General features: G+C 42.9%; 1 protein-coding gene and 1 pseudogene across 4 annotated transcripts; one reads left to right on the top strand and one right to left on the bottom strand.

Moving 5' to 3' along the window:
• The first annotated feature begins 14,567 nt into the window (after positions 1-14,567).
• LOC110508200 lies at positions 14,568-187,901 on the top strand (annotated as a pseudogene).
• A 23,565-nt stretch (positions 187,902-211,466) lies between these two features.
• On the bottom strand, positions 211,467-221,294 carry LOC110508848 (polypyrimidine tract-binding protein 2-like). 4 transcript variants are annotated; one of them, XM_036966289.1, is made up of 14 exons: positions 221,146-221,294; positions 219,706-219,736; positions 219,557-219,608; positions 219,234-219,409; positions 218,818-218,961; positions 218,355-218,630; positions 217,841-218,036; positions 217,369-217,446; positions 216,612-216,727; positions 214,874-214,907; positions 214,223-214,315; positions 213,455-213,671; positions 213,004-213,096; positions 211,467-212,852 (listed from the first exon to the last, which is right to left on the bottom strand). In XM_036966289.1, the coding sequence occupies exons 1-14, from the start codon at positions 221,151-221,153 to the stop codon at positions 212,723-212,725; spliced, it is 1,644 nt and encodes a 547-aa protein (XP_036822184.1). In that variant the 5' UTR covers positions 221,154-221,294; the 3' UTR covers positions 211,467-212,722. The 4 variants fall into 4 exon arrangements, with proteins under 4 accessions (XP_036822184.1, XP_036822185.1, XP_036822186.1 ...); XM_036966290.1 differs by having other exon boundaries at positions 213,004-213,081; positions 221,146-221,292; XM_036966291.1 differs by lacking the exon at positions 217,369-217,446.
• Between the last annotated feature and the right edge of the window lie 33,125 nt (positions 221,295-254,419).

Raw genomic sequence — 254,419 nt, 5'->3', positions numbered from 1 at the left:
AGAGTAGAGCACTGCAGTAGTCTAATCTAGAAGTGACAAAAGCATGGATTAGCTTTACTGAGTCATTTTTGGACAAGAAGTTCATGATTTTTGCAATGTTACGAAGATGGAAAAAAGCTGCCCTTGAAATATTCTTGATACTGTATGTTTGTCAAAAGAGAGATCAGGGTCCAGAGTAACACCGAGGTCCTTCACAGCTTCATTTGAGACGACTGTACAACCATCAAGATTTATTGTCACATCCAACAGCAGATCTCTTTGTTTCTTGGAACCTAGAACTAGCATTTCTGTTTTGTCTGAGGTAAAAAGTAAAAAAACGTCCTTATGTCTGAAACACAGGCTTCCAGGATATGCAATTCTGGGGCTTCACCATGTTTCATTGAAATGTACAGCTGTGTGTCGTCCACATAGCAGTTAAAGTAGACATTGTGTTTCAGAATGACATCCCCAAGAGGTAGAATATATAGTAAAAACAATAGTGGTCCTAAAACAGAAACTTGAGGAACACCGAAACTTACAATTGATTTGAGGACAAACCATCCATAGAGACAAACTGATATCTTTCCGAAAGATAAGATCAAAACCAGGCAACAACTTGTCCATGTAGACCAATTAGGGTTTCCAATCTCTCCAAAAGAATGTGGTGATCGATGGTGTCAAAAGCGGCAGCAAGGGCAAGAAGCACGAGGACAGATGCAGAGACTTGGTCTGACGTCATCAAAAGGTATTTTACCACCTTCACGAGTGCAGTCTAAGAACTATGATGGGGTCTAAAATCAGACTGGAGCATTTCGTATGAATAATTTGTCTTCAGGAAGGCAGTTAGTTGCCATGCAACAGCTTTTTTTATTGAGAGGAATGGGAGATTCGATATAGGCCGATAGTTTAAAAAAATTCTGGGTCAATGTTTGGATTTTTTTTCAGGAGAGGCTTTATTACTGCCACTTTTAGTGATTTTGGTACATATCCAGAGAATAGGGAGACGTTTATTATGTTCAGCATAGGAGGGCCAAGCACAGGAAGTAGCTCTTTCAGAAGTTTAGCTGGAATAGAGTTTAATAGGCAGCTGGACGCTTTAGGTGGCATTACTATTTTTGTGACTGTTTCAAGAAACACAGGATAAAAAAAACTTGAGATGCTCCATTGATCTTAGGTCCTGGCAGTTCTGTGCAGATTCATGGACAACTGAGTTTTGGAGAAATACGCAGATTCAATGAGGTGTCCGTAATTTGGTTTCTAATAATCATGATATTTTGTCGAAAAAAGTACATGAATTCCATTGAGATGGTTTGGGATGAGTTGGACTGCAGAGTGAAGGAAAAGCAGCCAGCATATGTGGGAACTCTTTTAAGACTGTTGGAAAAGCATTCCAGGTGACGCTGGTTGAGAGAATGCCAAGAGTGTGCAAAGCTGTCATCAAGGCAAAGGGTGGATACTTTAAAGAATCTCAAATAGAAATGATTTTGATTTGTTTAACACTTTTTTGGTTACTACATGATTCCATATATGCTATTTCATAGTTTTGACATCTTCACTATTATTCTTCAATGTGTAACATAGTCAAAATAAAGAAAAACTCTTGAATGAGTAGGTGTGTCCAAACTTTTGACTGGTACTGTATGTTGTAAACTTTCATTCATAGGCTACGGTAGGTTGTAGCAACATTGTGATGGGTACAGGAAAAATTTGAGTATCATGTAGTAGCCTAAACCTATCAATGTTTTAGCTGGGTGAATGGAATATGAATGTTACTCATCCAATATGCTGTAATAGAAATAAGGACAGGCTTATCTGAAGTGAGAATTGAATAGTCGTACAGAGCACGAGAGAAGTTTTGGACCCGACCGAAGGGTTTATTTTTGTTTTACCTGACAGCTGAATTACCAAAAGTGAAACGTGCTGAGTAAAGACCTTCTGGACAATAGCCTACTAAAATGCTCCAAATTAACACCATCAACACCACGCACAGGCCAACTGAACCAACAAAAAACGAGAAGATCTGTATCATTTGACAAGAAAGCCTCATTTACCAATGACTGTAAATGAGTACAACTCCCCTTGCAATAGGAAATTATGTAACAGAGACCTACATAACCCCTAAAAAATATGAGTTTATACAATGGCGTTACAATTTGATCTAATGTTAATGAATACATCATTGTATTAAACCAACCCACTGCTTGCTGGTGGGTGTGGGCATGCATCATATAAATTGACAATACCTACACCTCTGCCCAGGTGACATGTCAACTTTTTTTATTGGAGACGTTGGAATGGAGAGTGTAGGCCGGGGTAAGTGACGAACCCCATTAGCATTTCTATTAATGGTTGTTATGACGACAGTTATGTGACCTTGGCGGTGTCAGGTTGCGCTTAAGACATGGTCTAAATTACTCCTGTCTGCTAACGAAAATACCTCACTAAATGTCATAATAACGGCCATCCACGGGGCAATTAAACCGACCATTCATCTGGCGCTGTGCTGAAGATGTCTCATTTTAATATCCTGCCTTTGTGAGAGCGCTAAACGTGCGCCTTTGTGTGTGCTCACGGATTCATAAAAAAACGTCTAGGATGGCCATCAGTGTTCGTTAGAAATGAGATTAATGTGTCTGCTTACACAAAGGGCTATACACTTCATGGCTGGTCCTGAACCCTTCCAGGCCAGCCTCCAGAACAGGACTATCAAGTCAAGTGCCTTGAGAGGATATTGCCAGAATGTGCAACAAAAATTGCCATTTAAATGATGACAAGAAAACCTGTGTCTCGCAGACATCCGTGTCAGTGTCAACGTCTGGGATTTTAACGTGTGGCTCTCCTATCAAGGCTGTAAATCTAATGGAATGCTCTATATCAGGTGTATTGTGCTGTTGTTATTGTGTCTGCTCACGTGATTGTAGCAGTCTGAACATGTTTCGACACTGTATAGACCAAGTAAACCCTTTCTGGTTAACTTTGCATTCCTAGACCATTAGTAGGAATGTTTTGAGGTGGTCAAAGTGGCTTTCTAAAAGTCTTTAGATTGACAGAGATTATAGAAATATGTAAAGTCCATTACTTAAAGGAAAATGCTGACAATCAAAACATTTTGGGGCTGTGTCAACAATGGACTAATGTAACAAAAACCAAAAGATAGCTTTTGGGTGGAGTTTTCCTTTAAAGTCCCAGTATAATCAAAAACTTGATTTTTCCCGTTAAAACACAGGATTTACACACTATAACTTTGGAACAATACTGTGAAATTGTAAAAAATTGTGATAATATCCTGTTTGAAAAGTCTGGCTAAAATTTCAGCCTGTTTTGGTGGGATGGAGTTTCTGCCTGCCAGTGACAAATTAGTTTATAGACCAATAAGAAAGAGAGCTTTAAAATTCTCTTCCAATAAAAGCTTGTGTTCAGCTTTCACCTCTCCACTCAGACAACTCACAGACAGTCCCAGCAAAATCCGTGCTTGAGAAATTGCTCTTGGCTTAGAAGCTATTTTTGTTTCTTTTTGACACTTTTAATTGAAATCAATCACAATAAAGTACTTAATTGTTACGCAGAAATGATTTGATTTGGACATAAACAGCGACATTGGACATTTAATATTGTAGGAATGTTCACTGTTTTCCGGAAGTTCTACAGTGATCCTGTCAATTATTCTTGTCTTCTCCCTCTTAAATGTGATTCACTATGTTGATTATGGCCCGACATACACACACGCACCTGCTGTATTTCTTTCACTATATCTTATCTTGTCACTATGTCTTGTCTATTGCAGAACTTTTAACACAACTTGGCCCGTTGGGATCGCTGGCCCTATATCATTAGTGAGCAGTGCCAAAGAACCAGTGACATGTAAATAGATGGCCCAGCAAATTTAGCTCCTGGGTAAATTCACTTTGACTGCTCTGTTAATTAATCAGCAAGTTGCAGATCATTCCAGGCCTTGCCAACATGAGACTGGACCTCTGGCCCACCACACCCTCTCCTCCTCCTCCTCAGCAGCAGCCTGCCTCTCTCTCTCTCTCTCTCTCTCTCTCTCTCTCTCTCTCTCTCTCTCTCTCAGTAAGCTAAATCCCACATCGTCCATCTTCTGCAGCCCATTTTCCCTAAGTTTAATGATTCATGTGAACACAGGTGACAGCCCTCCTCCTCCTCCCAGTAAACTGTGTTTAAGTACCCTCTTGCCCAGCTTGTGAGACCAGGAACGTGTGGTGCTCTGAACCATCACCATCCCCTCAGTTCTCCTCCTCTTGCCAGATAAGGTCCCCTTGGTTGGTACAGTTATCCAATCACATTGAAAAAGCATGTTTGGATTTCTGTTTACGATGATAGAGGTACGGTATTTTACCGTATGAACCTGAATAGAACAAACTGAATATTGATTCATGCATGCTTTCTGTCTCCAGGCGTGGAATGCTATGTTGCTTTAGCCTGTAAACTGGTTTTTGGCTTTGGACCGTATCCTTGTGCGAATTTGTTGTGCGAGTTGTGCGAATTTGTTAAATTTCATTTAAGATTAATTTAATTTCCCCATGCTAGTTAAATACAGCAATATTCAGGGATTAACCCAAGTAGAACAGTCTGCAATCTCTGTAACCTGTATTACTGCATCTAATGATGTTTCTTCAAAAGTAAATTAATATTGCTGAATGCCCCTAGTGCAGTTCAGTAGGCTACTGTTGCTTTATCTCACCCACGGCGGATCAATATGTGGAAATTCCTCTATTGATTTCCAGGTGAAGACAAAGGGCAATAAGACAGTGAATTGCCAGCTCATGTTTAACTATGGAGCCCCGGAGGGGAATATGTTACTGTTATGAAAGACTAGAATCTCTAAGGGAGAGGCTGGAGTCTCTCCTACTGTACTCTGGGCTTCTTGAGACCTTAGTCAAGTTTGTGTGGAGGATGTTATTCAAAATGGCTTATGAAAAGTAAAAACACATCCTGGGAAATAAGAGTTCTCTTTGTTGGATGATGTTACTGTGACCAGAATCATCATGCCAATTGAAACTATGGGAGGTCATGTCCCTTCATTTTCATTCTGTATATAAAAATACATTTTATTTAACCTTTATTTAACTAGGCAGCTCAGTTAAGAACAATTTCTTATTTTACAATGACGGCCAAACACTCCCCTAACCTGGACGACGCTGGGACAACTGTGCGCCACCCTATGGGACTCCCGATCCTAGGTTTTGTATTGAAGTTAGTGTACTTAGAGGAGGATGGAAGCTAGCTGTCCTCCGGCTACACCATGCAGGACCATGGTGTTGAGGCTACTATAGACCTTCATTGCAAAATAGTGTGTTTTAATACATTATTTGGTGACGTGACTATATTTAGTACAGTTTTATCTGAAAAGGATAACTTTTTTAATGTTTCACTATTTTTATGAAATTCGATGAGAAGGATGGTCCTCCCCTTTCTCCTCTGTGGCGCCTCCAATGTTGGGATCATTTCCATGCAGTGTGAAATGTATATATACGAATGTTTGCTTGAGAGTGTCCATAAATGTACTTACAGCCATGACCATACGTATGCACAGTACCAAGTGGTGGAATAAGGGAACTGCTTGTCGAGCCTAGAATGGGGAAAACATAGTAAATGTTAAAAATGTGTGAAATTGTGAGAGTAATGATTAAATATTTTTTTAGATTTCGTTGTATTTCCATTGTGAAGTCATTTAACAAATCTTGACAGGCTATATTATATAATTTAACCACATCAGTGCATTTTTTACAATAATAATCCATTTAAGTACAGTCATGTGTTAAATTAGAGGCATATCATCAACAAAAATAACAGTATCATATACAATTTCCATACCTCGTTACACAATAGGATGAAGTCAAGTTGCGTAGCAACTCACTGCCTTCCTGAAGACAAATAATGCATCCGAAAACGCTTCAGTCTGGTTTTAGACCCCATCATAGTACTTAGACAACACGTGTGAAGGTGGTAAATGACCTTTTAATGGCGTCAGACCAAGGCTCTGCATCTGTCTTTGTGCTTCTCGACCTTAGTGCCGCTTTTGACACCAAATTATTTTGGAGAGACTGGACACCCTAATTGGTCTACATGGACAAGTTCTTGCCTGGTTTAAATCTTATCTGTCGAAAAGATATCAATTCGTCTCCGTGGATTGTTTGTCCTCTGGCAAATCAATTGTACCTTTTTTTACGACCACTAATGTTTCCACCATATATTCTACCTCTTGGTGATGTCATTCTGAAACACAATGTCAACTTTCACTGCTATGCGGACGCCACATAACTGTACATCTCGATAAAACATGGTGAAGCCCCAAAATTGGACTGTGGAAAATATTTTACTTTTAAACTCAGACAAAACAGAGATGCTAGTTCTAGATCCCAAGAAACAAAGAGATCTGCTGTTGGATCGGACAATTGATATTGATGGTTGTACAGTCATCTCAAATAAAGCTGTGAAGGACCGTGGCGTTCCTCTGGACCCTGATCTCTCTTTTGACGAACAAGAAGAATAGCTAATCCATGCATTTGTCACTTCTAGATTAGACTACTGCAATACCCTACTCCCCGGCTACCAGGATAAACCACTAAATAAACTTCAGTTAGTACTAAACATGGCTGCTAGGATCTTGACTAGAACCAAAACATGTAATAATATTACTCCAGTGCTAGCCTCTCTACACTGACTTCCTGAACCAGTTATGCATTAGGGGGCGCTATTAAAAATGTTGGATGAAAAACGTTCCCGTTTTAAACAAGATATTTTGTCACGAAAAGATGCTCGACTATGCATATAATTGACAGCTTTGGAAAGAAAACACTCTGACGTTTCCAAAACTGCAAAGATATTGTCTGTGAGTGCCACAGAACTGATGTTACAGGCGAAACCCAGATAAAAATCCAACCAGGAAGTGCCGCATTTTTTGAAACCGCCTCATGCCAATGGCTCCTTATATGGCTGTGAATGAGCTAGGAATTAGCTTACGTTTTCCACGTATTCCCCAAGGTGTCTACAGCATTGTGACGTCTTTTTAGGCATTTCCATTGAAGAATGGCTGTAAGGGACCATATATAGCATGTGGTCACATGGTGTCTTCCGCAGAAAATCTCGCGTAAAATACTGAGGCTGCCATTTTTCCAATCGCTTCTTATGAGAAATAATTTGCCTCGACGGATATATTATCGAATATATATGTTAAAAACACTGAGGATGGATCCTCAACAACGTTTGCCGTGTTTCTGTCGACATTATGGAGCAAATTTTTTTAAAAGTTTGGCGTTATAGTTGCAGCATTTTCCGGTCGATTTCTCAGCCAAGCATTATGAAGAAACGGGAGCTATTTCGCCTACAAAAATAATATTTTGGGAAAAAATTTGCTATCTAACTGGGAGTCTCCTGAGTGAAAGCATCTGAAGTTCTTCAAAGGTAACTGATTTAATTTGGTTGCTTTTCTTATTTTCGTGAAAATGTTGCCTGCTGCCAGCAGAGCTAGCATAGCATTATGCCATTATAAACTTACACAAATGCTTGTCTAGCGTTGGCTGTAACGCATATTTTGAAAATCTGAGATGACAGTGTTGTTAACAAAAGGCTAAGCTTGTGTTTGAATATATTTATTTCATTTCATTTGCGATTTTCATGAATAGGAAAAGTTTCTAGGGGTATTTATGTCCGCTGTGTTATGCTAATGCGTTTGAGGCTATGATTACGCTCCCGGATACGGGTTTGCTCGTCACAAGAGGTTTTAAGGCATGGTCTGATTTCAAGGTTTTACTGTTAACATACAAAGCATTTCATGGACTTGCTCCTACCCATCTCTCCGATTTGGTCCTGCCGTACATACCTACATGTACGCTGCGGTTACAAGACGCAGGCCTCCATATTATTGTCCAGAGAATTTCTAAGCAAACAGCTGGAGGCAGGGCTTTTTCCCATAGAGCTACATTTTTATAAAATGGTCTGTCTATCCAGGTGAGAGACGCAAACTCGATCTCGACCTTTAAATCTTTACTCATCTCCTCAGTAGGTCCTATGATTGAGTCTAGTGTGGCCCAGGGGTGCGAAGGTGAACGGCAAGGCATTGGAGCGACGAACTGCCCTTGCTGTCTCTGCCTGGCCGGCTCCCCTCTCTCCACTGGGATTCTCTCCCTCTGACCCTATTACAGGGGCTGAGTCACTGGCTTACATGTGCTCTTCCATGCTGTCCCTAGGAGGGGTGAGTCACTTGCGTGGACTGAGTCACTGACATGATCTTCCTGTCCGGTTTTGCGCCCCCTCTGGCTTATGCGGTGAAGGAGACCTTCGTGGGCTATACTAAGCCTTGTCTCAGGGTAATACATTGGCGGTCTGTTAATGTCCCTCTAGTGGCAAAGTGGGAGGGGTTATAATAAGCCTTGTTGGCCCTGTCCGGGGTTATTGTCAGATGGGGTCACAGTGTCTCATGACCCCTCCCTGTTTCAGCCTCCAGTATCTATGCTGCAATAGTCTATGTGCCGTGGGGCTACGGTCAGTCTGGTGTAATTTTCCTGTCTTCTCTGGTGTCCTGTGTGGATTTAAGTATGCTCCCACTAATTATCTATCTCGCCCTCTCTTCCTCGCTTCCCAGAGACCTGAGCCCTAGGACCATGCCTCAGGACGACATCGCCTGATGACTCCTGGCTGTCTACAGTCCACCTGGTCGGGCAGCTGCTCCAATTTGAACTGTTCTGCCTGCGGCTATGGAACCCTGACCTGTTCACCAGACCTGCTGTTTTCGACTCACCCTCTTTCCCTCTCTCTCTCTCCCTCTCTCAACCTCTGAATGCTTGGCTATGAAAAGCCAACTGACATTTACTCCTGAGGATTATTATTTCACCCTGAAAGTCATCTATGAACATCTTGAAGAACAATCTGGCCTTAATGGCCATGTACTCTTATAATCTCTACCCGGTACAGCCAGAAGAGGACTGGCCACCCCTCAGAGCCTGGTTCCTCTCTAGGTTTCGTCCTAGGCTCCTGCCTTTCTCTCTTTCTTTCTTTTTCCTAGCCTCTGTGATACTACGCCTGCATTGCTTGCTTTTAGTTTTTTTTGGCTGGGTTTCTGTATAAGCACTTTGTGAAATCTGCTGATGTGAAAAGGGCTTTATGAATACATTTGATTTGATGAGGGGTTTCTTTGCGAACGGAACGGCACCCACATCGCCATAAAAGCACCATCCCAAAACAATGTGAACAAAAAAGGCTTCCCCTCTTCATGTGCAGGTGATGCACAAAAGAAGCTGCTGAATATGGTGGCAAGGTGGCCATTTGGAACGCATGACTCGTTCATTCTGCAGAACAACATTGTTGCCCTATCCGCCTACAGGCGGGAGCTGTTGAGGATAGATAGATTATTGTTGAATGTTGCCTACTCATTTGAAGTATATTTGCCATTGCTAAAGAAACTTGAATTGTCCTAATGGTCGTGGACTTCAGGATACAGCAGAGGGAGCACCCCCCTATCCACATCGACGGGACAGTAGTGGAGAAGGTGGAACTGAAATGGTCCACCCACACAGACAGCGTAGTGAAGAAGGCGCAACAGCGCCTTTTCAACCTCAGGAGACTGAAGAAATGTTGCTTGTCACCAAAAACGACCTGCTCTCCAGGACACCTACACCACCCGATGTCACAGGTAGGCCAAAAAGATCATCAAGGACAGCATTCACCCGAGCCACTGCCTGTTCACCCCGCTATCCTCCAGAAGGCGAGGTCAGTACAGGTGCATCAAAGCTGGGACTGAGAAACTGAAAAACAGCTTCTATCTCAAGGCCATCAGACTGTTAAACAGCCATCACTAACATTGAATGGCTGCTGCCAACATTCTGACTCAATCTCTAGCCACTTTAATAATTATAAATTGGATGTAATCAATGTATCACTAGTTACTTTAAGCTATGCCACTTTATATAATGTTTACATACCCTACACTACTCATCTCATATGTATATACTGTACTCTATACCAACTTTGCATCTTGCCTATGCCGTTCGGCCATCGCTCATCCATATATATTTTTATGTACAAATTCTTATTCATTCCTTTACACTTGTGTGTATAAGGTAGTTGTTGTGAAGTTGTTAGATTACTTGTTAGATATTACTGCACTGTCGAAACTAGAAGCACAACCATTTCGCTACACTCGCATTAACATCTGCTAACCATGTGTATGTGACCATTAACATCTGCTAACCATGTGTATGTGACCATTAACATCTGCTAACCATGTGTATGTGACCATTAACATCTGCTAACCATGTGTATGTGACCATTAACATCTGCTAACCATGTGTATGTGACCATTAACATCTGCTAACCATGTGTATGTGACCATTAACATCTGCTAACCATGTGTATGTGACCATTAACATCTGCTAACCATGTGTATGTGACCATTAACATCTGCTAACCATGTGTATGTGACCATTAACATCTGCTAACCATGTGTATGTGACCAATAACATTTGATTTGATTAGATTTTTTGTAGCTATGATTTTAATTTTACTGGTCCAGCCACAACTGAGCTAAATAAAACGTTTTGGTTGTACTCTCTGACACCAGCACCTCTATTTCAGTCGCAGAAAAAGGCCATTGTATTTCATCATACGACGTTGTATATTCCTCACAGTCTTTACAGGGGTGATTTTGACCATGTATGGTTAACTAGGGGTGTATCGAAATGCAAACAGCCAAAGTCGAGCATGAGGGTATTTATCAATGGTTATCGCCTACCGGTGTAAGTATGATGCTAGTAGGATTGCTTGATATATCACAGTCTTTCTATGTGTACGACTATTCTAAATTCTGTTCTAAGTAGTATTTTAGAATAGTTTCCATGCATTATTGACAATTGAGGACCCTGGTGTTTTTAGGTTGTGGTCTAAGTATAGACGTGAATAGTAATTGAATCTTAGGCAAAGTCTGATGAAAAATAACACAAATATCCTCCTCATCTCAAAATAATACCACCGTTCCCACACAACAAGCACTGTCCCCTAGGCTCAATACAGAGCGTACTCTCTCCACTTCCCTTACATACAGTATCTTGATAGTGGTTTTAATAATAGATTGACCTTGCATGATAGAAAAATCTGTTTCCCATTGAAGTATAAATTGTTACTTCAGGTTTGGCTGACCTGTTCATTCTCCCTCTGAAATCTTGAATAGAAGAACACAATTAGTTATTACTAAATCACTTACTATTAGCATACCACAATTTATACTCTTAAAAACGTGCTAAGAACTATAGCGCTTTCAACCATGTTCATTGGAATGCAGGTCTCTCTCCATATATAATATGGGACCGACTGGCTCGATTCGGTCTTATGTAACAACATTTAAAATTGTGTATTTTACATTGGATAAAAGTAGAGACTCAGAGCTAGAAAATGGTATATCATACACTACAGTTAAAAATTGTATATCATACACTACAGTTGAGGAACAATGGGAATGTAATTTTGCTTTGAAAGATGAGAAACTTGTAACTTTTAAGAAAATGGCCCATACATGTTTTGGTACCTACTGGAGAGCTCTTCTTTGTCTACACCCATTCAGAACCCTCCAAAGCTTTAGCCCCGCCCATCTCTTTAAGGCTTCACATGTGAGGCCATGTACTAAACAGCCAAAGATTTCAAGACTAAATCCTAGTTTATACTACGGGTGTGTTCGTAAATTTAATCTGCAGTGCCAGAGTAGGCTCAGAGTGCCCTCTGAGAGTTGTCAGATTGTCCGTTTGTAAATTCAGAGCGTTTTGCTCACAGAGCACTCAGAGCGCACACTAGACGCTCTGGCGAGGTGTAGGGTTGATCCGGGCGTTCTGACCTAACATTAGCAGTCAAGTACCCAAGCTAACCACTGTTGGCTAGCTTGCTAGCTACTGCCAGACACAAATAAGAGCACTGCTGTTTTATGTTATCCAGAGCGTAACTGTGCTGCTGGTGACAATTTTATTACACTTTCTTTGCCAACGTTTACTGACACAGGCCAAATTCAACAGGTAATGTGCATTCATAAATTCATCAGTTGTTCTGCTCTCTAGCAAATTCAGACGAGAGTGCTCTGAAATCGGAGTAGATGGCCAGAGCGAATTTACCAGCTACGTCTATTGACAGTTGTCGCAGTGACATCATGAACATTCTATTGAAATGGTTACTTGCATAGTGGAGTCTTTTGTTTAGATATGTAGCTATCTACGTAGTTAAACAATTAACCATAATCCCTACTCATGATGCTCCTAGCCTGCATTAATCTGCAGGCAGCTAATCAACCAGGTTCAATGTTAGCTAGCTAACATTAGGCTATAACTAGCAATGCAAATGGCTCTGAGATACGAATAATATAACTACACAGATCACACACGTAACGTTAGCTAGCTAGCCAGCCAGCTAATGTTAGCTAGCTAACAGTACACTTTAACTTGAAATGAAAACAACTTTGACAAATTTAGAAACGTAATATCTGAAAATGTAGCTAGCTAGACTATCTTACCCATATACATGGATGGACGCTTCTCCCTCTCTGTCACGGATGCCATGGTTGCCCTTCGTTTGAAGATGTAATCCGGAGACAGGTGTTTTATACAACAGCTTACTGTTTGTTCTCTTTACGACTCCGTCTGCATATTTGCAATCAAACGCCATAATTTTCTTCATCTCCTTAGCTACCATACTCCAATCTTGGTCCTTCAGAAAATGGAGAGCAACACTTATGCACTTCTACTATGTGATATCTTTAAAAAAAGCTGCGTTAGAAACTATTACCTACACATACTGACCAGCTCATGTTATAGATACAAGCGTGCTACATGGCAGACCAATCCGAACTCATATCTCGGCATATCCAGCCCATCCATTATCTCAGCCAATCATGGCTAGCGGGACGGTTGCTGTCTTTTTCTGTGGCTAAATCAACTAGGCTCGTAATTTAACATGGCATACAAGTTTGTAATTAAGGCACATGAAAGTTCACATGTTCCAGAAGGCATTTCTGTTCAAATGGCTCTTCTGGGAGGTAGTCACGCGCGACATACGCCTAGTTTCCTGAAACGAGTCACATATAACATACACTGAGTGTACCAAAACATTAGGAACACCTTCCTAATATTGACTTGCATACCCCCTTTTGCCCTTAGAACAGCCTCAATTCATCGGGGCATGGACTCTACAAGGTGTCGAAAGCGTTCCACAGAGATGTTGGCCCATGTTGACTCCGGTGCTTCCCACAGTTGTGTCAAGTTAACTGGATGTCCTTTGGGTAGTGGACCATTCTTGATTCACACTGGAAACGGTTGAGTGTGAAAAACCCACTAGCGTTGCATTTCTTGACAAAAACGTGTGCGCCTTGCACCTACTAATATGATCCGTTCAAAGGCACTTAAATATTTTGTCTTGCGCATTCACCCTCTGAATGGCACAAATACACAATCCATGTCTCAATTGTCACAATCCGTCTTTAACTCGTCACTGACTGAAGTGGATTTAACGTGTGCCTTCAATAATACTATATACATCATCTAATACAATTTTTATTTATTTATTATAAATACCTCCACTTTGCCAGTTGAATGACAGCAGCCTGCACTCACATCTTGGATCTGGTTTGTGTGTTATCATGCGTTTCAATTACTATTATCTGTCTGGCACCAACCTCACACGCTGCCTTCAAGTCCCAGTTTGGGACCAGGACCAAAGGGAGGCTCATTTCAATTTGTGCTTGTCCTTCTGTTCTGCCCTTTGTCTGATCGTGCTCTCCGTGTGCACTGAAATGAATACAGACATGGTTTCCCTTTACACTACGAAGAGCATTAAATTAGTATTAGTGTGCCGGTAATGGCTGTTTCCTTTTCTCTTCAGGTCCACCCTCCCTTCCCTCCTTTCCCTCATTTAGCACTGGTTGCTAATTGTGTTTGCCTTCAGAACAGAGGACCCTACTTTACATTTGTGCCAGTCTTGAAAGACTTGAACGTACCATGATAATTTGACTGGCAACTTGAATCAATGGGCGCTGTGTGTCAGAGCTGGAGGCAATGCAGTATCAGAATCTATTCAGCCTCAATGTGTCTCTGTTTTCACAGTGCATTTGCCTCCTTATCTGAACTAGGCCTAGGTGGTACTATATTTATTGACGTTAGTCATAAAAAAGGAATTACATGAATGTGTTGTTTGATAACATAGGTTGTTGCCACAATTGGACATTTTCTCTCATTAGAGTTACACATTTCATTTCACTGTGAACATTTATAAAATGATTGACTTTATGGTTATGTACAGAGTGTAGAAATATATTTTTCTCTCCATAAACATGTAGCCTAAAGAAAAACATATGCTATATTAAAACACATCAGAATTCCGTCCTACCACTGATGATTCTTCATAAAACAATTCTTACTGTATGTGGCTCAATGCCCTCTCTTATTTGCTTCTCTGTACTACTCTCAAACCCACTCAATACTGAGACCTCTGTGGTGTTGCATCGACATTGTCTAGTTCACAATAAGCTGTAATAGTGTATTAGTTCAATAAGACCGCACTACGGTAATGAGCTATGTTCAATGTGCCTGTAAGAGCCGATGCCGGACAGGAGAAGCAGGTACGGGGAGTCAGACATTTATTGGGGAACAGACATAGAACAAGACAGGAACAGCGTCAGAGCATGGGTAACATGGACTTATGACAAACAATGCAGCAGCGAGGGACAGAGCTGGGGAACTGACACATATAGGGGAGGTAATAAACAGGTGATTGAGTGAGTCCAGGTGAGTCCAATATCGTTAAAGCGCGTGACAAGGGAAGGCAGGTGTGCATAAATGATGGTGGCAGGAGTGCGTAATGCAGGGCAGTCTGGCGCCTGAAGAGTGGGAGCAGACGTGACAGTGCCATATAGTATCCTGTCCCTGAACCCGAGGGGGCAGACCCACGCTGCCATCTACTCAACGGCCGCGAAGAAGAACGAGAGGAAACGCTGGAATAGAAACGCAGAGCAGAGCTGTGATAGAAGTCCGTCATGTGTACCCTCTTCCCCATTTTTCATTATACTCATCATTATGTTCATCTCTATGGCCAGAATTTTTTCCTGACCCAATGACAACACCAGGAAAAATCTAGACCCAGGCAAAAATAACTAGGGCCCTGCGTTTTCCCTGGAGAGGTCACTTAGTGAGAAAAAAAAACCTGATCCGATGCTGTAGTTACGTTTATATCACAATCATTCAAAATGTCACAATTCCCTTTTCCTTCCTCATTGAAACCTTTTGGAGTGCCGATCAACAGTGTCAGCTTCAATGGGACATGAATCAGAAAGACCAGGCCCAGCAGATGCTTCCCTAAATGTGTTTAATATTGCACATTTCCTCTGGTTATCGACTCATAGATCCAGCTTCAGAGGCTTCTAACCATATTCAAATGCACATTTTTAATGCCCCTCGTCCCACCGCACCATGTGGCTAGTGTTCTACTATACAAAAAAATCTTGTTACCAGAGACTGCATATTAATAAGCTGCTTAAATATGTTGGCAATTCCCAACACTAAGCATTTTGTCTAATTAATAATAATAGAGTCCCTAGATGTTGGATTAGACAAATCCTTTGCAGAATATAAATGCAACTGGTAATTTCGAGTGAAAATGTCAATGGTTATCCCTGTGGCGACCGTGGCGGGCGGTTGTAATTGGAATTGTAATTATGTTGCATTGTATAGCGCAAATGAGCTTGGCTAACATGTCAGAAGACTTTGCAGATGCAGGTCCTAAATCATAAAGGACTTTTCAACTGTCCACCTTGCTTCCCTCTCAACACCCTAAATTGGCATTGGCAAGGTTTCTTAATGAAAGCTTGTGCCTCTTCGTAACCCCGGCTGAAATGTCACTGAGGTGTTGGTTTTGTAAGGGCTTCGTCTAATAAGGCTGACTCGCAGTGTACTCATTGTGCTGTCTAAGAGGTCAGAGGGAAAGGTTGATGGGGGGAGGAAGTGTAATGCACATGGGAAGAGGAAGAAGATCTCCACATGCTGTAGGATAGCTTAGCAATAGCAGGACCCCCCAGGATAAGTAATATCACCCCCCCCCCTGCCCCCTTCATTGTACCTAGGGAGATGGAGGCTGGATGATAGACATCCTTTCCCCTCAACAATTCATGTTAGGAGACAAATACAGCTGATTACAATATGTAGACTAATCTGAGTACCCTGAGGGAAGGGAATGAGGAAGCGAGAGCAGCGATCTGCCAGAACGGGAACACATGGAGGGTTTTTGTGTTGATTTTTCCATACACATTATTATTAGTTCATCCTAAAGCACAAACATGCCCACTTTTAATATAATCATCACAATTTAAGTACTGTTAATGCAGCCTTTAATGGTAACCCTCGCAAGGCTGCCAGCCCAGACAACATCCCAAGCTTAGTACCCAGAGCATGCACAGACCAGCTGGCTGGAGTGTTTACGGACAGATTCAATCTCTCACTGTCCCAGTTTGTTGTCCCCACTTGCTTCAAGATGTCCACCATCATTCTTGTACCCAAGAAAGCAAAGGTAACTGAACTAAATGACTATCACTTCTGTCATCATGAAGTGCTTTGAGAGGCTAGTTAAGGACCATATCACCTCCATCTTACCTGACACCCTAGACCCACTACAGATTGCATTCATCCCCAACAGATCCACGGACAATGCAATCGCCATTGCACTGCACACTGCCCTATCCCACCTGGACAAGAGGAGTACCTACCTGTAGGAATGCTGTTCATCGACGACAGCTCAGCCTTCAACACCATACCCTCCAAGCTCATCACTAAGCTCAAGGCCCTGGGTCTGAACCCCTCTCTGTGCAGCTGGGTCCTGGACTTCCTAACGGGCCAAACCCAAGTGGTGAAGGCAGCAACATCTCCTCCGCCACGCTGATCCTCAACACGGGAGCCCCACAGGGGTGCATGCTCAGCCCCTTTTGTACTCCCTGTTCACCGATGACTGCGTGGCCACACATGTCTCCAACACAATCATTAAGCTTCCAGACGACACAACAGGGGTAGGCCTGATAACCACCAATGACGAGACAGCCTACAGGGAGGATGTGAGTGCCTTGGTGGAGTGGTTCCAGGAAAATAACCTTTCCCTTAACGTCAACAAAACAAAGGAGCTGATCGTGGACTACAGGAGACAGCAGTGAGAGCACGCCCCCACCTACATTGACGGGGCAGCAGTGGAGAAGGTCAAAAGCTTAAAGTTCCTCCCTGTGCATATCACTGATGATGATATCACTGCCAAATTTATTTTGCAATATTATTTTAGTGCCTTGTTGTAAACAGGATGCATGTTTTAGAATATTTTTTTCTGTACAGGCTTCCTTCTTTTCACTCTCAATTAGGTTAGTATTGTGGAGTAACTACAATGTTGTGTATCCATCCTCAGTTTTCTCCTATCACAGCCATTAAACGTTGTAACTGTTTTTAAGTCACCATTGGCCTCATGGTGAAATCCCTGAGCGGTTTCCTTTCTCTCCGGCAACTGAGTTAGGAAGGACACCTGTATCTTTGTAGTGACTGGGTGTATTGATACACCATCCAAATTGTAATTGATACCTTCACCATGCTCAAAAGGATATTCAGTGTCTTTTTTTTATTACCCATCTTCCAATAGGTGCCCTTCTTTGCGAGGCATTGAAAAACGTCCCAGGTCTTTGTGGTTGAATCTGTGTTTGAAATTCACTGATCGACTGAGGGACCTTACAGATAATTGTATGTGTGGAGTGCAAAGATTAGGTAGTTATTCAAAAATCATGTCCAACACTATTATTGCACACAGATTGAGCACATGCAACTTACTGTGAGACTTGATAAAATACTTTTTACTCCTGAATGTATTTAAGCTTGCCATATCAAAGGGGTTGAATAATTATGAACTCAAGACATTTCAGCTTTTCATTTTGTATTAATTTGGCCGCTTAATTCAAAATACTTTAAAGTACTACTTAAGTAGTTTTTTGGGGTATCTATACTTTACTTTACTACTTATATTGTTGACAACTTTTACTTTTACTTCACTACATTCCTAATGAAAATAATGTACCTTTTACTCCTTACATTTTCCTTGACACCCAAAAGTACTAGTTACATTTTGAATGCTTAGCAGGACATGAAAATTGTCAAATTCACACACTTATCAAGAGAACATCCCCGGTCATCCCTAATGCCTCCGATTTGGCAGACTCACTAAACATAAATGCTTAGTTTGTAAATGATGTCTGAGTGTTGAAGTGTGCTGGGTGACTTTCACTTTTACTTGAATCATTTTCAATCTTTTACTCAAGTATGACAATTGGGTACTTTTTCCATGATCACTCTGACAGACCTCCAGTGTTCTTCTTCTTCCTTCTTCCAGAAGGACAACCATCTCTGCAGTACTCCACCAATCAGGCCTTTATGGTAGAGTAGCCAGACGGAAGAAACCCCTATGTAAAAGGCACATGATAGCCCGCTTGGAGTTTGCCAAAAGGCATCTAAAGTACAAGATTCTCTGGTCTGATGAAACCGAGATTGAACTCTTTGGCCTGAATGCCAGGTGTCCTGTCTGGAGGAAACCTGGCACCATCCCTACGGTGAAGCATGGTGGTGGCAGCATCATGCTGTGGGGATGTTTTTCAGCGGCAGGGACTGGGAGACTAGTCAGGATCGAGGGAAAAATGAACGGAGCAAAGTACAGAGAGATCTTTGATGAAAACCTGCTCCAGAGTGCTCAGGACCTGAGACTGGGGCGAAGGTTCACCTTCCAATAAGACAAGACCCTAAGCACACAGCCAAGACATTGCAGGAGTGGCTTTGGAACAAGTCTCTCTGAATGTCCTTGAGTGGCCCAGCCAGAGCCGAGACTTGAACCCGATCAAACATTTCTGGAGAGACCTGAAAATAACTGTGCAGCGACGCTCCCCATCCAACCTGACAGAGCTTGAGAGGATCTACAGAGACAAATTGGAGAAACTCCCCAAATACAGGTGTGCCCTCACTTGTAGCCTCATATGCAAAAAGACTTGAGGTGCTTCAACACCTTTAGCAGCACACGTATTCAGAGTAAATGGTCTGAATACTTACAGTGAGGGAAAAAAGTATTTGATCCCCTGCTGATTTTGTACGTTTGCCCACTGACAAAGCAATGATCAGTCTATAATTTTAATGGTAGGTTTATTTGAACAGTGAGAGACAGAATAACAACAAAAAAATCCAGAAAAACATGTCAAAAATGTTATAAATTGATTTGCATTTTAATGAGGGAAATAAGTATTTGACCCCCTCTCAATCAGAAAGATTTCTGGCTCCCAGGTGTCTTTTATACAGGTAACGAGCTGAGATTAGGAGCACACTCTTAAAGGGAGTGCTCCTAATCTCAGTTTGTTACCTGTATAAAAGACACCTGTCCACAGAAGCAATCAATCAATCAGATTACAAACTCTCCACCATGGCCAAGACCAAAGAGCTCTCCAAGGATGTCAGGGACAAGATTGTAGACCTACACAAGGCTGGAATGGCCTACAAGACCATCGCCAAGCAGCTTGGTGAGAAGGTGACAACAGTTGGTGCGATTATTCGCAAATGGAAGAAACACAAAATAACTGTCAATCTCCCTCAGCCTGGGACTCCATGCAAGATCTCACCTTGTTGAGTTGCAATGATCATGAGAACGGTGAGGAATCAGCCCAGAACTACACAGGAGGATCTTGCCAATGATCTCAAAGCAGCTGGGACCATAGTCACCAAAAAAACAATTGGTAACACACTACGCCGTGAAGGTTTGAATTCCTGCACATATACAGTGCCTTGCGAAAGTATTCGGCCCCCTTGAACTTTGCGACCTTTTGCCACATTTCAGGCTTCAAACATAAAGATATAGAATGTATTTTTTGTGAATAATCAACAACAAGTGGGACACAATCATGAAGTGGAACAACATTTATTGGATATTTCAAACTTTTTTAACAAATCAAAAACTGAAAAATTGGGCGTGCAAAATTATTCAGCCCCTTTACTTTCAGTGCAGCAAACTCTCTCCAGAAGTTCAGTGAGGATCTCTGAATGATCCATTGTTGACCTAAATGACTAAGGATGATAAATACAATCCACCTGTGTGTGATCAAGTCTCCGTATAAATGCACCTGCACTGTGATAGTCTCAGAGGTCCGTTAAAAGCACAGAGAGCATCATGAAGAACAAGGAACACACCAGGCAGGTCCGAGATACTGTTGTGAAGAAGTTTAATGCCGGATTTGGATACAAAAAGATTTCCCAAGCTTTAAACATCCCAAGGAGCACTGTGCAAGCGATAATATTGAAATGGAAGGAGTATCAGACCACTGCAAATCTACCAAGACCTGGCCGTCCCTCTAAACTTTCAGCTCATACAAGGAGAAGACTGATCAGAGATGCAGCCAAGAGGCCCATGATCACTCTGGATGAACTGCAGAGATCTAAAGCTGAGGTGGGAGACTCTGTCCATAGGACAACAATCAGTCGTATATTGCACAAATCTGGCCTTTATGGAAGAGTGGCAAGAAGAAAGCCATTTCTTAAAGATATCCATAAAAAGTGTCGTTTAAAGTTTGCCACAAGCCACCTGGGAGACACACCAAACATGTGGAAGAAGGTGCTCTGGTCAGATGAAACCAAAATTGAACTTTTTGGCAACAATGCAAAACGTTATGTTTGGCGTAAAAGCAACACATCTCATCACTCTGAACACACCATCCCCACTGTCAAACATGGTGGTGGCAGCATCATGGTTTGGGCCTGCTTTTCTTCAGCAGGGACAGGGAAGATGGTTAAAATTGATGGGAAGATGGATGGAGCCAAATACAGGACCATTCTGGAAGAAAACCTGATGGAGTCTGCAAAAGACCTGAGACTGGGACGGAGATTTGTCTTCCAACAAGACAATGATCCAAAACATAAAGCAAAATCTACAATGGAATGGTTCAAAAATAAACATATCCAGGTATTAGAATGGCCAAGTCAAAGTCCAGACCTGAATCCAATCGAGAATCTGTGGAAAGAACTGAAAACTGCTGTTCACAAATGCTCTCCATCCAACCTCACTGAGCTCGAGCTGTTTTGCAAAGAGGAATGGGAAAAAATGTCGGTCTCTCGATGTGCAAAACTGATAGAGACATACCCCAAGCGACTTACAGCTGTAACCGCAGCAAAAGGTGGCGCTACAAAGTAAGAGGGCTGAATAATTTTGCACGCCCAATTTTTCAGTTTTTGATTTGTTAAAAAAGTTTGAAATATCCAATAAATGTCGTTCCACTTCATGATTGTGTCCCACTTGTTGTTGATTCTTCACAAAAAAAATACAGTTTTATATCTTTATGTTTGAAGCCTGAAATGTGGCAAAAGGTCGCAAAGTTCAAGGGGGCCGAATACTTTCGCAAGGCACTGTACATGCTCGTCTGAAGTTTGCCAATGAACATCTGAATAATTCAGAGGACAACTGGGTGAAAGTGTTGTGGTCAGATGAGACCAAAATGGAGCTCTTTGGCATCAACTCAACTCGCCGTGTTTGGAGGAGGAGGAATGCTGCCTATGACCCCAAGAACACCATCCCCACCGTCAAACATGGAGGTGGAAACATTATGCTTTGGGGGTGTGTTTCTGCTAAGGGGACAGGACAACTTCACCGCATCAAAGGGACGGGGCCATGTACCGTCAAATCTTGGGTGAGAACCTCCTTCCCTCAGCCAGGGCATTGAAAATAGGTCGTGGATGGGTTTTCCAGCATGACAATGACCCAAAACACAATGCCAAGGCAACAAAGGAATGGCTGAAGAAGAAGCACATTAAGGTCCTGGAGTGGCCTAGCCAGTATCCAGACCTTAATCCCATAGAAAATCTGTGGAGGGTGCTGAAAGTTCGAGTTGCCAAACGTCAGCCTCGAAACATTAATTACTTAGAGAAGATCTGCAAAGAGGAGTGGGACAAAATCCCTCCTGAGATGTGTGCAAACCTGGTGACCAACTACAAAAACGTCTGACCTCTGTTATTGCCAACCAAGGGTTTTGCCACCAAGTACTAAATCATGTTTTGCAGAGGGGTCAAATACTTATTTCCCTCATTAAAATGCAAATCAATTTATAACATTTTTGACATGCGTTTTTTTTGTTTGTTATTCTGTCTCTCACTGTTCAAATAAACCTACCATTAAAATTATAGACCATTTCTTTGTCAGTATGCAAACATACAAAATCAGCAGGGGATCAAATACTTTTTTCCCTCACTGTATGTAAATGTGATATTTTTTTGTTGTTTTAGTGGTTTTCTTCCTCTTCTGATGAGGAGTATGAAGGATCGGACCAATGTGCAGCGTGGTAAGTGTTCATGTTATTTATTGGAACAGAAATACTAAACAAAATAACAAAGAGAGTGAAACGAAAACGAAACAGTTCTGTCTGGTGCAGACACACAAAGACAGAAAACAACTACACACACCCATATTTGGGAAACAGACATTTTAGAACAAGACTGTAACGTAATAAAATGTGGAAAAAGTACTTTCCGAATGCACATTATCAAGCATATCACACATTATCCAGATACTAATTGTTAGCACGTGGTGGTCTATAGCAGCCTCCCACAAGAATGGGCTTTAGGTGAGGCAGGTTTAGATTTGAAGCTCAATTTATTACATACCAAATGTGAGGTAGGGATTTTTTTTATATCGGCATTTAAAAGTACATATCAATTATCAGCGTGCCCCAAGGTGTGTTTGATGGTGGAGGCAAGTGAAATAAAATGATATATGCATTAGCTTTATAAAGTCTCCCACCACACTCCCTATCCAACTCCCCTCCACTCTCCACTCCCTTCCCAAATACTTCCCTTCTCTTTAATCTAAAATGGGCCTACTGTGCTGGCTGTATTTACTCTCCCATTGCGCATCATTAAGAGGATTAAGTCAGTGAACAGTGTTTAGGCCTGAACTGTGTTAGGTTATTAAATAAAGGAAACAGCTTATGGTGAACTTTGTCGACGTTATAAAACGGATCCCTATAGATTCCCTTCAGATAATGTAAACCGTGTCGCGTTACTGTGTCAAATTAATCATCCTTATTTGAAACAGGAATTTCTAAGAGGCCTGTATCTTTGGCTATAGTGCATTACTCAGTGGTGTACTCATCCTAAAAGGTCATATATAAAACCGCATTCCATTGCTACGGTACATTATAATGAATAAGTACGCAATGCGTTCAGATTTTATAGTATTTCTTCTGCTTCTGTTTCTTGGGATGGACTCGTCATCTACAGTATCTGATATATCTCTCTATCTCGCTCTCTTTTCCTCTCTCTCTCTCTTTCTCTCTCTCTCCCTCTCTTTCTCTCTCTCTTGCTCTCTCTCTCTCTCGCACTCACCCCTCTCTTTCTCCAGAAGTGTGTGAAGTTGGAGAACAACTTTGACGATATCAAGCACATGACTCTAAGGCGAACACGGGGCACTCTGTGAGGCGTTCAGGTGAAAGGAGGAGGTGGAAATGAGAAGAGGGGAATGGGTCGCCATGGAAACGTCACCATCGCAATAACAGGAGTGGTGATGGAGGGGTTTGGGGGAGGTGTTCTTAGTCATTCCTAATTATTGGGGGAACAAATTAGTTTTATAGTCACCATTCAGCCTCTCCCTCTCGGAGGGATTCATTTGTCTGTAGGGGAACGGCAAGATTGGCTACATGCTGGAAAAAATGTAAATGTTTAATTTGTTGAAAATAATGCTTATGTGGAGTCCCCAGGCAGTATCGGAGTACTTTAAGCAGTGAATCATAAGGGTGTTTGCAATTAGAGCTTGAGATTTATTTAGCAGTCATTGGAAATCACAGGAGGGAGACCTTTGACACTGTGACAAGATTGCCAATCTGTTCTCTCGTGTGAAGACGGTTGCTTTTTTAACACATGGCTAGGTACATCGCGGACTGATTTCATTCCACGGGGACAAATGACATGAACACGTCTCAAAGTCTGTCGTAAGTAGAAGTACATTTAATTACATTACCAATACATATAAATAGACTGTTCGTACCAACTCATTACAAGCAATTTTCAGTAGCATACAGTACTGCATATGGTGAGGTTTTTATACTTGTGAATACAGTTGGAGCAGCCAATAATACTTTCCAAGGTTCATAGTTTTGAAACAAGATAGCAGTAGCACTTTTCTATGGAACATATTTTGGGTCTTTGAGTGTCAAAAAAGATACATGTCAAATAACACTATTTGAATCGTCAAATAAGCTTGTTGACCAATCAGGACCTGAATATGATTGCACATAATAATTTAACATGTTCAACAATTTTGTACGTAGTCATTACACATTGATTACACTATCAATCCTATTTCATACGTCACAACGATTCATCGATACCTATGCTATGATGCTGTTAATGTTTTGTCTTGCGCACCTGCCGCTGCAATCTCTGGGACAGTGCTGGTCAGAAACACACTTCCCCAAGCTCTGGGACAGTGCTGGTCAGAAACACATTTCCCCAATCTCTGGGACAGTGCTGGTCAGACACACACTTCCGCAAGCTCTGGGACAGTGCTGGTCAGACACACACTTCCCCAAGCTCTGGGACAGTGCTGGTCATAAACACCCTTCCCCAAGCTCTGGGACAGTGCTGGTCAGAAACACACTTCCCCAAGCTCTGGGAGAGTGCTGGTCAGAAACACACTTCCCCAAGCTCTGGGACAGTGCTGGTCAGAAACACACTTCCCCAAGCTCTGGGACAGTGCTGGTCAGAAACACACTTCCCCAAGCTCTGGGACAGTGCTGGTCAGAAACACACTTCCCCAAGCTCTGGGACAGTGCTGGTCAGAAACACACTTCCCCAAGCTCTGGGACAGTGCTGGTCAGAAACACACTTCCCCAAGCTCTGGGACAGTGCTGGTCAGAAACACACTTCCCCAAGCTCTGGGAGAGTGCTGGTCAGAAACACACTTCCCCAAGCTCTGGGACAGTGCTGGTCAGAAACACACTTCCCCAAGCTCTGGGACAGTGCTGGTCAGAAACACACTTCCCCAATCTCTGGGACAGTGCTGGTCAGACACACACTTCCCCAATCTCTGGGACAGTGCTGGTCAGAAACACACTTCCCCAAGCTCTGGGACAGTGCTGGTCAGAAACACACTTCCCCAAGCTTTGGGACAGTGCTGGTCAGAAACACACTTCCCCAATCTCTGGGACAGTGCTGGTAAGAAACACACTTCCCCAAGCTCTGGGACAGTGCTGGTCAGAAACACACTTCCCCAATCTCTGGGACAGTGCTGGTCAGACACACACTTCCCCAAGCTCTGGGACAGTGCTGGTCAGAAACACACGTCCCCAAGCTCTGGGACAGCGCTGGTCAGAAACACACTTCCCCAAGCTCTGGGACAGTGTTGGTCAGACACACACTTCCCCAAGCTCTGGGACAGTGCTGGTCAGAAACAAAGCTAGCTAGCTGATGGATGCAAACAATGTTCTCCCCCCAAACGATGGCAAAATGATATAATCTGTTTCAGTAGCTATAGTTAGCTAGCTAATTATGTAACGAGGTGTCATCATCTAAAATACCCCTAATTTATAAAACAGTTTTTGTATTTGGTTGATGATAGTCGGACCCGGTCCAGTCAAGCCACACTAGCCAGATGAAGCTAGCTAGTTGTTCACAGTGTTTTCGTTTAGCGTCAGTTGTTGGCTAATCAGCCGGTTACACACTCATTTTCAGGCAGCTACATTTTCCACTTCATATTAACTAGGCTACTTTTATTTTTAAAGTTCCAATTGGCTAGTTCGTTGAGCCCTCTCCCGCTAGATTGAACGATATGCATCTTCTAGTGATCTTTTACAAAGCGAGCGATGACAGGGAAACGCAGCAGAGGAGGAGGCAAAGTGAGAGGTTTCACTCTCGCCAAAATCTTTCCAAAATAAGCCTAATGCGTTTCTATGGGCTTATGTTGTACCTAAACTGCCTTCCCACCTTTGGGACAATGACTCCCATTGTTTGGGCGGAGACAGAAACATATTGTCATTATATACAGATCTCTGGTTGCAGTCTAATTTCTTACACGGCGGAGGGAGAAAGAGCATGATGCTCGTGAATTTGCACGTCCTACGTAATGTAAGTAGTAACGATGAGTCTAAATCCAATAGCCTAGTTATTGTTTTCTGACACAATCGTTTATCAAGTGTTGACTAGTTTATAAAAGGTGTCGAACTGACTGAATATCCCTTTGTCATTCATAAATCATGAAACAGGGTTATACACTGAGTATACAAAACATTAAGAACACCTGCTCATTCCATGACAGACTGACCAGGTGAATCCAGGTGAAAGCTATGATCCCTTATTGATGTAACTTGTTAAATCCATTTCAATCGTTGTAGATGAAGGGGAGGAGACAAGTTAATGAAGGATCTTTGGCTACTTTGAAGAATCTCAAATTTAACATATATTTTGATTTGTTTAACACATTTTTGGTTACTACATGATTCCATATGTGTTATTTTACAGTTTTGATGTCTTCACTTTTATTCTACAATGTAGAAAATAGTAACAATAAAGAAAAATCCTTGAATGAGTAGGTGTATCTAAACGTTTGACTGGTACTACATGGTACTACATATTTACATATTCATTGTTGGACATAAAACACTGCAAAACCACCAGGAAGTGATTTTATTTTTGGAAATATTTTGCCAAATATTCCCACCATAATAGAGAGGAAAATGTAAGCACCCCAGGCTGTGTTACAACCGGATGTGACCGGGAGACCCATGAGGCGGCGTACAATTGGCCCAGGGTCATCCGGGTTAGGAGAGGGTTTAGCCGGCCTGGATTTCCTTGTCCCATCGCACTCAAGCAAATCCTTGTGGCAGGCCAGGTGCCTGCAAGCTGACTTCTCCGCCAGATTGGTGCAGCTGGCTTCCGGGTTAAGCGAGCAGTGTGTCAATTTGCAGTCTCCAAATTATTTGTCATTATGTTCCGGACCCACGACCATGCACAAAAATAGCCCTGAGTTACAGTACATATAAGGAAATCAGTCAATTGAAATGAATTCATTAGGACCTAATCTATGGATTTCACATGACTGGGAATACAGATGTGCATCTGTTGGTCACAGATACTGTAACAAAAAAAAGGTAGGGGCATGGATAAGAAAACTAGTCAGTATCTGGTGTGACCACCATTTGCCTCATGCAGCGCGACACATCTCCTTCGAATAGAGTTGATCAGGCTGTTGATTGCGGCCTGTGGAACGTTGTCCCACTCCTCTTCAATGGCTGTGCGAAGTTGCTGGATATTGGCGGGAACTGGAACACGCTGTCATCCTGGGCTTTTGTGGTTACATCTGGTCTGCGGTTATGAGGCCGGTTGGACGCACTGACAAATGATCTAAAACAACATTGGACGTGACTTATGGTAGAGAAATGAACATTCAATTCTCTGGCAACAGCTATGGTGGATATTCCTGCAGTCAGCATGCCAATTGCACGCTCCCTCAAAACTTGAGACAGCTGTGGCATTGTGTTGAGTGGGGCAAAACTGCACATTTTAGAGTGGCCTTTTATTGTCCCCAGCACAATGATCATGCCGTTGAGTCAGCTTCTTGATATGCAACACCTGTCAAGTGGATGGATTATCTTGGCAAAGGAGAAATTGTCACTCACAGGGATGTAAACAAATTGGTGCACACAATTTGAGAGAAATAATATTTGTGTGCATAAGGAACATTTCTGGGAAATGTTATTTCAGCTCATGAAACATGGGACCGACACTTGTTGTGTTTATATTGTTGTTCGGTGTAGTTGATGAGCCATGTATTAGAATGTACTAGAGGCCACTAAAATATCGTTATTTTGGGATGCCTGGCTGGTTACTTTTTTGTATTTGACTGGCTAATCTATCTACTTGTGGAAAACACTGTTGTCATAACGTTAGCTTGGGCTAACAGGGCTAAGTAGATGGCTAGCTTGTTTAGTTTGTTATCTATGTGTTGGACAACTGAGTATTTCAACAACAAAAAAATGGCTCGTTTGACCCTGATCTCATGTCAAATGCTCACGCATTCGGTCGAACAAATACTAGCTTATTTTCTGTTAAGGGCTTTCTCTGCCCTTAACCGTGTTCTGAACACCTCCAAAACAAAGGTCATGTAGTTTGGGAAGAAGAATGCCCCTCTCCCCACCAGTGTGATTACTACCTCTGAGAGTTTAGAGCTTGAGGTAGTCACCTCATACAAGTACTTGGGAGTATGGCTAGATGGTACACTGTCCTTCTCTCAGCACATATCAAAGCTGCAGGCTAAGGTGAAATCTAGACTTGGTTTCATCAATCGTAATTGTTCTTTTACCCCAGCTGCCAAACTAACCCTGATTCAGATAAACATCTTACCCGTGCTAGATTACGGAGACGTAATTTGTAGATCTGCAGGTAAGGGTGCTCTCGAGTGCCTAGATGTTCTTTACCATTCGGCCATCAGATTTGCCACCAATGCTCCTTATAGGACACGTCACTAGTACTCTTTACTCCTCTGTAAACTGGTCATCTCTGTATACACGTCGCAAGACCCACTGGTTGATGCTTATTTATAAAACCCTCTTAGGTCTCACTCCCCACTATCTGAGATACCTACTGCAGCCCTCATCCTCCTGTCAGTCACGTTCTGTTAAAGGTCCCCAAAGCACACACTTCCCTGGGTCGCTCCTTATTTCAGTACGCTGCAAAAAACACTCAAACTGGACCGTTTTATCTCCATCTCTTCATTCAAGGACTCAATCAATGACACTCTTACTGAGAGTTGTGGCTGCTTCGCGTGATGTATTATTGTCTCCACCTTCTTGCCCTTTGTGCTGTTGTCTGTGCCCAATAATGTTTGTAGCATGTTTTGTGCTGCTACCATGTTGTGCTGCTGCCATGTTGTGTTGCTACCATGTTGTTGTCATGTGGTGTTGCTACCATGCTGTTTTCATGTGTTGCTGCCATATAATGTTGTTGTCTTAGGTCTCTTTTTGTAATGTTATTGTGTCTTTCTTGTCGTGATGTGTGTTTTGTCCAATATTTTTATTTTATTTGACATTTTTAATCCCCCCCGTAGGAGGCCTTTTGCCTTTTGGTAGGCCATAATTGTAAATAAGAACTTGTTCTTAACTGATATTGCCTAGGTAAATAAAGGTTAAATAAATAATATATATATATATATATATATATATTACCATTGCAGTATCGTAAACACAGAGTAAACACATTGCGGCCATAGTGCATACTCGTTTGCAGACTGACTGTAGTGGTGGCACCGGCTTGTGCATGCAAATTCAGCACACACAACATTCTATAATAGCATTTTGTTATTTGACGCGTCATATTAAACACGTATTCGACGCATCACATAGGGATATTTATGTGTATATTCTTTTATACAGTGCCTTGCGAAAGTATTCGGCCCCCTTGAACTTTGCGACCTTTTGCCACATTTCAGGCTTCAAACATAAAGATATAAAACTGTATTTTTTTTGTGAAGAATCAACAACAAGTGGGACACAATCATGAAGTTGAACAACATTTATTGGATATTTCAAACTTTTTTAACAAATCAAAAACTGAAAAATTGGATGGAGGTTGGATGGAGAGCATTTGTGAACAGCAGTTTTCAGTTCTTTCCACAGATTCTCGATTGGATTCAGGTCTGGACTTTGACTTGGCCATTCTAACACCTGGATATGTTTATTTTTGAACCATTCCATTCTAGATTTTGCTTTATGTTTTGGATCATTGTCTTGTTGGAAGACAAATCTCCGTCCCAGTCTCAGGTCTTTTGCAGACTCCATCAGGTTTTCTTCCAGAATGGTCCTGTATTTGGCTCCATCCATCTTCCCATCAATTTTAACCATCTTCCCTGTCCCTGCTGAAGAAAAGCAGGCCCAAACCATGATGCTGCCACCACCATGTTTGACAGTGGGGATGGTGTGTTCAGAGTGATGAGATGTGTTGCTTTTACGCCAAACATAACGTTTTGCATTGTTGCCAAAAAGTTCAATTTTGGTTTCATCTGACCAGAGCACCTTCTTCCACATGTTCTCCAAGATCGCATAGCAGTTCAGACGTCTTTTGTCCTCGTCTTGTCGTGTCCTGTATATATATATATTTACTTTAACTTTTTTCACATACATTTTATTTTTATTTTCCATCAACTCATCTTCTAAACACTCTCCTGCAACCAGCCTCACCAATTTATATTTATAAAAAAGTATTATTTACCTCAGATCTGTAATCCTCCAAGAAGCTAGCCAGAAACTCCAAGAAGCTAGCCAGAAACTAGCCAGAAGCTAGCCAGGAGCTAGCCCAGAAGCTAATCCAGAAGTTAATCAGAAGCTAGTTAGCTTCTTTACTGGCAAATCGTTAGTATTCAGCTAACCACGGTTTGTGGTCATCAGCTATCCTTTAGCTCGAAAATCTATCGCCAGTTTTGTACGGCGCAGCGCGGCTCGGAACGGAACATACCGGACCAATTTTTCTCTCCGTGTCCCTGGATTTCAACTGCTCTCTGGACATTCATACCCGGATCTCACAGCTAGCTAGCTGCTATCCGTGTGACAGTCGGCTTTCGTCGATTCCGGAGCAAACATCGATTGTTCCGGTGCTAGCCAGCTCCGTCAATCACTCCTGAGTTCCATCATTCACTCCTGGGCTGCAGTCACCTATCCGGACCCGTTTCACTGCCTACGCGGAGCCCCACCGGGCCTTCACAACTGGACTGCCGACGTTATCTACCTGAATGAGATCCGGCTGGCTCCTCTGTCGCGACGTTACCTGAACGCCCATCTGCGGCCCGCTAACCGTTAGCTGTCTTACCTGCTGCTATCTGAATAGACAATCGGACAATTTATTTATTTTTATTATTATGTTTTCTTCTCGGGCCTCTATAACTATATCTATTGTTCTTATTTTTGTTGTTGTTGTGTGATTTGGATTAATCCCCTCTACCACACGGAACCCCACTAATCTACTGACCGAACGCAAGAGGTGGCTAACAACAGACTCCATCCTATGCTAGCTTGCTACCGATGGCCCGGCTAGCTGTCTAAATCGCCGTGACCCTCAACCAACCTCTCCACTCACTGGACCCTTTTGATCACTCGACTAAGCATGCCTCTCCTTAATGTCAATATGGCTTGTCCATTGCTGTTCTGGTTAGTGTTTATTGGCTTATTTCACTGTAGAGCCTCTAGTCCTGCTCACTATACCTTATCCAACCTATTAGTTCCACCACCCACACATGCAATGACATCTCCTGGTTTCAATGATGTTTCTAGAGACAATATCTCTCTCTTCATCACTCAATACCTAGGTTTACCTCCACTGTATTCACATCCTACCTTACCTTTGTCTGTACATTATACCTTGATGCTATTTTATCGCCCCCAGAAACCTCCTTTTACTCTCTGTTCCAGACGTTCTAAACGACCAATTCTTATTGCTTTTAGTCGCACCCTTATTCTACTCCTCCTATGTTCCTCTGGCGATGTAGAGGTGAATCCAGGCCCTGCAGTGCCTAGCTCCACTCCTATTCCCCAGGCGCTCTCTTTTGACGACTTCTGTAACCGTAATAGCCTTGGTTTCATGCATGTTAACATTAGAAGCCTCCTCCCTAAGTTTGTTCTATTCACTGCTTTAGCACACTCTGCCAACCCGGATGTTCTAGCTGTGTCTGAATCCTGGCTTAGGAAAACCACCAAAAATTCAGACATTTTAATTCCAAACTACAACATTTTCAGACAAGATAGAACTGCCAAAGGGGGCGGTGTTGCAATCTACTGCAAAGATAGCCTGCAGAGTTCTGTCCTACTATCCAGGTCTGTACCCAAACAATTTGAACTTCTACTTTTAAAAATCCACCTCTCTAAAAACAAGTCTCTCACCGTTGCCGCCTGCTATAGACCACCCTCTGCCCCCAGCTGTGCTCTGGACACCATATGTGAACTGATTGCCCCCCATCTATCTTCAGAGCTCGTGCTGCTAGGCGACCTAAACTGGAACATGCTTAACACCCCAGCCATCCTACAATCTAAACTTGATGCCCTCAATCTCACACAAATTATCAATGAACCTACCAGGTACCTCCCCAAAGCCTTAAACACGGGCACCCTCATAGATATCATCCTAACCAACTTCCCCTCTAAATACACCTCTGCTGTCTTCAACCAAGATCTTAGCGATCACTGCCTCATTGCCTGCATCCGTAATGGGTCAGCGGTCAAACGACCTCCTCTCATCACTGTAAAACGCTCCCTGAAACACTTCAGCGAGCAGGCCTTTCTAATCGACCTGGCCGGGGTATCCTGGAAGGATATTGACCTCATCCCGTCAGTAGAGGATGCCTGGATATTTTTTAAAAATGCCTTCCTAACCATCTTAAATAAACATGCCCCATTCAAGAAATTTAGAACCAGGAACAGATATAGCCCTTGGTTCTCCCCAGACCTGACTGCCCTTAACCAACACAAAAACATCCTATGGCGTTCTGCATTAGCATCGAACAGCCCCCGTGATATGCAGCTGTTCAGGGAAGCTAGAAACCATTATACACAGGCAGTTAGAAAAGCCAAGGCTAGCTTTTTCAAGCAGAAATTTGCTTCTTGCAACACTAACTCAAAAAAGTTCTGGGACACTGTAAAGTCCATGGAGAATAAGAACACCTCCTCCCAGCTGCCCACTGCACTGAAGATAGGAAACACTGTCACCACTGATAAATCCACCATAATTGAAAATTTCAATAAGCATTTTTCTACTGCTGGCCATGCTTTCCACCTGGCTACTCCTACCCCTGTCAACAGCACTGCACCCCCAACAGCAACTCGCCCAAGCCTTCCCCATTTCTCCTTCTCCCAAATCCATTCAGCTGATGTTCTGAAAGAGCTGCAAAATCTGGACCCCTACAAATCAGCCGGGCTAGACAATCTGGACCCTTTCTTTCTAAAATTATCTGCCGAAATTGTTGCCACCCCTATTACTAGCCTGTTCAACCTCTCTTTCGTGTCGTCTGAGATTCCCAAAGATTGGAAAGCAGCTGCGGTCATCCCCCTCTTCAAAGGGGGGGACACTCTTGACCCAAACTGCTACAGACCTATATCTATCCTACCATGCCTTTCTAAGGTCTTCGAAAGCCAAGTCAACAAACAGATTACCGACCATTTTGAATCTCACCATACCTTCTCTGCTATGCAATCTGGTTTCAGAGCTGGTCATGGGTGCACCTCAGCCACGCTCAAGGTCCTAAACGATATCTTAACCGCCATCGATAAGAAACATTACTGTGCAGCCGTATTCATTGATCTGGCCAAGGCTTTCGACTCTGTCAATCACCACATCCTCATCGGCAGACTCAACAGCCTTGGTTTCTCAAATGATTGCCTCGCCTGGTTCACCAACTACTTCTCTGATAGAGTTCAGTGTGTCAAATCGGAGGGTCTGTTGTCCGGACCTCTGGCAGTCTCTATGGGGGTGCCACAGGGTTCAATTCTTGGACCGACTCTCTTCTCTGTATACATCAATGAGGTCGCTCTTGCTGCTGGTGAGTCTCTGATCCACCTCTACGCAGACGACACCATTCTGTATACTTCCGGCCCTTCTTTGGACACTGTGTTAACAACCCTCCAGGCAAGCTTCAATGCCATACAACTCTCCTTCCGTGGCCTCCAATTGCTCTTAAATACAAGTAAAACTAAATGCATGCTCTTCAACCGATCGCTACCTGCACCTACCCGCCTGTCCAACATCACTACTCTGGACGGCTCTGACTTAGAATACGTGGACAACTACAAATACTTAGGTGTCTGGTTAGACTGTAAACTCTCCTTCCAGACCCATATCAAACATCTCCAATCTAAAGTTAAATCTAGAATTGGCTTCCTATTTCGCAACAAAGCATCCTTCACTCATGCTGCCAAACATACCCTTGTAAAACTGACCATCCTACCAATCCTCGACTTTGGCGATGTAATTTACAAATTAGCCTCCAATACCCTACTCAACAAATTGGATGCAGTCTATCACAGTGCAATCCGTTTTGTCACCAAAGCCCCATATACTACCCACCATTGCGACCTGTACGCTCTCGTTGGCTGGCCCTCGCTTCATACTCGTCGCCAAACCCACTGGCTCCATGTCATCTACAAGACCCTGCTAGGTAAAGTCCCCCCTTATCTCAGCTCGCTGGTCACCATAGCATCTCCCACCTGTAGCACACGCTCCAGCAGGTATATCGCTCTAGTCACCCCCAAAACCAATTCTTTCTTTGGCCGCCTCTCTTTCCAGTTCTCTGCTGCCAATGACTGGAACGAACTACAAAAATCTCTGAAACTGGAAACACTTATCTCCATCACTAGCTTTAAGCACCAACTGTCAGAGCAGCTCACAGATTACTGCACCTGTACATAGCCCACCTATAATTTAGCCCTATCAACTACCTCTTTCCCAACTGTATTTAATTAATTTCTTTATTTTGCTCCTCTGCACCCCATTATTTTTATTTCTACTTTGCACATTCTTCCATTGCAAAACTACCATTCCAGTGTTTTACTTGCTATATTGTATTTACCTTGCCACCAAGGCCTTTTTTGCCTTTACCTCCCTTCTCACCTCATTTGCTCACATTGTATATAGACTTGTTTATACTTTATTATTGACTGTATGTTTGTTTTACTCCATGTGTAACTCTGTGTCGTTGTATCTGTCGAACTGCTTTGCTTTATCTTGGCCAGGTCGCAATTGTAAATGAGAACTTGTTCTCAACTTGCCTACCTGGTTAAATAAAGGTAAAATAAATAAATAAAAATAAAATAAAATGTTTGGTGTGTCTCCCAGGTGGCTTGTGGCAAACTTTAAACAACACTTTTTATGGATATCTTTAAGAAATGGCTTTCTTCTTGCCACTCTTCCATAAAGGCCAGATTTGTGCAATATACGACAGATTGTTGTCCTATGGACAGAGTCTCCCACCTCAGCTGTAGATCTCTGCAGTTCATCCAGAGTGATCATGGGCCTCTTGGCTGCATCTCTGATCAGTCTTCTCCTTGTATGAGCTGAAAGTTTAGAGGGACGGCCAGGTCTTGGTAGATTTGCAGTGGTCTGATACTCCTTCCATTTCAATATTATTGCTTGCCTAGTGCTCCTTGGGATGTTTAAAGCTTGGGAAATCTTTTTGTATCCAAATCCGGCATTAAACTTCTTCACAACAGTATCTCGGACCTGCCTGGTGTGTTCCTTGTTCTTCATGATGCTCTCTGCGCTTTTAACGGACCTCTGAGACTATCACAGTGCAGGTGCATTTATACGGAGACTTGATTACACACAGGTGGATTGTATTTATCATCATTAGTCATTTAGGTCAACATTGGCTCATTCAGAGATCCTCACTGAACTTCTGGAGAGAGTTTGCTGCACTGAAAGTAAAGGGGCTGAATAACTTTGCACGCCCAATTTTTCAGTTTTTGATTTGTTAAAAAAGTTTGAAATATCCAATAAATGTCGTTCCACTTCATGATTGTGTCCCACTTGTTGTTGATTCTTCACAAAAAAATACAGTTTTATATCTTTATGTTTGAAGCCTGAAATGTGGCAAAAGGTCGCAAAGTTCAAGGGGGCCGAATACTTTCGCAAGGCACTGTACATAAAGGCCCAAACATCTTTCCATTCTTTTCACACAGTGCTTTTAATCAATACCCATCGGAACTGTTTTGAAACAGAAAGGGAACTTTATTCTTTTGGACGATGCTTCTCTCTGTTTGCTGAGTCAACACAACCAGAGTAGTGGTAAGGTCAGTTGGGTTGTAAGGTAAAGCGTAAGGTATGGCGTTGTGACATCTAACTTGTGTGTGGTGTTAATATTACTAACATTTGTTTTCCTTTCACAGTAGGGGATGAGGGGGGAGGGATAGAGAGAGACAAGAGAGACAGACACACTGGTGGCAGTACACTCCATGGTCTGTACCGAGGACTATACTGTGTTAACCTAGCTAAATGTCATAGTATCTGTGTGAGCGGGCTAGGATCTTCCACACTGTGAGGGACCTGCAATGCTTATGAAAAATGCAGGTTCCCTGACAGCTAATAATGTCTGACATCAAAGTCCAGCTGGCGTGCCTTCACCTCTCCGTGGCTAAGGAAGGGATGGAGAGTCATAGGGAGGTGGGAGGAGGTGATCTTCCTAGGGTAGGGACTAGGGAGATTGAGTGGTGTGTGTGTGGGTGCGTGTGTGTTCCTCCTAGGGTAGGGAGATTGAGGAGTTGAGGGTGAGGGACGGGGGGTTGTGGGGCTGGTGGGGAGTGTTGTCAGGGGCCACGGACTCCTGCGGCTTGCTGACACCATGTTCTCATTATTTATGTTGAGTCATCCAGGATCCAGGAAGTGGATCCCTTGTTAAGGCCTGGGCACCATTAGTTCTCAGCAACAGGTTAGTGCAATTATCGACACAGCATACAGACACGGCTTAGGGTGAGGAGGGTTGGGCATGAATTGTTTAATGAAGAACTCTATGTAAACTTGTTAGAAACAGGATAAAAGAGTGTACATGCAGAGTTTATTTCCAAAACGCTACACTTTTAGAAAAAAGGTGCTATCTCGAATCAAAAAGGGTTCTTCAGCTGTTCCCATAGGATAACTGAAGAAACAATTTTGGTTCCAGGTAGAACTTATTTGGTTCCAGGTAGAACCCTTTCCACAGAGAGTTCTACATGGAAGCCAAAACAGGTTCTAACTGGAACCAAAAAGGGGTCTAACTTGAACCAAAAGGGGTTCTCCTATGGGGACAGCTGAAGAACCCTACTGGAAACTTTTTTGTAAGAGTGTATATCCACCAATTTTCACATTTGTGTTTTTCATGAGAAATTAGTGCTTTATGTATGTGTAAAATATTACTGTCCTCAGGTTTTTTATTCATAGATGTCAGATGGGTGTTACTAACAATCCAATGTTTGGATGGAATGGAATGTTCACATTCCGTATATTTAACATATAAATTCAACAGATCACAAATCTAGCCTTATGCTAGTGTTTTGGTTAGGATCTTTTCCCAAATGGCACCCTATTCCCTATACACTGCACACCTTTTGACTAGAGCACAAATCTCATATTACACTACTGATACATTTTTATATATATATATTATGCTAGTGTTTTTATATATATATATATTATTTACAATTGGCTCATTCAACCCCCTCCTCTCCCCTGTAACTATTCCCCAGGTCGTGGCTGCAAATGAGAACGTGTTCTCAGTCAACTTACCTGGTAAAATAATGGATAAATAAAAAATGTTTAAAAATATATATATATATTTAATATTGATGTCACAAATGTATAGTTTCTACAGTTCTTTTCGTCACATTTGACTGTGTAAAAACCTTGCAGTGCTAGCTACTTTTTTCTCTGAGAGTGAGGCAGATTTATCTTATTTTGTAACAAAATGTTATTGTTTCATTTCAGAGAGACAAACAATCTAGTGATAGGTTTCAAACAAATACATGTCTGTCATTTAACAACCCTGTGCCACGATTAGATGTCAAAATAATGTCTGAAAATTGATATATAGCATTTTGGAATTAAACTCTTCACATGTATTGTATATATACAGTACAAGATAATGTTATGTGGTGTGTAGTGTATTGTCTGTAGAGGGCTCGCCATTTGGCTCATTTTTCTGTCATCTCTTTTTTCCCCTTTATAAAAATCAACGTTGAGTATTTGAAGCCGCTAAGGACCCTGTGACCAGACAAAAAGGCTTTCAACACAGAGACACTGAAACCCTGGCAATTGAAGTAAAAATGCGATCATTAGTCCCCGAGACATTACGTTGTTGCTAATTAGGAAGAGCAACACATCGTCTTCCTCAAAGACTCCATTAGGCTACCGACTGAAGTCCCGTACCTCTCTTCTCCCCTCCTCTCCCCTCCACTCCTTCCTCTCTTTGGCATCACACCAGGACAAAGAAACATGGATTCATTATGAGAAGAAGATAAGAAAGTGTCCCTTTCCACTGCATAACTTACCAGCACAAGTAGCTAGAGACAGCAGGACGTAGAGAGGAGAGAGGAGAGAGAGAGGAGGGGTACTTTAATACTGAAGCCAATCTTAATTGGTCACGTCCTAAGGCAGCTTGTATAATTAAGATGACAGTGCCTGGATGTGGAGTGGACGGTCTCGAAGGTCTCGTCTCGTCCCTCCAGACATTTGTGACACGCTCCCCAGAGCTCTCATTACAACGATGCCCGACGATGGCTTTTATAACAGGGCCCCTGTCCCATTTGAAGGAGTGAGCGGATCCCCAGAGGCTTTAGTCTGTTGAAGCAATTTAAATACATTCATGTCCAAGTACTAGTCTGTAATGTTGTGTGCTATTTGTTTATTGTCGAATGATAGTTTTGTGGAAAGATCGTATGCCTTACTCAAGAATACTGTTGTCAGAGAGAGAGAGAGCTGTAAGTCAATGTCAATGGCTTTCAAGGAACATAAATGTAGTGATACATACATACTGTTTTTCAATCAGTATTCTTATATTGTCTCAATATGTGGCGTAAAAACTGGCAGTATGGTTTGTGATGACCCTAATACAACCTACAGTATATCTCTAGCTGAACAGTAAAGGATAACAGCCTTTAAAACAGCCTTAAGGCACAGCTGTAGGCTAACACACACACACACACACACACACACACACACACACACACACACACACACACACACACACACACACACACACACACCAGATTCCCCCACCTGCTACCCCAGATCTCCCTTGTGGGTTGCAGGTGTGGGGTTGGTCCTAGTATTAGAATAGACGGTGTGTGTGTGTGTCTCCTATGACAGGGCCAGACTCAGTGGGCGTTGTGTGCAGCTGGTAGACATTCTCCAGTGTTCCTCTAAGGACTTCCAGTCTACTGCACTGACAGCTCTGACAGCTACAACGACATCCCTTAAGCATGCCATAATCTCTCTCCATCCCTTGATAATATGGGGTGTTTGTACGTCTGTGTGTGTGTGTGTGTGTGTGTGTGTGTGTGTGTGTGTGTGTAGCTGTTTATGTGTGTGGGAGTATATATATCATTTGGACACATACCTGTACATTTTTGTCTAGGCTTACTTAGGCATTGAAGCTATGCCAAAAGGATTCACACAGCTGAACCTCAACCTAATTATTGAACAAGGCCCACATTACCCCCTTTGCCATCTCATGTTGCCTTTATATTTTTGTTCAGTATATATACACTACATGAACAAGAGTCAAATATTTATTTTTATCCATTTTTTAAAATCAGATTTTATCAATTGCAGAGTTACTTCATGTGGAATAGAGTTCCATACAGTTATTGCTTTATGTAGTACTGTGCGCCTCCCATAGTCCCATAGTGTTCTGGACTTGGGGACTGTGAAGAGACCTCTGATGGCATGTCTTGTGAGGTATGCATGGGTGTCTGACCTGTGTGCTAATAGTTGAAACAGACAGCTAGGTGCATTCAACATGTCAGTACTTCTCACAAATACAAGTAGTGATGAAGTGAATCGCTACTCTACTTTGAGCCAAGAGAGCTTGACATGCATATGATTAATGTTAGTAGGGGATGAAAGCCATCACACACAGGTTTTTTCCAGCGGCAGATTATGACGATAATGTCAAAAGCTGCACTGAAGTCTAACAAAACAGCTCCCACAAACGTTTCATTATCTTTTCTTAGCCAGTCATTTGTGCCTTAAACACTGTATGTTGAATTCCCTTCTCTATAAGCATGCTTAAAATCTGCTGTTCATTTGTTTACTGTGAAATAGCCTTCTATTTAGTCAACACATTTTTTCTCAAAGGTTTACTAAGGTTTAGTAACAGGCTGATTGGTCGCCTGTTGGAATCAGTAAAGGCTAGTCCAAAGCGTTTAACTATCATTCTTCATATCATTTCATATTAGTACAGTTTCTTCTTCTTTTTGTTCAATTTAGTTACATGATTTCTCAATTTACAGTATGTTTGCCAATCGGCCAAGTAGCCAGACTTATTTGCAATTCAATTTGTCTCATCCCTCTCAACCATAACATTTTTTAATTCCTCATCAATCCATGGGGATTTAACAGTTTTTATATTCATTGTCTTATTGCTTGCAGTGTCTGGTTGCTCCGCATTAAACACCACAGACCAGAAAATATTATTTACATCTTAAACAAAGGAATCACTATGAAACTTAATGTATGACGTCTTATACACTATATTAGGCTCAGTCTTTGGAACTTTGGTTTTCCTAGATATGGCTATTACATTATGATCACTACATCCAATGGATTTGGATACTGTTTTAGAGCAGATATCTGTAGCATTAGTAAAGATGTAATCAATACATGTGGATGATTACATTTCTGTGCTGCTTGTAAATACCTTGGTAAGCTGACTGACAGTTTGAAGATTTGTCTTGAGTGGGCATTTTGATGAAAGCATTTTATATTTGAGATTCTTCAAAGTAGCCAACCTTTGCCTTGATGACAACTTTACACACTCTTGGTATTCTCTGAACCAGCTCCATGAGGTAGTCACCTGGAATGCTTTTCCAACAGTCTTGAAGGAGTTCCCATATATGCTGAGCACTTGTTGTTTGTTCTTCCTTCACTATGCAGTCCGATTCATCCCAAAACATCTCAATAGGGTTGAGGTCGGGTGATTGTGTAGGCCAGGTCATCTGATACAGCACTACATCACTCTCCTTCTTGGTTAAATAGCCCTTACACAGCCTGGAGGTGTGTTTTGGGTCATTGTCCTGTTGAAAACAAATGATAGACCCACTAAGCTCAAACCAGATGGGATGGTGTATCGCTGCAGAATACTATGGTAGCCATGCTGGTTAAGTGTGCGTGAATTCTAAATAAATCACTGACAGTGTCACCAGCAAAGTACCCCCAACACCATCGCAGCTCCTCCTCCATGCTTCACAGTGGGAACCACACATGCAGAGATAATTCATTTTCCTTCACTGCGTCTCACAAAGACACAGCGGTTGGAACCAAAAATGTCACATTTTGACTCATCAGAACAAAGGACAGATTTCCACCGGTCTAGTATCCATTGCTCGTGTTTCTTGGCCCAAGCAAGTCTCTTCTTAGTTTTGGTGTCCTTTAGTAGTGGTGTCGTTGCAGGGATTCGACCATGAAGGCCTGATTCACGGAGTCTCCTCTGAACAGTTGATGTTGAGATGTGTCTGTTACTTGAACTCTGTGAATAATTTATTTGGTCTGCAATCTGAAGTGCAGTTAACTGCCAATTTCTGAGGTTGGTAACTCTAATGAACTTCTCCTCGGCAGCAGAGGTAACTCGGGGTCTTCCTTTCCTGTGGCCATCCTCATGAGAGCCAGTTTCATCATAGAGGTAGATGGTTTTTGCATCAGCACTTGAAGAAACTTTACAAGTTCTTGACTAACCTGCATGTCTCTAAGTAATGATGGACTGTCATTTTTCTTTGCTTATTTGAGCTGTTCTTGCCATAATATGGACTTGGTCTTTACTCAATAGGACTAGCTAACCTCTGTGTGCCAATCCTACCTTGTCACAACACAACTGATTGGCTCAACCGCATTAAGAAGGAAAGAAATTCCACAAATTACCTTAACAAATCACACCTGTTAATTGAAATGCCTTACAAAGCTGTTGTCAAGGCAAAGGGTGGCTACTTTGAAGAATCCCAAATATTATTTATTTTTTTATATTTTTTATCCAGGTAGGCTAGTTGAGAACAAATTCTCATTTACAACTGCGACCTGGCCAAGATAAACCAAAGCAGTGCAACACAAACAACAACACAGAGTTGAATATGGAATAAACAAACATACAGTCAATAATACAATAGAAAAAGTCTATATACAGTGCGTGCAAATGAGGTAGGATAACAGAGGTAAGGCAATAAATCGGCCATAGTGGCAAAATAATTACAATATAGCAATTAAACACTGGAGTGATAGATGTGCAGAAGATGAGTGTACAAATAGAGATACTGGGGTGCAAGGGAGCAAAATAAATAAAATAGATAACAGTATGGGGATGAGGTAGTTGGATGGGCTAATTACTGGTGGGCTATGTACAGGTGCAGTGATCTATGAGCTGCTCTGACAGCTGGTGCTTAAAGCTAGTGAGGGAGATATGGATCTCCAGCTTCAGTGGTTTTTGCAGTTCGTTCCAGTCATTGGCAGCAGAGAACTGGAAGGAAAGGCGGCCGAAGGAGGAATTGGCTTTGGGGGGTGACCAGTGAAATATACCTGCTGGAGCGCGTGCTACGGGTGGGTGCTGCTATGGTGACCAGTGAGCTGAGATAAGGCGGAGCTTTACCTAGCAAAGACTTATAGATGACCTGGGGCCAGTGGGTTTGTCGACAAATATGAAGCGAGGGCCATCCAACGAGAGCATACAGGTCGCAATGGTGGGTAGTATATGGGGCTTTGGTGACAAAACGGATGGCACTGTGATGGACTGCATCCAATTTTCTGAGTAGAGTGTAAATGACATCGCCGAAGTCAAGGATCGGTGGGATAGTCTGTTTTACGAGGGTATGTTTGGCAACATGAGTGAAGGATGCTTTGTTGCGAAATAGGAAGCTGATTCTAGATTTAATTTTGGATTGGAGATGCTTAATGTGAGTCTGGAAGGAGAGTTTACAGTCTAACCAGACACTTAGGTATTTGTAGTTGTCCACATATTCTAAGTCAAAACCGTCCAGAGTAGTGATGCTGGGCGGGCGGGCAGGTGTGGGCAGCGATCGCTTGAAGAGCATGCATTTAGTTTTACTGTGTTTAAGAGCAGTTGGAGATTTGTTTAACACTTTATTGTTTACTACATGATTACATATGTGTTATTTCATAGTTTGATGTCTTCACTATTATTCTACAATGTAGAAAATAGTACAAATAAAGAAAAACCCTTGAATGAGTAGGTGTGTCCACATTTTTGAGTAGTACTGTACATACAGTGCATTCGGAAAGTACTCAGATCCCTTCACTTTTTCCACATTTTGTTACCTTAGTCTTATTCTGAAATTGATTTTCAAAAATCCCCCTCATCAATCTACACTCAATACCCCATAATTACAAAGCAAAAACAAGTTTTGAGAAATTTTTCAAATGTATAATTTTTTGTTGTTGTTGAAATATTCATTTACATAAGTATTCAAACCCTTTACTCAGTACTTTGTTGAAGCATCTTTAACAGTGATTACAGCCTAGAGTCTTCTTGGGTATGATGCTACATGCTTGGCACACCTGTTTTTGGGGAGTTTCTCCCATTAATCTCTGCAGATCCTCTCGAGCTCTGTCAGATTGGATGGAGAGTGTCACTGCACAGCTATTTTCAGGTCTATCCAGAGATGTTCGATATGGTTCAAGTCCGGGCTCTGGCTGGGCCACTCAAGGACATTTTGAGACTTGTCCCAAAGCAACTCCCGTGTTGTCTTGGCTGTGTGCTTAGGGTCGTTGTCCTGTTGGAAGGTGAACCTTCGCCCAAGTCGGTGGTCCTGAGCGCTCTAGAGCAGATTTTTGTCAAGGATCTCTCTGTACTTTGCTCCGTTCATCTTTCCCTCGATCCTGACTACTCTCCCAGTCCCTGCTGCTGAAAAACATCCCCACAGCATGATACTGCCACCACCATGCTTCACCGTAGGGATGGTGCCAGGTTTTCTCCAGACGTGATTCTTGGAATTCAGGCCAGAGTTCAATCTTGGTTTCATCAAACCAGAGAATCTTGTTTCTCATGGTCTGAGAGTCTTTAGGTGTTTGTTTTTTCGCAAACTCCAAGCGACCTGTCATGTGACTTTTACTGAGGAGTGGCTTCCGTCTGGCCACTCTACCATAAACGCCTGATTGGTGGAGTGATGCAGAGAAGGTTGTCCTTCTCGAAGGTTCTCCCAACTCCACAGAGGAACTCTGAAGCTCTATCAGGGTGACCATCGAGTTCTTGGTCACCTCCCTGACCAAGGCCCTTCACCCCTGATTTCTCAGTTTGGCTGGGAGGCCAGCTCTAGGAAGAGTCTTGGTGGTTTCAAACTATGGAGGCTGTGTTCTTGGGGGCCTTCAATGCTGCAGAAATTTGTTGGTACCCTTTTCCAGATCTGTGCCTCCACACATTCCTGTCTCGGTGATCTACAGACAATTCCTTCGACCTCATGGCTTGGTTTTTGCTCTGACATGACTGTCAACTGTGGGACCTTATATAGAGAGTTGTGTGCCTTTCCAAATCATGTCCAATCATTTGAATTTACCACAGGCGGACTCCAATCCAGTTGTAGAAACATCTGAAGGATGATCAATGGAAACAAGATGCACCTGATCTCATTTTCGAGTCTCATAGCATAGGTCTGAATACTTACATAAATAATCTATTTCTGTGTAGTTTTTTAAATAACTTTGCACAAATTTATAAAAAACAGTTTTTGCTTTGTGATAATGGGTTATTGTGTGTTGACTGATGAAGTACAATTTGTATTTAATCCATTTTAGAATAGGGCTGTAATATAATACAATTTGGAAAAAGTCAAGGGGTCTGAATACTTTCTTGAATGTACTGTATATATATATATATATATATATTTTTTTTTACACATGTTTAAGCCCTTATTTTTGTTGGCACAAAACTATCTCCGTACTTCCATTTCTTTGTTTGGGTTACCCTTAGATGAGTCCAGATGAGAGCAAAAAGGAGAACACCATCGTGTTTTTATTGCATTTATTATGGATCCCCCATTAGCTGCTTCCAAGGCAACAGGTACTCTTCCTCGGGTCCAGCAAAATTAAGGCAGTTCTACATTTCTTTAAATATTACAATGTTTTGGTCACCTTCCTGACCAAGTTCCTTCTCCCCTGACTGGGCAGTTTGGCCGGGATGCCAGCTCTAGGAAGAGCAACAGATTTCACAACATATTAAGTGTGTACCCTCAGGCCCCTACTCTGCTACCACATATCCACGATACAATGTGTATGTGTCTGTATAGTGCTTATGTTATCGTGTGTTTGTATGCATGTGTCAGTGCCTATGTTTGTGTTGCTTCACAGTCCCCGCTGGTCCATAATGTGTATTTTTCTCTGTTTTTTTAATCAAATTGTACTGATTGCATTAGTTAATTTATGTGGAATAGAGTTCCATGTAGTCATGGCTCTATGTAGTACTGTGCACCTCCCATAGTCTGTTCTGGACTTGGGGACTCAGTGCATTCAACATGTCAATACCTCTCACAAATAGAAGTTGTGTTTGTGAGAGTCTCCCCTCTCTATAGAGCGGTCATATTAGTTTTTAGGCCAAACTGTCGATTTCCGGGATGTCCCCTGGTCTGACAAACAGCGCTGTGGCTCTGCAACTTTCCAACGCAGGTGCGGAAGAGCGACATACTGTAGCCGAATGCTGTGGATTGAGAACTGATCTCTCTAGCATAACTGACAGATGGAGATGGAGCCACAATGGGAAGCTAACAAGGTGTCTGAGTCTAATGCGGGAGCCTGAGATGAATGTGTAATGGTGTAATGGTGTGGCCAGGGGCCAGTTGACCTCCCTCTGTGGCTCATTTAGCACACATTTAAGACCTGAAAACAAAGTCACCATAAATAATAGAACAGGTTGCAGAATTAAAGAGAACAAGGAGAAGACACGTCTAGAATTGTTTGATTGTTGTGTTCACAGGAAAGAGGAAAGAGAAGCTTTTTTTTTTTTTAGATGCATAGGGTAGGTAGAGGGTAATATGTGGTGATAGCGCTGGAAGTTGTAAAGTTAGTCTGTTAGTGAGCATTTCTCCTTTGCCAAGATAATCCATCCACGTGACAGGTGTGGCATATTAAGAAGCTGATTTAAAAGCATGATCATTACACAGGTGCACCTTGTGCTGGGGACAATAAAAGGCCACTCTAAAATGTGCAGCTTTGTCACGCAACACAATGCTACAGATGTCTCAAGTTTTGAGGTAGTATGCAATTGTCATGCTGACTGCAGGATGTCCATCATAGCTGTTGCCAGAGAACTGAATGTTAATTTCTCTACCATTAGCCAATGTCGTTTTAGAGAATTCAGCAGTACATCCAACCAGCCTCAGAACCATAGACCATGTGTAACTATGCCAGCCCAGGACCTCTACATCCGGCTTCTTCACCTGCGGGATTGTATGAGACCAGCCACCCGGACAGCTGATGAATCTGTGGATTTCCACAACCAAATAATTTCTGCACAAACTGTCAGAAACCGTCTCTGGTAAGCTCATCTGCGTGCTAGTCATCCTCACCAGGGTCTTTACCTGACTGCAGTTCAGCATCATAACCGACTTCAGTGGGCAAGTGCTCAACTTCGATTGCCACTGGCACGCTGGAGAAGTGTGCTCTTCACGGATGAATCCCGGTTTCAACTGTACCTGGCAGATGGCAGACACTGTGTATGGCGCTGTGTGGGCGAGCGGTTTGTCTATGTGAACAGAGTGACCCATAGTGGTGGTGGGGTTATGGTATGGGCAGTCATAAGCTACGGACATTGCACACAATTGCGTTTTATTGATTGGCAATTTGAATGCACAGAAATACCATGATGAGATCCTGAGGCCCATTGTCGTGCCATTCATCCACCAACATCACCTCATGTTTCAGCATGATAACACATGGCCCCATGTCGCAAGGATCTGTACACAATTCCTGGAAGCTGAAAATGTCCCAGTTCTTCCAAGGCCTGCATGGTCACCAGACATGTCACCCATCGAGCACATTTGGGATGCTCTGGATCGAGGTGTACGACAGCTTGTTCCAGTTCCCGCCAATATCCAGCAACTTCACACAGCCATTGAAGAGGAGAGGGACAACGTTCCACAGGCCACAATCAACAGCCTGATCAACTGTAAGCGAAGGAGATGTGCCCCCCTGCATGAGGCAAATGGTAGTCACCAGATACTGACTGATTTTCTGATCTACGCATCTACCTTTTCTTTCTTTAGGTATCTGTGACCAACAGGTGCATATCTGTATTCCCAGTCATGTGAAATCCATAGATTAGGGCCTAATGCATTTATTTCAATTGACTGAATTCCTTATATGAACTATAACTCATCGTAATCTTTGAAATTGTTGCATGTTGCGGATATGTTTTTGTTCAGTGTGTAATTTAGGATTATTTTTAGACCAATGTCCTCTGGTAGTGTCCCTCAGTTATTGACAACTTCTAGAAGATTAGATCAATATCACAAGTGAATATGCTGTAGGATATCAGGTGAATATGCTGTGTCACCCAGATCCAGGACAACGCTTATGACTCTGACTGGAGGCTGTTGTGTCTCTGATTGGTTAGATAAAGTCTGGTACCCTGGAGTGGTGATGTTTGAGGAGATTCCCTGGTTGTTTGGTTAATAATGCAGAAGACTGGAGGCGACGGTTAGAAGACATCAATCAGACGTCCTGAGACAGACACAGGGGGAAGCTAGGGGGTTTACCTGTAGTGTGTGTGTGTGTGTGTGTAGCTCGGGGGGCTTATCTATAGCTACCACTCTGTGATGGAGGCTGTAGTCGAGTGATATTACCGTGGTGTGCTGAGATGAGTGATATTAACGTGGTGTGCTGAGATGAGTGATATTAACGTGGTGTGCTGAGATGAGTGATATTAACGTGGTGTGCTGAGATGAGTGATATTAACATGGTGTGCTGAGATGAGTGATATTACCGTGGTGTGCTGAGATGAGTGATATTACCGTGGTGTGCTGAGATGAGTGATATTAACGTGGTGTGCTGAGATGAGTGATATTAACATGGTGTGCTGAGATGAGTGATATTAACGTGGTGTGCTGAGATGAGTGATATTAACGTGGTGTGCTGAGATGAGTGATATTACCGTGGTGTGCTGAGATGAGTGATATTACCGTGGTGTGCTGAGATGAGTGATATTACCGTGGTGTGCTGAGATGAGTGATATTAACGTGGTGTGCTGAGATGAGTGATATTAACGTGGTGTGCTGAGATGAGTGATATTAACGTGGTGTGCTGAGATGAGTGATATTAACGTGGTGTGCTGAGATGAGTGATATTACCGTGGTGTGCTGAGATGAGTGATATTACCGTGGTGTGCTGAGATGAGTGATATTAACGTGGTGTGCTGAGATGAGTGATATTAACGTGGTGTGCTGAGATGAGTGATATTAACATGGTGTGCTGAGATGAGTGATATTAACATGGTGTGCTGAGATGAGTGATATTACCGTGGTGTGCTGAGATGAGTGATATTACCGTGGTGTGCTGAGATGAGTGATATTAACGTGGTGTGCTGAGATGAGTGATATTAACATGGTGTGCTGAGATGAGTGATATTAACGTGGTGTGCTGAGATGAGTGATATTAACGTGGTGTGCTGAGATGAGTGATATTACCGTGGTGTGCTGAGATGAGTTATATTACCGTGGTGTGCTGAGATGAGTGATATTAACGTGGTGTGCTGAGATGAGTGATATTAACGTGGTGTGCTGAGATGAGTGATATTACCGTGGTGTGCTGAGATGAGTGATATTAACGTGGTGTGCTGAGATGAGTGATATTAACGTGGTGTGCTGAGATGAGTGATATTACCGTGGTGTGCTGAGATGAGTGATATTACCGTGGTGTGCTGAGATGAGTGATATTACCGTGGTGTGCTGAGATGAGTGATATTAACGTGGTGTGCTGAGATGAGTGATATTAACATGGTGTGCTGAGATGAGTGATATTAACGTGGTGTGCTGAGATGAGTGATATTAACGTGGTGTGCTGAGATGAGTGATATTACCGTGGTGTGCTGAGATGAGTGATATTACCGTGGTGTGCTGAGATGAGTGATATTAACGTGGTGTGCTGAGATGAGTGATATTAACGTGGTGTGCTGAGATGAGTGATATTAACATGGTGTGCTGAGATGAGTGATATTAACATGGTGTGCTGAGATGAGTGATATTACCGTGGTGTGCTGAGATGAGTGATATTACCGTGGTGTGCTGAGATGAGTGATATTAACGTGGTGTGCTGAGATGAGTGATATTAACATGGTGTGCTGAGATGAGTGATATTAACGTGGTGTGCTGAGATGAGTGATATTAACGTGGTGTGCTGAGATGAGTGATATTACCGTGGTGTGCTGAGATGAGTTATATTACCGTGGTGTGCTGAGATGAGTGATATTAACGTGGTGTGCTGAGATGAGTGATATTAACGTGGTGTGCTGAGATGAGTGATATTACCGTGGTGTGCTGAGATGAGTGATATTAACGTGGTGTGCTGAGATTTAGTGATATTAACGTGGTGTGCTGAGATGAGTGATATTAACGTGGTGTGCTTGAGATGAGTGATATTACCGTGGTGTGCTGAGAATTAGTGATATTACCGTGGTGTGCTGAGATGAGTGATATTAACGTGGTGTGCTGAGATGAGTGATATTACTGTGGTGTGCTGAGATGAGTGATATTAACATGGTGTGCTGAGATGAGTGATATTAACGTGGTGTGCTGAGATGAGTGATATTACCGTGGTGTGCTGAGATGAGTGATATTAACGTGGTGTGCTGAGATGAGTGATATTAACGTGGTGTGCTGAGATGAGTGATATTAACGTGGTGTGCTGAGATGAGTGATATTACCGTGGTGTGCTGAGAATTAGTGATATTACCGTGGTGTGCTGAGATGAGTGATATTACCGTGGTGTGCTGAGATGAGTGATATTAACGTGGTGTGCTGAGATGAGTGATATTACCGTGGTGTGCTGAGATGAGTGATATTAACGTGGTGTGCTGAGATGAGTGATATTACCGTGGTGTGCTGAGATTTAGTGATATTACCGTGGTGTGCTGAGATTTAGTGCCGCCTTAAGGGTGGACACTTTTCTGTCGTTTTTATGACGCTGTCTTAGTCTTGGTTTTCTCCCTGGCTAGTTTGGGATAGCATTTGTTTATGTTTCTGCTCAGGGCTGTTTGTGTTGGTGATAGTCGTGTGTTGTTCATATCCCAATGAGACTAACCAATTATAGTTCAGAAAGGGAACAACTTCGTGTTTGTCTGAGCTGGGATGATTTCATTTGACGTTCAACATAAGGAGTTTACGTTGAGGGAGTTGAAAAGTCTGTGTAAATGTACAGACATTGAACCAAGCTGTGATCACAAAGTCATCATTGTGAATTCCAGTCCCACGTCTACATGCTAATTGAGCACTCATAACAGGTACACTACAAAAGTCTAATTCTAGACAAGACATCAAACTACAGATTTTGTGGGTACACATTTTCCATCTCCTTTTTAATGTGATTAAGGATGCATTTGGAAGTCTGTGCTTGGGCCTTTAATCATGGCCGCCAGGCCTGAAAAAACATAGGTGAGCTCAGAGCTGTTCAGGAAGAGACCCTTTGTTGGTGGTACTCTAGATCCTGGCACACACTGCCGCGGGACATTTACCAATCATGATCAAATAGGATTGCCTGTGCGTTATTTTCACTTGACACTTGGAGAGCTTACAGGCTGCTGGTCAGAAAAGCGTAAGTGATAGAACGAGAGAGGGAGAGAGAGGGTGAAAGAGAGAGGGTGAACGAGAGAGGGAGAGAGAGGGTGAAAGAGAGGCTGAGAGAGGGTGAAAGAGAGAGGATGAGAAAGGGTTAAAGAGAGAGGCTGAGAGAGGGTGAAAGAGAGAGGGAGAGAGAGGGAGAGAGAGGGTGAAAGAGAGAGGGTGAACGAGAGAGGGAGAGAGAGGGTAAAAGAGAGAGGGTGAACGAGAGAGGGAGAGAGAGGGTGAAAGAGAGAGGCTGAGAGAGGGTGAAAGAGAGGCTGAGAGAGGGTGAAAGAGAGAGGATGAGAGAGGGTTAAAGAGAGAGGCTGAGAGAGGGTGAAAGAGAGAGGGAGAGAGAGGGAGAGAGAGGGTGAAAGAGAGAGGGAGAGAGAGGGTGAAAGAGAGAGGGAGAGAGAGGGTGAAAGAGAGAGGGAGAGAGAGAGGCTGAGAGAGGGAAAGGTAAAGAGAAATAAAGGGATTGAGAGGATCTCTCATCTGTCAGTTTTCTCGTGTTAACTTTGAAAGTGATGCATCTTCATTTGATGAGGAAAAAGAAAATATGAGGAAAAAGAGAAACGTCAATTAATTAAAGCAACAAAAAACACCTAATTTACCTCACCAACATCTGTCCATTTGTTAAGTCTGTTTACGTTGACTAGTTCAACAAGGAAAACAGAAAACAAGCTTCACAGAGGATGCTAAATCCCGCCCCCTGCTTTCTTTCTCTCTCTTTCAATCTCTCTGAGGTCTTGACATTTGTAGACAGGTCTCGCAGCACTGCATCCATTTTGTTACTTCATGAATATTTAATCAGGCCCTGCCAAATTAGCCCATGTATAATTTAGTGGCGGCATGTTGTTGTCTACCAATATGGCGTCTCTGCCGCCATTATGGAGTCATCAGTATTTATAACAACTATTAGTCTTCCCTCTCTCTCGGTTGGTGCAGAGATACATGGTGGCGAGGACGTACCGATCATCAGTCAGCCGTTTGTTTTCCGACCCCGCTGTCTCCACGGAGACAAAGGGACAAATCATTAAGTTAGCATAGACAGTGACACGCCATGCCTCTTTCGTCCAATCAGGACTGCCGGATGGATTCGTAACTCTTTACAGCCTCAATGTAGTTAGGCCTTTCCATTGTAGTGATACAGGGAGGTGGGTGGTATCCTATGTGCCTTAACTTTTGATGTAAAAATGGATGCCTGTTCCTTATAATTGTGGCATATCATAACAGAGAAATGAATCAATATCAGGTGATTGGTATATTGGGAATGTAATCATGTATTCATCCCCACAGGTGTCTGAAATGTGCTGATGCACCATGCTAGAAGAGCTGCCTCACCAACTTGGACATCAAGGCCTTCATCCCCAGCATCTCAAACAAGGCAAGAAACCTATTTCTCACTGGGTCTTGGTGATAATGTACATACAGTAATAGGTATACATTGACATTGTATACCTGAGTGCAGAGCCGTTGTGTAGTGGTAACATTCCCCAGCATAGTCACATATGCGACTCCCAACCGTTCCCACTGTTTCTCTCCCACGTGACTGTCTCTGATTTACAGTCTGTGTCAAAACACCTACAAATATATATATATAGCCATTGTATACCGTCAAACTCAAAGACAATGCTGATTTGAACATTCATTCTGAACTACTTATTATACTACATAAATTGAACAATTGAACCTTGACCCTTTCTTCAGCTCACTATGTTGCTTCAATATCAATATGTGTCTGTGTTTGTATGTGTCAAACTACTATGGGGCGGCCAAGGCCATCCTATCGGACAACTTCGTGAGGCTGATGGGCTGTGTGGGATGGTGGGCCCCACGTAGGAGCTCTGTGTGGGGGGCTGCAACCTCTTTGCCTCCGAGGAAGGACCCATCAACATTGGGGGCCTGCAGCAGTTTGCTGTTGAGGTAATGTATTGCATTTTGGCAAGAGAGATGCATACTTTTGACCTCAGTATTGAACTGCAAAAAAAAATAGAAAGAGAACACATTTGCACATTTTTGTTCTAGCCCAGAACTATGTAGGCTGAAATCCAGAGCTGTTTGGCATGAAAAGGAGTGGACTGTTGGCACAAACATACTGGTACCCAGGCTAAGAACTTTCAGCTACACTATTAGTACAATCTGTGAAGCATTGCCAGGTTGTTGCTGTAAATGACAATGTATTCTCAGTCAACTCACCTGGTAATATAAAGGAGTGAATCAAGTCAAACTGTACCGATGGTCCTGATATAACAACTACTGCTCCCTGTCCTGTATTGTTTTAGTTGGGAAAAAAACACTCAGTCACTCTCTCCCCCATCTGCTTCCTTTCTCTCTTCCCTGTCCTCCCTCTCTTCCCTGTCCCCCTTCCTCCTCTCCCCAGTCCCACTCCTTCCTTCTCTGGGTTGTAAAATGCGCGTGTCTCCATCAGAGTGACAGCTCCTCTCTTCCTAAATGCTAAAGGTCACAGATGTTTATCAAACTCATGATTAGATAACCCCTTCTGAGAGGGCTATCACAATCCTGCCTCCACAAACACACGCACATGCACCCATATAAACACACACACACGCGAGCACGTGCACGCACGTACACACAGACCTACACACAAACACACTCTCACTCTCTCTCTTTCTCTAACACACATAATCATAAATAGACACACATAATACAGGCACACACACATGAACACACACACATAAACACACACACTCGCTCCTCAGGTTAGTCCTCCAATACAGGAGAAAAGGGCATTGCCTCGATTGAAGTTAGTTGGAAACAAAGGGCTTCTGTGAGCACCAAATCCCATTAGGTGTCACAGGACATCCCAGCCTGCCCAGGTAAACAGTGTAAACAGTGAGGGAGAGAGTGGGATGCCTACAGTACACAGGGATCCCTATACAGTAGGTACAGGAGAAAGAGTCAATTTAATACCCAACATTCTGAAAATACACCATATATACAAAAGTATTTGGACACCCCTTCAAATTAGTGAATTCAGACATTTCATCCACATCCGTTGCTGACAGGTGTATAAAATCAAGCACAAAGCCATAGACAAACAATCTCCGTAAACAAACATTGGCGGTAGAATGGCCTTACTGAAGAGCTCAGTGACTTTCAACGTATAACTGTCATAGGATACCACCTTTCCAACAAGTTAGTTTGTCAAATTTCTGCCCTGCTAGAGCTACCCCGGTCAATTGTAAATGCTGTTATTGTGAAGTGGAAACGTCTAGGAGCAACAACAGAGCCCTGACCTCAACCACATCGAACACCTTTTGGGATGAATTAGAACGCCAACTGCAAGCCAGGACTATTTCGCCCAACATCAGTGCCCGACCTCACTAATGCTCGTGACTGAATGGAAGCAAGTCCCCTCAACAATGTTCCAACATCTAGTGGAAAGCCTTCACAGAAGAGTGGATGCTGTTATAGCAGCAAAGGGCGGACCAACTCCATATTAATGCCCATGATTTTGGAATTAGCAGTTCGACGAGCAGGTGTCCACATACTTTTGGTCATGTAGTGTATTTAATTTAGCCGACCTTACTTGTCCGATATCCAGGCTATTCAGCTCACATTCTGTAGCTGTGAATAATTAATTAAGGTTCCATTATCATAGCATCCACATAAAAACAATTACCATATTGTGTCAGAGGTTCCCTTGTAAATACAATTATGATACTGTAAACTATCATAACTGCAATAACTGCAGGTGTGGTAGCATGGCTCAACACAGACCCACCACCAAAAGCATCAGTCCTCCATCTCAATAAGTACCCGTGGGTTTAAAGATTGACTGTAATAATTTTGTTACATTTCAGCTGGTCAATTCCTCTCTTGTCAAATGTCACATAATAATGTGCTATTCCTCTTTTGGAATGCCCTCACATTAAAACCCCAGCCCACACAGGGCTTTGACCTTTGTCCAATGAGACAACCATAAATGTCAAGTCCATATTAACTTCTCCCTGCCCTGAAAAGGATACTGTACAATTTTTTTTATTTTTCTCCTTCACCATTTTTGCTTTAACATTTAGACATTCTGTTGTTTTTCATTCCAGGTTTACAGCAAGATGGTAATTCCTGAGGTTCGTAATCCTGACCTGCTGCCTCTAGATCAGATGTTGGACAGCTTTCATGTCAAGATCGCTATGATTGGCGGTGACCGTCAACTGTGCCTCCTACCTGGCCAGACTGGGGTATGACATCACTGTGTTCAATTAACAGGCATATATTGGAGGTTTGAGGTAGATGGGCTCAATTAGTATCGCTAATTTCCAGTGAGTAACGGTAATTTGGCTATATACACAGGGTACCAGTACCGAGTCGATGTGCAGGGGTAAGGACGTAATTGAAGTAGATACATTACATGACTAAAAGTATGTGGACACCTGCTCGTCGAACATCTCATTCCAAAATCATGGGCATTAATATGGAGTTGGTCCACCATTTGCTGCTTTAACCGCCTCCACACTTCTGGGGAAGGCTTTCCACTACATGTAGGAACATGCTTCCAATGCCACAAAAGCAGTAGAGATGTCAGGCACTGATGTTGGGCGTTTAGGCCTGGCTCGCAGTCAGCGTTCCAATTCATCCCAAAGGTGTTCGATTGGATTGAGGTCAGGGTTCTGTGCAGACAAGTCAAGTTCTTCCACACTGATCTTGACAAACCATTTCTGTATGGACCTCGCTTTGTGCACGAGGGCATTGTCATGCTGAAACAGGAAAGGGCCTTCTCCAAACTGTTGCCACAAAGTTGGAAGCACAGAATCCTCTTGAATGTCATTGTATGCTGTGAAATAAAATTAACAAGTCATTAAAGTGCAGCAGTAAAATAACAATAGTGAGACTATATACTAGGGGGTACCAGTACAGAGGTTGTTGTCCTGGCACCACATGGCCAGGTCTCTGACCTCCTCCCTATAAGCTGTCTCGTCGTGGGCGGTGATCAGGCCTACCACTATTGTGTCATCGACAAATGTAATGATGGTGTTGCCTGGCCGTGCAGTCATGAGTGAACAGGGAGTACAGGAGGGGACTGAGCATGCACACCTGAGGGGCCCCTGTGTTGAGGATCAGCATGGCAGATGTGTAGTTACCTTCCCTTACCACCTGGGGCCAGCCAAAATACCTCTGTTTGTTCTCAAAATATATCCAAAATACCTCTGTTTGTTTGGCGCATTATGTTCAGAAATCCACAGGAAAGAGCGGTCACAACAACGCAGACAAATTCCAAATAGTATCCATAATGTCCACAGAAACATGTCAAACGTTTTTTATAATCAATCCTCAGGTTGATTTTAAAATATATAATCAATAATATATCAACCGCAACTATCTTTTTCAGTAGGAGAGGGAAAGGCAATGGCTGCCCAAACTCTGTTACACATAAAAAACACTGCTGGCACCCGGCCATACAATGACGCGATGTTATCTTTCTCGCTAATTTTTCTAAATAAAAGCCTGAAACTATGTCTAAAGACTATTGACACCTTGAGGAAGCGATAGGAAAATGAATCTGGTTGATATCCCTTTAAATGGAGCAAAGGCAGGCTATGGAACATGGAGTTTTCAAAATAGAAGCCACTTCCTGGTTTGATTTTCCTCAGGGTTTCGCCTGCAATGTCAGTTCTGTTATACTCACAGACAATATTTTGACAATTTTGGAAACTTGTGTTTTCTATCCAATACTATTAATACTATTAATGCATATACTAGCAACTGAGACTGTGAGGCCGTTTAGTTTGGGCAACTTATTCATCCAAGCTACTCAATACTGCCCCCCAGCCATAAGAAGGGAAAAAAATAACAGTAATCAGATAAATGAAAGTAAAGTCACGACATATTGTCACGGGATATTGTTATCCACATCAGCACCAACAATGTTAGGATGAAACAGTCAGAGGTCACCAAGAGCAACATAACTTCAGCGTGTAACTTAGCTAGAAGGATGTGTTGGCATCGAGTAATTATCTCTGAGTGATGAGCTCTACAGCAGACTCGCACATCTCAATCGCTGGTTGAAAATAGTTTTCTGCCCCTCCTAAAAGATAAAATGTGTGTATAACTGGTCCTCTTTCTGGGACTCCCCTAAAAACAGGATCAAGCCTGGCCTGCTGATGAGTGTCGGACTCCATCCAAGCTTGAGGGGTGCTGTCATCTCATCTATCAACATAGACAGGGCTCATTTACACAAAAAAAATACTGTGTTTTCGTCTTTTGAGCTTCATGTCATGAAATCTACGCAGCCTTCTAAATCACTTTTTATAGATACTGTTTCAGGCCTCCTGGGCTGTATACAGTGTTCCTCACTGAGTTCCTGGAATTCCTATCCGACCTCATAGTCATGGCAGATAATATTCACATTTTTGTTGAAAGGCTTTCGGAGCCATCATCGGCTCAGTGGAGTTTGTCCAACGTGTTTTCAGACCTACACATACCCTGGGTCTAGTTTTGTCCCGTGGAATAAATAATTCTGGATCTAAATGTTTTTCCTCATATTCCTGGACTATCTGACCGCCATCTTGTTACCATCTTGTTACATTTGCAATCACAACAAATAATCTGTAAGCTTGGAAGCAAGCTTCCAGAAAATTAGAACAGAAATGGCACTACACCAAACTGGAAGTCTTCTGACTAGCTTGGAAAGACAGTACCGTGTAATATCAAAGAGCCCTCACAGCTGCTTGATTACCCTACTTTTCCAACCTAATTGAGGAGAATAAAAACAATAACAAATATTTTTTTGATACTGTCGCAAAGCTAACTAAAAGGCAGCATTTCCCAAGTGAGCATGGCCTTCACTTCAGCGTGATTAATTAATTAACTTATTTGAAGAAAAGATCATGATCATTAGAATACAAACGGCGGACTCCTATTTGAATCTGGGTATTTCTCCAAGACTCAATTGTCCTGAGTCTGGCCAGAACTGCCAGGACCTAGGATCAATTGAGACAATCAAGTTTTTTAATCCTGTATCTCTCGACACATTCACAAAAATAGTCATGGCCTCTAAACCTTCCAGTCCGGACTTGACCTACTTGACTTCAACTCAGCTACTGAAACAATCGTAAGTTTCGGTGTTCTTCAAGGTTCTGTTTTAGGACCACTTACTTTTACTATATATTCTACCTCTGGTGATGTCATTTGGAAGCACAATGTCAACTTCCACTTGCGGACGACACATAGCTGTACATTTTGATGAAACATGATGATGAAGTACCAACATTGCTTACCCTGGAAGCTAGTGTTTCAGACATAATGAAGTGGATGGCGGGAAACGTTTTACTTTTGAACTAGTTTTAAACAGAGATGCAAGTTCTAGGTCCTAAGAATCAAAGAGCTCTGCTATTTGAGCTGACAATTCATTTTGATGGTTGTACAGTAGTCTCAAATAAAACGTTGAAAGACTTCGTCTTTACACTGGACCCAAATCACTCTTAATGAACATATCAATAATATTTCAAGGGCAGCTTTGTTCCATCTTCATAACATTTTTGTCCACAAATGCAGAAAAACTAATCCATGCTTTTGTCACTTCTAGTTTAGACTACTGCAATGCCCTACTCTCCGGCTACCCAGATAAAGCATTAAATTAACTTCAGTTAGTGCTAAATACGGCTGCTAGAATCTTGACTAGAACCCCAAAATTCGATCATTTTACTCCAGTGCTAGCCTCTCTACACTGGCTTCCTGTTAATGCTCGGTGATTTCATGGTTTTACTGCTAACCTACAAAGCACTACATGGACTTGCTCCTACCTTTCTCTCCGATTTGGTCCTGCCGTACATACCTTCACGTACACTACGGTCACAAGACCCAGGCCTCCTTATTGTCCTGAGACTTTTTAAACAAACAGCTGTAGGCAGGGCTTTCTCCTATAGAGCTCAGTTTTTGTGGAATGGTCTGCCTATCCATTTGAGAGACGCAGATTCGGTCTCAATCTATAAATCTTTACTGAAGATTAATCTCTTCAGTAGTTTCTATGATTGAGTGTAGTCTGGTCCAGGTAGTGGTGAACCGCCCTTGTTGTCTTTGCTTGGCCAGCTCCCCTCTGTCCACTGGGATTCTGTGCCTCTGACCGTACTACGGGGGCTGAGTCACTGGCTTAGTAGTGTTCTTCCATGCCGTCGCTAGGAGTGGTGCGTCACTTCGTTCCAGGATTATATTGCTATACTCCACTTGAGTGGGTTGAGTCACTGATGTGATCTTCCTGTCACACTCGTGCGGTGGAGAAGATCTTTCATGGGCTATACTCAGCCTTGACTCAGAGTAGTAAATTGGTGGTCTGTTGATATCCCTCTAGTGGTGTGGGGGCTGTGCTTTAGCAAAGTGGGTGAGGTTATATCCTGCCTTGTTGGCCCTGTCTCGGGGTATCGTCGGACAGGGACATAGTTCCCCCCCAACTCAGCCTCCAGTATCTATGCTGCAATAGTCTATGTGCCGGGGGGCTAGGATCACGTAAAATTCTCCTGTGTTATCCGGTGTCCTGTGTGTAAGTATGCTCTATCTAATTCTCCCATCTCTCTCTCTCTCTCTCTCTCTCTCTCTCTCTCTCTCTCTCTCTCTCTCTCTCTCTCTCCACTCCCAGAGGACCTGAGCCCTAGGACCATGCCTCAGATCTACCTGGCCTGAGGACTCCTGGTTGCCCCCATCCCCAGTCCACCTGGTCGTATCTTTCTCTCTCTCTCTCTCTCTCTCTCTCTCTCTCTCTCTCTCTCTCCACTCCCAGAGGACCTGAGCCATAGGACCATGCCTCAGATCTACCTGGCCTGAGGACTCCTGGTTGCCCCCATCCCCAGTCCACCTGGTCGTGCTGCTGATCAAGTTTTTGCTGTTTTGTCTGTGGCTATGGAACTCTGACCTGTTCACTGGACACGCTACCTTGTCCCAGACCTGTTGTTCTCGACCCTCTCTCTCTCTCGCTCCCTCTCTCCCGCACCTGCTGTCTCGACCTCTGAGTGCTTGGCTATGAAAAGCCAACTGACATTTACTCCTGAGGTGCTGACCTGTGGCACCCTCTATAACCACAGTTATTATTATTTGACCTTTCTGGTCATCTATCAATGTTTGAACATCTTGAAGAACGATCTGGCCTTAATGTCCATGTACTCTTATATTCTCCACCCGGCACAGCCAGAATTGGACTGGCCACCCCTCAGAGCCTGGTCCTCTTTAGGTTCACCACTCACCACTTACACACACACACACACACACACACACACACACACACACACACACACACACACACACACACCAAACCATAGACACACTATGCTCACACACAACACTCTCACTGTCAAGAGCTATGCACCCATCACCAGGAAAATGTCAGTGACATTAATAATGACAAAAGCAACCTAAAGCCCTAAACAAACAGGTACAGGGCAGAGAAAACAATTAGAAGCTACCATGGGGAAAGCTAAGTGACAGACACTTCCTCCGGCGTGGGGCATCCATCTGGTCATTGTCTGAATGCCATAGCCAGGAAAAAGGCCAATCAATACTAGTCATCCAGCTCACCTAACCGTGATTAATTTGATTTATTCCTAATTATTTATTTATTTGATGGAGAGAGAGAGAAAAGAAGGGAAGAGAGAGAGAGATAAAAAGTAAGAGAGAGAAATAGATGGAGGTGGAGAGGGAGAGGGGTGAGAAAGAAAGATGGAGAGAGAGAAGAAAGGGAAGCATGGGGAGAAGAAAGAGATAAAAGAGAGAGAGAGACAACATTCCTTGAGGTTGGCTAGACAGGAGTGAGGGGATGAAGGGAGGGGAGGTAGCTATTGCTTCTTGCCGTCTGACCTTTTCTTCAAGGCTTTATTAATCTCCAGAAATGAATTCCGTTAAGATGGCCTCTCAATTAATTTAATTAAGAGAAAGAGTGTGAGGGAAATGAGAAGAAAGACGTTGTCCCAACTTCACTCTATTACACCAGTGACAAACACAAACAAATAGGCCGCTGTCATAGCCGTGTCATTTGTCTTTTCCATGTAGTTATCGAACCCCAGAGGAATGTTACCCGACCATGGTCCTATTGTCTGTCTCTGAACCTCACTGTGTGTATTTTATGTGATGAATGTCACTGATTATTCACTTACATCAGACACACATTTAACTCAACCCTAAATATCCCTAACTTGCCCACTTTCAGGTTGTCAGAGAGAAGGGACTAGGTAATGAACTCTCTGAAAGACAAGGATTTCCAGGCTGTCTTCATTGGAATTGGTCAGTCACTTGCATCTTTCATGTCTTATCTTAAATAAAATATAAGCTATAGCCTCCCGGGTGGTGCAGTGGTTAAGGGTGCTGTACTGCAGTGCCAGCTGTGCCACCAGAGACTCTGGGTTCGCACCCAGGCTCTGTTGTAACCGGCCGCGACCGGGAGGTCCGTGGGGCGATACGCAATTGGCCTAGTGTTGTCTGGGTTAGGGAGGGGTTGGCCGGTAGGGATATCAAATCAAATGTTATTTGTCACATACACATGGTTAGCAGATGTTAATGCGAGTGTAGCGAAATGCTTGTGCTTCTAGTTCCGACAATGCAGTAATAACCAACAAGTAATCTAACTAACAATTCCAAAACTACTGTCTTATACACAGTGTAAGGGGATAAAGAATATGTACATAAGGATATATGAGTGATGGTACAGAGCAGCATAGGCAGGATACAGTCGAGTACAGTATATACATGAGGTGAGTATGTAAACAAAGTGGCATAGTTAAAGTGGCTAGTGATACATGTATTACATAAGGATGCAGTCGATGATATAGAGTACAGTATATACGTATGCATATGAGATGAATAATGTAGGGTAAGTAACATTATATAAGGTAGCATTGTTTAAAGTGGCTAGTGATATATTTACATCATTTCCCATCAATTCCCATTATTAAAGTGGCTGGAGTTGAGTCAGTGTCAGTGTCAGTGTGTTGGCAGCAGCCACTCAATGTTAGTGGTGGCTGTTTAAGTCTGATGGCCTTGAGATAGAAGCTGTTTTTCAGTCTCTCGGTCCCAGCTTTGATGCGCCTGTGCTGACCTCGCCTTCTGGATGATAGCGGGGTGAACAGGCAGTGGCTCGGGTGGTTGATGTCCTTGATGATCTTTATGGCCTTCCTGTAACATCGGGTGGTGTAGGTGTCCTGGAGGGCAGGTAGTTTGCCCCCGGTGATGCGTTATGCAGACCTCACTACCCTCTGGAGAGCCTTACGGTTGTGGGCGGAGCAGTTGCCGTACCAGGCGGTGATACAGCCCGCCAGGATGCTCCCGATTGTGCATCTGTAGAAGTTTGTGAGTGCTTTTGGTGACAAACCAAATTTCTTCAGCCTCCTGAGGTTGAAAAGGCGCTGCTGCGCCTTCTTCACGATGCTGTCTGTGTGAGTGGACCAATTCAGTTTGTCTGTGATGTGTATGCCGAGGAACTTATAACTTGCTACCCTCTCCACTACTGTTCCATCGATGTGGATAGGGGGGTGTTCCCTCTGCTGTTTCCTGAAGTCCACAATCATCTCCTTAGTTTTTTTGACGTTGAGTGTGAGGTTATTTTCCTGACACCACACTCCGAGGGCCCTCACCTCCTCCCTGTAGGCCGTCTCGTCGTTGTTGGTAATCAAGCCTACCACTGTTGTGTCGTCCGCAAACTTGATGATTGAGTTGGAGGCGTGCGTGGCCACGCAGTCGTGGGTGAACAGGGAGTACAGGACATTAGTACACCAGGTCATCAGGTCATCTTAGGTTTCATTACATACAGTCGAGAAGAACTACTGAATGTAAGATCAGCGTCAACTCACCATCAGTACGACCAAGAATATGTTTTTTGCGACGCGGATCCTGTGTTCTGCCTTTCACCCAGGACAACGGAATGGATCCCATGCAGCGACCCAAAAAAACGACTCCGAAAAAGAGGGAAACGAGGCGGTCTTCTGGTCAGACTCCGGAGACGGGCACATCGTGCACCACTCCTGACTCCTGTGGTGGGCCGGGTGCAGTGGGAGGTCCTAACCAGGGTGCAGTGGGAGGTCCTAACCTGGCAACCTTCCTAACCAAGGTTGCCAGGTGCACGGTGTTTCCTCTGACACATTGGTGCGGCTGGCTTCCGTGTTGGATGCACGCTGTGTTAAGAAGCAGTGCGGCTTGGTTGGGTTGTGTATTGGAGGATGCATGACTTTCAACCTTCGTCTCTCCTGAGCCCATACGGGAGTTGCAGCGATGAGACAAGAGAGTAGCTACTAAACAATTGGATACCATGAAATTGGGGAGAAAACGGGGTAAATATAAATAAAATATTTAGTGTAGCTTGTTGTGCAAAACTCGATCCTTAACCAGATATGGGTTTTTTTATACTGTAAAACTATTTGGTGGAATGTGCTGTGTTGCTGCCCGGGCAAGTAAAATGTCCTGAAGACAACGTTAATTTGCTTTGACTCTAGTGTTCCGTTTGTACAAAAAAATAAACCAAGCTAAGCATCACACCATTCTTCTGCCTAAATTCCCTTTAGGACACAAGGCGAGACCCAAATGCAGACACAGGAGGCAGATGGTTGAACGCCGATATTTTTTACATCAAAAGGGTTAGGCAAAAGGCAGGTCGGGGACAGGTGAGAGTTCATAAACCAGGTCAGAGTCCAAACAGTACCAGGTGATAGGCAGGCTCGAGGTCAGGACAGGCAGGGGTTCAGAGAACAGGTCCAAGTCCAAACAGTACCAGGTGATAGGCAGGCTCGAGGTCAGGACAGGCAGGGGTTCAGATAACAGGTCCAAGTCCAAACAGTACCAGGTGATAGGCAGGCTCGAGGTCAGGACAGGCAGTGGTTCAGAGAACAGGTCCAAGTCCAAACACTACCAGGAGATAGGCAGGCTCGAGGTCAGGACAGGCAGGGGTTCAGATAACAGGTCCAAGTCCAAACAGTACCAGGTGATAGGCAGGCTCGAGGTCAGGACAGGCAGTGGTCATGCAGGCAGATATGGTGTCAGGACAGGCAAGGGTCAAAACCAGGAGGGCTAGGAAAAAACAGAGACTGGGAAAAATAGGAGCTAGGAGAAATGCTGGTTGACTTGGCAAAACAAGACGAACTGGCACAGAGAATCAGGAAACACAGGGTTAAATATACCGGGGACTAATGGGGAAAACAGGAGACACCTGGAGGTGGTTGGAGACAATCACAAAGACAGGTGAAACAGATCAGGGTGTGACAAATTGCGTTCCGACCACTCCCTCCACACACCAAACGGCGTGCTGAGTGAGCACACGAGCTCCCGTTAGGCCTACAGAAATAAATGCCTACAAAAACTTATCTAACTGATGGGATACACAAGCTCCCGTTAGGCCTACAGAAATAAATGTCTATAAAAACGTATCTAAATGATGGGATACACAAGCTACATTAACTGCCAAATGACGACCACTTCATCACATATTCAAAATGGACTGGTTAATTGAAGTAGGATAATATGTGTTCCAACAACGAGCTGCAGTTCAGGAATAATAATGCTCGTCAAACATCTCATTACAAAATTATGGGCAATAATATGAAGTTGGTCTGCCCTTTGCTGCTATAACAACCATCACGCATCTGGGAAGGCTTTCCACTAGATGTTGGACTGCGGGGACTTGCTTCCATTCAGCCACAAGAGCATTAGTGAGGTCGAGTACTGATGTTGGCCGATTAGGCATGGCTCGCAGTCAGCGTTCCAATTCATCCCAAAGGTGTTCGATGGGGTTGAGGTCAGGGCTCTGTGCAGGCCAGTCAAGTTCTTCAACACCATTCTCGACAAACCATTTCTGTATGGACCTCGCTTTGTGCACAGGGGCATTGTCATGCTGAAACAGGAAAGGGCCTTCTCCAAACTGTTGCCACAAAGTTGGAAGCACAGAATCCTCTTGAATGTCATTGTATGCTGTGGCATTAAGATTTCCCTTTTTTAGAACTAAGTGGACTAGCACGAACCAGGAAAACAGCCCCAGACCATTATTCCTCATCCACCAAACTTTACAGTTGGCAATATGCATTGGAGCAGGTAGCGTTTTCCTTGCCTCTGTCAAACCCAGATTTGTCCGTCGGACTGCCAGATGGTGAAGCTGTCACTTCTGCTCCCGCTCTTCCCTTCCCCTGGCGCTTGAGGGCACCAGATTACCCTGCATCACACGCTCCTGTCATCCATCACTCACACCAGCCCTCGTCACTCGCATCAGCGTTATTGGACTCACCTGGACTCACTTCTCACATGTTATTTTCCTCCCCTATATTTGTCAGTTCCCCAGCTCTGTTCCCCCCGTTTGTGCGCTCTACATGCTTCAGCACTCGGCAGTCCTGTTCTGTGAGCTTGTGTGGCCTACCACTTCACGGCTGAGTCGTTGTTGCTCCTAGACCTTTCCACTTCACAATAACAGCACTTACAGTTACCCGGGGCTGCTCTTGAAGGGCAGAAATCTGACTTGTTGGAAGGTGGCATCCTATGACGGTGCCACATTGAAAGTCATTGAGCTCTTCAGTAAGGCCATTCTACTGCCAATGTTTGTCTATGGAGATTGCATGGCTGTGTGCTTGATTTTATACACCTGTCAGCAACTGGTGTGGCTGAAATAGCCGAATCCACTAATTTGAAGGTGTTTCCACATATTTTTGGCTATGTAGTGTACTTGTGAACTGCTAGGGCCATTTAGAATTGGTTAGCCTAGGCTATAAAGGCCCTAAACATAGACAGGTTCCAAACTTAAAATATGCATAAACATTAGTTTGATAAAGACAAAGACCATATTTTCATCAGAATCGTTACGCATACGCTCACCAAATAGATGCCGTGGCTGTAATTTATCACCATGTGGAATTGTTCATCCATTAAAAAAAATCCAAATAACAAGCAGAATACACTAAATGAAAGATCTGAATATTGAAAAGAAGGCAGAATTTGGTTTGTAACCCAGACTCGCCAAATTGAGCCCCGTTTCAGATAATCCAGTAGTGGTGCGTGGGTAAAATCACTGGGGAAGCCAGTGTTGTGTTGTGTTAATTGCATTGTTTGGTCTATAACCTCTTAGTTCTATAGGCCTAAGGTTGAGACAATAAGAAGACAGTGGCAGAATCAATTCAACCACACCTTTGTTTCATCACAAAACCAAAGAGCAACATCTGTCCTGTGAAGTTCACAAAACACATGTTTTTTCCAACATTTTCAGACTACTAAACAAGTATTGATTTAGAATTAGAGAGAATTACCGCAACTTGCTAAGAAAACAGGAGCTGGCTCCATTAATCAGGCACCATTTCAACTTCAACATTTCAACATTATTAGTCTAATACTGTGACAACTAAAATACACCAAAACTATTTAGTCCAATCAACGTAAGCTAAATATTATGTGGCTGTCCATGGCACTGATTTCTGTGTGTGTGTGTGTGTGTGTGTGTGTGTGTGTGTGTGTGTGTGTGTGTGTGTGTGTGTGTGTGTGTGTGTGGGCTTGCAAGTAGAAAAAAAAAACATGTTTTCTCACACTACTTGTAGGGAAAAGCCAATGCCATCATCTTCTTTATATTGCCTAAATGGTCTATGGCTCTGTCATACAGTACACACTTTTAGTTTTAGTTGTCCTAGGCTACCTGGATAAAATGCTTGCTCGTTAACCGAACTTCCTTTCATGTGCAATGATTTGCCAGGCCAGCTAGTTAACATTAGCCTACTACATCTAGCTACATATTGAACTTCCGTCCTCTCAGGCCAGGGTCACAATTTATGGTTGGATCAGAATCACTGTTATAATCGTTGGCCAGTATGGAGAATTAAGTAAAACCACAAGTCCAAATCCCTATTCACATCCATGGCTAATTTAGGAAAGGGGCGATTTTAGCTTGTCACCGGAGGACAAGAACACAATGAGATGCAACAGTTCAAGTTGTTTCTGTCAATGACGTTTGGTTTCTGATGTGATGTGATCAGTGTGTGTCAAAACTGGCTTCCCTAAACACTTTTTTTTGTGTACCAGGGCCATTTACAGCTGAGCTCACTCAGTTTAGCTTAATGCTGATTGGCTATTATTACATCTTTTTTTCTAATCAAGGGAGGCCAAATGCTCGCTGGCTTCCCTTGTATTCAATTCTATGGGCAGCAACAATGTCATACTCTTTTTGATCAGACAGCATCAGATAGATGGGCTATATTTTTGTTCACATTTTTGTCATTTAGCAGACACTTATCGAGAGCGACTTACAGTTAGTGCATTCATCTTAAGATAGCTGGGTGGGACAACCACATCACAAGCATAGAATGTAACTTGTTCGTCAATAACATAGCTATCAGTAGAGTCAGAGTGCAAGTGCTGGTTAAGTGTTATTTTTATTTTGGTCGAGTTAAGGAGGGGGATTATTTAAGATACTTTTTGAAGAGGTAGGGTTTAATATGTTTTTCAAAAGATGGGCAGAGACTCTGCTGTCCTAGCTTCAGGGGGAAGGTGCTTCCACCATTGGGGTGCCAGGACAGAGAAGAGCTTGGACTGGTCTGAGCAGGAGCTGTAGGAGGGCCTAGAGACCTGAGGTGGCAGAATGGAGGGATCGGGTTGGGTTGTAGGATTTGAGCTTAACCTGAAGGTAGGGAAGGAAAGTTCCTCTTGCTGTTCCGTAGGTAAGCACCATGGTCTTTTAGTGAATGCAAGCTTCGACTGGAAGCCGGTGGTGGGGGTGGCATGAAAGAACTTGGGAAGGTTGAGTACAAGGTGGGCTGCTGCATTCTGGATAACTTGCAGGGGTTTGTTGGAACAAACTGAGAGCCCACCCAACAGCACACCCAACAGTTGCAGTAGTCCAGACGGGAGAGGACAAGTGCCTGGATTAGGACCCTCGCCGCTTCCTATGTGAGGTAAGGTCGTACTCTACGGATGTTGTAGAGCATGAACCTGCAGGAGCGGGTCACCGCTTTGATGTTTGCAGAGAACGACAGGGTGTTGTCCAGGGTCACGCCAAAGTTCTTTGCGCACTCTGAGGGCGAAACTGTGGAGGTGTCAACTGTGATGGAGGTGTCTTTGAGCGGGCAGACCTTCCCCAGGAGGAAGAGCTTTTCCGTCTTGTCGAGATTGAGTTTGAGGTGATGGGCCTACATCCAAGTTGAGATATCTGCCAGGCACACAGAGATGCATGTCACCACCTGGGTGTCAGAAGGGGGGAAGAAGAAAAGTAGTTGAGTGTCATCTGCATAGCAATGATAGGAGAGACCATGTGAGGATATGACGGAGGTGAGTGCATAGTTTAGAAGAGGATAGGGCCTAGAACCGAGCCCAGGGGGACACCAGTAGTGAGAGTATGTGGTGCATACACAGATTCTCTCCACGTCACTTACAATCCAAAAGTGTGCATAGCCTGAGACGCCCAGCCTTGAGAGATTGGAGAGGAGGATTCACAGTGTTGAAGGCAGCGGATAGAGGATGAAAACAAAGAGAGAGTCGGGTTTGGAAGTGCGGAAAGCCTCCATGACACAGAGAAGAGCAGGCTCGGTTGAGTGACCAGTCTTGAAGCCTGACCGGTTAGGATCAAGATCGTTCTGAGAGAGATAACGAGAAATATGATCAGAGACAGCATGATTAAGTGTTCTGGAATTAAAATTAAAAAGGGATACAAGTCTATAGTTTTTGACGTCAAATGAGTCGAGTGTTGGCTTCTTGAGGGGGGGAGCAGAGGGACACTGTTTCGTTCGTTCAAATGCTTTCTCCGGTGAGATAAATTCATCCTCTTGCGAATTGAAGGAAATGTATGAAACACACATTTTTTATATACGTATATATATATTTAATTTTTTGGGTTACATTTTCCCTTAGCACCCATGAGTACACGCCACTGAAATGATCACTCTTTGAGAATAGCTGTTCCAGGCATGAGATAGGGATCACTTCGCACTGGTAACTTTTTTCATTTGGGAAAATATTGTGTTATATTTTGTTTTGTTATACTACGTCATATTTTCAAACTATAAAATAGATGTGTCTTGATTCTGATAAGGGCTCTGGAAATAAGAGCATATTGTCTGCTAAATTTCCGTACGGACTCAGGAGAGGCAAAGGTCGAGAGCTGTGTCCAAGCCGCACTGCTTCTTGACACAATGCCCTCTTACCCAGGATGCCAGCCACACCAATGTGCCGGTGGAAACACCGTACACCTGGCAACCGAGTCAGTGGGCATACACCCGGCTCGCCACAGGAGTCGCTAAAGCGCAATGGAACAAAGATATCCCTGCCGGCCAAACCCTCCCTCTTGGAACCAAGATGGCGTAGCAGTGAAGACGTGTTTTGTTCGTTTCTCGTGTATTTCTGTATTTTTCATATTTTTTGTATATATATTTCAATTTTATTTTCAATCTCTTTTCGATTTTTAATTCGATTATACCTTCCGGTAACCTGCCTCACCCAATGTGATACGGTATCGCTATTATTTTAAATTTTAGAACACATTCAAGAACCTCCAGAAGCTAACCAGCTAATTAGCTATTCAGTCATTGTTAGCCACTGCTAGCGGCTTTTACCTTCTGCACAGATACCAGCCCTGTTCTTAGCCCGGATAATACTCGCCAGTCTACTAGTATCAGACTGTCTCTCCACATCAACGCCGGATTCCTGCCGTAATCCCTGGACCACTACTTCTGATCTTCACAGCTAGCTTGCAGCTAGCTAGCTCACAGCTTGCAGCTAGCTAGCTCACAGCTTGCAGCTAGCTAGCTCACCGTGGCACCCAGTACCGAAGCTATCCCTGAGGCCCACCTCCCGGCCTACTCAGCTGTTCACCCGAACCCCACTCATACACGGCTAGAGCCCGATACTCCACTGGATTCTTGCTGTAAACTCTGGACCTTGTCACCGGATCACCGCTGCTACCGATTGGCTATAGTGGCTAACGCCACTGCCACGAAGCTAGCACCAGTTAGCCGTGAGCCAGGTGCATCTCCCAGCCAGCAAACTAAATTCCACAATACCTCTTTCGCCATCTGGTTTGGATTCTCTGTCGACACGGCACCCCGCCGCACCACCACGACTGGTCTGCCGACGAATACTCCATCCGCTGTGCCTTCAAGCGGCCTCCGTTGGAGGGCTACTAACTTTAAACGCCTTGTCGCCTGCTAACGTTGTGGCGGGTTCCCTGTTCCATCTACTGCTGCCCCCTGGACACTATGATTACTTGGCTACATAGCTGATGCTTGCAGGACTGTCCATTAATTACGGTACTCCATTCTGTTTATTTATTTTTTTATCTGTCGGCCCCAGCCGCGAACTCAGGCTCTGTGTGTAGTTAATCCGACCCTCTCTGCCTAGTCATCGCCATTTTACCTGCTGTTGTTGTGTTAGCTGATTAGCTGTTGTTGTCTCACCTGTTGTTTTAGCTAGCTCTCCTAATCGACACCTGCGATTACTTTATGCCTCGCTGTATGTCTCTCTCAAATGTCAATATGCCTTGTATACTGTTGTTCAGGTTAGTTTACATTGTTTTAGTTTACAATGGAGCCCCTAGTTCCACTCTTCATACCTCTGATGCCTCCTTTGTCCCACCTCCCACACATGCGGTGACCTCACCCATTACAACCAGCATATCCAGAGATTCAACCTCTCTTATCATCAAGCCCAGAAGTTTCTGGGCTTACCTCCGCTGTACCCGCACCCCACCATACCCCTGTCTGCGCATTATGCCCTGAATATATTCTACCATGCCCAGAATTCTGCTCCTTTTATTCTTTGTCCCCAACGCTCTAGGCGACCAGTTTTGATAGCCTTTAGCCGCACCCTCATACTACTCCTCCTCTGTTCCGCGGGTGATGTGGAGGTAAACCCAGGCCCTGCATGTCCCCAGGCACCCTCATTTGTTGACTTCTGTGATCGAAAAAGCCTTGGTTTCATGCATGTCAACATCAGAAGCTTCCTCCCTAAGTTTGTTTTACTCACTGCTTTAGCACACTCTGCCAACCCTGATGTCCTTGCCGTGTCTGAATCCTGGTTTAGGAAGGCCACCAAAAATTCTGAGATTTCCATACCCAACTATGACATTTTACGTCAAGATAGAACTGCCAAAGGGGGAGGAGTTGCAGTCTACTGCAGAGATAGCCTGCAAAGTAATGTCATACTTTCCAGGTCCATACCCAAACAGTTCGAACTACTAATTAAAAAAAATCACTCTCTCCAGAAATAAGTCTCTCACTGTTGCCGCCTACTACCGACCCCCCTCAGCTCCCAGCTGTGCCCTGGACACCATTTGTGAATTGATCGTCCCCCATCTAGCTTCAGAGTTTGTTCTGTTAGGTGACCTAAACTGGGATATGCTTAACACCCCGGCAGTCCTACAATCTAAGCTAGATTCCCTCAATCTCACACAAATCATCAAGGAACCCACCAGGTACAACCCTAAATCTGTAAACAAGGGCACCCTCATAGACGTTGTCCTAACCAACTGACCCTCCAAATACACCTCCGCTGTCTTCAACCAGGATCTCAGTGATCACTGCCTCATTGCCTGTATCCGCTACGGTTCCGCAGTCAAACGACCACCCCTCATCCCTGTCAAACGCTCCCTAAAACACTTCTGTGAGCAGGCCTTTCTAATCGACCTGGCCCGGGTATCCTGGAAGGATATTGACCTCATCCCGTCAGTTGAGGATGCCTGGTCCTTCTTTAAAAGTAACTTCCTCACCATCTTAGATAAGCATGCTCTGTTCAACAAATGCAGAACTAAGAACAGATATAGCCCTTGGTTCACTCCAGACCTGACTGCCCTCGACCAGCACAAAAACATCCTGTGGCGGACTGCAATAGCATCGAATAGCCTCCGCGATATGCAACTGTTCAGGGAAGTCAGGAACCAATACACACAGTCAGTCAGGAAAGCAAAGGCCAGTTTTTTCAAGCAGACATTTGATTCCTGTAGCTCTAACTCCAAAAAGTTCTGGGACACTGTAAAGTCCATGGAGAACAAGAGCACCTCCTCCCAGCTGCCCACTGCACTGAGGCTAGGTAACACGGTCACCACCGATAAATCCATGATAATCGAAAGCTTCAACAAGCATTTCTCAACGGCTGGCCATGCCTTCCTCCTAGCTACTCCAACCTCGGCCAACAGCTCGCCCCCCCTGCAGCTACTCGCCCAAGCCTCCCCAGCTTCTCCTTTACCCAAATCCAGATAGCAGATGTTCTGAAAGAGCTGCAAAACCTGGACCCATACAAATCAGCTGGGCTTGACAATCTGGACCCTCTATTTCTGAAACTATCCGCCGCCATTGTCGCAACCCCTATTTCCAGCCTGTTCAACCTCTCTTTCATATCGTCTGAGATCCCCAAGGATTGGAAAGCTGCCGCAGTCATACCCCTCTTCAAAGGGGGAAACACCCTGGACCCAAACTGTTACAGACCTATATCCATCCTGCCCTGCCTATCTAAGGTCTTCGAAAGCCAAGTCAACAAACAGATCACTGACCATCTCGAATCCCACAGTACCTTCTCCGCTGTGCAATCTGGTTTCCGAGCCGGTCACGGGTGCACTTCAGCCACGCTCAAGGTACTAAACAATATCATAACCGCCATCGATAAAAGACAGTACTGTGCAGCCGTCTTCATCGACCTGGCCAAGGCTTTCGACTCTGTCAATCAGCATATTCTTATCGGCAGACTCAGAAGCCTCGGTTTTTCTAATGACTGCCTTGCCTGGTTCACCAACTACTTTGCAGACAGAGTTCAGTGTGTCAAATCGGAGGGCATGTTGTCCGGTCCTCTGGCAGTCTCTATGGGGGTGCCACAGGGTTCAATTCTCGGGTCGACTCTTTTCTCTGTATATATCAATGATGTTGCTCTTGCTGCGGGCGATTCCCTGATCCACCTCTACGTAGACGACACCATTCTGTATACTTCTGGCCCTTCCTTGGACACTGTGCTATCTAACCTCCAAACGAGCTTCAATGCCATACAACACTCCTTCCGTGGCCTCCAACTGCTCTTAAACGCTAGTAATAACGAAATGCATGCTTTTCAACCATTCGCTGCCTGCACCCGCACGCCCGACTAGCATCACCACCCTGGATGGTTCTGACCTAGAATATGTGGACATTTATAAGTACCTAGGTGTCTGGCTAGACTGTAAACTCTCCTTCCAGACTCATATCAAACATCTCCAATCTAAAATCAAATCTAGAGTCGGCTTTCTATTCCGCAACAAAGCCTCCTTCACTCACACCGCCAAACTTACCCTAGTAAAACTGACTATCCTACCAATCCTCGACTTCGGCGATGTCAAATACAAAATAGCTTCCAATACTCTACTCAGCAAACTGGATGCAGTTTATCACAGTGCCATCGGTTTTGTTACTAAAGCACCTTATACCACCCACCACTGCGACCTGTGTGCTCTAGTCGGCTGTCCCTCGCTACATATTCGTTGCCAGACCCACTGGCTCCAGGTTATCTACAAGTCCATGCTAGGTAAAGCTTCACTGGTCACGATGGCAACACCCACCCATAGCACGCGCTCCAGCAGGTGTATCTCACTGATCATCCCTAAAGCCAACACCTCATTTGGCCGCCTTTCCTTCCAGTTCTCCGCTGCCTGTGACTGGAACAAATTCCAAAAATCGCTGAAGTTGGAGACTTTTATCTCCCTCACCAACTTTAAACATCTGCTATCTGAGCAGCTAACCAATCGCTGCAGCTGTACATAGTCCATCGGTAAATAGCCCACCCAATTTACCTACCTCATCCCCATACTGTTTTTATTTATTTACTTTTCTGCTCTTTTGCACACCAGTATCTCTACCTGCACATGACCATCTGATCATTTATCACAAATTATCAATTATTCGCCCACCTCCTCATGCCTTTTGCACACAATGTATATAGACTCTTTTTTTTCCTTCTGTGTTATTGACTTGTTTATTGTTTACTCCATGTGTAACTCTGTGTTGTTGTCTGTTCACACTGCTATACTTTATCTTGGCCAGGTCGCAGTTGTAAATGGGAACTTTTTCTACCCTACCTGGTTAAATAAAGGTGAAATAAAAAAATAAACATTTTAAACCCGGGGTCTCCTGGTCTTGGCCGACTGCGACAGAGCCTGGACTTGAACCAGGATCTCTAGTGGCACAGCCTTAGACCACTGCGCCACTCGGGTGGCCCTGCCCTGGATGTTCTGAATGTTTAGTGACGTCCCTGCTGGTCAGTCTATGTCATGGAAAGAGGAGGCGTTCCTAATGTTTTGTACACTCAGTTTATATGGGGCAATTTAGCAACTATGATTTGTTATCTATAATGGTTATGATAAATTAGGCATTGTCGCAATCTGTTGGCATATAGATAAATGAGCACATATGTTCTAAAAGTAGAAGGAAAAAAATCCATTACAGTACTCGAGTATTCAAATAAAAATCATGTGAGTTCTCAAAGAGTCAAAAAATGTCAAATGCCCATCCCTCGGATGTATGTATTATTGGTCTTATTGGTCCACCCGAACCCAATAACAGGTGCCAGACAGGTATGAAATTCTGTAGTTGACCCTCGGATCCGGATCGGATCTGATTTTGATTGTCATGGGTCTCGGGTATGTGTAATTATAACTGATTTGCCGGTAACGACCCGTACAGACACGAACGCGACTTCTGCAATAGAGAGAGAGAAACTTTTCTCTTTTATACTGCTGCTGTCACACCCTGACCATAGTTTGCTTTGTATGTTTCTATGTTTTGTTTGGTCAGGGTGTGATCTGAGTGGGCATTCTATGTTATATGTCTAGTTTGTCTATTTCTATGTTTGGCCTGATATGGTTCTCAATCAGAGGCAGGTGTTAGTCATTGTCTCTGATTGGGAACCATATTTAGGTAGCCTGGTTTGTGTTGGGTTTCGTGGGTGGTTGTCTCCTGTGTCAGTGTTTGTACCACATGGGACTGTTTCGGGTTTTCACGGTTCTTGTTTTTGTAGTTTATTCATGAGTGGTTTCCTTATTAAAGAACCATGAATTATAACCACGCTGCATTTTGGTCCGCCTCTCCTTCAACAGAAGAAAACCGTTACAGCTGCACAGGATTTTCACGAGAGTGGCGTGTGTAGCTTGTTGTTGTCGGCCAATCACAAGTCATCAAAGCGGCACTAGCCTCTGGCTCTGTGTGTGCCACAGCAAGCAAGTTGGGAGATCAATGGAAGATGGCATTAAAATGATGCAATTAAAAGTTAAATGAGAAGGAGAGGTTACAGTGACCAATAGTCAAAAGGTAGGCTGCTACTTAATACTCTGAATGGACCGGCTCTATACGGGGACGGGTCTAGTTGTCCTCAGGTCCATTTGTACAGGTGTCCATATAAAAAAATATATATTAGGGTCTTGGGAGAAAAGCCTCGTATCGATTTCGGAACAAGACCTCTTGTATGTATAATAGGATGCATGACTATAAGACTACAGTCTTTACACTGAGGGCACCAGTGCCACAGTCACCCACTGCAATCATGATGAGGTGGTCTGTCTGGGAGAAAGGGAGGTGTCCTCCAACCACTACCTTTCTCATTTCAGACTTCTGCCTGCTCCATTTGGTTTTCATGGGACCAAAGTGAGACCGAGCTACCTACCGCACAGTGCTTACTGTAGTAACGAATGCTGTAGTGAAACCCACTGTTGTACTATCAGTCTTTCTTCCTTTGTCTACTTCATATATTTATCTGCCTCACCAGTCCTCTGCTCTTCTTTCTTTTTCCTTTGTCTCATTTTCTCTCTCTCATTCTCATTACGGTAGAGTATAACAAGGGGTTTATTTTTCACGTCTATATATACTATGGTCTCCTATCGCAGCTGTCACTTTCCTTCTCTGCCTATGGTGACCATAGTTAACAGTATCGCTCGTTAGCTCATGTAATACCTTGTTCTTACTCACACAAGTAAAGGGAGATGGTGCACTGAAGCAATTTGGTTTCAAATGAAAGTCTATATTTAGATATGTAAGTGAATAAACCCTGCCATGCCTATACTGATTTGATTTAAGGAAATTCAAATACCCCTGGTGGGAGGCCTAGCTGCGTGGTGTATATGTGACTTTCCTTTATTGTAATGAAAAGAAGCTGGGTAGCATTTATTATGTTTGGAACCTGTTGGTGCCTGGTTTGGTAATTAGAGCATGGAGCTCCTTTCAAACTATTCAGGGATTTATTTTCATTTTTTTTTCTGTCTCACAGCAGAACACAAAGGAATTGGATTTCAGAAAGAAAATTAAAAGAGTCTCGTTTTTTTTAACCAGTTCTTTATTTTTTTTTCTAAATGTCAAACCATCTGCTGAGATTGACATGCATACGTTTCCCACTGTTCAGAGCAGATTGAAGAGCATTGATAAGAAGGGTTATTTCTCTGGCAGTTAAGTGCACTAGCTAACACATGCAGGGTTTGTACCTATCGCTGTCGTTGTGTTGCTGACTGTCCTTACTGATTGTGGTTATAGCAGTGGGATCTTTGTGTCACTCTCTTGTTCCAATTGTTCAAAGCCTAAGCTTATTTTTCTGATGGTGCCTTTTCGAGAATGGCTTCTTTCCATCAAAGGCATGAAGTCGGGCAGATTGTACAGACTACAAATTCTGCAATTCACACAATATTACTTTGTGGGAACGAGCGTCATATTTAACAAGCTTTTGATGGCAGCTCTTCCCAACAGTGAGGTTGAAAGGAAGTACACTGATGTGCTGTGGCTGGAATTGTATGAAAGAGGTGGATTTAGGACATCAAATGAAGAAAAAGAGCCTTTGGTGTAAAAAAAAGTTCCACTGAACGGGTTTCAATCAGGTTTGGAAAGGGCTGCATTTTTTTTACAAATATTGTGTTTGATGTAAAACTATGCTGTAAAACATAGTATCAAATCAAAGGTTATTTGTTGCGTACATAGATAAGCAGGTGCAGTGAAATACACAAATAAAACCCAGGAGAAAAAAAAATGAAGAAATTAACCTTTTGTAACTAGGGGGCAGTATTTTCATTTTTGGATAAAAAACGTTCCCGTTTTAAACAGGATATTTTGTCACGACAAGATGCTCGACTATGCATATAATTGACAGCTTTGGATAGAAAACACTCTGACGTTTCCAAAACTGCAAAGATATTGTCTGTGAGTGCAACAGAACTGATGTTACAGGCAAAACCCAGATAAAAATCCAACCAGGAAGTGCCCCATTGCATGCCAATGACTCCTTATATGGTTGTGAATGGGCAACGAATGAGCTTACACTTTCTACGTATTCCCCAAGGTGTCTACAGCATTGTGACGTATTTTTACACATTTATGTTGAAGAATAGCCGTAAGGGACCACATTGAGCAAGTGGTCACATGATGGCTCCTGCAGAAAATCTGCGTAAAGTACCTTCTAGACAGTGTACATGACCTTTGTTTTGGAGGTGTTCAAAACAAGGTTAAGGGCAGAGAAAGCTTGTTGGACACTAAGAAAGCTTTGTTGTAGAGCGTTTAACACAAAATCCGGGGAGAGGCCACCTGAGTATAAGACTGCATCATCTGCATATAAATGGATGAGAGAGCTTCCTACTTCCTGAGCTATGTTGTTGATGTAAATTGAGAAGACCGTGGGGCCTAGGATCGAGCCTTGCGGTACACCCTTGGTGACAGACAGCGGCTGAGATAGCAGATGTTCTGACTTTATACACTACACTCTTTGAGAGAGGTAGTTAGCAAACCAGGCCAAAGACCCCTCAGAGACACCAATACTCCTTAGCCAGCACACAATAATGGAATGGTCTACCGTTTGAAAAGCTTTGGCCAAGTAAATAAAATAAGCAGCACAACAGTGCTTAGAATCAAGGTTAATGGTGACATCATTGAGAACCTTTTAAGGAACCTTCAAGAAAGCTAGACAGTTGACTATTGACACGTTTTTCCAACTCTTTTGATAAACAGGGCAAAATAGAAATTGACCTATAGCAGTTTGGATCATCTTGAACTCCCCCTTTTAAATAAAAGATGCATCGTGGCTGCCATCCAAGCAATGAGAACCTCACCAGAGAGGTCAGAGATAGGCTTGGCGATGGTAGGGGCAGCAACCTTAAAGAATAAAGGGTCTAAACCATCTGACCCAGATGTTTTTTGGGGGTCAAGTTTAAGGAGCTCCTTTAGCACCTCAGACTCAGTGACCGCCTGCAGGGAGAAATTTTGTACGGGGGAAAAAAAGAAGGAGGAGCATCGGGGCTAGTCGCATTAGAAGAGGTGGTATATGAGGAAGTGTTGGATGGGCAAGGAGGCATGGCTGAGTCAAATTGGAATCCTGACTTAATGAAGTGGTGATTAAAGAGCTCAACCATATGCTCCTTGTCAGTAACAACCACATCATCAACATTAAGGGACATGGGCAGCTTTGAGGAGGAGGGTTTATTTTCCAGGTCTTTAATGGTTTTCCAGAACTTCTTGGGTTTAGACCCACAGAGAGAGAACTGCTCCTTAAAGGAACTAACTTTGGCCTTCCGGATAGACTGACTGCACTTACTTGTCATTGGACGAAAGCAAGTCAGCACAAGTCAGCACACGGTATGCGTGTGCCGAGCCTTTCGCCAAATGGAATTCTTGAGGTGGGACGCAACTTCCGGTGAAATTGCAGAGCGCCAAATTCAAATTAAATTACTATAAATATTAACCTTTCATGAAATCACAAGTGCAATACATCAAAATAAAGCTTAACTTGTTGTTAATCCAGCCGCCGTGTCATATTTCAAAAAGGCTCTACGGCAAAAGCAAACCATGCGATTGTCTAAGGACAGCTCCCAGCACACAAATGCTTAACAAATCATTTTCAACCAGGGAGTTGCGACACGAAAGTCAGAAATAGCGATATAAAATATGCCTTACCTTTGAATATCTTCTTCTGTTGGCACTCCAAAAGGTCCCAGTTACATTACAAATGGTCATTTTGTTCGATAAACTCCTTCTTTATATCCATAAAAACTCAGTTTAGCTGGTGCGCTTCAGTCAATAATCCACAAATTTTCCCTCCTTCAAAATGCATACAAAATGAATCCCAAACATTACCAATAAACTTATCCAAACAACTCAATCAACGTTTATAATCAAACCTTAGGTGCCCTAATACGCAAATAAACAATAAAATTTAAGACAGAGAATCATTATTGTCTTTACCAGAGAAAAATACCAAAGAATGCGCTCTCATTCACGCCCTTGGAAACACTACAGCCAAAATGGGAGCCACCTAGAAAAACTACAATTTCTGGCAAATTTTTACAAAAACCAGCCTGAAACTCTTTCTAAAGACTGTTGACATCTAGTGGAAGCCCTAGGAACTGCAATTGGGCATGATTTTGCCCTATTATAAAAGTGCCAGCCATTGAAATCAGTAGTAGGATGAAATTATTTATTTTTTGTGATGGTTTGTCCTCGGGGTTTCACCTGCCATTTCAGTTCTATACTCATAGACATTATTTTAACAGTTTTAGAAACTTTAGTGTTTTCTATCCATATCCTAGCTTCTGGGCCTCAGTAGCAGGCAGTTTACTTTGGGCACGCTTTTTATTCATACGTCAAAATACTGCCCCTTATCCCAAATAAGTTAACCACGTCTCAGTACTGACCAACACATCTGGATTGGAGCTGTGGACCCACACTTTCAATTGATCCATTTTAGGTAATAATAGCATTTTAGGTAATAATAACATTTTAGGTAATAAGCTTCAGCTCACAAAAGTTTTTCGTGAGCAGAAATCAGTGAAGTCGATAGCAGAGCACAAGTCAGAATTGGGGCTAGCAACAGTAGATGGGCCAGGGTGTACATGCACATTTCCAGATATTGTCAGCATTAATACAATCAGGGCATGGCAGAGAACAGGGAGAGCTCTGCGGTGTTGATGTATGACATTTGAATGTGCATTAGATGGCAACAAGATCATATTGTACAACAATTTTATCAGGGAACATGAATACAATGCCGGCGAGAGGTGGTTAGAATGGAATGGGAGGCCAAGAGTCTGTGTAACCATTAGATCGTCAACAGCAGGACAGAATGCTTAAAATGGTTCAAATGTATACGTTCGTGAGGGTCTTAGGGGCCAAGACACATTCCTTCAGCCTCCTGAGTTTTCTTGGGTTATGAACAAACATTATGCTGGCTGTATCTCCTTACTAAATTTAGCCCATAGCATAACATGGGTCGTTTTTCATGTAACAAAACATACAGTACTTAGCAGCTGTAAGACTTTCTATTTGACTCACAGTTACACATAAGTTTAAGGCCAGTGACTTGTCCAATACCCATGGGTACTTGACCTGACATAACTCTTACAGAGAAATCACAGCAACTTTACACTCAGGTCTTGACTTAGACTGAAATAGGTGTCGGTACTCATTCTGGGTGCAGGATCTCCACAATCTTTTTTGCTACTATTCTATGAGGTGCAGGAGCTCAAGCAGTAGACCATTTGAGGTGCCGGTACTCAGCTTCGGTGCTCCTGCCCAAGTCAAGCACTGGTTACAGTAGCACTACTCACAGTCAGCCGACGCCACTGTGGTCGATGGTGCGTGATACACAAGGACTGGCCAGGCCGAGCCGGCCAAGCATGGAGAGAGAGTCAGAGTGGGAGTGAAGCCACCTGCGATGATGAATTATACTATATTCACTTCAGCGTCTCTCCGCACGGTTCTGGAGCCAAATCACATTTCCCCGGTCAAGTAGGATGCACACAACTGAAAAAGGAGAGTGCATTAATATGGAGTAGATGTCACCATCCGGGATGTTATTGTTAAAGTACACTTTGTCATTCGCTTCACAGCATTTATTTCCCCTTCACCTTGTTTTCCTTATTCATATTTTACATCTTTGCACGGAACACAAATGGCCACACTGGTGTATAAAACCAACAGAGTGAGCTCGGAGCATCTGTCAGTGTCGACACAGAGGAAGGTAAGCATGCTGTTACTCTTCTGGAGGATCTTGCTCAGTGTTAAGCACAGTTAGCTGTGGCACACTGTGTTATGTTCTCTAGTACAGTAGGTAGGTAGTATACATAGTAGGTGCAGTTCTGTATTTGGATTATTGGGATTTTACTGGATAGTAAATTGAGATGTAATACTTCCCGTATGCTGAGTATATTGAGATGTAATACATCCCGTATACTGAGTATATTGAGATGTAATACTTCCTGTATATTGAGTATATTAATATGTAATACTTCCCGTATATTGATTATATTGAGATATTATACTTCCTGTACATTGAGTATATAACTGCAGATGAATTGTATACAATATGATTATAGCATTTCATTTGAAAGATTACTGCATGGAATTTCATTGCATCTTGGTTTAACATTTAGCTTTTTTTTATTAAAGAGAGGTTGGTCAGCTAATGAATAATCCATGAAGGAAAGAAAACATTTGCAGCAATGATAGATAACATAAAAGAGTTGTCAGAGGAATACACCATTACAATCTAAAAATGACCTGCCAAGGTTATCCAATCTGCCCATTTTATTTGAAGAAATGAATGAGACAAGAAGATGTACATAAAGAGATCTGATTGGTTCCTCGCAGCCTTTAACCTTATAAATGACAGCAAACACATGCAGTCAGTAGTGCCAAATGAAGGTGGAGGTAGAATAGCTCTGGGGTCTGAGGTAATCATTCAGATTGACCTTCAAGCTATTCTGTATCACTCACGGCCCATCAGTCACTGTTCATCACTATTCATCAACCAATAATTGACACAGTCAATAGGGTTAACACAACACCTCTTTAATTATAAGCTATTGATAGTGTATTGGCCAAACCTTACGTTTTTTTATGAAAGGGCAAATTGGACCAAATTTGATTGCACCTATCCTTGATTATTAACTTCTTAGAGGTAACGTATTCTAGCAGTAAAGTAAAATACCATTCACGATTGTGCAATAAAATATTTTTTTAAATTCTTACTGTATGTATATCATCGTGATATGACTTTGGTATTATACATCTTGGTAGCCCTAGGGCTGGAGTTTTAAGCATAGATCATAGTCCACAGACGCAGAGATAAGCCAGCGTCCCATTGGGACATAGCTACGTGGCTCTGAGACCACCATCGCACAACGCCCCAGAATTCCCAAACAACACTGCTCCCGGGACGCATCCTCTTTTCATTTGAATGTGACAAAGGTTGGAGAAATTGCTTGAGCTGCGCTGAGAATTCGAAAAGTATGAAAACGTACAGTCTAATATTCTAAAACACTGCTGTGTGTACCGCGCTTTGGACAATGATAGACGCTTTACAATGTACACTGACGGTTGTACATAGAAAACATCCAGAATGCACTCTGTCTAAAATGTGATGACAGAGTAGTAATGAGATTGCTCCAAAGTATGTGTGGCGCACACGTCACATAGAGTATAAAGTATATTAAAAACTGTGTGGTTCGAGCCCTGAATGCGGATTGGCTGACTGCCATGGTTTAAATCAGACCGTTTTTTTACCACGGGTATGACAAAACCTTTATTTTCACTGCTCTAATTACATTGGTAACCAGTTTATAATAGCAATAAGGCACCTCAGGAATTTGTGGCTGTATCCAGGCATGCCGCATTGGGTCGTGCTTAAGAACATCTCTTAGTTGTGGTATATTGGCCATATACCACACCCCCTCATGCCTTGTTGCTTAATTACAAGCATTAACCGAGAGATTATGAGTCTATAATACTGATTTACTTGTCCACCTCTTTCACTGGATTTATTTACTGATTCAAATGGTGGGTTTTATTTACTTACAAGAGTTTGACGATTATCTTTCTCCTCTCTTATCAAGGGCATACCGTATACTGTACATAGATTCAATAAAACAGAAAATGAAGTTGACATAGCTACATTGTCAAGCTCTGTAAAAATACCAATAAATCACCATTTGTATTGCAGTAGTATTCATGGTGTGAAAAGTATTTCTTCAACGATGCACAAACTTTGTAAATGGTTGGGATCAGGGATGGTGGATATGTCTTTTATGGCTAGCCTTCCCGTTAGCGGGACAACTTCCGGTGAAACTGGAGGGCGCGCAATTCAAATAAATAATCATAAAAATTATGGATATTAAACATTTAGGTACATATAAGTGTCTAATATCGATTGAAAGATTAAATTGTTGTTAATCTAACTGAATTGTCCGATTTACAGCAGCTATTACAGCGAAAACTTGCCATGCGATTGTTTGAGGATAGCGCCCCACATCAAACTATTTTTTCACCGGCACAGGCTTCCTAAATTCACAAATAGCGATTAAATATTCACTTACTTTTTGAAAATCTTCCACTGATTTGTCATCCAAAGGGTCCCAGCTATACCATGTAGTATTGTTTTGTTAGATTAAATCCTTCTTTATATCCCAAAAAGTTAGTTTAGTTGGCGCCATCAATTTGAGTAATCCGTCCGCTCGTTCAACATGGAGAGAAAGGAATCCGAAAATCTACCCCTAAACTTTGTTTCAACAAGGCAAAATACATTTCTATTTACTCCTCAGATACCCTAAAATGTAATCAAATTATAATATTTATTACGGAAAGAAGTGTTCAATAGGAAATAGGATTTTAGCAGGTGAGTCTTGTCTTTATGGCACACGCAATCAATGAATTTGTACTAAAACTGATATTTATTATTCATTTTTGAAGTTACAAGCCTGAAACCTTGAACATAGACTGCTGACACCCGGTGGAAGCCATAGGAATTGCATACAGGGAGCTAATTTTCAAGATGACCTTATACTTGCCATTCTAAGAGGATGGTCTCTCAAAAAAAATTCTGATCCGATTTTCTTTGGATTTCTCCTACCATATCTATTGTGTTATATTCTCCTACATTATTTTAACATTTCTTCAAACTTCGAAGTGTTTTCTTTCCAATTGTACCAATTATATGCATATCCTGGCTTCAGGGCCTGAGCAACAGGCAGTTTACTTTGGGCATGTCATTGAGGCATAAATTGAGAAAAAAGGGGCCTAGCCCTACTGGCTAATTCTTGACGATGGTTTCTGTTTGGAACAGGTCTCCTTTAGGCTAACAAGGCTGAGATCTTCCAGGGGCTGACTGAGGACCAGGGATTATACACATCCAAGGACTTCTTGACACTTGTGGCCAAGGCGAGTAAAGCCAGTACGTTCTAAAGGAAATTATATTTATTATATCAGAATGAAATACACTTGTCCTTCGTACCATAGGGTTGTATCAAATAAGTAAAATAAAAGGCTTGACTGACAATGTCATAGTGGTATCGACTGCAAAGAGGCAAAATCTCTAACTTCGAAAATGTCACAGTCATTTGAGGAATAATACATCCTAGGACAGCAAACTCAAGCACCACCCTGAAGTACAGTATTGCTGATTATAATATATATTTTTGACAGCCTTATTCTAAAATGGATAATAACAAAGTGAAAACAGGTTTTTATAAATGCTTGCACATTTATTAAAAATAAAAACAGAAATACCTTATTTACGGCCTCCCGGGTGCCGCAGTGGTCTAGGGCACAGCATCGCAGTGCTAGCTGTGCCACCAGAGACTCTGGGTTTGCGCCCAGGCTCTGTAGCAGCGGGCTGTGTCCGTGGGGCGACGTACAATTGGCCTAGCGTTGTCTGGGTTAGGGAGGGTTTGGCCAGTAGGGATATCCTTGTCTCATCGGGCACTAGCGACTCCGATTTATTTACATAAATATTCAGACCCTTTGCTATGAGACTCAAAATTGAGCTCAGGTGCATTCTGTTTCCATTGTTTCTACCACTTGATAGGAGTCCACTTGATAGGAGTCCACCTGTATTAAATTGATTGGACATGATTTGGAAAGTCTACTTAAGGTCCCTCAGTTGTCAGTTCATGTCAGAGCAAAAACCAAGCAATGATTGTCCATAGAGCTCCGAGACAGGATTGTGTCAAGGAAGGGTCACAAAAAATGTCTGCAGCATTGAAGGTTCCATAGAACATAGTGGCATCTTAAATGGAAGAAGTTTGGAACCACCAAGACTCTTCCTAGAGCTGGCCGCCTGGCCAAACTGAGCAATCAAAGGGGAGAAGGACCTTGGTCAGGGAGGTGACCAAGATCCTGTTTGTCAATCTGACAGAGCTCCAGAGTTACTCTGTGGAGATGGGAGAACCTTCGAGAAGGACAACCATTTCTGCAGCACTCTACCAATCAGGCCTTTATGGTAGAGTGGCCAGACAGAAGCCACTCCTCTGTAAAAGGCACATGACAGCCAGCTTGGAGTTTGCCAAAAGGCACCTAAAGGATTCTCAGATCATGAGAAGAAAGATTCCCTAGTCTGATGAAACCAATATTGAACACTTTGGCCTGAAGGCCTGACGTAATGGCTGGAGGAAACCTGGCACCATCCCTACTGTGAAGCACGGTGGTGGCAGTATCATGCTGTGGGGATGTTTTTCAGCGGCAGTGACTGGGAAACTAGTCAGGATAAAGGGAAATATTAATGGAGAAAAGTTCAGAGAGATCCTTGATGAAAACCTGCTCCAGGCTAAGGACCTCAGACTGGGGCGAAGGTTCACCTTCCAACAGGACAACGACCCTATGCAAGACAACGCAGGAGGGGCTTCGGGACAAGTCTCTGAATGTCCTTGAGTGGCCCAGCCAGAGCCCGAACTTGAACCCGATCGAACATCTCTGGAGAGACTTGAAAATATCTGTGCAGCAGCAGTCCCCATCCAACCTGACAGAGCATGAGAAGATCTGCAAAGAAGAATGGAGAATCATCCCAAATACAGGTGTGCTAAGCTTTTAGCGTCATACCCATGAAGACTTATGATAACAAGATGGCGCCGAACAACATGGCTGACGTTTTACATTCTCCCAACCAATTGTGCAATTTTGTTATTTTTTTTCATTTTGTTTAATTCATTTTTTAACTTATTGTGTACATAATCTTGCTGCTACCATCTCTTATGACCGAAAATAACTTCTGGACATCAGAAAAGCGATTACTGGAAGAAACGTTTTCCTTTAACGAGTCCGACGAGAAGGATATCCTGCTTTCACTGGAACAGGCCCAGATCCACGCCTTTTGCGTGAAGAAAAGACGCCGGAAAAGGGGTACGCAGATCGTGGATCCTTCTGGACACCTACACCACCCAATGTCACAGGAAGGCTAAAAATATCATCAAGGACAACAACCACCCGAGCCACTGCCTGTTCACCCCGCTATCATCCAGAAGGCGAGGTCAGTGCAGGTGCATCAAAGCAGGGACCGAGAGACTGAAAAACAGCTTCTATCTCAAGGCCATCAGACTGTTAAACAGCCATCACTAACATTGAGTGGCTGCTGCCAATATACTGACTCAAATTTCTAGCCACTTTAATAATCAGAATTGGATGTAATAACTGTATCACTACTCACTTTAAACAATGCCACTTAATATAATGTTTACATACCCTACATTACTCATCTCACATGTATATACTTTACTCTACATCATCTACTGCATCTTGCCTATGCCGCACGGCCATCGCTCATCCATATATTTATATGTACATATTCTTATGAATTCCTTTACACTTGTGTGTATAAATAAGGTAGTTGTGAAATTGTTAGATTACTTGTTAGATATTACTGCATGGTCGGAACTAGAAGCACAAGCATTTCGCTACACTCGCATTACATCTGCTAACCATGTGTATGTGACCAATAAAATTTGATTTGATTTGACGAGGGGTGGGGGTGTGTGTTTTTTTGTCAATAACAGCTGGTGAGCGATGTCTAATATTAAAGAAGTCTCTTGGTATTGCTCGCCTGAGGTAGAGTACCTCGATCACACTATCTAACAAGAGAGTTCAGATCTGTATTATTCGTAGCCATCTATTTACCACCACAAAGCGAAGACCGCTCTCAACCAACTCTATAAGGCCATAAGCAAAGAAGAAAATGCTCAACCAGATGCACCGTTCCTAGTGGCCGGGGACTTTAATGCAGGCAAACTTAAATCAGATTTACCAAATTTTTACCAGCATGTCACATGTGCAACCAGGGGAAAAAATATCTTAGACAACTTTTACTCCATACCGAGATGCATTCAAAGCTCTCCTCCACCCTCCATTTGGCAAATCTAACTACAATTCCATCCTCTTGATTCCTGCTTACAAGAAAAAACTAAAGCAAGAAGTACCAGTGACTCGCTCAATACAGAAGTGGTCAGATGACGCGGATGATACACTACAGGACTGTTTTGCTAGCACAGACTAGAATATGTGTGACGGATCTCGTTGGTGGTAGAAAAAGTAGACCAAGGCGCAGCGTGAAAGTGTTCATGTTTTTAATTTAAAAAACACTCAAACAAAATAACAAAATCGAAAACAAAAATGCACAGTTCTGTCAGGCAACAGTATCTAAACAGAAAACAAGATCCCACAAACTCAGGTGGAAAACAGGCTGCCTAAGTATGATTCCCAATCAGAGACATCGATAGGCAGCTGCCTCTGATTGGGAACTACACTCGGCCAAAAACAAAGAAACAGAAAACATAGAATTTCCCACCCGAGTCACACCCTGACCTAACCAAACATAGAGAATAATAAGGATCTCTAAGGTCAGGGCGTGACAATATGTTCCGGGATTCATCCAATAACATTGAGGAATACACCACCTCAGGTATCGGCTTCATCAATAAGTGCATCGATGATGTCGTCCCCACAGTGACTGTACGTACATATTCCAACCAGAAGCCATGGATTACAGGCAACATCCGCATCAAGCTAAAGGCTAGAGCTGCCGCTTTCAAGGAGAGGGAGACTAATTCGGACGCTTATAAGAAATCAGACGAACCAACAAACAAGCAAAGTGGCAATACAGGATTAAGATTGAATCCTACTACACCAGCTCTGATGCTTGTCGTATGTGGCAGGGCTTGAAAATGATTGCGGACTACAAAGGGAACCCCAGATGTGAGCTGCCCGGTGACGCGAGCCTACCAGACGAGCTAAAGGCCTTTTATGCTTGCTTCGAGGCAAGCAACACTGAACCATGCATGAGAGCCCCAGCTGTTCTGGATGACTGTGTGATAACGCTCTTGGTAGCCGATGTGAACAAAACCTTTAACCAGGTCAACATTCACAAAGCCTCACAAGGCCAGATGAATTACGAGGGCGTGTACTCAAAGCATGCACAGACCAACTGTCGAGTGTCTTCACTGACATTTTCAACCTCTCCCTGACCGAGTCTGTAATACCTACATGTTTCAAGCAGACCACCATAGTCCCTGTGCCCAAGGAAGTGAAGGTAACCTGCCAAAATGATTACCGCCCCGTGGCACTCACGTCGGTAGCCATGAAGTGCTTTGAAAGGCTGGTCATGGCTCATATCAACAGCATCCTCCCAGGCACCCTAGACCCACTCCAATTCTCATACCGCCCCAACAGATCCACAGATGACACAATCTCATTCGCACTCCACACCGACCTTTGTCACCTGGACAAAAGGAACACCTATGTGAGAATGCTGTTCATCAACTACAGCTACAACTACAACTACAACACCATAGTGCTCACGAAGCTCATCACTAAGCTAAGGACTCTGGGACTAAACACCTCCCTCTGCAACTGGATCCTGGACTTTGTGACGGGCCGCGCCCAGGTGGTAAGTGTAGGCAACAACATGCCCGCAACGCTGATCCTTAACACTGGGACCCCTCAGGGGTGTGTACTTAGTCCCCTCCTGTATTCCCTGTTCACCCATGACTGTGTGGCCAAACACGACTCCAACACCATCAATAAGTTTGCTGATGATACAACGGTGGTAGGCCTGATCACGACCACGATGAGAGGGCCTATAGGGTGGAGGTCAGAGAACTGGCAGTGTGGTGCCAGGACAACAACCTCTCCCTCAATGTGGGCAAGACAAAGGAGCTGATCGTGGATTACAGGAAAAGGTGGGCCGAACAGGCCCCCATTAACATCGACGGGAATGTAGTGGAGCAGGTTGAGAGTTTCAAGTTCCTTGGTGTCCACATCACCGACGAACTATCATGGTTCAAACATACCAAGACAGTCATGAAGAGGGCACAACAAAACATTTTCCCCCTCAGGAGACTGAAAAGATTTGGCATGGGCCCCCAGATCCTCAAAAGGTTCTACAGCTGCACCATCGAGAGCATCCTCCGGTTGCATCACCGCCTGGTATGGCAACTGCTCGGCATCTGACCGTAAGGCACTACAGAGGGTAGTGCGAACAGCCCAGCACATCACTCGGGCCAAACTTCCTGCCATCCAGAAACTATATAATAGGCAGCGTCAGAGGAAAGCCCATGATATTGTCAGAGACTCCAGTCAGCCAAGTTATAGACTGTTTTCTCTGCTACCGCATGGCAACGGTACTGGAGCGCCAAGTCTAGGAACAAAAGGCTCCTCAATAGCTTCTACCACCAAGCCATTAGACTGCTGAACAATTCATTAAAATCACCACCGGGAAATTTACATTGACAACCCCCCTTTTGTACACTGCTGTTACTCGCTGTTTGTTTGTTACCTATGCATAGTCACTTCGCCCCCACCTACATGTACAGATTACTTCAACAAGCCTGTACCCCTGCACACTGACTCGTTACCGATGCCTCCTGTATATAGCCTAGTTATTGTTATTCTTATTGTGTTACTTTTTATTATTACTTTTTATTTTAGGCTACTTGGTAAAAATGTTCTCCTTCTTGAACTGCACTGCTGGTTAAGGGCTTGCAAGTAAGCATTTCACGGTAAAGGCTACACTTGTTATATTCGGCGATTGTGGCAAATAAACTTCTGAGCAAAGGGGTCGAAAATACTTATGTAAATGTGATATTTCCGTTTTTTAAACTCTTTAATACCTTTGCAAACATTTCTTAAAACCTGTTTTTGCTTTGTCATTATAGGGTATTGTGTGTAGATTAAGGCTGCAATGTAACAAAGTGTGGAAAAAGTCAAGGGGTCTAAATCATTTCCGAATGCACTGTAAGAGCAGGGCAAATCCTCACATTGTCTCTCTCTCTCCATCCCTTCCTCCCCCACTCTTGCTTCCTCAGGCATGTGTAGCTATAAGTCTCAGCTGCCTGAGCTCCACGGTGTGGTCATCATGCTGGGTGCCGGTGACACAGCGTTAGACTGTGCCATAAAGCTAGAGCCTCTCAGAGCATGGCTCTTCACAGTGCCTTTAAAGTTCCTTCAGAAGATGCTCTTTTGACCACAGTATTGATTATGTCCTCCTACTCTGAGATACTTTTTGAATACGGGCCTTGGGCAGAATTATAGCTGAACTTGTATTTTTGCAAAAATGTGATCTTTGAAATCAATTCATGAGTTATACACACGGATCTTATGTTTGAATAGAACCTGACCATGCTCAATTACTCACAAAACTGTTTCTGACCATGACCCAGTAGCTATGAACATACTGATCTTTACAGCCGCTATTCCAATAGCCCTGTAGCCTCTATATGCAGCTAGCTGACTGCTTTTGACACACTTCATTTCTGGTGGCTCTTCTTACATTTGTTATTCATATAGATTTGCTAGGTAGCTGAAGGTGGCTTTCGTCTTGGCTATAAGCTCATGGCCATTCACATTGTCCTTTTGTCTTTTCTGTGAAATAGTAAGAAAGAAGTTATTGCACTGTAAAAATGTCTTCCGTTTTTTTTTTAAGAAAAAAAAAGGAAAAAACTCTTGAGGGGATTATGAAACAAGGTTTATTCTCTGAATATTTTTTTTTTCTCCACAAAACATTCAAAGAAAACAATTGGTGGCATGGAAACAGAAATATTATTATTTAACCCTTGTTTAACATTCTGTATACTCGTCTTGTCCTAAGGGTGAAAAATGACCCGCCTTCACTAAACCCATAAAATAAAGAAGCGTAATTGAATTTTAAACCCCAAATATATTTTGCATGAGAAACAACCTGTCATTCATCACAAACTTTGTGAATATCTGTGTTTTCCCTCTTCACAATGCAGAAAGACTGCATTTAATCTGTGGAAACCAACCATGTTATTTTGCTGTTCTTTCCCAAAAATGTATTTCTTTCAGCTTGGGGGATTTCTTCTTCATCTGAACATTATGCATCGTGCTCTGGGTTGTATTCTTCCCCATCTTCTTCTTCAGATACCTCCTCCTCTTCTAAATCATTGTTCTCTTGTTCCTCCTGGACATCTGAAAAAATCAGTTATACGACCTGTTGCACACTGAAACGTGCACTCTTGGCTTCAGCAAAGAGAGAACTGGGGGGACTGTCATCTGCAGCACCTTTATAGCCTCTGCCTGCATTCTCCATTAGGTAACAATGCTTTCAAGAAATGTTTATTTAGTCTGAAATGTTGTTAATTTTGTGTGTGTGTGTGTGTGTGTGTATGTGTATGTGTGTGTGTGTGTGTGTGTGTGCGCGTGCGCGTGCGCGTGCGTGCGTTTTTGTGGTGTGTAAATTATTTTATTACTGCCTGGTCAAAAATGACCCCAAGACTATCTTTGTACAGCTTTCATGGAAATATTTCCTTTATCTAGTGTTGGGGTCATTCTAGGAAAAGTCATCAGATCTCAAGTTGGAAAAATATAATTGAGTTTTTTTTGTATGCTGTTAAACATAGTGGCGGGTCTTTCTTGACCCTTACGACAATACAAGGGTTTTAAAAAAGATAGTAAGAAAGTGAGATACTTTAACCTTTGAGTTTCAAAAACATATCTATACAGGCCTCAAACACACATTACAGAAATAACATAAATACACATTGCCTCTTTTCTGTCGGTTTTTATGTCATATTTTTAATGGTCATGGTTTTTAAATCATGCATGTCAGTAAGGTGAATATACTGCATAAGACCAGGGCTTTGCACTAATGTGAATTCAGACTATGCTTAACAGAGGCAGGGGGACCACGGCCATTATAACAGCCTGTCTGTCCCCCTACTGAGCACTGCCGTGGACAGCCACGGTAATTAGTCCTCTGTCGTTGAATGGTTTTAGGCTTCTGGAAATCATAAAGTTTGATCATCAATTCAAAGAAAACCATAGCAGGGGAAATGGGAAAAAGATGTGAAAATGGACTCCATATCATAGTAGTACAGTGCCTTCAGAAAGTATTCACACCCTAGACTTATTCCTTATTTTGTTGTGTAACAGCCTGCATTCAAATTGGATTGCAATATTTTTTCTCACACATTCACACACAATACACCAAAACGACAAAGTGAAATGTTTGCTAATTTAATGAAAATGAAATACAGAAATATCAAATTTACATAAGTATTCACACCCCTGATGCATGTTAGAATCCCCTTTGGCAGCAATTACAGCTGTGCGTCTTTCTTGGTAAGTCTCTAAGAGCTTTGTACACCTGGATTGTACAATATTTGCACATTATTCTTTTTCAAGCTCTGTCAAGTTGTTTGTTGATCATTGCTAGGCAGTCATTTTCAAGTCTTTCCATTGATGTTCATGCCAGTTAAAGTCAAAACTGTCTCTAGGCCAGTCAGAAACATTCACTGTCATCTTGGTAAGCAACTCCAGAGTATATTTGGACTGTTCAGGTTATTGTCCTGCTGAAAGGTGAATTTGTCTCGCAGGGTCTGTTGGTATGCAGACTGAACCAGGTTTTCTTCTAGGATTTTGCCTAAACAACTCCTAAGACCTTGGCGACGACAAGCATACCCATAACATGATGCAGCTACCACCATGCTTGAAAATATGTTTTGTGTTGGATTTGCCCCAAACATAACGCTTTGTATTCAGGACATAAAGTTCATATCTTTGCCACGTTATTTGCAGTTTTATTTTAGTGGATGCATGTTTTCAAATATTTTTATTCTGTACAAGCTTTCTTCATTTCACTCTGTAATTTTGATTATTATTGTGGAGTAACTACAATGTTGTTGATCTATCCTCAGTTTTCTCCTATCACAGGAGAAATCACTATCACTGCTCGACTGAGTGACCTTACAGATAATTCTATGTGTGGGACTCCTGAACTTATTTAGACTTGCCGTAACAAAGGGGTTGAATACTTATTGACTCAAGACATTTCAACTTTTCAAAAATGTCTAAAAACATAATTTCACTTTGAAATTATGGGGTATTGTGTGTAGGCCAGTGACACACAATCTCAATTTAATACATTTTAAATTCAGGCTGTAACGCAACATTTTGGGGAAAAAGTCAAGGGATGTGAATACTTTCTGAAGGCACTGTAAAAAGCCCAATGATACTACTTCTCCAGTCAAATGAACTCGTGGATACCATTTTTATGTCTCTGTGTCTAGTATGGAGGAAGTTAGAGAGAGTTTTGGGAGCCAATGCTAACTAGCGTTAGCGCAATGACTGGAAGTCTATCTCTATCTACTAGCATGCCAGTGAACATCCATAGACTTCCAGTCATTGAGCTAACGCTAGTTAGCATTGGCTCGCAACCTAACTAAAAGTAACATTGTATAATCATCCGCACAACTGGAAAGTTTTAGTGTGTTCTGGAAACATATATTTTCTGATGTCCCCACAATGTTCCTACCAGACTGTTCCCACAACCTAATGAAACATTCTGGTAACTTTTAAAAAACAGACCAAATGAGTTCTGGGTATGCTCTTGAAACATCAGGCAAATGTTTTATACAAACATTGTTTAACCAGTTATTGGACAGTTATTGTGTTATGAGAACATTTGCCGCAACCTAACGAATGTTCTGGGAACTTTCACAGAATCAATTTTAGTGTTATTACATTACCTGGAAACCTTATGAGAACTTTTGGGGAATGATCTGTGGGAGTTGTTACAGATGTTGTGCACAACATTTTAATGAATGTTAGAAGAACATTCCAAGGATATTTCAACTGAAAAAAATCTTTACAAAAATTATTATTTTTTGTAAACATTTTTAGCCCTTTTTCTCCCCAATTTCGTGGTATCCAATTGTTGTAGTAGCTACTATCTTGTCTCGTCGCTACAACTCCCGTACGGGCTCGGGAGAGACGAAGGTTGAAAGTCATGCGTCCTCCGATACACAACCCAACCAAGCCGCACTGCTTCTTAATACAGCACACATCCAACCCGGAAGCCAGCCGCACCAATGCGCCGGAGGAAACACCGTGCACCTGGCCACCTTGGTTAGCGTACACTGCGCCCAGCCCGCCACAGGAGTCGCTGGTGCGCGATGAGACAGGGACACCCCTACCGACCAAGCCCTCCCTAACCCGGGCGACGCTAGGCCAATTGTGCATCGCCCCATGGACCTCCCGGTCGCGGTCGGTTACGACAGAGCCTGGGCGCGAACCCAGGGACTCTGATGGCACAGCTGGCGCTGCAATACAGCGCCCTTAACCACTGCGCCACCCGGGAGGCCCTTAAAGTTTTTTTTTTTAATAAAAAATATTGTGTTTTTATTTTGGGGGGGGATTATTGTCCTAATGTGAGAGAAAACCCTGACTAGAACGTAATGGGAATCTTACCGGTTTGCTGGGTTTAGTCCTGAGATAAATGAAAGACATTTCCTCAACATGACGTCAAAACATGTCTTTTGTATAGAAATGTTTTCAAGTTTCAAACAATTATGTTTCATTCTTGAAAGAAACATTCTCTCATAACTTGTCGTGTATTTAACCCTCTGTTTTTAACCCCCAAGTTTGTGTGTGAAATTGTTTGTTGTAAAGTGCTTGTGCACTCTGACTGGTTCGCAATGGGTTATTTGTACCCATATTTTGTTGTTCTGGTTGCCGTTGGTTTGGCATATTAAACTGCTCCTGTTGTTACCCAGTTCTGCTCTCCTGCGACTGACTTCTCTGCAGCCAGTCACACACCTCTTACAGTAGAATAGGGGGAAGGGGAGCTGAGAGCAATATAAAAAGACAACATAAAAACAACATATGCTATCCTTTTCCTCAGATAGAGCTGGTCAAAGAGGAGAAGTGTGAGTTCCTGCCCTTCCTGTGCCCTCGTGAGGTCATCATGATGAACGGCTGCGTGGCCGGCCTGTGGTTTTGCCGCACCGAGTAGACGGAGTGCGGGATTGGCTGGAGGACAAGGACTAAATCGTCCTGCTCAAAGTCGATTATATCATCAGCACCATCGGCTCCACGCTGACTGACCCTCAAAGTAAGGTCATAGAAGGAGAAATCAGGTCTGATAGAAGGAGACTGATCAAAGATGTCCCCTTCATTGTAGTACCCTTAGAAGTGACTGTTGAAGTGCACTTGTTGTCCAAACTTCTCAGGATCTTAATGTATCATGATCGACCTGTTAAAACATAGAATAACTATAACGGCAGATTTCCTCCTCTTCGTCTGAAGAGGAGTAAGGATCGGACCAAGATGCGGTGTGGTAAGTGTTCATGACGATTTTAATAAGAAAAGCACTGAACACTATGAAATACAAAACAATAACGTGAAATAAACCAAACCGAAACAGTACCGTATGGCGACAAACACTCACACGGAAACAAACACCCACAAACCAACATTGAAACCCAGGCTACCTAAATATGGTTCTCAATCAGGGACAACGATAAACAGCTGCCTCTGATTGAGAACCATATCAGGCCAAACACAGAAATAGAAAAAACTGCCCACCACGACTGCCCACCACAACTCACGCCCTGACCATACTAAATAAAGACAAAACAAAGGAAATAAAGTTCAGAACGTGACAATAACTACGTAAATGGCAGAGAATTGGCAGAATGTTGATTATCAGATTCTACATTATGTTAAGTTACGTTATGTTACAATACTGCTCCACTTTATGTGTGGTCTAATCAAGATTTTTCAGTCACCCTTGTCATGTTCCGGACACCCCTGCGCTTAACGGATCATACAGTAACATGCCAGGCATTTTATTCAAATCCACAATGAGACCCTGCATTCAGCTGATATCTGTCCCCTGAAGCAGCCATGGTCTTGTAATTGTTAGCTACAGTGTTAATGCCCCAGTAAAGAGCCTGCCAGGACAGGGAACATATTGATCTCCCTACAATCCATTCTCCATACTTTCCTTTCCCTGCCTGACACATACCTGGAAACACTGTATGAGATTCCCTTCACAAGAATCCATAGAGAAATAGAGCATTCAGAAGCAGCAATTTCTCCATTTCTATAGGGCCAGTGAACGTACATGCCTTGCCATTGCAGACAGCTTGTGGCTTATATCAATGTAATTGTCTGCATTATTTCCAAATCCCCCATATATGTTTGGGTAAATATGTTTAATACATTTTCCTTCTATATTATTTCCTCCTAACGCTATCATCCCTCCCATAATGGACAACAATACTATACTGAACAAGTGTTGGTCCCATGTTTTATGAGCTGAAATAAAAGTTTCTTGAAATTTTCCATGCGCACAAAAAGCATATTTATCTCACATTTTTAGCACAAATTTGTTTACATTCCTGGTGGTGAGCATTTCTCCTTTGCTAAGAAATCCATCTACCTGACAGGTGAGGCATATAAAGAAGCTGATTGAACCGTATAATATTTACACAGGTGCACCTTGTTCTGGGGACAATAAAAGGCCACTCTAAAATGCCACAGACGTCTCAAGTTTTGAGGGAGTGTGCAATTGGCATGCTGACTGCAGGAAAGTCCACAAGAGTTGTTGCCAGAGAATGTAATGTTAATTTCTCTACAATAAGCCGCCTCCAACATCAGAGAATTTGGCAGTACGTCCAACAGGCCTGACAACTGCAGACCACGTGTAAAAGCGCCAGTCCAGGACCTCCACATCGGGATCATCTGAGACTAGCAACCCAGACAGCTGATGAAACTGAGGAGTATTTCTGCCTGTAATAAAGCCCTTTTGGCTGGGCCTGGCTCCCAAGTGGTTGGGCCTATGCCCTCCCAGGCCCGCCCATGGATGCTCCCCTGCGCAGTTATGTGAAATCCATTGATTAGGGCCTAGGGAAATTATTTAACTTGCCTGATTTCTTTATATGAACTGTAACTCAGTAAAATCATTGAAATTGTTTTTTGAATATATTTTTGTATATATACATTTTGCGGACACAATATATTTTTAATTCGTTTATTTATATTTTGTTTGTCCCACCCTTGAGCTCCGCTCAACACTTCCCATCTCTGAACACCATCCAGTTTGGATTTCTATTAGCCATATATTTTTTAACTATGCTTTGATGTTTCACAAAAGTCCTGAATCTTTCTAGTCTCGTAGTTTCTATAGATTGTAAATTAACAATAAAATGTTTTGCAATTCACCAGCAGTGCTATTTGCAGAGTTAGCTCCAGATAAATGTTGGAATTCTTTAGCTATTCCTGAACCTGCGACTAAAGCCAAGACACATACAGAAGTACCAAAACAAGTGATATAACGATCCTGTCTCTTCACATCAAAATCTGCAGAGCTGGGATGGTTGTATCCCCAATATATACATAACACTCTATTGGTTCGCAAGAATATTATATAATAATTTAAATTGAAAAACTCAACGTTTTGAATCCGGCATCGTTTTGTGTATCAGTTTCTAAACCATGTGTAGTGTAATTTGTACATCAAAAATCTCTTCCCAACTATTTTGCAAACTGTAAGGCTGTAATTCTTTTGTTCTTAAATTAAACTGGTATACTTTTAAATTTATCACAATTTTCTTTAACCACTTTTGGTCTTTAATGCAGGGCCGACAGGCAAGTTCATTACCTTCTCCCACTTCCACTTGCCTCTTCCATTGTTGCGGTAATATTGCAATTAGTTGGTTATAATATTGAATAGAGCAGACATGTCCATATATTTCTGTCAGATGCATGTGTGACATAACTCCACCAGTCCTACGTGTGATGTCATTTACAAATATTTTACCGTTTTTAAAACGTTTTTTAAAATTAATTTGTATATTTGAGTTTAACCATAATATTTGTTGTAATATTTGTTCTGTCTTTTCTGGTGGATTAAACTGGAGAGCAACCAACTTTCTAAGGCTTGTTTAAAAAAAAATGATATTTGGATAATGTAATCTGAATAAAGGGAAAGAGGCCATTCTTGAACATGGGGTGAGTCGTTCTTACTAATCTACTAGAGAACCAGTTCGCATTTAAGTATAGCTTTTGTATGACTGAAGCCTTTAGCGAGAGGTCTAATGCTTTAATATGACTGAAGCCTTTTGTGAGAGGTCTAATGCTTTAATATGACTGAAGCCTTTAGTGAGAGGTCTAATGCTTTAATATGACTGATGCCTTTAGTGAGAGGTCTAATGCTTTAATATGACTGAAGCCTTTAGTGAGAGGTCTAATGCTTTAATATGACTGAAGCCTTTAGTGAGAGGTCTAATGCTTTAATATGACTGAAGCCTTTAGTGAGAGGTCTAATGCTTTAATATGACTGAAGCCTTTAGTGAGAGGTCTCATGCTTTAATATGACTGAAGCCTTTAGTGAGAGGTCTAATGCTTTAATATGACTGAAGCCTTTAGTGAGAGGTCTAATGCTTTAATATGACTGAAGCCTTTAGTGAGAGGTCTAATGCTTTAATATGACTGAAGCCTTTAGTGAGAGGTCTAATGCTTTAATATGACTGAAGCCTTTAGTGAGAGGTCTAATGCTTTAATATTTAATAACTGTCTCCACTCTCCACTTCTGTGAGTTTCAACACAAAATCAGGGTCAAAGAAGAGGAATAATAAAAGAGAAAGGGGATACGATAGTGGCAGATAGTAGATAAATACCCCTCTATTCTTACCTACAGTTGAAGTCGGAAGTTTACATACACTTAGGTTGGAGTCATTAAAACTAGTTTTTCAACCACTCCACACATTTCTTGTTAATTAACAAACTATAGTTTTGGCAAGTCAGTTAGGACATCTACTTTGTGCATGACACAAGTAATTTTTCCAACATCTGTTTACAGACAGATTATTTCACTTATCACTGTATCACAATTCCAGTGGGTCAGAAGTTTACATACACTAAGTTGACTGTCATTTAAACAGCTTGGAAAATTCCAGAAAATGCTATCATGGCTTTAGATGCGTCTGATAGATCAATTGACATTATTTTAGTCAATTGGAGGTGTACCTGTGGATGTATTTCAAGGCCAACCTTCAAACTCAGTGCCTCTTTGCTTGACATCATGGGAAAATCAAAAGAAATCAGCCAAGACCTCAGAAAAAAAATTGTAGACCTCCACAAGTCTGGTTCATCCTTGGGAGAAATTTCCAAACTTCTGAAGGTATCACGTTCATCTGTACAAACAATAGTACGCAGGTATAAATAAACACCATGGGACCACGCAGCTGTCATACCGCTCAGGAAGGAGACGCGTTCTGTCTCCTAGAGATGAACGTACTTTAGTGCGAAAAGTGCAAATCAATCCCAGAACAACAGCAAAGGACCTTGTGAAGATGCTGGAGGAAACAGGTACAAAAGTATATATATCCACAGTAAAATGAGTCCTATATCGACATAACCTGAAAGGCTGCTCAGCAAGGAAGAAGCCACTGCTCCAAAATCGCCGTAAAAAAGCCAGACTACAATTTGCAACTGCACATGGGGACAAAGATCGTACTTTTTGTAGAAATGTCCTCTGGTCTGATGAAACAAAAATAGAACTGTTTGGCAATAATGACCATCGTTATGTTTGGAGCAAAAATGGGGAGGCTTGCAAGCCGAGAACACCATCCCAACCGTGAAGCACGGGGGTAGCAGCATCAGGTTGTGGGGGTGCTTTGCTGCAGGAGGGACTGGTGCACTACACAAAATAGATGGCTTCATGATGAAGTAAAATTATGTGGATATATTGAAGCAACATCTCAAGACATCAGTTAAAGCTTGGTCGCAAATGGGTCTTCCAAATGGACAATGGCCCCAAGCATACTTCCAAAGTTGTGGCAAAATGGCTTAAGGACAACAAAGTCAAGGTATTGGAGTGGCCATCACAAACCCTGACCTCAATCCCATAGAAAATGTGTGGGCAGCACTGAAAAAGCTTGTGGGATCAAGGAGGCCTACAAACCTGACTCAGTTACACCAGCTCTGTCAAGAGGAATGGGCCAAAATTCACCCAACATATTGTGGGAAGCTTGTGGAAGGCTGCCCAAAACGTTTTACTCAAGTTAAACAATTTAAAGGCAATGCTACCAAATACTAATTGAGTGTATGTCAATTTCTGACCCACTGGGAATGTGATGAAAGAAAGAAAAGCTGAATGAAATCGTTCTCTCTAATATTATTCCGACATTTCACATTCTTAAAATAAAGTTGTGATCCTAACTGACCTAAGACAGGGAATTCTTACTAGGATTAAATATCAGGAATTGTGGAAAAACTGAGTTTAAATGTAGTTGGTTAAGGTGTATGTAAACTTCCGACTTCAACTGTAGCTAGTAGCTGTACAGCATGAATCACCCATTGACTTCAGCAGCTTACAGAGGAGACAGCCAGGGACAGTAGTTGGGTAGAAAAAGGCTGAGATCGCCAGAAAATAGGCCCTGCAATCTGCAGGGGGTGTGGCACTGTGTTTCAAGAACATTATTAGATGATGATGCAACAGGCAGACGACCGGTCCTTTTTACTGCTGAGGCGGCCATCGTCGTGACAATGAAGCATTTTCTCTCTGTGTTCGCTGTCGCTCATAAAGATAAATGGACATTCCAGGAAAGTGTGTGTTTCATGAGAGTGCATTCGTCTTAAATAGACTGGTCAAATATCGTGTTTGTGTGTGAGTGTGCATGCCTCCATCCATGTCTGTATGTCTACGTGTGTGTGTGTAGTCTTGGTGCATGCGTGACTGAGGCCCATATGACAGCATGGATTCCTCTCACTAATGGAGCTCAGCAATCAGCATCTGCCAGTGGAGTTTTCTCCAGAGAGATAGAGATAGAGTGGGGGTCTGTGGAAGAAGTGATGTTATTTAAGGAGATCTCAGGAATCTCTAAGACATGTCACACTTCACAGCCTTCCCCACAGTAAGGTTGTGTGTGTGTGTGTGTGTGTGTGTGTGTGTGTGTGTGTGTGTGTGTGTGTGTGTGTGTGTGTGTGTGTGTGTGTGTGTGTCAGGCAGTGGGAGAAGCTGTGTGCTCCTGCGGTTATAGGAGGAAAATTCTGAGAGAAAAGACAAACGCAGCAGGGCTTAGTGGTATCACTAAGGCTAAGGTCTGGGGTTCTTTGAGAGGATATGGCAGAGACCACAGTAACAGGGTTTTTCCATCTTTGATTAATATCAAGTTCAAGTATATCTAGTATACCCCCTGTAATGTCTTATACGGTACAACAATGCATTGTTCTGCTCCTGTATTACAATAACACAACCTCAGTCTGCTGACCTCTCTGTCTATTGTAATAATGTGCGGCAGGGTAGCCTAGTGGTTAGAGTGTTGGACTAGTAACCGGAATGTTGTTCTGCCCCTGAACAGTTAACCCACTGTTCCTAGGCTGTCATTGAAAATAAGAATTTGTTCTTAACTGACTTGCCTAGTAAAATAAAATGTCATATTAACCATGTTTATTATGTCTTGTTGTGAACAATCCAGAAGGCCATGGCTCCCATCAAGCTGAACCACTGGGGCACCCTGAGACCATGCAGAGCAGTGAGCCCTGGGTTTTCGCCGGCTAAGACATCGCAGACTTGGCAAACAACAACGGCAAGCAGGCCTCCTGGCACATCCACCAGTACCTCCATGTAACCTCTGAATCAGAGAGGTGCAGGGGGCTGCCTTTATCAACATCCATGACCACGTGCATGCATGCGTACAGCGGTGTGTGCGAGCATGTGTGTAAATGTTTCAGGGTGTTACAGCAACGTTGAGTATCTCCCTTCTGAACAGACTGTTCCGTGTCTCTGTGTCCTGTCTTTGAGCCTCTCTAACCTTGGCCAAGTCTTTGATAAGTCATAACGCGGGACATTAAAGCAGCCCCCGTCCACAGACAACTGGCATTAATAAAGCCCTGATAACTCATAAAGGAAAGCAATAAAGCACTCCCCACATGCACATACACTCCCCGGTAATTAGCTTCATTCAGGTGGCAGAGACTCCAGCTAAACCAACACACTCCCACTAGAACAAGATGCATATGCCTTGTTAGCAATGTAACATTTGCTCTTGACAGGAGGATGGAAAAGGAGAGAGAGCAGAGAGAGAGTGAAAGCTATGAGTTGTTTATTGAGCTTCAACAGAAAATCTTTGTTTTAATTTACTTTCTAATTCTGGTGATGGGGAAATGAATCAGTAACATCTGTTTGCTCTGTTCATTCTCGCTGGCAGTCCTTGATTAGAGGATAACAGGAAGGAGCTGTGTAAGGCATCGCTATAAGAACAAGTAGGGTAGTGCATCCGGTTTGACGCGATGAAGTTTAGCCAACATCAAGTTAAAGTTTTCTTTGTTCAACTGCGGTGTAGAAATGATTCTCCCGTATAAATTGGATGGAAATATGTAACTAGACGGTTGAGAATTTGTTAGAATATTTGGCAAGGCCAAAATGTGCCCCTTTTTTTTCCCCATTTTCTGAACAGACCGGTTTAAAAAAATCTATTATGTCTAATTGGTGGAAGTCGCGCCAAGCTTTCAAATTAAATTAAGAAATTGGTTTCTGCCTGAAAAGTAATAAATAAGCACATTAATCTATTAATCTCAGAGTGACAGTTTATCGAGAAACCCACTCCAGGAAGATGGTCCAACAACTAAGAGGAATTCATTAGGACTTTGGATTTATAAGTGTTCAATATACAGCATATACAGTACCAGTCAAAAGTTTGGACACACCTACTCATTCAAGGGTTTTTCTTAATTTTTAATATGTTTTACATTGCAGAATAATAATGAAGACATCAAAACTATGAAATAACATATGGAATCATGAAGTAAACAAAAAACGTGTTAATAAAATATAGATATATTCTAGATTTCAGATTCTTCAAAGTAGCCACCCTTTGCCTTGATGACAGCTTTGCACATTCTCGGCATTCTCTCAACCAGCTTCATGAGGTAGTCACCTGGAATGCATTTCAATTAACAGGTGTGCCTTGTTACAAGTTAATTAGTGGAATTTCTTTCCTTCTTAATGCGTTTGAGCCAATCAGTTGTGTTGTGACAAGGTAGGGGTGGTATACAGAAGATAGCCCTTTTTGGTAAAAGACCAAGTCCATATTATGGAAAAACAGCTCAGTTAAAGTAAAGAGAAACGACAGTCCGTCATTACTTTAAGACATGAAGGTCAGTCAATATGGAACATTTCAAGAACTTTGAAAGTTTCTTCAAGTGCAGTTGCAAAAACCATCAAGCGCTATGATGAAACTGGCTCTCATGAGGACCCCCAAAGGAAAGGAAGACCCAGAGTTACTTCTGCTGCAGAGCATAAGTTCATTAGAGTTACCAGCCTCAGAAATTGTAGCCCAATGCATCACAGAATTCAAGTAACAGACACATCTCAAAATCAACTATTCAGAGGAGACTGCGTGAATCAGGCCTTCATGTTTGAATTGGTGCAAAGAAACCACTACTAAAGGACACCAATAAGAAGAGGAGACTTGCTTGGGCCAAGACACACAAGCAGTGGACATTAGACCAGTGGAAATCTGTCCTTTGGTCTGATGAGTCCAAATTTGAGATTTTTGTTTCAACTGCCTTGTCTTTGCGAGACACAGAGTAGGTGAACGGATTATCTCCACATGTGTGATTCTCACGTGAAGCATGGAGGAGGAGGTGTGATGTTGTGGGGGCCCTTTGCTGGTGACACTGTCAGTGATTTATTTTGAATTCAAGGCACACTTAACCAGCATGTCTACCACAGCATTCTGCAGCAATAAGACCAATTGAGATGATTTGGGATGAGATGGACAGCAGAGGGAAGAAAAAAAATATTATTAAAACAACAGAAAAAGCAGCAAACAAGTGCTCAGCATATGTGGAAACTCCTTCAAGGCTATTGGAAAAGCATTCCATGTGAAGCTGGTTGAGAGAATACCAAGAGTGTGCAAAGCAGTCATCAAGGCAAAGGGTGGCTACTTTGAAGAGTATAAAATATAAAATATATCTTGATTTGTTTAACACTTTTTTGGTTACTACATGATTTCGTAAGTGTTATTTCATAGTTTTGATGTCTTCACTCTTATTCTACAATGTAGAAAATAGTACAAATAAAGAAAAACCCTTGAATGAGTAGGTGTGTCCAAACCTTTGACTGGTACTGTATATTTAATACATACAGTGCCTTGCGAAAGTATTCGGCCCCCTTGAACTTTGCGACCTTTTGCCACATTTCAGGCTTCAAACATAAATATATAAAACTGTATTTTTTTGTGAAGAATCAACAACAAGTGGGACACAATCATGAAGTGGAACGACATTTATTGGATATTTCAAACTTTTTTAACAAATCAAAAACTGAAAAATTGGGCGTGCAAAATTATTCAGCCCCTTTACTTTCAGTGCAGCAAACTCTCTCCAGAAGTTCAGTGAGGATCTCTGAATGATCCAATGTTGACCTAAATGACTAATGATGATAAATACAATCCACCTGTGTGTAATCAAGTCTCCGTATAAATGCACCTGCACTGTGATAGTCTCAGAGGTCCGTTAAAAGCGCAGAGAGCATCATGAAGAACAAGGAACACACTAGGCAGGTCCGAGATACTGTTGTGAAGAAGTTTAAAGCCGGATTTGGATACAAAAAGATTTCCCAAGCTTTAAACATCCCAAGGAGCACTGTGCAAGCGATAATATTGAAATGGAAGGAGTATCAGACCACTGCAAATCTACCAAGACCTGGCCGTCCCTCTAAACTTTCAGCTCATACAAGGAGAAGACTGATCAGAGATGCAGCCAAGAGGCCCATTATCACTCTGGATGAACTGCAGAGATCTACAGCTGAGGTGGGAGACTCTGTCCATAGGACAACAATCAGTCGTATATTGCACAAATCTGGCCTTTATGGAAGAGTGGCAAGAAGAAAGCCATTTCTTAAAGATATCCATAAAAAATGTTGTTTAAAGTTTGCCACAAGCCACCTGGGAGACACACCAAACATGTGGAAGAAGGTGCTCTGGTCAGATTAAACCAAAATTGAACTTTTTGGCAACAATGCAAAACGTTATGTTTGGCGTAAAAGCAACACAGCTGAACACACCATCCCCATTGTCAAACATGGTGGTGGCAGCATCATGGTTTGGGCCTGCTTTTCTTCAGCAGGGACAGGGAAGATGGTTAAAATTGATGGGAAGATGGATGGAGCCAAATACAGGACCATTCTGGAAGAACCTGATGGTCTGCAAAAGACCTGAGACTGGGACGGAGATTTGTCTTCCAACAAGACAATGATCCAAAACATAAAGCAAAATCTACAATGGAATGGTTCAAAAATAAACATATCCAGGTGTTAGAATGGCCAAGTCAAAGTCCAGACCTGAATCCAATCGAGAATCTGTGGAAAGAACTGAAAACTGCTGTTCACAAATGCTCTCCATCCAACCTCACTGAGCTGGAGCTGTTTTGCAAGGAGGAATGGGAAAAAATTTCAGTCTCTCGATGTGCAAAACTGATAGAGACATACCCCAAGCGACTTACAGCTGTAATCGCAGCAAAAGGTGGCGCTACAAAGTATTAACTTAAGGGGGCTGAATAATTTTGCACGCCCAATTTTTCAGTTTTTGATTTGTTAAAAAAGTTTGAAATATCCAATAAATGTCGTTCCACTTCTTGATTGTGTCCCACTTGTTGTTGATTCTTCACAAAAAAATACAGTTTTATATCTTTATGTTTGAAGCCTGAAATGTGGCAAAAGGTCGCAAAGTTCAAGGGGGCCGAATACTTTTGCAAGGCACTGTATATTTGATATCCGGAGTGCTTATTACAGTTACAACTGGCCTGCCTCCATCCCTTTAAACACTTTTTAAAACTCCAGTCTGGGGATAGTTCACCCTCAAATCAAATCAATGTTTTTCGGGCAGTTTTTTATCACAAAGGTGGTCTTAAAAGTCAAGATGAGTCGACATTCCAAGGCATTTGCTGTGTAGATCCTGCTGTGCCTTAGTACCTAACTAACCTGTAAATGTCCTTTAGCATTGGAAACACCCTAATCACATTAAACTTACAGATGTATTGTCAACAAATACAAATACATTAAAACACGGACTTGGTTTTCAAGTCTCTTTATGTCGTTTTGGCAAGAGTCAACCACTCAGTGACTCTTGCCACATGTACAGTAGCATTGTGTCAGTTATTCTCACTCCCTACCACTCTGGTCGATGCTAGTGTCACGTGCCTTGTTATTCCCCAGTATCTCCTGCTTACCAGCAGCGTGCCTTGTTATTCCCCAGTATCTCCTGCTTACCAGCAACGTGCCTTGTTATTCCGCAGTATCTCCTGCTTACCAGCAACGTGCCTTGTTATTCCCCAGTATCTCCTGCTTACCAGCAACGTGCCTTGTTATTCCCCAGTATCTCCTGCTTACCAGCAACTTGCCTTGTTATTCCCCAGTATCTCCTGCTTACCAGCAACGTGCCTTGTTATTCCCCAGTATCTCCTGCTTACCAGCAGCGTGCCTTGTTATTCCCCAGTATCTCCTGCTTACCAGCAACATGCCTTGTTATTCCCCAGTATCTCCTGCTTACCAGCAACGTGCCTTGTTATTCCCCAGTATCTCCTGCTTACCAGCAACTTGCCTTGTTATTCCCCAGTATCTCCTGCTTACCAGCAACGTGCCTTGTTATTCCCCAGTATCTCTTACTTACCAACAACGTGCCTTGTTATTCCCCAGTATCTCCTGCTTACCAGCAACGTGCCTTGTTATTCCCCAGTATCTCCTGCTTACCAGCAATGTGCCGTGTTATTCCCCAGTATCTCTTGCTTACCAACAACGTGCCTTGTTATTCCCCAGTATCTCCTGCTTACCAGCAACGTGCCTTGTTATTCCCCAGTATCTCCTGCTTACCAGCAACATGCCTTGCTATTCCCCAGTATCTCCTGCTTACCAGCAACATGCCTTGCTATTCCCCAGTATCTCCTGCTTACCAGCAACATGCCTTGTTATTCCCCAGTATCTCCTACTTACCAGCAACGTACCTTGCTATTCCCCAGTATCTCCTGCTTACCAGCAACATGCCTTGCTATTCCCCAGTATCTCCTGCTTACCAGCAACATGCCTTGCTATTTCCCAGTATCTCCTGCTTACCAGCAACATGCCTTGCTATTCCCCAGTATCTCTTACTTACCAACAACGTGCCTTGTTATTCCGCAGTATCTCCTGCTTACCAGCAACGTGCCTTGTTATTCCCCAGTATCTCCTGCTTACCAGCAACATGCCTTGCTATTCCCCAGTATCTCCTGCTTACCAGCAACATGCCTTGCTATTCCCCAGTAGCTCCTGCTTACCAGCAACATGCCTTGCTATTCCCCAGTATCTCCTGCTTACCAGCAACGTACCTTGCTATTCCCCAGTATCTCCTGCTTACCAGCAACATGCCTTGCTATTCCCCAGTATCTCCTGCTTACCAGCAACATGCCTTGCTATTCCCCAGTATCTCCTGCTTACCAGCAACATGCCTTGCTATTCCCCAGTATCTCCTGCTTACCAGCAACGTACCTTGATATTCCCCAGTATCTCCTGCTTACCAGCAGTGCAGCAGCTCATTCCCAGCTCATATCGCAGTAAACAGAAGTCATATTGCTCTCTATTGTGTGCTTTGTGTGTCAAATTATTGCACTGAGCCTCTCCTGTCTCTCTCCCCAAGAAGGATAAAGAAGAACCTCAGTGTCAACAGCGCTCCTCTCTGCCGTCATTATACCCTGAACATGAGGGACTTTTTAATATCCTGTTCTCCCCTCGCCGCCAAGCTCTACCCCCGATCAGAACGACCCAGCCGCTTCTCGTCGATAGCATTCAGGGCACACAGCGCGATTGTCACAGTGGATATGGAAATATCCCAATGCAGAGCGTGCCCGGAATAGCTAATTGCCGTATGGCACGATACAGTGGAGGCCTTTACGCTTAAACTTGCAGGCGGCACTTCCATTAATTATAATTAATGAACTACATTGCATATGTAAATGCTTTTTTCCCTCTGATGAGGGTTGCTTCTACCAGGGGATGTTAATGAAGGACATTGGGATGAGATCAGAGCCCCTGGTACACCTGGTGGTAAACCCTGTGTCTCAACCTTGTCTCCTTCAGCGACTGACATGACAGTCAGCAGTGACATGACGGTCCCAGGTAGATTAGTTCCAGCCGGTGATTCATGTGACGAGGTGTGATGAGATGGTCCAAGGTAGATTAGTTACAGCGGTGATTAATGTGACGAGATGTGATGAGGGTCCCAGGTAGATGAGTTCCAGCTGGTGATTAATGTGATAAGATGTGATGAGACGGTCCCAGGTAGATTAGTTCCATCTGGTAATTAATGTGATGAGATCTGATGAGACGGTCCCAGGTAGATTAGTTCCAGCTGGTGATTAATGTGATGAGATGTGATGAGACGGTCCCAGGTAGATTAGTTCCAGCTGTTGATTAATGTGAGGAGATAGTCCCAGGTAGATTAGTTCCAGCTGGTGATTAATCTGATGAGATCTGAGATCTGATTAGACGGTCCCAGGTAGATTAGTTCCAGCTGGGGATTAATGTGATAAGATGTGATGAGACGGTCCCAGGTAGATTAGCTGGGTCTGTACAGATCTGTATATGCATGGCTGGTGGAGCTGCTAAAACACACTGAGATCTGCAGAGGAGATCCATGATGGATCGGACCCTCAGGGCCCAATTAGCTGTGTGTGTGTGTGTGTGTGTGTGTGTGTGTGTGTGTGTGTGTGTGTGTGTGTGTGTGTGTGTGTGTGTGTGTGTGTGTGTGTGTGTGTGTGTGTGTGTGTGTGTGTGTGTGTGTGTGTGTGTGTGTGTGTGAGAGAGATACTTACTGTTTACTGGACCATCACGCCACCCAAGGAGGGGTGCCTTGGCTTTCATCCAGAAGGTCTCACTAATCAAACTGAACTGGAGTCATGAGTGGCTTTCATCAACAGCATAAACAAGGACAGATAATGAATCATATTTTCTTTTGTTTCATGTGCGGGTGACTGGAGTACATGCAACATCCTTCTCACCAAGCAAATCACACACAAAAACACACACACACACTCACTCTGTGCACTACACAACTCTCCCCTGAAATAAAGGACTGCAGCAGTAAAGTCGGATGTGTTTGTTTAGAACATGGGCTTACTGAAGACTGCATTCATAAATAAATAGTATACTCCCTCACACATGTGCAACAGGATAATGCAACAGGATAATGCACACTCACACACATAAAGAATCAACCTAAATGATCACAAGTAAGGATTAAGACGTTTACTCCAAACATTAACATTCCTAAAAGGCCATTTTGTAAATCCTAGTGCTTTGTGCTACATTGCCTCGTCCACCATTCTCCCCTCCATGCCTATGGGCTGTCATTACAGCGCAATTACGCTAGACGATCATTGGCATTTCATATTGGTGCCGTCAGACTGTCAACAGTGGTCAAAACCGGTGAAATGGGATGGGAAGGATGTTCCAGGCCATGAAACAGATGTGTATCCCCTGCAGTTACATTATATTTAATCAGGCAAATCAACAAGGTGCCATTTCTGCCACACTGAGCTATAAGTGAAAATGGCCATAGGCTGGCAAGGACCCAGAGTATATATCACAGAGCCTGAGCTGTCAAAGCAGTCAGTACTGCAAAGATCAGAGAGATGTCAGCTAATTGCCTACTAATTACACAGTAAATTGTCTAATTAAGCTAGATGGTTAATTAAGGGTAGGCCTAGAATAGCAGGCAGTGGTTGGTGGATGGGTTCATTCTCCTTGTTGGGTCTCTTTGGGTGGCTGCTAGATGGAATAGCTGGGAAACTGACACTGATAGGCATAAAAGACGGGAGTAAGTGTGAGATGCAATGCAGAGATATGGAGAGGCAGAGGATGACAGGACTGAGGTAGATGAATAGATAATAATTGTTGTTTGCATTCAAGTTTTTTTCTGCAGAAAAAAAAGTGTTTTTTTTGGGCCGCCTATATCTAAGCAGTAATAATAATATTTTTTGAGATGGAAAAAACCTTTCAGTGTTTTCTCAAATGACTAAACCAGATATAAAGTATGTAGAAATGATAATGGACTTATAAATCTTTGAGAACTAACATTCACCATGTCACAATCGTTTGTAGAAACGGACCAAGGTGTAGCGAATGTTGAGCTCCACATAACATTTATTTATAGTGAAACTTAGCAAAAACAATAAACTAACAACGAACCGTGACTACAGAGGTGCTACATACACCTACTCAAAATACAATACCACACAAACACAGGTGGGAACAAACTCTACTTAAATATGATCCCCAATTAGAGACAACGATTACCAGCTGCCTCTAATTGGGAATCATAGAAACAGGAAAACTAGAACACCCACACAGAAAAAACAAACTAGAGTAAACCCCCCAGTCACAGCCTGACCTACTCCACCATAGAAAATAAGGACCCTCTATGGTCAGGATGTGACACACCAATATAAAAGCTAGACAGTCAGGGATAATCTAAAATTCCCAAAATGATGCATTCAGGAGAATTTCTGTCATGGCATGGGGCTCACACTGATTTTGTTATAATGTTTGAGTCACTGAGCTAGCATAAACCATGGTAAATTGTGTAGAATAGCAGAAAACAGCAAAACAAAAAGATTATGGCCAACAGGAGGGCCTCTAAAAATGTCCATGGTTATGCCCCCGCCACGCCCACCACTTAAACCCCATCTTGATTCAGAAAAAACACTGGCATTAACCAATGATATGAGATACTGGATGTAGATCTCATATGAGTTGCTATGAATATGTATTGGTCGTACACCGTTTCCAGCAGGTATAAAAAGTGCAGTGAAGTGCTGATGTGCTAGCTCCCTCAACAATGCATTACATCAGTCGATAACAATAATAACAATAAAAAGAGTAAAGTCAAAAATAACAAGTGGTAGAAGTAATGAAAGGGAAAGGGTGATACCTAGTCAGTTGTCCAACTGAATGTATTCAACTGTGGTTCAGCCCCTGAACAAGGCAGTTAACCCACTGTTCCTAGGCCGTCATTGTAAATAAGAATTTGTTCTTAACTGGTTAAATAAAGGTTAAATAAATAAAACAATTATTTTTTAAAATGTGTCTTCTGCATTTAACCCTACCCCTCTGAATCAGAGAGCTGTGGGGGGGGGGCTGCCTTAATCTACATCCTTGTCTTCGGTGCCCGCGGAACAGTGGTCTGTATTACACTGGATTTACAAATATAAAGTGAGTAGTGACTTGGTCACGCAGTGGAATAAATAGTATACAGTAGAACAACAGCGTTGTGTGTGTGTGTGTGTGTGTGTGTGTGTGTGTGTGTGTGTGTGTGTGTGTGTGTGTGTGTGTGTGTGTGTGTGTGTGTGTGTGTGGTACCCCGCTCCACAAGTGGGCTAAAGGAGGCTTAGCCCCTCAGTTGAAACTTGTGCCCCGTCAGATTTAGTTTTATGTCCCTATATAAAAAATAAAAAAATGATTGAGTGACAGGTTGACGCCTTCCAAAAAATATGTGTCTCCGCTGTGCTGTGTCAGCACGATGGACAAAGCGTGCAGCGGTGTGTGTAGGGGGGCTATGGAAAGCCACTGGGGCGGTTAGGTATGACTCCTTTGGGTTTCAATAAAAAGCAGCAAAAAAACGCTTCTAATCTCTGTGCTAGGCTAACACTAACAGCATGATGCTGCCACCACAATGCTTCACCGTTGGGATGGTGTCTGGTTTCCTCCAGACGTGACGCTTGACATTCAGGCCAAAGAGTTCAATCTTGATTTCATCATACCAAAGAATCTTGTTTCTCATGGTCTGAGAGTCTTTAGGTGCCTTTTGGAAAGTTCCAAGTGGGCTGTCATGCCTTTTACTGAGGGGTGGCTTCCGCCTGGCCACTCTACCATAAAGGCCTGATTGGTGGAGTGCTGCAGGGATGGTTGTCCTTCTGGAAGGTTCTCCCATCTCCACTGAGGAACTCTAGTGCTCTGTCAGAGTGACCATCGGGTTCTTGGTCACCTCCCTGACCAAGGCCCTTCTCCCCTGATTGCTCAGTTTGGCCAGGCAGCCAGCTCTAGAAAGAGTCTTGGTGGTTCCAAACTTCTTCTTCTTTGATGGAGACCACTGTGTTTCTTGGGGCCTTCAATGTTGCAGATTTTTTTTGGTACCCTTACCAGATCTTTGCCTTGACCCAATCCTGTCTCGGAGCTCTACGGACAATTTCTTCAACCTCATGGCTTGGTTTTTGATCTGACATGCTCTGTCAACTGTGGGACATTATATAGACAGGTGTGGGCCTTTCCAAATCATGTCCAATCAATTTAATTTACCACAGGTAGACCCCAATCAAGTTGTAGAAACATCTGAAGGATGATCAATGGAAAGAGGATGCACCTGAGCTCAATTTCAAGTCTCATAGCAAAGGGTCTGAATACTTACATAAAAAGGTATTTCTGTTTTCACCTTGTCATGATGGGGTATTGTGTGTACATTGATGAGGAAAACAATTAATTTAATCATTTTTAGAATAAGGACATAAAGTAACAAAATGTAGAAAAGTCAAGGGGTCTGAATACTTTCCGAATGCACTGTACATAGGACAGCAGTCTCTAAGGTGCATGGTAGAGTATCAGGTGGTAGCTGGCTAGTAACATCGACTAAAGTTCAGGTCAGGGTACTGGGCGGAGGCCAGCTAGTGGTGACTACTCAACAGTCTGATGGCCTGGAGATAGAAGCTGTTTCTCAGTCTCTCGGTCCCAGCTTTGATGCACCTCTCTGCCTCTAACCCTATTACAGGGGCTGAGTCACTGGCGTGGTCTTCCTGTCTGGGTTGGCACCCCTCCTAGGGTTGTGCAGTGGCAGAGATCTTTATGGGCTATACTCGGCCTTGTCTCAGGATGGTAAGTTGGTGGTTGAAGATATCCCTCTAGTGGTGTGGGGGCTGTGCTTTGGCAAAGTGGGTGGGGTTATATCCTGCCTATTTGGCCCTGTCCGGGGGTATCATCGGATGGGGCCACAGTGTCTCCTGACCCCTCCTGTCTCATTCTCCAGTATTTATGCTGCAGTAGTTTATGTGTCGGGGGGCTAGGGTCAGTTTGTTATATCTGGAGTATTTCTCCTGTCTTATCCGGTGTCCTGTGTGAATTTAAGTATGCTCTCTCTAATTCTTTCTTTCTTTCTTTCTTTCTTTCTTTCTTTTTCTCTCTCTCTCTCTCTCGGAGGACCTGAGCCCTAGGACCATGCCTCAGGACTACCTGGCATGATGACTCCTTGCTGTCCCCAGTCCACCTGGCCGTGCTGCTGCTCCAGTTTCAACTGTTCTGCCTGCGGCTATGGAAACCTGACCTGTTCACCGGATGTGCTACCTGTCCCAGACCTGCTGTTTTCAACTCTCTAGAGACAGCAGGAGCGGTAGAGATACTCTCAATGATCGGTTATGAAAAGCCAACTGACATTTACTCCTGAGGTGCTGACTTGTTGCACCCTCGACAACTATTGTGATTATTATTATTTGACCATGCTGGTCATTTATGAACATTTGAACATCTTGGCCATGTTCTGTTATAATCTCCACCTGGCACAGCCAGAAGAGGACTGGCCACCCCTCATAGCCTGGTTCCCCTCTAGGTTTATTCCTAGGTTTTGGCCTTTCTAGTGAGTTTTTCCTAGCCACCGTGCTTCTACACCTGCATTGCTTGCTGTTTGCACCTTGAGATATCAGCTGATGTAAGAAGGGCTATATAAATATAAATTTGATTTGATTTGATGCACCTGTACTCTATTCCCCTGTACTGTCTTCACTTTCAGGTTGTCAGTGATGTGCACGCTGAGGAACTTTAAGCTTTTCCCCCTCTCCACTGCAGCCCTGTTGATGTGAATGGGGCATGGTCTCTCTGCTGTCTCATGAAGTCCACTATCAGCTCCTTCATATTGTTGACAATGAGGGAGAGGTTATTTTGAAGGCGGTCTCATCATTGTTGGTAGTCAGGCCTACCACTGTTGTGTCATATGCAAACTTGATTAAGTTGGAGTCGTGCTTGGCCATGCAGTCATGTGTGAACAGGGAGTACTGGAGGGGACTGAGCACGCACCCTTGTGGGGCCCCCATTTTGAGGATCAGCGTAGCAGAGGTGTTGTTGCCTTCCTTCACCACCTGGGGTCGGCCCATCAGGAAGTCCAGGACCCAGTTGCACTGGGCGGGGTCCAGTCCCAGGGCCCCCGAGGTTATTGATGATCTTGGAGAGCACTATGGTGTTGAAAGCTCAGCTTTAGTCAATGAACAGCATTCTTACATAGGTATTTATCTTGTCCAGATGGGATAGGGCAGTGTGCTGTGCAATGGTGAATTATATTTTATTTTATTTTATATTAAATAACCTTTATTTGCTATTCCAACGCTCTAACAACTAGGCTACCTGCCGCTCCATATGATCGTATCCGTATTCCGATTAAATTCAGCTTGATCCCTTAATATTAAAGATTTCAGTCTGGGGGTGTGTTCTCTAGTCAACATCCAGCTTCTAGATGTCATCCATGTTTATATTATACCCCAGTCTCTCCCATCTGTACTGTCCATCTGCTGCCTGCTCACCATCAGGAGTGAGCAGTGAGCATCTTCCCACTCTGTCTCTCATGGCCGCGTCTGTTCAGAAGGCAGGAGGAGGCGGGAAATCAATACAGGGCCAGAGACTAGGCTGCCATCTTCTGGAAATTAGTGCCAATTTATTATGTGTGCAGATCTCCCCTTGGGGACACAGCGTGGGTGGCTCCTCCTCCTCCCAGAGGTCTCCGCTGCTGCTGGCTATTCGGCTACACTGGGGGTAACTTCATAGTATTACGTAAATAGGCACATGGATAGTCACAAAAACCCACACACGTGCACGCATTTGATTTTCTAAATGTATTCTCCTACAAATGCTATGGTCTTATTGAAACTAAACTAGTGCTTTTCTTGCCTTGTCAAAATAATCATCTTTATGTAAGTGTCACTTTTTCAATATCCCTGAAAACTGAATCTGTTTGCTAAATTAAACTCTGCCTAGCACCTAAACCCTGTCACACTGACTCCTAATCATAATAAGAAAAGCAGGTCTAAATGTACAGGTGAGAGATTTACATAATTGGTAATTCTATGGTTTTGAAAGTCTGCCTACTTACCAGTGAGTGGGAAGAACTTTATAGATGCCAGAACTTTATAGATTTACAGTAATAAAACGTTTTTATTGCGTGTATATTACCAGTGGTCGTTTTTTATTTGAGTGCAACATTCTTAGATTTTTTGGTGTATGAGTTACCTTTTAAAAGCTTTGAGTCATTTAGGCCTGATAGTTTGGTGTATGAGTTACCTTTTAAAAGCTTTGAGTCATTTAGGCCTGATAGTTTGGTGTATGAGTTACCTTTTAAAAGCTTTGAGTCATTTAGGCCTGATAGTTTGCTAATTGTGTTAAGTACATTATTTGCGTCAGCTTAAAAAAAACAAGAAGCATGTAAATCTTGGTTTATTTTTTGACTTTGTTGACTTTGTTTTTTAATTGTTCGGAGGTTTAGCTTCAGATGGGGTTAAATGCATTTTCAAAGCCTCTATTTGTACATTTTAGGTCATTGAGTGCATCCTATGACCAGGCTTTTAGAAAATCACTGAAGTCAGCATGCGTTCGTTCTCCTGTAAGGGCACTTGATGATTAATATGTCAATTATGGCCACTTAGTCCCTTTGGCAAGGGCACTTATATTTCTCCTGCAGTCATTTCCAAATGAATTAGTACTTCTATACTTAGTGGTATAAATTGTCCATAATATGTCCCTGTTTATGATACCGTCAGCGAGGTAGGTCACAAAATGGCATTTTCACTCGAAGTATGCTCACGCTGTTGTTGTATCTACCTTGTGTGTGGCAAGAAAAGGTTTCAAATGATATGCGAATCTCAATTGTACACTTTCAGTACCTTGCCGTTAAATGTCATTCAAAGCTTTCTTTTTATTCTATAGTTTCCGAATATTTGAATATCTCAGAATATTTCCAGATGGTGACAAAAAATGTGAAACATGGGGAGCATGAATAAAGGGACTGATTTTAAAAGATGACAACTTCAGGTCATACCCAAGACATGTCTTTTCAGGTGCTGAATGCTGCAATGCTCCAGCGGCTCTGATTAAAAGAGAAAAACTAGATATTGAAAGCAATTTTCCACAGCCCTTAGAAACTCTGTCCACTGCCAAGACCGTGAGTATGCATGCCTCTCCCTCTAAATGGAACTTACAGGGTCATGAAACCACATAAGATGAAAAAGAGGAGGATGATTAGATTCAGATTTTTTATGAAGAACTCATAGATCAAGGTGGCGTATGGAGAAAAAAACCTGTAATAAGTAAATTAACACGCATGTCACTTGCCCTGTCTGGACCTAAGAAATCAGAGCAAAATAGACAAAATCGCCTCCCAATGTATTATATACCACCCTCTAACCTCCCTTTAATGCCAGATACAGTGCCTTCAGAAAGTATTCATACTCCTTGACTTATTCCACATTTTGTTGCGTTACAGCCTAAATTAAAAATGAATTAAATGTCCTTTCTCACCCATCTACACAAAATACAATTACAATTTATTTTTTATGAAATACAGAAATATTTCATTTACATAAGTATTCACACCCCCTACATAAGTATTCACACAGCTGTAAGTCTCTGGGTAAGTCTCTAAAAGCTTTCCACACCTGGATTGTGCAACATTTGCCAATTATTATTTTCTAAATTCTTCAAGCTCTGTCAAATTGGTTGTTGATCATTGCTAGAAAACCATTTTCAGCTATTGCCATAGAATATTAATTAGATTTAAGTCAAAACTGTTACTTGGCCACTCAGGCATAGTCACTGCCTTATTGGTGAGCAACTCCAGTGTATATTTGGCCTTGTGTTTTAGGTTATTGTCCTGCTGAAAGGATCATTTCCCAGTGTCTGGTGGAAAGCAGACTTAAACAGGTTTTCCTCTAGGATTATGCCTGTGCTTAGCTCTATTCAGTTTATTATTTATCCAGAAAAACTCTCCAGTCTTTAATGATTACAAGCATACTCATAACATGATGCAGCAAACACTATGCTTGAAAATATGAAGAGTGGTAGTCCGTAATGTGTCCCATTGGATTTGCCCCAAACATATCACTTTGTATTCAAGACAGAAAGTGAATTGCTAGATTTTTTCACATCTGTGAAAATGGAACGTTTCTATGTTTTGTGGAAGAAAAGATAGAGGAAGCTATGTGTTTTCCATTCACCAACACCCTTACATGATGCTACGGGAAGCTATGTGTTTCCAATAGCATCATGTAAGGGTGTTGGTGAATGGAAAATGCTGTCAGTTGCAGGACACAGATATGAGTAATAGTCCGAAATTTATTCAAAATATAAGTAATGTTCCAACAAGGAAAAACACAATAATCCAGAGCACAAAAAACACAAACCCACATGACAAACAAAATCCCTAGACAATACAAAAACTAGCGTATCCACCCTAGTCACACCCTGACCTAACCAAAATATAAAGAAAACAGAGAAATCTCAGGTCAGGGCGGGACACATCATCAGTGTGCATCATGTGTTTTTTAACCTATTAGGAGTAGGCATTGCCTACTAATTACCTACTAATTGGTTTCTTTTTACCCTTCTACCAATAGGTGCCCTTCTTTGCAAGGCGTTGAAAAACCTCCTTGGTCTTTGTGGTTGGATCTGTGTTTGAAATTCACTGCTCGACTGAGGGACCTCTTACAGATATTTGTATGTGTGGGATACAGAGATGAGGTAGTTATTTAAAAATGATGTTAAGGGATAGGCCGGGATGCAAATGTCTCAACTGGCCAATTACCAGGGAAAATGCAGAGCGCCAGATTCAAATATAATGCTATAAAATTCAAACTTTCATTAATTCACACATGTAAGATACTCAATTAAAGCTACACTCGTTGTGAATCCAGCCAACATGTCAGATTTTAAAAATGCTTTTCGGCAAAAGCATAAGAAGCTATTATCTGATAGCCTGCACCATCTGCACCAGCAGTGAACAAAGGAGCTAGCATATTTCAACCCTGCAGGCGCTACACAAAACGCTGAAATAAAATATAAAACATGCTTTACCTTTGACTAGCTTCTTTTGTTGGCACTCCAATATGTCCCATAAACATTACAATTGGTCCTTTTGTTCGATTAATTCCGTCCATATATATCCAAAATGTCCATTTATAATGCGCGTTTGATCCAGGAAAAAACAGCTTACAAAAAACGCAACGTCACTCCAAAATATTTCAAAAGTTGCCTATAAACTTTGCCAAAATATTTCAAACTACTTTTGTAATACAACTTTAGGTATTTTTAAACGTTAATCATCGATCAAATTGTAGACGGGGCAATCTGTGTTCAATACAGGAAAGAAAACAAACCAGCGCTGCTTGTCAAGTCTTGCGCAAATCACAAAAGCGTCCCCAGTTCCGAGTTGGCCTACTTCATTGCACAAAGGAATAACCTCAACCAAATTCCAAAGACTGGTGACATCCAGTGGAAGCGGTAGGAACTGAAAACAGGTTCAAGACAATTCAGGGAAGAGGGGGGGGGGGGGGGGGGAATTCGGAACAGTTAGTCCTCGGCATTTTGCCTGCTACATAAGTTCTGTTATACTCACAGACATGATTCAAACCGTTTTAGAAACTTCTGAGTGTTTTCTATCCAAATCTATGAATAGTATGCATATCTTATATTCTTGGCATGAGTAGCAGGAAGTTGAAATTGGGCACACTATTTATCCAAAAGTGAAAATTCTGCCCCCTAGCCACAAGAGGTTTTAAACACTATTATTGCACACAGAGTGAGTGCATGCAACTTATTATCTGACTTGTTAAGCACATTTTTACTCCTGAGCTTATTTAGGCTTGCCATAACAAAGGGGTTGAATACTTATTAACTCAAGACATTTCAGCTTTTCATTTTTCATTTATCCATAATAATAAAGAATAAAAAAACATAATTCCACTTTCACATTATGGGGTATTGTGTGTTGGCCAGTGACAAAAAAATCTCAATGTAATCCATTTTAAATCATGCTGTGACAAAATGGGGAAAAAGTCAAGGAGTGTGAATACTTTCTGAAGGCACTTTCCATAACTAAACATTGCTTAAAGACCCTGTTCAGTCAAAACGTGGTTTTCCTGTGTTTTGTTAACTGTACCAGTCAAAACTTTGTACCAGTCAAAGTTCCACATTGAAGAATAATAGTGAAAATATTAAAACTATGATATAACACATAAGGAATCATGTAGTAACCAAAAAAGTGTTACAAAAATCTAAAGATATTTTAGATTTGAGATTCTTCAAAGTAGCCACCCTTTGCCTTGATGACAGCTTTGCACACGCTTGGCATTCTCTCAAACAGCTTCATGAGGTAGTCACCTAGATTGCATTAAAAGTACATTTGTAGAATTTATTTCCTTCTTAGTGCGTTTGAGCCAATCAGTTGTGTTGTGACAAGGTAGGGGTGGTATACATAATATAGCCCTATTTGGTGAAAGGCCACATCTATATTATGGAAAGAACAGCTCAAATAACTAACGAGAAATGACAGTCCATCATTACTTTAAGACATGAAGGTCAGTTGATTTGGAAAATTTCAAGTGCAGTTGCAAAAACCATCAAGCGCTACGATGAAACTGGCTCTCCTGAGTACCTCCACAGGAAAAGAAGACCCAGAGTTACCTCTGCTGCAGAGGATAACTTAATTCGAGTTAAATGCACCAAATAAATGCTTCACAGAGTTCAAGTAACAGACACATCTCAACATCAACTGTTCAGAGGAGACTGCGTGTATCAGGCCTTCATGGTCGATTTGCTGCAAAAAAAACACTACTAAAGGACACCAATAAGAAGAAGAGACTTACTTGTGCCAAGAAACACAAGCAATGGACATTAGACTGGTGGAAATATGTCCTTTTTTTGGTGAGACGCAGAGTAGGTGAACAGATGATCTCCGCATGTGTGAGGTTTGATGGTGTGGGGGTGCTCTGCATTCTGCAGTGATACGCCATCCCATCTGGTTTGTGCTTAGTGGGATATAATTTGTTTTTCAACAGGACAATGACCCAAAACACACCTCCAGGCTGTATAAGGGCTATTTGACTAAGAAGGAGAGTAACGGAGTGCTGCATCAGATGACCTGGTCTCCACAATTGCCCAACCTCAACCCAATTGAGGTTTGGGAAGAGGAGGACCACAGACTGAAAGAAAAGCAGCCAACAACTGCTCAGCGTATATGGGAACTCCTTCAAGACTGTTGGAAAAGCATTCCTCATGGAGCTGGTTAAGAGAATGCCAAGGGTGTGCAAAGCTGTCATTAAGGCAAAGGGTGGCTACTTTGAAGAATCTAAATCTAAAATATATCTTGATTTGCTTAACACTTTTTTGGTTACTATATGATTCCATATGTGTTATTTCGTAGTTTCGATGTCTTCACTATTATTCTGAAATGTAGAAAATGGTAAAAATAAAGAAAAACCCTTGAATGAGTAGGTGTGTTCAAACGTTTGACTAGTACTAGTACTATATATTTCCACACTATGTGGTTGTAATAATACTGTTAAATTGTGAAAATTGTGATAAGAGCTGCTTGAAAACACCACTTGAAATGTCAGCCTGGTTTGGTGGCATGGAGTTTTGGCCTACCTAGTGACATCATCAGGCATTAAATTAGTTGATAGACCAATCAACTAATGTAATGATTAACCTACAGTGAGGGAAAAAAGTATTTGATCCCCTGCTGATTTTGCACGTTTGCCCACTGACAAAGAAATGACCAGTCTATAATTTTAATGGTAGGTTTATTTGAACAGTGAGAGACAGAATAACAACAAAAAATCCAGAAAAACGCATGTCAAAAATGTTATAAATTGATTTTAATGAGAGAAATAAGTATTTGACCCCCTCTCAATCAGAAAGATTTCTGGCTCCCAGGTGTCTTTAATCAGGTAACGAGCTGAGATTAGGAGCACACTCTTAAAGGGAGTGCTCCTAATCTCAGTTTGTTACCTGTATAAAAGACACCTGTCCACAGAAGCAATCAATCAATCAGATTCCAAACTCCACTATGGCCAAGACCAAAGAGCTCTCCGAGGATGTCAGGGACAAGATTGTAGACCTACACAAGGCTAGAATGGGCTACAAGACCATCGCCAAGCAGCTTGTTGAGAAGATGAGAAGATGACAACAGGTGGTACGATTATTCGCAAATGGAAGAAACACATTTGAACTGTCAATCTCCCTCGGCCTGGGGCTCCATGCAAGATCTCACCTTGTGGAGTTGCAATGATCATGAGAACGGTGAGGAATCAACCCAGAACTACACGGGAGGATCTTCAAATCAAAATCAAATCAAATCAAATGTATTTGTCACATACACGTGGTTAGCAGATGTTAATGCGAGTGTAGCGAAATGCTTGTGCTTCTAGTTCTGACAATGCAGTAATAACCAACGAGTAATCTAACCTAACAATTCCAAAACTACTACCTTATACATGATCTTGTCAATCATCTCAAGGCAGCTGGGACCATAGTCACCAAGAAAACAATTGGTAACACACTACGCCGTGAAGGACTGATATCCTGCAGTGCCCGCAAGGTCCCCCTGCTCAAGAAAGCACATATACATGCCGTCGGAAGTTTGCCAATGAACATCTGAATGATTCAGAGGACAACTGAGTAAAAGTGTTGTGGTCAGATGAGACCACAACTCGCCGTGTTTGGAGGAGGAGGAATGCTGCCTATGACCTCAAGAACACCACCCCCAACGTCAAACATGGAGGTGGAAACATTATGCTTTGGGTTGTGTTTTTCTGCTAAGGGGACAGGACAACTTCACCGCATCAAAGGGACGATGGACGGGGCCATGTACCGTCAAATCTTGGATGAGAACCTCCTTCCCTCAACCAGGGCATTGAAAATTGGTCGTGGATGGGAATTCAAGCATGACAATGACCCAAAACACACGGCCAAGGCAACAAAGGAGTGGCTCAAGAAGAAGAAGAAGAAGCACATTAAGGTCCTGGAGTGGCCTAGCCAGTCGCCAGACCTTAATCCCATAGAAAATCTGTGGAGGGAGCTGAAGGTTCGAGTTGCCCCACATCAGCCTCGAAACCTTAATGACTTGGAGAAGATCTGCAAAGAGGAGTGGGAAAATATCCCTCGTGAGATGCGTGCAAACCTGGTGGCCAACTACAAGAAACATCTGACCTCTGTTATTGCCAACAAGGGTTTTGCCACCAAGTACTAAGTCATGTTTTGCAGAGGGGTCAAATACTTATTTCCCTCATTAAAATGCAAATCAATTTATAACATTTTTGACATGCGTTTTTTTATTTTTTTATTCTGTCTCTCACTGTTCAAATAAACCTACCATTAAAATTATAGACTGATCATTTCTTTGTCAGTGTGCAAACATACAAAATCAGCAGGGGATCAAATACTTTTTTCCCTCACATTTTCCCTAACATGGTAACACCAGATCTATAGGTTAAGGTATTGATTGAACTGTTGTCTCCATTCTTTGACTATGTGATGTTTCGTTCTTCTTGACCTCGCTGACAAGTCAGCCACCAGCACGGGACAGAACAGGGAAACAAGTGGACCCCTAAAAATAAAAAGAGAGTGATTTAAACTTGCCATACAGAGTAGGAGACAGAGAGAGAGAGAGGAAGAAGCATTTTTCCCTTACTAGCCTCCACCACCTCCCCCGGCCACGTACATCACTTTCTCCTGCGATAATGATGGCTGTAGTCATAGAGATAATTGTGGTCGAATGATTTTCTGTGTCAGCTAGGGCCAAGTGGTGTGCAATTGAAAAACTGAAACAAATATTTGAGGGAGGATGTTTTTCCTCTCTCTCGCTATCTCTTTCCTTCTCTCTCTCGTTTCTTCTCCCTGCAGATAGACTGGAAAGGGTCTTGAGGGACGAGACCGTGTAAGTAACCACTGTTTGGTAATTACCTCGAATGTGCCTCCTCATGGCCGGCATCCAATCGTTGGTCGCCTCTGTGTTGGAGGAGCTATCGTCTTGGCAATGATATTTGATCTCTCTTTATCGTGTTGGTTCTCTTTTCATGAAGGGTTGTGGGGATGGATTACTGCCCAATGGTTAACAGAAAACACCAAGGACCCAGTAACCTATAGTATGTGAATCCTTGTTGAGGGCCCTAGTACATATGGATGGGTTGTTGTTACAGAGGTTAGCCTGTGGTAGTGGACAGCGAGGACAGTGTTACTGGCAACATTTTCTTCACAGGTGCATGTATTACATTGAGGTGTGTGTGTGTGTGTGTGTGTGTGTGTGTGTGTGTGTGTGTGTGTGTGTGTGTGTGTGTGTGTGTGTGTGTGTGTGTGTTCTTGTCTGTGTGTTTTTGTGTGTACTAAAAAAAATAGACAAAAACAGCTCAAGAACAGGACTACATGCAATGAACCATTCACTCATCATCCTGTTTGTTCATCGAAACGTGGCTCTCACGTCTGTCCAGATCTTTATCTCATTCTGATTCCTTTATACTCACCGACTTCAAACAATTTGTCCTTACTTGTCTTGCACTTCATCAGGGTTAGGTAGCAGAGAGCTGCCTTCATATGTAGTTGACTAGCTAAATCCATGAAACATTGCCCCGTGGATACATCCCAACTATTAGCAGTGAACACAGCAGATATTACAGGAAACAGATACATGCTCACAGGGGAAACAACTGTTGTCTGTGATGCTTCTTTTATTTCTCCACAATAGCATTTGTTTAGGATTATAAAAAAACTTTTGCAGATTATGTCTGTGTTACAATCATTAATGTCATTTTTTTCTATCTATGGTTTATAGATACTACATAAACCAAATATCGTTACATCTATTAGTGTGTTATACTGTAATTGCTTGATATGGACTTGTTTTTTAATTAGATTATGCAAATTGGTCGCTACTAATTGGTAATAGTAACCAGAGCAGAAAGAAACGTCAGTCTTCAAATATCATTGCCTCTGTAGTAATTGTCTATAAGTAACTGTATATCATGAATATGAATTGTGGTTCTCCAGTCATTAAGTAAAAGCGGCTAAATTGAAATATTGAATTGCAGGAGTACGTCATACTAGTTCTGCATTATTGAATGGCCTGTGGGTTCATTAGTTATACTCATTGGCTTTGAATCAAATATTATATTCAGATTCACAACTGAAGCCAGTATCTTTGAAGTGACATCATAGGGACATTATAGTGACCATGCACCTGCCTCTTATTTGCATTGTCATTTAATGCTGTTCATGTTAGCAAGTTATTTTTGTGACCAATTGACCCGAACATGAAAAACTGAGCCCTAATTATACTGTGCAGTTGCAGGGATTTTTCTGCCATTAAATACTTATTTGATCAGTGTAAAAAAAAAAAAAAATGTAGCTTTTAAACTGCAAAGATTTCTCTTGGCTCCATGAATAAATTTGTAGAATTGCACGTCCCACAGGCCCTAGTGACTAACGCGTCTCCCTGTATTGTGCGTGGCACCACGTCAGGTCATGTGTTCTGCCCCGGACAGGGCTCCTTCCTTAACATCATGCTATAGCGCTGAACAATACTGTGCTGACAGAGAAACTCTCCTTTCCAGCGCACTTCCAGTAACAACTGTGGTGGATGTGTAACCAGGCCAGCACAGTACAGCTCAGTTTGGCCTGGCTTGGTTCAGTTCAGTAATGTAAAAGGGTAGTAGTGTGGGGACGACTTGATATCTTATTTACTAATTGAAGACTCTAACTTTCTTTCTCAGCATAGAGGAATTAACCAATGTCCCTCAAACTATTTTTGGATCCAACTGCAGTTCCATCAGTTTTGAGGATATTTAGTCCAGAATGAATTACAGTAAAAAATTCAGTCTGTCCCATTGAACATAATACCCAGCTTTCCTGTATGGAGAGTTACTGTATATCTGCGTCAGTCTGTCCCATTTAGTCTACAATGATTACACTGTATTACACTGCTATGCTTCCACACCAAGCTCAGGTCCAGGTATCCTCTTCACAACTGACCACTTCCAACCTTCATCCTCCTGTTATTTCCTTACCTGGATGCCTGGGCTCCCTACCAGCCTTGTCCCATCCTCCCCAAACTAGTTACCATTACAGCAAAACATAAATATTTATATCTCATTGAGAGGCAGCCATTAATAATTTTCCTTCCCATATTATTCCCATTCATTATTTCTGTTTTCCTCCCCAACTTTCCAAAACGTTCCTCTACTCTAGTTGTCAGCATGAAGTGACCTTGGAGGTCACCGTCCTCGGTCCGCCAAGCGCAATCCGGGTTGCTTTGAAATGCGTCCTCGGCAGAGGCAGAACCAAACTCATCACAGCGCGTGCCGCTCCGAGGTTAAAGGTCACTTGCGTATGCCGCTCTGCAAAATGAATACTCAGAGAAGGGGAATGAATAATAACAAAGCCCTCTCCAAATGATGTGAAATTGTTGGGATTGGGGAGATTGAGACACCTCTTTCTCACAGGGACTGATTGAGACTGTGGAGTGGAGTGGTCTGTCTGTATCGGGTTTTACAAGCAGCAGGCACACCTGTACTATTGCTACACTGATAGAGAGAGAGAGAGAGACAGAGGGGGGGGCAATGTCAGAAAGAGAGGGATAAAGAGAGGAAGATAGAAAAAAAACACACAGAGAGAGAGAGAGAGAGAGAGAGAGAGAGAGCAAAATGGAGATAGAAAGTGAGAGAGAGGAACGTGGAAAGACTGTGAAAAGGTGCAGCCCCACCCCCCCACCCCTTTTTTTAATATCTCCATATCAGCAGTGATTGACAGTTGCCGTGGTGCCGGGGGTCCCTGGAGAGGCAGTGTAGAGGGTGTTGGTGGATGAGATCACTTACTCACTCTGCTCCATTATTAAAGAGATAACAGGAGGATCCCCTTGCTCGACTCTGCTAGACTGTGCTCTGCTCCTAACAGAGACGGGCAGACAGAGGGGCGTGCGGGCGGGCTGGAGGACAGGAAGGCAGACAGACAGACAAACAGGCAGGCAGACAAACAACCACACGGCTCACTCTACAGGATGGAGTTTAGCCAGGACTATTCCTCTGCATTGTCTGTAGGTCTGTCACTTCTTAGTCTGTCTTTAGGTCTGTAACTTTTTAGTCTGTCTGTCTTTACAACTGTACGTCTCTACGTCTGTCTGTATGTGTACCACATTGCATCTAGTCTGTCTGTCTGTCTGTCTGTCTTTACGACTGTACGTCTCTACGTCTGTCTGTATGTGTACCACATTGCATCTAGTCTGTCTGTCTGTCTGTCTGTCTTTATGACTGTACATCTCTACGTGTCTCTACGTCTGTCTCTGCGTCTGTCTTTACGTCTATCTCTAGGACTGGCTGTATGTCTGTCTCCACGTCTGTCTCAACGTCTGTCTCTATGTCTGTCTCAACGTCTGTCTCTACGTCGGTCTCTACGTCTGGCTGTACGATTGTCTCTACATCTGTCTCTACGTCTATCTCTACATCTATGTCTATGTCTGTCTCTACGTCTGTCTCTACATCTGTCTTTTTGTCTATCTCTAAGTCTGGCTGTATGTCTGGCTGTACATCTGAATCTACGTCTATCTCCACGTCTGTCTCTACGACTTTTACACATCTGGCTGTATGTCTGTCTCCATGTCTGTCTCTACCTCTATCTCCACGTCTGTCTCAACGTCTGTCTCTACGTCTGGCTGTACGTCTGTCTTTACATCTATCTCTACGACTGGCAGTATGTCTGTCTCTACATCTGTCTCTCCGTCTATCTCTACGTCTGTCTCTACATCTGGCTGTACGATTGTCTCTACATCTGTCTCTATGTCTATCTCTACATCTATGTCTACGTCTATCTCTACATCTATGTCTATGTCTATGTCTGTCTCTACGTCTGTCTCTACGTCTGTCTCTATATCTGGCTGTACGGTTGTCTCTACATCTGGCTGTACGTCTGTCTTTACATCTATCTCTACGACTGGCTGTATATCTGTCTCCACGTCTGTCTCAACGTCTGTCTCTACGTCTATGTCTACGTCTATCTCTACATCTATGTCTATGTCTGTCTCTACGTCTGTCTCTACATCTGTCTATCTCTACGTCTGGCTGTATGTCTGGCTGTACATCTGAATCTACGTCTATCTCCACGTCTGTCACTTTTTATACATCTGGCTGTATGTCTGTCTCTATGTCTGTCTCTACCTCTATCTCCACGTCTGTCTCTACGTCTGTCTCTATGTCTGTCTCTACCTCTATCTCCACGTCTGTCTCTACGTCTGTCTCTACAACTGTCTCTACAACTGTCTCTACATCTGTCTCTATGTCTGTCTCTATGTCTGTCTCTATGTCTGTCTCTACGTCTGTCTCTACGTCTGTCTCTACATCTGTCTCTACGTCTGGCTATACGATTGTCTCTACGTCTGTCTCTACATCTGTCTCTACGTCTGTCTCTACGTCTGTCTCTATGTCTGTCTCTATGTCTGTCTCTACGTCTGTCTCTACGTCTGTCTCTACGTCCGTCTCTACATCTGTTTCTACGTCTGTCTCTACGTCTGGCTGTACGATTGTCTCTACATCTGTCTCTACGTCTATCTCTATGTCTGTCAGCTTTCATGTGTTTTCATGTTCTGAGCAAGGAACTGAAACGTTAGCTTTCTTACATAGCACATATTGCACTTTTACGTTCTTCTCCAACACTTTGTTTTTGCATTATTTAAACCAAATTGAACATGTTTCATTATTTATTTGAGGCTAAATTGATTTTATTGATGTATTATATTAAGTTCAAATAAGTGTTAATTCAGTATTGTTGTAATTGTCATTACTTTTATTTTGTTTTTTTATTTTTATAAATCGGCCGATTAATCGGTATCAGCTTTTTTGGTCCTCCAATAATCGGTATCGGTATCGGCGTTGAAAATCATAATCGGTCGACCTCTAGTCTCTACTTCTGTCTCTACGTCTTTCTCTACGTTTGTCTCTGTCTGTCTCTCCGTCTATCGCTACATCTGGCTGTACGTCTGTCTCTACGTCTATCTCTACGCCTGTCTCTACGTCTGTCTCTACGTCTATCTCTACGTCTGTCTCTACGTCTGTCTCTACGTCTGTCTCTACGCCTGTCTCTACGTCTGTCTCTACGTCTGTCGCTACGTCTGTCTCTACGCCTGTCTCTACGTCTGTCTCTACGTCTGTCTCTACGCCTGTCTCTACGTCTGTCTCTACGTCTGTCTTTATGTCTGTCTCTACGTTTGGCTGAACATCTGTCTCTACGTCAATCTCGATGTCTATCTCTACCTCTGTCTCTACGTCTATCTCTACATCTTGCTGTATGTCTGGCAGTACGTCTATCTCTATGTCTGTCTCTATGTCTGTCTCTACGTCTGTCTCTACGACTGTCTCTACGCCTGTCTCTACGTCTGTCTCTACGTCTGTCTCTACGTCTGTCTTTATGTCTGTCTCTACGTTTGGCTGAACATCTGTCTCTACGTCAATCTCGACGTCTATCTCTACGTCTGTCTCTAAGTCTGGTTGTACATCTCTCTCTACGTCTGTCTCTACATCTTGCTGTATGTCTGGCAGTACGTCTGGCTGTACATCTATCTCTACCTCTGTCTCTACGTCTATCTCTACATCTTGCTGTATGTCTGGCAGTACGTCTATCTCTATGTCTGTCTCTATGTCTGTCTCTACGTCTGTCTCTACGACTGTCTCTACATCTGGTTGTACGTCTGTCTCTACATCTGTCTCTAGGTCTGGCTATTTGTCTGGCTGTACGTCTATCTCTACCTCTATCTCTACGTCTATCTCTATGTCTGGCTCTACGTCTATTTCTCCGTCTGTCTCTATGTCTGTCTCTATGTCTGTCTCTATGTCTGTCTCTACGTCTGTCTCTACGTCTGTCTCTACGTCTGGCTGTACGTCTGTCTCTACGTCTGGCTGTACGTCTGTCTCTACGTCTGTCTCTACGTCTGGCTGTACATCTGTCTCTACGTCTGTCTCTACGTCTGTCTCTACGTCTGGCTGTACGTCTGGCTGTACATCTGTCTCTACGCCTGGCTGTACGTCTGGCTGTACGTCTGGCTGTACGTCTGTCTGTACTGTCTCTGTTGGTTCAAACCTACAGTAGTAATCCCCAGTGATCCAGAGACTCATTCTCAGAAGTAACCTCACACAACTCAACATCCCCTTCTTTCCCTCTCCCTCTCCTTCCCCTCTCTACATCAATGTGTGTAGATACTAAATATATTTTCCCAACTACAGTCTGGCCACTGTAAGTAGCATGTGCCACATGAGAGTGGTTCAGTAGGAGGAAACTTTGCAGTAAACTATGCATTAATTTCCCCTTCAACTGGCCCGGAATCAATACTTGCAGTTGAATAGCCAAGTCCCAAGGTAGAAAGGATGAAGGGCTATCACAAGTCTCTAACAAAGATTGAGGATCTATAAAATCAAACACACACTTAGTTGCAGTATATCACAGGCAGGCATGTCCCTCTGTGCATTATGAACACATCTGCCCATTTGTTTCCTTACAAACCCAAAGAAGTGAGAGGGAGAGTGTTGTATCTCCCCTGCTTTATAGGTAGATTATAGTTACCATGGCAGTGGAAAACAGTTGTGCGGAGGACTGATGGGCGATGGAGTTTTCAAAAGACACATTATACTGTTCCTCTGTTATTCTCTCAGATGGTTGCGCATTCTTTGAAACCACTATATGCTTGGCAAGATAAGGCACATAAATAAGGTGAAATCACAGTTCTTCATTGTTCTTTACGCTCTCCCCCTTCCGCCCTCTCTCTCTTTCTTTCTTTCACTCTCTCTATTTCTATCCTTTTCAGATTGTCATCTCTAGCATCATGTATAGTTACAATAAAGTTGACTGGATTGAGCTTGCTTAAATGGCATAGGTGAGTCCGTTTAGTCTTGTCTATTGGTTTAGACTAGAGTATAACAAGGCTCTACAATGCTGGGCATATCCATCCATCTGTTTTCTTTTGTGCTGACCATTTTGTACCGAACAAATTGATTTACATGAGTTCCTTTGTCTTCTCTAAAAGACATAAACAGAGAGATTTAGTTTTTTGTGTGTCAATATGTTAAAAATAAGTTTTCACAACAGATACCTCAAAGAGTATCACTCTAAAATAGACCGGCATCCATATTCATGGCTTAAAGCCTCATTGGTTTCTTTGCGAAAAAGCGTTTTCTTACATTAAATTTGCATTAGATAACATCGGATTTCCGTCTGAGGCACCAGAATCCCACTGTGCTCACAAACTGTGGAATAAATCATCAAATGTTTTTTGTTCGTATTTTTCTCTTTAGATGTGGACGTCTGCCTCTGAAATCTATCGTTCCTTCTATCGTTCCTTCTCAGCTTCGCTTTGTCACTTCACATTGCCCTATTGAACTTTAGTTTTTCTACTTGAAACCAACACTGTTGTGTTTGCATCAGGCATGTCAAAACCACTGTGTTGATTGATATAGTAGTAGTAGTATAGCATTTCAATGTGGTCCATTGTAGCTCAGTTACACCTGTATGTAAAATGTATGTGTGTATGTGTGTATGTATGTATGTATGTATGTATGTGACTGTAACTTGCTTTGGATGCTAGTGTCTGCTAAATGTCATAAATTATTGCTACTACAACAACACAACATGGCAGCAACACAACATGAAAACACAACATGGTAGCAACACAACATGACAACAACATGTTACAACACAACATGTTGGCAGCACAAACATGGCACAAAAGGTAGAGACAACAATACATCACAAGAAGCAGCCACAACTGTCAGTAAGAGTGTCCATGATTGAGTCTTTAAATGAAGAGATAAAACTGTCCAGCTTGAGTGTTTTTTGCAGCTCGTTCCAGTCGCTAGCTGCAGCGAACTGAAAAGAGGAGCGACCCAGGGAAGTGTGCGCTTAGGGGACCTTAAAGAGAATGTGACTGGCAGAACGGGTGTTGCATGTGGAGGATGAGGGTTGCAGTTGGTATCTCAGATAGGTGGGAGTGAGACCTAAGAGGGTTTTATAAATAAGCATCAACCAGTGGCTCTTGCTCCGGGTATGCATAGATGGACAGTGTACAGAGGAGTAAAAAGTGCAGTGATGTGTCCTATAAGGAGCATTGATGGCAAATCTGATGGCTGAATGGTAAAGAACATCTAGTCACTCGAGAGCACCTTTACCTGACGATCTATAAATTACGTCACCGTAATCTAGCATGGGTAAGATGTTCATCTGAATCAGGGTTAGTTTGGCAGCTGGGGTGAAAGAGGAGCGATTACAATAGAGGAAACCAAGTCTAGATTTAACTTTAGCCTGCAGCTTGGATATGTGATGAGAGAAGGACAATGTACCGTCTAGCCATAGTCCCAAGTTTATTTATTTATTTAACTAGGCAAGTCAGTTAAAGAACAAAATCTTATTTACAATGACGGCCTACCAAAAGGCAAAAGGCCTCCTGCGGGAACGGAGGCTGGGATTAAAAATAAGAGAAATTAAATAAAAATATAGGACAAACCACACATCACGACAAGAGAGACAACACAACACTACACAATCAGAGACCTAAGACAACAGCATAGCATTGCAGCAACACATAACAACACAGCATAGTAGCAACACAACATAACAACAACATGGTAGCAAGACAACATGGCAGCAGCACAAAACAGGGTACAAAAATGATTGGGCACAGACAACAGCACAAAGGGCAAGAAGGTAGAGACAACCATACATCACGCGAAGCAGCCACAACTGTCAGTAAGAGTGTCCATGATTGAGTGTTTGAATGAAGAGATTGAGATAAAACTGTCCAGTTTGAGTGTTTGTTGCAGCTCGTTCCAGTCGCTAGCGAAAGTGAACTGAAAAGGCGAGCAACCCAGGGATGTGTGCGCTTTGGGGAACTTTAACAGAATGTGACTGGCAGAATGGGTGTTGTATGTGGAGGATGAGGGCTGCAGTAGATATCTCAGATGGGGGGAGTGAGGCCTAAGAAGGTTTTATAAATAAGCATCAACCAGTGGGTCTTGCGACGGGTACACAGAGGTGACCAGTTTACAGAAGTGTAAAGAGGGCTATGATGTGTCCTATAAGGAGCATTGGTGGCAAATCTGATGGCCGAATGGTATAGAACATCTAGCCACTCGAGAGCACCCTTACTTGCCAATATATAAATTACATCTCTGTAATCTAGCATGGGTAGGATGGTCATCTGAATTAGGGTTTGTTTGGCAGCTGGGGTTAAAAAGGAGTGATTACAATAGAGGAAACCAAGTCTAGATTTAAATAGCCTGCAGCTTTGATATGTGCTGAGAGAAGGATGTGTACCGTCTAGATATACTCCCAAGTACTTGTATGAGGTGACTACCTCAAGCTCTAAACCCTCAGAGGTAGTAATCACACATGTGGGAGGAGGGACATTCTTCTTACCAAACCACATGACCTATGATTTGGAGGTGTTCAGAACAAGGGCAGAGAAAGCTTGTGGATACTAAGAAAGCTTTGTTGTAGAGCGTTTAACACAAAATCCGGGGAGGGGCCAGCTGGGAATAAGACTATCATCTGCATATAAATGGATGAGAGAGCTTCCTACTGCCTGAGATATGTTGTTGATGTAAATTGAGAAGAGCATGGGGCCTAGGATCGAGCCTTGGGGTACACCCTTGGTGACAGGCAGTGGCTGAGACAGCAGATGTTCTGACTTTACTCTTTGAGAGAGGTAGTTAGCAAACCAGGCGAAAGACCCCTCAGAGACACCAACCAATACTCCTTAGCCGGCCCACAAGAATGGAATGGTCTACCTTATGAAAAGTTTTGGCCAAGTCAATAAAAATAGCAGCACAACATTGCTTAGAATCAAGGGCAATGGTGACGTCATTGAGGACCTTTAAGGTTGCAGTGACACATCCACAACCTGAGTGGAAACCAGATTGCATGCCAGAGAGAACACTATAGACATAAAGAAAGTTGATTATTGACTATTTTTTTCCAACACTTTTGATAAAAACAGGGCAAGATAGAAAATGGCCTATAACAATTAGGATCAGCTTGATCTCCTCCTTTAAATAAAGTATGAACCATGGCTGCCTTCCAAGCACTGAGAGCATCCCTAGAGAGGAGAGACAGGCTAATGATGATAAGGGCTGCAACCTTAAACAAGAAAGGACCCAGATGTTTTTTTAAGGTCAAGTTTAAGGAGCTTCTTTAGCACCTCATACTCAGTGAACACATGCAGGGAGAAGCTGTGTAGCGGGGCAGAGGAAAAAGAGGGAGGAGCATCATGGCTAGTTGCATTTGAAGGGCTAGGAAATTAGAACGTGTTGGACAGGCAAGGAGGCATGTCAAATAGGAATCCTGACTTAATGAAGTGGTGATTAAAGAGCTCAGCCATATGCTCCTTGTCAGTAACAACCACATCATCAACATTAAGGGACATGGGCAGCTGTGAGGAGGAGGGTTTATTCTCCAAGTCTTTCAGCATTTTCCAGAACTTCTTGGGGTTTGACCCACAGAGAGAGAACTGCTCCTTAAAATAACTAACTTTGGCCTTCCGGCTAGCCTATGTGCACTTATTTCTCAGTTGCTTGAACGACAGCCAGACAGCCTGAGTATGCCTGTGCCGAGCCTTTTCGCCAAATAGTGTGGTGGAGTAACTCTGCCAGATCACGGTCGGACCAGGGGCTGAACCTGTTTTTCGTTTTAATTTTCTTCATGGGAGCGTGCTTGTTAACAATACCACTGAAATATTTAAAAAAGAAGGTCCAAGCGTCTTCGACAGAGGGGAATAAGCTGATTCTATACCAATTTACATGAAGGAAGGCTTACTCATTAAGCTTTTCAGCAAGCATCTATGACAAGTCAGGACAGGTCGTTTAACTGAGCAGCCATTATGAACACAGGCCGTAAAACAGTGATCAATAAGGTCATTACAGAAAACACCAGACTGATACCAATAAGGATTATTTGTGAGGATAAAATCAAAGACAGTAAGCTTCTCTTGGTGTTTGAAGTCATACCTTTTGGGATTGGTAATAATCTGAGAGATTTAGGAAGTCCCATTGCTTTAGGACTTGGTCAGGTGCTTTAAGCATGTCCCAGTTTAGATCACCTAGCAGGTCAAATTCAGACTTAGCGTAAGGGGCCAGGAGAGAGTTTAGGGCAAGTAAATACAGGCTGGTGCTGATAGGGGATGATAACACCCAGCAACAGTTAACAAAGAGCTGTTTGAAAGCGTAATGCTTCAAACCAGCAAATCAAATTGTTTGGAGACAGACTTGGTGGAGATCTGTCTATCCGGAAAAAAGTTATAACCAGAAAGGTTAACATCAGTGTTCAGAACACTTTCTTAACCATTTCTCAGTAACCAACACATCTGGATAGGAGCTCTGAAACCAGACTTTCAATTGATACATTTTAGGTAATAAGCTTCTAGTGTTAACTTGAAAACCTTTTACGAGAGCAGAAATCAAGTCAGAATTGGGGCTAGCAACAGTAGACGGGCCAGGATGTACACACACATTTCCAGATATCATCAGCAGTAATACAATCAGGGCACGGCAGAGGACAGGGAGAGATTTGCAGTGTTGATTTTTTTATGACATTTGAATGTGCATCAGATGGCAACAAGATCATATTGTTCAGCAATTTCATCAGGTAACATGAATACAAAGCTGTCGAGAGGTGATTAGAATAGGATGGGAGGCCAAGAGTCTGTGTAACCAATCAGAGTCAGAGTCGTGAGTGTGGGAACAAACATTGTTTGTCCCACAGTTGGGTAAACGAGCAAGTTCATAGTCAACAAAGCGTACAGGAGTCATGGAGCAATTAGCACAAAGCACAAGAAAAAAGTTAAACGGTTTGGGGCTAACCATTGTAAGTTCAAAAAGTCATTCAGCCCAACAAAATAACATGAGAGAGTAACTCTCTATGAGTCCAGTAGGCTAAGAAATAAATAGTAGGCCTATACTAGTTAATTAAAGGCAAGCAAAATCTCAGGAGAGAGGGCGTAGTGTGGCAGGGGTACCTGTACTAGACAAGGGGAGACAGAGCAGGGAGAAAGGGGCGAGTGTGGCGGGGGTACCTGTACTAGACAAGGGGAGACAGAGCAGGGAGAAAGGGAGCAGATCGCTGGGTGGGATCCAAGCAGCAGTGTAGCAGGCAACGGGAGTATGTGTCACATCTGCTTGGGAGAAGCTTTTGTCGGGAGGCTGAGTAGGAGAGGCTTTCAGCCTTACCAGACAGGTGTGTGGTGGAGCAGATAAAAAATCAGTAGCGAAAAGCTGAACTAAATTTTTGGGGGAAAAGACAAAACCAATATGCCGGTAAAAACGTTACATTCCAAAGCCAGATCAAACAGCAATTAAGGCAACGAGCAAAAAAGTAAACGCTGCATATGTCCCAGCAGCGTCCTTAGCCAGAAGCCATTTTCCTGCAAACAGGAAGAGGAGTAACAGATTGAGATGAAGAGGTGAGATGTAGAGATATTTCCACTGCTAAACTAAGAGACTTTAAGACAGTGACTCCAATCCTTATCAAGGCTCTTACACCTATGTGAGGCTGTTTTATTAAAATACATCAATCCAAGGCAACCACTAGAGTTTGCCTTCAAGACTGGTAAGGGGCCTTACTGTTGCCAGCCTGACAGTTTGGGAAACTGATTAGCTACCTAACTGTCTATCAGTCTGTCCAGATCCCAAACAGATATCCTCCAACGAGAGTGAGAGGCCGTTCTTAATGTCAGCCCTGAATTCATTCATAAATACTTTTTAATTTCCCAGATGAATTGTCTATCAAAGCAGCCTTGGTGTGACAACATGTTGGCTGGGGAGGGCTAGTTTAGCTTTGATCAAGCCAGGGTACTTAAACTCTGTCGAAGTTAACGTCAGCCCTAATAAATTAACGCGTGTGTGCGTGCGTGTGTGTGCGTTTGCGTGTGCGTGTGTGTGGAGGCCTCGGGCTCTCAAGTGGAGCATATCTGCAGATTTCTGAGATATTCACAGGCAAAATGACATACTCCCGCTCTTACACACAAACATAACATGAAAACACTCACATACAAATACACAGAGTACGAAATTCTGGACCATTTTCCCCAGGCAGAGGAACAGAGAGTAACTTCATGTATGACAATAAAGAGCAGTGGAAAAGAGACCTGCGGACATCTCAACGAAGACATAATGAAGGATACCAAACAGTAGGGGTTGGGCTCACTTGTGCCTTCAAGTCAATGGTGCAACAGCTGTTCATTGGTGGTAAGATTGTGTGTTGCAACTTAGTTATTAGAAAGTCTAATGTTTATTACTATTCAAGACTGTCTACTCAGGTTCAAGACCAGCCATTCACGTTGACTGGGGCAATTAGGTGCGCTCACTGCCACATAGTATACTAACTGAGTTGTATGAATTATATTGTATTTTGAAATATAAGGGATGGAAGGCAATGCAATTATGCAGATATGCTGTGTTTCACTCTCTTTTCACATGAGAAAGTCCATAAAACACACGGAAGTATAAAATCACTCTCTATTTATGTTTGCCTGAACAATAGCCCACAGGTCTACTGCCCTCCCTTTTAGAAAGAACCCACAGAGAAAGATGAAAGAAAGCTTTTAGGAATACCAGCAGCCCTCCTCCCCTGTCCTCTCTCTTCCGTATTTTGGCTCCACACGTTCCCCTCTCCCATCCATTTACCTTAATTTACCATAGCTTAGTTTGAGGTCCACATGATCAACTTGCACCCCACCTCTGCTAAAAGCTGACTATGATAAATGGCTATATCCAGCAATCCAACCCTTCTCCTTTTGTACGGCTAAAACACATATTATTCCTTCTTGCTCTCTAATGGCTGTCAGTTGTGAAGAAGGCCATAGATTGTGGTGGCCAAACATTCTGCAGGCAAGCAGGATGGGACTGAGGAATAAAGGATCTCTTGTAATCATCCAGATGTTTCCGCCATTTTGATTCATTGTCGAAACTCTTCTCCACAACGGAATTGCCTCTTGAATGCCTTATTTCTTGCTCACCTTCCTCACTGCCGCTACCCCATTCTCCTCTCCCATCCCATCCACTAGCACCATTATTTTATAGCTTCTTTGACATGTCAACGATAAACTTCTACAGCTATTTAAAGAGCTGTTTTGGGGTTTTTGGCAGTCGTTTTTTCTTTGCATCACACAGTTCGCATCTCAGTTGAGTCTGTCTTTGAAATGTGTTTTTGTGGTTCTCCATGCCTGTGCATGCTGTTTTTATTTCTGTCGCCATTGATGCTAATGTTTGATGTATGGTCTCTTTTTGGAATGGCATGTCAGGGTACATGAGAACTGTTATGTTTGGTCGTCGTCACTTATGCTATGCGAACAGTAAAATGTACTCAAAATAACTATTGGAAACATGGAATGTTCCCTTGTATCCTTTCCTTATATCACAAAGGAATCACGATGGGGCAAATCCAAACTTCCACTCTTAAAGTTCTCTTTGTTTTATTTTTTACAGCCAAATCTCTATTTTTTATGTAAATGGCATGTTATAGAAGAGTCCAGACACCTTTTTGTGATTTCACATGTTTTTGAGAAACTTCCCACAAACAGCAAATCACTTCCTCATCCTTGTTGTGTAGTATGGGTGCCCCGAAAAAACATGAACACTGGCTCCAAAAACACCCAAATACATCCTTTTAGAACTGGTCTGTAGATGTTGAACACATGAAATTGGGTTCATCTGAATTTTATCCGCAATGTTATATCCAATTTTGTAGCAACTCAAACTATACCTCTCTGTCCATTCTACAGATAACTGCCAAAATAAATTACTTGAGTAAATGATGTATACAAAGTATATTGAAAGCAGGGGGTGCTTCCACACAGGAAGTTCCAGACACTTGTAGAATCTATGCCAAGACGCATTGACGCTTTTCTGGTGGCTCGTGGTGGCCCAATGCGCTATTAAGACATGTTTCCTTTATTTTGGCAGTTATATGTAACAGCAGGCCACATAGAGAATGGAACAGCTGGATAGGGGAAACAACTAGAGTCATGCAAAGGGAAATATAACATTGCAGATAAAGTTCGGATGACGTATAAAATGACGTATTTGGGTGTTTTTGGAGCCTTTGTTCGTGTTTTTTGGGCCTCGATACTACACAACAAGGATGAGGAAGTGATTTGCTATTTGGGGTAAGTTTCTCAAAAACATTTGAATTCACCAAAAAAGGTGTCTGGACCCTTTTACAACATGCCATTTACATTACAAATTTAGATTTGATCATCTTTAAGTCGAATTTTCACTGAATGTCCAATTGACATCAATGCATTACTTAAGTGTAAGGATTCACCCTAGTGTGATGTGTCATTGTGAGAAGCAGCTGTTTGTTAATTTTTTTATATTTTCAATTGCTTTATTGTCACATACACTGGATAGGTGCCGTGAAATGTGTTGTTTTACAGGGTTAACCATAGTAGTATGGCGCCCCTGGTGCTAATTAGGGTTAAGTGCCTTGGTCAAGGGCACATAAACAGATTTTTCACCTTGTCAGCTCAAGTATTTGAACCAGCAACCTTTCGGTTACTGGCCCAATGATCTAACCGGTAGGATAATATGAATAACCATAAGATTTCACCTTCCTTATAACTGTAAAATAAATGTGATCATATTTAAAGACAGTTAAAATGTGCACCGTTTCATAGAACTGAAAAAATGTATGTCCTGCCCCGCTGGCTCTGAGCAACGCAGTCGCCATTCAACTGTCTGCCGACTCATTACAACTTCAGCTTTAAACACGAAGCAGCTCCTCTTCCTGGGGTCCACACAAAACATGAAACATAATACAGAATGACATAATACAGAACATCAATATACAAGAACAGCTCAAAGACAGAACTACATATATTTTTTAAAAGACACGTAGCCTACCTATGCATACACAAAAACTATCTAGGTCAAATAGGGGAGAGGCGTTGTGCCACGAGGTGTTGCTTTGTCTGTTTTTTGAAACCAGGTGTGCTGTTCATTTGAGCAATATGAGGTGGAAGGAAGTTCCATGCAAATGATAATACTGTATGCTTTCTTGAATTTGTTCTGGATATGGGGGCTGTGAAAAGACCCCTGGTGGCATGTCTGGTGCGATAAGTGTGTGTTTCAGAGCTGTGTGTAAGTTTACTATGCAAACAATTTGTGATTTTCAACACATTTATGTTTCTTATAAAAATAAAAAGTGATGCAGTCAGTCTCTCCTCAACTCTTGGCCAAGAGAGACTTGTAGCATAGAATTTATATCAGCCCTCTGATTACAATGAAGAGCTAAACGTGCCGCTCTGTTCTGGGCCAGCTGCAGCTTAACTAGGTCTTTCCTTGCAGCACTGGACCACACGACTGGACAATAATCAAGATTAGACAAAACTAGATCCTGCAGAACATGCTTTTTGGAGTGTGGTGTCAAAAAAAAAAAACTCTGACTGCATGTGTGGGTATGGTTGTGGGCACACAGTCCCGCAAGCCACTGCTATCTCTCATGAAGAGTTTAGATTTTTTGTGGCCACCACCCCCCATCAAAGTTGCCCATCCCTACTCTAGACCCTACACAAAGACACCTACAGCCTAACAACACATTCTGAACTGGTTCAATTCCCACAATTCCCATAATGTGCCATTATTTTACCATCATATAGACACACTACATATCATAAACACAATATAGACACCAAGTATACAATTTCATGGATAACACCATTTCTTTGAATTGCTTGAAAACACAATTTCTACGCTAAAAACAGCTATAAGAACAAATATTTCTCCCAGAATTACACTTTAGATTCAGAGAGACACTCCAATGAATAGAGACACATCTATTCCAATACATCTAGTCTGGGTGCCAGTCTCTGTAACATTCCACTACTTTGAACAGAGACTGGCAACCAACAAAATACAATCCACTAGTACAAACAATCGCAGCACTTTGGTGGCTTTCTTACCAGTGATGCTGCGTTTTGACATGATTTTCTCCATCTACCATCTCCCTACCCTGGCTGTTTACGATCACCAGGGGACCTGGGCCGGTTTCCCTCTAAACAGGAGACAGAGCCATTGTGCCACTGCATTGCTCATAAATTACCCCCCCCCCCCCCCCCCCCCCCTTTCTCTGCTGTGTGTGGATCCCCCTCTGTAAGGACATGAGGCTAATCACAGGCCTGTGCCTCCTGGCAGGTAACCTCTGAGTGAACTAAATCAGGCAATAGCATTTAATCACACCGGCGGTGGCCACACACATATAGGTGGAGAGAGAGAAAGACACACAGAAACACATACACACACAGAAGGAGTCCTTTCTGTTGTTTGCTCTCTATATTTCTCTTTCTACATGGCTTTTTTATATCGCAATTTCTCTGTCTACAAACACACACACACACACACACACACACACACACACACACACACACACACAAAGGGTTAAAAAAAATGGATTGCAAAGAAATACAAGGTTGAATTTTTTTATGACCCGTAAACATGGGATTATGGCTGCGATTTTATGGAGCCATTTTAGTGTCAAGTGAAATTGTATTTGAATTCCATAATTTTTAATATATATTAGGATATTGAATTTAATAGTTTTTAATTTTGTAATTGAAATGTTGAATTCATAACATTAACTTGCATTTTATGATTTGGAACAGATATCAATGAATATTACATTGTTTTAAAATGTAAATGTAATTGAATATTCAAGTTCAATATTTATACAGTATATTCAGTTTCAATATGGTAGATATTGCATCCATTGTCAGTGTATCAAGTTCACATGGTCACGTTAGTTTTTGGTTCACAATTGTATTTTTTATCATCATGGTTTATTCAAACAGTAATGTGCAATTGATCAAAAATAAACCAACGTTATGAAGAGGCAACAACAGCAAGGAAATTCCCCTGTCTGCCATCCCCGTCAATGGCTTGCTTAGGGTCAGTGAAAATAATATTGAAATAATGGTATTTTTAATCTAGGCTACATTGCCGATTTTAAAAAACCAAGATGGTTTCCCGAAGCTGTTCGTTCTACATGTTGATTATTTATCACATGCGCTGCACACATGTAGCTTAGCCTATATATAATCTATCGGGCAGAGAGAGCACGCAGCTCTCAAACAGCTGGTTGTTGTGTAGAGCAAAGACCGACAGCGGTAGGAAAGATGTTCAGTAATTGAGTCATCATGGAATAACCTACCTTGAAAATCAAACATTTCATCTAGGCTCTTTTGTCCTTGACAAGTTACTGTAACGCTTGTCTTCGTCCTCCTCTGACTAGGAGTAAGAAATGTCAGACCAATGCGCAGCGTGGTAAGTGTCCATATTGTATTTAATACGAAAACTGAACACTTGAACAAAAACAAGAAAAGGACAAAAACGAACAGTCCTGAACGGTGAAGCAAAACACAGAACAAAAAATAATCACTCACAACTCAAAGGTAAAAACAGGCTACCTAAGTACGGTTCTCAATCAGGGACAACGATTGACAGCTGCCTCAGATTGAGAACCATACCAGGCCAAACACACAACCCCCCCCCCCCCCCCCCCCCCCCCCCCCCACACTCCACTATAGTCTTTGTCCGCCTCTTAACCCGCTTCCGTGGCCTCTTTAGAGCAGCGACGTGAAGGGCGACTCCGACAGCGGCGGAGTAACGGGCGATTCCGGCAGCTCCTGACTGACGGGCGGCTCCGGCAGCTCAGGACAGACGGGAGACTCCGGCAGCTCAGGACAGATGGCAGACTCCGGCAGCTCAGGACAGACGGGAGACTCCGGCAGCTCCTGACTGACGGGCGGCTCCGGCAGCTCAGGACAGACGGGAGACTCCGACAGCTCAGGACAGATGGCAGACTCCGGCAGCTCAGGACAGACGGGAGACTCCGGCAGCTCAGGACAGACGGGAGACTCCGGCAGCTCAGGACAGACGAGAGACTCCGGCAGCTCAGGACAGACGGGAGACTCCGGCAGCTCAGGACAGACGGGAGACTCTGGCAGCTCAGGACAGACGGGAGACTCTGTTAGCTCAGGACAGACAGGAGACTCCGGCAGCTCAGGACAGACGGGAGACTCTGGCAGCTCAGGACAGACGGGAGACTCTGGCAGCTCAGGACAGACGAAAGACTCTGGCAGCTCAGGACAGGAGGGAGACTCTGGCAGCTCAGGACAGGAGGGAGACTCTGGCAGCGCTGGACAGGAGGGAGACTCTGGCAGCGCTGGACAGGAGGGAGACTCTGGCAGCACTGAACAGGCGAGAGCACCTGTAGGGAGGAGACAGCCTGGTGCAGGGGGCTGCCACCGGAGGCCTGTTGCGTGGAGGAGGCACCGGATAGACCGGACCGTGGAGGCGCACTGGAGGTCTCGAGCACCGAGCCTGTACAACCCTACCTGGCTGGATGCTCCCCATAGCCAGGCCAGTGCGGTGAGGTGGAATAGACCGCACTGGGCTGTGCTGGCGAACCGGGGACACCATGCGCAGGGCTGATGCCATGTACCCCGGCCCGAGGAGACGCACTGGAGACCAGATGCGCTGAGACGGCTTCATGGCACCTGGCTCGATGCCCACTCTAGCCCAGCCGATAGGAGGCGCTGCTACGTAACGCAGCGGGCTATGCCTGCGCACCGGGGACACCGTGCGCCTCACGGTATAACACGGTGCCTGCCCTGTCAACCTCTCTCCACGATAAGCACGGGGAGTTGGCTCAGGTCTCCTAACTGACTTAGCCACACTCTCCGTGTGCCCCCCCCGAAATGAATTTTTGGGGCTGCCTCTCGTCCCAGCCGCGCTGCCGTGCTGCCTCCTCATACCACCATCTCTCAGATTTCACCGCCTCCAGCTCTGCCTTGGGGCGGTGATATTCCCCAGCCTGTGCCCAGGGTCCTTTGCCGTCTAAGATCTCCTCCCATGTCCAGGAGTCCGGAGATCGCTGCTGCCCGATACCACGCTGCTTGGTCCTTTGGTGGTGGGTCATTCTGTAACGCTTGTCTTCGTCCTCCTCTGACGAGGAGTAAGAAATGTCAGACCAATGCGCAGCGTGGTAAGTGTCCATATTGTATTTAATATGAATACTGAACACTTGAACAAAAACAATAAAACGGCAAAAATGAACAGTCCTGAACGGTGAAGCAAAACACAGAACAGAAAATAATCACCCACAACTCAAGGGTGAAAACAAAATTAATGTCAATGTCAATGCTTAATGCCATTGGGTAGACCTATTAAAGAATGGGTTATTATTAAAGTAGTAATGCATACATTTTGGGGGGATTTTTTTATTTTATTCTTTAGGAAATTACAACACTGACTGTACATATAAAATGTTGGTCCTAGCACCAGGGCCACCAGTAGAAATAGTTAGTGTAGAACCCTGTACAGCCCCCAAGTCATTGTTATTTATAGGAAACAAATAAGTGTTCCTCCGTGGGAGATGAGCTGGCTGGGGCAAGCCTCTCCATCAGCTGGTCTAAAAAACAGACATAGGAGATGGATGGATAGTTTTCTATACTCTCTCTCTCTCTATCTCTCTGTGCTGTACACTGCTACTACCTCCCCCACACACCCACAAAGAATATACACACATACAGTATATAGCATACCTAGTGTATACACAAACAGGGTATACATACACACACAAACACACACAAAACACACACACACATAATAAAAGGTCTCGCAGCCTTGGGCAAGAAATAAAGCTGTAAATACAGCTAACTGCAAAAATAAAGGAAACACCAACATGGGGTCTTAATCGGGCATTGGGCCACCACGAGCCACCAGAACGGCTTCAATGCTCCTTGGCATAGATTCTACAAGTGTCTGGAACTCTGAGGGATGCGACACAATTCTTCCACTAGAAATTCCATAATTTGGTGTTTTGTTGACGGTGGTGGAAAACGCTACAATGGTGGCCAAAATAATTGCCAAAATAAGGCCTGCCCAACATTTTTATACATAACCCTAAGCATGATGGGATGTTAATTGCTTAAATAACTCAGGAACCATGCTTGTGTGGAAGCACCTGCTTTCAATATACTTTGCATCCCTCAAGTGTTTCCATTATTTTAGCAGTTACCTGTAGTTACATACATAACCCTGCCCTCATACAGCCTTTTCCCAAGGCCTAGGAGCCATCAATGGTCCTGCTTCTCATTCTCCTGTGATTCCCTCTCACTCTCTGCTGAAGGCCTAGGACCTGTCCATGGTCCTGCTTCTCATTCTCCTGTGATTCCCTCTCACTCTCTGCTGAAGGCCTAGGACCTGTCCATGGTCCTGCTTCTAATTCTCCTGTGATTCTCTCTCACTCCACTCTAAAGGCATAGCCCACAAAGCCTCCAAAACTCTATCCACCCTCCTCTTTGGTATCTATGCTTTGTGCTGTGAAGATGGATCACTCTCCAGCTCCATCCAAAGGAACTATATTTTACTTATGCCCAAGTCACTTTGATCGGCCTTTCCCTCAATACAGGAATCACATTGAAGTATTGTGTAACCGAATCAAAAGCCCCCGAGATCTAAAGTAGCAAATGTGCCAATTGATCAGAGCTGCACAGGCTCTTTTTTTTATGGAGCCGCTGATATACAGTGGCACTTAATGTCCCTTAAAGGAGTAATCTGCAGTTGCCAATCTGCAGTTAATTATATATACACATTGATTCTTGAATAATATAACTTATAATTGCCTCATGAGCTTAGTTCAACTGTCCAACCCCATCAGAACCCAAAACACTATAGAAATGTTTTAAACTATCATTATGATCTCAGGGAGGGTCTAGCTCTTTCTATGAATTGATAGTGGTTACATTTCTCCAGGCCCATAGCTTTTTCCCGAAACAGGGGTGGGGAATACACTTTGTTATTGTTTTAACTGCTGATTGCTGCTTCAACACCCGGAGATGGTCTTCCTGGGCCTCCCGCACCACCCACCACCCTGTAAAAGAGACAAAGGGAAGAATATGTAATATTGACCCATACTGGATCCCCCCACTAAATTTACAGCTCTCCAAAGGATGACACCTCTCTCTGGGCTTGGGTTTGTGTGGCATGTGGGAAGGGGTATGAGGAGTCTGGGGAGGCCTAAGGGGAGGTTGATGTAGGAGGCTGTTCTTTTACATCCACACTGCTGAGAGAGGTCCTTGCAGACCAGTGACTTTGGCAGCTTCACACACACTTGTCAGCCCCAGGGCTTTAATAAGCTGTCACATAAGCTGTGTGTGTGTGTGTGTGTGTGTGTGTGTGTGTGTGTGTGTGTGTGTGTGTGTGTGTGTGTGTGTGTGTGTGTGTGTGTGTGTGTGTGTGTGTGTGTGTGTGTGTGCGTGCGTGCGTGCGTGCGTGCGTGCGTGTAAGGTTCTATATATGTGTGTGCATGCTTCACTCACAGACCAGTACCACCCCCATCTGTGAGGACATTAGGTTCTTACCAGAAGCATCAGTTACAGAGGCTAACACACATACCCTTAGCCCTCCAGAAACACTAGTAAGCCTGTATTGTACACTCACACACCTGCATGCATGCGTATACACACATACAGTGCAATCGGAAAGTATTCAAACTCCTTGACTTTTTCACATTTTGTTACATTACAGCCTTATTCTAAAATTGTTTAAATTGTTTTTTTCCCCTCATCAAACTACACACAATACCCCATAATGACAAAGCAACAACTGTTTTTTAGAAATATTTGCAAGAAAGACTCACAAAAAACTGAAATATCACATTTACTTAAGTATTCAGACCCTTTACTCAGTACTTTGTTGAAGCACATTTGGCAGCGATTACAACCTCGAGTCTTCTTGGGTATGACGCTACAAGCTTGTCAAACCTGTATTTTGGGAGTTTCTCCCATTCTTCTCTGCATATCCTCTCAAGCTCTGTCAGGTTGGATGGAGTGCCAGGTTTACTCCAGGTGTGACGCTTGCCATTCAGCCCAAAAAGTGCAATCTTGGTTTCATCAGACCAGAGAATCTTGTTTCTCATGGTATGAGAGTCTTTACGTGCCTTTTGGAAAATTCCCATGTGTCTTTTACTGAGGAGTGGCTTCCGTCTGGCCACTCTACCGTAAAAGCCTGATTGGTAGAATGCTGCAGAGATGCTTGTCCTTCTGGAAGGTTCTCCCATCTCCACAGAGGAACTCTAGAGCTCTGTCAGAGGCCCTTCTCCCCCGATTGCTCATTTTGGCTGGGCGGCCAGCTCTAGGAAGAGTCTTGGTGGTTCCAAACTTCTTCCATTTAAGAATGAGTGAGGAAGAGCCAATTCTATGGAGTGAGTTGAGACAGAGAGGAAGAGGGGCTGGGGAAGAGACTGAATACTGATGTAAATAAGATATTTGTGTTTTTTATTTTTAATACATTTGAAAAACATTCTAAAAACCTGTTTTACGCTTTGTCATAATGGGGTATTGTGTGTAGATTGATGAGGATTTATTTTATTTTATCCATTTTTGAATAAGTCCGTAACGTAACAAAATGTGGAACAAGTCAAGGTGTATGAATACTTTCCGAAGGCACTGTACACACCTATTCCTTTCTTCCTGCAAACTGCAGATAAGCTCCATCCCACAACAGCCCTACCCATAATGGACATGACAGGCATTGTTTCCTCCCCTGATCTGTCATTTCTCCATCATTACTCTTGCTGTTGACATAGCTATTAACACTGCTCCCCCGCTCTCTCCCTTCCTCTTCGTCTTTGTTTCTCATATTTCCTTCCCTTCCTCTGTCTATTCCTCTCTCCTGTCTCATTTTCTTTTTCTTTTAATCTATTTGTTGACTTTTATTCACTCTTGCCTTTCGAAATTAAAATAAGCTTTATTTGCATGATCCAAAGTTGCAAAATACATTACAATCGACAACGAAATCATACATTTTCCCGCTTTCATCCGTGTTCTCTCATTCATATAGACGGGTTAGCAGACTATGTCACGAAAACGATGTGAGCGCTTCAATTGGGCAGAAAGCAGTGTGTTGTTTAGACTCTGGATGGCCAGATAGCTAGCAACAATGACAAGAAGCTGCCATGTGGTGAATTGTAAGTGGCTCATTTCAGCTAGTTTCATCTTGTTCTTGACAACATGTCTTATTTTGAGGTGTTTTGACTGATTTCATGTCAATGCTAATATGGCAAAAAATTCGCTAGCTAGCTAACTAACAAATGTAGCGATGAATTTGGGAGACAACAAGTGCTCATTGTGAAAATGTATGTATGTTTTCAATAAACATTGGAGACTAAATATAGTTTACATGTTGTCAACAGGCTAAGCCAACCCAGTCTGTTCTGCCCCATAGTTGCACAGGTGTCAGATTTGTTGCTAAACAACCAACCTGTCTTTATATTCCAGTTTCTATCCCCGGTCAGACTTTCTCATTGGTATTTCTCTACCAGCCTTGATAAAAACACATGCCACCTACATTCCCTCCAACGACCCATGCTGGTAGGCACACACACATATAAGTGTATTCGTACACATTTACAATACTGAAAATACACACACAAACACAGAGCGGAACAGAGTTCACACTTAGAGAGCCACAGAGAAAGGCTCTCGTTGAGCAAGAAGACCTGCACTGTTAAATAGCAATTTAGTATGCTGTGCTTAAACCAGCTTTTAATGGTGTCAACTGACAAATGTTACCACAGGCTAATCACATTGCCATATACAAATATCACAAACACACCATAAGATACAGATTGACTCACTTTAATAACAGCTGCATTATTCATAAGGTTGGATGCACCATGGAAACGGTTGACTTTACAACTTGCTCGTTAGTCAGTACTATCTATACAGTATCTTCAGAAAAAAAGTGTTCAGTGGTGTGGGCAGACAGACAGACAGCCTTTACCACAGCACCTTGGCTCAGCCATCGTCAATCTCACATCAGTTAAAACAGGAGCGCAAAATACCACTGCCAATATGTGTACAGAATGTGCCAACAAGTATTGGACATTTGAATGAAAAATAATTGAACTCTGTGCCCTGTGAAATGGTGGAGAGAGAGAGAGAGAGAGAGAGAGAGAGAGAGAGAGAGAGAGAGAGAGAGAGAGAGGATGAAGCATAGAGAAGGAAAGGGAGGGAGAGAGAGAAAGAGAAGCAGAGAGAGGGAGCGGGAGAGAGAGAGAGAAAGAGGAGGAGAAGGAAGAGAGAGGAAAGCGCAGAGAAAGAGCGGACCGAGCTGTTGCAGGAGTGAAAAAGCAACAGGGAGGCTGCAGGGTGTTTGAATGGACATGTTCGTACACAACAGCTTTTGCTTTCCTGTCACATCTTAAAGGGCACCCAGAGGAACTTGCGTGCGTGTGTATGACTATGCCTACATTACGAGAACATTTTTATATTTGCAAAAACCTCCCACATGTCAACCGATGCTACAACAGATGGAGGTTGGTTTAGTGGCCTAATTCCTCACACATTTCACAATTTACTACACTTCACAAGTTAACACCCATGAGAAATGGGTGAAATCATTGTTCTTTTTTTACATTGAGTCAGCAACAGCCGTCTTCAGAGGACAACTTTAGTATTATATCATAGTGGTCCGTTGTAGCTCAGTCGGTAGAGCATGGTACTTGTAATGCCAGGGTAGTGGGTTTGATTCCCAGGATCACCCATATGAATTGTGTGTTGATATAAATTACATTCAAACAGCTATTCTGGTGAGTGGTCTAAACAAGTTGCTTTGGATAAAAGCATCTGCTAGATGTCATTATATGATAAGTTAAATGTTGATTTCCTCAAACTGAATCTGTAGGTCCCAGTGTTGGTGATGAACATCTGTTGCTGGGTAAGCCAGACTGCCAAGATCCCCTTCTTCTCGCCTAGCTCACTCCCAATGTCATGAACATTGCCAAGGATGCACACGAAGGTAACAACACCTGAGTCCATCTTGACTTTAACTTATTTTCCCTTTGGGAGCATAGAACATCACCATGGCAACTGAGTCCATCAGTGGTTTCAATATGAATCTCTGTTCATGTTGTCTGTCTAAAATGAAATAAGATCCGGCTTAGTTTCCCCGTTCTTTTCTCTCTTTCTTCCTCCTCCTCTTCCCTCTCGCATCTCTAATCTCTTCTCACACGTTCCTCTTTACTTCCTCCTCTGGGCACTCTGGGCATCCATGTTGGGAGAAGTGGTGAAGGATTTGTAGATTGGGGGATGGAGGGGAAGGTGCAGCAGCCAACCATTTTGTAATGACTGGAATTTCAGCAATATCAAGCTCAATGGTGGCTGTGGTCATGTTCTCATAGGAGGGGCAGATGGAGTCACTGCCACCAACACAGTGTCTGGAATGATGGGCCTGACAGCACTCCCTGGCCTGGCATCGGCAAGGGCAAGCGCACCACCTATGGAGGAATGTCTGGTAGGTAACACAAACACACATGAACACTTTGTCATGTGCTGTTACCTTACAGATACAGACAGCTAACGTGTGTGTGTGTGTGTGTGTGTGTGTGTGTGTGTGTGTGTGTGTGTGTGTGTGTGTGTGTGTGTGTGTGTGTGTGTGTGTGTGTGTGTGTGTGTGTGTGTGTGTGTGTGTGTGTGTGTGTGTGTGTGAGTGAGAGAGATCACACATTTTTGCTTTTGGCCAGGATTTGATGTCCAACTGACGTAAAACATAGGCAGCCCCTCTTGGTTCTAAAAGGAAAGGAGAAGTATATTCTTGAGGGGTGTTGTATTTTTCTGGCCTGTGTCTTTTTTCAGTACCTAAGTAGGCCTGCTAGGAGAGGAATGAATCAATGGTATGAATGTAAAAAAAAATGCATAGGCTACATTTTTTGTTGTAGGACATCGATAATGTTTCCACATGACATTATGCGCTTAATCATATCAGTTAATTTCCCTTGGATTTCAAACACTAACATAAAACATTTTGGGGTCACTTAGAAATGTTCTTGTTTTTGAAAGAAAAGCAATTTTTTTGTCAATTAAAATAACATCAAATTGATCAGGAATACAGCGTAGACTTTGTTAATGTTGTAATTGACTATTGTAGCTGGAAACGACTGATCTTTAATTTTTGACATTTTGAGCCTATAATCGAACCCACAAATGCTGATGCTCCAGATACTCAACTAGTCTAAAAAAGGCCAGTTTTATTGCTTCTTTAATCACTACAACAGTTTTCAGCTGTGCTAACATAATTGCAAAAGGGTTTTCTAATGATCAATTAGCCTTCCAAAATGATAAACTTGGATTAGCTAACACAACTTGTCATTAGAACACAGGAGTGATGGTTGCTGATAATGGGCCTCTGTACGGCTATGTAGATTCCATTAAAAATCAGCTGTTTCCAGCTACAATGGTCATTTACATGAACAATATCTACACTGTATTTCTGATCAATTTGATGTTATTTTAATGGACCAAAAAATGTGCTTTTCTTTCAAAAACAAGGATATTTCTAAGTGACCCCAAACATTTGAACAGTAGTGTATATTGCAAGCACACTCAGTACAAGCATTCCATGTAGAGTGTATAGTGTACTTTGACGACATAAAAGCGCAAATCTTTTTCAATTCGGCGGTCACAGCGTACCTCTGTACCTCTGCATTTTTATTTCAACTTCCATCCAGACTTTTCTACAGAACACAAATTAATAATTCCAACATAATGTAGGATACTTTACATGTTCTGTAGGAGACTTTAGGAGACTTTACCTGTTCTGTCGGAGACTTTATGTGTTCTGTAGGAGACTTTAGGAGACTTTACATGTTCTGTCGGAGACTTTAGGAGACTTCACGTGTTCTGTCGGAGACTTTAGGAGACTTTACGTGTTCTGTCGGAGACTTTAGGAGACTTTGTGTTCTGTAGGAGACTTTAGGAGACTTTGTGTTCTGTAGGAGACTTTAGGAGACTTTAGCCAGAAAGAGGTGGAGGGGAGGAAATGTAGGAGGAGAAGAAAAATAGAAGCGCCTGAGAAACAGGGTGGAGAGAAAGAGCCATGAATATGCATACGATTAACCATCCATGGAAGATATGCAAAAATATATGCTTTGATTCAATTCATCATCCCAATTTCAGAGGCTGGCATTAGTTAATGAAGATCATTTAGCATGGGTGGAGACAGAAGGTGCTGTCTTTATCTGTCAACCTATTGTGTGTGTGTGTGTGTGTGTGTGTGTGTGTGTGTGTGTGTGTGTGTGTGTGTGTGTGTGTGTGTGTCTATACTTATTTGTGTGCTCTTTCACGCGTATGTGTGTGTGAGCGCCTCTGGCCAGATGAATGTGGACAAGGCTGTACAGTGATCAATGAGTGAGAGCTTAGTGGGGGAACCAGGTTAAATGTAATGTGAAAAATGCCTCCATCTGTCTGCCTGATCACAGAGCACAGCCAACCCCATCCTGCAGGGACTCCTGACAGCCAGTTAGAGACGAGAGATAGAGGGAGCTGGATTGGACCACATTGGGGAGTGTGGTAAGGGGGGAACGGTGTGTGTGTGCGTGTGTATGTGTGAGTGTGCGTGTATGACCACATGGGTGGGCAAGAGATAGCGATTGGATGATTGTCAGTATGTTTTCTTCATATATAACACTGTATTTATTTCTGTTCTGGAGAGATTGAGGAAAAGAAAAACTCTGACATATACACAACTACGAATCTGAATTTATCTCATCTTCTGTAAGAAATCAGGTCTGAGAATGCTGAGATCCCTCTCCACAGGTAATGCGATGTGTGTGGTGTCCGCCATTGGCAGGGCCCTGTCTGGGTTCCTAATCCCAGTGACTGGGAGGATTGACTCAGCCGATACAGGCCTACAGTTCCTCCATGCTGGAGCTTCTGTTATACAGGTAAACAGAGACATAAACAAAAAAATGCACAACCTGTTTGTGCTGTTGTTAACTTGTGCTATACTGTAGTTAACTTGTGCTATACTGTAGTTAACTTGTGCTATACTGTAGTTAACTTGTGCTATACTGTAGTTAACTTGTGCTATACTGTAGTTAACTTGTGCTATACTGTAGTTAACTTGTGTTATACTGTAGTTAACTTGTGCTATACTGCAGTTAACTTGTGTTATACTGTAGTTAACTTGTGCTATACTGTAGTTAACTTGTGCTATACTGTAGTTAACTTGTGTTATACTGTAGTTAACTTGTGCTATACTGCGGTTAACTTGTGCTATACTGCAGTTAACTTGTGTTATACTGTAGTTAGGTTGTGTGATATGACGGTGTGAGATGACAAATTATGACAATTGATAAAATGCACAAACTGCTGACTAAATGTCTAGGTGTGTGTCAGTACATGTATTTTCAGTATAGTCACACTGAGAACCTAAGTGTATGTCTATTTCATGCGAATTGATATTTAACCACACACAGGGACAGGGAACTGAGGGCTAAGGATCTATTGGAAACAGCTTAGAGTGGAACATTCATCTCTGTCTTTTGTCTGATATTCAACACTGATCCATTTTTAATAAGAGCTTGCATTCTATATGATTATTAATGTATTTGCCATCATCAGTAACATCAGGAATTTTCTCCAGGATTTTCCTTCTTCTCTCTCTCTCTCTCTCTCTCTCTCTCTCTCTACATGTTATTTTCTATGGTGGAGGGTTAATGCAATATTTGTTTTAGCGGTATCCACAGTTTTTTTCAAAGTTAGGGTGGAAGAGGACAGAGTAACTTTCCTGGGGTTTGGAAGGTGTGGTGTGCGCGATGGCTTCTCAGCCTAGCGCGGAGGAGACGCTGTCGATACGGCATGGATTCAGGTGTGTTCCTAAGAATGGAGTTAAGGTGGAGGAGGTTCTGCTCGCGGTCGGTGAACAGGCCCGGAGCTGACAGCCAGTCAAGCAAAGGGGTCTAAGTACACGTTGAGAGAATTGACAAGGTTCCTGAATGAGACTAAGGGGAAAAAAGTTAATCTTGAGGCTTTTTTTCTGATCCGAGAAAGTTTGTAAGATCAGTACAACATGCTATGAAAAATGAGGGGCATGGTGTCCTCTCACCCAGGAAACGGTTTAGGTTGAGGAAGTGGGTCACAACAGTGCGTAAAGGTTTACCTTCAGACACGGTTTAGATGTATATTTTCTTTATGGCACTGGGGATTTTTGAGCTTTGCTATTGGTCTCTTTCTTTGCTGGCTTTTCTCCCACTTCTTATGGAGACTCTTCGGGTAGGCTCGCTTAATATAAATGGCGCCAGAGATGCAGAAAAGAGGAGTGTGTTGGGTGAATATGTAAAACAAAAAAAAGTACAGGTGTTGTTTCTGCAGGAGGCGCATAGTGATGTGGTGAAAGAAGTCGATTGGGAACTCTGGTGGAAAGGGGCAAGTGTGTTGAGCCATGGGACAAATGTTAGTGCAGGGGTGGCAGTCCTTTTTGCACCGGGGCTGTCTGTAAAACTTTGCTCCTCAAAGGAGGTGTGTAAAGGTAGGCTGCTTGTTGTTAAAGCAGAAATTAACAACATGGGTTTTGTCTTTATAAATGTGTTTACGCCTAACACAGGGAGAGAAAGATGGGTTCTATTTGGGAGTCTTAGACAGGAACTCTCACAGGTAGCGCCTGAGGAGATGCTGGTGGTCGGAGGGGACTGGAACTGTACAATGGATTTTACAAAAGACAGAAATGGGGAAGAGCCTCATTCAGTGTCAGTGGGAGTGTTAAGGGACATCATTAATCAGTTCGACCTAGTGGATGTTTGGAGAACTAAACATCCAAACACAAGACAGTATACATGGGTGAAGGTTTTTGGGGCTAGGGTGAGTGCAGCCCGACTTGATCGGTTTTACATGTCTAGCAATCAGCGCAATAGGCTGCTGGGCTCTACCATTCTCCCGGTGGGGTTTTCGGATCATCACATAACCATGGCTCGGCTGTCTATTACACATATTACAAGATGCCACTTTTTGCTCAGGTTTCCAGACCTTTTGGGAAAGGTGGGGGCAGCGAAGAGAGGATTATGAGTCTCTGAGTCAATGGTGGGATGTGGGGAAAGTCCAAATTCGACTTTTCTGTCAACAGTATACAGCTCTCTCATCCTCAGAGGCTAGGAGAGTATTGGGGGAACTAGAGCGTTGTATTAGTGAGATAGAGGCAGAGATGGTGGGGCAAGGCAATGTAGGCCTCCAGGCTAATTTAGCCGAATTGCGTAGGGACCTGGGCAGTTTTTTCCAGGTTAAAGCAAAGGGAGCACTTGTAAGAGCTAGGTTCTCCATGCTCAAGGAGATGGATGCTCCCAGCTCCTTCGTCTTTGGTTTGGAAAGACAGAGTGGTGAAGCCAAGGGTATGCATTGTCTACGGCTGTCTGATGGGCGGGTGACCTCTGTGGTGGGGGAGATGCGGGAGCGGACTGTGGAGTTTTATACTGAATTGTATAGGGCAGAAGTGTGTGATCCTATGTGTGCTCAAGTCTTGTTCGCAGGGCTCCCTAAGCTCTCTCTGGCACAGGAACTGGCAGAGGCCGTAACCCAGATGTCCCCCGGTCGTGCACATGTGTTTTCTGTGTGTCCCCCGGTCGTGCACCGGGGGTCGATGGACTCCCGATGGACTCCCAGTGGAGTTTTATAAAAAATTCTGGGGAATAATTGGACAGGATTTCTTTTGCATGTTGCGTGAATGTGTCGAGGTAGGAGAGTTGCCGATGAGCTGCCGTCGGGCGGTTCTGACTCTCCTGCCCAAAAAAGGAGACTTGTGTGAACTTAAGAATTGGAGGCCTGTGGCATTACTCTGTGCGGACTACAAGATATTTGCCATAACGTCTCTTAGGCTGCTGGAGAGATTCCTGGAGGAGGTCCAGGAGGCACTGTCTGAGCCGGTAAGAAGGATGTTTGAGCGGCCACAGGGAGAGGGGCCACCAATGTTTCCACCACTGCAGGTGACGGCAGAGACTGGAGACTGGCAAGGTGGTCTGGAGGACTTGTTTGATTTTAACACTCCGAGCCTGGGGGAGTATGAGGATGTGGGAGGTAAAGCCCTCTACAAGCTCTGTGTTAAGGTTAGGAACATTAGGAGCCTAACAGGAGTGAAGGCACATCAGTGGCAGGGGGTATGTGGGGTGGAGAGTATGGTGGGTTTTAGGTGGAAGGGGCTCTACAAACCCCCAGTACCAAATAGGTCAGGGGACCTCCAGGGGAGGGTTCTTCATGGAGCCCTGGCCACTAACAGCTGGTTGGCACAGGTTGAACCGGGAATCGGGCAGGGGTGTCTTTTCTGTAAAGAAAAATAAATGAAAGAAACTGTGATTCATGTGTTTTCTGTGTGCACCAGGTTAATGCCTTTAATGTCTCTGTTGGAATGTCTGTGTCAGAGGTTGGGGGTGGTTTTTACTGTTGAGGTGTTCATAATGGGATACAGGTATTCGAGCAAGGAGAAAGGCAAATGTGTTTTGTTGAACTTTCTGTTTGCTCAGGCAAAGTTAGCCATTTGGCTAACAAGGAGGAACAGGGTCAAAGGTGGGGGGGATAACAGACTCTTTACTATTGTTTAATGGGATGGTCTCTGCGCGCCTTAGGGTTGAGTTTGAGTTCTATAAAATATAAAATGTGTAGAGATGTTTGAGGAGATGTGTTGGGGGGGCTGTCTGTATAGCTGGGAAGATGTTTTGGATACACAGTTGTAGGAGTGGGAATTGTGATGTTGGTTGGTATCATGTGGTAGATAGAAAGGTGAGTAAGGTAAATGTATGCAGTACAGGATATATTTTTGTTTTTGTATTTTTAAGGGGGGGGGGGGGGGGGGGGGTTGAGTTTTAAATGAAATGAGTTTGTTTATGTAAAGAAAGACCAAAAGTTGTTTTCTAAAGCTCTCTCCTCTTCTCTCTCTCCCTTCCACCTTTCCCAACACCAAAACATTCTCTTCTTTCACTCAAAGCTTTGTCACCTAATAAGGAATTTACCCAACGCTTTGGGTGTGTATACCCCCGGCTGCTATGGCAACAGATTGACAGTAACAAGCTTCATGTAAATCCTAATATAATACACTGAACAAATTGCTAGAGCAAATAAACCTATTATCTCAGCAGGGGATCCCAGCCTCAGAAATCTGTTTATAAATAAATAAATGCAACATTGTCGTTATGCCACTAAATAATGTAGCATAAATAGCTGAGAGCCTCGGTGACAGAAAATAAAATGCTTAGCCTATTAGGTGAAAGATGCCAGAAAATATAATGCTTAGCCTATTAGGGAAAGATGGCAGGTGTGGAAGGTACATGTTGGGTCGATGTTTGAGTCACCAATGAGGATATCAAGGGCCTTTTCTCAATTGGATTTGCTCAACTGTGTCCTCTCACCTCCATCCTCTCTCGCCTCCTTTTGAAAAAGGTCAAAGGTAAGCTATTTATTTTATTCTACCTTTGTTTAACCAGGTAGGCCAGTTGAGAACAAGTTCTCATTTACAACTGCGACCTGGCCAAGGTAAAGCAAAGCAGTGTGACAAAAACAACACAGTTACACATAAACAAGCGTAGAGTCAATAACACAATAGAACAATCTATGTACAGTGTGCAAATGTAGAAGAGTAGGGAGGTAAGGATATAAATAGGCCATAGAGGTGAAATATTTACAACTTAGCATTAACACTGGAGTGATAGATGTACAGATAATGATGTGCGAGTGGAGATACTGATGTGCAAAAGAGCAAGAGGGTAAGTAATATTATCGGGATAAGGTAGTTGGGTGTGCTATTTACAGATTGGCTGTGTACAGGTACAGTGATCGGTAAGCTGCTCTGACAGCTGATGTTTAAAGTTAAAGAGGGAGATATAAGTCTCCAGCTTCAGTGATTTTTGCAATTCGTTCCAGTCTTTGGCAGCAAAGAACTGGAAGGAAAGGCAGCCAAAGGAAGTGTTGGCTTTGGAGATGACCAGTGAAATATACCTGCTGGAGTGCATGCTACGGGTGGGTGTTGCTATGGTGACCAGTGAGCTGAGATAACATGGGGCTTTACCTAGCAAAGACTTATAGATGACCTGGAGCCAGTGGGTTTGGCAATGAATATGTAGTGAGGGCCAGCTAACGAGAGCATACAGGTCGCAGTGGTGGATAGTATATGGGGCGTTGGTGACAAAACGGATGGCACTCTGATAGACTACATCCAATTTGCTGAGTAGGGTATTGGAGGCTATTTTGTAAATGACGTCGTCGAAGTAAATGATCGGTAGGATGGTCAGTTTTACGAGGGTATGTTTGGCAGCATGAATGAAGGAGGCTTTTTTTGCGAAATAGGAAGCTGATTTAATTTTAGATTTGAGATGCGGAAGGAGTGTGGAAGGAGAGTTTACAGTCTAACCAGACACCTAGGTGTTTGTAGTTGTCCACATATTCTAAGTCAGAACAGTCCAGAGTAGTGATGCAAGTTGGGCGGGAGGGTGCAGGCAGCAATCGGTTGAAATGCATGCACTTAGTTTTACTTGCATTTAAAAGAAGTTGGAGGCCATGGAAGGAGTGTTGTATGGCGTTGAAGCTCGTTTGGAGGTTCGTTAGCACAGTGTCCAAAGAAGGGCCAGATGTATACAGACTGGTGTCGTCTGCATAGAGGTGGATCAGAGAATCGCCAATAGCAAGAGCGACATCAATGATAAATACAGAGAAAAGAGTCAGCCTGAGAATTGAATCCTGTGGCACCCCATAGAGACTGCCAGAGGTCCGGACAACAGGTCCTCCGATTTGACACACTTACCTCTATCTGAGAAGTAGTTGATGAGTCTGCCGATAACAATGCAGTGATTGACAGAGTCAAAAGCCTTGGCCAGGTCGATGAAGACATCTGCACAGTACTGTTTTTTATCGATGGCGGTTATGATATCCTTTAGGACCTTGAGCGTGGCTGAGGTGCACCAATGACCAGCTCGGAAACCAGATTGCATAGTGGAGAAGATACGGTGGGATTCGAAATGGTCGGTGATCTGTTTAACTTGGCTTTCGAAGATTTTAGAAAGGCAGGGCAGGATGGAAATAGGTCTGTCACAGTTTGGGTCTAGAGTGTCTCCCCCTTTGAAGAGGGGGATGACCATGGCAGCTTTCTAATCTTTGGGGATCTCAGACGATATGGAAGAGAGGTAGAGCAGGCTAGTAATAGGGGTTGCAACAATTTCGGCTGATAATTTTAGAAAGAGAGGGTCCAGATTGTCTAGCCCAGCTGATTTGTAGGGATCCAGATTTTGCAGCTCTTTCAGAACATCAGCTGTCTAGATTTGCGTGAAGGAGAAGCAGGGGGGCTTGGGAAAGTTGCTGCAGGGGGTGCAGAGATGTTTGCCGGGGTAGGGGTAGCCAGGTGGAAAGCATGGCCAGCCGTAGAAAAATGCTTATTGAAACTATAGATTATCGTATATTTATTGGTGGTGACAGTGTTTCCTATCCTCAGTGCTGTGGGCAGCTGGGAGGAGGTGCTCTTATTTTCCATGGACTTTACAGTGTCCCAAAACTTTTGGGAATTAGTGCAACAGGATGCAAATTTATGTTAGAAAAAGCAAGCCTTAGCTTTCCTAACTGACTGAGTATATTGGTTCCTGACTTCCCTGAAAAGTTGCATTTCGCGGGGGCTATTCGATGCTAATGCAGTACGCCACAGGATGTTTTTGTGCTGGTCAAGGGCAATCAAGTCTGGCGTGAACTAAGGGCAATATCTGTTCTTAATTCTACATTGTTTGAATTGGGCATGCTTATTTAAGCTGGTGAAGAAATCACTTTTGAAGAGCAACCAGGCATCCTCTACTGACGGTATGAGGTCAATATCCTTCCAGGATACCCGGGCCAGGTTGATTAGAAAGGTCTGCTCACTGAAGTGTTTTAGGGAGTGTTTGACAGTGATGAGGAGTGGTCGTTTGACCGTTGACCCATTACGCACGGAGGCAATGAGGCAGTGATCACTGAGATCCTGGTGGAAGACAGCAGATGTGTATTTAGAGAGCAAGTTGGTCAGGATGATATCTAAAAGGGTGTCCAAGGTTACAGATTTAGGGTTGTACCTGGTAGGTTCCTTGATAATTTGTGTGAAATTGAGGGCAACTAGCTTAGATTGTAGGACGGCCGGGGTGTTAAGCATATCCCAGTTTAGGTCACCTAACAGTACGAACTCTGAAGATAGATGAGGGGCAATCAATTCATATATGGTGTTCAATGCACAGCTGGGGGCTGAAGGCGGTCTATAACAAGCGGCAACGGTGAGAGACTTGTTTCTGGAAAGGTGCATTTTTAAAGGTAGAAGCTCGAATTCTTTGGGCACAGACCTGGATAGTAATGACAGAACTCTGCAGGGTATCTCTGCAGTAGATTGCAACTCCGCCCCCTTTGGCAGTTCTATCTTGTCGGAAAATGTTATAGTTAGGGATGGAAATTCAACCATTTTTGGTGGTCTTCCTAAGCCAGGATTCAGATACAGCTATGACATCCTGGTTGGCGGAGTGTGCTAAAGCAGTGAATAAAACAGACTTAGGGAGGAGGCTTCTAATGTTAACATGCATAAACCAAGGCTTTTACAGTTACAGAAGTCAACAAATGAGAGTGCATGGGGAATGGGAGTGATGCTGGGGACTGCAGGGCCTGCGTTAACCTCTACATCACCAGAGGAACAGAGGAGGATAAGGGTACGGCTAGCTTCTATGAAATTAGAATCTATTTTTCATTCACGCATCATCAGGCAAATTATGTTTACATGGGTGGATCCCAAAATAAATGTGCACAAGTAATAAAAACAAGGTAAGTTAGCTGTGCAGTGCATCTTAAAAGCTGATTCAAAGGGGGTGTGGCAGATTTCAAAGCTCTTCCGCAAAGGACTCAGGTAGGACACACATGACTATCGTCAATGAAAGGTGGCTATTGAGGAGGGGACACTCCTCCGTTCGACCTACTAACGAATTGGCATCTCCTCGACCACATCAGTTTTCGGGTCACGGAGGAGAGAGGGTGGAGGGCAGCCTTTTACCAAATGAGAAAAGGCCCATTTGTCACGTCTACTCCCGCTCCTCCTCTCTGGTGCACGTTGTCACCAGTTTACTCATTATTACACACACCTGTCAGCATCGTTACGCGCACCTGCGCCTCATGAGACTCACCTGGACTCCATCACCTTCCTGATGACCTCCCCCATATCTGTCACTCCCTTTGGTTCTTTCCTCAGTCGTTTTGTTTTCTGTTTATATGATTCATGTCTGTACACTACTCGTGTTTCTTGTTTTGTTCCATGTTTGTTTATTTATTAAATTCACTCCCTGTGCCTGTTTCCTGGTTATTAGCGCACACATTACACCATGTGTGTCACCTATGAGAGGGTTGGTTATGAGAGCAAGCAACAGTGTTTTTTTCCCCTTCTCTCTGTGTGTTTGATGGTATAAGCATCTACCACTGCTGTATGTCATCACTAAATGGTTACTTACCATACAGAATACATTTCAATAAACCCCCTTCTGTAACTTCCCAGATGTATCTGAATATGTGGTTAACTACCTGTAGTAGGGTCAATTATTTTTTCCCATACTTTGACTTTTTAGTGTCTTAATTTCCACAAGGCCAGAGGTGCTCCCCTCATGCATTAAAGTGTAAAAGGAAACAGTGTAGGGAGGGATGTGGTTTTGACACATTAGGCCACTGCAGCACTGTGTGTCTTCTGCTACATCTTAAAAATATACAGTAGCCTGCTAGTGACAGACACATTGCTTAGGACCCTATTCAGATAAGTTGACCATAAGTCCATGTTGTCTACTTATCTGAAGTCTGAATGTGTGTGTGGTTGGCATTGGCCATGTGTGGGCATAACGGCACTATAGTGTCTTCTAGCTGTACGTCCATGTGTGTATGAATACAACAAAAGCAGCTCACAGATCTGCAGTGCTGTGCAAAACCAGGACTTCACCCTGATAGAGGACTACTGCCTAGGTCTGAATGCTCTGCTCTACCTGAAGAGCATCGAGAAGCTGACTGCTTCATATACAGTGCCTTGCGAAAGTATTCGGCCCCCTTGAACTTTGCGACCTTTTGCCACATTTCAGGCTTCAAACATAAAGATACAAAACTGTATTTTTTTGTGAAGAATCAACAACAAGTGGGACACAATAATGAAGTGGAACGACATTTATTGGATATTTCAAACTTTTTTAACAAATCAAAAACTGAAAAATTGGGCGTGCAAAATTATTCAGCCCCCTTAAGTTAATACTTTGTAGCGCCACCTTTTGCTGCGATTACAGCTGTAAGTCGCTTGGGGTATGTCTCTATCAGTTTTGCACATCGAGAGACTGACATTTTTTCCCATTCCTCCTTGCAAAACAGCTCGAGCTCAGTGAGGTTGGATGGAGAGCATTTGTGAACAGCAGTTTTCAGTTCTTTCCACAGATTCTCGATTGGATTCAGGTCTGGACTTTGACTTGGCCATTCTAACACCTGGATATGTTTATTTTTGAACCATTCCATTGAAAATTTTGCTTTATGTTTTGGATCATCGTCTTGTTGAAAGACAAATCTCCGTCCCAGTCTCAGGTCTTTTACAGACTCCATCAGGTTTTCTTCCAGAATGGTCCTGTATTTGGCTCCATCCATCTTCCCATCAATTTTAACCATCTTCCCTGTCCCTGCTGAAGAAAAGCAGGCCCAAACCATGATGCTGCCACCACCATGTTTGACAGTGGGGATGGTGTGTTCAGGGTGATGAGCTGTGTTGCTTTTACGCCAAACATAACGTTTTGCATTGTTGCCAAAAAGTTCAATTTTGGTTTCATCTGACCAGAGCACCTTCTTCCAAATGTTTGGTGTGTCTCCCAGGTGGCTTGTGGCAAACTTTAAACAACACTTTTTATGGATATCTTTAAGAAATGGCTTTCTTCTTGCCACTCTTACATAAAGGCCAGATTTGTGCAATATACGACTGATTGTTGTCCTATGGACATAGTCTCCCACCTCAGCTGTAGATCTATGCAGTTCATCCAGAGTGATCATGGGCCTCTTGGCTGCATCTCTGATCAGTCTTCTCCTTGTATGAGCTGAAAGTTTAGAGGGACGGCCAGGTCTTGGTAGATTTGCAGTGGTCTGATATTCCTTCCATTTCAATATTATTGCTTGCACAGTGCTCCTTGGGATGTTTAAAGCTTGGGAAATCTTTTTGTATCCAAATCCGGCTTTAAACTTCTTCACAACAGTATCTCGGACCTGCCTGGTGTGTTCCTTGTTCTTCATGATGCTCTCTGCGCTTTTAACGGACCTCTGAGACTATCACAGTGCAGGTGCATTTATACGGAGACTTGATTACACACAGGTGGATTGTATTTATCATCATTAGTCATTTAGGTCAACATTGGATCATTCAGAGATCCTCACTGAACTTCTGGAGAGAGTTTGCTGCACTGAAAGTAAAGGGGCTGAATAATTTTGCACGCCCAATTTTTCAGTTTTTGATTTGTTAAAAAAGTTTGAAATATCCAATAAATGTCGTTCCACTTCATGATTGTGTCCCACTTGTTGTTGATTCTTCACAAAAAAATACAGTTCTATATCTTTATGTTTGAAGCCTGAAATGTGGCAAAAGGTCGCAAAGTTCAAGGGGGCCGAATACTTTCGCAAGGCACTGTACATGCACGCAAGCGCACACACACACACACATTGCATTTGGAAAGTTTTCAGGCCCCTTGTCGTTTCCCAGATTTTGTTACGTTACAGCCTTGTTCTAAAATATATTAAATAAACTGTTTTCCTCATCAATCAACACAATAACCCATAATGCCCTTATCTCAGCTCGCTGGTCACCATAGCAGCACCCACCTGTAGCACGCGCTCCAGCAGGTATATCTCTCTGGTCACCCCCAAAACCAATTCTTCCTTTGGCCGCCTCTCCTTCCAGTTCTCTACTGCCAATGACTGGAACGAACTACACAAATCTCAAACTGGAAATACTTATCTCCCTCACTAGCTTTAAGCACCAGCTGTCAGAGCAGCTCACAGATTACTGCACCTGTACATAGCCCATCTATAATTTAGCCCAAACAACTACCTCTTCCCCTACTGTATTTATTTATTCAGCTCCTTTGCACCCCGTTATTTATATCTCTACCTTGTACATTCTTCCACTGCAAATCTACCATTCCAGTGTTTTACTTGCTATATTGTATTTATTTCGCCACCATTACCTTTTTTTTGCCTTTACCTCCCTTATCTCACCTCATTTGCTCACATCGTATATAGACTTGTTTCTACTGTATTATTGACTGTATGTTTGTTTTACTCCATGTGTAACTCTGTGTTGTTGTGTGTGTCAAACTGCTTTGCTTTATCTTGGCCAGGTGGCAATTGTAAATGAGAACTTGTTCTCAACTTGCCTACCTAGTTAAATAAAAGGTGAAATAAAATAAATAAATAAAAATGACAAAGCGAAAACAGTTTTAGAGATTTTTGTACATTTATTACAAATCAAAAACAAACACCTTATTTACATAAGTATTCAAACCCTTCGCTATGAGACTCAAAATTGAGCTCCGGTGCATCCTGTTTCCATTGATCATCCTTCAGATGATTTTACAACTTGGAGTGTACCTGTGGTAAATTCAATTGATTGGACATGATTTGGAAAGGCACACAACTCTCTATATAAAGGTCCCACAGTTGAGAGTGCAGGTCAGAGCAAAAACCAAGCCATCAGGTCGAAGGAATTGTGTCACGTTCTGACCTCTATTTCCTTTGTTTTTGTATTTATTTAGTATGGTCAGGGCGTGAGTTGGGTGGGCAGTCTATGTTTGTTTTTCTATGTTTTGGTCTAGTTCTATGTTCGGCCTGATATGGTTCTCAATCAGAGGCAGGTGTTCGTCATTGTCTCTGATTGGGAACCATATTTAGGTAGCCTGGGTTTCACTGTGTGTTTGTGGGTGATTGTTCCTGTCTTTGTGTTTACACCAGATTGGGCTGTTTTGAGTTCTCACGTTTCTTGTTTTCGTTAGTTTGTTCATGTATAGTGTCTTCATTAAACTACAATGAACAACCACCACGCTGCGTTTTGGTCCGCTTCTCTTCCTCCTACAGACGAACGCCCTTACAGAATCACCCACCACAACAGGACCAAGCGGTGTGGTAATGGGCAAAGGAGAAAGCAGCAGCAGGAGCAGCGCGAGGAGGTATGGACATGGGAGGACGAATTAGACGGTAAAGGACCTTGGGCTCAGCCAGGAGAATATCGCCGCCCCAAGGAAGAACGGGAGGCGGCGAAAGCGGAGAGGCGCTGGTACGAGGAGGCAGCGCGGCGTCGTGGATGGAAGCCCGGGAGTCAGCCCCAAAAATTTCTTGGGGGGGGGCTAACAGGGAGTATGGCTACGCCAGGTAGGAGACCTGAGCCAACTTCCTGTGGTTACCGGGGGGCTAGAGAGACCGGGCAGGCACCGTGTTATGCTGTGGAGCGCACGGTGTCCCCAGTGCGGGTGCACAGCCCGGTGCGGTACATTCCAGCTCCGCGTATCGGCCGGGCTAGAGTGGGCATCGAGCCAAGTGCCATGAAGCCGGCTCTACGCATCTGGTCTCCAGTGCGTCTCCTTGGGCCGGCTTACATGGCACCAGCCTTGCGCACGGTGTCCCCGGTTCGCCTGCATAGCCCAGTGCGGGCTATTCCACCTCGCCGCACTGGCAGGGCGACCGGGACCATTCAACCGGGTAAGGTTGGGCAGGCTCGGTGCTCAAGAGCTCCAGTGCGCCTGCACGGCCCGGTCTATCCGTCACCACCTCCACACCCCAGCCCTCCGGTGGCAGCTCCCCGTACCAGGCTGTCTCTCCGGCCCATCCGTCCAGAGCCTTCCTCCTCTCCAGCGCTGCCGGAGCCTCCCGCCTGTCCGGCGCCTCTGCCGGAGCCTCCCGCCTGTCCGGCGCCTCTGCCGGAGCCTCCCGCCTGTCCGGCGCCTCTGCCGGAGCCTCCCGCCTGTCCGGCGCCTCTGCCGGAGCCTCCCGCCTGTCCGGCGCCTCTGCCGGAGCCTCCCGCCTGTCCGGCGCCTCTGCCGGAGCCTCCCGCCTGTCCGGCGCCTCTGCCGGAGCCTCCCGCCTGTCCGGCGCCTCTGCCGGAGCCTCCCGCCTGTCCGGCGCCTCTGCCGGAGCCTCCCGCCTGTCCGGCGCCTCTGCCGGAGCCTCCCGCCTGTCCGGCGCCTCTGCCGGAGCCTCCCGCCTGTCCGGCGCCTCTGCCGGAGCCTCCCGCCTGTCCGGCGCATCTGCCGGAGCCTCCCGCCTGTCCGGCGCCTCTGCCGGAGCTTCCCGTCTGCCCGGCGCCTCTGTCGGAGCTTCGCGTCTGCCCGGCGCCATCGGAGCTTCCCGTCTGCCCGGCGCCATCGGAGCTTCCCGTCTGCCCGGCGCCATCGGAGCTTCCCGTCTGCCCAGCGCCGCCAGCGCCGCCCGTCTGCCCAGCGCCGCCAGCGCCGCCCGTCTGCCCAGCGCCGCCAGCGCCGCCCGTCTGCCCAGCGCCGCCAGCGCCGCCCGTCTGCCCAGCGCCGCCAGTGCCGCCCGTCTGCCCAGCGCCGCCCGTCTGCCCAGCGCCGCCAGTGCCGCCCGTCTGCCAGGAGCCGCCAATGCCGCCCGTCAGCCAGGGGCCGCCAGTGCTGCCAGTCAGCCAGGGGCCGCCAGTCAGCCAGGGGCCGCCAGTGCCGCCAGTCAACCAGGGGCCGCCAGTGCCGCCAGTCAGCCCAGCGCCAGCGCCGCCAGTCAGCCAGGGGCCGCCAGTGCCGCCAGTCAGCCAGGGGCCGCTAGAGCCCCTCCGCCCGGAGCAGCTGTCCCTCTGTCCCGAGCAGCTGTCCCTCTGTCCCGAGCAGCTGTCCCTCTGTCCCGAGCAGCTGTCCCTCTGTCCCGAGCAGCTGTCCCTCTGTCCCGAGCAGCTGTCCCTCTGTCCCGAGCAGCTGTCCCTCTGTCCCGAGAAGCTGCCCCTCTGTCCCAAGCAGCCCCTCTGTCCAGTGGGGTCATTGAGAGGGGTGGGCATGGTGAGTAAGCCACGGAGGCGGACAATAAGGCGGACTGAGACAATGGCGAAGTGGGGTCCGCGTCCCGCGCCAGAGCCGCCACCGCGGACAGACGCCCACCCAGACCCTCCCCTATAGGTCAAGGTTTTGCGGCCGGAGTCCGCACCTTTGGGGGGGGGGTACTGTCACGTTCTGACCTCTATTTCCTTTGTTTTTGTATTTATTTAGTATGGTCAGGGCGTGAGTTGGGTGGGCAGTCTATGTTTGTTTTTCTATGTTTTGGTCTAGTTCTATGTTCGGCCTGATATGGTTCTCAATCAGAGGCAGGTGTTCGTCATTGTCTCTGATTGGGAACCATATTTAGGTAGCCTGGGTTTCACTGTGTGTTTGTGGGTGATTGTTCCTGTCTTTGTGTTTACACCAGATTGGGCTGTTTTGAGTTCTCACGTTTCTTGTTTTCGTTAGTTTGTTCATGTATAGTGTCTTCATTAAACTACAATGAACAACCACCACGCTGCGTTTTGGTCCGCCTCTACTCCACAACAAGAGAACCGTTACAAATTGTCTGTAGAGCTCCGAGACAGGATTGTGTCGAGGCACAGGAAGGGTACCAAAAAATGTCTGCAGATTTGAAGGTCCCCAAGAACACCGTGGCCTCCATCATTCTTAAATGGAAGAATGTGCAGAATGGGATTGAGATCCGGGCCCTTCGCTGGCCATGGCAGAACACTGACATTCCTGTCTTGCAGGAAATCATGCACAGAATGAGCAGTATAGCTGGCGGCATTGTCATGCTGCAGGAAGGGTACTACATGAGAGAGGAGGATGTCTTCCCTGATTGCCTGCAATGACAACAAGCTCAGTCCGATGATGCTGTGACACACCGCCCCAGACCATGACGGACATTCCAAATCGATCCCGCTCCAGAGTACAGGCCTCGGTGTAACGCTCATTCCTTCGACGATAAACGCAAATCCGACCATCACCCCTGGTGAGACAAAACCGTGACTCGTCAGTGAAGAGCACTTTTTGCCAGTCCTGTCTGGTCCAGCGATGGTGGGTTTGTGCCCATAGGCTACGTTGTTGCCGGTGATGTCTGGTAAGAACCTGCCTTACAACAGGCCTACAAGCCCTCAGTCCAGCCTCTCTCAGCCTGTTGCGGACAGTGTGAGCACTGATGGAGGGATTGTGCGTTCCTGGTGTAACCCTGGCAGTTGCTGTTGCCATCCTGTACCTGTCCCGCAGGTGTGATGTTCGGATGTACCGATCCTGTGCAGGTGTTGTTACACGTGGTCTGCCACTGCGAGGACAATCAGCTGTCCATCCTGTCTCCCTGTAGCGCTGTCTTAGGCGTCTCACAGTACGGACATTGCAATTTATTGCCCTGGACACATTGGCAGTCCTCATGCCTCCTTGTGTCATGCCTAAGGCACATTCATGCAGATGAACAGGGACCCTGGGCATCTTTCTTTTGTCGTTTTTCAGAGTCAGTAGGAAGGCCTCTTTAGTGTCCTAAGTTTTCATAACTGTGACCTTAATTGCCTGCCGTCTGTAAGTTGTTAGTTACTTAACGACTGTTCCACAGGTGCATGTTCATTCATTTTTTATTGTTCCTTTGTTCCCAAGCATGGGAAACAGTGTTTTAAACCTTTACAATGAAGAGCTGTGAAGTTATTTGGATTTTTACAAATTATATTTGAAAGACATGGTCCTGAAAAAAGGGACGTTTCTTTTTTTGCTGAGTTTATTTGAAACTTCACAGTAAAATTTGTTTATGACTTATAGGAGTGGGGAAAAAATGTGCTTGTGCATTGATAAGCACACCAAGCACACCAAAGACAGCATTAACAATAAGTAATAAAATAAAGACGACACTTCAACAAGCCTATTTTACACCATAGCCTGCTGAATTTGCAAGATAACAGCAAAAACTATTGGGTTTTGGCACAAATGAAAATGTGGCATTGACTCATGGATTGATGTTTCAGTATTGTCTCTAAGAAGAGTGCGGTGTTCGACTAGCCACATGCAACATGTACGCGCAGTAAAACTCCTGCTGGAGTTAGCGACAGGCTGAAAAGCAATATCCGAGTCCTTCGACCAATTTGGTGCCTTTTGAGAAGTGTAACTTTGTCAAAAAAAACATTTGATTTCACCTAATTTTAACATTGTCATAACGGGCACATGTTCAACTTCATAAAAATACATGTTTTCCCATCTCTAGAGTTTAAATAAAATAAAATAAAAAAACACCACAAAATTGTCAAAAAGAGTAGAACCAGCTCACCTGCTTTTATGATTTGACTATTACGTGTTCAATGTTCAATTTGAAAAAAAATATTTTAAAAGGAATAGTTTCTCCATATTAAAGCAAGAGCTCAGTTCACGTAACAGGGTTGAACTTACATTGAGGGACAAACGTAAATGAATCACTAATCACATTAAAGATATGATAATCTTCAGAAATGATTTTGTCAGAGCAACACAATAACTAGGGCTTTACAGTGATGGTGGAATGTTGGGGTTAAGTGGGATAAAACTTTGTAGAAGTAACACAGGGTTGACGGAAGGAGATTTTAGCAAGTCTTTATTCATATTTCTTAGTGTGGTCTATATTAAAGGGCACTATATTTAAAGCTGCAGTATGTAACTTTTTGGGCGACCTGACAAATTTCACATAAAGATATGAGTTATAGATCTGTCATTCTCATTGAAAGCAAGTCTAAGAAGCGGTAGATCTGTTCTATATGCACTATTTCTAAGCTTATCATTCCTATGTTTCATTTTTGCTTCTTTTCCTTTTGTACACCAGCTTCAAACAGCTGAAAATGTTTTTTTGTTATGGAAAATATATCACAGCAGTTTAGATGGTACAATGGTCTCTAAACCATACTTGCTTGTTTTGTCACATAAACTGAAATTCGGCGAACTATAAGAATTTTAGCAACCAGGAAATGGTGGAGTGATTTCTGCATAGTGCACCTTCAATAGAACAGGCTTTTAAAATTCAATATTGGTGCACAATTTCTAATTAACATATTATTTTCGTGGAATTACCCATCCACCGTCGTAGTACGGATATTTAAAAAAATGTTGGTGTGTCAATTTCGACCAGCCCACCCTGCTCATTTCCATACAGTATGTTCATGCATACTGTATATTCCATATTCTGTTGTTTGATGGCGTACTTACCCTTCATAATGAAATGGAATGCCGTCGGCATCAAAACAATACTCTCCAACAACTCATATTACAGCTCAAGGATAAATCAAGCAATTACTGTTCTCCTTGAAAAACAGAGAGCACAATAACCAGACAAAGGTGTGATTCCTCGCTCTCCTATTCATCCCTCTATGCTTCCATACCATCATTAATTCTTACGCAACAAAAGAAGAAAATACAGAAAACATGCAAAGAAAATATGCAAATGATGGAGGTGCTGTAAACAGCCTTCAAAGTGGAAGGAATTTTTGAAATTGGAAAAGCCTTTATCTGATGTGGGGCTATTTTTCTGAATCGGCAGACGAGGGAGTCTTACGTGTGCTTTCAAACACATCGTCGCTGGAGAGTACTTTATTCTAGCGTTGAAAGGGTGTCTTTGTGTGGCCGGCCTAAACAAGCTTCAATGGCAATGCCACACCAGGGACAAAGAATGGAGGAAGGGAGGATAGAGGGAGAATAGAGGATAAGGATAAGATGTGTCTGTTAGTGTATGTGTTACTCATGGATGAGGACTGGAGAGAGGCTGGAGAGAGGTCGAGGGGAAATGTGTGAGTCTGTATAGTGTGATCTGGAGTGGAGCGAGAGAGACCGAGGTGAGAAAAATAGTCTTTCTCACTGCTCGTAAAGAATCAGCCACTGGCACTGTTTTATATGGGGGAGAATGGACAGATTGCTTTAGCTAACATATTTTGTATTGTATTGTTGGAGTTATATGAATGGAAAACTCAGTCACAGTTGTTGAGAGCAAATGAAGTATTGAGAACTGTGAGAACAAGCACTAAATAACCAAAAGTATGTGGACACCTACTTGTCGAACATCTCATTCCAAAATCATGGGCATTAGTATGGAGTTGGTCCCCCCTTTTCTGCTACAACAGACTCAAGTCTTCTGGGAAGGCTTTTCACTAGATGGTGGAACATTGCTGCGGGGACTTGCTTCGATTTAGCCACAAGAGCATAAGTGAGGTCGGACACTGATGTTGGGCGATTAGGCCTGGCTCGCAGTAGGCGTCCCAATTCATCCAAAAGGTGTTCGATGGTCTTGAGGTCAGGGCTCTGTGTAGGCCAGTCAAGTTATTCCACACCAATCTCAACAAACCATTTCTGTATGGACCTCGCTTTGTGCAAGGGGGCATTGTCATGCTGAAACAGGAATGGGCCTTCCCCAAACTGTTGCTACAAAGTTGGAAGCACAGAATCGTCTAGAATGTCATTGTATACTGTAGCGTTAAGATTTCCCTTCACTGGAACTAAGGGGACTAGCTCGAACCATGAAAAACAGCCCCAGACCATTATTCCTCCACCAAACTTTACAATTGGCACTGTGCATTTGGGTAGGTAGCATTCTCCTGGCTTCCACCAAATCCAGATTTGTCCATTGAACTGCAAGATGGTAAAGTGTGATTCATCACTCCAGATAATGCATTTCAACTGCTCCAGAGTCCAATATGCAGCGAGTTTTACACCACTCCAGCTGACGCATGGCATTGCATATATAGTGTAGTTCCATTTTAACCATTACACACACATAGCAGTCTGGACTGAAAACTAAGGATATTACATCTATTAAATACATTATAATAAAGATTACATTAAACACACCACTAGAAGGGTGTCATACATACAGAACACAACATGACATTGTCAGGTGTCAGTGTGCAGCGGTGAGGACGGAGTCAGGCGCAGGACACAGAACTGAGTAAAATAGCGTACTTTACTTGAAAAGAAACAACCATAAATTCCACGCCGGGAAAACACACCACAACACAGCAGTCTAACACTCAACAAGGAACAAACACGCACAAAACATATTGGGAACCAGAGGGTTAAATAGGGAAAAAAAATATTAACATAATGGGAACCAGGTGTGTACAATCAAGACAAAACACAAGAAACGTAGATCGGTGGCAGCTAGAAAGCCGGTGACGACGACCGCCGCCCGAACACGGAGAGGCACGAACTTCAGCGGAAGTCGTGACAGACATACAGAACACAACATGACATACAACATACATAACCACAGCATTGCTGATGGGAGCCTCGTACACCATCCCCCTCTCTCTCTCTCTCTCTCTCGCTCTGCACTGGCATTTCCCTGGTCTAATAATTGAGAGAGGTGAGGAAAGGCTGTTCACACAGTGTCTCGATAGCTGGGCCTCGCTTACCTTGACACAACGCCTGTCTACAGAGAAAATGACACACAGCTGACCCGCTCAACTCCCAGCCTTCAGTGAATACACACACGCACACTCACACACACACTGAGAGGCGGATACACACACAGGCACTTACACACGCAAGGCCTTTTGCGCACCGTCGCACATACACTGAGTGTACAGAACACCTTTTGAGCATGAAAAACCCAGCCGCGTTGTACCTGGCTACTAACATACCCTGTTCAAAGACACTTAAATAATTTGTCTTGCCCATGCACTCTCTGAATGCAAACATACACAAACCATGTGTCAATTGTCTCGAGGCTTAAAAAGTCCTTCTATAATCTCTCCTCCCTTTCATCTACCCTGACTGAAGTGGATTTAACAAGTGACATCAATAAAGATCATAGCTTTCACCTGGTCAGTCTATGTCATGGAAAGAGCAGGTGTTCTTAATATTTTGTACACTCAGTGTATATTGACACCCACACAGGCACTTACACATGCACAAACACAGATGAAAACCCACTTTGCGACAAGCAGAGGGACATTTTGAACGGGCTATGATGTGACAAGATGAGGGACAGAAGACAGAAGGTTTGCATTACCCTGGCCCGGGTATCCTGGAAGGATGTTGACCTCATTCCGTCAGTAGAGGATGCCTGGTTATTCTTTAAAAGTGCTTTCCTCTCCATCTTAAATAAGCATGCCCCATTCAAAAAATCTAGAACTAAGAACATGGTTCTCTCCAGACTTGACTGACCTTGACCAGCACAAAAACATCCTGTGGCGTAATGCAACTTTTCGGGGAGGTTAGGAACCAATATACACAGGCAGTTAGGAAAGCAAAGGCTAGCTTTTTCAAACAAAAATGTGCATCCTGTAGCACAAACTCCAAAAAGTTCTGGGACACTGTAAAGTCCATGGAGAATAAGTGCACCTCCTCCCAGCTGCCCACTGCACTGAGGCTAGGAAACACTGTCACCATAAATCCACGATAATTGAGAATTTCAATAAGCATTTTTTTCAACGTCTGGCCATGCTTTCCACCTGGCTACCCCTACCCCGGTCAACAGCCCTGCATCCCCCACAGCAACTTGCCCAAGCCTCCCCATTTCTCCTTCACCCAAATCCAGATAGCTGATGTTCAGAAAGAGCTGCAAAATCTGGACCCCTACAAATCACCCGGGCTAGACAATCTGGACCCTCTCTTTCTAAAATTATCCGCTGAAATTGTTGCAACCTCTATTACTAAGCTGTTCAACCTCTCTTTCTTATCGTCTGAGATCCCCATAGATTGGAAAGCTGCCATGGTCATCCCCCTCTTCAAAGGGGGAGACACTCTAGACCCAAACTGCTACACACCTATAGACATCCTACCCTGCCTTTCTAAGGTCTTCGAAAGCCAAGTTAACAAACAGATCACCGACCATTTCGAATCCCACCGTACCTTGTCCTCTGTGCTAATCTGATTTCTGAGCTGGTCATGGGTGCACCTCAGCCCCGTTCAAGGTCCTAAACGATATCATAACTGCCATTGATAAGAGACAATACTGTGCAGCTGTATTCATCGACCTGGCCAAGGCTTTCGACTGTCAATCACCACATTCTTATCGGCAGACTCAACAGTCTTGGTTTCTCAAATGACTGCCTCGCCTGGTTCACCAACTACTTCTCAGACAGAGGTCAGTGTGTCAAATCGGAGGGCCTGTTGTCCAGATCTCTGGAAGTCTTTATGGGGGTGCCACAGGGTTCAATTCTCGGGCTGACTCTTTTCTCTGTATACATCAATGATGTCGCTCTTGCTGCTGGTGATTCTCTGATCCACCTCTACGCAGACACCATTCTGTGTACATCTGGCCCTTCTTTGGACACTGTTAACAAACCTCCAGACAAGCTTCAATGCCATACAACTCTCCTTCCGTGGCCTCCAACTGCTCTTAAATTCAAGTAAAACTAAATGCATGCTCTTCAACCAATCTCTGCCCACACCTGCCCGTCCTTCCAGCATCACTACTCTGGACGGTTCTGACTTAGAATATGTGGACAACTACAAATACCTAGGTGTCTGGTTAGACTGTAAACTCTCCTTCCACACTCACATTAAGCATCTCCAATCCAAAATGAAATCTAGAATTGTCTTCCTATTTCGCAAAAAAGCATCCTTCACTCATGCTGCCAAACATACCCCCGTAAAACTGACTATCCTACCGATCCTTGACTTCGGCAATGTCATTTACAAAATAGACTCCAACACTCTACTAAGCAAATTGGATGCAGTCTATCACAGTGCCATCCATTTTGTCACCAAAGCCCCATATACTATCCACCACTGCAACCTGTATGCTCTCGTTGGCTGGCCCTCGCTTCATATTCGTCGCCAAACCCACTGGCTCCAGGTCATCTACAAGTCTTTGCTAGGTAAAGCCCAGCCTTATCTCAGCTCACTGGTCATCATAGCAGCACCCACCCTTAGCACGCGCTCCAGCAGGTATATTTCATTTCTGGTCATCACCAAAGCCAACTCCGCCTTTCCTTCCAGTTCTCTGCTGCCAATGACTGGAACAAATTGCAAAAATCACTGAAACTGGAGACTTATATCTCCCTCACTAATTGTAAGCATCAGCCGTCAGAGCAGTTTACTTATCATTGCACCTGTACACAGCCCATCTGTAAATAGCCCACCCAACTACCTCATCCCCATATATATATTTTTTTTCTGCTTTGCACCCCAGTATCTCTACTTGCACATCATCTTCTGCACATCTATCACCGCAGTATTAATGCTAAATTATTATTATTTTGCCACTATGGCCTATTTATTGCCTTACCTCCCTAATCTTTCTACATTTGCACACACTGTAAATACATTTTTCTATTGTGTTATTGACTGTACGTTTGTTTATCCCATGTGTAACTCTGTGTTGTATGTGTCGCACTGCTTTGCTTTATCTTGGCCAGGTTGCAGTTGTAAATGAGAACTTGTTCTCAACTGGCCTACCTGGTTAAATAAAGATGAAATAAAAAATAAAATGACCCTCATGCAAGGGGGGGGGGGTGGGGGGTGGATTGAAGAGAGAGAAAGAGAGAGGAAGAAATGGTGTTTGAAAGACAGATGGAGAACACCATGGCAGAGGGAAAGAAATACTCCCAGAATGGCAATCATTTGTTTTTATCACTTCAATGACACACTCATCTGTTTCTTATTACGGATATTGATTCATCAATATAATCTAAATGTATTTCTTCATTTTAGCCTCAATACATTCTGTTTTTAAGTAGAGAGCAACACTGTATTCTGCTAAGTTTGTATGTGTGTAGCAAACCCCACACTGTGAAACCCCCACACCGTCCCGTCCATGAATCACAGGGCTTCTGTTATTTTCAGCAGAAACATCATTAGCCTCCTTCCCTCCCTTGTAGACATGAAAACCACTGTGCGCGCACACACACACACACACACACACACACACACCTCCTCGCCCCTGGACCTGGTCTCCCGGCAGTTGGGGAAACATGCTTCTGGGAATGTAAAGCTCTTAAATATGTGTTCGGCTGTGTGAGCTGTGTGTGTGCCTGGCTAGTTGTGGCGATCTGGCAGCCTAGCAGAGGTAATGAAGCTGTGTCTATCCTCTGTCTGCCCCGCCTCAGCAGCCTGCCCCTCTCTCTCTCTCTCTCTCTCTCTCTCTCTCTCTCTCTCTCTCTCTCTCTCTCTCTCTCTCTCTCTCTCTGACAGGTTAAAGAAGTATTTTTAAACTTTGAGACAATTGAGACATGGACTGTGTATGTGTCATTCGGAGAGTGAATGGGCAATTCAAAAAATGTCTGTGCCTGTGTTTGTGTCAAGAACTGCAATGCTGCTGGGTTTTTCATGCTCAACAGTTTTCCAAATTGACACAACTGTGGGAAGCATTGGAGTTAACATGGCCCGGCATCCTTGTGGAACGCTTTCGACACCTTGTAGAGTGGGGGGAGGGGAGTGTTTGGTATACTCAGTGTATATCTCTCCCTCTGTCTCGCTCTCTCTCTTTTTATACATCTCTCTCTTTCTCTCTATCACTCTCTGGGCCCCTGCTCTCTCTGTTGGTGAGCATGCTTCTTCTGTGCACTGACCACGGCTGAAGAATTGAGGAGAGGGGGAGGAGATCAAGCTGGGAGGGAGGGAGCTGGGAAGGATGGAAATGGCATAGAAATGTTGTTTGTGAGATGTGCTTCGATATTTATGCATTTGTTCAAGTATTTGGTCTTGTGTGTGTTTGTGTGCATGCATCTGTCTGTCTATCCGTGTGTGTGAGGAGCAGGTTGACGTTTATTGGGATGAATCTTGTCCTGGAGGCAGAGCTGAGCGTTTTCCGCTGGATGGGCCAGCCGCAAAGTCAAAATTGTCTGTATTGTAAAAAATTCATGAAAACAAATATTTGCTTTTTGGTCTTAATTTTGGTTAGGGTTAGGTTTAAAAACCCGATTTTGTGTTTCGGACAGTTAGTAGCCACTTCGCAGAACTGCCTCCAGGACAAGATTCTTCCCAATAAATGCCAACCTGTGTGTGAGTGCGTGTCTCTTTATGGCATTCACATTTGAGATGATAAAGAACTAGGATATAGCAGAAATTTGGAACTGAAACATACATTGAAAGGTTTAAAAAGGTTTACAAGAGGCACTTAACTGACCTTCATATCAGCCCACAGTCAATTACGAAAGGCCACTCTGAAACGGCTCATAATAGACACAGGCACGCAGACCTTAAATGTATTTTCTCTGAACAACAACCAATTGACGTGAGCTAAAAGCCTATGTGCGGAGAAGGACGATTTGATCAATGTCCACACAAACAAACCCAGACCAAACGCCCACCTGTTGTTAACTGCTTGCCTATAAAGAAGTCTGCATCGCTTCCTCAACATTTTTAAAGAGCTAAACACAGAATATTTGTATTAGGCTCATTATTCATAAATGTGAAGACAGCTACCCTCATTCAAACTACCTGCAAAATGCATCTTAAAAAGCTTAGAAGAGCATGGCAGCTTTATAATGCACTATAATGCCTCATACAGCATTATACGTGCCCTTATAAGGCATTATATGTGTGTGCCTCATACAAAGTGTTACCTAACTGTCTATCTTTTTAGTCTACATTTATAAAGTACACACATTAACACAGAATCATTTCCCTCTTGAACAGTGTCTGTTTGATTTACAATCCAGATACAGTAGGTTATCAGAAAATTGACCTGCCCTTGTGTTTTGGAGAGCCCTGTTTGTAGTTAGATGTGGTGCATCTCAGTGGGACGGGGGCTTTGGCTGGGCCTGCCCAGTACACCGTCTACCTGCAGTATCCCTCCCTGGATAAATGACTAGATACAGACTTACCACTCACCAAGATATTCCAATAAAAATCAGAAATGTATAGATTAGTTTTTGTCTGCTATATTCGTAAAAGAAGCTCTGCGGTCTCAATAACCTTTTATTATGGGTGAAGGAAAGATTGGTGATTTTCCCAGAAACAGCATGATAGAAAATGTATTATTGTGTGCAATTGTATGATTGTTATGTCATTATTCTGTGATCCATTGGGCCTTTTGAATGGCTGTAGAATAATAGAGCAGTACTAAAGTAAATACACACACTCTCTCCTCTCTGACTGTGGTTGCTCCCGGTTACACTTCAACATGTTTTTCCTCCTCTAAATGGCCGTGGCTCTCCCTAAGTGTTCCACTGAACGATGCTCCCTAGGTGTTTACACGCAATTTCATTCACTGAAAGCACTCTGTCACATCTCTGTTCACCACACACACACACACACACACACACACACACACGCACACACACACACACACACACACACACACACACACACACACACACACACACAGCAGAAGCAGCACTTCACAGAGAAACTAAGGAGTGGTCTCCCTGGCTCACTCATTTGGCCAACAAACCACAAAGAGATCTTTCAGATGTTTTATTTTCTCTTTTTTTCTAAATTCCATATCAACTCACATTGATCAATCGGAGTTATTTTCATCTGTGGTGTAAAGTATTTAAGTAAAAATACTTTAAAGTACTGCTTACAGTTTTTTACAATCACTTTGGCACTAATTTCAGAATCTTGATGTCATTTTTCAAAACTCTAGACACAAAACTCACAACCAATGATCAAAATGCACATTTTTCAAAACTCTTAACACTTTTTCCAATTGCTTGGATACAATACACATAAAGCTAAGATCATTTGTTCATTGAACTAAAATCACCTGTTCAAAATGACACAACATAACATCAAAGTATTACCATTTCAAAATGCAATTCACACATTACATCTGAGATGACTGTCTATTAATTTCATTACAATGATCTAACTATCAATTGATACAACTGCTAAATATGATAGGTAACTGTTGCATTACTCTTAATGCATAGTTTTATGGAAACTGACAAACAATATTCCATGTTTAGATCATGAAAGTTTCAGGATAACGAGATCCATTGACACCAATTACCGTGGAACATGAACCAATTGGGCTACATTATCTATGGATGTAATATTTCATCATCATTCTTTATCACACACTGTTTCTATGGTCCCATGTACCACTTTTCCAGACCAAGTTTTCATTTGACATTACTGTACATTCCCCAGCCACTTTATTAGGTACAGTGCCTTGCGAAAGTATTTAGCCCCCTTGAACTTTGCGACCTTTTGCCACATTTCAGGCTTCAAACATAAAGATATAAAACTGTATTTTTTTGTGAAGAATCAACAACAAGTGGGACACAATCATGAAGTGGAACGACATTTATTGGATATTTCAAACTTTTTTAACAAATCAAAAACTGAAAAATTGGGCGTGCAAAATTATTCAGCCCCTTTACTTTCAGTGCAGCAAACTCTCTCCAGAAGTTCAGTGGGGATCTCTGAATGATCCAATGTTGACCTAAATGACTAATGATGATAAATACAATCCACCTGTGTGTAATCAAGTCTCCGTAAAATGCACCTGCACTGTGATAGTCTCAGAGGTCCGTTAAAAGCGCAGAGAGCATCATGAAGAACAAGGAACACACCAGGCAGGTCCGAGATACTGTTGTGAAGAAGTTTAAAGCCGGATTTGGATACAAAAAGATTTCCCAAGCTTTAAACATCCCAAGGAGCACTGTGCAAGCGATAATATTGAAATGGAAGGAGTATCAGACCACTGCAAATCTACCAAGACCTGGCCGTCCCTCTAAACTTTCAGCTCATACAAGGAGAAGACTGATCAGAGATGCAGCCAAGAGGCCCATGATCACTCTGGATGAACTGCAGAGATCTACAGCTGAGGTGGGAGACTCTGTCCATAGGACAACAATCAGTCGTATACAAATCTGGCCTTTATGGAAGAGTGGCAAGAAGAAAGCCATTTCTTAAAGATATCCATAAAAAGTGTGGTTTAAAGTTTGCCACAAGCCACCTGGGAGACACACCAAACATTTGGAAGAAGGTGCTCTGGTCAGATGAAACCAAAATTGAACTTTTTGGCAACAATGCAAAACGTTATGTTTGGCGTAAAAGCAACACAGCTGAACACACCATCCCCACTGTCAAACATGGTGGTGGCAGCATCATGGTTTGGGCCTGCTTTTCTTCAGCAGGGACAGGGAAGATGGTTAAAATTGATGGGAAGATGGATGGAGCCAAATACAGGACCATTCTGGAAGAATGAAAACATAAAGCAAAATCTACAATGGAATGGTTCAAAAATAAACATATCCAGTTGTTAGAATGGCCAAGTCAAAGTCCAGACCTGAATCCAATCGAGAATCTGTGGAAAGAACTGAAAACTGCTGTTCACAAATGCTCTCCATCCAACCTCACTGAGCTCGAGCTGTTTTGCAAGGAGGAATGGGAAAAAATGTCAGTCTCTCGATGTGCAAAACTGATAGAGACATACCCCAAGCGACTTACAGCTGTAATCGCAGCAAAAGGTGGCGCTACAAAGTATTAACTTAAGGGGGCTGAATAATTTTGCACGCCCAATTTTTCAGTTTTTGATTTGTTAAAAAAGTTAGAAATATCCAATAAATGTCGTTCCACTTCATGATTGTGTCCCACTTGTTGTTGATTCTTCACAAAAAAATACAGTTTTATATCTTTATGTTTGAAGCCTGAAATGTGGCAAAAGGTCGCAAAGTTCAAGGGGGGCGAATACTTTCGCAAGGCACTGTGCATCTATCTAGTACTAGGTGGAGCCCCTTTTGCCTCCACAACAGCCTGAATTATTCACGGTGTTGTACGTTAAAAGATGCCCTAATGCACACCACTGTTTTAAACAGCTGTTATTTGAGCATTTGTGGCCTTTCTGTTAGCTTGAATAAGTCTGGACATTCTCCTCTGATCTCTCTCATTACCAAGGTGTTTTGCCCACAGAACTGCCGCTCACTGAATGTGTTTTGTTTATCGCACCATTCTCTGTAAACTCTAGAGACTGTAGTGCATAAAAATCCCAGGAAGGCAGCTGTTTCTGAGATGCTGGAATCACCATGTGTGGCATCAACAATCATACCACGGTCAAAGTTGCTTAGATTACTCATCTTGCCTGTTCTAATGTTTGGTCGAACAACATCTTAAACTCTCTACTCTATATACTCTGTATATTGAGTTGCAGGCAGCCACATGATTCACTGTTCGAATGTAACCTTCCTTGATGAGCTAAATTAGGTCTGTAGAGCAGATGACATGACCTATGTCATTGTGTGGGATAATGTCAGGTTCCACCATGCTCAAATGATGTAAGCATGGTGTCAGGCCCATCCACAATTTACCACCCTGTACTTACCCCCATACTCTCCTTTCCTTAACCCGATTGAGGAATTTTTCTCCACATGGGGGTGGAAGGTATATTGTAGGCCGCCCTTCTCCAGGCCATGGATGATGCATGCAATGACATCATGGCAGACCAGTGTCAGGCCTGGATTCGCCCAAAGATTCTTCCCAAGATGTTTGGCTAATGAAAACATCCATTGTGATGAGAACCTATGGCCAAATCCACAAGACAGGTTTGATGGAAATATAGAAGTACAGTAATCAATCCTTTGTTTTGCTTTTTACAGTAAGCCAGGTGAGGAACACTGCAGTGATGTTTTACAGTAAGCCAGGTGAGGAACACTGCAGTGATGTTTTACAGTAAGCCAGGTGAGGAACACTGCAGTGATGTTTTACAGTAAGCCAGGTGAGGAACACTGCAGTGATGTTTTACAGTAAGTCAGGTGAGGAACACTGCAGTGATGTTTTACAGTAAGCCAGGTGAGGAACACTGCAGTGATGTTTTACAGTAAGCCAGGTGAGGAACACTGCAGTGATGTTTTACAGTAAGCCAGGTGAGGAACACTGCAGTGATGTTTTACAGTAAGTCAGGTGAGGAACACTGCAGTGATGTTTTACAGTAAGCCAGGTGAGGAACACTGCAGTGATGTTTTACAGTAAGCCAGGTGAGGAACACTGCAGTGATGTTTTACAGTAAGCCAGGTGAGGAACACTGCAGTGATGTTTTACAGTAAGCCAGGTGAGGAACACTGCAGTGATGTTTTACAGTAAGCCAGGTGAGGAACACTGCAGTGATGTTTTACAGTAAGCCAGGTGAGGAACACTGCAGTTGACCTTTAACTGTAGTTTTTTTCTTTTTTTGTAGCTAATTATTTTTGCTTTGATTCAAAGAAACCTATGTTGTGATTTTATTGCATTTCATCAATAAATTTCATATTTTGTTCAATGATTCCACTGTGTCTGTAGTATTCGCTCTACCATTCCTTTTACATTGATGTATTTACGTATAGTAGCATAATGAAACATGTATCACATATTTTGTACTACAATATTTAATGTGAAACTATCGGTATCTTGTGTGTGGGTGATCTAAATTAATGTTCCTATGGTATTTCATGATAAATTACTTATTTGAACCAATGCTTCTGCAAGTGCAAGGTTTCGTTAAAGATATGAATGCGTAATGCAATGTTTTGAACATTGGACAGCCTGTGTTACAAGTGATGACCGTTTTGAGTTTTGTGTCTAGAGTTTTGAAAAATGACTACAAGGTTCTGAAATTAGTGCCAAAGTGATTGTAAGTTGATTGAGTGATTGTACTTAAGTATATTTTAAACCAAATACTTTTGGACTTTTACTCAAGTAGTATTTTACTGGGTGACTTTCACTTTTCATTTTCTGTTAAGGTACTTTTACCACCACTGTTTTGCAAAGCTTTTTCTGTAAATTAATTTCAATCTCTGCATTTACAGATAGATATCCAACTCATTTAAAATCACTCAATTAGCTTTGTACCGGGCTCTCAGTGTGTGTGTGTGTGTGTGTGTGTGTGTGTGTGTGTGTGTGTGTGTGTGTGTGTGTGCGTGCGTGCGTGCGTGTGTGTGTGTGCGTGCGTGAGTGTGCATGCCTGTGTGCGTGTGAGCAAGCATGTGTGTATTTGTGCGTGTGTGTTTTCAGTAGCTGTTCTTTGTCATGATAAAGCCCTCTGGTCTCCCATAGCCAAGCCACTTTGGTTTGAGGCTTTAACAGCTGATTCATTAGCACACACATAAACTCTACAGGGATATAAATACATCAGGCTGCTACTGCGTCTCGTTGTCCCCCAGACCCATCCATTTGCTGGAGAATAGACACTGCTGACACAGATTCCAGCGGTTGTCACTCCGACGCCTTTGATGGGTCCCGGCCCCCAGCCCTGAATGGCTCTGGCTTTTGGCTTTCCTCACCCTGTTGTTGTATCAGTGAAAAGAGAAAGAGAGAAAGGGAAGAGGGGAGTTTTTACTGGAGCTGGCTGATAAAGAAATGTGTTTTGTTAGGTCCTTTTAGTGGCAGACTAGTGAGTGACAGCTGACTGTTTGAAAAGTGAGGGTCATGTTCTATTGCGATATCTCCTTGAGTGAATATGGAGACACAAAAAAGTCCAGTTCCGACAGACAGCCTTTGTTAGAACTGAGGTCCTGTTTTTAAGAGGACTTTATGTTTTGGTTAGACAAAGAGGCAGCCATTTTGGTGTCAGTCAGACTTCGTTGGTGTCCAACTGACAGAAAACCATCCCTCTGCAATGAATCATCCTTCCAGGAAATCACCATTTCACTGTCACACCACCTAGCGCCACAAATTACTATTATATGGCTTCCCATTCAATTTCCTGGATTTTTCGTAGTAATGGTGGTGGTGATGATAACGATGCACTCACATTGAATGTCAATGTGGATAGCCTCCCATAAAACGACCCATACCAAACCAGCCCATCCAGGCTTCTTCCCAAATGGCACCCTATTTCATATGTAGTGCACTACTTTTGACAAGAGACCTATGGCCCCTGGTTAAATGTAGTGTACGACATAGGGAAATGTAGTGCACTACGTAGGGAATAGGGTGCCATTTGGGGTGCAGACCATCCAGAGTGGTGTGTGGTGTGTTCCTGGGACACGTTTCACCAACCCTCAGTGGAGTCTGAGTGGAGTGGCTGGAGCCTAGTTTTATGTCCTCCCCCTCCTCCCATAACCATCCATAGCCATGGAGTGTGACTGTGAATAGGAATGGCTCCTTAGAGAGGAGGGTTCACTAGACGAGGTGAATATATTTCAGGATTTAGGATGTGTCTGTGTGTGAGGGCAAGGGAGTTTTCTTAGTCTACACTTTCACTTAAAAGGAAATGGTAAAACAGAGAGAGAGAGAATTGAGTTCTCTGTCCACACATTAACTTTGAATTAAACATTGAAATCAGTTTACCATTTGGCTCCTGAACCGTGATTGTATCTTTCTCAGGCTCCGCATCCATGAGTCTGCAAATTCTCGCAGTATCTTGCGGGAACTTGGGACTCATTTATTTTCATAAACATGACAGCATTAACTGCATAGTTAAATACCAAGAAGAATAAATTAGCAATGTCACTAAGCAAAACCAAACAACAATAGTCAGTACAAATGTCATAAACATAATTTACTTGCGTGGTTTTGCAGTTTGCACTACACCACGACAAGCAACAGATGTTATCTAGCTAGCTAGCGAGCTCATTAGCGATGCCAGCTAGCAAATTAGCGAGCTAACATTAGCTAGCTAGCTAGCAGGCCTCGGTAGACCACTAAATCTCGCAAGCCAACAAGTTAGCATCATTAGTCAGGCATTGGACTAAAGAGTTTGCTAGAGGCTACTTAGCTAGCTTGTTCTATTTGGAGCCTAAGCTAATTTGCTAGCTAGTATCACTAACAACGTAGCTAGCTTTCTGGTCCTCTGTTGCTCAGTTGGTAGAGAATGGTGCTTGCAACACCAAGATAGTGGGTTTGATTCCCGAGACCACCCATACATAAAATGTATGCACGCATGACTGTATGGTTCGGATAAAAGCATCTGCTAAATTTCATATATATTCTACATATATATTACACTACTGTTCAAATGTTTGGGGTCACTTAGAAATGTCCATGTTTTTGAAAGAAAGGCACATTTTTTGTCCATTAAAAGAACATCAAATTCATCAGAAATACAGTGTAGACATTGTTAATGTTGTAAATGACTATTGTAGCTGGAAACGGCTGATTTTTAATCGAATATCTACATAGGCGTACAGAGGCCCAATATCAGCAACCATCACTCCTGTATTCCAATGGCACGTTGTGTTAGCTAATCCAAGTTCATCATTTTAAAAGGCTAATTGATCATTAGAAAACCCTTTTGCAATTATGTTAGCACAGCTGAAAACTGTTGTCCTGATTAAAGAAGCAATAAAACTGGCCTTCTTTAGACTAGTTGAGTATCTGGAGCGTCAGCATTTGTGGATTCGATTACAGGCTCAAAATGGCCTGAAACAAAAAACTTTCTTCTGAAACTCATCAGTCTATTCTTGTTCTGAGAAATGAAGGCTATTCAATGCGAGAAATTGCCAAGAAACTGAAGATCTCTTACAACGCTGTGTACTACTCCCTTCACAGAACAGCTCAAACTGGCTCTAACCAGAATAGAAAGAGGAGTGGGAGGCCCCGGTGCACAACTGAGCAAGAGGACAAGTACATTAGTGTCTAACTTTAGAAACAGACGCCTCACAAGTACTCAACTGGCAGTTTCATTAAATAGTACCCGCAAAACACCAGTCTCAACGTCAACAGTGAAGAGGCGACTGTGTGAATCAGGCCTTCATGGTCAAATTGCTGCAAAGAAACCACTACTAAAGGACACCAATTAGAAGAGACTTGCTTGGGCCAAGAAGCATGAGCAATGGATATTAGACCGATGGAAATTTGTCCTTCGGTCTGGAGTCCAAATTTGAGATTTTTGGTTCCAACCACTGTGTCTTTGTGCTACGCGGTGTGGGTGAACAGATGATCTCTGCATGTGTATTTCCCACCGTAAAGCATGGAGGAGGAAGTGTTATGGTGGTGGTGGGGGGGGGGGGTGCTTTGCTGGTGACACTGTGATTTATTTTGAATTGACTTAACACACTTAACCAGCATGGCTTCCACAGCATTCTGCAGCGATACGCTCTCTCATCTGGTTTGGTCTTAGTGGGACTATCATTTGTTTTTCAACAGGACAACGACCCAACACACCTCCAGGCTGTGTAAGGGCTATTTGACCAAGAAGGAAAGTCATGGAGCGCTGCATCAGATGACCTGGCCTCCACAATCCCCCGACCTCAACCAAATTGAGATGTTTGAGATGAGTTGTACCGCAGAGTGAAGGAAAAGCGGCCAACACTGCTCAGCATATGAGGGAACTCCTTCAAGACTGCATTATAGGTGAAGCCGGTTGACAGAATGCCAAGAGTGTGCAACTGTCATCAAGGAAAAGGGTGGCTATTTGAAGAATCTCGAATCTCGAATATATTTTGATTTATTTAACACTTTTGGTTACTACATGATTCCATTTGTGTTATTTCATAGTTTTGATGTCTTTACTATTATTCCCAATGCAGAAAATAGTCAAATAAAGAATAAAAAAAACTTTTGACCGGTAGTGTAAATAAATATGCGGTGTGTATAAACAGTGTTAGTAAAATGCAATGTACAGTAGTAAAAATATTAGAATGAGCTATGTCGACAATACAGTATTTAAAATACAGTGAAAGACGGGAAGTGTCCAGTGGTTTAATGTCTATATAACATGGGACGGCAGCATTAGCTGTGTGTGTGTGTGTGTGTGTGTGTGTGTGTGTGTGTGTGTGTGTGTGTGTGTGTGTGTGTGTGTGTGTGTGTGTGTGTGTGTGTGTGTGTGTGTGTGTGTGTGTGTGTGTGTTATACATCACCTGGTAGACGGCTAGTGATGGCAGTTCAACAGTCTGATGGCCTGGAAATAGAAGCTGTTTTTAGTTAGTTTCTTTGTCTTGGCCCTGATGCACCTGTACTGACTCAGAGTGAACAGTCCGTAGCCGAGTGAATAGTCCGAGGCTCGGGTGACTGAGGTCCTTAATGATCTTATTGGCCTTCCTTTGACACAGAGTGCTGTAAATGTAGTGGAGTGCAGGCAGCATGCCCCGGTGATGCTTTGGGCTGACCGCACCACCCTTTGGAAAGACAAGGCGGTGCAGTTGACAGAATGTTTTCAATGGTGCATCTATGTACAGTACCAGTCAAAGGTTTGGACACATCTACTCATTCAAGGGTTTTCTTTACTTAATTCTACATTGTAGAGTAATAGTGAAGACATCAAAACTATGAAATAACGCATATGTAATCATGTAGTAAGCAACAAAGTGTTAAACAAATCTAAATCTATTTAATATTTGAGATTCTGCAAAGTAGCCACACTTTGCCTTGATGACAGCTTTGCACACTCTGGGCATTCTCTCAACTAGCTTCATGAGGTAGTCACCTGGAATGCATTTCAATTAACAGGTGTGCCTTATTAAAAGTTTATTTGTGGAATTTCTTTCCTTCTTAATACGTTTGAGACAATCAGTTGTGTTGTGACAAGGTAGGGGTGGTATACAGAAGATAGCCCTATTCGGTAAAACACCAAGTCCATATTATGGGAAGAACAGCTCAAATAAGCAAAGAGAAATGACAGTCCATCATTGCTTTAAGATAGTCAATCCGGAAAGGTCAGTCAATCTGGAAAATTTAAAGAACTTTGAAAGTTCCTTCAAGTGCAGTTGCAAAAACCATCAAGCGCTATAATGAAACTGGCTCTCATGAGGACCGCCACAGGAAAGGAAGACCCAGAGTTCCCTCTGCTGCAGAGGATAAGTTCATTAGAGTAACAGCATCTCAGAAATTGCAGCCCAAATAAATGCTTCACGGAGTTCAAGTAACAGCATTCTGCAGCGATACGCCACCCCATCTGTTTTGCACCTAATGGGACTATCATTTGTTTTTCAACAGGACAATGACCCAACACACCTCCAGGCTGTGTAAGGGATATTTAAACAATAAAGAGAGTGATGGAGTGCAGCATCAGATGACCTGGCCTCCACAATCACCGACCTCAACCCAATTGAGATGGTTTGGGATGAGTTGGACCGCAGAGTGAAGGAAAAGCAGCCAACAAGGGCTCAGCATATGTGGAAACTCCTTCAAGACTGTTGGTAAAGCAATCCAAGTGAAGCTGGTTGAGAGAATGCCAAGAGTGTGCAAAGCTGTCAAGGCAAAGGGTGGCTACTTTGAAGAATCTAAAATTTGATTTATTTAACACTTTTTTGGTTACTACATGATTCCATATGTGTTATTTGATGTCTTCACTATTATTTTACAATGTATAAAATAGTCAAAATAAAGAAAAACCCTTGAATGAGTAGATGTGTCCAAACTTTTGCTGGTACTGTATATCAGCTAGCTAGTATCATTAACATCGTAGCTAACTAGCTAGCGTCGCTAACAACGTAGCTAGCTAATTACAAAGAGAGATGTTGCTAGGTGTGGGGTAGTGCAAACTGCACAGCCATGTAAGTTAACACAGTTTTTGACAGTTGTAGTGGCTAGTGTTGTTTGGTTTGTTTTGTTTTGCTTAGTGATTATGCTAATTAATCATTTTGGGCATCAATGCAGGTAACCTAGGCCAGGTTATGAAAATAAACATAAATTCCGACGCGATGCTGTGAGATGTATGACAATGCTGATTTGAGTGCTGTAGCCCTTGTTGATTTTTTTCCCCTCTATTTGTTTGAAGTTGCACCACCATATAAAAATATTTTGGTACGTAAGTTCTTCATTCCATTGCTTACTTGGACACAATGACCCTCTCTTTTTTCTAATAAGTATCTTTACCATTCCACCATTGTCCCTCTCTATCTCCCAGAGCCTGCTCAGCTTCGGCCCCTACCTCCTGGAGAAGACAGAGGTCCTGGCTGAGTACAAGAAGAAACGGAAGGACGCCAACAGCAACTCTGTGGGCGACACTAGTCCCTGCTGTGGAGGTGAGAGAAGGGCTGCCTGGATTACAAATAACACTCTGTTATGTCTTTATTTTGTTTTCTAAGACAACGGCAGACTGCAATAAATCGTCTCAAGCTCCAAATCCGGCTCGCGTGCTGACAGTTTCAGACTTCTGCTTTAGTGTTTATGATAGTACATATGTTTCTAATGAAGGGATGTTGTGACCATTCTTTATTTTTATTTTTATTTTTGTGAATTTTACCCCTTTTTCTCCCCAATTTCGTAGTATCCAATTGTTAGTAGCTACTATCTTGTCTCATCGCTACAACTCCCGTACGGGCTCGGGAGAGACGAAGGTTGAAAGTCATGCGTCCTCCGATACACAACCCAACCAAGCCGCACTGCTTCTTAACACAGCGTGCATCCAACCCAGAAGCCAGCCGCACCAATGTGTCGGAGGAAACACCACGCACCTGGCAACCTTGGTTAGCGCGCACTGCGCCCGGCCCGCCACAGGAGTCACTGGTGCGCAATAACTCAGGATACCAGGTACTAACATACTGTACACATATACACACACTCACACACACAGCCTAGCCTACTGTGAATGTGGTTTTTCTCAAAAGTCAATTGGCATCCTATTGCTTATTTGGTGCTCTGTTTGGGAAATAGACTGTGTTGTTTGTCCCCTCAGCTTGAATGTAGCACTCTTGTATTGTTTATTTAACTATCCTCTAACTTGAGTGAGATACACTCATACGGTGCAGTAAAACACTGTTCCTTCCTGTAGTCTCTAGTTGAGTGATTTTGTTCACCTGTTCTCATGGCAGGATGCTGCTAAACCACTGTGGTCATGTTGCAGACTAATCTTTTTCTGTTCTCTTTTTTCTCTCTCCATCCACCCAGTAGATAGAGAGGATGAGTCCTCTCTCCTATGGAGAGTCGATAATTGCTCTAATGTAATAGCTTTTTTTCTCTCTGCTTCCTCTTCTTTTGCAGGCTATTACGTTTGACCCTGAGACCCATTTCCCAGTAATCACTGACAGCTGTACCGGCTGCACTCTCTGCCTCAGCATCTGCCCCATCATCGACTGCATCAAAATGGTTACCAGGCCAACACTGTACGTGCTTAAGAGGGGGCTGCCTCAAGCTGTTAATCCAGTTTGCTAAAGGCTAGAACAGGGCCATGTTCATTAGGCGCAAAACGGAAGAAAATGTATTGAAACAGGAAGATACTACTTGGGCTAGTCCAATGAGAAATTGTCATTTTCATTTCCTGTTGCAAAATGTTTTAATACGTTTTCTACTGTGTGCTCTAATGAATATGACCCATGCTTTACCTGACCACCGTAGAGCGGAGGGGGGAGAAGAGAAGGAGAGGACCAATGTCTACTTCACACCATTGATTGGCCACGTAATTGCAGAGTGAAAAATTACCTTTATTATGAACATTTATAATTATCTAGAAGCAGTAATTACCTTATATTCCCAAGCCAATTATTCTGAAATAATTGTGCCGGGCACCAAATAGTTACAGTGCTATTTCTAAAACAGTGGCTTGCAATGTGGGGTTTAGTTTTTTGACTGCCCTGCTGGAATTGATAGAGATTGTGTGTTGAAGTTTCCATGGTTCAGTTCAAGGTGCATACTGATAATCATTCATTGATTATCATCTTTTGGACCAGTGGAAATTGCAATGCACTGTTCAAAGACAGATGAATGCAATCATGGTGTACAGGTTATAGTTCTGTTATATTAAGTATGTTAACAATGAACTGGGGGATAATAGGAAAGGTTTTGGTGGAAATTAGGACTCTATTCAATCTGTATCGCTAAAGTATTACAGATTATGCGATAAAAATGTAAAGGTCATTTCTGATTAAGCCGACATGCAGCGCTTACCATGAATGCAGTCTCCGATAACGCGGGAACATTGGTTCAAATGTACTGTCACGCTGAACTTCCACGATACGGATTGAGTAGAGCCCTAATATATTTTGGGGTGACTTGATTTTGAAATAGATTTTCCTGTGATTTTGTGTATATTCTTTAAGGCGATCATATGCCTTTTAGCTTGATGTATTGATGAGTAGAAAAATAACACATGAATAATGTTTTGTGCATTATAGGTTTAGACAGGTTTTATATACATTTTAGGGAAATTGTATTAAATTGTCATTTGTTTTATTTAATAATCATATTTATGACAATCATTTAACCTACAATCTAGGTATATATGTGAGTGACTTCAAGATACTCAACTATATCTGAACACTTTTAGAGAAAATCCATAAGTCTCATGCCCTGTTCATAATTAATGAACAGACTGGTTTGAAAAACAAAGCATTTTTTGTTGTGTTAATGCAATCTCTCCACAATTCCCTTTTCCCCCCAAAAAAAGTTTTTCCCAAAAAATTCACAAACAAACACCCACTTCTGTGAATGGGGTAAGCTGTTGAGTTAATTAAAATGCCATCGCTGCCATCTCTGGATAAGGGTAGTCGCTCCATGAAAGGGTATTATTTGAAAATTATTTTACATACTTGTTTGAAATAGTAGACAGTAACCAATAACAAATTGGTTATTTAATATGTTCTTATGTCTTATGTTAACTATTTAAAAGAGAGCAGCATCTCCATAATTAATTTTTAAGCCGATTTAAAACATTTCACCAAGGGGCCGATTCCGAACCGAGTTAAACACACGTAAATGCAAAGGAATTCCCTTTTTATGCACTTTTCTCTCTACGTGTATTCTGACCTTGAACCTAAGCATGGGAATAGCTGTTCCATTACGCAGAATTTAAATTGTATGGCCTTTCAACTTACAGCAATGGGCACTCTCGAATGTCTTAATTATATGCTACCACAGCTTTCTCTGTTTCCTATCTCTATCGTGTTAAATATTAGTCACTATCAGTATCGACTGTCAGTAGCCTAATAACCACACATATTCAACTGTCAATTTACTGTTACTTCCATTCAGTTGGTATAGCCTACATTATCATTCCATTTAATTACATTGCTTTGTTTACTTTCATTGGCTTCCTCTGTAAACAACGTCACAGCCATGTGGTTGTTGCTGAGGATCATTAGTAACAGTTGATTAAAAAAAAATTGTAAAAAGACGTGTAGGCTTATTAAATCGTTATGAAGCGGAGGGCAGAGCAAGCCATAGCAGTTTGAACCAGACGCACACAGTTCCATGGTTAGTGTAGGGAATAGACAAGGCTACTATTGTAAATTAACTATTGTAAACTATTATAATTCTATATATACACACTAATCTTCCAACAGTAACATGGATTAAATAGCTGAATGTGGCAATTTTCAGAATGAATCAAGCCACTGTTTTCTTTCTTTTGTGCTTAAAGGCTCTCCAAAACAGTTTTTTATGATTCATAAACACTTTCCTAACCCTAAATAATCCACAAGATAAAAGTATTTTTTTATCTACCAATTGGAGCTGAAATGGAGATGAATATGCATATATTTAGAAGGCTTTCTTTCATTGATCCCTAATATTCTGAACCTGTTCTCTCTATATATTCTAGTGAGTCTGTTGACAAAATTCGAACTAAAAAGTACAACGTATTTTAAAGGGATGGTTTAAGATAAATGTACTATAAACCCTATTGAATGAAAATCCAGGAGAAAATCTGTTGGCCAGCAAGTGGGAGGGTTTTCAGTAGGTGAATAACATTTATTCAGCGCGTGCAAGGTAACCACACCTGCAAAGCCTGGTACGAACCTGCATAAGGTAAGTCTGAAAACCAACTACTAAAAACTGTGTAGGAAAGGTGTGCTTAAGAAAGGTGTAATTTCATAAGTAGGAATAGGGCCCTAAATGACCACCTTTAATATGACAATATTTAGTCAATGGCTCTGAAAACATATCACACTTGCACTAAAGGGCAATAAAGTTATGCACATATTCATATTCAGGGGCTATGTTGGGATTTTGAAGGTGGTGGAACAGACTTCAGAATTGGTTCCTGTATCAGCACATCCATTTAGTTCTCAGTGTATGCTGTCTCCACCAGTGAATGGCCTCTACCATTCCACCTCTTCAAATACATACACTCTTAGAAAAAAGGGTTCCAAAAGGGTTCTTCAGCTGTCCCCATAGAAGAACCCATTTTGGTTCCAGGTAAAACTATTTTGCATCCATGTAGAACCCTCTGTGGAAAGGGATGGAACCCAAAACGGTTCTACTTGGATCCAAAAGGGTTCCAGCTGGAACCAACAAAGGTTCTTCAAAGGGTTCTCCTATGGGGACACCCGGAGAACCCCTTTTAGGTTCTAGATAGCACCTTTCGTTCTAAGAGTGTATACATTCCACCTCCTATCCACTAATGCTCCGGGAAAACTGCTGTGTCCAGAAAAACTTTATAAATCTCCGTTACTTTTTCCAAGTATTTCTTTAATGAACTGGTATTTGAGAAATCAGCCTCTTGTGACTAGGGGGCAGTATTTTTAATTTTGGAAAAATAACGTTCCCAAAGTAAACGGTATATTTTGTCAGGACAAGATGCTAGAATATGACTATAATTGACAGCTTAGGATAGAAAACACTCTAAAGTTTCAAACTGTAGGTGTCTACAACATTGTGACGTAGTTTTACGCCTTTATGTTGAAGAATACCCGTAAGCGGCTACATTGTGTAAGTGGTCACCTGATGGCTCTCAGAGTGATTCTCGCGTAAAACACAGAGGTAGCCATTTTTTTTACTGAAAAACCAATTGTCCCGGTGGATGTATTATCGAATAGATATTTGAAAAACACTTTGAGGATTGATTATAAACAACGTTTGCCATGTTTCTGTCGATATTATGGAGCTAATTTGGAGTATTTTTCGGCATTGTCGTGACCGCAATTTCTGGTCGATTTCTCAGGCAAATGTGAAGAACAAACGGAGCTATTTCACCTACAAAAATAATATTTTTGGAAAAAAGAAACATTGGCTATCTAACTGGGAGTCTCGTGAGTGAAAACATCCGAAGCTCATCAAAGGTAAACGATTTAATTTGATTGCTTTTCTGATTTTCGTGACCAAGTTACCTGCTGCTAGCTGGACATAATGCTATGTTAGGCTATCGATAAACTTACACAAATGCTTGTCTTGCTTTGGCTGTAAAGCATATTTTGAAAATCTGAGATGACAGGGTGATTAACAAAAGGCTAAGCTGTGTCTCAATATATTTCACTATCCATTTTCATGAATAGGAATATTTTCTAGTAATATTTATGTCCGTTGCGTTATGCTAATTCGTGTCAGTCGATGATTACGCTCCCGGATCCGGGATGGGGTGTCACTAGAGGTTAAGTTCAAACCCAGACCCAAAGCCCTGTTCTCTGTTCCTGCAGTGAGGCTCAATCCTGTCTCCATCTGGTAGGATCCAACGGCCATTCACATTCCCAACCCAGACATACATCCTCTCTCCCTCCCTCTTTCATGCAGCATTCCAGACAACTTCCCCTTTCCTGATTGTAATTAGGAAATTATATGTGAAACTGCCACGTCCGTTTGTGATATTACAACAACAAAGACTTTACTTCAAACAACAAAAACAGTTTTTATCCCCTCTGACATCATTGCACGTGCAGTAGAACAGCAGAGTATGTACTTTCACTTTATTTCACCACGTTGCTGGATGCTCATTTCCTAATATTGACCAATCCACTGGGATGGTGACCTATGTTTGACACCAGCAAGTCGGTGCTGTTTAAGCTCCTAAGGAGACAGAAGTCAGGTGATCATACCACAATGCAATTCAAGACAACCCTTCCTAGTATGAAGTCAAAGAAACAGTGTAGTTTTCACATGCTACCTGTAGGTCAATACCATAACTGACCAGTCACCCTTCACGTCAACATCAATAAAGTTCAGATTGTTTCAATCTATCTCTGCTGCGATCAGTGTCCTCTCTTTGCCCAGCAATGTTGAGAAGGATTTAATCTCAGTGAAAAATAATTAACTCCCCTTAGAGAGAATGTGTCGCTAGGTTATTAGGTCCACAAATGAGCTGCTAAATGTGAAAAGAAAAGTTTGCAGAGAGAATAGAGGTATGAAATAAAGACCCCCTGGGTAGTGTGTGTAGGAGGTTGTAACTTCTAAGCCAAAACTAATGATGCAGGACTGCGTGGGTGCCATGGAGATTGAGGTTCAAGCACTCTTAATTCAATGTTAGTTAACTTATAATCATTTTTCACTTGTATGTGTTGTGGAAAACTTTACAACACCCATTAACACCTATTGGTGTGTCACAAATGTGAGAATGAGAATAAATATTTTGTCCTTGCCAGATAGATTTTATCCATACAGGTTCTAGCAGAAATCCACCTTTAATCACGTATGTATTCAAAACATTGTATTGAACATATTGGGCTCTTAGGACCTAGTTTGAAGCAAAACTCCTTGACATTTTATTGCTCAGTGAAATAGCATGTGGTTTCAGAGGAAATTGCTCACCATCAAATTGGTACAGTTGGGTCCCTCAGTAAAATTCCACTTGCACACTGAAATGTGACCATGAAAATGTGCCTCTTTACGTTAACATTGAGTAATTCTGCAGACACTGATTCAAAAGATAACTGAGGTAAGCTCAGAAATAGCATACACAAGCAAACATTCAAATATGCATGTCACAACATTTCACAGATTACTGGGACCAGAAGTATCTTCTGCAGGTCTGGGGTGGCCGACGGCTCCTGGAGAGCTCCACTGTGTGTGTAGGCTCAGGTCTGTACTTAGTGGTGGGCTGGAACAACAGCCTCCACACACCCTTCAGGACCAGAGTCTTCAGGATGCATCCGCCATGTTGCTTTCAACAATGAGCTCTGACAGTACTTCCTCCCTCATAGAGACACAGCCTTTTCTTGCCATTAATTAGTCCGATGTCCTAATTGTCCCAATCACAAGTCATTAACGACATGAAGCTAAGTGTCGCTATAATAGCAGCCGTAGCTCTATGGTAGCAGTGGGTGAGGATGTGGTTTTGACAAGGGCTGACTTTAAAATAGTAATTAAAGCTGTCCCTATTTTACCTTTAGCTTCAGTTCTGTTCTTTCTCGTAATATAAAATGGGTACAGTAATTGTGTAAAACATAATGTATTTGATGTACTTGTATTGAGGTTTGACAGTGTGACATGCGTACTTCCTTATCAAAACGTTCCCTAATTCCTAGTAATCACCAGTTGGAAATTGGACGCTGCTTGTGTAAACTCCTGTTAGAAACCATATTGTGTGGATAATAATCCCCAACACCATGTCCTCTTTCCTCCCTTGTCAGTCTCCTCATTTGGGAGTTGCAGTCTGACAATCACCATGACAGTGAATTAGCATACTGGCGCAGTGTCAAATTGGAGCCGCCAGTGAGCCATGTATGGGATCTTGACCTTCGACCTCAGGTAATTGGTACTGCCAGGAAGCTCAGAGAGAGGCGTTCATGCTCCTCCACGGCGGCATGTAGAGAATTTGAAGTACAACAGGAGAGAGCCATCGTGACTGATCATTTAGTGTAAATGCTTGATGGCTTCGACCCAACTGAACAATCATAAGCATGTCAGCTGGAGCGGTGACTGAATGGGTAATGGCGCTAACATTGACTGTTTGTCATGCCCTGATCTGTTTCACCTGTCTTTGTGATTGTCTCCACCCCCCTCCAGGTGTTGCCCATCTTCCCATTATCCCCTGTGTATTTATACCTGTGCTTTCTGTCTGTCTGTTGCCAATTCGTCTTGTTTGTTCAAGCTTACCAGCGTTTTGTGTCTCAACGCCTGCTTTTTCCAGTTGATCTTTTTCTCGTCCTCCTCGCTTTTGACACTTGCCTGTCCTGTACTTGCCCGCCTGACCAATCTGCCTGACCCTGAGCCTGCCTGCCATCCTGTACCTTGACCTCTACTCTGGATTATTGACCCCTGCCTGCCTTGGCCTGTCGTTTGCCTGCGCCTGTTACAATAAACATTGTTTCTTCACACAGTCTGCACTTGGGTCTTACCTGAAACTGGCCATGACTGACCCAGCAAATTTGGACCAGCTCCGCAACGCCATCTTCTCCCAAGAAGCCACCATTGGTTAGCACGAGGAGTTGCTTCGTGGTCAGATGGAAGGGTTCCAGGTCGTGGCCAAACGTCACGACCTAGCCTTAAACGCATTGCGGGAGCATCGTCGGGTATCGTTGGACGGGGCCACAGTGTCTCCCGACCCCTCCTGTCTCAGCCTCCAGTATTTATTTTGCAGTAGTTTGTGTCGGGGGGCTAGGGTCAGTCTGTTATATCTGGAGTATTTCTCCTGTCTTATTCGGTGTCCTGTGTGAATTTAAGTATGCTCGCTCTAATTCTTTCTCTCTCTCGGAGGACCTGAGCCCTAGGACTACCTGGCCTGATGACTCCTTGCTGTCCCCAGTCCACCTGGCCGTGCTGCTGCTCCAGTTTCAACTGTTCTGCCTACGGCTATGGAACCCTGACCTGTTCACCGGACGTGCTACCTGTCCCAGACCTGCTGTTTTCAACTCTCTAGAGACCGCAGGAGTGGTAGAGATACTCTCAATGATCGGCTATGAAAAGCCAACTGACATTTACTCCTGAGGTGCTGACCTGCTGCACCCTCGACAACCACTGTGATTATTATTATTTGACCCTGCTGGTCATCTTTGAACATCTTGGCCATGTTCTGTTATAATCTCCACCTGGCACAGCCAGAAGAGGACTGGCCACCCCTCATAGCCTGGTTTCTTCCTGGGTTCTGGCCTTTCTAGGGAGATTTTCCTAGCCACCGTGCTTCTACACCGGCATTGCTTGCTGTTTGGGGTTTAGGCTGGGTTTCTGTACAGCACTTTGAGATATCAGCTGATGTAAGAAGGGCTTTATAAATACATTTGATTTGAATTCCATGGGTTGCCTACTATGCAGCCTACCACGACTGTAACCTCCCAGCCCCTCTATAGTAACCCGGCTGGTAGCAGCGCCATCACCCCAGTTTCCAGGGAACCCCGCTTACCTCCCCCGGAGCGCTACAATGGAGATTCCAGAACCTGCCGTGCCTTTCTCTCCCAGTGCTCCCTCGTTTTCGAGCTGCAGCCTTCTTCACTCCCCTCGGACCGCTCAAAGATACCGTACATTATTAGGCTGATGTCCGGGAGGGCACTCACCTGGGCCATGGCGGTGAGGGAGCAACACTCCACCGTCTGCCTCAGTCTGGAGGTATTCTTGGCGGAGGTGAGAGAGATTTTTGAGGCTCCGGTGTCCGAAAGAGGCTGTCCGGAAATTGCTTCGGCAGGACACCCTCAGTGTGGCAGATTATGCGGTGGCGTTCCGCACGCTAGCAGTGGAGGGTACATGGAACCCGGAAGCACTGTTCGACACGTTCCTGCACGGATTATCGAAGGAGCTGGAGCCCGAGAACTACAGACTGATCTCGACTCACTCATCACTTTAACCATCCGGATCGATGGTCAGCTACGGGAACGTAGGAGGGAAAAGAGGTCCGATTGCAGTCCCAATCGCTCATTCAGGGATCCCACCTGGCATCTGATGAACTCCGGAAGTCCCCGGCGTCTACGCCCCCGAGAGGATCCGAGCTTACCCGAGTCCCTCCAAGAGCCTCCGGAGACTGCCTATTCACCTCTTCCTGATCCGATGCAGCTCGGCAGGGCTAGGCTGTCTCCAGCCGAACGAGTACGCAGAGACAGTATTGCGGTATTGCCGGTCATTTTGTGTCTACCTGTCCCTTCAAGAGACCTAGCTCCTTCGTTGGAGTGAGTACACTGGTGGGTCTTAAAGTTAATTTTTCTTCTCCCCTTACTCGCCATCCTGCTGTGAGGTGACCAAGTCTCTCCAGGTACTCATCTACTCGGGGGCCGATGTGAGTCTCATGGACGTGACCCTGGCATCCGAGCTGGGCTTCCCCACTCAACCCCTTTCCATTCCCATGGGTGTTAGAGCGCTGGGCGGGAGCTCTATAGGCCGGGTCACCCACCAGACCACCCCCATCAACCTACAAGTGCCGGAACCACAGTGAGACGATCCAATTCCTGTTGGTTGAGTCTCCACAGGTTCCCGTGTTATTGGGATTCTCTTGGCTCCAGCGATACAATCCCTCCATTGACTGGGCTACTGGTGCCACACTCATTGCATGAAGTCAGCTCTGCCTGCCCCAATACGTCTTCCTGGGGGCTTGGAAATTGCCCCGGACCGCTCCGCAGAGTATCAGGACCTCCAGGAGGGGTTCAGCAAGGCCTGGGCAGCTTCACTTCCGCAGCACCGACTGGTATCTAAGGTCAAACCTGAGGCGCTGGCATGCTGCTCCACCCCCAGAAGCCAAGGCTTTCCCTCCCGCTCCAAGATCATTAGCCCCTCTGCTGTTCATTCTCTGTTGCCCCGTACCCTCTATATTTTTCCTATATTTTCTGTGTCTAGAGTCAAAGCCATGTCTGTCTGCCCCTTGTCTTCTGTTTCTAGGCCCATCCCTCCCCCCATGTCATCAATGGCCAGCCAGCATACAAGGTGAGACGCCTCCTGAGGGTTCGACCACGGGGCAGGGGTTTCCAGTACCTGGTTGATTGGGAGGGTTATGGCCCAGAGGATAGGTGCTGGGTTCTCACTAAAGACATCCTTGACTCGACCCTCATCACTGACTTTCACCGCAGGCACCCCAGTCAACCAGGTATCCGCCCAGGCGTCCCTAGGGGAAGGGGGTGTACTGTCACGCCCTGATATTTCAACTGTCTTTGTGAGTCTCCATCGCCCTCCAGGTGTCGCCCATTATCTCCTGTGTATTTATACCTGTGTTTTCTGTCTGTTGCCAGTTTGTCTTGTTTGTTCAAGACTACCAGCCTTTTGTCTCAGCTCCTGCTTTTTCCAGTGTCTCTTTTTCTTGTCCTCCTAGTTTTTGTCCCTTGCCTGTCCATGTACCCGCCTGCCTGACCACTCTGCATGCCTGCCGCCCTGTACCTTTGCTCCACCTCTGGATTACCGACCTCTGCCTGACCTGAGCCTGCCTGCCGTCCTGTACCTTGGCCTCTACTCTGGATTATCAAGCCCTGCCTGCCTTGACCTGTCGTTTGCCTGCCCCTGTTACAATAAACATTGTTATTTCACAATGTGCACTTGGGTCTTACCTGAAACGTGATACTGTTAGGCATAGCATACCTTTAATAACAGTGACCATTTGTATTGTTTTCCCACAGTACACCTGAATATTCATTGGTGTGTGAGTTAAAAGTATCCTATAATATCGTCTGATCCACCTCTTACTCATGCTTTGTGCTTCCTATCAAGGGAAGTTAGGACTCAATTCAATCCGTATTACTGTAGCGTTACAGATTGCGCACTAGAAATGTAAGGGTAATTACTGATTGAGCCAACATATGCAGTGTTTACAGTGAATGCTGTCTCTACACATGGAAAATGGTGCCGACAGAGTGGGCTGCCATGCTTCTAGCTCTTAGGAAACTGATAAGAGAATTATGTTCTCCAGGTACATCACCCAATTTAATTATATTTACTCTCAGTCTGCAAACCAGAATTTGTAAGATCCTGGTCGAATGAAACAGATGGAGGCCCAGCTAAATAGTCAAAAAGGTTTATTCACGGGAACGTTCTAAAGTCAAGAATACAAAACAATTCATTTTATACTGACTTCTCACGCCCACACATTCACACAAACAGACGCACATACACACATACCCACACAAACAGACGCACACACATGTCCTGCTACGCACACACTGTCTGTCTCACTACCCAGCCGACAGAGATAGTGACCTTGTCCTTGAGACGTACTCCAAGTTCTCTCCCAAATCTCTAGTCAGGTCAGCACCAAGCTCAGACAGTCTGTTTAAAATACCATAAAGACATATTGTTTTACCCTAATTCAGACTAGGACTACACATTTATTAATTATGATTTTATACATTCTAATCAATTCCATACAATATGTTTCAGGGCGGAATATTCTAATTATTCAATTAACAGACAATTCTCATCTATCAATCCACCCTAATTGACTAAATAATACACACTGATACATCAATTGTATACAAGAATAATCCAGACCAATACTTTGCTTATCATATCCTGCCATTTGTTACACCATCTATTGCAAGCCCAACGGTTTCTCCCCTCTCTGGGTGGGGAGACCTCCTTCCCTTCCTTCTGGAAGGTGGGGCTGTTGAGATGGTTGTCCTCTCTGGGTGGGGAGACCTCCTTCCCTGCTATTAGATTCACAGTGGTCAGAGGTTCTCTGCCACAGTTCCTTGTCTGCAATGATCCAAACACATGTCCATATGTTTTACAGTGACAGGGTGGAATCCTTTTAATTATTGCCTAAACATTAAGGGATTTTTTATCAATAATGACTAATTATGTATACATTTCAATCAGGACTGAATAATCAGAATACTATTATGTTACCATATAGATGTATGAATTTTCTTTTAATCCTAGTACTGAATATAATGTGTGTAAATATAATCAAGAATTAGAACAATGACTGTCTGTTCCTTGGTAGAAATTAATGAACTTATCGTCAGACTGGCTAGAATGCTTATCTACACAGGGAGACCTTGGCTCGGTCATAAATTATATTAAATTGGTGGGAACGAATGTGGGAAGGCTTGAGATACTGCCTTTGTACCAGGGTGGAGAAGAGACAGGACATTTCGAAAACTAATGAAGTCATTTTCAGTTTATAACCTGTGGTAAACTGTATCGTGTTCAGTACTCTCGAGAATAAACGCTACTGATTGATTTTGAGACTGGTCTCTGTCCATTTTATGCAAATAAGGGTCTTACAAAATTCTCAAGAGTGGACAGTGTTTAATTGAATTGGTTTAATAAAACAAAAAGGAATTTAATTCCTGTAACAATTCTTCGCCCGCTTTAAGGAAAACACAGTGCCACCAAAGCGGCACGCTACCAAGGACTGCGGGCTCTCCTTCTCCGTGGATGTTGTAAGACATTTAAGCGTGTTAACCATCGCAAGGCTGCCGGCCCAGGTGGCATCCCTAGCCGCGTCCTCAAAGCATGTGCAAACCAGCTAGCTAGAGTGTTTACGGACATATTCAATCTATCCCTATCCCAGTCTACTGTCCCCACATGCTTCAAGATGTCCACCATTGTTCCTGTACCCAAGAAAGCAAAGGTAACTGAACTAAATAACTTATGCCCCATAGCACTCACTTCTGTCATCACGAAGTGCTTTGAGAGACTAGTCAAGGATCATATCACCTCTACCTTACCTGACACCCTAGACCCCATTTCAATCATCTTACCGCCCCAATAGATCCACAGATGATGCAATCGACACCACACTGCACACTACCCTATCCAATACCGACAAGAGGAAAACCTACAATTGAAGTCTGATGTTTACATACACTTAGATTGGAGTCATAAAAACTCGTTTTTCAATCACTCCACAAATTTCTTTAAAAAAAAATATAGTTTTGGAAAGTCGGTTAGGACATCTACTTTGTGCATGACACAAGTCATTTTTCCAACAATTGTTTGAAGACAGATTATTTCAATTAAAATTCACTGTATCACAATTCCAGTGGGCAGAAGTTTACATACACTAAGTTGACTTAGTTTAAAGTTGACTAGAGTTTAAACAGCTTAGAAAATTCCAGAAAATTATGTGATCATTTAGAATCTTCTGATAGGCTAATTGACATAATTTGAGTCAATTGGAGATGTACAGTGGGGCAAAAAAGTATTTAGTCAGCCACCAATTGTGCAAGTTATCCCACTTAAAAAGATGAGAGAGGCCTGTAATTTTCATCATAGGTACACTTCAACTATGACAGACGAAATGCGAAAAAAAAATCCAGAAAATCACATTGTAGGATTTTAAATGAATTTATTTGCAAATTAATACAGGTAACGAGTGGAGGACAGAGGAGCCTCTTAAAGAATAAGTTACAGGTCTGTGAGAGCCAGAAATCTTGCTTGTTTGTAGGTGACCAAATACTTATTTTCCACCATAATTTGCAAATAAATTCATTAAAAATCCAATACTTTAGTATTGCCAGTGTAACATTATAGCTTCCGTCCCTTTCCTCGCTCCTCCCTGGGCTCGGACCAGGAACACAACAACAACAGCCACCCTCGAAGCAGCGTTACCCATGCAGAGCAAGAGGAACAACTACTCCAAGTCTCAGAGTGAGTGACGTTTGAAACGCTATTAGCGCGCACCCCGCTAACTAGCTAGCCATTTCACATCGGTTACACGAGCCTAATCTCGGGAGCTGATAGGCTTGAAGTCATAAACAGCGCAATGCTTGACGCACAATGAAGAGCTGCTGGCAAAACGCACGAAAGTGCTGTTTGAATGAATGCTTACGAGCCTGCTGCTACCTACCATCGCTCAGTCAGACTGCTCTATCACATAATAACACACAGAAATACGAGCCTTAGGTCATTAATATGGTCGAATCCGGAAACTATCAGCTCGAAAACAAGACGTTTAGTCTTTCAGTGAAATACGGAACCATTCCGTATTTTATCTAAGGGGTGGCATTCATTAGTCTAAATATTCCTGTTACATTGCACAACCTTCAATGTTATGTCATAATTACGTAAAATTCTGGCAAATTAGGCAGCCCAAACTGTTGCATATACACTGACTCTGATGTGCAATGAACACAAGAGAAGTGACACAATTTCACCTGGTTAATATTGCCTGCTAACCTGGATTTCTTTTAGCTAAATATGCAGGTTTAAAAATATATACTTTTGTGTATTGATTTTAAGAAAGGCATTGATGTTCATGGTTAGGTACACATTGGAGCAACGATCCGCACCGCATCAATTATATGCAACGCAGAACACGCTAGATAAACTAGTAATATCATCAACCGTGTGTAGTTAACCAGTGATTATGATTGATTGATTGATTTTTATAAGATAAGTTTAATGCTAGCTAGCAACTTACCTTGGCTTACTGCATTCGCGTAACAGGCAGTCTCCTCGTGGAGTGCAATGAGAGGCAGGTGGTTAGAGCGTTGGACTAGTTAACTGTAAGGTTGCAAGATTGAATCCCCCGAGCTGACAAGATGAAAATCTGTCGTTCTGCCCCTGAACGAGGCAGTTAACCCACCGTTCCTAGGCCGTCATTGAATGTGTTCTTAACTGACTTGCCTAGTTAAATACAGATTACATTTTTAAAAATTAACATTGGCAAAATCGGTGTCCAAAAACACAGATTTACGATTGTTATGAAAACTTGAAATCGGCCCTAATTAATCGGCCATTCCGATTAATCGGTCGACCTCTACATCAGACTGTTAAATACTGTTAAATAGCCATCACTAGCACATTAGAGGCTGCTGCCCTATATACTGTACATAGACTTGGAATCACTGGCCACTTTTATAATGGAACACTAGTCACTTTAATAATGTTTACATATTTGGCATTACTCATCTCATATGTACAGTGCCTTGCGAAAGTATCCGGCCCCCTTGAACTTTGCGACCTTTTGCCACATTTCAGGCTTCAAACATAAAGATATAAAACTGTATTTTTTTGTGAAGAATCAACAACAAGTGGGACACAATCATGAAGTGGAACGACATTTATTGGATATTTCAAACTTTTTTAACAAATCAAAAACTGAAACATTGGGCGTGCAAAATTATTCAGCCCCCTTAAGTTAATACTTTGTAGCGCCACCTTTTGCTGTGATTACAGCTGTAAGTCACTTGGGGTATGTCTCTATCAGTTTTGCACATCGAGACATTTTTTCCCATTCCTCCTTGCAAAACACCTCGAGCTCAGTGAGGTTGGATGGAGAGCATTTGTGAACAGCAGTTTTCAGTTCTTTCCACAGATTCTCGATTGGATTCAGGTCTGGACTTTGACTTGGCCATTCTAACACCTGGATATGTTTATTTTTGAACCATTCCATTGTAGATTTTGCTTTATGTTTTGGATCATTGTCTTGTTGGAAGACAAATCTCCGTCCCAGTCTCAGGTCTTTTGCAGACTGTATTTGGCTCCATCCATCTTCCCATCAATTTTAACCATCTTCCCTGTCCCTGCTGAAGAAAAGCAGGCCCAAACCATGATGCTGCCACCACCATGTTTGACAGTGGGGATGGTGTGTTCAGGGTGATGAGCTGTGTTGCTTTTACACCAAACATAACATTTTGCATTGTTGCCAAAAAGTTCAATTTTGGTTTCATCTGACCAGAGCACCTTCTTCCACATGTTTGGTGTGTCTCCCAGGTGACTTGTGGCAAACTTTAAACAACACTTTTTATGGATATCTTTAAGAAATGGCTTTCTTCTTGCCACTCTTCCATAAAGGCCAGATTTGTGCAATATACGACTGATTGTTGTCCTATGGACAGAGTCTCCCACCTCAGCTGTAGATCTCTGCAGTTCATCCAGAGTAATCATGGGCCTCTTGGCTGCATCTCTGATCAGTCTTCTCCTTGTATGAGCTGAAAGTTTAGAGGGACAGCCAGGTCTTGGTAGATTTGCAGTGGTCTGATACTCCTTCCATTTCAATAGTATCGCTTGCACAGTGCTCCTTGGGATGTTTAAAGCTTGGGAAATCTTTTTGTATCCAAATCCGGCTATAAACTTGTTCACAACAGTATCTCGGACCTGCCTGGTGTGTTCCTTGTTCTTCATGATGCTCTCTGCGCTTTTAACGGACCTCTAAACTATCACAGTGCAGGTGCATTTATACGGAGACTTGATTACACACAGGTGGATTGTATTTATCATCATTAGTCATTTAGGTCAACATTGGATCATTCAGAGATCCTCACTGAACTTCTGGAGAGAGTTTGCTGCACTGAAAGTAAAGGGGCTGAATAATTTTGCACGCCCAATTTTTCAGTTTTTGATTTGTTAAAAAAGTTTGAAATATCCAATAAATGTCGTTCCACTTCATGATTGTGTCCCACTTGTTGTTGATTCTTCACAAAAAAATACAGTTTTATATCTTTATGTTTGAAGCCTGAAATGTGGCAAAAGGTCGCAAAGTTCAAGGGGGCCGAATACTTTCGCAAGGCACTGTATGTACTGTATTCTATCCTATTCTACTGTATCTTAGTCTATGCCGCTCTGACATTGCTCACCCAAATATTTATATATTCTTAATTCCATTCCTTTAGATTTGTCTGTATTGTTGTGAAATTGTTAAATATTCCTGTTAGATATTACTGCACTGTTAGAGCTAGAAGCACAAGCATTTCGCTACACCCGCAATAACATCTGCTAAACACGTGTATGTAACAAATCAAATTTGATTTGCTACTGCTTTTAAATTTCAATCACTATGTAACACTGAACTTCAACGATACGGATTGAATAAAGCCCTTAGACTTTAAATCACGCACCTCTCTGTTTAGTTTTAACTGTATTATAAAAGTTATTTCCTACCATTAAGCCCAGCAACACTTGATCCCATCCCATCCATCCCAAGCAGAACGTGGATGCTTGTTCACTTAATTAAATTGGTCTGTTGGAGCAAGCTACGGCGTCCATAGCAGGGCATCCAATACATCTATAGTAGGGGCATCCAACAACAACTCCTCAATGCCACCTTGTCCGTTTGATTTGATCCTGGCTCTGGGTCTGAAGCCATGCCAGCGCTTATGCCCACCGGAGAGCTCTGCGGAGCGGGCACGGCAGGCAGCGAAGTGTGCCAGGGGATTGGCAAGACCAAACAGGAGGGTATCAGTAGGTCAGCCAAACATGGTGGAGAGGGTTTGGCATGGGTACCCAGCATGAAGCAAACGTCCTTTCCTTACACTAATTAATGACCAATTAAGGATATTGGCAAAACAAGCGCTTTCATCAATGTGGTAATTATTCTGTATTGTCCTGACACATTTCCAGGGGTGAACACAATACTCAACAAGTCCTGTGGCAGTACAGGAAAAATTATTTTCTAAGCATCGACTCCAAAACATGGTAAACACAACCAGTCTCAGGCATTTAAGGTTTGCTCTGCTATTTCAAGTAGCAAGACTCTGCTGTGTGGTACACAGGATATGTTTTTCCCTTTTAAAAGGCCTGCCTGAAACAGCTGTTAAATAAATGGTGATCCCCTGATAGATATTAATGGAGGTAATTACTTTAACAGAGGAAAAAAGCTCTCAGCTGCACACTGTCAGCAGCACAGGGAGAGAAGAGAGGGAGGGAGGGAGAGAAACCTAGTTGAGAGATGGAGAGACCCCAATCTTTAAGAACAGAGATACATTTGACCCTAACAATTCCTGAGGCGTTTGTGCAAATAGTAACCTGGGGAAGGTTTTCTGTAGTAATAAAAATGTAAGACTTCTAAACTTCCTTAATAAGCACAATGGGTAAAAGCCTAATTTGATTTACAGTACCAGTCAAAAGTTTGGACACACCTACTCATTCAAGGGTTTCTTTGTTTTTACATTGTAGAATAATAGTGAAGACATCAAAACTATCTGGTTTGCGCTTAGTGGGACTATCATTTGTTTTTCAACAGGACAACGACCCAACAAACCTTTAGGCTATGTAAGGGCTATTTGACCAAAAAGGAGAGTGATGGAGTGCTGAATCAGATGACCTGGCCTCCACAATTGAGATGGTTTGGGATGAGTTGGACCACAGAGTGAAGGAAAAGCAGCCACAAGTGCTCAGGATAGTGGGAACTCCTTCAGACTGTAGGAAAAGCACTCCAGGTGAAGCTGATTGAGAGAATGCCAAGGGTGTGCAAAGCTGTCATCAAGGCATTGGGTAGCTACTTTGAAGAATCTAAAATCTAAAATATATTTTGATTTGTTTAACACTTTAATGGTTACTACCATATGTGTTATTTCATAGTTTTGGTGTCTTCACTATTATTTTACAAAGTAGAAAATAGTAAAAAATAAAGAAAAACCCTTGAATGTGTAGGTGTGTGCACACTTTTGACTGGTTCTGTATACCAAAATATCGCACAACTGTTACACCCTATACACGCTGATAGATAAACATGTCCACCAAAACAGGACCAAAATGTATGCTTGCTTTATTGACTTTCAAAAAGCCTTTGATTCTATCGAATGTTGTGTAGGGGGTAAAACATATTACATAGTTAAATAAATTTTTAATGGTAATACTTGCAGCATAAAAATTGGTAATAAAATTACAGAATTATTCAACCAGGAGTGGGGCCCAGGGGCAGGGCCTTCACCAGGGTTGCAATCTCAGCCTTGTGCTCTTCAATATTTATATAAAAGAATTGGCCACTATTCTAGAGAAATCCTCAGCCCCTGGTGTTAGTCTCCACAAATTCAGAAGTTGAATGCTTGTTCTTCGCAAATGACCTGTGCCTGCTGTCACCCACAGCACACTGTCAGACCTGGGCCCTAGCTGGCAGGAAACCCCCAAAATAATGATTTTCCAGAGATCCAAATATCAGGGAATCAGACCAAAGTTCTCAATTGGTACAAAATATACTGCACAAACAATTATTTAGGTTTAAAAATAAGCTCAACTGGACACCTAAATGAGGCAGTATATGAACTGAGAGAGAAAGTTTTGGAAATATCCCAGGCAGTGATTGGAGACAGTGCCCTGTGTAGGGGTCTGTCTTTCAAATTGGCTGTTAAACAGATGTCTTGAATCTCTGTGGTAATTTATGATCCCATGATACCTAAGAATAGGGGTGTTCACCCGGTGTCCTGGCTAAATTGTCAATCTGGCCCTCATACCATCATGGCCACCTAATCATCCCCAGCTTCCAATTGGCTCATTCATCCCCCCCTCCTCTCCCCTATAACTATTCCCCAGGTCATTGCTGTAAATGAGAATGTGTTCTCAGTCAACTTACCTGGTAAAATAATGGCAAAAAAAATGGCAGGAGCTGAGCAAAGAAACAAATCCCCTCATCCAGCTGGTCCTGGGAGTTCAAAAACCTGTTTTACCAACACACTGAAGCCTCATCACCAGAACATCCAAATAAATAAACCAAATAACACAGTCAAAAAAACTACATCACCTATTGGGAAACAAACACAAAACAGTGCTATCTGGCCCGACAGAACACCACGGCAAACTATGTGACCATGGTTACTGATCAAACCCTTAGAAATGGTTTGCCATAGAAAATGGCAGCCACAGAAAAAGCTTTGGTAAATTCAATTGATTGGACATGATTTGGAAAGGCACACACCTGTCTATATAAGGTCCCACAATTGACAGTTCATGTCAGAGCATTGTCCATAGAGCTCCAAGACAGGATTGTGTCGAGGCACATATCTGGGGAAGGGTACCAAAACATTTCTGCAGCATTGAAGGTCACCAAGAACACAGGGGCCTCCATTATTCTTAAATGGAAGAAGTTTGGAACAACCACAAGCTGGCCGCCCAGCCAAACTGAGCAATCGGGGGAGAAGGGCCTTGGTCAGGGAGGTGAGCAAGACGCCAATGGTCACTCTGACAGAGCTCCAGAGATCCTCTGTTGAGATGGGAGAACCTTCCACAAGGACAATAATCTCTGCAACACTCAACCAATCAGTCCTTTATGTTAGAGTGGACAGACGGAAGCCACTCCTCAGTAAAAGGCACATGACAGCCCGCTTGGAGTTTGTCAAAAGGCACCTAAAGAACTTTCAGACCATGAGAAACAAGATTTTATGGTCTGATTAAACCAAGATGGAACTATTTGGCCTGAATGCCAAGCGTCACATCTGGTGGAAACCTGGCACCATCCCAAAAGTGAAGCATGGTGGTGGCAGCATCATGCTGTGGGGATGTTTTTTAGCGGTAGAGACTGGGAAACTAATCAGGATCAAGGGAAAGATGAATGGAGAAAAGTAGAGAGAGATCCTTGATGAAAACCTGCTCCAGAGAGCTCAGGACCTCAGACTAGGGCAAAGGTTCACCTTCCAACAGGACAATGACCCTAAGCACACAATGCAGGAGCGGCTTCGGGACAACTCTCTGAATGTCCTTGAGTGGCCCAGCCAGAGCCTGGACTTGAACCTGATCAAACATCTCTGGAGAGTCCTGAAAATAGCTGTGCAGCAATGCTCCCCATCCAACCTGACAGAGCTTAAGAGGATCTGCAGAGAAGAATGGGAGAAACTCCCCAAATACACGTGTGCCAAGTGAGGCTGTAATCGCTGCCAAAGGTGCATCAACAAAGAACAAAGTAAAGGGACTGAATACTTATGTGAATGTGATATTTCTGTTTTTTATATATTAAATTAGCCCAACATTTTTTTTAAACTGCTTTCATTATGGGGTATTGTGTAGATTGATGAGGGGGGGGGGGGGGGGGACTATGTAATCAATTTTAGAATAAGGCTGTAATGTAACAAAATGTGGAAAAAGTCCAGGGGTCTGAATACTTTCCAAATGCACTGTACATACAGTATAACAGGAGCACACTTTATAACAGCTTGCCAAAGGTTTGGGACAGTTAGTGACAATAAATGTCAGAATTAGTTTTATTCTTTACTTATACATATTAGCAAGGAGTCCATCATTATATTCACCCCCCCACCCACCCCCCTCTTTCTATAGATATTATAATTTTATCTTCTCCATTATGGCTTTTCATTGATTCATTAAGACAGTTGAAAGCACTCGCTTTAATTAGATGCGCCGAGTTCACTATGGCAAATTCATGTTCTTAGATCCTTTCCCAAAGGCATCGTACATATACTGTACATGTTCTGTTCTCCTGTTAGGAAATCCTGAAGGAAAGGTGTCTATGAAAATATTATATCGATACAGTGTTAATGGGGCATCCCAAAGACCAAAAGGCAGTACTACAGAGCGATACAGTCCTCTTTTCATAGATCAGCTATACAGAAGGACACCAGCAACATGGGAACCGAGCTCATGTCTCCAACCGGATAATTGTTTCCGATTGGAGCAGAGAGGCAGTTTAGGCAGGATATCTAGTGGGACAAAAGACATCCTGGCCCCAGTGTCAACCGTCATCCACATTAATTATTGAAACTACGTATGAGAGGCGAGTCATTTGCATATAGATAACAGTCAATTTGATTTAGAAAATGGGGGCAGTCACCGAGTTTCAGCTTTAATCTGTGAATAAATGCATGCAGTGTTTTAAATAAAATATGAGGGTTGATCAGATGGTAGCTTGTCCACCTTACATTTATGGATTCTGTGAAACCACAAGGTAAGTACATTTATGGATTCTGTGAAACCACAAGGTAAGGACATTTATGGATTCTGTGAAACCACAAGGTAAGGACATTTATGGATTCTGTGAAACCACAAGGTAAGGACATTTAGTTTTTTTTTGTCTTTTTACACGCCAGCTCAGAATGTAGCCACTGATGAAAGGTATTATCAGAGTCTACTGGGCTAAACATCAGGGTAGGGGTTCAATTCCAGTCTATGAATTTTAATTCAAGCAATTAAACTGACATTCAGTTAAAGACCTTTAAAGACCCCCATAAGTTATTAGGATATTTTGATGTATGAATTGAATTTCAGTTTCCTGGATTAACTACTGTGGAAATGAAATTGACCATATAACCTTTAACACTCCTCTCAAGCTTCACCAATGCACCTGAACACACACACTATTAATTGAAAATGAGAAGTTGACCTGTGTCCAATGTCGTGACACCTGTCCATAGACCGTATAAAAACAGGGGGACCTGTCTCACCCCTGTGGACATTATGTGAGAGACAGAGGTCAGCACTAATTAAATAAACTCTTGTCAAAGGGATGTTGAATTATTCAGTCTTTGACAACTATTGAAACTGCCAGCAATTTCCCCAAGTCAAGATGGTGCCATGAACATCTTTGTCTTAGATAAATGTTTTATAATCTTTGGGAAATTACCTTGATATTGTGAAATTGGTAAGGTACACATTGGCCCAACTGCACCCCGCTTACATTTATTAGATTTGCGACTGGACTGAACATAACAATTGGCTCTTTGGGATTTTGTTATTTTGCAATAGAGACCACACCAGGGGACAGTTCCAAATGTATTGTGGGGGGCATTTTTTATTATTATTGTTGATTGGGCACAGGGAGGGTAGTGTGTTTTCTCCCTGGTTTACATTCGCTCTTTGGCCCCTTTTACTATATAATTTCTTCCATCCTAGCCACATTTACTCATCTGCAACTTTTACTTCACCACAGGTCAACATAGTTTACAAGTCTGTCTATCCTGTCCTCTATCCACAATTCAGTGACAATAGTGGTAGGTGGATCATTTGTCCAGATCTGCAATAGGCTAACTAGCAATCATACCACACATAAAAGCATCATATATTTTCAATATGAAGGCAACAGATAGGAATAGCTGATTGGCACGCCAGGTGCATCATTGCATATGAAAGAAAAGTGAAGACATGAAACACTCAGCTCAAAAAGCTCCCCTATTGATCTTGTTTAGGGACAATACAATTATCCTTCCTAGACTATAGTAGCTTACAACACCACAACGCAATGAATAATTGCATTATTGCTTTCAAGTGAGTACAAAATTATACTCTAGGCTGCAGTGAGAATGTAATTTGAATAATGTCACAAAAGCACTGTAATTTGAACATTCCATTCCATTCGGATCAGTTGTGGGTCTACTCTCAAGTTTATAAGGTATAGGAAGGTACAGTATCAGGTCACTGGCTGTATTTTTTCTTCTAAAAACTGAGATCATCAAGTTATCCTATAATAATGTGCCCACATATGCTCCTGGGAGGCCCAGTTATTCAGGAAAGCTTAGTGTGCTGTGCCTCTATTTCTCACGCACCTAGAATCTAACGCTTCAATATAGACTAAATATGTGTTATACAATTTGTGGCATAAACAACGTTTTAATCTGATTAGGCTACTTCAAATCTCCTATAGGGATATACACGTTTGTTCAAAATATGATTCCAGCATCCTCAAAATAGCTTCTTTTTTTTTTAAATGGTAGGTTGGAAACCTGGTTTATGCGAGGACAGTACCTCAAACAAAAGAAATCTCATGACATCATGGGAAAGTATGTAATTTATTAGGCTAGATTGTTTTTTAATTTAGGGCATTTAAAAATCAGCCCACAGCAGAATCCGGATTGACATTTTAGGCATGGTTGAGTATGGTCCAGAACGATACAGCTGCTCGAATCTGAAACAGTAGTTCTATAACATTTACATTTTAACAGATATTGCGTTACCGTACTCACCTGTGAGATTTAGACAAGAGAGCAAGGAGTTCATAGCTGTAAAATTAAAGGGTTAGAAAACATACAGCAACAGTTGAGTCAGAATCTTAGTAAAGCAAGTGGTTAGCAGGGTGGGAAATTCTAATTTAATTAATATTTCCAATTGTCATCTTCTGGTATTGCCACCCTGTTCCAAAAATAAAATGTATTATCCCCCCTAGGCAGAGAAAATCAGAACAGTAAGAGAGGTGTAGAGGAGAAAGGAAGTGAGAGCATAGGAGACAGAAGAGGGTGAATAGAGCTACAGGAGAGTTTATTGAGCATGCTACAGAGTTAAAGCAGAGTAGGTACACACAGCAGGAACCATCAAACGGACTCACTCGGTAGAAAATTAGCTTTTAATCGTGCCTTTTCCAAACTATATGTAAAAACTCAATCCATGTAGAAAATATACAACCTTTTTCCACACATTCCTAACCTTTTTGATTTACTGTATTTTGTGTTCAGTTTTTACTGGAGATGTGGTGTAAAGGTAAAATCCTTTACCAAAAACCACACCGAATATCATTGAAATCAAGGAGAAACATTCTGGGACTGTTTGACTTCGATTAGTGTTCCCCCCGAATCAAAACACAAGCCACATTTGTTTCTGTAAATGAAAAAAATAAATCAAAGTAGGTCTAAAAGGCACATTTACTTTGGTCCCCAACAGTCAGTCCATCCTCATGTACAATCATACTTTGTTATGACCACATTGCCTAACTGGATGTTGGACGCCTGCAACAGCAACATGTCTTCACTACTACCATGACCTATCAGTACACAAGCAAAACAAAAGGAACAATTATGTATATGCAAATAAGGTTTGAAAAACAGACAGCAAGGGAACATGTAAGCGGATGTCCTCAGCAGGTGAAATGTACAACGGTGTCAGCCTTTACAGTAATCCTCAACATGGGGGAGGGAAAAAAAAGGAAAAAAAATTTGCTCTGCCCAGGAGTTTAAAAATAAGCCAACTAACTGAATATGGGCTTCTTCATCTAAGTCCGTTAATCAGGTCCCTCGCCTACATTATGAAAAATGTTTTAAAATCGAAGCTATAAAATCTGGCGAACATCCAGTAATGTACACAGGGAGAGAAAACAAAAAGAAAACACACTACCCTCCCCAAACAGAATGTGCCTAGACCATCACTTGTAGAACCGTAAGGAGGCAAAACGATGATAATATTTTGCTGAGTAAGGCACATTTTTGCTGATTCATTCTAATAAAAGAGGGAATACAATTCCTCTTCATGATGAACATGGGAAGGGAGCTTGCCAACCACACAAACTAAGGTCGAGGGGGATAAGGGGATCTAGCTAGATGGGGCTTGTTTTACAACAACGACATTGAACAAACTACCATCACAACTAGTAGTGGGGGGGCTTTTGATAATTAATATTGTCTGACTGAAAAGTTTCCCCCTAGAAGGTGAGGGTCACGTTGATTGACTAATTGAGGTTAGTCAAGGAGAGGGGTGGGTTGTGATGGCGTGGTTCATCTAGATGGTTGACTTGGAGAAGGAGACCTTCAGGTTGTGGTTGCTGCCCATGTCGTAGTTGTGGAGGTCCATTAAGGCCTGGATGGCCTCCTCCACCGTGGACATCTGGAGTAGCGCCATTTTGTGGCCTCTATTTGGGGTGGGGGAGGAAATGTGATCATATAGTCACACACAAGTGGTAAAATTATGAAGATCGCTGCACATTACAACTGTGGTGTTCAAAGGCTCAGTCTTGGGACTAAATGTGATATTAAGTTACGGGCAGTAAAATACAGCCTTACTGGAAAAACTTGAAGGCCTTCACAATTCCACCAGCATTAGAGAACAGCAGTCGAAGATCCTCCTCTGTCACATCCTCCCTGTCAAGTCCCAAACTGACCGTGAGCACAATGCAAGCACATTCAGCCATGTCAATACACTAGCACACTTCAATCTTCTCGTACTGCAACATCTTACCAGTGCTACACCCAACCCCCTAAATTCAGCAGCAAACTACTCAATAATAGTCTGGTGCAAAAATAAACAATGCTAATGTGCCAAACATTATAAGAGGCAGCATATATATAATGAGAACAGTAGAGGTCTGAGACCAGAGCCTTCGGGAACTCTGAAACTTACATTGGATTCATCTGAGGAATTTCTATTAATTTAACCTTCTAACGCCCTAGCTAGCACAACATATATTTATGAAATGGTACAGCCAGAATCCAGTCAAACTCTAGACAAACTCACGGGACGTTGGAGAGGTGGAGCGTGGCGGAAGGAGGGAAGATGTTCTGAAAGTTCTTGGAGCCGGGCTTCTTGAAGCGGTGCAGGGGGGAGTTGGTGAAGTCCTTGGTTAGGCCCTGGTCATCCAGCCCTTCTCTGGGCAGCTGCACTGCCTGGTGCTTGGAAAGCGTCACACGGATGATCTTCCCGTACATCTTCTGGCCATTCAGGTGGCTCATCGCTGAGAGGACAGGCACATAGGAAACACGGTTACAGTGACATGTTTCTCATGCACTTAATGTGGAGGTGTTTCTCTACCATTCATTTGAAATTCTCTTTTAGTTCGAATTCAAAAAACAATGCCACAATGGTTTCAAAAACGGGATAATGGAAAGGATAGGGACCCGCACACTGTCAAAACCATGGGATAAATCCAAAACAGAGGCTCAGATGCAAAAATATCATTTTCATCTACCTTTAATTAGAAATGTTAAGACTCCCTTTAGGATCGTCCTAGGACATTTTCAATTCAAATTAGTTTCAACTATGATTTTGGGATTGTGGAAAACAATGAACTCAAAGACACAGCAAGAACTGTAGATTTACCAGAAACATTTTATATTCTGTTGAAAGGAACAGCAGGGCAGCCAGGGGCCTGGCAGGATAACACAGGGATTGAGCGGAACCGATCCAAACAGGAGCTAGTTAAGGGGGGGGGGGGGGGGGGGTTGAAAGAACACTCCAAAACTCAGACAAGAGGTACAGAAGCGGGGCGTGACTGAACCCACTCACCGAGCTGGGCCTGGTTCCCGTCTGACATCTGGATAAGAGCACTGTCCTTCTTATTGTAGAGGATCTTCACGCGCTGAGCATCACCGTACACCCCTTCATTATAATGATAGGCAGACGGCAGGAGGGAGCGAGAGAGGAGAGTGCAAAGGCAGAGCAGAAGGGAGAGGATTGAACCATTAAGGACAACGTTAGTCCTTCAGAGACAGAGTTTAAAAATTAGTCGTAAAAAGGGGATGGAGAAATCATCCATATCATTTAAACCAATCAAGGAGTCTTAGAACAAGAGACGTACAAGATAGACAGAAGAGAGAATATGCAGATAAAATCCCTCCCCCAAAAAATAACTAGCTTTGTGAGATGGAAAAAAAACTAACAGAAAAACCTACATCCCAAATAATCAACCATGCATTAACGTAATTGCCCCAGAGTGAGAATAAGAGACTGGAGGCCTTGATGGCCAAAATAATATGTACTCAACTAAAATCAATATGAACGATTAAACAAAAATGTGATGAAACAGTTCCTCAACTATGGAAACACTAATCAGAAATCAAATGAGAGCTAGGTTGTTTTTTTTGTGTTTTTTTACATGGAGATGGAGTAAAGAAAAAAAATATATATATGAAAAAGGTAGTGCTAACAATAACATACCGAAGAGGGTAAACAGACTTTGGGGCGTAACCATCTTTAGAAGGAGAGAAGAGCAAGCAGCGTAAGACAGGTAGAGAGGTAGAAGAGTCGGAGGTAGAGAGCCAAGATGGACAGATCATCCATAACGGAGGGTGGTTTCCCGTAGAATGATGAGGTGGTCATGGTGCATGGGTTCAAGGCAGTTAATTGGGGCAAGTCGGTCCAAGGAGGAACATTTTTGTTCACAAAGCATGCATGCACAAAGCATGAACATGTAGAGGATGGGTAAGGAGGGGGAGGAGTAACAGGGTGCATACAGGACACAAAGGGGGAACGAGGGACGGGCAAGAATTAATAAAGGGGGGTAGCAATGTGGCGTAAATAAAATAAAAAAAACAGGTCAGTACATTGGAAAATGCAGGAGTTTGGTCAGAAATGGCTGGATTTGGTTTGCTGTAGTGGTGGTGTAATCCTAAACATACAAGAAAATAATAGTGCCAAATGTTTACACTGGAGACCAAAGAGGGAGCCGAGTACATAGACACCAAAGCCTAGTTTGTAGCCAATAGTAATTAATGATAGGGATGTGGGTAGGGCATGCAGAAAAGTATCACAAGTTCAGGTTTTAGTAGCTTTACTAGCGTATGAAATGCAAGCATATTGGTTAAAGCAGGTGGGCTACACCATCAGTTTCAAAAGGAGGGGAGCTTGGGCCATGCAGGTAAAGACATGAAAACCACCTTACAGAGTTATGGCATAAACAGAACACATTTTCAAGTCCACAAACCCAGTGTTTGGGGAGAGAAATGATAGAATATTACTTCTGTTGAGAATGTATAGACAGATATAGCATAGATAGATATAGCATAGATAGTGACAGTGGGTGAGAGAAAAAGGTGAGAGTGGTTGGTGTAGCCCCCACAGTCCATACCAACTTGACAGCTTAGAGAAAGGCATTGGAATAGACAGGTGTGAACGAGAGAGCTTTGAAAGAAAAGAACGAGAGTTAGGAAGGACTATCACTTGACATGAATGAGAGAGGGAAAGAGTTTAGGAGACCGTAGTTAAAATTAGCACGGAATGCATAGGAGAGAGAAAGAGAGAGAGAGACCCTCTATTCACTAAGACAGAGCCTGAAAAGTAACTGCAGTTCAGTTGACTTAGGATATGGAGACAGAGAGAAAACATATGCAAGCACTGAGGCCAATATAAAATTCACATAAATAATGAGCACCCGATGTGAGAATGCGTCACCATTCCATCTCTTGACTGGACGTACATCCATTGGGGATGACCTTGTGGTGAATGACGCCTGACAGAGAAACAATCCACTCGTCTTGGTACTAACACCATCAGGCCAAGCTAGATAAGTTGTGTGCAGCAGAGCTTTGAGGAACATTCAAAGAACGCAGAGCAACACTGAATATTGCTGTAGCCATCTTACAAAATGAAATGTCAGATTTCTGTGTACTGATCATGAGGTGTAATAGATCATCCCGTAAAGGTACTGACTATCTGTGCAACAAAATGCAAGGTTAGACTAAATAGCCAAGTTGTATAGATGGGGAGCTTTTTCTCTGAACCCTTCCAATCATGAAATTACACCAGTCATACCGCGAATCGCAAACATCTGCTCAAAGTCGATGTCGGAATCAAAGGACAATGATGTACAAGGCACCGTCAGAGGCAATAGATCTGAGTGAGATCTGCATATTGAAGGAGGAGAGGGAAGGGGAGAGAGAAAGGGCGCGTTACTCACCTCCTCGTTCAGGTTGCTGACCAGGAGCACGCCGCTGCAGCCGGAGTGTCCGGAGAGCACCATCCTCCCTGCAGCCGCCGCCGCTGCCGCCGCAGCACTCATTGGATTGATGGCTCCTGGAGGAACAGCCAGGCCAGGCACATTAATGGGTAGACAGAGACAGGGGCAAAACATACCACACAGCCATGTGTTACAGTGTGCATGCCATGTCCACACACCAGACGTGTGCACTCAGACATTGCACGTCCTTATGTGTCTCAATTCCATTATTTTACATTTTAGACTTGTATATTGTTTGATATTATTGCACTGTTGGAGCTAGGAACACAAGCATTTCACTACACCTGCAATAACATCTGCTAAATATGCGAATACAACCAACAAATTTGATTTACATGCATAACAAAGCATGCATAACACACAAAGGGACTTTTTCTGCATAGCGCAAGACCTCATTGTCAAAAGCTATTCAAGACACAGGGAAGGTCAGTCAACTCTAAAGCTAACCATCCATTATTCCAATGTCATGGCCTATCACATATTTTATTATGACATCCTTGGTTATTCTCAAACTGATATTTCAAACTCGTCAAACATGCTATTAGACCATTTTAAAAAGGGGGTTTTCCCCTTGGTCCAACAGGAGTGGTTGCTGTGCTACTCCAACTACTCTTGCCTCTTTCTCCTGGATGACATGGACACACAGCAGGTAAGACTTGGAGTGAAAGAAAGAAAAGATCATGGAAAGCATAGGTACCTCCGCCCTGCGAGAGGGAGAGAGAAGACTGAAACCCTCCACCATTAGAGTAGTGCGCTCCCATTCCAGAGGGGGTACCTATGGAGAGGAGGTACAGGGAAAATCTTAACTATACAGGGGGCAGGTGGGAGTAGTAATAATGTAGAAGAACTCAAAAAAGCTTTATCAAATTGACAAGGCTCTTATATGGCTTGGAACATGGCAGACTGTCGATAACACACAGTGACCCATTTTCTATTATGTTCTTGTTCCTTCTTTTGTTTGTCACTTAACAGTGTGTTACTGGACTGGTAGGGATTTCTGTTGTCCTCCGATCTCTACAAAGCATTAGATAAGTCCATACTCAGCCTGCCATTGAGAGAGAACACTTAGTGGTATTGACTTCTATACAGAGGAGAGAGAGCTGACTGGACTGGCCTGGAAAGACAGAGAAGACAGAAAAGGGGAGAGAATGGATGGAGAGAGGTCTTACCGAGCAGGGAGGAGTCCTTGTTATAGGCGGCGGCCATGGCAGGGTCTAGTGCAGGCTGGCCGTCACCGGCTGGGAGCTCGGGCCGGGTGTAGTCCCGGCTCTTGTCATTATTGTACTTGACATTCAGGTTGACCAGCTTGGAGAAGTCGATCCGCAGCGTGCAGCAGGAATTGTAGATGTTCTGGCCGTCCAGGGACTGAACAAAGTGATAAGAGAAATGACTATTAGTAAGCTTTTTGTTTTATTTAATTTTGTTTAAATAATTGTAATAATCTGGAGAAACGCAATTGTTATCAACCTTCACGGTAAATTGACAGAACTGAAAAATGGAATATACTAATTAAACAGACTTTTATCCAAAGCGACTTACAGTCATGCGTGCATACATTTTTTATGCATAGGTGGCCCCATGGGAATCGAATCCACTATCCTGGCGTTGCAAAAGCTTTGCTCTACCAACTTAACTACAGAGGACCACATGTATAATACACCAGTGGTTTGTCTGTCTGCTCACCAGTCTGGCTTGCTGGGCGTTGACTGGTTCGCTGAACTGGAGCAGGGCCTGGAACTGGTTGTTCTTGGTGAACGTGATGATCTTCATGACTGTTCCAAACTTGGAGAAGATCTGCTGTAGAACGTCCAGAGTGACGGGGTAGAACATATTGTCGATGATTATCCTGAGCACAGGGCTGGGGGCATGGGCTAGAACACTGTCCAGCGTACTGTTGTCAGAGTTGGGAGAGCCACCATCCTGCACTGCCGACACGGCCTGGAGGACAGCCTGTGCACGCTTGATAAGTACGTATGAAATAGAGGGAGGGAAAAAAGGGGGAAAATTACAACAGTCTGCAAATCAACAAAAAGTACAGTCACAATAGCCAAGGCTCACTCATACACCATTGTTTCTCAGTGTCTACACTAGAACCTCACTACTAGTCATGCACAAGTGTATTTTCTGGGGAAGGGTAGAATCTCACCTGGTTGAGAGTGCTGTCTGTCTTCAGCTCCTTGTGGTTAGAGAACTGGATGAACACGGGTACGTTGCGGACCTGAGGCATCACCGCCGTGTAGTAGTTCACCATGGTAACAGCCGCCTCCTCCGTACCCAACTCCAGGAACGCCTGGTACATCGAAAGAGGACAATTTAAAGACAGACAACATGGACAAATTCCTTCTATACCCAATACTACTATGTAGTATTAAATAGTTTGATTCTAGATATATAAAAAAAACATGCTTAGGGTAGGAGTTGTTCGTAGGAGTTGTTCCTGGCCATTTGACCAGGAAAAACTGACAAGGCCAAATGGTCAGGCCATATTCTGTCCTTAATTAACTTATTGTAGTGTAATGATTAAGAAAAATAACTCAAACAATTCTTCCCACATTAACTCACCTGATTTTTTCCTTTCAGCATGAGGATGTTGGTGACCTTGCCGAACGGTAGGCCCAGAGCAATGACCTCTGTCTCTGACACCTCGCTGGGCAACTTCCTGATGTGGAGCACACGGGAAGGGGGACTCTCCATCCTGTCCTCCACTCTCAGTTTTTTACTGCTGTCATTGCCGTTAGCTGTGAAATCAAGCGTCATGCATGAATATATCGCATCAGCTGTCCTCTCAGCTGTTAAAATGTGTCAAGGACCATTGACTGTGGATATGTTAGAATGTGAATTGCTTTACTTTTCTGTATGACTGAATGGGAGGAAAATGAGCTCACCAGTCACAGAGTTAGGGCTGGTGCTGTAGAGACTCAAATCATCTGAGCCTCTCTGTAAAATATGAATGTATACATAAATGAATTTGGTACATCGTTTCCCAATTAATGAAATGATTCTGAAAAGTTAGTTGCCGAAAGTGCAAACTTACCTTCATGCCAACTGCAACATCACTGACAATGCTGAAAAAGGCAGGGGAAATATGAATGTCAGTTGTGCACACAAATCAGTGCAAGCAAGTATAATTAATTAATGGAAGCAAAAATGTATGGTGTCAATTAACAATCAAGTTAGCTAACGTTAGTGTGCTAGCTACACCTATCTTAACGTTACCAGTTTGCTAACGTTACCCACAAGGTTAAGAACTACCAGTGTGAGTGTAGTTGTCTTGCAATTTAATTTCGTTAAAATGTGTAGCTAACAATTCGTCATCTTTACATTTTGTTTGACGTGAAAGCTCATTGCAAATTGTAGCGACGTTAGTACATTCGGGTATCAGACCTTGTCAGCCAACTCGTTAGCAGTAACGTTAGCTACTAACGGTCGCTGGTTACCGTAACGTTAGTTACTAATGGTCGCTAGTTACTAATGGTCGCTAGTTACTAATGGTCGCTAGTTACTAATGGTCGCCAGTTACCGTAACGCTAGTTACTAATGGTCGCTAGTTACCAATGGTCGCTAGTTACCGTAACGGTCGCTAGTTACCGTAACGGTCGCTAGTTACCAACGGTCGCTAGTTACCAACGGTCGCTAGTTACCAACGGTCGCTAGTTACCGTAACACTAGTTACTAATGGTCGCTAGTTACCGTAACGCTAGTTACTAATGGTCGCTAGTTACTAATGGTCGCTAGTTACCAATGGTCGCTAGTTACCGTAACGCTAGTTACTAATGGTCGCTAGTTACCGTAACGCTAGTTACTAATGGTCGCTAGTTACTAATGGTCGCTAGTTACCAATGGTCGCTAGTTACCGTAACGGTCGCTAGTTACCGTAACGGTCGCTAGTTACCGTAACGCTAGTTACTAATGGTCGCTAGTTACCGTAACGCTAGTTACTAATGGTCGCTAGTTACTAATGGTCGCTAGTTACCGTAACGTTATCTGATGGCTACACTAATGTCTACCAAACTCATCCGAAAGAAACGTGTCCGACCAACGCGTAGGGGTACGTGCGCGCTCAACTAACCAAAACACGACATTGAATGCTTAACAGTAGTCAACGAGTTTAACGAAATTGTAGAAATATTGGCACCGCATAATCTCGGTTTAACACAACTCTTAAATAGATACACCAATCAATACATTCAACTCTGGCTATCTTAATAAACTAGATCTACGTTAGCTAGCTAGTTTCGTAGCAAGGTGCACGCTGTGAAATTATACGGTAGTACTTGCTAGCTAATGCAATGCTAAGAAGATGGGTGGCAAGCGGGCCACCATCTCAGAACGAATTCAAACGTGGCCGGCCCAATAAGCTAACGTTAGCTTTTAACGTTATTAAATAGATACGTCGATAGTAACATTAAAACCTTTCGCGAATATAATTAACCACACAATCAACGTGCAAGCTTCAGCAAACGTGAACACATACCTTTCCATTCCCGGAGGGTGTCTAATTTCGCGTTTTTATTTATTCGTTAAATCTCAGCTCCACTCCGACACACACACCACACGACTGCAAAATGGTTGCAATTTCCCAAATGCTCTCATGAAGTGCGCCGAGTAACGGAAAATGACGAACAAAGACGATTATCTACAGACAGTTCATTGATTATCATTTATAAAGACATACTTAATCGAAATATGAGTTTAGCCACGTGTTATTGTTTGCTACTGTAATCATTAGCTTTAAAATATTGTTATTAAACTAAGCTTTCCTGCAGTTACATTTATTGTCATTATAAGGTCAATCATAGCTTCTGCAAACAACTCAATGACAAGCCCCTGGACCTCACTACCTATGCTTGACTAATCCAACTTCATATATTTCATCAATTTATAGCAAAAATAACAACAAATATTTGGTTTACATTGTCTTGCCATGGGGTCTCTCACCACCCCAGGCCTAGACCACAATGGTTATGGCACATCCTGTGTGTCATTATATCGTTATTGAGTTCCAACTTTCATTGCAATGGGGCCCAGTCACAAAGGGAACAGAGAGCATGCAACCCCTTTTGTTTCTGAATCTGCTATTGAAAGGACTTTAGGGCATTATATTTCACACCAACAAACACACATACTACTACGCCCCCATGCAATCTGTCACTTGTGAGGTTTTAAGGCTGAGAGTTGTATGATGACATAGGCCTGGATTGAAGAAGTTTCCACTCAACAATGAATTTGGCTGGATTCATAGGAATTCATTGATTATCAGTATTTTTAGTAATCAATGTCTTTCTGTTGTATTGCCAAGATACTGAAATTACACCTTGAGATTGATCATACTCAAGGAAATTATATTGATATTGGGATCTAAAAACATTTAAAAAATATATTACATAAAATAACCAAATAAAATGCTTATGAAACTCGTAATTTCCAAACCAGGTTTATTTTCATTTCATTACCTGGACCATTTTAATATTTTATCCAAAATTCAATTTCCTCAGTTTTCACACTTTCTTTTACAGCTTTCCCTCATTTATTGTCTCTCATAACCACAATGTCTTTATGTTTTATTGGCTCCCCAGCTCACCTCAGAGGGCACTGCTGAAGATGAATCCTTTATCGAGGGAAGATGAACTGGACTGGAGAATGTCAAGTGGATTTATGTAATAAACCTTGACTGCAGAGAATTCCCAGACCTATTAATGCTTTACGTCACTGTATGTTTAAGTGACACACTTAGTGCAATGTATGACACCGTTTTTTATTTTACCGGAAAACGGCCAATTCAATCCCCACAAAGGAAAGAATATAGAGTGATATGTTATGGCTTTGTATGTTGAAGTTGGGACTGTTGTGTTTCATCTAGCCTATAATCTTTGAGATATTACATTTTCAGTGAGAACTGTTGAACTGGGGAAACTGCACTGGTTTGTCTTTTAGTGATGTGAGTATATGATTAGATAGCTTTTACATTAATCAATGTGGAGCTGTTCATCCAGGCAGTTCCTCTATCCGATTAAAGAAACCCCCTGTCCACAGAAGCTGTTTTAAAATTAACCCTTTACCCATTAAGTCATAATTTACAAACCCCTGGAGTTGATTACCAAATTAAAGCATTGATTTAGGCTCTCAGTTTGGTCATTATTAATTTCCGATCTGGGTAAGTTTGATTCTGTCTCCTGCCTAAATAATAACACTGATTTATTCCAATCTGTCTTACTTTTTACTGAACTTAAGTTGTTTTTCATTAAAACAATTTAAAATCCATTTCCACTTCTTATTGTGCTGTGCAGTGAATTTGGTTATAAGAGTGATGAACCAATCAGGTACTAAAGGAATAAAATGATGACATTGGGGCTGCATAATACCCTGGGCATATCCTTGGGATAAAATCGATAAGAAAGAAGATACCAGTATCAAAGAATAGAACAAAGCCAGTTGTTGGTTTAATTAAATACAGACTTCCCAAATAAAATAGTGGCTTCTCTAGAAACACTGGAATTTCAGTCAACTTACCATTTTCAAAAAACAAAACGTATCATGTCAAATTCACTTTAAATTAACAATGGCTTATGGCAGTTTTGCCCGCACCTCAAATTCATGCCAGTTTTCATACTGGACAGACAGGTATGGTATAAGGACAGATCAATGCAGTTTGTATCACACCTTCTGCTTTGTTGAGCCAACTGGCCTTTGAAATGGACTCTTCATGGTCAGTAAAGTGTCTGTTTAAAATGTCAGGGCACCACTCTTATTTCCTCCCTGTTTCCTTTAGTGGACAGAGTGTGTGAAAAGGACAGTAGGTTACTGACCTTCTTGTTTTATGTGCCCACAGAGCTTTGGCCTTTTTATTCCACTTTGTCCACAGTTCTGTTCTTATGGCCACTCACTTTCCCCCAGGTCTGACGGCTCTAAGTGTTTGATGGATGGCAGCTGTGCTCAAGGGCTGCAAATGGATCTTGGAGCTGGTCAAAGCTTCTCTCGACTTGTACTGTATCTGTTGTCTAATCCAGAGCTATTGAATCGGGGATTTTACAAACAAGGTCCTCTTTTCACTCCCAGATCTTTCTTTATTCGGTGGCATTGTGAGCCAACACAGATGAGACTGATGATAGCAGTCAATGGGCAAAATCATGATGTGGTTTTGTCATTGTGAGGCCGTATCAGCAATGAAAGCCTTCTTCCTTCAATTCATAGAAAGGTTGGAAAGTCGCTGAAAAGTCTGCCTCCAATGTCAGACATCATTCAGTGTGTCCATTAACCGAACTCTCTGCCAGCCTAAACAAATCAACATTGTAGTAGCATTGTAGCTATTGCAGCCAATACCAGATTTAGGCTGGGTTTCTGTACAGCACTTTGAGATATCAGCTGCTGTAGAAGGGCTTTATAAATACATTTCATTTAAATATGTATTATGCAATCTGCACAGCCAAATAATGTGATTTTTAAACAGATTTGGTCAAAAGGTACCAAGGACAAATAGTTGAATAGACAAATACTGTAACCTTTTTAGTTAATTATATATTTTATATCATTGTCACTCACACGTCTAGGTTCAGCAAGCAATGTTCAGTATGAGTGGTGTGATCCTCTCTGCCACAGACTGTTTTTTTTTTCTAGATGGGACACAAATTTTGTTGAAATTTGTTGAAGGAGATTTTACACAGCAGGTTAGGAGAATAGACGTAGCAGATTAGGTTAAGGTTGGGGAAAGGGCTAGGGTTAACTCAAATAAAAAATAAAAATTTGACGTCAATTTGACAAAAGCTGTATCCCTTCTAGATATGGCCCCACAGCCTGGAGCCATGGCCAGGTAATGAAGGATATTTTTAGAAGAACCTTAACAGGACTTATTTAGGACTTACTTTATGAAGAGATATTGTGTGCTTGAAAGCACATGTGATAAGCTATTTAACTTATATACATGTAATGGTGTTAATACTGTACGTTTATCGGCAAACTATCAACTATGAATCAACTTTGACACTAATAGGCTGTAACTTTGTTTTGTGTACTGCGAAGACAAGAAGTCAGAGAGAGAAGACGGTGAGATCCTCACACATATCAAGCACAGCAAGTTAGAAATCTTCTTTTTCATTTGGACATTTGTTTTTGTCACGGCTTTCTTCTGTTAAAGGAGAGGCGGACCAAAACGCAGCGTGGTTATTTAGATACATCTTTAATAAGGATGAAAATAGAACAATATAGAAAAACAAGCAACGTGAAAAACCAAAAACAGCCCCATCTGGTGTAACAAAGACAGGAACAATCACCCACAAAACCCAACACAAAGCAGGCTACCTAAATATGGCTCCCAATCAGAGACAATGTCTAACACCTGCCTCTGATTGAGAACCATATCAGGCCCAAACACAGAAACAGACAAACAAGACGTCCAACATAGAATGCCCACTCAGATCACACCCTGACCAAACAAAACATAGAACATACAAAGCAAACTATGGTCAGGGTGTGACAGTTTTCAAAGACGAGTCATGCCTTATCTGCGACTTATACATGTAAACAAATTATTTTATCTACACAGGGGTACACAAAACCGAAGCAGTTTCCAAATCAATGCTCAGCACGAACCTGATATACAAGTCATCCTCATTAACCTCTGACCCCTGGTGAATTTCTTCTCCAAAGAAACAAGGTTCTGAATCCTGTCTCTGGGGAGAATTAAGTTTGTAGCACAGCAGCATGATAAAAAAGTATATAAATACAAGTCCAGGATTTGGCATGAGGATGACACACCGTAAGGTCATAGCTCCCACATTTCTTTCAATAAATAGGAGCTAAAGATACTGTCTTAATGACTCACACTTCTGTCCTTGTTAAAGTGAGCTTTACAGTATACGCACAGCATTTTTAGTTAGTAGTTAATTAATGACAGTGTTGGAAACTTTGAATAAGAACAGAAATGTAGGTGATACCACAATATTGCAGGATAATTAGTTTGAGGACACCTATTAATTAAAGAACTAAAATCTAAATACGTACTGCACAACATTGTGGAATCTGATAACTGTCATGGTTACATGCTATGTTATAGAATATATTATAGAAATGCACCATTCAGTGCTGAGAAGGATAGGAGGGAGAACCCTTCAAGGCCACATTGATAGGTTTTGTATAGCTGTGCTGTGACACACAATGATCCTGCTACACAAGGCAGCTTGTTAAGGAGGGTCACGAAGGACACAAAGACAGCCGGCCAAACAAAGAGTTAGAAATAACGGATCATTGTGAACAGGAGCTGTTAAGATTTATATGTGACGCTACTGAGTCCTCACAGACACTGGGGTGCGTGCATGTGTGTGTGTGTGTGTGTGTGTGTGTGTGTGTGTGTGTGTGTGTGTGTGCGTGTGTGTGTGTGTGAGGTAGAGCGATAGAGAGTAGTGCTGTTGTATCAGTTATGATGAGGTGTAAACACTAACCCAATATACGCAAGCTTTCCTGTGATTCTGTGATGCACTTGCACAGGGGGTAATGGGGGTTGCACAGTCAAGAAGACATGACACACGCACACACAGACACACACACTACGTCCCTAACGACAGGTCAGTGGTCCTCCCAGAGAGCTGCCTTGCCTGCCTGTTATCCTGTTGTGACCATCCCATAATCCCCCAAGAGCTGTGCCCACGGCCCTTGACACTGTGACCAATCATGTTTGCTCGAGGAAACCCATTAAAGCCTGGGCGAACTCTCCGCTGCCGTGGCGACACACACACACTCCTCAGGGAGTCCCAGAATACATCCAAGCCCGTAAAACAGCAAGGCAGAGAGCCAGGCCTCCTTTGTCATAATTCTGCTACTGATAGTCAGGGACTGCCCATCCTCCCCTTGAGAAGGCATACATTTAGTCGCTAAATGAAGGACTCGAATGGCTGCACAAAGCATGGATGGTTTCTGGTTTATCCTTGTGAGGTGCTGTATGGGTGAAAGCACTAAGGGCTCTATTCAATCTTTATCGCTGTAGTGTTACAGATTCCGCGACAGAAATGTTAAGGTCATTTTTGAATGAGCGGACATATGCCAACATATTTCCCGTGAATGCAGTCTCCGCTAAGGCAGGCATATTTCCTTTAAATTTCAATCACGCTGTAAAGCCGAACATCCGCGATGCGGATTGAATAGAGTTCTAGTACTATATAGAGATAGGTAGGGAGGAGATGGAATATATGGAATATAAAGATCCAGGAAGTGGAGTTAATGGGAGGAGCATGCATTTAGGGAATTTCAGATCGCTGCAGACACACTGAAGTGCTTGACACCAAGGCTGGAGGGACACCACCATGGCCACAGCTTATTGCAAAGCAGAGCCACAGAGTACTTTGCTATGCAACTTCAAAAATCTAGCAGGAAGAGTTAATGATAAGCTTAATATGATACCCATGGGGGATCCCTAAACCTCTAGTATTTTACAGGGCAATATAGCATACATTTTCTCCCATTGCCCTATAGAAATAAGCATTCTCCCTTTTGGTGATAGAAAAGGCTGGCTAAAGTACGCACGTGTACACAAAAGTGATCATTTTCAAATGAGACTCGGAGTGCTCCGTTTGTTGGTAGGAGTGGACACACAAGGGATGGATAGCTGTAGATGATAACCTACCACCAGTGAGAGAAAACTCCAGGAGCAGACAGACTGAACAAACAACAGTAACACCTCTCTGGTCCTCCAGGGAAGTGGACCGGCATCGGGGAGGTAACCCACAGATTAGGCAAATGTTAATTAAGGCTTATGGAGTAAAATCCATAACATATGGTTGATTAGTGGGCCCGCAATTTAAATGAGCCTGTTCCACTGTTGCCGAGTAGTTATTACTTTCGCAACCTCCCCCATGTTTCACAATTTCAACTACCCCTGGCAAAACCTGCCAAACATACTGTACATGTTTCACATTGTTGTTTTTAAGCTAATAAATTCACTCAATGCCTTGAGCTAGCTATTTTGTGACTATACACAACTTACCATTAGTGGTTTGAAATAGCAAACATTGATTTATATTGAATGATTATAATGTCAATGATGCCTGACAGTTGTAATGCGGGATTATTTTTGTACCAAACATTATCTCTGTCTTCATTAATCAATAGCTCTGCCTTTAACTTCTTAATAATCTTGAGGAGTGTTGTAAACAAAAAAACACCATCCCTCTCTTCTTTAATTTCCTGTCTGTCTTGTCTCCATCCATCTGAAGTGGTCCTAATACATTCTGCTCTTGTTTTTATAGGGGGCTCAATCAGCTTTGAGTTTTTTTCTCCTCAGCCCAGAAGGAGGATTTGTTTTGACTGGGTCTTTGGTGATCGGTGATGGGTTCCCCCCCCCCCCCCCACAACACATGGTGTTGTGCTACAGTTAATTGGGAGGCAGTGTTGATGAGTCTGTCTGCTCGCTGAGTCCTTATCTTGCCACCAGGCCCTTCTGGTGGTGGTTGGAACATTGGAGCTGGGCAGGAGCAGAAGCAGACATAGTCTCTGGTGGCTGGCTGGCTGGCTGGCTGGCTGGAGTGGCAGGGTGATTGACTGAAGTGACTTACAAGCTCAGTGTAACCATAAGGCCTCCCCGTTCTGCTTAAGAGACCAATCTGCTACAGCAAAGCCAGATCCATACATAGAGTAGATGGATGTAGAGATGGATGTAGTGATGGTTAAAGAGATTAATGTAGAGATGGATGTAGTAATGGATGTAGAGATGGATGTAGTGATGGTTAAAGAGATGGATGTAGTGATGGTTAAAGAGATGGATGTAGAGATGGATGTAGTGATGGTTAAAGAGATGGATGTAGTGATGGATGTAGTGATGGTTAAAGAGATGGATGTAGTGATGGTTAAAGAGATGGATGTAGTGATGGATGTAGTGATGGTTAAAGAGATGGATGTAGTGATGGATGTAGAGGTGGATGTAGGGATGGATGTAGTGATTTAGTGATGGTTAAAGAGATGGGTGTAGTGATGGATGTAGAGATGGATGTAGAGATGGATATAGAGATGGATGTAGAGATGGATATAGAGATGGATGTAGAGATGGATGTAGAGATGGTTAAAGAGATGGATGTAGAGATGGATATAGAGATGGATGTGGAGATGGATGTAAAGATTCATGTAGTGATGGATGTTCAGATGGATGTAGTGATGGATATAATTGGATCAACAGTGTGGGGCAAGTGTTTGCATACATTTTTATTTTCTTTACTTTATTGTACTATAGCTTCGTACTACTACCATAAAACACCCTTTTGCAATAGTAAGAATCAATTGATGAAAATTATTTTAAAAGTCTTAGTAGCTCTGTAAATAAGCTGGGAACTTCCTTTTCATAGTTCAGCTTTGTCTAGATTTCAGCACCACACAGCAGTGGCCAGCTCCCAGAAGTGTGTGTGTATTTGACTGAAATTGAAGTGATAAGAGAATACCATAACAACATTAAACAAACCATCTCTGCTAAATACAGATCTAGGAACGCTAAGAAGGAATCAAATTAATTATATGCCACGAAATCTGCCATTTTGCAATACGTTTCACCCAACATGACCCTGGAAGAGCTGCTACTCTGCTTTGAGTGTTTTTCTGCCTGGTTAAAGGGTATCTTTCTCCACTAGATCCTGGTAAGCTACCAGAAAAAATACCAAATCACTAATGAGGAATATAAAATGTCTATTGCTGGTGGGATACCATTAACATTTTAGATATACTATTGCCTTTTATGACCATGATCATATGAAAACCCATCACTAACAACTTCATATGACTACAGTTTATACCAGTACTTCTGTGGAAGTAAGTAAGTCACATACTGTAAAGTTATTGCTCTTTATAATATCATCATTTTATTGCTGAAAATACATTTAAAATGTGTTTTACAGAACATCACACAAGCTGCATAGTAATAAACATGATTTGTATTTGTGCAGTGTTGCCCTTAGCTACAAGAGGCCCATTATTTCAACACAGACGCGCACGCACACACACACACACACACACACACACACACACACACACACACACACACACAATGACACTCCATGCGAATAATACACCACACCCCAGCTCATATAGACAACTCCCCTGCTCTGCTCCCTCTCATTATGGAGAGAGAGAGGCAGAGAGAGAGACACAGAGAGAGAGAGTACAGCTTTTGTATCCTGTACATTTTTTATTGTTTATTTTCCTTTTGTTTCCTTTCTATTTCACTTGCTTTGGCAATGTAAACATGTGTTTCCCATGCCAATAAAGCCTTTAATTTAATTGAGAGAGAGAAAGATGCAGAATTCTGCAAAAATATCCTCTGCATACAACGTAAAACACCAAATAATTAATGCAGAGCAGAACTGGCCGATACCCGCTAATTATCAAAATGCAGAAAAGAGCCGTTAAATTCTATAACCACCTAAAAGGAAGCCATTCCCAAACCTTCCTTAACAAAGCCATCTCCTACATAGAGATGAACCTGGAGAATAGTCCCCTAAGCAATCTGTTCCTGGGGCTCTGTTCACAAACACAAAGACAGCAAGACAATTAGACCCAACCAAATCATGAGAAAACAAAAAGATAATTGCTTGACACAATGGAAAGAATGAACAAAAAAATAGAAAACTAGAATGCTATTTGGCCCTGAACAGAGACTACACAGTGGCAGAATACCTGACCACTTTGACTGACCCAAACTTAAGGAAAGCTTTGACTATGTACAGACTCAGTGAACATAGCCTTGCGATTGAGAAAGTAGGCAGTTCTGGCTCTCAAGAGAAGACAGGATATGTGCCCACTGTCCACAAAATGAGGTGGAAACTGAGCTGCACTTCCTAACCTGCTGCCAAATGTATGACCATATTAGAGACACATACAGTATTTACCTCAGATTACACAGATACACAAAGTATTTGAAAACAAACCCGATTCTGATAAACTCCCATATCTACTGGGTGAAATACCACAGTGTGCCATCACAGCAGCAAGATTTGTGACCTGTTGCCACAAGAAAAGGGCAACCAGTGAAGAACAAACACCAATGTAAATACACCCATATGTGTTTATACTTCTGGCCCTTCTTTGGACACTGTGTTAACAACCCTCCAGGCAAGCTTCAATGCCATACAACTCTCCTTCCGTGGCCTCCAATTGCTCTTAAATACAAGTAAAACTAAATGCATGCTCTTCAACCGATCTCTACCTGCACCTACCCGCCTGTCCAACATCACTACTCTGGACGGCTCTGACTTAGAATACGTGGACAACTACAAATACTTAGGTGTCTGGTTAGACTGTAAACTCTCCTTCCAGACCCATATCAAACATCTCCAATCCAAAGTTAAATCTAGAATTGGCTTCCTATTTCGCAACAAAGCATCCTTCACTCATGCTGCCAAACATACCCTTGTAAAACTGACCATCCTACCAATCCTCGACTTTGGCGATGTCATTTACAAAATAGCCTCCAATACCCTACTCAACAAATTGGATGCAGTCTATCACAGTGCAATTCGTTTTGTCACCAAAGCCCCATATACTACCCACCATTGCGACCTGTACGCTCTCGTTGGCTGGCCCTCGCTTCATACTCGTCGCCAAACCCACTGGCTCCATGTCATCTACAAGACCCTGCTAGGTAAAGTCCCCCCTTATCTCAGCTCGCTGGTCACCATAGCATCTCCCACCTGTAGCACACGCTCCAGCAGGTATATCTCTCTAGTCACCCCCAAAACCAATTCTTTCTTTGGCCGCCTCTCCTTCCAGTTCTCTGCTGCCAATGACTGGAACGAACAACAAAAATCTCTGAAACTGGAAACACTTATCTCCTCACTAGCTTTAAGCACCAGCTGTCAGAGCAGCTCACAGATTACTGCACCTGTACATAGCCCACCTATAATTTAGCCCAAACAACTACCTCTTTCCCTACTGTATTTCATTTATTTATTTATTTTGCTCCTTTGCACCCCATTATTTTTATTTCTACTTTGCACATTCTTCCATTGCAAATCTACAATTCCAGTGTTTTATTTGCTATATTGTATTTACTTTGCAACCATGGCCTTTTTTTGCCTTTACCTCCCTTCTCACCTCATTTGCTCACATCGTATATAGACTTGTTTATACTGTATTATTGATTGTATGTTTGTTTTACTCCATGTGTAACTCTGTGTCATTGTATCTGTCGAACTGCTTTGCTTTATCTTGGCCAGGTCGCAATTGTAAATGAGAACTTGTTCTCAACTTGCCTACCTGGTTAAATAAAGGTGAAATAAAAAATAAATAAATAAAATGTATTTTCCATTTTGTACTTTAACCATTTGCACATCGTTACAACACTGTATATATACATAATATGACATTTGTAATGTTTAATCTTTTGGAACTTCTATAAGTGTAATGTTTACTGTTCATTTTTATTGTTTATTTCACTTTTATATATTATCTACTTCGCTTGCTTTGGCAATGTTAACATGTTTCCCATGCCAATAAAGCCCCTTGAATTGAAATTGAATTGATAGAGAGAGAGAGAGAGAGAGAGAGAGAGAGAAAGAGAGAGAGAAAGAGAGAGAGACAGACAGACAGACAGACAGACACTTTTGACTTTTTGTCTTTCTTTAATGAAACATTCTAATTTCATTTAAACCTCACCACCCCCCTCCCCCTTTAAAATAAAACACCAAAATATATCCTGTACTGCATACATGTACCATACTCACCCTTCCCTCTACCCCACAATACAAAACAACTCATCACAATAACCAAAACCTCACCCCTTCTACAACCGTATATCCAAAACATCTTCCCCAGCTATACAGACAGCCCCCCCGACACACCATATCTCCTGAAACATCTCCACATTTTTAAAATCATTTTATAGAACTCCAATTCCACACTAAGGCGCACAGACACCATCCCATTAAATAATAGTAAAGGGTCTGTTATCCCCCCACATTTGACCCTGTTTCTCCTTGTTAGCCAAATAGCCAACTTTGCCTGAGCAAACAGAAAATTCAACAAACACATTTGTCCTTCTCGTTATTTAAATACCTGTCCCCATTATAAACATCCCAACAGTAAAAACCACCCCCAACCTCTGACACAGACATTCCAACAGAGACATTAATGGCATTAACCTGGTGCACACAGAAAACACATGAATCACAGTTTCTCTCATAACACAGAAAGGACACCCCTGCCCGACTCCCGGGTTCAACACGTGCCAACCAGCTGTTAGTGGCCAGGGCTCCATGTAGAACCCTACACTGGAGGTCCCCTAACCTCTTTGGTACTGGGGGTTTGTAGAGCCTCCTCTATCTAAAACCCACCATACTCTCCGCCCCTAATGTGCCTTCTCTCCTGTTTAGGCTCCTAATGTTCCTAACCTTAATGCAGAGGTTGTAGAGGGCTTTACCTCCCACCCCCTCAAACTCCCCCAGGCTCGGAGTGTTAAAATCTAACAAGTCCTCCCCCTTGCCAGTCCTCAGTCTCTGCCATCACTTGCAGCGGTGGAAACATTGGTGGCCCCTTTCCCTGTGGCCGCTCAAACACCCCCCTTATAGGCTCAGACAGTGCCTCCCGGACCTCCCCCAGGAATCTCTCCAGCAGCCTAAGAGACGTTATTCCTGTTTGTTGTGCCAGGACTTTCTGGGTTTTCCACCCCTCCTCTCCCAGCAGTCACAGGTCACCCAGCCTTAGTAAACCCGCTGCCATCAGTTACCTCTGCAGGCTGGCCGACTGAACCGATCTTAAAGGGATGGCTGGGTTGTGGAAGACAGGCTCCTCCCACACCCACAGTCCAGGCTCCACACCCCCCTCTTGTGTGGGCCTTAGCAGCTGCCAGGCCCTCAGCACTGCAAAGTAAAAGTCTGAGAGACTTGATGTACTCAGCCTCTCCAGCTTCATGAGGAACCTCTGCCGGTCCAACCCTAATCCGCCAGCTCTCCTCAGCAGCGCGCATGCTGGTTCCCTCCAACCGACATCAGTATGTTACAGCAGTCTCTGCACCGCCTTTAGACGGAAAGCAGCCACCCTCCTCTCCATTCCCACCAGCCCTGTCCTCCTTCGTGGACGGTCATGTACAACACTGCCGCCCTCAGCCAGTGATGGCCCGACCAGAAAAAGTCCACCAGCGTGCGTTGCAGGTCTGCGAGCAGACCGGGAGAGGGATTGAGGACAGCCAGTTTATGCCAAAGGGAAGATTTCACCAGTTGTTAATTATCAGCACCCTCCCTCTATATGACACTTGGGACAGGAGCCGCCTCCACCTGGCCAGTCTTGACACCACTGCCTGTGACAGCCCCTTTCAGTTCTTCCTGACCCACCTCTCCGAGCCCAGGTACATCCCTAACATTTTAAGCCCTTCACAACTCCACTACAAACCCCCTGGAAGCTGAGGAGGGGCCCTATCCCTCCATGTCCCACATAACAGAGCTTTGCTCTTGCCCCAGTTTACCTTAGCTGACGAAGCTCCCTCTTACACCTTCAGACTATTCTCTAGTGCCTGCATATCCTGACAATCCCTGTCCATCACAGAAACGTCATCTAAATACACTGACACTGCTATGCCTGTCAACAAACCCATGCCTGTCCAGCATACTCCCTGCAGTCTCCTGCGTAGCAGGCCCAAAAAAAGTCTCAATGGTTAGTGTATATAACTGCCCCAATAGAGGGCATCCTTGTCTAATGAGCCCCCCTCCCACCTTGACCATACATGACGCCCCAGCATACACACAGGTCAAAAACCTTTCCCCAAACCCAAAAACAGACATCACATTAAACAGATACTCATGGTCCACTCTATCAAAAGCCTTCTCTTGATCTAAAGAGACCAGTCCAAAGTTCACATTAGAACCTCTTGACAAGTCCAACATGTCCCTGATAAAGAACAAGTTGTCCGTGATTGAGCGTCCCGGTACACAATATGTTTGGTCCTTATGTACTATAGAGTCCAGATGGGTCTTCAGTCTATTAGAGAGGACCTTGGCAAATATCTGTAGCCTGCAAAGAGTAATGTCACAGGCCTCCAGTTCTTAAGTTCACACAAGTCCCATTTTTAGGCAGGAGAGTCAGACCCGCAGACGGCAGCTCATCGGCAACTCGCCTACCACGACGCATTCACGCAACACGCAAAAGAAGTCCAGTCCAATTATTCCCCAGAATTTTTTATAAAACTCCACTGGGAGTCTATCGACCCCCAATGCACGACCGGGGGACATCTGGGTTACGGCCTCTGCCAGTTCATGGGACAACAAAGGAATGTTCATTTCATCCCTCTGTGCCAGAGAGAGCTTAGGGAGTTCTGCAAACAAGACCTGAGCACACATAGGATCACACAGTTCTGCCCTATACAACTCAGTATAAAACTCCACAGTCCGCTGCCACATCTCCCCCACCACAGAGGTCACCCGCCCATCAGACAGCCGTAGACAATGCATACCCTTGGCTTCACCGCTCTGTCTTTCCAAACCAAAGAAGAAGGAGCTGGGAGCATCCATCTCCTTGAGCATGGAGAACCTAGCTCTTACAAGTGCTCCCTTTGCTTTAACCTGGAATAAACTGCCCAGGTCCCTACGTAATTCAGCTAAATTAGCCTAGAGGCCTACATTACCTTGCCCCACCATCTCAACTTCCATCTCACTAATACTACGCTCGAGTTCCCCCAATACTCTCCTAGCCTCTGAGGATGAGAGAGCTGTATACTGTTGACAGAAAAGCCAAATTTGGACTTTCCCCACATCCCACCATTGACTCAGAGACTCATACTCCTCTCTTTGCTGCCTCCACCTTTCCCAAAAAGTGCGGAAAAATTGAGCAAAAAGTAGCATCTTCTGCTTCTGGTGAAATAGACAGCTGAGCCACGGTTATGTGTTGATCCGAGAATGGTAGAGCCCAACAGCCTATTGCTCTGATTCCTGGACATGTAAAAACGATCAAGTCGGGCTGCACTCACCCTAGCCCCAAAAACCTTCACCCATGTATACTGTCTGGTGTTGGGCTGCACTCACCCTAGCCCCAAAAACCTTCACCCATGTATACTGTCTGGTGTTGGGCTGCACTCACCCTGGCCCTAAAAACCTTCACCCATGTATACTGTCTGGTGTTGGGCTGCACTCACCCTAGCCCCAAAAACCTTCACCCATGTATACTGTCTGGTGTTGGGCTGCACTCACCCTAGCCCCAAAAACCTTCACCCATGTATACTGTCTGGTGTTGGGCTGCACTCACCCTAGCCCCAAAAACCTTCACCCATGTATACTGTCTGGTGTTGGGCTGCACTCACCCTAGCCCCAAAAACCTTCACCCATGTATACTGTCTGGTGTTGGGCTGCACTCACCCTAGCCCCAAAAACCTTCACCCATGTATACTGTCTTGTGTTGGGATGTTTAGTTCTCCAAACATCCACTAGGTCGAACTGATTAATGATGTCCCTTAACACTCCCACTGACACTGAATGAGGCTCTTCCCCATTTCTGTCTTTTGTAAAATCCATTGTACAGTTCCAGTCCCTGCCGACTACCAGCATCTCGTCAGGCACTACCTGTGAGAGTTCCTGTCTAAGACACCCAAATAGAAGCCCCCTCTCTCTCCCTGTGTTAGGCGTCAACACATTTATAAAAGACAAAACCCTTGTTGTTAATTTCTGCTTTTACAACAAGCAGCCTACCCCTCCACACCTCCTTTGAGGAGCACATTTTTACAGACAGACCCAGTACAATAGGACTGCCACCCCTGCACTAAAATGTGTTCCATGGCTCAACACATCTGCCCCTTTCCACCAGAGTTCCCAATCGACTTCTTTCACTATCACTACGCGTCTCCTGCAGAAACAACACCTGTACTTTTTTGTGTTTTACATATTCACCCAACACACTCCTCTTTCCCACATCTCTGGCGCCATTTATATTAAGTGAGCCTACCCGAAGAGTCTCCATAAGAAGTGGGAGAAAAGCCAGCAAAGAAAGAGACCAATAGCAAAGCTAAAAAATCCCCAGTGTCAGAAATAAACTATTCATCTAAACAGCGTCTGAAGGTTGATCTTTACTCAATGGTGTGACCCACTTTCTCAACCTAAACCGTTTCCTGGGTGAGAGGACACCATGCCCCTCATTTTTCATAGCATGTTGTACTGATCTTACAAACTTTCTCAGATCAGAAAAAAAGCCTCAAGATTAATTTTTTTCCCTTTGGTCTCATTCAGGAACCTTGTCAGTTCCCTCACTTTGACCCCTCTTCTTGACTGGCTGTCAGCTTCAGACCCACTGAGGAGTCTGAAAAAAAGGCCTCCTCTACACCACTATCACTGGAATGACTAGGCCCAGCCTCTGCTGCCTGCGTCTCATTGCCCCCTGCACTTTCACCTCGATTTCCCCCACTGGCGCTTGTACCCTCACCTTGTCTACGGCCTTTATGTGGACACGCAACGCCCTTATGCCCCAAATCCCCACACTCAAAACACCGTAGACTATCTGTGCTGGCAAACCCTGCGTAGAGCCCCTCCCCATGACTTACTTTAAAATGCACATTTAGCTGTTGCTCATTATTTTTCAGAAACATGAACACTTGCCTCCGGAACGAAACAACATGCTTAACGGTATCTGCACGAAAACCGACCAACAGTACACGAAAACCGCTAGCAAACTTACCAAAACGACTCAGCTCTTTCCTGATTTGGTCATCTGTAACAAACAAACAAACAAACAAACAGACGGACGGACGGACAGACAGACAGACAGACAGGACATAGAGACAGAGAGGACATAGAGACAGAGAGGACATAGAGACAGAGAGGACATAGAGACAGAGAGGACATAGAGATCAGACTGAGGAATGGTGTCACAGTCCTCCTTGACTAAGTGGAGACTGTGGAGGAAAGGCATCCCCCCACACACATCATCTCACAAGGCCTGGACTCTAACGAGTGTTTTCATTGGCTGAGTCCTGTCACCCAGGCTGACTGCTGTGGTCCTCTCACCCAGACCTCACACCTCCAACAACCCCTAAAGCCAGTTCATGTCACATCAGCTCCAGTCTCAGTCACACACATGCCGCTCATTGATACACACGCACAGGAGAGGAAAATACACACGTATTCACAAGAGCTCACTTACACAGGATGTACTGTATAAACTCTCTCTCACACACACACACATGCACACACGCACATACGCACGCACGTATGCACACACACTTAGCGGGTGCATTAGCTGTGTGACTCATCCAGACAGAGGAAGCTATCACTTCCAGTAAAATGAAAAGGTCACGATGATGAGGGGACTCCACCTGGCTGACGGACAGCAGCTAGACACAGAATACACAAGATCTCTCCTTACTCCACGTACTGTTCATATGTCCCATTCACACTGGGTTTATTAAAGGTTGGCACACACGGATGATTCATGTTTGATTCATGGGCATATGTCATTTTCTTTACATACTTTCTTAAAAAAGCTATTAAACAATACAGTTAAAATATGTGTGCCTAGCCAACATACTGTTACTGAAGGGATGCAAAGAAATACTGTTGAGAGATTGAGGGAACAGTAGAAGTTATTTCCTGGACGATCTGCCGCAAACAGAGATTTGTGGCCCAAAGACTGTTTAGAGTGTCAGTGGATGCCACTTGGAATCATTCTAAATTGGTAGTTTTGTCTGCCAAAAGTTGTTCAACAAATTGGGTATTTATCCATCACATTCAAAAACAATCAGCTCGAGCATCGAGGGAGGATTTTTTGTTGTTTGTGTGGGATTTACTTCTGCATGTCACTGGCACTACCAGATGTGAGTGGGTTGTTAGTACATTAATTGTAAGACTACTAGTTTTCATCAATGTTGATGTACAGATATAGCATCCCATATTGTAGGCACTCTTAGTTCACACTGATGCATGGAAGAAAAGCCAACCAAAAAGAAGATAACATCCCTGTCTCTTCATGTTATCCTGTTATTCATGTTACAGATTTTTGGGAGCTCGTCTAGGATAACTAGTCTGGCAAAATGTGGTCTGAAGAGGAGGCTTTCGTCAAGACGAGCACTAACCAAGAAGACAAGTAACCTCATAATATCTTTATTTTGGTGGATAAAGGTGAAGCAGGTTGCTGTTAACTCCTGCTAACAAATGACTTGCTTGATTAGAATCTGCTGTCAATGGGGAAAAAAGGCTAATCATCAACTACAGGGTTCAGGTAATTAGCCAGATGTAACTACGACCTGATGTTTCATGAATACTTAATGTGCTGAACAGAACTTTGCGCTGTCGAAGGCACGGAGAACAATTTAGCAAATTTGTGGCTTGTCAATCACAATAGTAAGATTTTAGTGGCTGCTATATTAGTATGTTTTCTCTGGAGAACCGTTCAGGTTTACAGTGGTGTCTCCATCACAGGCAATTATAAGGGAGTGATAGCAATTATGGTCTTTTTTATGTTCGTCTTTGCGTTTTTTTCTCCCTCATGTTCAATCTGTTCTAATTGAAACTGTGAGAGACGGTAAGGCGAGAAGGGAAGGAAATGGAAGGCAGAGGTTTATATGATTTTCAGATAGAGTTTTAATAACACTAGAACAATTACAGTCTAGAGTTAAAGGAAGGAAAGTCGATCCCTGGGCCCAGAACAATGACATTATTAAACAGTAGTTAGCCTATCATTTTACAAACATCCCAACACAGGAATTCTAATTGAACATTCTTCAACCTAATGGATTCTTCGAGTCTTAGTGCACTCAGCAGCCTCATGCACGGGCTACTAACGAATACAGATGGATTTTGACAGGCACTGAAGGACATAAAATGTAAACAATGTGTTTTAACATTCCCAAGGTATCCCTTCTGGCATAATATAAAACAGCAAACAAGGCTTAATTTATGTAACCAAGGCTAGCTCATAATGGTTACCACAGGTAGGAATATGCTAATATAGATTTAGCACAGGGAGGTCAAGGAGGTACGGAGACCTCCACCCACGCTCTTGCTAATGGCTAGCCTAGTGTGACTGGCTCGACGGGAGCGTGTAATTTGTAACACGGAGTGGGCGCCTCACTGGGCTGGGGCCCCCCCAGCTGCTGGACCAAGGAGAGATTAGTTCCACCCAGAAAGGAGGCTTCAGGGGATCCATAATGGCTCAACAGATTCCGCTGGGCTGACCTTTCAACCATTCTGTTTAATTTGGAGATTAGCAGCCGAGAGCTGTGGATTAACAAAATGAAAGAGAGCAACACAGGTAGAGGGGGAAGCGAGAGCGAGAGAGAGAAAGAGAGAGAAATAGAATGAGAGTTAAAAAGGGGTAGAGGATAGAAACAGAGCGAGAAAGACATATTATTCAAACAAAAAGGAGAAAATAGATTGAATTGTTAAATCCTGAGTGTGGCTCACAAAACAAATAGTATAAATAAAATAGTAGATTTATGTTTTCTCTATATTGTTACCTATTAATTACATATTAACTAAAACCCCAACACAAAAACATCTGCTTGTGTATTTGTACGAGGGGTAGACAGAATGTAATTTCGAGATTGTCTCATTTTCTCCACGGCACGACTGATGTCATCTGTATGGTTGCAGGGCACTGGAAGACAAATAATGTTGCTCTTTAGCTGCCAGAGATAATTGTCAAACTCACCCTGCTCACAGCTCCATTACAAAGATGTACCACCGGAGCAATTCAAACTAAAATGAATCTCCAGCACATTGTATTCCAAGGGAATCCTTCAAATACAGCTCGGCCTCAAATGAGGCCTCCCTCGGGTGGACATATTTGTCTTTGGAATGACTGCAAAAGCCTTTAAATATAGCAGTTACTTCAGCACAGCAGCTAGTGGGCATGAGATAACACCTGGAAGTGGTGGAAGAATGTTGGAGTAAATGTTAGTTTTCCTGGGCCTTCCTTGAGTAGGCTAGCTTTTATTGTCTGGAGTCTTTGTGTTTTTCACCTTTACCTGCAGTAAAGTGAATTTCAATTTCAAGGAAATGCAAGTTCTGGATGACCCTTTACATGAGACTTTAGATCCTACTTGAAGTACATGTGGGGTCCCACAGGGATCCAATCTTGGCCCCTTGCTTTTCTCTTTGTACTGCAGAAATACCTACAGTATAACTTCAATCTCTGTCGCAACCGAAACCCTTCCAACGATGCCAAGACGGATGCTAACTTTAAACATCCCTCTCAAGTCAAGGAGAACACAGTGACAAAAACACACTGAGAGAGTAGAGAGAGTACAGCCTGCTGTCTCTCCTCGTTAGCCTTACCTCTCGCCTTGTCCTCTCTTCCAGTCCACTCCACTTCCATAAGCTAATTGCAGTAATTAATTAGCATAGCCTGCAGACAATGGGAGCTCCAGCTGCTAGGCCCTGGCCAGGTTATCACTCAAGTGTGAAATCAATTTACAACTGTAGTATGGTGAGAGGGATAGAGCTGGAAATGAATCTCAAAGTAGGATGGATCAAGATTGTCGACCCTTTTTAACAGTGGATTCCGTGACTGAATCAAGACTTGTGGTACAAACCAACACTTGTAGAATAAGTTTTGGTTTATTGGCACGACAGATTGTTGGCAAGTGAAGTGGCTGTTAATTCAGCCAACTTGACACACTTACAGTAATAACGGCAACAGAAAATGTTACTTTGCATAGACGTGCAAAAAATCTGTTAATTCTGATGAAAACCTAATTACACTAAACATAGCCACACTGAATAATAAGTGTATGAATGAATAAGATCACAATATCCACTTGACTGCTTCTCTCATGTCTACTGCTTTATTGCTTCTTCCCTGCCAAACCAAGCCAGTTACGTTTAGGTCTGTCACCACAACACAATGTAAACACACAGGAGTGACGTTGACTGCTTCCCTGTTCCCCCTCCTGGCAAAGCTCCAATTTAAAGGTTAGGGTTCTCTAGGCACTGAGAGACTGATGGGAGGTGAAGCTTCAGGAGCTATACTGCAGGTGCTTGTCACATCCACACAACAACTCCAACCTGATGCCCCTGTACTCAAGTCTACCTTTGTGTCGCATTGCACATCTTTATATTACAACAGCACTACATGGCCCTGTATGTGTTATTTTCAGAAGCTGAACATTGGGTATCGATGAACCACTTGAGTCAATGGGGAATGACTTGCAAAAAGGAGTGATGCTGTAGATTTTGTGAGAATAAACTAGTCAGGAACACGATCGCTGCTGTGTTAGATCCACTACAGAGATACGCTTTGTGCATCTTTTTCAGAACAACCCAGTCAAGTCGACCCATTGCACCTGGTTCTACACAGCCTCTCAATACTGAAACACTTCCTTGTTCACATCCCATAACTTCTATCTGTCCAATCAGACGAGACATTTCCTAGTGTACAAAAGCCTTTGTGAGATCAACCATCCACCATCGACCATCTTCCATCACAATGAAATCAGAGTTCCATCTCCTTTCGCAACCACATCTTTCACAAAAGGAAATCTGGCTGATTCACAGTCGACTCCAGACTCCAGCGGTGTTGTTCGGTTTGGTTCAGGTCATCTCCCCAACCAGCGTGAGAGAAGAGTGACAGGAACCAAGAATAGAAAGGCCACCCTGAGAAGCTGTTGAAAAAAGGACAGAAAATAGGAGATGACAGGCAGAGGCTGGCATGCATGCTGAAATAGATTGCCTTGCCTTAGTCCCCTTCTCCCCAATGGCTCTTAATTAAATGATTACCTCTCTGATGCTCTGTAGCAAAATGGCCCATTCAGGGTGGGAATGCCACACCATGTTACAGACTATAGGGCTTAGAATTCTCTAGTATCCTTCACCAGGATTGGTTTGACAAGTAGAAAACCAGGCGAAGTAGGCGTTTTTTTGGAGATACTGGACTGACTCGTTTTCTGTCTTTCTCACTTTTTTCCCCTATGAGCAAAGAAAATTTTGAATCGGTCAATTGTTGATTCAACCTTCTGTTAAAATAGGAGAAAGTGGATAGAAAATATTAAGACACACAAATCCACTGAAAGAGCATTGGACAAATGTAGCTTAACACCTGACCTAAACTACATCGGACCACACAAGTTAGACACCATACTCGGCATGCGGCAAATTGTGAATGTACACTGGAGTTTTTGGACTCCCAAGCCTTTTCCACAAAATATTTAAAATGGTGGACAGACACAGTGGTTGGTGTGGACAGACACAGTGGTTGGTGGCTGGTGTGGACAGACACAGTGGTTGGTGTGGACAGACACAGTGGTTGGTGTGGACAGACACAGTGGTTGGTGTGGACAGACACAGTGGTTGGTGGCTGGTGTGGACAGACACAGTGGTTGGTGTGGACAGACACAGTGGTTGGTGTGGATAGACACAGTGGTTGGTGTGGACAGACACAGTGGTTGGTGTGAACAGACACAGTGGTTGGTGTGGACAGACACAGTGGTTGGTGTGAACAGACACAGTGGTTAGTGTGGACAGACACAGTGGTTGGTGTGGACAGACACAGTGGTTGGTGTGGACAGACACAGTGGTTGGTGTGAACAGACACAGTGGTTGGTGTGGACAGACACAGTGGTTGGTGTGGACAGACACAGTGGTTGGTGTGGACAGACACAGTGGTTGGTGTGGACAGACACAGTGGTTGGTGGCTGGTGTGGACAGACACAGTGGTTGGTGTAGACAGACACAGTGGTTGGTGTGGACAGACACAGTGGTTGGTGTGGACAGACACAGTGGTTGGTGGCTGGTGTGGACAGACACAGTGGTTGGTGTGGACAGACACAGTGGTTGGTGTGGATAGACACAGTGGTTGGTGGCTGGTGTGGACAGACACAGTGGTTGGTGTGAACAGACACAGTGGTTAGTGTGGACAGACACAGTGGTTGGTGTGGACAGACACAGTGGTTGGTGTGGACAGACACAGTGGTTGGTGTGAACAGACACAGTGGTTGGTGTGGACAGACACAGTGGTTGGTGTGGACAGACACAGTGGTTGGTGTGGACAGACACAGTGGTTGGTGTGGACAGACACAGTGGTTGGTGTGGACAGACACAGTGGTTGGTGTGGACAGACACAGTGGTTGGTGTGGACAGACACAGTGGTTGGTGTGGACAGACACAGTGGTTGGTGTGGACAGACACAGTGGTTGGTGTGGACAGACACAGTGCATTCGGAAAGTACTCAGACCTGTTCTTTTTATCCACATTTTGTTATGTTACAGCCTTATTCCCTCATAAATCTACGCTTGGTGTCATACCCAAGAAGACTCGAGGCTGTAATCGCTGCCAAAGGTGCTTCAACAAAATACTAAGTAAAGGGTCTGAATACTTATGTAAATGTGACATTTCCAAGTTTTGTTTTAGAAACTTGCAAAAAATTCGAAAAACCTGTTTTTTCTTTGTCATTATGGGATATTGCGTTTAGATTGATGAGGGGGTAAAAACAATTTAATCCACTTTGGAATAAGGCTGTAATGTTACAAAATGTGGAAAAAGTCAAGGGGTCTGAATACTTTCTGAATGCATTGTATCTAACCTGCATATCTAACCCGTTATATCCCCAAAATGTCCATTTATTTGGCTTGTTTGATTCAGAAAATCACCGGTAACAACTCGCCCAACATGACTACACATTATCTAATAAATTACCTGTAATCTTGGTCCAAACAGTTCAAACAACTTTCCTAATTCAACTTTAGGTATTTTAAAACATAAATAATCAATAAAATTTAAGACAGATAAACCGTGTTCAATAGCGGATAAAATGAAAGTGGAGCTAGGTAGCGCTCCCCAAACACAACAGTACACTGGACGCGACACTCAGTCTGAACAGCCGTACTTCTTCATTAATCAAAAGAAAAACATCAACCAATTTCTAAAGACTGTTGACATCTAGTGGAAGCCCTAGGAACTGCAACCAAATGCCTCAGAAATCTAGATTCCCATAGAAAATCAATTGAAAACACAGTCACCTCAACAACAAAAACATTCCTGGATGGTTTGTCCTCGGGGTTTCGCCTGCCAAATAAGTTCTGTTATACTCACAGACATAATCATCTTCTGGGCCTGAGTAGCAGGCAGTTTACTTTGGGCATGCTTTTCATCCGGATGTGAAAATACCGCCCCCTATCTCAAACAGGTTTTAACTCAGTGGTTAATTCTGTGGTTAGCTCACTGTACCAACTGCTGGCTTAGGAACTGTCAGAGAAGCGCATGGATGAGCACAAAGCAGATGGGAGTAAAAATCTCCCTACTGAAATCTTCACTATACCATTGTTAATTGGAAATAAAAAGTTTTAATGTAAAGAAGTGATTTTTTTACTTAGTAGTTAGGACAAATGCAACTCAAAGAGCAAGAACTGACACAATTTATTGATTTGGGAGGTACTTGAGGGGAAACATGATTACCTGAATACATTTTGTCAATCTGACATAATAATTTCTTATTATTATTTCTCAATTCAATAGTGTTTCAACAACACAATTAAATTAAGTAGATCTGTATTATTGATTTCATGTAAAAAAAAATGTACCAGTTTCCATTAGATGTAACTACTCTCCAAAATTGAATTAAGTAGATCCAAATAATTTATGAAAATGAAAAAAATACCAAAATATCATTTTTGAGTGGCGTTCCCCTTTTATCAACAACACAGGCCAAACCCCCATGAATCTAGATAAAACTTACTGGTGTGACTATATATATGGGAAATGCAACATTATCAATATATCTGAGTGAGCATGTGTAGACCTACATTTGGCGTAGTCGGCAGGATTCAATATGCGTACTTAATAGTCCCGCACGTTACACATGCAAACATTAAAGATGTATTCAACTCTTATAGGTTCAAACAGCAGAAAAACATATTTATTCACTCATTTGAAGAGAGATTTTCTAAAGGTGGATATAGCATGTTGAAGTGAATAGGCCTCATCTTGTCTTCAGGGAGAGAGGATATGTGACACTCAACTAAATCCATTGTGACAATCCATAAAAATGTGATTTAGAGGCCGAGTCAAATCACAAATTATTAGCTCATTCTGTCAAAAGGGTTGCAGAGTCGGCATATAAATAATATTAGATAATTGATTTTATTTTTTGCTGAAAAGAGGATTTGAACGAATACCACAGCATTATCCAATAAGAATGGAATAAACTGATGTCTTCATAGTCCATTGGTGTTAAAGAACAGCTTTATGTTAGGCTGTAGTAAAGAAGAGTTATATAGCTTGTACGAAGGAGAGAGAGAGAGAGAGAGAGAGAGAGAGAGAGAGAGAGAGAGAGAGAGAGTGAGAGAGAGAGAGAGAGAGAGATGAAAGCGAAGGAAATGGATATGGTATATCTATGAGGCTCTGCTATGGTCCAATCCACCTGGTTTCTCTCATCATGCACCATGGATTTCTCCCGCAAGCTGCCACTTCCTGTTAAAGGTCTGTGATCGAGTGGGCAGGTCATACTGGTTTTGTGTTTGCTTGAGTGGAGTCGCTCTCTTTCTTTCTTTCTCCCCTCTCTCTAAAGGACAGTATTATCCAGTTATCTCTCTGAACCTTCCACTGATCGATGCATTTCCCTTGACTGACATGTAAAGCTAAACAAACTGTCTATCTCTGAAATGTAATCACGTACCAAGTCTCAGATTCAGGTTGTCTAGGGATCTGAAAATCATGTTAGTCCTCTGAGCTAAAGCCCAGGCATTCGCTCTGGGACCTCATCAAGACTGATACAGACAAATAAGGAGTACAGACCCACCCACTCTGTAATTATAAATTCTATAATTACCTCTAGCTACAATGCTCGTCAAAGGCTCCACTACCTGGGCTGTAGCTCCAGCTGTTTATCTGCTTGATTTTCCCTCTGTGTTTTGTATTTTTCTCCTTAATTTTCTCGCTCCCTCTGTTTTCTTTGTGGGCCTCCCACGGCTTGTTAAATCACAACATGTCACACGGCTTGATTGCAACAGTCAAACTTTACTGTATGCCACCTGTGGGTGTGCTTTAAAGCCTGTAAATTATATTAGCCCCATAAAACAGGATAAGCTGAAATAATAATGGTGAGGGTTTCATTTTTCCCATAAAGCTTCAATAAGCTATGTTTGAAGACAGGGAGACAGAGCGGGGGAGACAAAGCATGTAAAAGCAGCAGGGTTGTATTCTCTTGTGGAGACATGATGGGGTTTATTTTTTGGAGGGGAGGGGTGGTAAAGAAACTGATGTTGCGTTGTTGAACTTGGAACTTCTTTGCATGCCACTCGAATCGAGGTAAACCTGGGTAATAGATTTCTTACGTCTCAGTATTTATCAAGGAGAACAGTGCTACTGTAAGGTAGCTCAAACAGAAATATTGGCATCAAGTATGTTTGCTTCATCATTCATCACCAGTATGCTTCATCATTGTATAATTAAGTGTAGTATTACCTTGCGCCTCATCTCCATGTGCTTGTGGAACAGACGTTGTTTCTCCTGCTCAGGCAGGGGTTGGTTTTGGTAGCGGAAGCTGGCCATGTTTAGGGACTTCCAGTGCCACGCACAATGCAAGATCTCAGAGAAAGCTGGGAGGACCTGACATAAAGTCACACATAAAACCATTTCTTGAAGTACCTAAATGCATTTTAAACAAGGAATGTTGAGAGATTCACAAAAATAAGTAATGAACCAAATGCTATTAAAAATACATAGATTGATTCTTACCACTAACCAGGTTTCCATCCAACCTTTTTATCAGAGTAAAATACATGTCTATATAAAAACGTCACGACAGGCCAAACAAAAACAGATCATTTGTCTGTAAACTTTCCAAATGTCGACATAAAACAAAAACAAAAAGTTATGATGGACTTCACAGGGTGGTGAACGTGCACAGTGATGAGCCTGATGCTCCTTTCTAATAAATATTGAGGGTCTTATTCTGGTGACATGATAGCACACGTGCCAAGACCAGAGTGGGAACATTCGCTATATAGAACCATTATTTTTGTGATAAAACTATCAGTATAGTTGAAAATCCATTTTACTTGTATTTTTCATTCGGTACATGCGGATTTAACCGCAAAAAGTAATGTTTATTTGCACTACGTCATCACGCACAGACTTTTATCCTCAACAAGTACATTTGATGGAAACACATCTCTGGTGGGAAAACGTGCAAATTGTTTTCATGGGGATTTTGCAATATTTGCATGAAAATCTGTCGCCAACTGGGTGTAAACCAAACTATTGATGATGCTGGAAGATACTGATGCTCCTGTGCCATCCATGGTACGGAGTGGTGGAATCGCTGGGTATTGAAGCTCATTGTTAAAACATGTATAATTTTGGATAGCAGAAACATCTAGGGTGTTTCTCAAAATGCATACTATCGTGTTCTGAGCAAATTGGAGTACGGGAGGGCCGGAGTATGAGTCCAAATCAAAGTATCAAAGTGTTCTGGAGCAGGTTTTCATCAAGGAACTCTCTGTACTTTGCTCCGTTCATCTTTCCCTCGATCCTGACGAGTCTCCCAGTCCCAGCCTGAAAAACATCCCCACAGCATGATGCTGCCACCACCATACTTCACCGTAGGGATGGTCCCAGGTTTCCTCCAGACGTGACGCTTGGCATTCTGGTCAAACAGTTCAATCTTGGTTTCATCAGACCAGAGAATCTTGTTTCTCATGGTCTGAGAGTCCTTTAGGTGCCTTATGGCAAACTCCAAGCGGGCTGTCATGTGCCGTTTACTGAGGAGTGGTTCTGTTTGGCCACTCTACCGTAAAGGCCTGATTGGTGGAGTGCTACAGAGATGGTTGTCCTTCTAGAAGGTTCTCCCATCTCCACATAGGAACTCTGGAGCTCTGTCAGAGTGACCATCGGGTTCTTGTTCACCTCCAAGACCAAAGCCCTTCTCCCCTGATTGCTCAGTTTGGCCGGGCGGCTATATCTAGGAAGAGTCTTGGTTGTTCCAAACTTCTTCCATTTAATAATGATGGAGGCCACTGTGTTCCTGGGGACCTTCAATGCTGCAGAAATGTTTTGGTACCATTCCCCAGATCGGTGCCTTGACACAATTCCTTCGACCTCATGGCTTGGTTTTTTCTTTGACATGCACTATCAACTGTGGGACGTTATATAGACAGGCGTGTGCCTTTCCAAATCATGTCCAATCAATTGAATTTACCACAGGTGGACTCCAATCAACTTATGGAAACATCTCAAGGACAATCAATGGAAACAGGATGCACCTGAGCTCAATTCTGTAAAGAATTTTGGACAAATTAGCAAAAATTTGCAAAAACCCTGTTTTCACTTTGTTATTATGGGGCATTGTATGTAGGTTGATGATATATTTTTTTTAACATATAATCAATTTTAGAATAAAGCTGTAACATACAAAATGTGGCAAAAGTCAATGGGTCTGAATACTTTCCGAATGCACTGCATATCTTGCTTCGTCTCTATTATTGCCATTGTCCTGGCTGGAAGAAAGTTCAGTGAATGGGGAGGTGCAGTGTGAGGTAATACAGTAGGGGAGTGCGAGTGCTTCTATAGTGTAATGTTTTATGTGTTCTCCACACTCTCGTCCTCACAAGAACGTACTCAAGAGAATGTCCTCGGAGAATGCACTTGCGGCATGAGAATGTGGAGCACGGTAGCATGCATATTGAGAGACACCCCTAGTCTTGGGGTTGCTGCCACCAAAACAGAGTTCCAAATCAACCTTGGTGCCATATCAACCAAACATTCTAACATTCTAAATTCTACTAAAGTTGCTCTTTTCAATTGTGATATAATCATATTCAAATGCTATTTTATTCTTATGAATACAATCACCATGGCAATTTTTGTTACTTGAGTTCAAATCAGCACTGTTGTTTTTGTCAACCAAAAAGTCTAAATTCAAACATTCTCCCAACTTTGCTTTGGTTCATTTAGTATTTTTATGATCCAGAATTCTCATGATAATGAAAAAGAGTGAAATTAATGAATGCCAAACTATACCAGTAAACAACACACACACACACACACACACACACACACACACACACACACACACACACACACACACACACACACACACACACACACACACACACACACACACACACACACACACACACACACACACACACACACACACACACACACACACACACACACACACACACACACACACACACACACACACACACACACCCCTTCACTATAAGGCAGCTTCTAAAGACACAGGTCACCTGACCATTTCCCAGACCACATCCTGTTTGATTGTTGCTCCACAGAACACTTCAGGGCACCATGGGAACAGTGGTAGGCAGCATTTAATGAACAATGGACCGGTCGGGGGCCTCAGTGACGGAGGGTAAGGTGAGGAGAAGGGAGTTCTCCAAGGAGACTACCACTGTAACTTCCAGACCTGAGTTTGTTTGTCGCCCCAGGCGAGTGTATCCTACAACAGCCCCCCCGCTACTTGTGTGGCCATATAAATGATTGAGGAAGCTGCCAAGTGGTACACTGTGCGTCTCAGATTTCATAGTACTTCACCTCAAGACTCAGAGTCAAGACTTTTCATGATAGGGTATCATTTAGGAGGTGTTTGAGGTTGAGCTACTATTGTTACCCTGTACACTCCATGTCCACTCTGTTACCACTAAAGGTGGTCACATCACTGATATGCCATGGAGATTTATGAGGTGAACTGAGAGTAACATGCGTTAGAGTCCTGCATCGGGTCGAACACCCACGTTTTCCCACAGGTGACCCGCAAAATAAATCAGCTGTCGAGTGGAATTAAAACGTTCTTTCAACCTGTGGGTTGGCTTGCGTTTCAGAACAATTATATTGCGGATTAGAAACGTTTTAAATCAAGATCATCTTTTTTTATTACAAACCCAGCTGCTTGTGTTGCATTTTGTTGCGAATTCCATTCTGTAAGGGGTGAGGCAGACATAGGGAGTGTGGGGCAGGGAACTGTCCATTATTTGTGTGGTGCTGAAACTGAGTCTAATTTGTCTTACGTGCAGAGCTTATGTTCCCTACATGAGAATACATTGCCAAGTTTACTTTCCCTGGCTAGTCTAACTCTAGCAAAAATGGCTAAATTAACCGGATAAATACAAATAAAGTTATGGGGTAATACACCATTGTGGAAAAAGGTGCTGCAAGAGTGAAATCCCCAGTTTGGACAGATGTTGGAGGACAACAACCAGGTAGATGGCTACACAGCCTGCAAAAAGTGCAAGCAGCTATTTGTTTATGATAATTCAGTGATTTATCATTTCATTATTATGGCCAGCTGCCAGCAAAGCTTTGGAATTGACACAGGCAAACAGAGCCCCAAAAAGTTACTTTTTCAAATCCTCTTACACAGTCACATGCATGTAAGACGTTTTCAGTGGTGTAGTGGAGAGTATCCGCAGGTATACGCCATATACCCATGTACATTTCAGTGTTCATTGCGTACACTCATTTCTTAATTCCCACAACGCGTATCAAAATACCTTTGTGTAGTGGAGGTAGACGCTGTATCAATTAATAAGGCTGGTGGAATAGATCAGAATGTCTAGCTTAAAATGTTGATAAACTACTATTTCTTCACAATTTAGCAATGTGAACACAGCGGTAGGCCTACGTGTGAATGTTCCAAAATGCAATTTGCGGGAAAACACCACTCTTAATTTGATTTGATATGATTTTAGAATGTGCACCACACATGCGAGCAGTTTCATGGAGGTGGAAATATCCATGAAAAAATATCCATTCAAAATGTTGAATGACGGGAGATCTAAAGATGCAACGGCTATCATGGGTTGCTAATAGGACTAGGATAATGCCTTTGGCTGCAATGAAAGAAAATGGAAAGAAAACCAATAGAAGAGGAGAACGCAAATGAGGAAGTCTTTATAAAATAAATGCCTTCACATTTCATGGTGGGATTTTGGCTATAGACTACTTTTAAGCAAGGTAAGACATGTCTTCAGTGGTGTAGTGGTGCCTGAAGAAGAAGTGGGTATGCTCAAATTGTGTGTGTAGTTAACCTTTAATTCACTAGCACTGTTTTTTGGTTAGTGATCTTTCTGTAGCACATGAGATGGAGTTTGAAAAACCCAATGCCAATGGATTGATGCAAATAATCATGATATCCTTCTGCCAGGTAAACATAGGCTACTTTGTAGCTAGTTAAGCCTATCATTAGCATTATTATATTTTTCTTGTTCCTTAATTGTTTGATAACTGGATTTTTTTACTTTAGATTATGAGGCATGCAGTGGTGAAATGGAGGGTATACTTTTAGAAAGAAGGGTTCCTAATGGGTTTTTTTTCGGCTGTCCCCTTAGGAGAACCCTTTTTGGTTGCAGGTAGAACTAAATCTATTTGGAAAGGTTCGACATGGAACCCAAAAGGGTTCTAACTGGGGAAAAAAGGGTTCTTCAAAGGGTTCTCCTATGGGGACAGGTTCTAGATAGCACTTTTTTTCTAAGAGTGTATACCCCTTGACTTTTTCACATTTTGTTGTGTTACAGCCTGAATTTAAAATGGATTAAATGTAGGTTTTGTGTCACTGATTTACACACAATACACCATAATGTCAAAGCAGAATTGTGTTTTTAGAAAGGTTTACAAATTAATTAAAAATGAAAAGCTGAAAAGCCCCAGTATATAAGTATTCAACACCTTTGTTATGGCATGCCTAAATAAGTTCAGGAGAAAAAAGGTGCTTAACAAGTCACATAATAAGTTGCATGGACTCACTATGTGTACAATAATGGTGTTTAACATGATTTTAAATAATTATCTCATCTCTGTACCCCACTCATACCCCACTCAATTATCTGTAAGGTCCCTCAGTCGAGCACTGCATTTCAAGCAGAGATTCAACCACAGAGACCAGGGAGGTTTTCCAATGGTTAGCAAAGAAGAGCACCTATTGGTAGAATATCCCTTTGAGCATGGTGCAGTTATTAATTGCACTTTGGATGGTCTATCAGTACACTCCGTCACTACAAAGATACAGGCGTCCTTCCTAACTCAGTTTCTGGAGACAAAGGAAACCGCTCTGCGATTTCACCATGGTGCCAATGGTGATTTTAAAACAGTTACAGATAGGAGATAACTGAGGATCGATCAACAACCTTGTAGTTACTCCACAATACTAACCTAATTGACAGAGTGAAAAGAAGGAAGCCTGTACAGAATAAAAAATATTCCATAACATGCATCCTATTTGCTATAAGGCACTAAAGTAGTACTGCAAAACATTTGGCAAAAATATTCATTTTTTGTCCTGAATACAAAGCATTAATATTTAAGGCAAATCCAACACAACAAACACATCACTGAGTACATATTTTCAAGCATAGTGGTGGCTGCATAATGTCATGGGTTTGCTTATCATCGGCAAGGACTAGAGAGTTTTTTAGGATGAAAAGAAACGGAATAGAGCTAAGCACAGGCAAAATCCAATTAGCTTTCCAACAGACACGGGTAGATGAATTCAGCTATCAACAGGAAATTACCAAAAACACATGGCCAAATATACACTGGAGTTGCTTACCAAGACGACATTGAATGTTCCTGAGTGACCTAGTTACAGTTTTGAATTAAATCGTCTTGAAAATCTATGGCAAGACTTGAAAATGGCTGTCTAACAATGATCACAACCAACTTGACAGAGCTTGAAGAATGTTTTAAAGAATTATGGGCAAATATTGTACAATCCAGGTGTGCAAAACTCTTAGAGACTCAAAGCTGTAATTGCTGCCAAAGGTGATTCTAACATGTATTGACTCAGGGGGTTGAATACTGAATAATAATTTTTCCTCTAATTAAAATCAAAATGTGGGAATTTTTCTTTCCTCTTTGACATTATAGAGTATTTTGTGTGGATCGTTGTCACAAAAAAAAAATCAAGGGTTATGAACACTTTCTGAAGGCACTGCAGTATCAAAAGGGGACCATGGCGCTCTCCCCGAAGCTGGTCTGGTGTGTAAGACCTGTGAATTCAGACAAAAAAAAAGGTGTGATGGGTCCTTACTAAAAAGTATGTTATTTAAAGCTTACCTTGTTTATTTTATTTGTTTTACTATTTTCAATATCTAAAAGAGCAGATTCTGGGTTTCCAAAACACCTACCTGTACCAAATAACTCTCAAAATTGAAGCGATGAGCCCTATTTAAAAATATATATTTTACCAAGAACACCTGCTGTTCCATTTGCTCCACACATGAGCCTGCAGCATCAGATAGCCCAGGCTACTAAGCAGGTCATTCCTACAGTGCGGTGCCTTTTCTGTCCACAGGAAATATCGCTTATTTTTTTGTTTAAAATATGGATTCCAAAAGACTTTAAATATAAGGCCAGATGTACTTTACCTTAAAAACACAAACATATGGATCTTTGAAGGGAATTTTGTGCAGTTTGAACACCTGTTTTTCCGTGGATGTAGGCATTTTTGCCATGTCGCAGAGTGTTATTCATCAACAGTACAATATTTAAAATACGATTAAAGTGTTCACCCTTATGCTAGCTCAATCTTGCTCACTCACAGAGCTATGGCTAATTTAGGCTACACATTTCTACACTGTTAAATTCCATCCTGTTAAAATGATGCACCTAAAAGGTTTGAAAACTTTCCTCTAAAGAAATTCAGTTCCTGAGCCAATATGTTTTTCTGAATGTCCTTTTTCTGATAGAATAATTTTTTTCAAAGATATACTTTTCCCCCCATAAGTTATGAGATCCAAAGGGCCCCACATAGCAGGAATAAAGACCAGTGCGGCTCCAAAAAACTGACTCGTGCAGGACTACTGAGAAGTCTACAAAGTTAAGCATTTCCTAATTTAGGACTTTATTGATTTCCAAGCA

The sequence above is a fragment of the Oncorhynchus mykiss genome, chromosome 28 (assembly GCF_013265735.2).
Source record: "Oncorhynchus mykiss isolate Arlee chromosome 28, USDA_OmykA_1.1, whole genome shotgun sequence".
Classification (NCBI taxonomy): Eukaryota; Metazoa; Chordata; class Actinopteri; order Salmoniformes; family Salmonidae; genus Oncorhynchus; species Oncorhynchus mykiss.
This window is presented reverse-complemented; position numbering and strand designations above follow the sequence as displayed.

Excerpts from the sequence above, each read along its gene's own strand:
- LOC110508848 (XM_036966289.1), bottom strand. Across the intron at positions 218,631-218,817 it reads CAGACAGCACTCTCAACCAG|CGTGCACAGGCTGTCCTCCA; the intron begins GTGAGATTCTAC and ends GTACTTATCAAG. Across the intron at positions 214,316-214,873 it reads AAGTCTGTTTACCCTCTTCG|GGGTGTACGGTGATGCTCAG; the intron begins GTATGTTATTGT and ends ATTATAATGAAG.